Here is a 282,268-nt window from a genome sequence, read left to right as displayed (position 1 = left end):
AGGCTCTCTGCTACCTCCGTCCCCTCTGCCTTCTCCCATTTTTATCCTCTACTCCTCAGTTATGGTTAGCTACATAATGAGTGCTCTTCCCTTTAAAGTTTGGGGTTTGTCCATTTAACTAAAGGACTCTAAGTAAAGGAAGGTTTTTTGAAAAATCAAGGGGAGGGGGAAATAACCAATTATCTGTTTTCAACCCCCATTAACAGGAAACAAATACTGATTTCCAGTCATCCCCACCATAGACACCATCTCCTGGAAAACTGTAAAAGTTGTATTTAATGAGCTAAGCAGTAGTCTGGGCCTGTGATGGGCATAGCTTTCCTAAGTCCTTGGGTTAGATTTCCTCCCAGGGCAGTGTGGCATTTGACAACTGTGCTGGCGAAATGACACCTGCTTTCTCAGATACCTCAAGGTCGCTCAGGGGGAAGTGTGAGGACAGAGGGTGAGTGAGGTGCAACTTTGTGAGAGAGCAGATGATGGCGGAGGCTCTGGCAGAAAGGGACTTCTGCCACCTGCTGAACACGTCCACCAGCCAGGGAGCTCCGCTGGGGCTGGGCTGCTAGGCGGAGCCGTCTGCGTACAGACAGATTTTCCTTCAGTGGGGTCTTGCTTTTCTCTCCAAGTCTGATGTTTGACTAGCTTTATACTTCCCTCTAACAGTGATACATTTAGGGATAGTCTAGACCCTCGGGATGCTTGATAGAATAATAAATCAGTAAAGTTGGAAGGCTTTCATGCTGGGGAAATGGCTGTGTGTTTTATTTTGTTTTGCTGGGTTTTGTTTTGTTTTGTTTTGTTTTTTAATGCTTCCTGTGTTTGGGGGCCCAAGTTTGGATTTCAAAGCAGCCATATAGAAAGTCAGACATGCTAGCGTGTCTGAAACTCCAGCGATGTAGAGACACAGACAGGGGAGCAAGCCTGAGTTTGTCGGCAACTAGTCTTCCCAAGTCAATCAACTTCAGGTTCAATCAGAGACTCGGCTCAAAAAAAAAAAAAAAAAAAAAAGGTATAATATCATAAAAGTGATACTCAACTTTGACCTCTGACTTCCACAGGCACTCATGTACACTCTGAACACACACACACACACACATGCACATACATGAGATGCACACATAGGCCATTGGGAAGGTTCTAGTTATGAAGCCATGAAAAGTTAGGAAGTGTGACATCCTGGGTTGGCTGTGCACATTAGCCATCTCCAGGTTCTTTGTATCTTCCAAACTTCTCTCAGCACTGAAGCTCTTAAGTGGGAAACCCCCTGCGGTGGGCATCTCACTGGACTTGGGCTCTGCACGATGCATGTGAAGCTACTGTTGCTGGCCACTGATAGTCCAAGGCTCGGTATTTTACGAGCGTTCCCTCGAGATACTTAGATTTCTGAAGCCAAAAAAATAATTGTTTTATCATAACCACACTGTAGGCAGATGGCAGCACCACAGTACTTCTGGAATCATATCACGTGGGTGATCACCTACCTCACGGCAGCAGACCGATCCCAGGCTGTGGTGGCTGTGGGCTTAGAGATCAACTCAACTTCCTGTAAACACACAAAACATGCTTCTTTGACATGGAAGGTTGGAGCATAGCCACTCACAGTCCATTGGTGACTTAACACAATTTATTTAGGAAAAGAGAGAGAGAGAGAGAGAGAGAGAGAGAGTAAGAAAATGATCTTTTTAAATGTAAACATATCAAAGCAAACACCGCGTATGAAACAGTAATCAAATAAATGTCCTACACCGTATCTCTTCATATCACAGCTGAAAAGTATGCACGATCAGGCTGCAGCATGAGATCTGCCTGCACCCATGCTCCATTCAGTGAGTATTTGGTGCCTGTTGTGTGCAAGACACCTGTGTACATATAAGCAAGAAATATGAGGCAAATATGATGTTAGTCTCACCGTAAATGAGTTAGAAAGCTTATAGAGATTTATATGTAGATTCTGAAACTATTATGTAAAACCAAGGGAAGGACTCTTAGAAGCCATGTAATACACAACCATCCCGCTGGTGCAAAAAGAAACTGAGGCCCAAGGAGCTAGGGACTGGCTATAGCTACACGTTTGTTGGTAACAAAGAGTCTCTTCCTCTCGGTCTTCATCAAGTATCAAGTCTCCTCTGTACATTCAGAACACGACCCCAAAGAGCAGCAAGGAACGTGCTTCTGAGGAGGCTCGAAAGAGAAGGCCCTGAAAAATAAGGTACTTTGACTTCATCTTTAGAAAAGGGCAGGGTTTTGATGGGTTAAGATTGCCCTGAGGGTGGAATATTTGAGAAGAGTGGTGTAAAACACAAAGATTTAAAAATAAAAGGGTATAGCATGGGTTCAGAGTAAAGGGAAAATGGTCCAATTCTAAGATGTGTAGTAAAGAGAGGACGTTTGTAATGGAAAAGTAGATGCAAGACGCTGGACATCCCAAAGTCACTGAGGACTAAACCAGGTTAGGACATCATGGTCTGAGCCATGTGCAGTAGCCAGAGAGGTCACTGATAGTTTGGTGAAGTGGACATGCAGAAGGAGGGCAGGTGGCCTACTGGGGTGAGATGCAGGGAATTCCAGAAATTTCAAAGAGGAAACCTTGCTAGAGTGCTCTGGAGGAAGGCTGCCTAGATCCTGCATAAGTGTTTCTGGAGTAGTGAAGGAGGGTGATGAATGCTCCCTTGGGTCAAAACTGTTAAACTGGCAGTCTAACTGTCCGCTGTCAGTGCTTCTCTGTAAAGAGGGTGTGGTGTGTAGCTCCTGAGGGACATTAATGAAAGGGAAGTGGCATAAACTTCCATCCAGCACTCTCCTAGCCCGTGCACTAATGGGAACCGTGGGCAGAAATTATCCCCTAAAAGCCTGGGTTTAGCAGAGTGCACAGAGAACTGCCCTGTGTTGACCTCTCCCTGGACATGACAGCATCAGGATAACTATTCCTTGTTCCTTCCTCTTTAATGTACACCTTTTCTCTTGACATCGACGGGTGTCTGTTTTTAAACTGCTGGGTAATGGTTCACAGTGGAGGAGCTCAGCTTTGCTATGGACAATCAAGTTGAGTAATGGTTGGCATTCCTATTTTCTAAGACTTTTCTTGACATCATTTGCGACATTGTTTTGTCCTGAGGCAGTAGCATTTATAAACGGTGATCTTTGCCACAATCGCATACTTAAATATGAATAAATCATTTAGAGATCTGCAGGGATAATTCAGCCAACGAATGCTTTTTGCACAACCATAACGACTGGGGCTGGACAGAGTTTGTATAACAAAAAGCCAGGGTGGGGACGTGCCCTTCCCTGTGCCCAGAAAAGGGGTTGGGGGACCTCTGGGAAACAGTCAGCCTAGCTTCCTCTGTGAGCCTCAGGTCCTAGCAAGAGTCCCACTTTCAAAAACAAAACAAAAAACAAACCTAACCAAATCAACCAAAGAATGAACTAATAATAATAATAATAATAATAATAATAATAATAATAATGCCAACATGAGAAACATACCTAAGACTTAAGGCTGCCCTCCATGTGCACCTGTGCACACATAAAATGCACACACACACACACACACACACACACACACACACACACACACTTGCAGACCACACAGTAATCACAATGAAATATCCTGATGCTTCTAAATAAAGGTTCCTTTGTGCCACATTGTTGATATAGTTACACTCGATGAATGACACAGGTATCTTTGTCATGGCAAGGAATCAAAGCTGACCACAGTGACCTGTGTGGCCCCCCACCCCTGTGCTTCTGACTCCCACAATTCCTGCACAATGCCATTCCATCGCAGCACACCACCTCCCTTCTCAAAGGCATCTTCATCCCAATGCCAGCAAAGCTGTGACGGCACCTCCTTCCCTGTGACCGCCAGGTTCCCCCCCACGCAGCTGAGAGGGGAAGCAGAGCTGAAGGACTCGGCCTTGCACTCAAAGAATAACATCAACACCTTTCCTCATGGATTCAAAGGTAATGAGAGGAGAGAGAGAAACACACTGAAGAAGCGAAGTGAGACGAGAGCAGAAGGTGTCGGGATCATCTTGCTCGGAGCTGACTGATGCTCTATAGCGCCAAAGAGCCACGTGGAAGCCCCGGCTGTTTTGTGTATGAAGAAATCAGGTGTGTACCTCGCAGCCGTAATTAAAACCTCTCAGTCAGAGGCTATAGAGAGATTAGTTGTCACATTGTGTTAAAGGAATCCTTGCCTTATTCCCTAGAAGGGGACAGACTGCCTGCGGTCTTGTCATCTGTTCCTGTGCTATAGCAACCCTCCGCCAGAATGTCCCACTGACAGATCCTGCACGCTGAAGCCCTTTGGAACTGGGGAGGATCTGCCCACCGAATAAGAGAAGAAACGTACCATAGCCATGTGCCCAGCTACCCTCACCCTGAGCGCTAACAACCACCCACCATTTGCTTCAGCTAAGACCCTAAATCCTGCTTAGAAAGCTTTACCCTTCCAACTCTTTTTTTCAGAAAGACAAGATGGAGACTTGATGGGCAGCCAGGAAGGGCAGGCAATGGGGCAACTGTAGAACAGAGGAAGGGAAAGGCAGAAACATGGCTAGGAATTAGGGTAAGGGCACTTCTGGTCCCCAGCAATACCAAGCACTAGAGAATCATATACATGCCCCCGACATCCTCATCTATTCTAACCAAGTAGATCAGGTGGTGGTCCGTCAACTGAAGGTGCAGTTTTCCATTTCACAGTCCTATTGACTCATGCAGTTTGTTAACAAAACTTAGGAAGAAAATAATAAGCAAAATAAGCCTTTGAGATCTGACTGAACTGACTGCAATTTTCCATTTTGGTTGATTTAATGAACCAAACTCTTGTTCCTACCCAAAAGAACTTGGATCAACCATCTGAGGAGCCCATGGACCCCTGTCCATCACCTGCAGTGATTCATTATTGTTTATTATAACTAAATCCATCCTACTAATGTCCTCAGGCATGGACCTTTGCCTGAAGCCTACTTGTCTTCCATAGCGTCAAGAAAGGAAATGGGCGAGTCCCAGAACCAGGAGCAGAGCTGAAATACCACATGGATGCCAAGCAACATATTTAAAATCACATGTCTGGAAAAAGGTCAGTATCTGTGATATTTGAAGAATGCACAAAACAGAATTTTAGAAAGACAATGTAGCTTTAAAATGATAAAACAACCTACGTGAGCATCCTTTGAAAGAAGGTGGGTAAATGGTTGGCAGTAACACAAACAGATGGTCTCCACCAAGACAATGGAAGTCAAGGCCTATGAAACACTGCCTCACATCTGTCAGAATGTGAGGACTAAAGAGAACGGACGGTAAATGTCCACTAACTTGTGGCAACATTAGAAGCCTCTTGCATGACCGGTAGGATTACGCATGGTATGCTCCCTTTGATCAACAGCCAGATCTTCACAAGTTTGATCCAGCAATTCCAGTCCTCTGTATCTATTCAAGAGATGTGAAGACTCATTCACACAAAATGTGCCCCTGAATGCTCATAACAGCATCGTTCGTACACCCCCAGGTGGGAGCATCTCAAATGCCCATCAGTCTATATGTCATATATCATATCTATAAAATGAATGTTATTTGGTTATAAGAAGGAATGGCAGGCTAATACATGGACTAATACAGACTAATTCAGGGATGAGACTTGGTAAGAATAAGCCACGCAAAAGCAATCTTCCCCCAACTTCACATATTGGGTGATTCTAGTTCAGAACAGGGGAAACTATAGAGACAGAAAGTAGTATTTTCCAAAGATGAGAGTAGGGGAGACTGGAGTTAGTCTTTTAATGAGATGGGTTTTAAGGAATGGTTATTAAAATATCCTATAAAGATAGTTATACAACTCTGAATATCGTAAGGACTTTAAAGTCAAGAACATAAAAGTAAAGAGCTTTACTTTTAAAATAGATGAACTTTGTGCTATATTACATATAATCTCAATTAAAATGGCAGCCAAGGCAGGAAGGGGTGTGGATGGGAAGGCCTGTTTCTCAGGGCCAGAACTAATCCCTTATTCTCCACAGAACATTCATTATGCAAACTGAGGTGGTGGTGAGCACCACCAGAAGGCTTTCTATCCTTGAAATGTAAGCCCTTCCCTTACAAAGCATCTTGATGTGACAACACAACCAGCAGAGAGTAAAAGTTACGTGCAATGAGTGTGTAGGTGCACAGGACACCCAAGTCCACCCACAAAGCCAGTATTATGGGGGAATGGTCATCCCACAGTACTTAGGCTTCAGTAGAATTCACCCCTGTGGTGGCAGGCTTGGCTCTGTTACCAGAGAGCCCTGGCTTTGTGTGCCTACATTAAGCTATGGTCCACTCATCAGCCATAAAACAGGGAGCTCCCCGCAGTCCAGGTTTTGCTGCTAAACTGTGCCTGTTAAGAGACTGGATTCCTCCTGGCCATCCAGAGATAATAGGACTCAACTGTGAAAATGACCCCAAGTGATTCTACTTGACCCATGATGTCCCTTTCCTGGTTCCACAGAAATCACTTCGGCTGGTAACTCGGCCACTCTGTGGCCATGTGTGAGCCACGGTGGCCAGTGGAGTGTGAGTAGGACAGGAATGCTTCAGGGACCATCAACAGAATCAGGGGCATGCTCCTTGGCCATTTTGAAAGCCCTAGAGGAAACAACCACTTTTACTCACAAGAGAACACTTTTAAGGGGACAAAGCTACCCTACTAGTACCCATACATAATCACCATCAGCCTAACACATGAGAAAGATGTAGTCTCATGTAAGTTAGTATGTTCTGAGATATTTCTTAGAGCAATTTATATAATTAGCCATCTGCACAAGGCTGAAGAGTAAATTCCATGCCACTTTGTTATCCCCACAGTCTAATAGCCCTCTATCAGCATCCCCTAAGGAACTCTCTATTTCATTCTTCCCAGTATCTTCTTCTTGCCCCACACTGAAAGCCACAGGAGTTAGAAATTTTTTGATCAGATCTTATAGAATATTAGCTGATTGTTCATCGGGAGAAGTTAGTTAGAGGACCACTAAACATGATACAAGCATCCTTCAAACATTTCACACAAGCACATGGGAGCTACTTCCCAGAGCTATCGCTTAAAAGCACTGAGAGCTTCATCCTGTTGACAAATGGTTGGTGGAGGCTGCCCTGGACCTTGGGGATGAGAGTCACGTCCCAGAACAATGGAGCAGAAACCTGAAGGGGCCTGGTCCCTTGGCACCCTCGTGGAACTGTTCTGAGAGCCCGGAGAGCCTGAGTCCAGGCTCTGTTGTATCAGTGACACTGCACACAGCAGTTGTTGAGTTTTATGTAGGATTGTGTTGCTCAGTTCACACTGATTAAGAGGTGAGAGATTAATAGCATCTGCAGAGTAAATCAGTTCTGCAATGAGCAGATGTTTCCAACAAAGCAACCAAGATCTCCTTCAAGGGCGACTCTTCCAAGGGACAGAAGGGCGTGGTGACCATCTCTGACACAGTCTCACTCTCTGCTTGGAGGTACTGAAAACTACCAATAGTCTTTTTTCCATTCCTGGAGTTTGCTCTGCCTGAGCCTTATTTTTGTTTGTTTCTTGAGTCTCATGCAGCTGAGACTCAAAGCCTCACGTAGCCCGAAAACCCCTCAGTCTTCACCTCCCTGGCTCTGGAATGGCAGGCACATGCACAGTGCTCTGTTATGCAGGGATAAAATATAAACTCGGTTTTCACGTTTGCCTGTCAAGCATGCTACCAACAGATTGCTGTTACCCATCCCTCCTGTTCTGATTTTAAAACACATTGACAGCTCAATAAAAGCAAGTTGTTATTTAATATTTCGGGCCTTAATTGACCTACTTGACCTCAAATAACTTTCCTATTTGCTACATAATGATTACTTTGGCTTCTTTATCCAAGCCCCACAGTAGCTGACCTAAAACTATCTCAAGAGAATGCACCATTAAATATACTTGGTTATGGATGAGGCCAATATGGAGTTTCAGAGTTACCAAGGTCCAAGCTTGAAGAAATGTGAAAATTGGCTAAAAAGCCATGTGTACTGGCTGGTTTTGTGTGTCAACTTGACACAAGCTGGAGTTATCACAGAGAAAGGAGCCTCCCCTGAGGAAATGCCTCCATGAGATCCAGCTAAGGCATTTTCTCAACTAGTGATCAAGGGTAGGAGTGTCCTGCCCAGTGTGGGTGGTGGCATCCCTGGGCTGGTAGTTATTCCTGTGACGACTTGACCATGGTTTGGGGAGGACTGTGGAAAGACTTGGAACTTTGAGCTAGAAGAGACATTGGGTATGAAGAGCTCTGTGGGATGTTCTGTAGGAGCTTGGAAGATAATGTTGAGAACAGTGCAGAAGATGGAGGCCTGGCTTGTGAAATTTCAGCAGGACCATTAAAGACTCTTATCAGGGCTGCTGCTGTTTTGATTGAGAAGATTCTGTGGTTTTGTTTAACTAGGGATGAAGAATCAGCTGTGATTAACAAGATATCAGAACTGCTAAAGCGAAAGCTTTGCGTTACTGGGACTATTGATGCTGGGTAACTGGAACTAAGAAATTAGTGGTGATTAAGAAGAGACCAGCATCATTGAGGTGAAATCTTCTGGGACCTGTTTTCTGAGAGCACAGAGAGGCTGTGTTCCAGAGATAGCCAAGGGTCTACCTTGTGCTGCAGCTGGATTTGATAATGTATGAGTCACCCAGGTGGTGCTGGTTTTGAAGGCATGAAGGGGTCATGAAGAGCAGCTGAGGCTGGGCACTGTGAGAGGCCGTGGAAGGCCATTGGTGAAGGTGCAGCCTCAGTTGCAATTGATGCTCCAGGACTGAAGGAGTCATGCAAAGGAGTTGAGGCTTGGCACCATGAAGAGAGCCTGTGAGAGGCTATTGGTGAAGCCTAGCTGCAATGGAAGACAGCAGTGTTTTGGAGATGCCAGTGCCATGAGATGACCACCAAGAACAGCAGCAGCAGTGGAGAACAGGCATCTGGAGCCCAGAAGACAAGGTGTGTGCTACAAAGGGCAGAGCTGGAGAAGTGACCAAAGCCCTTGAAGGAGCCCAGAAGATCGTGAGTGGATCCCAGATATTGGACAGTTAAGAGTTTGATTTTGTTTTCAACTGTGACTGTGCCCTGATATTATTCCCTCTTGAAGGAAGAAAGTATTTAGTGGAGCCCACAGTTAAGAGACTTTGGATTGTAAAAAGACCTTGAATTTTAAAAGAGATTGGATATTTCAAAGGGATTGAAATTTTAATATGTAAGAATTTGTAAAGACTTTGGGACATTTAAAGTTATTTAGATCTTGGGGATGAATAAGAAAGTAAGGGTTGAGGCTTAATAGTGATGTGTTTGTGTGTCAAGTTGACAAGGGGTCAATTGTACTGGCTGGTTTTGTGTGTCAACTTGACACAAGCTGGAGTTATCACAGAGAAAGGAGCCTCCCCTGAGGAAATGCCTCCATGAGATCCAGCTGTAAGGCATTTTTTCAATTAGTGATCAAGGAGGAGGACCCAGCCCATTGTGGTTGGTGCCATCCTTGGACTGGTTGGTCCAGGGAAAAGAGAGCGAGCTGAGCAAGCCAGGGGAAGCAAGCCAGGAAGTAACATCCCTCCATGGCCTCTGCATCAGCTCCTGCTTTCTGCCTGTGTGAGTTCCAGTCCTGACTCCTTTGGTGATGAACAGCAATGTGGAAGCGTAAGTTGAAAAACTCTTTCTTCCCCAACTTGCTTCTTGGTCATGATGTTTGTGCAGGAATAGAAACCCTGACTAAGGGGCTGGGGATTTAGCTCAGTGGTAGAGCACTTACCTAGGAAGCGCAAGGCCCTGGGTTCGGTCCCCAGCTCCGAAAAAAAAAACCAAAAAAAAAAAAAAAAAAGAAAGAAAAAGAAACCCTGACTAAGACACCATGCATCTCTTCCTGAGGAAAACTCCGCTTAAGCTACCCCAAGATGTGGTGTAGAGGATATTTTGATGGAGCTTCTAGAGAAGACAAAAATGAACAAGAAGAAAAAAAACTTTATTTTGTTATGTTTAAGTATTGGGATGTTTCATTGCATCATTTAACGGGTTTGGACTAATACTAATTTCAAAGTCTTTGGGAATTCTGAATTTCTCACTGACTGGGACACAGGGCCATATTATTATTATGAACTTTGTGCATAACCATGTACCTCTGTTAGAAAACATTTGGAATTGATATGCCCACATTGGATCTTAAAATCCTCCATGAGGCAAACTCTCAGAAAGACAAAGAATGTTGTCTGAGTTCTTTGCGTGGTAGAGAACACTAGGCATACGTTTCTGAGTTCGAGAGTCCCACAGCCAGTTGACTAGTTCAAAGAGTGAAGTGTTGGGGCAGACAGCAAATGAGCCTTAGACTCGTGGAAAGATTTCATAGGAATCTTTAAGGTCTAGAAATTTTAGTAATGATCATTTGGCTGTCTGTTCAATTTCTTAAGCTTCTGCTTAAGGCCTTAAGGTATATCTGACTTATGAAAATGGATGTCACCAGGAAAGACGTGACATGGTACACAGAATATGAAACAACCAGTATTTACCAGCTCAAAGGGTGTGGTTTTACCACGCTGTCCTCCCTGTGAACAGCTCGCCAGCTTCTCCTACCTGGGCTTCCACACTAGGGGGGAGAAGAGCTATTGTGGAGAGCATAGGAAAGAAACAAAGTAACACTTCCCACAAGAACATGAAGCAGTCAGCTGTTTCCGCTCCATTTCATTTTATAAACAGCTGATTGAAAACTGACAAACCATTTTAATAACCCAGGATTGCATTAGAATTTGATAAGAAAACTGTCACATCTTCTTTCCCTCTGTGTTCTCTCTTTGAATAAAGCTTACGTTAGAGGCAGGCTAGGGAGACGGCTGAGTCAGCAAAGTGCCTGTCCCACAAGAGTAAGAACCTGAGTTTAGATTCCTAGCGCACATACAAAAGGCCAGTGCCTATAACCATAGCATTGTGTTGGTGATGGAGATGGGGGTCCCTGATGCTCTGGCCACTCAGTCAAGTTTAATCAGTGAGTTCCAGGTTCAGTGAGAGATTCTGTATCAAAAGCTAGTGGAAGATAATCAGGGAAAACATACATCAATCTCTGGTCTACACACACACACACACACACACACACACACACACACACAGAGAGAGAGACTGCTCTTGGAAAGGACCCAGGCTCGGTTCTCTGCACCAACACAGTGGTTCAAAACTTCCTATAACTCCAGTTTCAGAGGATCTGATGTCCTCTTCTGACCTTTGTGGACTCCTGCAAGCACATGCTACATGCAATCCTCTCTCTCTCTCTCTCTCTCTCTCTCTCTGTCCCTGTCTCACACAGAGTCAAACTGTTTTCTTCAAAAGGATCATTTAAAAATTTATTCTTAAAGCTGAAATAATTTTCAGATCTCTCTGTTTTAATAGATTAGTGAATAATTCAGCTCAGGAAAATTAAATTTCCAGCATAGCTGGCTGAATAGTTAGGGACCAGAACCCAGCTCCCACGGCATGGGGTCATTTCTTATCATCATTTTGTGGTTTCCCTGGTGAGGAGACTGTGTCCTTTCACAATATCAAGGTTAATGAGATATGGAGAAAGATTTTCATAAACATTTTTGCTTACCTGGAAGAACCTCAAAATATACTCATTTGTTTACTCACTTACCCGTTTGTTTTTAATGACTGATTGCAACACTCCATCAGTACGTTCATTTATCCTTGTGTATGTTGTTATGACAACGCTTACCATCAACATCTAGTTCATAACACTCAGCACCTTTGTACTGTGCAACCATTACCTCCAGCTAGTTCCAGTACCCTTTATCTTTTTAAAATATTCATTCATATGTTACACGCACACCACACACCCACCCACACACACACACATACACACACACACACACTCACCGATGTAAACATGTGTGCCAGGACCCATGTGTGGGAACTCACAGAACAACTCACAGGAGTCAGTTCTCTCCTTCCACCATGTGGGTTCTGGGGATTGCATTCGAGTGACCAGGATTGGTGGCAAGCACCCTTACCATGAAGTTATCTCCCTGGCTGCAAATCCTTTGTTTTGTAAAACTGAAACTATCTCTAAATAGTAAATTCTCAGTATTGCCAACTCTCACTGTCTGGAAGCCACACGCTGTCTGTTTCCACTTCGACCTCAAGTTTTTTTTTCTTTTTGAAATCTATTTCTATACATGGGTCACCCAGTAGGTTGACATGGACAAGGCCAGGATGGGTGCCAGCTGACTACCTGGGATTAGATGCTCGCAGCTTTGTGATGGCAGATATCCCGCCTTGGGTCAGCAGGTGGCGCTGTCTGACATCTGTTGTTTCAGAAGCAGCTCGCGGAGGGACTGGCAGTCGAAGCTCTGGTTGGAAGAGAGGAAAGCGCAGAGTGAAAGCAAATGCGCGGACCCACAGCCCTGTACTCTGGTCACCGAGGCTGTACCTCCGCAGACTGGCAGAGGCGGACACTGTGACTGACAGCAATAAAAACAGAGCAGCTGGTGCCCTGTTAATAACCGCAGGCTTCGGGGTATTTGCACATCCCCCGCCCCCAAAACACACACACACAGAGACGAAGACAAAAGGGGCAGGCTGTTGTCAGAGCTGGGAACACCCTCAGTCACCCTAGAGGCAGGACTTTATGCCCCTCACCTTTTCAACTTGCTTTTCTAGGTGCCAGTGACATTTATTTCCTGACCTCGGGGTGACATCTCATAAAGGCAAAATTATCTCAACGGGTACCTTGGAAGCTATCAGGTTTAATCCATGTAAATCATTCCTGTAAATGACACCGCGTCATGGGCATGTGTTTTAGGGAGGCTGTGAGGCATTCTCGTGGCTTTCTGGTTTGTCCTGAACGAACTTAGTTTCCTTTATATTGCGCGCAAATCCCAGTTGTTAACGATAGACTCGTGTTGTACAGGCAACAACAAAAATACAAGCCTCTTCCTATCAGCCCCAAGTAGCCGTCGTCACTAGTGAACACAGATGACAAATAGCGGTGATGGCCTCAAGACAAACAGCATCCTTAGTGGTACCTATAGGAAGACGCTAAAGCCTATGTGAAAAGCCAGCCACTTATCATAAAAAAAAAAATCATATTCAGGCAGAAAGTATCGGAGGCCATCCTACGCTTCCTTACATACTAAGGAGGGGCACATTCATAGACGAAACTATCTTGTCTTCCTTTGACGGAGTGCTTTGAGTGTGTGAATTGAATGGTCAAAGAGAGTAAAATCAACACCAATGAGACACACAAGACTTCAATGTGAAGCTCAATCAATTTCAGATTCCTCTTCTCCCTAGCTGTGAAAAACATAGAATAAGACACAAAGGGAAGTCTTTTTTCCCCTCTGTTGATAGAATGATATAATATTACCTACCTCGGATTCCTTTTATGATTGCAAAGGTTGAATAAAATAGAAGCGCCCTAACTGTAATGAGTAACCTGCATGGGTAGATTGCATGCACAGGTACTGACCCCTGCGTTCAGGCTTGGGTATAAAAATCACACGCGCATGCGCGGCACCGCTAGTAATGTCGTCATTAAGAATTCTTAGCCTCGCTCAGGGAGTCTTTGCCTGGCCACCATAGCAATGTTTGACACAATTCCATGAAGAAAGTGTAACTTAAAAAAAAAAGTGAAGTCCCTTTGCGTCCTCTCAGCACATCTAAAATAATGGACATTCAAGGTATCGGATCGGTTCTGTGTGAGGTGAGCAGGAGGGTTGTGGGCGCATTTGCTGAAAAAAAAATACATCAGCAGTTTTCCATGACACATGGAATGGGGGCTGTGAATTCCCAGAGTACAGCAGAGACCTCAGTTCCCATTTGACAAACATCAGTAAAGAATACACTGTTCTTTCGTGGCACCAGGCTGGCCCATGAGCGCCGCAGGCTGTGGAGTCTGCTATCTTCCTTGTGGACCTCAGCATCTGCTTGTGCAGAAACTTCCTGGAAGCTACAGTACCTACCAGGGGGGGATGCGCATGATAGGTATCTCAAGAATACTTTTTAAACGTAAAACGTCGACTGGGGTCACTCGCCACAACCATAGCGTAGAAGACGATGTAAGTCAAACAGTTTTTGAGCGAACAGTTTTGATCTACACACACACACACCTGCCTAAATATGTACGAGACACAAATGCATGTATCTGTTGTGATACACACAGTTCTGTGACTTTTCCTCAGAAGTGTGAACAAATATCACTTGTCACCCCAGACAAGGTGTTGATAGCAGATCAATGAAGCAGTTCTGTGAGGCAATGGAGTTACCGGGGCTGCTTACAGGAACATGGGTGTACAAGGGCTGGTGTGCAACCACAAAGCCCAACCTAGCTCAAAGGACAAATTGCAAAAGGTGCACGTCTGGACCCCACTGCCTAACAAGCAGGCAGCTCCACGAAGAGTCTCTTCTTCCCAACATTTTACTCCATTTGTAACCTTGGAGATGGGTCTTGTGAATCTCGTAACTTTTGAGGATTGTGGGACACAGGTTGTTTTACCAGAGAACCTGGGTTCAATTCCTAGCACCTGAAAGGCAGCTCACAACTGTCTGTAGCTCCAGTTCTAGGGGATCCAAGATCTTCACACAGACTTACATACAGGCAAACCACCAATGCGCATAAAAGTTAAAAAAGAAAGGAAAAGAGTGCCCGTCTGCAATAGAGGCAAAAGATGTGAATGAATGTCTATTTCACATCAGATAGGGCACCAACAACAGACCAAAGGAACTCCTGTGCAAATCTAGCATAGTGAGCCAAGGCATCCCTCAGGTTCAGTTAGAAGGGTATGAGTTAGGGGGTCACTTACAGCACGGGCTAATGAAAGGCAGCTGCATCACTGCAAATCCCACCCCTGGGGGGTTACATCCCTGGATCTCATGGTAACTCCCTGACAATAGCCCACAGGTAAGGGACTCTCCACTCCTTAGCAGCCTTACCCCTTAGCAGAATCCTTAAGGCAGAGTCTTGTGAACCTTGTAAGTTTCAGGAACTTCCGTAGACTTGGGGAGTTTACTGATTACTACATGAATCTAAAGGAGTCTCTCCCGAGAGCAGAGTTCATGATCAGAGGAATATGCTATACAACACTGAGCCTTTAAAGTTTACTTAGGCTCCTGAATCTCAGGAGCTTCCTGAACCCTTTAAGCCTCCCGCATCTCTCTGGGACAGGATGTTTTAATTACAGCTATATGACAGGCACCTGTCTGGGAATCTGCCTAAATACCCACACAAGGTATCTACTCTCCTGTCCTCTTCACAATGCTACTGTCCTTGCTACTGCAGGCAAAGGTCTTGGAAGTCAGGACCGTGTCTTACTTACCATCATGTTCCGAAGGGCCAGCAAACTGCTCAGGTTAATAATATTAGTAAAATGAATAAGTACTGATCCTAGATGATCTCTTCTCTACTAAAACAGAGTTGGCTGAGTCACTGAAACCCTGGCTGTTTTTTAATTAGAAAACCGAGTGAATCGTCAAGATGGTTGGAAAAACTTCTGTCGGAGGTGCCTGTAAAAACAGGGAAGAAGGGGCTTGGGAGTTACTCAGTTGGGAAAGTGCTCACCACACATGGGGACTTGTGTCCAATACCCAACATCCACATAAAAAGCCAGTTATGGCAGCATGCACCTCTAATCCCAGAGCTGGGGAGAGAGAGGCAGGAGAACTGGCCAGCTGGTCTAAAGAAACGAGAAACTGCATCACAACAACAACAATAACAACAACAACAACAACAACAACAAATGAGGAGAAAAACAACTGAGGAAGACCCACACCTCTGGCTTCTTCATGCACACACACACACACATACACACACACACACACACACCCCAAAATCTTAATAAAACAGGAAGGATCCTACAGATGCAGGTGCAGGCTTCCTAGAAAGTTGCGTGAACAAAGTCTCTGGAAAATCCGTGTCAGAATCCATGAGGACACAGAAAGTATAACTCCCTTATCCCCATTTCTCTCCTCACAGACTTGGGGTGTGGTCCTGGGGTTTGTAGTTATGAAACGTCCCATGGGAGACTGCTGCATCTCTAGGTATAGGACCCAGGAGACAAGGGGATCATAGTCACCGTCAGGTGGGTCTTCTCTGCCTAGCCTCAGAAAAACCTGCCTTGCTAAGCCAAGATGAACGAGATACAGAGCACTTGGCCTGATTCCTCCCGTTCTAAGTACTTGAGATGATAACACAGTGGGTTTAAGCCTCCGAAAGGATCACGAGTTCATTCTTTCTCGGAGGCGCTTAGATGAAAAAGGCCTCTGTAGGGCCCAGAGCAGGTGCTGGGATAGAAGAAAAGAGGTTGGGATTAGAATTTGAGGTGAAAACAATCGTGAAAAATAAAAGGCTCAAAGAAGTAGTAGATTTTTCTTATAGCTATTTCCAGGGAACCAATAGGAGATTTACCTAGCCCTCAAGTACCGTGTGTTCTAGGCTCTCCCCACTGCATGCACTGAAGAAGTGCTATTATTCAAATAACGCTCAAGATGAAGCGCAGGGCTAGAGAGGAGTGATTCCTGTAGTACTCACTGTTTCCTTCACTGTCATTGAATGGCAATGGACAGCAGAGACGTAGGACCAGTGTTGGGTGGGCTGCTCCTATATTTTTGGTATTGGTTCACGAGACAAAAGTGTTGAAATCTTAGATCAACACTTATTGGACAAGAACTTTTCAAATCTTTCTGTTATACTGACCAGACTCACATGGGGATTAACATGATCCTCAACCTTCATAAGTTACACTCTGTGGCATCAACAGCATGAATTCTTTAAATACTACCAAGTCCTTTCATTATCACCATGCTCCTCCCTTGCATCCTCACAAGTGTCCTCCCTCCATCTCTCTGACCACACCTCTGTTCCAGTCTACAGTCTCACCTTTCCTTAAACACATTGACATTAATCTTGCTTCAGAGCCCCTAAGCTGCCTGTCTCTGTGCCTGACTTGATCTTTGGAGGATACCTATATGAGTTAACTCCTTTTTACTCAGGTGGTGCTAACCCTCCTTCCCATTCAAATTTTATTTGTCCCAAGACTACCCTCACTTCTATATCTAAAATTTTTAACCCACAGAGAACATAGTTCAAGCTTGAGGACTTGAACACCAAGACATAAAGCTGGCTATAGTGGTGAGCACTTGTAACCACAGTGCTGGGGAGGTAAAGACAAGAGGAGTCTGGGAGTTTTCTCATCAGTCAGCCTAGTCTAATTGGCCGGCCCCAAATCTCAGTGAAAACCCCTGTCTCATATCGGAAAATGGACATTCCTAAAAAGTAATCCCTGAGGTTGACTTCAGACATGCACAAATTATACACACGCGCGCATGCACATACACACACACACACACACGCGCGCGCACACGCACGCATACACACGTTCACACTTCAATCTGAAACCCCTCACAAATACTCCTCACCCCTCCTTCTGTGCTTTAGGTCTTCATAGTTCTTATGCCTGTGATGGTTTGCATATGCTTGGCCCAGGGAGCGGCACTATTAGAAGGTGTGGCCTAGTTGGAGGAAGTGTGTCACTGTGGGTGTGGGCTTGGAGACCCTCCTCCTACCTCCTCCTAGGATGCTCAGTCTGTTCCTGGCTTCCTTCAGGTGAAGATGTAGAACTCAGTTCCTCCTGCACCATGGCTGCCTGGTTGCTGCCACGTTCTTGCCTTGATGAAAATGGACTGAACCTCTGAACCTGTAAGCCAGCCCCAAATAAATGTTGTCCTTCATAAGACTTGCATTGGTCATGGTATCTGTTCAGAGCAATAAGACCCTAACTAGGACAATGCCCTAGCCTATCATGTAATTTACACACCTTTTATGCTTGCTCCCCATCACTGTCCACTCTGGTGGAATAAAAGCACCATCATGCCTCTGGCATCAGTGTTGTTTACTGAGATACCTCAGCAACTCAAGACATAAAACAGAGCCCACAAACAATCACAGAGTGAATGGACTTTTTTTTGAGAGCTGCCTATACCAACGACGGATTATTGAAATCTCAGCACAGTTCTCCAGGGTACATAAGGTTAGGATCACTGATTTATAGACAAGAGAACTAAGTTTTAGAGACATTGGGTCCTAGTTCTGGACTACTAGATGCTCTGCCTGATCCCTTAGGCACAATGATAGAGAAGCATGAGGGAAGAGTTACATGGAGTAGTCTGCTAAGAAGGATCAGGGTTAGAAAGCTAGGAGAGCATGTGCGACAAAATAACTCTTCCCCTGTATCAGTCCATCAGTTCCTAGGACTGAAACAACAACAGATGACCACAAATCGAGTGATTTTGAAACAAAAGGGTGTTCCCTAGGAGGGCTGGAGCCCCAGAGTCTGAATTCAAGGCATCAAAAGCTTCTCTCAGCCTTTGAATAGCATCTTCCAAGCTTCTTCCTCATTTCTGGTGGCTTTTAACTGTACCTGGTGTTCTGTGGTCTTCCACTCCAAATGCTTTGCATCCTCACATAAACATCTTCACCCTGCATCCAAGGGCCTTGCTTCCATTTTAAGGACACTTGTTGCTAGCCTTAGGGCGCACCCTGATCCAGCTTGGTTCCATTTGATTAACTGCATTTGTGAAGACCCTATTTTCAAATAAGGTCACATCCTGAAGTTGTAACAGATTTTGGAGCAACATTATTTAACATCCTGTGCCATTTTCTTTGACAGAATCCTTGTGCTAGGGTTGAAGCAGCCTTGTGAAAACATCTGGTCCACTTCCCATGGTCTACTAGAATCCAATCTGCAGCATCAGCATCAGAAAGAGGTCCTTTTCATGTTGAATTATTTTCAAGATCAAGATGAGAAAGAATCCCACTCCTTGGCTGTACAGATCCATGCTTGATCCTCTTTCGTGCTGAATGTGTGGTGATCTTTTAACGATGGCATGAACTATTAATACCTTGAATGTGTTCCTTTGCACGACAAAGGGAGTTTGTAGATGTGATGAAAAGCTTTAAGAATGTTGGTATAGGGAGACCATACTTGGTTATTTGTGTAGACCTAAATGAATCATCTTGTATCCTTCAAAGCTAAGAGTCTTCATGTACAAGAAAGCTCTAACTATGCAGAGAGAGGTAGTGTTACCACTATGGACAGAGGAAGCAACAAGCCAAAAATATGTCATCTCTAGATGCTGGAAAAATAAGAGGAGCAAAAAAGGCATTCTAGAGCCATGAGAACATCTTGACTCTAGTTCAAGGAGATCTATATTAAGCTTCTGATATGTAGAACTGCGTGATCATGAATCTGTTTTACTTAAGCAAATAAAGTTGGAACAATTTATTGTGAGTAGCAACATAAGACTTAATACATAGCAGGAAACAGTGTCTGAGTAACTTTCCCCACTCAGTGCTCTAGATGTCGTCTTGGCGTAATCAAACTGCCTCTGCTTCCTTGGTGCCCTTGGCAGACTCAGCCACTGGACATACATCTCAGGCCCCAACATCCTTAGCATGCTAGTCACCATTTTTGCCAGGACAGTTGTTGTCAGGTTTCTCCTGACAGTAAGTCATTATTTGGTCCTCATCCTGACCCAGAAAACTTGATGCCCGACTGAAACATGGGGAACCAGCTTCAGAAAATGCCCCTGGCTGCCCTGTCCTCCTAGAGAGTGTTCCTCTCACCTTTCATCCTGACCCCATGTAAACTGAACCCCATGTGTTTTCTAGAAACCTCATTATCAGGCACTGGCAATATCTGAGCTTTGCAAGCAAAATGACTGGGGTGTGAACTCTGACATTTTCGTTTCCTGGATACATGGTCTTGAGGAAATTAATTAGTATTCTGCGTCTTGAACACCCGACTCATCTGCAAAAGCAGGAATAAAATTTATGTGTCCTTATAAGTTCTAAGGAAACTAAGATAGCATCTTGGAAAAGATTTGTGGAAAGAAGGCATTAGAAAACACCGGTCTCCTCCTTTTCCTAGTTCCTAATTTTATATTTCCATTTGTGCAGGCAGAATCTGTGCTAACTCTGTGGGCAACGATACTATATCCCAGGCTTTCATTCAGTTTATTTAAAGGCTTAGAGTCTCTGACCACTTATTAAGCTACCTTTCCTCTGGTCTGTACGTGGACGAGTGTTACTTCTATGCTAATCTGATCTTCTGGTTCCTTTAGGATTCTGATTGTCATCCAGCATTGTGGCTAGCCCGGCTAACTTCAAGTTAGATCTGTTGAATATTTCATTAACTGTTGGCAATGCCAGGCTTGGCATCATCTGCTCATACAATAATGTAATCCTGTGGGCATTGCATCCACATCCAAGGGCTCACACAGCACCCTTTCAATGGCTACTGCCTCCAGGAGTCCCCAAAAGCTACCGAGAGCCTTTGTGGCCAGTTCATAAGCCAGTTTTCCCCTACTCTAGAAGCGTTCCTCTTAGAAGAGTTGCAGAAATACACAGGATAACAGCTTGCCTCCACCCCCCATGCCCTCTCCAGGCCTACGTTGCTTCCTGCTGTGATCCTCCTTCCAAAAGCGTAGATGCTGCACGGGGAGACGCATTGATGGACTGGGTGAAGGTGCTTGCTGAATAAGCCAGACAAGTCGATCCCGGATCCCCAGAATCCACAGACAGAGCTGGGTGCAACAGTATTAGCTTTGCAATCCTATCTCACTTTTGGGAAATGGAGGCATAGATAAGAGAACTTTCAGAAACTTGGCAGGTAGCTACACAGAGACACAGCCTCAAGCAAGTGGGGAGATGGAGATCAATACCCCCAAAGTTGTTCTCTGGTCTGAATAATGCTGCACTATGGCAGAGTCACACACACACACACACACACACACACACACACACACACTCTCTCTCTCTCTCTCTCTCTCTCTCTCACATCTCTCAGTCAAACAGACATTACAGATATGAAGTAAGAACTAGGGAGTGTCTTTGTCCTACTAGCACGTCAATATTGATCTTGAACAAGAGACTTAACTGATGTGGCTTTTGTTCCTGTTTAAAACCTCTATGGTTAAAAACCCATTGCCCCATCATCCAAACTTTTGGTTTCCCTGCAGGTTGCCTTGGTAACCCCACTCCTGTGGCTGCTGTCCACCATGGTTTTGTACCCACACCATTCTCTGTGGTTTATGCCTGAACTTGTAGACTCCTTTCCCACAGGGCGATTACCTACATTTTTGTGAATTGTTTTCTTTTTTTCCTCTATAGAGAGATCTTTTTAAGAGAATCTCTATGTATGTGAATCTTGATGTGTGAATTTTTTCTATCTTTTCTCTGAACTTTATTCCAAATTTTAAAGTATTTGTGTGTGTGTGTGTGTGTGTGTGTGTGTGTGTATACACATGTGCTTATGAATTATGCATGGTATGCCTATGGAAGTCAGAGGATGGTTCTCTCCTTCCACCACATAGGTCCCAAGAATTGAACCAAACTCATCAGACTTTGTGAACAGTGCCCTCAACCACTGAATCCTATTGCTGTCTCTGGTCCCCCTCATTTTGAAATTGGATTCTTAGATAACAATATATCCAAGCTTACCCTACACTCTTCGGTCCCATGGAATCTAAATGCTGAAAGACAGCATGTAAAGTCGAGTTTGTTTCCAGCTTTCAGACATGACCTTGGCTCATCACCCCCAACACCTCATCTCCGAAAGCAGCAATGAATTTTTATTTCACCCCACTGGGAAGACGCAGAACTCTCCTTAGTCTCGGGGGAGAAAAAGATGGAAGGGAGGGTTGGAAACTCATCGGTGACTGAGAAAATGTATTTTCTGATCCATTGAAAACATATTCCCCAATCAGAAATCGTAGTCTCTATTTTTCCCATCTCTGAGATTTCCTTTGCTCAGATTCTGATGATGGCAGCATACTCAGCAGCAACAAAATACTGAAACTCAGAGCCCTGGCTCCGAAGACAGACAGACAGACAGACACAAGCTTGTGTCTCAGCTCCCTTTGAGCCGTCCTTTTCTCATCCTTAAAATTCAGGGGTTGGAATGACAGCCAGTCTGTAAAGTGCTTGCTGTCCAACAGGGAGGACATGTGTTCAATTCCCAGAACCCACATCAAATAGCTCGGCATGGTGGCATGCACTTGCAGTCCTAGCATTGGAGAAGCTGATACAGGAGGACCCTGGGTCTTATGGTCCAGCAAATCTGGCCAAATTATTATTATTATTATTATTATTATTATTATTATTATTATTATTATTATTATTCCTGGACAATAACACCAAAGAGGGAAGGGGCTGACTTCTGTCCTCCATAAATATGTATGCAAGCACACACATAATTAACTGAAAAATCTGATATATTGTAGTAACTGAATGATCACTCAGTGAGAAAAATGCACATAAATTGTTTAGTTCAGTGTGTAGAAACTAGCACATTCCAATTGAGATTTACCACTATTATTCACTGGGAATATGTCCCTCCCGTAAAAAGACCCAGATCGTGCTGGCTGATTCAGCCTACCTAAAAGACTGATCCGCTCAATCATCAAGGGAGCCAGGCTACCCACAATGGAGCATCAAGCCATGGAGGTGATAACAGAATCTGAAAAGACCACACACACACACACACACACACACACACACACACACACACATCAGACCACAAAGTGAGAGGTTCTACCACCTACACACAGGTATAAGCTTAATAAAACCAAAGTCTATATGGCGTGAAGGCCAGAGCTTTTCCCACGGGCCCAAAGTTAACTCCTTAGAAAACCATGGTGATCCCAATTGTTTAACTCCATCACCCAGATACTCTAGAGAAGAACATTGTCGATAACCTGGGAGAACGTTCTTCAGTTGTGCTTGGAGATCAGAAAATCGTAAGAAACGACTTTGTTTTGTAAACCTCAGCCCAGGGGTGGGTTGGAGAAAAGAGCAGAGCTGAGGTGGAGAGAAAACACAGCTTCCTTTTGTCCACCTGTTGGACCTGGCACCAAGTTTTGGCCACCTTTTGGGAACCTCTGCGCCTGGGCTGGGCTAACTTGGCCCAGTCCGTTTAAGAATATTTGATTTGATTGCAGAGCAAAATGCTTTTGAAAAGCGGGGCTATTATCCTTGAAATAGAAAAATTAAAAAAATTTGAAAAGCATCTTTGAAGTCAGCTACCCAGATGAAACCTGTGACATCAGAGAGATGGCAGATAAATGAGGGGACAGAACAAGGCAGTCATTGACCGCTAGGCAGGCTCGGCTGATGCCACACTTTAGGCCCTACCAATATAAGTCAAAGATGAAAGATGCTCTGGGCAGCCAGCCTGACCTCTGAGCCTCTGTTATCTCCAACTGATTGCACAGTGTTTTGCTCCGAACAATCCCTCACTGTCTGCCTGGCGCAGGTGAATCTTACCAGAACAGGGGTTTGGGTGACTTGGCCAGGTTACGTGAATGCCATGCATAGCACAGGGGGCCAGAGGAAGGCTGGCTTGCATGAAGTACTGTCTTTATTATTCCTCTTATCCCTTGGATGCTGGGGACAGAGCAGCTAAGTGCAAACTGAGGGCAGTGGAGAAGAGTGGGGAGTGTGTGTTGACAGACAGGTAGCTCTCTCTCCTGTTGAAAGGACATCAGAGACGGAAGGCAAGCTCCAGCTGCCACCTCACCCCTGAATATTTACACACAATGTATGATTGCCCTGTTAACGAAAGGGAGACTTGGACAAGCCTGGGTTTAGTTCTTACACCCTTCAAAGTGTAAAAACGGATTGGTCAAAGAGTTCGTCTGGTAAGGATGCCCATCGACAGTCCTCAGCCCTAAACATTCACCAGAAACACCCAGGGCGCTTTCAAAAACATTTTTCACACCGCCATGAGTGTCTAAGCCAGGTATTTCTCTTTTCTAACAATCTCCCAGTTGTGGCTGCTGTGCCTGGGACAGGGTCCACACTTCCACTTCCACTGTAAGGTAGAGATCTGTCTTATGACAACCCCTGCCACACTAAGTGAGACAGACTTGAGATGGCAATCAGGGCTGCACACTCAGAGCTGAGAGTCTACAGATGAGGAAAGTGTTGTAGCAATACCCAGGACAAACTGAGTTCAGGTGAAGTCGGATGCTGTCAAGTAAAGCCCACAGCGCACTTGGAAATGCAGTTGAATGCATTTGTCGCGTTAGCAAAAAGAGGTTAAGATACCTTTGGGTACCGTCAAGACCTGGCAAGATGAACAATTCAGAAAGGAAATTTGGCAGAGAAGTGATCCTCTGCATTTAAGAAGTACTCTTAGAGCGGAGGCACAGCAACTTTGCACTTCCGGAAGAAGAAAACGCTGCATGGAAATCTGCAGAGTGAAGATGAGAAAATGCAGGGGGAGACAGAAGTGCGAAGGGAAGGCGAAGACTGGCTTCTGTGTAATTGGCTGAGGGAGACAAGTAATCCTGACCCCAGCCTCCTCTAGAGTCTGACCTAGATACCTGTGCACGGTCGGTCTCTGGGGGTCCTTCAGCCTTCTTCTGTGTCACCGCTTCACCTCCCTCACCTTGCCTTGAGCCATCCGTGCAATCCTGGGGCTTTTCTCAGATATACAGAACGGCAGCTGAAAAGAAGAGGAACTCAAACCGTCAGTGACTTTGCTGTTTGTGTCTTCCTATTATGAGTTTGCCTGTATTCATTCATTCATTCATTCATTCACTCACGTATGCATGCATTCATTCATCGTTAAGCAACATTAAGCAGCTCCTGTGTTCCCAGATGTTGGTCTACAAAGAGGGCAGCTTGTGATTCCATCTACAAAAAGAGGTAGCCTGTAACACCATCTATAAAAGGGGTGGCTTGTGGAACCATCTACAAAGGGGCTAGCCTGTGATACCATCTTAAAGGGAGTAGCTTGTGGCACCATCTATTAAGAGGGTATCCTTGTATCATCTACAAAAGCAAGTAGCCTGTAGCACCATCTTTCAAAGGTGACTGGGACAGCATCTTCAAAGGGGTAGTTTGTGACGCTGCACTTGTATTAGAAAGAAAGTCACCCTTCATTTTTAGGTTGCAAACTTAACTCTTAATTTAAGTAACCCTGTATAAATTCTTCTGTGTAAGAATAGTGACTCCTTGTGGGTATTGATGCTGGGGAGCGGGGAGAGAAAATGAAAGAGAGATTTAACTTTATCCCCAGTGACCTCAGGTTCTCTTAGACAAACATCTGAAAATATGTCTATATTTGTCCCTTTGTATCACAAATATAACAGTGTTTGCAGTATTTTTCTCTGTGTGTTTCTATAATCTGAAATGTCTTCGGATTAAAAATGGCCTCCCAACTGAGATCCAGGACAGCTTCACAGAGAAACCGTCTCGAAAAACAAAAAACAACAACAATAATAGTACACTGACTGAGAAATACCATGAGAATTATCAAAATGGCAAGACTGTTAAAAGTGCTTTATTAGGGATACCTTTTCCCTGAAGTATAAGGGAGAATGATACATCCCAAATGGAACATTAACTAAACAGTATTGTAGAGCTGAGAAAACCCAGTTGCATTATATATAATTATATATAAATTATATATAATTTTATGTATGAGGGGTGGCTACATATATGTGTGTGAACCATTCTTTGAAGGAGCTTTTGAATGTCAGAGAAGTCACTGGATCATCTAGAAATGAATCACCATGTAAGTGCTGGGAACTGAACCCTCTACATGCAAAGACAGCTCTCTTTTCTCTATTTTTTTCTTTAATACTTTTAATACAATATATGTAGATCATGTTTCCCCTCCCCCAATTCCTTCCAGATCCTCCCTACCTCCTAGTCAACCAACTTTATGCTTTCTTTCTATCGCCTGTCTTCTATCATCTATCACTTATCTATCTATCTATCTATCTATCTATCTATCTATCTATCTATCTCAGGCATTGCTAAGAAATTAGTTACCACTGACTAGAAGTTGCAAAACCAAGATTCAGGTGATTACTATTCTTTTACATTAGTGCAGGAAAGTAAACTTGGATAGAACAGGACAGGAGTGAGATGGAAGTCAGGAGTGAGAAAACGAGTCAGTTCTGTAGGGTTGGGAAAAAAAGAAGCCTTTACAAAAGTAAAGAAGAAAGACAAGATATAGGGCTTGGGAATGGAGGTGGCGCATTAAAGACACACTGTATGGTTTTGCTAAACCAGATGATAGAGTTTGAGTCACTCCGGGCTAGTGATGAAGGCTGTCTTTGGGAGTTTTGACATTATTTTCCAGATGATCAGACATTCACTTAGCATTGTATTTGTCCATATGGTGGTGCATATCTGTAATTTAACACTCAGGAATTGAGGGAGGGAGGATTGAGAGTTCAGAGCCCTCCTGAATTTCTGAATACCTAAACTCCATCTCAAAAGGGGAAAGGCTGTAAACCAGAGATACGAACCTACCTACCATCCACATGGCCTTAGCTTCAATCTCTAGGACCACAAATATACATGAAAGGGTAAAGAAAATAAAAGGAAGGGAAGAGAAAGGAAGTGGGCAGAAGGCTTGATAGGGAGCTTTGTGCTGCTCTCTGTGGCCATGTAAGGCTGCCTCCCACTCTTCCACTCTCCCATGGATCATGTATGAAGACTGGGTAAAAGTATAGCTAAGAGAAGGAACAAAGAAGAAAAGATAGAGTAAGGAGAGGAAAGAGAGGTGCAGAGGAAGGAGAAGAAAGCAGAGGGCCAGGACAGAATGGAGAGGGAACAGTGGAAGGACATTTAGCAAAGAGGTGGTCAGGGGGTGGCATGAGCCTATGTGTGGAGTTCCCACACTGTGGCCACCAGATAACCCAGGAAGAAAAGACCAGTTTGTCGTCATCCTTGTTTTATCCTTCAAACTGTCCAGCTACAACAGCTATCCAGTTCCTACTGTGTCCCTACTGTGTCCACATTGGGATGCCTCCCTATGTCATGACTCAGTCTTACAGCCTGCACCACTCATGGGTAGGGGAATAAGCAAGTCTCACTGGGCAGAAAACTAAGGAGAAAGGTGTATCTATCAGCTCCAAAGCCATGGGTTGCTCCAAAGCTGTGGGTTGCCCTTCCTCCAGAACACAGGGGTCAGGTTCTACAAGGTGAAGGAGAAGGAGCCATAAAGGTTGATTTCCCTCAAAAAACACACCCTACATTAAATCCAGCCATGGCTATTCCACAAGGGGGAGGGGGGAGGAAACAGCTAAGATCCCAATGCTCACTAAACAATCTATTTGCATATCTCTTCTTTTCAAGAAGGGAGACATATCAATTATCATGAAATCGATAGGGAATCATCAGAGAACTCCATTGCAAAACTCAATTTTAACTTTAGCTGTGGTGTGGTCCATAGAAACATCACCATCCTACTGCTTGCCTCTCCTTCACCACTTGTTCCTTCTGCTTTGGGTCTGTATCCATCTGAGGCAAAGCCCGGCTCTGACCTGGGTCTCTGAGCTACAGTGATGTGGTGGTGATGAGGCCTAAGCACATCCCACAAGGCATCTTTCCTGTCACTCCATTTTTTTTGTTATTTCTTTCCCAAGAGTTATGGACCTCCAGCATGGCTGCTCCCACAGTTGGATTCCAGGTCATCACTGTGCCCTGTGTAATTTAGGAACCTCTTTGATTATGCAGGTGAATAGAATGGCCCTGCTTGTTCCCCAGCAGATGTTTGGTTGAAGTTCTTTCCCTGTGATTATGACTTTATTTGGTCAAAAGGACAGTAACCTGAGAAACCGGATCCAGGAATGAAGAACAGAGAGGCAGCCTCAAGATGAATTTTTGAACTCTCCAGATCGCATATTTGGCTATCCAATCCCTAAGGCAACCTTATTATTAAGCATAATTATCAGCCTCAGCCACAGGCTCTAAGGCTCCTAGAGGACCCAAGCCTGCTACTGTAGGTAACAGTAAGTAAAGTGACCCTTTTTCCATGTACAACCATTTCGTCAATTACGAATCCTTGGGTAATCATTGGGTCAAGGTGGGTCTAAGTGCTAAAAAATGATAGAGCCTCAAGAATGCAGATCAGTCATCACTAGAACATGAAAGCAAGCCAAGATGCATCCAAGGCAGCCTCGCCTCTTCTGAGTATTGATGGCTGGGAAGTAACGTACGACTTCTGCCTCCTGTGAGCACTGCATCAGCTCCAGCATGATTCACCTGAGAAAAGTGGGAGAATAAATAGGTTTCAGAAAAAGTCACCCTCCTTTTCCACCAGACAGATTTTTATATAATCAGACTAGCTCTCGGCATTGGTTGACACCATCTAATTATGAAAAGCACGCACATTTCTGTGTCACCAAAGAGTACCTCAGCAGTGCTCCAGAAGGTCCCATCTGACCATTCAAAGAGGGCCAGCCCTGTCAAATCTGATGACCTGAGTTTGATTCCCAGGGTGCATATTTCCCCTAATTGCCCTTTGACCTGCACACACGGACTATAGCATGTGTGTGCATGAGCACGTATGCATGCATGCACACATACACATGCACACAAACATGCACACAAATAAACAAATTTAAATGAAACAAAGCATTTGGAGAATGGGAGGAGTGGGGATGTGCTGTTGTTTCAGGGGAGAAGAAGAATATGAAAGACCTCCGGGAAAGAATAAACTAAGCCTCCATGAACAAGGTGCTTCCTTAAAACTCAATGCCGTACTTTAAGCATTTGTGATCATAACACGGGTCATGCATGATGTAGCAAGGCTCCACTTCAAATGCCCAATGTCTCTTGACACTGAAGGAACTCTTAGCTGTGGGATCCTGTAATTTCCTCTTACATCACATACTTCTAATACATAATGCATGGAATGGACACTCCTGTCCCTAAAGAGAACAATGAGGGTAAATCAGACCTTAGCAAGACTTGACACTAGCAGGGAAACCCTAGGTCCTTATCACAGTGACAATATCCTGAACATATGCTCTATTGATGTGAGCTCCCATGGGCTTTATCGATCTTGCTAAAGCCATGCTTCCTGGCGGCACACATGGTCTTTCTCTTGTGCACTTGGTGCCTACAGTTTTCTTCAGAAACTATTCCCATTTCAACATCTCCAGCATCCCAAGGTCTCTATTGCAAGTTGAGCTCCTCACTTGCTGCTTCACACAATGGCCTCTCAGGACCTCTCAGCAAAAAATATCCAGCCTTGCTACACGATGCCTGGCTTCTGCTGGCTTGAACTAGTCCTCAAGCAGAATCGGGATGCTTTTGAGTCATTGGGTCTGGTTGCAATTTTGATGTTAGTTAAAATGATAGAAAAGAAGCTAGAAAGGCCAGGCTCTGGGATTAAGCACTTAGTGCTCTTGCAGGTGACCTGTGTCCTGTACCCAGCACCCACAGAGTGTCTCACAACCACCCGTAACTACAGCTCTAGGGAATTCAGCTCCCTCCTCTTGCCTCTGCACACATATGGTATACAAACTCAGGCACACGCACACGCACTTATACATGAACTCAAAAGAATTTAAAATGGTATAAAATTAAAAAATTCAGTTTCTTAGAAGAAAGCTTGACAGATCCTCCCCCAATTAAAACACACTCACATATGACCAGCAAGTCCAGTCCAATGTGGATTTTAATTCAAAAGAACAGACAACAGGTGCTATAACAGATTCCTATGCATGATCGTCCACAGAAGCCAAAACTGAAACAATTCAAGTTTCTGTTAATAAATGAGGGAACCAGCCAAATGTACTACACCTATAAACAAAAATATGCAGCCAGAGGAAGGGACGGGCGTCGGGTGCTGGGAATCCTTGCTACAGGGTGGGCGAAACTTGAAGTCTGATGGTAGATGAACCAGATACATGAGGTCACATCACAGATGATTCTGTTTATATGGATTTCCCTCAATAGATATGTCAGAGAGACCAAATACAGATCGGTGGTTTCCAGGAACTGACAACAAGGCTGAAAGTGAGGAGTGACGATTTAAGAGGCCCAGGGTTTTCTTTGGAAGTGATTAAAACGTGGACTTGACCAAGATGCCATTGCACGGCAGTGGGAATAGGCTACCCATTGCTGGACCCCTGCACAACTGTATGATCTCGAATGCTTAATGCTCCCTCTTATGCAGCTCACTTCGCTGAAATAAATCCCCTCCTTCGTTCTCACTCGCCGTAATGAGTCCTCAGGACCTAGTTAAAAAAAATGTATTGGGGTTGGGGATTTAGCTCAGTGGTAGAGCGCTTGCCTAGGAAGCGCAAGGCCCTGGGTTCGATCCCCAGCTCCGAAAAAAAAAAAAAAAAAAAAAAAAAAAAAAAAATGTATTGGATGACACAGAGCCTGAGCGTTCTCATCACTGTGGAAATCTGCTGGAGAACACTAGCTTACCAGGACAAGGAGTAAATGACAAGAGAGGGTCTTGGTTCATGCCTGGTACTTGACAAAGGCTCTGTGTTCAAACTTGTAAATCCTGATCTTCCTTAGGGAACAAGCATACTCGCTCGGTTCTACATTTTCAATAGATGCCCACCAGGGGGCAGTCTACACACCCGAAAACGAAAACTGATCCGAAAATGAGGCTAAGAATTTCTAAGATTATTTTTAGCAGCCAGAGCTGAGTTAGTGCTAACTCAGTGTGTAGAAAGCAAACACTGACGTGGTAGACTCTGAGTGAAATCTAGCACTCTCATCTGTGGGATCGCTCTTAGTTTGGGGAAATTTTCTTTCTTGATTATGTAGGTTCCTAACCGAATATGACTTGTTGAGTACATAGAACGTTTAAACTGAAGTAGTTAAGTCCGTTATAAGACACCAAGAGAGATATATGCTGCATTCACAGAGAAAGACGTGCACAACATGCATGCACGCACGCGCGCACACATATGCATGCACGCACGCGTACGCACGCGTGTGTGACAGATGCATGGAAATAAATCAAGTAAAGTCAAATGGCCTTGGCCTGGGGGTCCTCATGTCTGCTTTCCAGCTTTGTTGTTGGCACCTTTCCCTCAAAGCTGTTACTGATGGCTTCATAGCCGATGGCCTGCGTCACCACTAAACATCCAGGGTAAATTCAAGCTCTGGCCTTCCAAGTGGTCGCGCTCTAATGAAGGCGGAGCAGCTCACGGAGCAAACTGTCTGCTTGTGGGACAGAGGAACTAACTCCGAAACACCATGAAAACATTTGAAAATCATCATCTCTTCTGGGACTTTGGCCAGCAAGCGCATGTAGACTGTTGGAATTTTCGGAATCACTTCAAAAGGTTATTGCAACCAGAGAGATGAACAGGGGGATACGGATGGCTCTGGCGTTGCTGCCGCGTTGCTAGTGCAAATGCGAAACCCGAGTCTGTCAGTTTTACATCTGCAGGATTCCATCCAACAGGACTCGGTGGTTTACTCCACCAGTTAGTGTTTGGAGAACTAAGATGCAATCCCTTCTCGTCTGAATTTGCAAATGTTGCAGGGTAAAAAGAATAGATTCAGTTTTCCCGACTACCCTGGAGGCTGAGACAGGAGGATCGCAAGTTCGAGGCCTGCCTGGGCTACAAAGTGAGTTCAAGGTTGGCCTGGGCAACTTAGTGAGACACTATTTACAATCTAAAGAATAAATAAATAAACAAAAGAGAGTCAAGACCAAGTGTGCATCTGGCACTAGGGTCAATCCCCATCACTGAAAGTAAACAGAACTAATTAATCAGTTGCCTTAGTTTTTGGAAAACAATTCCTGCAGGTCCTCAGGAATGACTGACCAGCGATTTGTTCCCAGAGACATGGCTAGAAGGTCCCTCTCCTTCCCTCCCCACCCCTGCTTCCTTTTACTTTCATTCTTATCCCTGAGACTGATTTATTTTGAATTTAGAGCGTCCTTTCCAAATTTTCAGCTCTTTGGAAAAATCAGCCAAAAGGCATCCCTGGCCCTTGCTAAAATCTGCTAATGATGGGAAGGAAGTGGAATGTATTATTCTGCTGGATTTTGAAAGGAGGTGTTTTAAAGCTGGTTCCTTTAGTTCTTTACAATGTTTTACAAGATTTTGTAGACAGGAACGTTTCATGTTACTAATTCAGATGCCCTACCTGTGTCTAGATCCCTGGAGCACAAGACCAAAATGACATGTAAGTTTCAAAAACAAATGAATTGTCTTATTTGATCTAAATGACATTAAATGCTTCTCATTCTCAAAAGCATGTGTGGCTGGGACCACAGCTGTTTGGTAGAACATCCAGCATGAGTGAGAACTTAGGTTCCAGACCCACCTCTTTCTATCTCTCTCTCTCTCCCTAAAAGCACTGACACACAAGGCAAGTAGCAAGAATGTGCTAGAACTCAGAGAATTATGGACAAACTTACACCCATTTACACAATATCCCATCTCCTTACGATATTTACATAAGAACCAAATGGGAGCAGGATTTCATAAAGAGAACTATACACACACACACATACATACACACATGTATACAGACACATACACATTACAGACACACATACATAAAGACACATACAAGCACACAGCGATGCACACAGACGGACAGACACATACACACTGGTTTGGGAAACCATGAAAGGAAAACAAATGTTTAAAGCTACCTAATAGCTTCTCAAACATTGATTTGGGGCATTTGATTTGGGGTGCCTTACGGATATACATACTAAATGCTTGGAGGAACAGGAGTTGTTAGTGGGTAACCAGGTTTCTGGAGACCTCACACCTCCTCCTACCAACCTCAACCCTCCACACCCCCTCACAACTTTCCTCACAGAAGGGCCAAGTGCCCAGAAAGCCCAAGAGACCTAGGAGCTCACAGCTCGAGGAAACTCATGTCAAGAGCCATCTGAAGCTTGTACACCAAGACCCTTGCCTTGAGGTGGTACAAGCCCTGAACTGTTTTAAGGCCCAGAGGCATCACCACCACCACCACTATCGCCACTACCAACCATCACCCACACAGGCTGGCACTGTCTTTACCTGAACTTGCTCTGTCTTGGCTTTTTCTCTCCTTGTCCTTGTTCCTCTGTCTTCTGTGGGGAGCTTTTCTTTTATAAATTTATAATGTCCTCACCAAGGATCTGTTTCCAGGGAATTCCATACAAAGAACCCCACTTAGCTTTGTGTAACTTGAGGGTTCATTCTTAGGTGCACTCACTTTTATTAATTTATCCACTCAACAGATTCGCTCTGGGTCCCTGCAATGTCTCCGTACAAACTAAAACTACATGACCTGAGATGGCTGGTGCTTGCCCAGTGGGTGGAAATAGATAAGTTTTCTTCCCCAAGTAACTCTGGTCAGTCTTCTGGGAAACTGAAACACAAGAAACTTTGTTTAGGAAATGTGGTGTGCAGAATTAGGGTCAGCACATAGAGTCTCACTCTCGAGTCTGCACCCCTTCCTCAAGGTAGGCGCCCTAGTGCATTTCTTTGAATTGGCCATGTTACTGCTGAGCACTGCATTGCGTCCGGAGCAACAGCTCAAGGAGGTGTCACAGAAAATGCCCTGGACATGGGTTCAGGATTCTAGGTTCTCATTCATCCCCATAAACTTAGAAGAGACTCTGGAGAACATCTAGTAGTTAAGGTGTGGCCTTGGTAATCATCAGTCTGATGGAGCTAATACAAGGTGGGCCACCTGGCAATTCTGGGAAAGGTTTTTCAGATGAGGATTGGGCAACAGTTTCTCCAAGAGAGTTTGAAACTCATTCCCGTATGTGGCATGATCCATCTTCAAACACCCTGACGAAGTGGAGAACGTTTTGGAGTGTGTTTTTAAAAGGTATGCCTGCCCATCACTGAAATCGTTATCAATTTCTGCTACCTATCAGTCATCTGGTGTTGTTCATCACAGGGGAGAATGGTCCGATTGTTTTGTGGCTGAAGTGACCTGTAGAAAGAAATCTGGAGGTGGAAGTTGAGGCAGGAGATATCCCTCCTGGCTGCCTCTTACCTACCTTTCTCAGATGTGTGTACTTCACACAGCATCCTTCAGAGACATCTAATGTGGTGGGACGATAGCTGAGCCCGCTTAATCAAGAGAGAGGCAGAGGAGAGGGCCCGTGAGCTGCTACTCACAAGGTATGCACAGTACCACTTATCCCTGACTAAAGCCAGGCATTTGAAACTCTACTTCCCCAAGCAAGATGGTTAAACAAAGAAACAAAACCTTTATTCTGAACGGTCCTGATAGAGAGGATTAAGAACAAGGAGTGACTGAAATTTCAGATGAATTGGGATGTCCACGTATGTCCACATTCTGGTCATATCCCTAAAGGCATGGAAGGCCCACTGACTGTCTAAAGTTTATCCCAGGGCAGAATGTCTGGAGGTGGCGGCCAGTGGAGAGCATACTCAGCGAAACAGAAGTTCCATTTCCAGGTGAAGGTGTGTGTGGTAGGTGAGAGTAAAGCCTAGCAACTACAGCCAGTGCCAAATGTGATGGAAATCAAACAGCAGCAAACACCCAGAGGGTTGGCAAGGAGCCAAAACAAGGAAAACACCGCACAAGGGATAGGGCCACCAAGGTTAAAAAGAAAATCAAGGCTCAGAGATTGAAGAGCTCTGGATTTAGCTCAGGGAGTTCACTGCCTGTTTGCTCCTCAGAAGAGGCTCTGTGTAGGGCTAGCCCTGGCTTGCCTGAGTGGAGGAGCCTGCAGTAGTGCACGCCCTCCCAGCATTGACAGCTCAGGATAGTCCCGATGGCCCATTGTTGACCTTCCCACGATCGGACCCTCTGCCTCAGTGCCTGTGGATCCAACAACACCTTTTCTCTTGACCATGCTCCTTGTTTGGTGACCCCCTCATCACTGGTTTAGCCAGGTGGCTGTGTTAAAGTACCACAGAAATTTATTTCTCACTGTCCTGGGAAGCTGAGAAGTTTGAGGTCAAGGTGCCTACAGATGGGGTGTTGGGTGAGCTCTCATTCCTGACACTGTAAGTCTCCTCTTCCTGTATTCTCATGAGGTGGAAAGGGGCAAGGCTGCTTCTCTAGGATTTCTTTTTAAAGAACATTGATTCCATTCATGACAGTAGAGTTTTCGTTAACTAACCCCACAAAGACCCTGCCTCCTAATTCTTTCCATTGAGATTAGGACTTCTAGACAGGAATGAGAGTAAAACTGGTGCATGCGAGGACCCATGGCTATGCCGTAGGGAAGCCTGGGCTCTGGTGATGGTTGTCCATAAGACAGACATTAAAAAGCACAGCCGCCACACTTTTCTACAAGTGTAGGCTGCAAGAGGGAATATGAATACTTCAAGACAGCCTCAGGAGCAGGGACTTCCACAGCATCACCATAGTCCAGTCAGTATCGTCAGCAGCTTCGGGATAGCAACACAAGTTGTGGAGGTCAAGGCCATGATCTGAGTGCAATGTGGCCAGCCTGGGTCAGAGTCCTGACCTTGCCATGGTTTAGTTCTGTGGATTTGAGAAATGTACTTTGGATATCTCGTTTTGTTTTGTTTTGTTTTGTTTTGTTTATAAAATCAGATCAATAAAGTATCTTCCTTGTTCACTGCAAAAGGTTATTATGACAACTAATAAGAGTGCCCAAGCATGTTACACATCTAAAATAATGCATAAATGGAGGTTCTAATGTAATTCTCACCAAAACTCATGCCACAGGGTGAGGCAAGAATCATCATCATCATCACCACCACCACCACCACCACCACCACCACCACCACCACCACCACCACCATTCCATTTTCACCTCTGTTGTTGTGTAATTTCTAAAGTTAAACTTAACTTGGACCAAAGAGTTGTAAGAAATTACAGAGGAAGCCTGTAGGTCTTGAACTCAGGAGCACTAATCGTGACTTTTTGGGTCCTTGAGCCTGAAGCAGGCCTTCAGTCTTTCTTTGCTAGTCATGACGTTGGCATTTCTGAGGCGTTCGGGTCAGTTATTCTGAAGCATGGTTTGGCATTTGGTGAACGTTCATGGTTAGAGTGCAGTAGTGGAACCTTGAAGAAAATAGTACAGAAATGCTGTCTTTCCCAGCCCGCCACGCCAAGAGGCCCAGCAGGTCGCGCCATCTCTACACCCTGATTGCCGGAACGAAATGAAGGCCCTTCTACTTTTACCAAAGACGTTTCGAGGTTGCTTTTTCTCCTTTCATAATTCATAAAAATATTTGAAGGGACGTGTGACAAGTGTGTCTTCTTCCTCATAGAACCAGTGCCCACCAATTTTAATACGGATGAACAATTCTTGGCTGAATATATTATTGTTCTAATGATTACATAGGATAAGTTGTTAGTTCAAGCTTTTCGTCCATTGTTTTTATTTGGACTCCTAGTCTAAAGGTGCAGTTCCTTCTTCCTCATATGTCTGTCTGTCTGTCTCTGTCTCCCATCCATCCATCCTATTTTGGGACACATGCATTCTTTTTCTACTCCACAGGTTCATCAAACCAGGACTCACACTGGTTATTTTGATCCCAGACATCCAGGGTGCTGTTCCATTTTGATGCTCATCCTTCTGACGCTTCTGTCACCCGAGCTTCTGTTTTCTGCATTTAGTACTGACTTCCTTTTAGCATAAGGTGTCAGTCCAGGTCAACTGTGCGTCTTTTCTGCCCCCGACTCTGTATTTCTCTGAGGATCTTGGTCAGACCTCTGAGTGCCGAATGTGGAGGGCAAGGTTCGGGCTCTAGTTATGTTTACTGCTGCTGGTGTCACTGCTGCTGGGCTCTCTCAGTGAACAGATGTCACCTTTAAGAACTTTCCACCTAAGAAAGACCTGAACAAGGATGATACCAATAGCATGCTGACGTGGAAGACAGGAGTCTCACAGGGCCTCAACCCTAGACAAAGAACTACAGGGGATTGTGGGATCCTGAGAGTGGACAGATAGTCTTCATCAGGGAAGAGCCATGGCTCCCCCACCCCCAACTGGCTATTCAATCCCAGCGGCTGGCCCTGAAAACATACACTCAACTGACTGGGCAAGTTGTGTTCATACACATTTAATTTGAGAGGGATTGGAGGAAGGGATGAGAAGGGGTAAGATACATATTTTAATTTTGAGAATTAAAAAATAATTATTTTATTGTCCTGTTATAATTCATGTATAGTTACACACAAAATACATGTCTCTCTCTCTCTCTCTCTCTCTCTCTCTCACACACACACACAAACATATATATATGTTGATGTATGTACGATAAGAACAATTTTAAAGTAGCAATTATATTCAAGCCATGCCACCAGTTTGTTCTGGCCCCTCCATGTCCCATGTCTGCTCCCTTGACCAGTCAGAAGACACTTGTTACCCCCTCCCCGTCCTGCACAATGAACCTACTAATTTTCACAATTCCAGAAGAGTCACACGGGACCTTCTGAATAGCTCACCACACCGGCATGACGTGCAAATGACCTAATGAGCTTAATACTTGCTTGTGCTCTCCTTGAGCTGGAAGTATCTAATGAAAGCATTGCGCTCCGAAGTTTCTTGGGCCGACTCCCCCTCCCCCTTCAGCATCATTTTATTTCTCATATGGAATGGAAATAGATGCTGTCATTGTTTCTGTTTGTATTTCATTTCCTGCCCCCTCCCACCACCATCTTATTGATTTGACTTTTTTTTTTTTAATTGCAAAGCATTAACAGGATTCAGAAAGTTAAGGTTGTACTCAAAGGGTGTATTTGAAGCCTTATCTCTCTCCCTTTTCTTGTACTCATCCCCCCAACACCCTATAAATAAACAAATTCACCTTTCGGGTTTATATTTCCTCTTTCTTTTGATGAAAAACAAGCAGCTTCGTGGATTTTCCTTCACTGTAGTTAATATTGGGATTTTGGCTAGCTCACAGAAAAGGCTCACACCACACAGTCAATGGACTAATATTGCGTTTCCCACTGACTCCAAGGAGCCTGTAGGGGTCAGCAGGGGATGCCAGGCCAGCTCTCTTGAGCAGAGTGGATATTACAAGTTCACTGCAGCCTGAACCCACATCCATCAGCTGGCTGCTAATCCTTCTTGACAGACATCCCAGAAGAAACTTGACGTGTTAACTAGTTCCAGAGTTAAACGAGTGCGAAAAGCCAAGGTTTGCATTTGGGAGGCTGGAAAGAAAGTGATTTACTTCCGCCTCTTCGCCCGCTGTGAGACTTCCGCCTCTCGCTGCTGTGAGAGGTCGGTCACCAAGAAAGGAGCTAGACTCAGTTGTCCCAACCAACTGTAGGAAAAGCTTACAGTCTGTTGTCCTTGTTTCTGCTGCTCTCTTCACCGATTCATTCCTTTCCCATAAGTCTGTACTTAAGAGAACCCAAAGCCTCAAGCCCCAAGCCCTTCTTAAGAAGCATTTGATATGGCACCCCAAGCAGGATGACAATAGCGGGTCTGTCTACCTGCCTGTCACGGGGGCCTCTCGTCCCTGCAGGTGAAGAAAAAGAACGGAGACTCCACCTGAGCGCACCTGCGCTCACCTGTACAGAGTCAAGAATGTGAACAATTCGAGCATTCTCCAGCCAGCCCGCCGCTGCCGAGAAGCTCAGGTGCTGTGCCCTAAAGAAGCTGGGTGCGCTTTCCTCTGGGGTCTTTCTCCTTTGTCTTCCACTGTTCTCTTGGCAGAAAGGGCACAATCAGCCCTGGATGGCAGATGCAGAGCCTCAGATGGGCTGCCTTGGCTCAGGCGAGCAGGACCACAGCAAAGGAGACAGCTTCAGCTGCTCTGAGCAGCCAGGAGTCGCCTGACACAAAGAAGCCCTCCCCCACAACTGTCCCAGATGCACAGAGAAGAAGAGCCTTCTCTCCATCTCTGACGCTGTGTGCCACCCCCACCAAATCTCTTCTTCCCCTTTCACTCCATTCAGTTGAGGAGTGTAAAAAGATACCCACCCTTAGGCAAAGAAAATGATAAAGTATCTATCAATCGATCCCAGTTTAAACCCTCTTTGGGTTGACAGCTGTCCCATTTGCCTCTTGAGGCAAAGAACTGGGGAAAGAGATGTTGATGGATGGTAACATATATGTAAGTACAATAATATCCCTCCGCCGTGGCTCCGTTAGACAGTCTTGTGTTTGGAAGGGCTATAGAGGTCACCAGAGTGGCCGGTCCTCGACCTCCCCAGCGGTCCCTCTGCAACACCTCTGACAGGTGGCCATTCAGTTTCTGTCTGGACACTTCCCGTGATAAGGAACTCCGTGCCTCTGAATGGCAGGCTCCCACTGATCCTTCAAGACCACGATCGGATGTCATCTGCCCTGGAAAGCTTCTCCCAGTTCACCCAGACAGATCAGTTACTGTGTGCTTTGTGTCTGCTCAGCACTGAGCTCTCTCCCCATCACAGCGGGTCGTCCTGGGATCTGTCTTTCTACATCCACATCCGTCTCCCCTACTGACCTCAGAAGAGAGCTACGTGTTATTCATCTTTGCATCCACGACCCCTAATTCAATACCTGGTACCTGGGAGATGTTCCGGTAATGGCCACTGATGCAGACGAAGCGTGTGCTCCCAAGACAGATCACGCTGTGTTTAAATAAGGACACCCACTGACAACCCATTCTTGAGCCTGTCTTCTCTTGCCTAGTTTCCATACACTGGTCCTTATTCTGTGCTCAAGGAGAGGAGCAAAGCCACACTGGGATTCACAATATCTCCAGAGTTCAATGCACTTTCTGCTTAGCCATTTTAGGTCAAGTCCACTTATTGTCCCGTTAACTGTAGTTGTTGATCTAGTGACTTCTCATAGCTCTCCTATGCAGGCCCTCCTTGTGGTCAGCTGATTTGACCTCCCAGACTTGACCCTTCTGGGTGGATTTACCTGAGAGAAACAAAGGAATCTCAGGCACCGTATTTAGTTCCACCCTTTGTCCTAGGATCTTCTCAGTCTCAAGTGGGCAAACACACAATCTTAGGAAAAAGTGTGTACTTCCCCTCAGGGCCCACCACAGCACTTCCATGGGTTGGGGTGTCTTGATTTCTCTTCAAGTCAACTTTAAGGGTGAGTCTTCTCAGCGTCTGTACTCTAAAGTGTTCTCTAAAGAAACTAAACAGATAGGATGAATATATATGGGATTTATTACACCAGCTTGCAAGATAGAGTTCAAGTATTCCAACAATGGCTATGTCGTGACAGAAAGGCCAAGAATCTGGTAGTTGTTCAGTCCACGAGTCTGGTAGTTGTCTTAGCAGTCCCAATCTTTTACTGGAGTCCAGATGGATCCCAGAGTACATTGGAAACCTAAGGAAGTTGGTTCTAATATCGGTGAAGGAATGCCACAGCAACAGGATAGAGGTTCTTGCCATCAAAAGTGATAGTTTGAAGTCAAAAAAGCAAAGTTCTCTTTCATGTCCTTTTCTGGAGGAAGGTGTAGTCAAATAATCTGATCAGAAAAATCCCTCACAGGAGTGTCCAGCAGATTGGGTTTTAGTTTATTCCAGATGGAATCAAACTGACAGCCAAAGTTAGCCAACCCGGGATCCCAGCTGAGGAAATGTAGACCTCAGAAGCCTGTTGACAAGGATGGATACGTTGCTAGGTTCAGATTTTTGTATAGGGGTCAGCCAGTGATATTGTTCTCAAATCTTGTTTGAACCTGTGGTTCAGGGCAGTCTAAGATGTTTCTAAAGAAAACACAAGTGTGCAAATTGCAGGCGATCTATGAATGTCTCCATCTTCTCATGCCATACATTGTAAAACGGTGGCTAAGCTACAAGTTTTTCTCTCCTTTGTTTTTAACCTGACCCTGGTTTGAGCATAAATAAATCAGACATGTTTGTTATATTTTAATGACAAATCATGGACAAAGTATGGCAAATGACACAGTCTCTTTATGAGGAAGGTACAATTAAATACATCAATAACAGGACACAGTGCATGCCCGTAACTTTATCAACCAATAGGCTAAGACAAAAAGATTGCTGCTAGTTAGAGATTGGTCCAGCTTACATAATGAGTTCCAGGCAACTCTTGGCTACAGAGTAAGACTCTGCATCAAAACAACAGCAAAATAAATAAATGAATAATAAATAAACAATTGGAGGTGTTCTTCAGACAGAAAGGGGGTTCAGGTAAACTCAGCATTGATAGGAATATTCAAATCTCCTCTCCCCCCACCTATGTGTTCTAGTAAACATAGACTGTATGTATCTATGAATGGGTATATTCGAGTAAGTCTCTGTGTGTGTGTGAGCATATGTGTGTGTGTGTGTGTGTGTGTGTGTGCGCGCGCGCGCGCGCGCGCACATAAGCCAGAAGATGACTTAAGTGTTGTTACTCAGATGCTGACCACATTGCTCTTGCTTTGTTTGCTTTTTAGATAGGGTCACCCACTATTCTGGAACTCACTGATTAGATAAAACTAGACAACCTTAATCCCCAAGGATACGCCTGTCTCTGCTTCCCTGTCTTTACTTGTAGAACTGGGATGACAAGCACAGGCCACCTCCCCTGGCTTTTCCCAGGAGTTCTGCAGATCAAACTCAGGATCTCATGGTTGCAAGGCAAGCATTTTACTGACTGAGCCGTCCCCATAGTCACAGAAAATAGCTTGAGTAGGAGTATATTGGAATGATGATAGCAATAGAGGACCACTTATATGCATGAGAGGAGAAAAGACACATGAGAGGAGGGGGGGACAGACAGACAAACAGACAGACAGAGACTGAACAAGTATGCTAGTGTGTGTTGGAAGGTGCCAAAATAGTGGTTAAACGCTTGCATAATAATCTAGAGGCTGTAGTGAACTCTCTTTCCACAAGGGTCACTCCCAGGGTCACCCTACTCCAGTAACTTTATTCCTTGATCTTTGAGAACTAGGATTTCATTTTCCCCCACTCCTCTTTTCTGGTCAGGCTCTATGCCCGCTGATCCCAACCAGGTAAGACGATCCACCCATCATGCTTGCCTTCTTGCCACACCTCAGCTGCCCGTGAACAGATGGATTTTCTTTCTTTCCTATTTTAAGAATCATTCTTTATAGGAAGCCACTTCTTAATTGGGCTTCTGATCAACCCAGAGCTGGGGAGGGGGGATGATTAAAGGCTTGGACAAGTGCCCTGTTTTACAAGAAAACTGAAAGGATGGAACGATGGGGCTTTCTGTTCCAGGACAGGGAAGCTGAGAGGATACCAGCCTGCCCAGGCACACAGGTATGTGGGCGAAGAAGCTGTGACTGGGTCCATGGTGGTTATCAAGTCCAGTTTCAGCCTCCTGACAGTAGAAAACTCTATAAACTTCCCAGGCATCCCGCTTCCTTCCTTCCTTCCTTCCGCCCTTCCCTCCTTCCTTCCTTCCGCCCTTCCCTCCTTCCTTCCCTCCTTCCTTCCTTCCTTAATTCTTTATTCCTACCTTATTTCTTCTCTCCTTTCACCCTTCCTTTGTTGAGGGCACTAAACACCCAGCTTTGTCTTTCTGTGAATCAAGACAACTTAATTTCTCTTAAAAATGAAGCAGGGGACAAATGTTCCAACTTTGGCTAGATTCCCGTGTCCACAGACAACACACTCAGCGTTCATGCAGAAGGGGGCAGAAGTGAGTTACGCCATTGACTCTCAAAGCACATGCTCAGAGGAGTGTGCAGCTACCCCTGGTCAGGGTCAAGAACTGGACAGAATGTTTTACGCAAGCTTCTCATTTAAGCTTGCAAATTGCAGAGTTTGTAGAGGAGGGAACAACTTATGGTATGAATATCTGACCCTGAACCTGAGGCATGTGTACAGCCCCCTCAGTTCATAACCACGATGCTTCAGTGTCCCACTAACCTTTTCCTGTAAGAAACTGTCATAAGTAGGCATTCGATTATTTCGTTCATCTTGGTAGGCTCGTGGCTAACATTTTATTTTATAATTGTTCTATAAAAAGAAATAGGAAAGGCATTCCTCTTCTGACTAAACAGTGCTAGATGCGCAATATTGGCTTTAAAATTTTTATAAGCCGAAAGGAGGAGACAGGAATTACTTAGGGGCCTGTGAAGCAGAGGGATCCACTGAACGTTTTGCCCTGTGCTCTCCCATACTATCTATACGTCCATTATAGACACACCATGGTCGCTCTAAATTAGCATTTTGTTTTTATGGTTTTCCCCCCATAAGGATTGGGCCAGTTGGTTGTGGATATTGACTTCAAAGAGTTGGGGGGTTGGGGGGCGCCCAATGAGTACAGGATACACGTGAAGAATGTCCTGAGGATGTTTCTTGGGAGACTCACCTATGGCTGAATAAATGAATGAAAAAGATCTGCCCTCAATGGGAGCAGCACCACATGAGTAGAGAACCCAGATAGACCAGGAAGGAAAAATGGGGAAGCTTCCTCTTGGACATTCTTTCCACGGTAGGTGTTTCTCCTTTATTGACTTAGACATAAGACTTTTAGACCCTTGAACTCGCCCAAATGGCCTTCTGAAACTGCATCTCTAGCTTTCTTAGACCTATCTGTTAGCCTCTGAATCCCAAGTCTGTAGCTACATGTCTATTCACAGGGACACATACATACACATACATCCTTGGCTCTGCTTCTCGGAAGAGCCCAGACCAATACAGAAATAAATCGTTGACAAATTTTAACGTCAGTTTCTTGTTCAAGAAATTTCACTGTGTGCCTGCTAAGTGTCACTTGCAACAAGTGATGGAACTGAGATTCTGTAGAGCCCACACTGCTGTGCCGGACAGTGAGTGACAAGGATAGGGCTCAAGAAGGAGACTTGTGTCATCTGCAAAGAGTAGAGCAGGATGAGGGCTGGTTTCACCTCACTGATGTGGTCCAGCTGAATCTTTCTAAGCAGGCAGCATCCAGGAAGGACCCTGATGGGAGCGAAGGATGCAGGCCTGTTGTCATCCTAGTGTTCCAGACAGGAAATGATATGTGGAAATTGAGGGAGGGCTCAGACTTGCCCATTTCTAGATACAGTTGAAGATGATGCTAACAGAATTTAGTGGCAAATTGGATGGAGAGCTGTGAGGAAAAAAAAAGAAGTATGGAAGATTCTATAGAATTGACTGGGAGAGTGGAGAAAGGCATCACATGAAGTGAGGAAGCCTTAGTAGGGCTTTAGAAACACTGAGTAGTCGCTCTAGACACATCGGATGTAAGACATCTACTTGATGGTCAATTTAAATAAATACTTCCTCCGAATCACCTTCTTCTTGAAGTCACTCCTCTGCCTCCAGCTCCTCTCACCAAAGCCATCTACTCTATAAGGGCTGACTGGACCACACAAACTAAAAATCAAATCCAATCCTTATCTTGGTCTCCTGTCTCACACTCATCTGCGCGTGACAGGGGAACAGTGGGATCTGAGTGTGTCTGCCCGTATACATAAATTACTCGCGTGTGTGAAGGCCAGAGGTCAGTTTGGGATATCTTCTTCTATCCCTCTCCATATCCTATCTTTTTTTCAAGACAAGATCTCTTATTGAATGTAGAACTTTCCATTTTGGCTAGCCTGCCTGACCAGGGAGCCCCAGGGAGCATCCATCTCTGCACGCCACCCCCAGCTCGGAAACGTGCTGACATGCCTGGCTTTTAAATGCGTTTGGAGAACTGAACCCAGGTCGTCATGACTACACAGTCATTTCCCACACTGGATTGTCTCCCTAGCCCTTCTATCTTTTTTGATGAATATGCAGAAGAGGTAAAAAGCCTTGGGTGGTAGACACAAACTTAAGATTTAGCATCGCACTAGTGTATTTAAGCCTGTGAGACTACCTACGTTTAGCCAAGAGCATGTGGGTAGAAAAGAGGGCTAAGGACTGAGCGATGAGCCATGGGCTTTAAGTGTGCAGAAGGGAGGAAGAAGCAGTACTGAAGACAGAGAACGAACCAATAGGACAAAGGGAAAGCCAGGGTGGTTCTGTGCTCCTAAAGATGAGTGACTGTGAGGGACGAGGTTAAGTCGAGGAGCACGCAGCGAGAACACCAGAGAACACAAGTCTAGCATGTGCTGAGGGTGAAAAGCCTCCGGTGTTTCCTCCAATTCTCATTACCATTCAATGGGAAACCACCCATGACTCATTTATTTAGCTGAAAACATTTACCAAGCTCTGCTAGGTGCCGGGGATGTGGGAACATGTTTGTGAGCGATATGTGCAAAGCTCATCTCCAAGGCAGTTGGAGGATGCTGGAAAGGAAGTTCTGAGTCAGGAAAGGGCAGAAGAGTAGAGAGAGGATGCTGGTGCCAATAGGTGGTCAGACAAGGTCACTCTTCAGCAAGGTTGCTCCTCAGGCCGAGCCATGTGAGAAAAGCAAGGAATGAGACCAGCCCATCCTCTGAGCTGATGGTGTGGGTGCAACCCATCCTATGAACTTTTCTAGCACTGCAATGTCTTCAAAGTCTGCCTCTGTCTTCCTGTGGAGTCCTAGAAGTGTGTGTGTTTGGGGGGGGGGTCTGACAGCTCTGTCTTTAAATGACTAAGCATTGATATCTCCTTCCAGGACTGGCTTCAATACAGCCATATGTCTGTCTGGATAGAGGCTTTCCCAGATCCCATCTTCAGATGAGCTCTGCGCTCCTGTGATTTTCCCATAAATAGTTGCAGCCTTGCCTCCTTTCACCTCGAAGATTTCAGCACTCCTTCCACAGCACTTCAGAAAGAACCCTACAGGTTGTTCCCACCTAGGCTCGGGAGCCATGTTCCCTCACTGCCTGGATGCATGACCCTTGCGTTCTGAACGACACTTACAAGTTGGGCACTTAATGTGACTGGAAAGAAATAAGCAATAAAAAATTAAAATATCTTGTCCAAAGATGCCTCATGGGCTTGCTTACCCAAAAGGCTGCCCAGCATTTCCACTCTGTGTCATTGTTTCAAATTAAAACAAGGGCTTAAAATTTTAAAAGGCAGAGATGAGGTTGGGGAGATAGGTCATGCAGTAAAATATTTGCTTTATAAGTATGAGTACATGAGTTATGTCCACAAAATCCACATTAATAAAGCTGGGCATTTGTAATCCCAGTGCTGAGGGGGTCAAGGATGAGCGGATCATTGAGGCTTGCTGGCCACCCAGCCTACCTAACTGGTGAGAGCCGAGTCCCGGTAAGAGACCCTGTCTCAAACACCAATGCACATGGGTCCTGAACAATAGCACTTAAGATTGACCTGTGGTCTCCATGCACTCACACACATACAAACATGGACACACACAAACACATCACGCAAAAGCAAATATGATACTATGTTGATGCTATTAAAATGTCTGCTTCGAACACCTATACTGAGTTGACTCACCACTTTCTGTAAGATATTGATCTGCTAACCTCCAAACCTGTGAATGTTTGCAAATATCCTTCAAATGAGAAAACAACAACAACAACAACAAAACACACACACACACACATACACACACACACACACACACACACACACACACAAAATGTGTGAAAACAGAAGCAGAGGTTGCTGACTGCTTTCCTTGCCCTCAAAGCTCTGGGCCTGGGTATCTGCATGCTTTATAAGGAATAGAAAGATGTAGTAAGGAATGCTGGGAAAGGGGAGGGTGTGAGGTATCAGATAAGTCACACCAGAACACTGTGTACAGCAGGAGTGTGTGCAGCTGGAAGGGACAGCATTTCCAATGGGGGAGGGGAATTCTACAGTCTGTCTCTTAGCTTTTGCTCTTTTTTAAAAGATTTAAAAAAAAAGACTTGCCTTTTTATGTATTTGAGTATTTTGCCTGCGTGTGTGTAATGTGTGCCCAGAAGAGGGCATCAGAGTGGATGCTATTACCCAAAAGGCTGCCCAGCATTTCCACTCTGTGTCATTTTAGAGCTGAAATTACAGATGATTTTAAACTGCCATGTTGAGTGCTGAGAACTGAACCTGCAAAGCGCGGTATCTTTAACGGTTCCGTGCCACTGCCGCTGCTGGCTCATGGCTCCACAAGTAGGTTTCTTGTCCAAAAGATCTGCAGCTCCAGCTGAATCTCTAAAATCATCTCTGGGCTGAGCATGAAGACTGCTTAGACATTTTTGCAGCGGCGCATTTCTCTGAAGTGTGAGCTGGAAGCCCTGCCTGCGGTAGCTCTGAGGCACGCTCGCAGCTGCCGGCCTCAGATGAAGCAGTCACCGAGCAACCCAACCCTGGTCTAGAAGACAGTTTGCCTGTGATTTGTCACACAGAGAAAGCCCCGGGGACAAGAGAGAGGTGTCTGAACTGGCAGGCTGGCAACCATCCATGGGGTCTTGTGGGGGGAGAAGGGGCACACACAATCTAAGCAATTGAGTCCTGCCTGAATCCCCTTTCTCTGCCCAGTGCGAAGGCAAGCGATCAAGCAGCCTCTTTGGGAAGCACCTTGAGGATACAGGGGAGAAGAAAGCTTCCTTTGGGGTTTCCAAAACACTCTCCTTTCATGCTTGTTTTTACTTAGTCACTGGCCTCAGGCACAGAAGCCTAAATCCTGCCTGCCCCAGGTAACTGGAACCCTGAATGTACACAAAGCCCCACTATGCCTCCGTGATATTATCAGACAGGCCTGGCCTGCTCCACAAGGTAAGACAGCGGCTGAGCCAGGGTGGCCAGACCCAGCATTGAAACAGGACCCCCAGGCTGCCGACTGGGGACAGAGTGGCCTTTGTGAGGGACACATCATATTTAGGCTAGTTTCTTAATAACATTGCAGTCATCGGGGCATTTGCTTTCCTGGCTTCCAGCTCCAGAGCCCTGCATAGCCTTCTGTAGGATGTAGCTCTGGGACTGGAGTTGACATTGGATGGGGAGGACAATGGGACTTAGCCAAGCTTCAGTCTTAGGGGCCCATCAGAACATTGGATGTGCTATGATCCACAAGGAGCAACAGACATCACAGCCAAACCACAAAACTTGATTGAAAGATCGTTTTCTGTATCCTAGAGGGAACTGGTGTGCCTTTCTACAGGAGACATGGCAAATCTGGGAAACGTATAACTTCGGATATTTATTTGCTCTCCACCCCAGACCAGCTGTACGTTGTAGGCAAGTCTCCTGACCTTTCTGATCCCGTGTCCTCACCTGTACAATACAGATGTCAGAACCTACCTGGGAGGGTTTCTGTGATGTCTGCAGATAATAAACACAAACCAGAACATGACAGATGCTCAAACCACAGCAGCTGGGGCTGGAGAAATGGCTGAGCAGTTCAAAACATTAGCCGATCTCCAGAGGACCCAGGTTTGGTTCCCAGTATCCACAAAGTGGCTCATGGAGGAGTCAATAACTCCAATTCCAGGGCATCTGACACCCTTTTCTGGCCTCCACAAGTACAATGTGTATGTGGTACACAAACATGCATGAGGGCAAAGCACCCATGTGTGTAATTTTTAAAGTAGCTTTCATATTAAAATAGACTCAACACCTGAAACTTTCAAATAGGTCTTAGCAGCCCTACCACATAGATGGAGACTTTTCTTAAGATTTCGACAATGTAGAGTGTTAACCTTAGCACAAGTCAAGAGAAAATAATAAGCAAGTGAACCAACAGCAGTATTAAAAGCCCCACGTGTAGGCACGAACGCACACATGCATGTACTTAAGACAAAGTCTCATGTAGCCCAGGCTGACCTCAAGCTTGCTACATGGCCAAGGGTGGCTTCGAACTACTGAGCCTCCTCTGCACTAGTTATAGTCTTATGACCCCTTACAGCTCAAAGCCACAGCTAATACCAAAGCACTGTCTTGGGACTCAGCACAGTCATGTGTGGAGCTCAGTTATCCCAAGGAGCAACACGGCTCTGCAAGAGGAAAGGGACGGTGTGGTTTCCAGCCTCTGACCTGCAGCCTTCCTTAGCTATGCACATCTTAGGCAAAGCCGAGTGGGCTCCTTTCTGAAGAAGCAGCTGTTAGATGGGCTAGTTTGCTTGAGAGAGAAGCCAGGCAAGATAGCCAGGTGACACCAAGCTCTGCTTGGGCGCAGAGGTAGTGTGGTGTCACTCTTAGCTGCTGTCATATCCCCTCTCTAAACCTCCGAGTCCTCATCAGTAAAATAAGCCATGGCAAGAACGTCTGTTTCATTACCAGTTGGTTAGTCAAAGGGCCCAGTCCATAGGTTCAAAAGGTATTTGTTGAGTTAGTGACTTCTAGATCAGCATTTGAGGCCAATAAAGGGATCACCTAAGGCAAGGGGCATTTTTGTGACATCCCCTGATCGTGCTGAGTGGGCAGGAGGTGAAGTGTCCTTGCTAACCAAACTTCAGTGCATTGGGCTGCTTAAAGCAAAAATCTCACAACTCTGAGTAGGACGAATCGTTTACTGATGGACTGCTGAATACAGGGAATTGTGTGAGGCTTCACTCAGTCTCTGGTGTTTAGTTCTCACAGCAACCCTGTTAGCTCTATTCTGTCACTGTTGGAGACCGGAGCACTGAACTGCAGACGTACTAAGTTATCAGTAAGTGGACACTGTGTATTCTACTGTTTTCAAAAACCATCATTCCTTTAAAGAGCCTAATGGTCCACCGAACTGGTTACATTTGATCCCCATTTTAGAAACAGAGCGTAGGGTAATAAATAAGTAAAAAATGTTCCCTGGATTTTCCCAGCTGACGGGAGGGATCGAGGCTGAAAGCTAGACTCCTCTGATACTACACCCTGGGAGCTGCCTTCTGTCTCACGGTACGGCACTCACTAATGAGCACATTCTTGATATCTGCTGTGTGCCTGAATTATGTGGTAAAAGTGTTTTTGGACCTTGGATTCTCAGGCTTCCTCCACTTCCTAATGAGTCAGAGTCCTGGGATCTGGGTTCAAGCTGGTACATTTTTAAAGGTATAGACCACTATGCACACGGCAAAGACGCAGAGTCATTTCATTCATTAAAACCTCGTTGTGTGGTGTTCTCAAGCTAACTCTGATTTTCTTACAATGCCACATGTATTATAAGGATAGCAGTCCCCACCCTCATGAAAAGCCCAGGCTGTCTTTGTCAAGATTAGTGTTCCCCTTATACGAGTGAGAACTGTCTGACCTCTGAGATGGTCACCTGGGTATTCTACCCAGCCCGCCATCTCTTTGATCTTAACCATTGCACTTCTTGAGCAAGTTTCATAAGAAGAAATACTGGATGGAGGTGTCATTCACAATTAGCTTTGTATGTTGTTTTAACATTCTTTCAGCAAACCTTGTGATATCATTAAATCCTAAACTATTATTTTATTATGTTTCATCGTATTTTTATTTTTTTCTTATTTCTTGTTTTCATTTGTAGTAAGATATTTTTCCAAGTATTAGAGTCATGATGCATTTAACTGTTCTTTTCACTGTAGACTTCTCGGGTGTTTCTGAATTGTCCATAAGTAATATTGATGAGAACAGGTAGCTAAGTAGACAATGTCTACTCCTTTCCCCTGTTCGTCACTTCCCAGGCCCCCTACAGCCAGCATCTATTTGATATCTATCAAGGAACTCTACTCTACACATTAACAAGTATCTGAAAAAGACCCATCTTTAAAGAAGTTTGCTGTCTAGAGGAATAGCTGATAAAAAACAGTTATGTTTTAAAAGTGCAAGGATTACACACAAAAGATGTTTAGCAAAGTTGTTTAGATAAAATCAGTGATAACCTCTCACCCATATTTGTAAGTGACAGTGTACGCCGGAGGAAGTCATGGGGCTGGCAACTTGGGTAGCCTGTGGTCAGGGACAGCAAGCCTAAATGTGGTTTTGGTTTGGTTCATTTCGAAAGAAACTTGTTTTTCTGAGACTTTATTTCATGGCCCAGGAAGACCTTGAATGCATTATGTAGCCCAGCCTGGCCTTGAACTCATGATAGCTCTCCAATGTCAGTCTCCCATCTTTTGATAGAAAACTCCTATCTATCTAAGGAGCTTTTCAGACCACCTGTCCCGTAAATTAGAGCAGAGTCTCCACCACTGAAAAACAGGCTCCCTGGGCTTTGTGAGTCAAACGTCTGTATTCTCCTCACTCATGGACAGAAGACCGGCTCACCTTTTCCAAGAGGATGTGAGACCTTTTCTGTGTCTGGTTCCCCTCTTCTGTATGATCCACTTCTGACTCTGTACAGGTTTTCCCATGGCCATGGTTGCTGGCATATCCCTTGAACTAGGGTACAGCTTGTTGGGATGGTTAACAGAGAATGTCGTCCTTGCTCAAAGCACAGCTGCACTTGCAGTGCCGCAGCCTGCCATCCCAGTGGAACTGTTCAAAAGGGTTAGGGGGTGTGGCCCTGTCTGAGGAAGTGTGTCACTGGAGGTGGGCTTTGAAAGTTCCAAAGCCCAAGCCAGGTCCCAGTGTCTTTCTCCTCCTGCTGCCTGGGGAGCTGGACGTAGAACTCTCAACTACTTCTCCAGCACCGTGACTTGCACACCACCATGCTCACCCCCCCACACACACACACCGCCACGATGAAAATAAACTAAACCTCGGAAACTGCAAATCAGCCCCAGGGAAATGCGTTCTTTTATAAGAGTCGCCATGTTCATGCTGTCTCTTCACTGCAATAGAACAGTGACTGAGACTCCAGTGCAGCCCTGCTTTGTCACATTACTCCTGGATAGGGCAGATAATTTGGCATAATATCCCTGGATGGGGCAGACTCAGGTCATCTGAAATAGGAAAGGTGAAGAGCTAAAAGAAATCAATTATGCTCAATTTTTAGTTGAAAAGTTTTTGAAACTTTCATACATGGATACTATATTTATACCATTTCTACTTCCCCCACGGCAACCCCTCCCATGACCCACGTTCCTCTCAAATTCATGACCTCTTCTTTAATTACTGTTATAGATAGATAGATAGATAGACAGACAGACAGACAGACAGACAGACAGACAGATAAAAATAAAACTTGTTTGCAGTGAAACATAAAAAATATGGCTTGTATAATAATTATGAAATCCAGGGAAAATGTTTTCATAAATTAACATGTTATTAACTCATATCATCCCTCCATGTTTAGTGAGATACTATTTTACATATGTAAGTTACTGGCGTGATATTTTCTAAGAGAAGAGTATAAAAGAATGATAACTTAATCTATTCCATACCTTAGTAGGTTAAAATTTGTTTGCTACTCTTAGTAAGGAGGATGCTCAAACAGGTGAACACGGATTTGCTTCAGTCTTGAACTACCAATTTAAGTTTTGCCCTTGAAACTACAGGAATCAGAGATGGATAAATTCTCTCTCCTGTAATTCCCATTCTACCCCTGAACCCCTCCATATCCGTATTCTGCATGACTCTTCTGTCGATATCCAGTCATAATTTCCTTATTAAGTGTGTTCCTAATCTAAGAAAAACTATATTTTGGTTAGTCACAGACAAGAGCCAGTCCTCCACTTATAAGGTGATATTTGCAACACTCTCCAAAGAAACTCTTGGCTTCCTATAATCCATATCTTTTCAAACCCTGGCTTCTGACTAGAAGGCTTGATTCCCACACTCCTTCTTTGCTTAGCTACCTTCTACAGGACACAGCTTACTGCTGCTTGCTCTGGCAGCCTGTCTCTCACACCCTCATCTATGTACACAGTCCAGTATCCCCACAGCATTCTAGGCTTCTCCTGCACTCCACACTCTGGATTATAACCGCCTTCTCAATCGTCTGTCTACCTCAAACCTGTGCGCTTTAGAAAGCTGTGATGCTAAGCACAGTGACTGACAAATACTAAAGTTCAGTTAATGTTCATCGAAGAGGACACACATGAAATTGGGAGAGACTGACACTCCCATCCCTTGCAGAACACAGAAGGCATTGCCTAAGGCGTTCAAATCCCACGGGACTGGTCTCTGAGCTGTGGTCTGGATCCAGAGCAATGTGCACTTTCTCCCATCCAATGAGAAAGGGTGGATGGCTTACTCCCTGAGGGCATTCTTCAAAGAACATGGACACTATTTGTTGTGGGCATTGACCCCAGACCTCAAAGGGCTTGCAGAGGTTGTAGTCCTGAGTGAAGGCAGCTTGTACAGGTCAGCGTGCTTTCCTGATAAGACTGGGCTCCTGCCTGCTGGGTGACCAGCCATATAAAAATCTGCAGGTGTCTGTAAGAGGTGTAGTGTTCTCTCTGTGACTAGCCCTGAGGCTACTCTGAACAGGAAGAAGAACTCTGCCCACTCTGGGAGCCGAGGAACAGGAGTCGGGGGAAGAAATGGGTCATTAATCAGAAGACAATGGCCTGAGGTCAGCCTGCTTTAACCTCGAAATAATGTCTCTAAGGTACAGGATGTAGCTGGCAGATCAGCCTGGCCCCTAGGAAAGTGTCTAAGGTGTTAGATGATGTCCCACCAGGCACTGCAGAGCAGGAAGCCCCTTACATCTCAGGACCGTTTTCTTCCTGTGGGGGAGGCTGCCTTACCCATTCCTAATTGTTCATTGTGCTGCAAAGTTCCACAACTGCACATGTATTTCTTGGCTTAATATACGTGTCCCTTTGAGAATAGGAACATTCCAACAGCCTGGGCTTTGAATGGTCACTCACCTTCTAGCAGTTGATGACGTGGTTGGCTAAGCTCAGGATTTGTGTCCGAGTCCAGGAAACGGGGAAACCCTGAAGAGGGTTTCGGATTCCCAAAGCAAGGCCTCCACCTTCTTAATCATGCTAAGTGTCATTACTTCTCCTAGGGTGTATCGGTGTGTGTGGATGGTGTTGACAGTCTTGCTATCCTCCTTTTAAGGTTTTGTTTCTTATTTATATATGTGTATGTCCCTATGTCTGCATGTACCAAGTGTGTAGGTGCCTGCGGAGGCCAGAAAGGGTATCGGATCCTTTGGAGATGGTGTTACAGCACTTGCGAGCCACCCAGTGTGGGTGTTGGGAATGGAATTAGTATCCTTTAGAAGAGCAGCAAGTGCTTTTAACTCAGCTCTCTCTCTAGCCCCAGGTGGATATTTCTTTACCTGTCTCCCCTTTCCCTGACTTTTCTCCTTTCCCTTCATTATTTCTATTCTATTCTATCTTTATTTATTTTATTCTACTTCTTCTGTCTCTCTATTCTATTGACCCCACACCTGCTTGAGGTCCATATTTCGGTTTGTGGCATTGTTTAGTTGTACAGCCATTTTGGCACATGATAAACAGGACTAAAGCTTTGAAGCCCTACCTTCAAATCTCTCTCCTGCTGTTCAGTAACTGTGTGACCCCTAGGAGTCTCTGGTCTTCTTCTCTTCTTGTGGAAATGGAACATAAATCATAACAATCTAGCAGGGAGCTGTGGAAATTGAAAATTGTTCCATGAATGTGCTTGGGACTCACCAAACCATCTTTCTCTTTCTGCCTCTATCTCCCTGTCCTTGTATGACACTGACAGTGACAAGCTCTGCCCAGCTCTGCAAGCTACAGAGTGCTCATTTTTCTCATGGGTCAAGCTTTCCTCTTTCCCTTGGTTTTAATCCAACACCAACAATGGCGGTTTCAGCGAACTTTACAGTATGTCTGAAACTTGGTCTGCTCTTAAAACAAAGACTCTTGCCTGCCTTGCCTTGAGCTGGGCTGGCGGGCTGCTATGCTGGGGTCAGTGACAAGGAGGTTCTCATAGTATCCCAGGGCTGTGCTGATGGCAGTGCAGGTTAAAAACAGAGTCAGGAGACATCCAGAGACCTGTTGACTGCCATGCCACGTAGTACAGGACGGGGAGTGGGGAGATATTCATAGACCCACCCAAAGCCATGCCACATGGGCAGGCTGTAGACATCCAGAAGCACACTATCCTCATAGCCCACCTTCAGCATAACAATGTGTAAGTATGTCGGGACAAATGGGAGAGAAAGAAACAGATCAGCTTGAGCATTGTGAAGGGAGATGGAGCTGGAGACAGAAAGGAAGAGAGGAAAGCCTGTTGTGAGCAACCAGACCTGACTGGGGTCCATGCTGTCACTGAGGGCCATGTTTGGGGCCATGTCTATGCAGCAGTGGGAATCGGTGTCAGCGTCCTTGGCTCATATCACCACTAGAGACCTACGGGGATACCATGATCTGGGCAGCCTCCTGGGACCGTGTGGATGTCCAGATCAGCTCTCTTGAGGAAAGCTGTGCAGAACTGGCCCTGACCCTCACTGACTGTGGCATATGCTGGAGAGCTGGCCTCACCTCTCACGAGTGGCAGAACTTGGAAGAACAGGCCCTGCACTCCACTAGGGCAAAACAGTGGAGCTGGCCCTGATGGCAGAGAGGTTGGCGTGAGGGCCGAGGGTATGAATGAGCCAGTCCTGAAGGCAACAGCATGCAAGGGCTGGTCCTTCCACTCCACTGCTGTGAAGGTGCTCAGGCAGAGAGGCGATGCACCCACCACTCATTGCCCGCTGAGGTAAAGCTGGCCCCAGCTCATAAGAGCTGGAGAGCAGGCCCCACCCCTGGCTAGCAGCAGCACTCAGGAGAATGGGCCCTGAGCCTCCCTGGGTAACACAGTGACGCTTTCCCTGATGGCACAGGTGAACAAAGCTGTGAGAGCAAGAGAACTGGTCCAGCTCCACAAAGGCTGTAGCACTTGAGAGAGTGGGCCTCATGCCTCTACTGGGCAGCAGAGTGGAGCTGGCTCTAGAGGTGTGTACTGGTGAGCTGGCCTCAAGGGCAGGAGAGCAGAAACTTACTTCCTGCTGATGGCAGCACTGGGTGGCCTAGTTGGAACAGTGCTGGAGAGCTCGCTCTAGTAGTGTGATTAAGGCAGAGCCAGGGCGTTGACTTGGCCAACATCTACCCCATCTATGAGCTGCTGAAGTGAGTGAAGGGGCCAGTACTATAGTCCCAAAGCTGCAGGATCTCCATGACACAGGGCAGCGACTAGATATCTGAGAGGGTCCCAGTGATGACCCAGCATTGATAGTGTAGCAGGAGCCAGACCTTGAACCAGACTCATTGCAATCAACATTTGCAAGTGAAGATGTGTGATTAGACGGATATACTGTGAGACACATTGTGACACACTATGGCTTCCACAACAGGATGTTTTCTATGCTTTGTTTAATTGTGTGTGTGTGTGTGTGTGTGTGTGTGTGTGTGTGTGTTATTGAGAGAGGGAGGTTGCAAGGGCTGAGGGCAAATATCTGAGAGGATGGGTAGATGAGTGGGACTGGAGTGCACGATGTGAAACTCACAAAGAATCAATAAAAATGTTTGAGAAAAAAAGAGATGCTTTTGCTGAGGCACTGCCAAAGTTAAGTGGAAATCTGCAGCTTCAGGGCAGGGCCTCTCCAAACCCTCAAGATTCATTCAGATATGTCAGAATCTCTAGCTTTATGTAAACAACGAAAATGCTCAACCCCTCTCTCAGGATCCTAGTGTGAGTCTCTTGGAACTCTCTAGCAGATAGCAATGTGCTCTGAAGTCTGAAGTCTGCTGTTTTGGGGTATCTAAAGAGACCTAACCTGACTATTGCCATACAAGGTTAAAAAGCAAGAAACAAATGACCAAACAAATACCAGTTACCAGCTCCACTGATCATCAATGACAGGAAAGTCACCTTTTCCCGTTGACCATTAAGACACAACGATTTGCCCAAATCCCCCTAGGAAGTCAATGGTAGAGACAGAGAGAAACGTGACAGAGATGCTTCCAGCTCCAACCTCCTCTCCAGACGCCCTCCACTCTTCCCTCCAAAGAGTTCTCCCCACCTGACAAGCGATGCATAAGCAAGATAAAGTGTGAATGAGGGAAAAATGGGGGCAGAGGCACACTTCCTTCCTGGATTCATCGTACGCTCTTATTTTCAAATTCATCCTTGAGGTCAGACGCCCAATATGTCCTCTTTAAATTCCTAGATATGCGACTTCAGGTGAGTGTAATCATAATTAAATTCCATTACAGGAACGGAATGTGGACGGCTAATAGCATTAATTTGTTAATGCTGAGATTCGGTCTGTACGTCCTCTGGGGTATCTCGTGTGTCTCCTCTCAGTTGAGGGCCGCTCTGGTAAGTTTCATGTTTCCACCTGATAAAAGATTTTTGGACCAAGGCGACCATTTAAAACATTAGTCATTATCTGACAGGAATTAAGGTAATAATGCTTCAAGAAGAAGATAGTTGAAAGAACAGTGGTCTGAATGTCAACAGACACGAGGTTCCAGCCCAAAGAATGAGCACAGGAACCTGGGTAGGCTGCTTGGCCTCCATGGGTCTTCATTTCTCCACTGGAGAAAGGCCTCTTATAGACTGCCGAGTGACACCCTAAGGCATGCTAGTGCTCGTTCTTGGAGGGAGCTGTGGAACCCCGCATATCCACAGAGCATGTTACACACAGCTCAACTCATAAAGGCTCAGAGAGGTTCCGAAGGGGAGAATGAATACAGCTTAACTTCTCTCAAAAGTTTTGGCCACATTCAGTTCATTATTTCTATTCAAACTTGAGAACCTTCATTATACCAGTAAATATTTCAGAAACTGGGGGCTTCACTGAGAAAAGTGCATATGGCAATCACTGGGTGATGGGTTGTGGACGAATGTGTGGAAGAAGGCGTATAGGGAGGTCTGTCATCCAGCTCCTGAACTGCCCTTAAATGATGACCTCGTGCTGCTTCTCCCTACCTGGACTTTGATATCATTACACTTAAAACGCAGACGTTGGGCTAGATAACCTCCAGAGTTGCTTCTATTTGAGGGCATGTTATGAATTTGTGTAGAGATTTATTCATTCGTCCAGCAAATATCTCAGGTTCCCAGCGGTACCTGGCTCTGGAGCTAAGATAAATAATCCAAGAACCCTTCTCTATAATACTTGGGCTAACATTTACTGAGCATTTATTATGCACCAAAAGCAATAGTGAATGTATTCCATATATGATACACAGCCCTTTGAGGGAGATACCACTGTTAGCCATATTAGAAGCAGAATTCTAAACTAAACACACATGACTCTCACCTACACGTAATTCCCTTTTGTTGGAAGCTGGTGGAACCTTTGAATTTGACAAGATGTCACTTCTGTGAGAATGTCCTGTCATATGGCAAAGGTGATTTTGCAGATGTAATTGAGGTTCCTAATTGGTGGATCTTAAGAAAGTGAGGAAGGCTACAAAAGTTTCTCAGGGGGTAAAAATGCTAAGTGCATGACCATGAAGACCTGAATTCGAAACATCAGCAACCATATAAAAAGGTGGGCATGGCCACACTTTTGTCTGGAATGGCAGCAGTATGGCAGTGTCATGGACACGAAGACCACTAAGGCTTGCTCGCCCTCCAGCCTAGCCAAAGCCCTAAGTCCAGTGCCAGACTGTCTCAATGAATAGAATGTGAAAAGTGGTGGAGTATAATGTCTGCTCTTCTTCTTTGGTCTCTGTACGCACTGCACACACCTGTACAATGCAGCACACACATATACCACACGCTGACCAGCCACTATAGCCAAAAGGTCAGATTCCAGGTTCAGTGAGGGACCTCATCTCAAAAAGTAAGGTGGGAAGCAATGGCAGAAGACACCCAAAGTTGTATGTGTCCTCATACAAGAACACACTAACGATCATACAGGAACACACACATGCATATATGCATGCACTCACACGCACACACACATACACACATGCATGCACACACATGCACACAACACACATGCACACATACACATGCGCACACACCTACACAAGTGGGAGCTGTCCTGGACAAACATGGCATAATCAGATGACACTTTACCAGGGTCTGGAGTCTTGCTGGGAGGGATATTTCCACTCTTGGCTTAAGCAACAGCAAGAGTCCACACAGCAAGGGATGTCAAGCATCTAGGAACTGAGAGTAAGTCTTCTTGCTAAGTCAGCCAGCAAGAAGTCCCAGACGCCGGCTCTACAGCCTCTAGAAGGAGCTGGTCCCTGCCACTATCATGTGCGAGGCTGGGATCAGTCTTCCTTAGTTAAGCTTCCTGAGGGACACACAGATGGGCTGACACATTAGTTTTGACCTAGTGAGACCTGAGAAGAGAATCCATTCATTCTGTGTTCAGCCCCCTGACCTGTAAACCTGAGTCAGTAAATGGGTGCTGCAAGCAGCTGAGTTTATGGTACATAGCTACATGGTATCTTGGTCTGTTGCCTATTGCTATAACAGAATAGGAAATTTTATAATAAATTTATTTATATTATTTATATATACTTTCTATAAAAATTTAAATTTATTTAGCTCCTGATTCTAGAGTCTGAAAGTCCAAAGGTGAATAATCATATCTGGCAAGGGCCTTCTTATTACATCATAGCATAGTAGAAAGTAGAGGGACAGGTGCAGGGATGCACAAGAAACGAAACAAGGTGGCCTTGCTCCAGAGCAAGATAATAACATAGTCCCCTGCGGAAAAAAAAAACATTAATCTTGAGAGCCTAATCTTTCAGTAGAGGCTTCACATTTATTAAGGGCCACAGTGGCCATCTGACTTCAACATGGTGTTTACAAAAAACAAGCCATACTCTAGCCAAGCAAACAGCAATTGAAAACTAATAAATACCTTTTAGATTAGAACCCAAGTGAATGATGAGCCAGCCCAGGCAGCCAAAGTTAGAACTCTGTGGTGGTTTGAATATCCTTGGCCCAGGGAGTGACACTATTAGGAGGTGTAGCCTTGTTGGAAGAAGTGTGTCACTGTGAGAGTGAACAATGAGACCCTTTTCCTAACCACATGGGAGCCAGTCTTCTCCTTGAGGCCTTCCGGTGGAGATGTAGAACTCTCAACTTCTCCTGCACCATGCCTGCCTAGACATTGCCATGCTCCCACCTTGATGATAATGGACTGAACCTCTGAACCTGTAAGTCGGCCCCAATTAAATGTTATCCTTATAAGAGTTGCCTTAGTCACGGTGTCTCTTCATAGCAATGGAAACCCTGACTAAGACAGGCCCATAGCATCCTGTTCCTGAGGCTGGACTCTCATATCATGTTCTTATCTACAGAGAGGACAGTGACCAAAACATCCACAGTGCAATTTGCCAAGCAAAAAACTAAACTCACTAGTTAAAAATATAATAACAGGGGTTGGGGATTTGGCTCAGTGGTAGAGCGCTTGCCTAGCGCAAGGCCCTGGGTTCGGTCCCCAGCTCCGGAAAAAAAATAATAACAAATGACTATATCGAGTCAGAAATCACATAGAGAGTCCATTGTTAAACATTCAGATAGTAATGTCTTGTCAGCTTGACATTTGTTGTGGTAAGAATTACTATTCCTGGAAATCAGCAAATGTTAGAAATAAATCAGCATTTTGTGTTTTAGGTTGGAAAGCAAGTTGGTCAACATATCATTGGGATTAAAGATTCCTCAGGTAGGACCGGGGAGATAGCTTGAAAGGTACTGTGCCTTCACAAAGCATGAAGAACTGAGTTTCTATTTCTAGTACTTGTAAAAGCCAGGCATGATGATGCCTGTCTCTAACCCTAGGGTACAAGGGAACAGAAATAGCCCAGCTTGTAGGCCAACATGCCTAGCCTATTGGTGAGCTCCAAGTTCAATGAGAAACTTAAAAAAAAATGAAGTAGAGAGAAATAGAGAAAGGCATTCAACATCAACCTCTGGCATCTACATATTCACACATGAGCACATGCACACTCCTCCCTCCCTCTCTTTCTGACTCTCTGTCTCTGTCTCTCTGTCTCTCTCTCTCTCACACACACACAGACACTATATTACACACATAAGTGAAAATATTGTACACACACAACTGAACATATTACACACACAAATGAGCATATTGTATGCACACAAATGCCCCCCCACACACAAACACACCTTGTATATAGAAAGTGGAACCAACAATGAACAAGTGTTGCTAGAAGTTTGAGGAAACGATGGTTGTGTAATGGGCTGGTACAGGGTATCTTTGTGAGACAGCCTGCAGCTGTTCCATGAGGTACGTGAGCACACAGTGAAGGGAATTCAAGTGAGGACAGCCCATTTGTGTAGTGGCCCAGGGCTGGGGAGGAATGCCATGCATGCGAGCACCTGAGCAAGAGGGTCATGCTGGGAGCATCATTCTCCATCATGACACACTGGCACTGTACAGTGGCAGGAGAGCAGAGTGTGCTCTGCATGGGAGGAGTTTGGATAAATCCCAGCAACATACCAGATGGGGCAGGAGGCTGGGACGCACACAACTGTCCATCACTGAGACCCAGAGGCCCAGAGCACAGTATACTGGAATGGGAAGGTGGGCATTGGGGTTCCATCAAAAAGGCAGAGTGCTAATACAAACTCAGCTGGAAAGCCAGCTCCTATCAGCTGGTACTGGACAGAGTATGGCTTATTCACGTAGCAGATGTATTAAATGGACAATAGAGGTAAGGCCTGTCTTAAAGAGTTTGATTTAGCATCAGTCCTACAGCCACTGCTGAAGAAAAAAAAAATACCAAGGCAACAGCATGTGCTTTCCCAGAGGCAGCCACTCTTCGGCGTCGAAACAGCTGAAATAGAAAAACACAGATTTCAACCTTTTACCCATGCATGTCGTGTGTTTGGAAGAACAAAAGTATTCACTGGTATATGCTTTCCCAACACTGTCTGTTAGAAACCCGCTTTTATGTCTCTTCCTTCTTGGTCTATCTGTCCCAGTGAGCCCCCCAGAAGAGTGAGTGACACTTATTTGTCCCAGATTTTCACCACTCATTACATCCATTACCTTCTTTCAGGACACCCACTACCTACACAATCCTAAGACCAAAAGGTTTGATGTCCCACTGGGCCAGTCTCTGCCTAGTGACAGACAGGAACTTGTGGGTAAATTCCTTCTCCACAAATGGTCTTGGCATGCACTTTATAGGATGTCTCACACTTTCCAGTGGGATCTAGGAATTGCGAGTTGCTGTAATCTTAGCACTCAAGGGACTGGGGAAGGAGAATTAAGAGTTTGAGGTGAGCCTGGGCTACAATGTGAAACCCTTTCAGGAAGAGGACTGAGGGGGCGGTTCAGTAGAAAGAGCACTTGCTGCCAAGCATGAGGGCCTAAGTTCTAATCTCCAGCACCCACATGTAAAGGCTTGCTTTTAACCAAGCTTCCTTGCTTGTAATCTCCTTGTTCAATGACAGACCTTGGTGACAAGGAAATAAAGAATAAGGAAATAGGTTGGGAGCAGAAGGGTAGGACAATGCATCGTCTTCCTCTTTTCTCCACATTCATGTACACAGATGTGCACACATGCATCTGAGAACACACACGCGCATATATGCACACACACATACATGCATGCACATACTTACTCACAGGTACACACACACACACACACACACACACACACACACACACAGGAGAAAAAAAGGAAAAAGAAGAGAAATAATCATCTGCCTGTAGGTGGTCACCTCACTCACTGCACGCTTTATTCTGCCTTTATTCTCACTCTTACCCCTGTCATCCCACACTCCTGTCACATCTGAGACTTGTTTCTACCTTTGGGGAAACCCACAGTGAGACACCTCTTAAGGGGACATAATAATCTTGTGGATGCGAAGAGCAGTGACCTTAATGAACAACGTCCCCACCAGAAGTAGAGATGGCCACAATGAGAGACCCTTCCGAAGCTTTTAAAATAAGGAACTCCATGGGCAGCTGGCTCCTGGGCCTCTGAGTTTCCGGTGCCCCAAGTCCAGACATATTGGATGATGTTCAGGTAACACAGAACATACTTGTCACTTGGAAGAAGGCAACTTTTAACGCTTTGTGCAGTAGATTAGGCTGGGTTTACCTCATGTTTGAATGGCCTCAGAAGTGTGTTCAGGTGTGTGGAAAATTAAAGTGCATAAAGATGAGGCAGCAAGGCCGTTGGAAAGGACGGAATGGTTAACCTGTTAGTGACAGTGACAAGAAACCTGAGCTGAGGGTTGGCTGTCTATCCTGAATTGCGGTGTGTAACCCGTTCTCCTCACTGTTTCAAATGTGGGCATGTTTGTTTAAAGCTTAGCATATAAGTCCCCCCCACCCCAAATTGGTTATCTAATGCCAAGCTGTCAGCTCTGAAATTGTAAACATCCAAGCAACGCTAAACATAATGAGAAGGTTCTATTGATATATTTGGGCATTTGTAGAAATCCGTAACAATAACATTAAAGAAGATGAGACCACTGAGAAGAGAAAGAGGGCAGAGTATGTGGGAGGTCTTGGAGAAAATGAAAGGGGAGGGGCAAATGTAATTATATTTTAATTCAAAAAGTTAAAAAGTAAGAAAATTTCATATCTAACTGGCCTGAAGCATGTTTTTGTGGCCCCTCCCCTATTCTCATATATAATACACAGTATTGACTTTATATTCACAATGCTAACGTGAATCTATTTCTACTGTTTCTACCTATTTCACATAAGAAATATCCTAGGCCTAAGTCCTAAAGCCAACTTCCTGAAAACTGCACAGCCCAGCATCAGTCTATAGAGTTAGGATTTAGACCCAGGTGAGCTCCGGGCCCTCCTGTGTAACCTGTATATGTATTGCCTCACTGACGTCCTGGCATGCTCAGGTAGAAAAGCAAAAGGCTGAACTTAGAAGCACCAGTGAGCAGGATTAGCTCGACATGACCCCTGATGAACCACTAACATTAGAAAGGAAATCCACATTGTTTTCCATGTGCTTACCACCTACATACCGCATAGCCATTCACTGCTAAGTTCCTGAAAATAAGTTTGACTTAGTTTTGCTTCCTATTGGCTAAATTGTCAAGGCTATGTTAATAGCAGCAAATTTGGTCTTAAAAAAAAAAAAAAAAAAAACATTCTAACTGGTAAGTTCATTTACTAGTGTTCCTAGCTATCCTTTTGACTTTTTAAACAATTCTTAGTCTTGACTAGAAAGCAGACACAGAATGATTAAGATGTGGGCTTTAGGGGTTGGGGATTTAGCTCAGTGGTAGAGCGCTTGCCTAGCAAGTGCAAGGCCCTGGGTTCGGTTCTCAGCTCCGAAAAAAAAAGAAAAAAAAAAGATGTGGGCTTTATTCGTTTCCTGCCTGAACCCCTCCAAAGTAAAGACTTAATGACCCATGCCATATGGAACTGAGGGAAAAGAACTACTACCCATCATCTTTTGCCTAAATGACATCAATACCAACCAACTTACTTGGAGAAAATATCGTTTTCTTCTCTGAGAATCCACAACGCTTAAAAAGTTACTGTCTACTCCTTTGACTCCACTTTAGTCAGAGAACACTCAACTTTCTTTGGTTGGTTTTCTGGTGAGGAAGATTGAGACTGTAACTATTTCACCCATGAACCTGAGATATTCCTGTCAGCTCTCTGAGGCCCGTGACTGCAGCTGTGAGTCATGCACTCAGCTAATAACTGATATTTTCAAAATTTTCTTTCATTCCCAGCAACGTGGTAGGTTATACATTTGACCTATCCACCATGAAATAAAATTGCTAGATAAAATTTAATCTTTTCATTTACAACCATGAGCTCACAAAAATGTAAGGAGTAGTCAGATGATGGTGTCTACGTGGTTGGATCAACCTAGAACAGTAAGTGGGGCTTGCTGAACAAGCCAGAATAAACCAGATCAGTGAGCTTCAGCATCAGTGCCTCAGCCCTTCTGGGAACCAACAAAGAGATTACAGGCTTGGTAGTCAGTAGAAGACCTGTATACAGAGTCAGAACACAGATCAATGCATGCTCAACACCAAATAAAATCACTTGCATCAAACTCTAGCTTGGACTAAAGGTGCTGGAAATTATCTTCATGAAACATCAAAACTTAGCAGACACTTCCACCACCATGAGGCTTCACAATCTTCAATTCCAGAACTCCAAACTGTCAGTGACTAACAGAAGCAAATGCAAGTTCACACCAATGAACCCCTCCATCTCAGGCACTAGCACTCAAGGATGGAACAATAAGGACCTTCAGTGTGAAATCACGCTAACACAGCTGCATCTGCCATCAACCAAGCCCTATAAGAAGAGCAGACAAGAAGGGATGGTGGCATGGAGAACACCGGAAGCTGCATTACTGCAAGAACTTGAAGTATGATAACTTCAGCCCTTGAGATGGGAGACTAGATCGAAAGACAAACTAAGAAGCAGAAAAAATTCCAATTCTCATGTGAGCTAAAGAGTCCAACGTGTAAGAAAAAAGTTACTTATAATGACTATTTCAAGATGCTCATCACCCACAGTTTGCAAATCACTCCGGCACACATGTGCAAGGAAACAGGCATGGATATTAATAATTGAATAATTCTAAATTAGAAAGAAATCAAATGTCCATCAGGGGGAATGGACAAAGACATTGTGTACGCGTGTCACAGTATAACACTTTTCAACCACAGACATGAAGTAGAGCTATCACTGACTGAGAATGAGTTTGTGGAAAGTCTGTATTAGGGAGAAGCCTCAGGAGAAAACACAGGCACAGTCTTGCAGTGTTGCCTACGCGGAATTACTTTAAAGTAAATTGTAAATGTTATAACATGGCCTTGTTCAACTGTTGCCTTTTGGCTCTGACTAATTGGCATCAAAAGCAGAAGTGCATAAATGGAGAATGGTCTTGTGAAACAATTTTCAGATTCACAAAGCATTAAGATTCCCCCAAAGAAACTCCAACCTGGGGGCTTCTATGTGGCAAACACCATGAGAGAAAAATCTCTTTTCCTCCCCTGTGTCCTCGGCACCCACAGTCCTGGCCCTTGGTATATACAGAAGTTCTTCAGTTTAGGACAAGCTCCTGTTGTTAAGTCAAACACTCATTGACTCTACCTAACCCACTGAGCCTAATCGCATAGCAGTAGAGTATGCCGAAGGGTGGACTGTTGTGATCAACACATGCTTTACATTCTTGACCAGCATCCCCAGATGAGATAAGTACAGAGACCAGAGAAATGTTCAAAATTCAAAGTTGGGTCTCCTCTGCAAGTGAATCATTTTTTTGGTATCATTTAAGGTAAAATAAATGAATAGATCAAACCATTAAAAGTTGAGGTCTTCTTTATTTATTAAACAAAGACAGGAAAGACTTAAAGGAATGTAGGAAGGAGAGTGAAGATGAGGTCAGCAGTAGGAAGGAGAAGGGGAAGGAGTACCAACCAAAAGCGTGGGGTCAGCCTTTGCATGTTTGAGCCCTTTTGTCCCCACTCTGTCATGGGGAAGGTCGTTCTGAGACTGGATCAAGGCTCAGAGCTTTAAAACTTCTGTCAAGTAACTGTGCTGAGACTCCTCTGGTTTAAACAGGAAGCAGACCCCGTCATGTCAAGATGGAGATCAAGTACAGCCATGCTGGTGTTGGGGCGGGGTACCTCTGAGGCTTTATGCAAATGGTCACTGTTGCTCTAACGTTCAGACCTGAGGTCTGAGACCTCCCTGTAAACAAGTTTCAGGATCACTGGTCTCTAGAGGACCCCACGGTCCGAAACCTGCCCCTTCTGCAGATACACACCAAACCCCCTTTGAATGACAAAAATCTTTCTTCTACATTCAGAGATAAGGATACAGAAAGGGTGTTGACAATAAGCTTCACCTGTCTTATAGGATCAGCTTAGGTTCTGAGCTTCTGAATGAGTGTGAATGAAGACTTTGAAAGGGTAAAGATTATCTGCTCACCTCAGGGGGCACAGCCAGGTCAGGACAGGTTAGAGTGGAGAAATTGAGAGGGCTCTAAGGTTAGGGGGTCACTTGGAATCCAAACTCATTCTTCACCTCTGGAGAAAGGCCTCGCCTGTGTCACTCACTGGCTGGCATTGGACCCTTCATTACCATCCTCAGTCTAAATGGCTGCAGATTTAGGAATGTCATCTATCCGGAGCCAAGCTGCAGTCCCAGGCAGGTGGGGTATAGGACACTCGGGGCAGAAGAACCAACTCCTAGCTCAAGACTGTCTATCCATTTGACAGAAGAACTGGGGCAGCCTTCCCTGTGGTGCTCACATAGGAGATGCTCGTGTGTTCCCAAGGAATTTGCCTAACATTGGCTCCTCGGCAGAATGAAGTAGCTACAGATGCAGCACTGTCCAATCTGTCCACTCTCAGCACCTCCTCCACATCAGATTCTACTCGTTAGGACCCTGCTAAGTTCCTAGGGTGCACAGGCCTCAGGTGAAAATGGTTGTAACCAAAGATCTCCAAGAATACGGGAAGTGGGGCTACTGGAAGAATGGAGTCAATCCTGGCTTCAGCAAAGGGACAGAGAGAAGCAGAGATGGGAGCGAGCCGTGGCTGTACTTCCTAGGAAGCACTTTATTTTCTTGGACAGACGCTCTACGTGGTGTTTTCTATGATAATGGTCTTCCACTCTTATCATGTAGGTGTAGGTGCTCAAGTTGTCTCCGTCCTGTTGGGATTCCAGAAGTTCATAGGGGCACACATGCAAAGTCTCTCCCACTTTTTCTGTTCTTTAGCCATTGAAAACAACAGGTTTCTGTTATGGCTGGTTTTCTACTTTTATTTATGTATTTATCTATGTCTGTATTTATGCATTTATCTATGTCTGTATTTATGTACTTGTTTATTTATTTATTCAATCATTCAATCATTCATTTTTACATCCTGACTGTACCTTCCCCTCCCTCTTCTACCACTCTTTCCCCCATCACCCCCACACAACCCCCTGGCCAATCCTCTCCTCCTCTGTTTCTCTTCAGAAAAGGGCAGGCCTCCTATGGATATCAACCAGTGGTTGGTTTTCTTACCTTGGATGTCAGAATGTCAGGTCTTCAAGCTCATAAGCATAGCCAGATTCTAATACTGGCAGATACTAGAAGTTCTTGGGACTCTGGGAGTTGTGCATGCAAAGATGAATGGGGAAAGACGTATCTTCACCTCCTGTAGCCTACAGTGTTTTCCAGAGGGAGCTCTGCAAGCCTTCCAGAGGGACAGAGGTCTGGACACAGGGAAAGGTTAGTTCACTTGCAGTAAGAAGGTCTATTCTAAAGCTCAAAGAACCCGTTAAGCATGCAGGGACAAAACATGTGAGCATGGTTTAGTCTATGCAGAGGTCAGGTGTGAGTAGAAGAATGGCGAGCAGGCTGCAGAGAGCGGAGACCTGGCTCTGTACCTCACCAACCCTGTAAAGAGAAGTGGAATGAAATAAGGTCTAAGTGCTTTCATTTAATTTTATTATGAGAAACAGAGACAGAGAACCATGACCATAATAGATGAATAAAAAGAAGTCAGAGGACAATTTGGGGGAGTCAGTTTTTTCCCTTTCAAAATTTGGGTTGCCAGTTCTGTGTGACAAGAGCTTATGCTGCTGAGTCAGCCCAGGCATAACTGTGTAAGGCCAGTAGTGATATTGTCAAGTTTTCTCATGAAAGTTAACTCTGGCTGCAAGGTGCATGTTTTAGTTGCATTTCTAATGTTGTGACAGGACACCATGACCAAGGCAGCTTATAAGAGAAAGTGTTTAGTTTCAGAGCATCAGAGTTCATGATGGTGGAGCAAAAGTAAGGGGGCAGGAGTTCCTGAGAGCTCATCTGCAAGTAGGAGGTGGAGACGGTGAGAGGATTTTGATGCCTCAAATTCTACCCCTGTGGTACATCTCTTTCAATAAGGCCACACCTCCTAATCCTTCCCAAATAGTTCCACCAGTGAAGACTGAATTTTCAAACACATAAGCCTATGGGACCATACTCGTTCAAACCAACTTGAAGTAGACAGTGGAAGACACAGTATCATTATTATGGATATGAGGTAAAGCTTCAAAGAAGGGCCTAGAGAGGGGTCCTGCAAAGCTGTGACCATCTCCACTGGTCACTTAACTCAAGGAAAGAGTTTATTTTGGATCACAGTTTAAAGAAGGATAATCCATTGTAGCTGGATAGACATGATGGGAAGTTGCCTCCATGGGGAAGAAACAGAGAAAAGACAGGATGTAAGACTGGATTATAAAACCCAAATCCTGACATTCATGCACCACTTCCTCCAGCAAAGCTTTCACCTCCTGAAGACTCCACAACCTTCTAAAACAAAGCCACCAGCTGGGGACTCCAGTGTTCAAGCCCATGAGCCTACAGAGGGAATCTCACTTTCAAACCATAACACCATCCCTGGATGATGGACCAAGTATTGAACTAGAGACTCGTGATGCAGGGAGTCACTTTGTGCCTTACACTGATCCATGCATGCCTTGGCGGTATTCACTATGACAACCAGGAAGATACCAAAGAATGATAGACACCTTCAAAACTCTTTAGTAATTGGGCAACTTGAGAGTTGACCTTACTATTTTTCTTATTCTGTGGAACACCTTTAAAAAGTGTGTGTGTGTGTGTGTGTGTGTATGTGTGTGTGTGTGTATGTGTGTGTGAAAGAGAGAGAGAGCAAGAGAGACAGAGAGACAGAGACAGAGAGATAGGCAGAGACAGAGAGAGACAGAGAACTCATATGGCACCCGTGGAAGTTAGAGGGCAACCTCAGATGTTGGCTCTTGCCCTCCACCTTGTTTGAGATCAGATCTCTTGTTCTCTGCACTAGGCTAGCATATCTGGGCCATTTACCCATGGCCCACTGGGACTACAGATGTGCACACAATTTCATCTGGCTTTCTGAGTACTCTAGAGATCTGAATTTAGATATTCACACTTGGAGGGAGGGGTTCTTTACCCACAGCATCATTCCTTCTAGGCACCTAAGATACTTTTATCAGTTGAAAAAAATAGACCAACAAACTACGATTATACAGACTTACCTCTTTTTGCAAAGAATCTGATTCTTTGAGGGGGTGTCACTCTTTGTTACCAGCAATAACAGTTGGGTGCTCAGGAGAAAGTCATAATTTTGAAAAGCTTAACATTTTGCATTTGTTTGTGGACTTGACCGTTTCCTTCTATTCAGGCTTTTCTGAGGGTGGTAATACTAACTCATGGGATTCTTTAAAATAAAGTGTAGTGAAATATGACAACTTTAGTATAATCTATCCAACTCAAGTACAAGATTTTTCAAAAGGCCAGCGAATGATGTTATCAAATCAAATACAGGGCCTGGAGAGGTAGCTCAGTTGGTGAAATGTTTGCTTTGTAGGCATCAGAACCTGAGCTCTGTCTCCAGAGCCTACACAAACCCCGGGCATGGTGGTTTATTGTGGTATGCCTTTGTCCTCTCAGGACTAGTGGGGTGGGTACGCATTGATCCCTGTGATTTACTGGCCACGTGCTCTTTCCTGATTGGTCAGCTCCAGACCAATGAGAGACCCTGTCTCAAAAGAGAGGGGAGCTGAACCAGAGGATGATGCTTGATGCTCTCTGGTCTCAACAGTTTAAGATTAGGGAGCTTATAGAGAGGTTAGAAAGGGAGCCCCACATAATCTGTGTCATATTTCCCACATAATTGACATATTTGTATGGAGAGTTCATTGGAGCAAATAATATGGTATTGACAGGTTCTTTAAAGAAGGTCACAGTTCACCCAGGAGTCCCGGGTCCTCATTTCTCTTCGTGCAGGAAAAGATATCTCTTTCCCTTATCTATCTGATCATCACTTTAGGTTAATATAGATCCACAGGTTTTTATTCTGGTCTCTGTGCTATCATCCGATGCTACTTTAGTAATATTCTTATTTACACTATTTCACACTTACTGGCTCTTCAGGTTGGAGCCTGTGTCTAGCTGACAAACCTTACCCTCACTCAGACTCTACGACATCAGCTCCAGTTAGGATCCGTTTACTTTACAGTAACGGCGGGAAAGGAACTTCTATTCAGGAGAAACCAGACTTCATTGCATACTATCTATATGTTAATGGTGAGTATCCATAGAGAAATTTTAGGGATTTTTTTTTTTGCATGCAGTGCAAACTGTTCCATGGTGCTACTCAACACTTTATTATAAAATATGCTCTGTTGGGTGGCTTTTACCAGTGTTCTCAGACTCCTTAGAAGGTCCATGCAGAATTACAATGCGTCCTACTTTCGTCTTCTGAGAGTTTAATCAGGGCATAACTCCAATGTACTCCAGCAGTAGCTTTGTGTCTAGCACCAGTTTATGCATGCTGCACCTATGCAGGCTGCACCTATGCATGTTGCACCTATGTGTGATGATGTATCTATGCATGCTGCACCTATGTGTGCTGCCCCTATGCATGCTGCATCCATGCATGCTGCACCTATGCGTGCTGCACCTATATGTGATATATCTATGCATGCTATACCTATGCGTGCTGTATTATGCATGCTGCAGCTATGCATGCTGCACCTATGCGTACTATATCTATGCATGCTGCACCTATGCGTGCTGCACCTATGCATGCTGCGTCTATGCATACTGCACCTATGCATACTATATCTATGCACGCTGCGCCTATGCGTACTGCACCTATGCATGCTGCACCTATGCGTGCTGCACCTATATGTGATATATCTATGCATGCTATACCTATGCGTGCTGTATTATGCATGCTGCATCTATGCATGCTGCACCTATGCATACTATATCTATGCACGCTGCGCCTATGCGTGCTGCACCTATGCATGCCGCACCTATGCGTGCTGCACCTATGCATGCTGTATTTATGCGTGCTGCACCTATGCATACTATATCTATGCATGCCGCACCTACGCGTGCTGCACCTATGCCTGCTACACCTATGCCTGCTGCACCTATGCGTGCTGCACCTATGCATACTATATCTATGCATGCTGCACCTATGCCTGCTGCACTTATGCCTGCTGCACCTATGCCTGCTGCGCCTATGCGTACTGCACCTATGCATGCTGCACCTATGCATGCTGCACCTGCCCTGGTAACTCAGGCATTTCTCCCAGGCCAGCTCCTGAAGGTGGTATGCGATACAAAGGTGTAAGTTCTCAGCACCTATGCATTTAAATATAACAGACAATATGGGTTTCAAATCCAAATCAACTAGAGTTTTAAAGACAAAGGTGGATGTGGCACGAAGGAAGAATATCCAGATGCTCTCTTAAAGGGGCTTAAGCTGGAATTCCAAGGAAAAGCATATTAGTGAAAATGTCCAGAAAGGAATTTAACACACTGCACATGGAAGAGGGTCAGAGAATCTGCCTGTGAGTCACGAAAGAGACGTGCGGGAGTGTAAAATATATATGATATGCATTTTTGTTTCAAGGAATAGGGTCTTTTTTCTTTTAAATATAACGTTTACGCTAGAACACACTAAGTTAGTCATTTCCATTTTATTAATAAGCATTTCTGCATTTTCTTAAACTTTAAATACATCTAATCTTAATGGGCAAGCCCTAATGGGCATGCATAAAAAGCCCTTTAGGGTCCCGAGCAATATTTAAAAAGCCAGTAGCCTTTGCAGACCAGCTGCCTCCTGCCCCTCTTCTGCCTTCCTAGCGCCCCCACACCATGGTGATGCCTTTTCTAGAACTCTCTTCCTTTCCTCATCCTTAGGCCATTTCCTTATCCCTCCAAATCATAAAGATAACTTTGCACAGTCTGCCCCGACTCCCCAATCTGTCTGCCCTTCCTTGTAGCCTCATACTACTTGGTACAGAATTCTATTTTGAAATGTGAGATATACTTTCTATAATTCCATGTGCCTGCTTATGACCTGAATAAGGGAGGCGACATAACTATCTCATTCTGTCATCTTGTTGTAGAATAAAATACCAGACATCCCGTTGGTTCTTAAGATTCATTTGTCACAAGTTTAAACAGACATCTGACCCAGTGACGCTCACCCTCTGCAGGGACTGACCCAGGCCATCCTGCTGGCTTCCCATATGAGCTCATGTATCTGTTTCTCCCTCTATGGGAGCAAAGGCCAGACATTTATCTTCTCTTGGATACTTCCTTTAACTCAGCAGATAGGTTTTTCAAGTGTCTATTTTGTGCCTATCACTAAGCTAGGTCCTGCAGGATGAGAAGGATAGACATGTGGAGAGTGGGATTCGGCAGAGAGTAACTAGTCATCTTTGTGGTCACCCCTAGTCTGCCTTCCTTGGTCAAGCGCATCCAAGTCAGCCAATTGACACAGAGAAGCCAGTTCAATCCAAATCCAGCCCTAAGTCTGGGACATAAATAATCCCCAAAGCAAGCAATTAGCTACTGAAAACAAAAATATGGGCAAGCCGCCCTCAGTAATACAATGCAGAAAATATGGAATAAGAGCTGTCTGTCAGTTGCTCCCAGATTCAGGTACTATTTGTCATGATCCTCCTTGGGAAATGATGCAGCCTTTTGGCCGAGTTACTGTGTTCTCACTCCTTCAGTGGTCCCTTGCTAGCACCATTGGAGTAGAAGAAAATAGAAGGACGGATGCTAGGAAAGTTGAGGGATTCATTTTCTAGCTTAGGCAGTGCACACATGTAAATGCCGCTGTATCTGAGCTACAACTGAGCATCCTGCCCACACACTTCAAACTAAAGCTAAAGCTTCGTTTCTATCGGTCTAAGGTTTAAATAAAGTTTCGGCCCAGATTATTTAACTATGTGCTGTCCCTCATGCTAACTGCTACCCACATGTGGCTTTTGAGGACTTCAAATATATCTAATGAGATATTGAAAAGTAACGTTAGAATTGGAATACATGGGGTTTAACAGCATGCATTATTAAAAGTATAACAATTATGTTTAACCATTTTAAAACACGATTACTAGAAAATTATAAATGACATTGGTGGATGCCTCTTATTCTTTCTGGGTAACAAAGATCTAGACTCCAACCTTGTAGTTGGCCATTTAACTGGTTAACAGAGAGCCCGGTTCAAGGCACTGCTCTTCCATACCCTGCCCGTTCATTTTGCTAAAAGTCTCTCCACAGACCCCAAGCCGCAGGCTTTTGTCTGTCCTTGCAAAGCATGAAAATGAAATAAGGTCTCTCAAAGTCAGCTTTCCCCTCCTCTGATAATATCACATGGAACACCCCACCTGAAAGCATTTGCCAGCAAATCTCAGGCTGGCCATCTGGCAAGAGCCGAGGACAAAGGGAGGTTGTTGATGGAATGCTTCCATACTTACCGGAAGGTCAATGCCAGTCTTTCCCCTCCCTCCCTTTCGTCTCCTCACCCTACTGAACCAGAGCGAGCCTCCGCTCTCCCTGCAATGCCCCTCCCCACAGAGCCCTCTTCTCAGAGCCTGATCAGCTTCTAAAGCAGATCTCATCGTCAGCCACGGACTAATGGCAGCACGTGTCTGACATTCCATATGCCAGGTCCAAACACCCCATTCGCAAATGTGTGTTTGTACTTATCAAAGGGGGTCTTTCCAGGCAAGAAAAGAACAGGAAATGCCAAGCAGTCTTCTGTGGTTCCTAAGGTACCACTGTGTTTCCCATTTTGAAATGCCTCGAGCCCTCTCCCATCCATTCCTGTTACTATTACTAACCACCAATGATTCCTGGACACGGAACTCATCTGTTCACTGCCACTGCCCTCTATCAGGAATCGACTTTCAGAATGTTATCCACTTCTTCCTTGTTTCTTAGACCAAGATGGCAGGAAGCATCCTTCTGACCATGTGGCTAAGGAAGCAGAGAGGATAAGGGTGGGATAATAATGTGGGTAAGTAGCAGGATTACTGCTCCAAGCCTGTCTGAATTCAAAGCTCACCCTTCTTGGTTTTTCTATCTTGGTGAAACAAGACAGGAAATGGATGAAGCCATTTCTGCCTCTGTCAGTTTATCCATTGGTCACTGCATGGAGAGAATGTAAAACTTGTGGTCCATGGCACTGTTTCAGATACCTGACAGTTGGCTGGTGAGTGAGAGTCAGGACCTACCAAATTTTATCCTCATTAGGTCTTGATTAAACTAAGGACTCAATTTGTTCTATATTTATTCTGCTTATCCAGATGGATAATCTTATATACTTGGTTTCATGAATGTTGAACAACACATCTTCCTAGCCTTTGAGGGTTTTTTCAAGTGTGTGTGTGTGTGTGTGTGTGTGTGTGTGTACATGCATGCATATGCATGTATATGCACAGGTACAAGCACTTGTGTATGGTACATGTGGAGGCAGAGGTCAAAGTTAGGTATCTTGATAACTCTCCACATTGTATTTTGTTCTCTAGTCTTTCTTTCCAGACAATTTTCCTTTGTTTTAAATTAAAAATAAGGGGTTGGGGATTTAATTCAGTGGTAGAGTGCTTGCCTAGCAAACGCAAGGCCCTGAGTTCGGTCCCCAGCTCCGAAAAAAAGAAAAAGAAAATAAAATTTCCTCATGTAATATTTTTATCACGTTTTCTTCTCCCCAGTTCCTCCTAGATCTAGACCTCCCTCCTTCTCCTTACCCACCCAACTTTATGATCCTCTCTCTCTCTCTCTCTCTCTCTCTCTCTCTCTCTCTCTCTCCTCTCTCTCCCTGGCTGATGACATGACAGGTAAAGTGCTTCACATGGAAACCCATGACCTGAGTTTAATCCCGAGAACCCATGTACAAGTGGGAGGAGAGACACAGGAGGAATAACCTGTTCCACGAAGTTGTCCTCTGACGTCTGTACACACACCAAGGCTTGTACGCATGCCCCAAAACATACATACATCATGCACACACAATAAAAATAAAACTGATAAGTAGCCAGTTTGAGTATAGTAAATAATTTGTGAGGAATTCAACTCTACTGCATAGCACAGCTAGGGCTGCTCTGAGGTGGAACAAACCACATGCTTTTAGTCTCTCTAAATCCCTGGAGTAGATCTGTCTTCTGCATGTCTGTCTGTCTGTTTATATATCTATCTATCTATCTATCTATCTATCTATCTATCTATCTATCTATCTCTATCTCTATCTCTATATCTTTTGTGTCTCTCTTCTTCCTTCTCTCCCTTTCTCTTTTTTTCTCCCTCTCTTCCTCAAATTATAGCAAATGGTTGGAAAAAGAATTTTTCACATTGCAGGACTTTAAAAAAGCATCATGATTCTTTGTCCACACCAGGTCCATAACCATTTGGAGGCTTTGTCCAAATTTACAACTCAGAGCTGGGGTTAAGGGTAAATAACAGGGAGGACATGGGAATGGGAGTTCTGTCCAATCTGCCTCTCTGCCTCTCTCTGCCTCTCTCTGTCTCTGTCTCTGTCTCTGTCTCTGTGTCTCTGTCTCTTTGTCTCTGGATCTCTCTCTCTCTCTCTCTCTCTCTCTCTCTCTCTCTCTCTCTGTGTGTGTGTGTGTGTGTGTGTGTGTGTGTGTGTGTGTGTAAACTTAATTTGTGAATGTCCACCGATAGCTAGAATCTACTGGGACCTGCAGAAAACTGCTTGTTTCTTAGAGACTGGAGGAATGGACGAGTCCTGCAGTTGGTGCTGCTACCAAGAGATTTGTATGGCTGATCAGAGAAGTTTGTTGAGATGGGGTAGGCTAGGAAGCCAAACACCAGATTCTATCATTCATTAAGGGACAAGGGTCACATTTAATCTCTATGCTCTTAAGGCCATCTGTAGTTACTAGAAAAGACTATCACACACACACACACACACACACACACACACACACACTATTTGTAACATTCATTCCTTGTATCGGCAGCAGAAGGGGAACAAAATAGGCTGGCGAGGTGGCTCATATGAAAAAACTTGCCACACATGCATGAGCGCCTGACCTTGGATTCCCAATACACACACAAAATGCCAAGCACATACGCGAGTATTCCCAGGCTGAGTAGCTGGAGTTAGACAGAATTCTGAAGCTCATGGCTGACCATTTAGCCTAGCAGAATAAGTGAGTCCCAGGTCCAATGAAAGACTCCATCTCAAGCTGGAGATGTTGTGCCGATGGAGCAGCAAAGAGCACTTGGTGCTCTTCCAGCATCCAAGCCAGGTGGCTTATAACTATCTGTACCTCCATTTCCAAGGGACCTGACAATGTTTTCTAGCCTACAAGGGCACATGGAGCATATGGCACACATACAAGGGGAAACACTTGGGAGCATACATTAAAAACAATAAAATTAATAAAAAAAAACTTTCAAAACTGAGATAGAGAGAAACTGAGAAAGACACCTGTTATTGTCATTTGATATCAACACAAGAATACTTGTAGACCCACACATGTATCCACATACATATGTAAATATCACACACACACACACACACACACACACACACACACAGACACACACACGGTTAGAATAGGATGTCAAAGAAGCACAAAGAAATAGCAAGTTAATAAATCAAAGCAGTTTATTTCTCTTCTGGGTCAGGATAGCTCAGGACTGCAGCGACCAAGTGGCTTCCAGACTTCCTTGAGACCCAGGTTGCTTCCTTCCATGTGGCCTTTGGAATCTCCTTAGGCCACTCCAGCTCTGGCTACCACCTCTTCATCCCACACAAAGAGGAAGTAACACGGTGAGGGGAAGGGCACACACCAGTCATCTTTTAGGGAAGCTAGTTTTGAAATGTCAGGTGGCATTTCATTGCATCTCATTACAGGAACGTAGCCTGCAATGGAGCCCAAGAAATATGAGCTTTATTCAAGTCCCCTTATGCCAGCTAGACATGTAGAATGTTACTTCAGAGTGCAGTAGATTATGCAGGATGCCTAGTGCTCTTTGACATATGCTGAGGAAGGTATCTTTGGTCTGTATTAGGAAATGACTAGTTCTGTGTCGCTCCAGCATTTCTACACCACTTGACTCAGTACCTCAGTTTCCCCATAGTGTGCCCACCACTCCAACCCTAGTCCCCCCCATACATTGCACACATATGGCACATCCGGCCCTTTATACTGTCTTACCTATATGAGGCTATTTGCTCTAGATACCCTCCCTCTTCACTCTCTGCATCCACATTCTATCCACACTTGTTCCAAGCTCCCTCTATTTGGACCATCCTGTTGGGGGGATCTCCAGAAAGGAACCAGTTCCCGATAGGTGTTTAGCTTAGTCTTGCCCCACTGAGGTCTGGAGAGGGTGGTAGGCTGATCAGTGGTTATGTGATACCTGTTCCTAGGTGACTGCAGTTCAGGTCACCTTGCCTTGAAGTCCTCCAAGGCTACACACAACTGAGGAAGGTCAACTCCCCAAGGGCTATCAAAATGATGTTATCAGAAGGAGGCTGTGTGGCCTGAATGCAGCAAATGTCTACGATTAGACTTAATAAGCATGTGTTGATTGACAGTGGCCCCTTTCCTTTGATTCCAAGGACATTTTGCACATAATACAGACCACAGAACCCCTGGGATTTGTCCTGCCTACAGCAGTTAACCATGCAGGAGACAAATCTTCTCTGATGCTCTTCAGTTGTGCAAGCTCGATTGGTTAGACTTGGACTAACAGCTATTTCCTGCACAAGTTGCCATTTCTAACCAGGCAGGAACTTGACCTCTCTCTACTCACCTCTAGTTTGTTTTTATTTGTTTGTCTGTTTACCTATCTCAGGACAAAGCACATTCCTGGTCCTTACAAATACTTGTGAGCCAATCACTTGATTTCATAAAAGGAGCAAATAAATGAATGTTTTAGACAAATTGCTAATCTGTATAGTTATCCAGATAGGCCTTTCCCATCATAGATGAGGGGCAAGGCTCCACCCTTCTCTTCCTAGCACTTGTGTGGCACCAAGAGACCAGTTAATGCATCACCCTCGAGGGCTGTGTCACCCCCACAATCTTTCAGAATCCTGCCCTGGAGGGACAGGGGGAGGTCCATCTGGCAGTGGCCTCAGTGACTGCAGCTACTGGAAGAGGACAGAGGTCATTTTCACTCTGACCAAATATTATTTGTCCTTCTCTGAGACAGCCACAGAAGTAAAGAGCTGTTAGCACAGATAGGATGCCCCCCGCATCCTTGGAGTCAAGACAGGGTGTTTCCACACAACACACGCTTTTCTGTGTGTGCAGAGAGAGTGTATAAACTTAAAGGCCTTCTCTTGAGCTCTAGCAATGAGTCTCGTCCTTCGTCCCACTGTCATTGGAACAAGGTTGTACTACTGTAAGAGTTGAGGAAAGAATGTATCCATTTGGTTTTGATTCAATTGTGACTCTTTGTAGGATCATTTTGCTGAAGTTTAACGTTAGTTTTTCATCTTACTGTGTATTCTGAGAGAGAGAGACAGACAGACAGACAGACAGAGACAGAGAGACAGAGAGAGAGACAGAGGCAGAGATAGAGAGAGACAGAGAGACAGAGAGAGAGATTTTACATGAAGCTCAGTTGGACTTTATTTTGTCTTTGATTTTGGAGCTGAAAGGTTAATTTCACTTCCCTCCCACTTTGATGATAAGTATTAAATCATTTCTCCTAGGCGGGCTGTTACTTCTCCACTCCGATCCCAGTTTCACTTCTCCCACCATCCTGCCCCCATACAGATTCCTGGAGATGTCAGGAGAAGTCTCCTATGCTCTGAGAACCCCTTCTGTGTGCTTTAGGAGTTTGTTGACATGTTTTCAAAAGTGGAATTTCTTTTCTACATGTCTTACACAACAGGAGCCACACCCTACCTATCTGCCATGGATTAAGTGATATTTTCATTGAGATTTAACAGATACCCATCTGGTGAGAGCTACAGAAGATTGCCTTCAGCTCAGATGGGCCAGCATCTTCTCCGTTTTCTTCAGCGATAGCCTGAGACTTCCATAGGCCACTCATCATTGATCAGGTCCTGAGAACAGTCAACCCATTCCTTAGCTTCGTAGGCCATACTCACTGCCCCTTCACCCTGAAGATGGTGACAAGTATCATCTCTGTCACTCTATGAGGAATCAGCTCAGCAGAGTGAAGTTCCTTGTTCAAGGGCCAAACAGCACCTAATGAGTTGAATCTAAACAGGTCTGCTCAGAGTTGGAAGGAGAGAACACAGGTCAGAGATAACCAGTCCCCAGCGAAAACTTGGGAGCCATGAGCAAAGACACCTCAGAGCACTAGAGAGGCATCTTTTAGCACAAACTCTCTTCCATGTTAGTAAAAACTCTAAACGTAAAATTGCTAAGAACTCTGGGAGACTCTGTCAGGGAACCATGGTGCATGGGCTGCTGCTCTGCTCTCCCATTCTGTCAGGCATTTGTGTCAAGCCCTACAGGAGAAATACTGCTTCTTCAGCAGGCCCCCACGATGAGTCAAAGCTAAGGGCACACACTGTGTGCTGCAATCTCTGTCGTGAGAGACCTCTACAGCAAGGATGGAACATTCCAGAACCTCTCGGAAGAAGAGGGGCGGCTTTAGGACCTTATCCGTCTTAGCTAAAGGCTTCCCTTCCCTTTAAGCTTGTAGTTTCACCACAAGCACATCCCCATGCCTCTGCAGAAGAAACTCACATCCCCATGGAAGAAACTCCCATGTCCCCCTCCCCGTTCCCTGCCTACCATACTCCCCCAAATAAACAATGACTCATTTGTAAGAGGCTTTTAATTTCATCTCGGTATGTCATTAGAGAGTAGAATTAAGGATCTCTGTTTGCTTTCATTCACATAATATCTGCTACATTCTCCAACCAATCAGCCACACAGACACCGTCCGTGCCACCTGCGCCTGCCTCATTCTCAGTCGACAGACTGGTTCGGGTTTCCCGATGGTTTGTATAAATTATAAAGAAGAGCACAAAAATCACACAACACACACTCTACCACTAAGGGACATGCTTCCTCTGGCCTTGCAGAGAATGAAGTGGATAGGTGGGCATGTTCATGGCTCTGATGACGTCCCCAGGCATGCCTGTCACAGCCCTCTCAGTGGAGTCCTTCTGTCTTCCCCCTACTCATTCTGCTTCCCCAGAGAATTCTAACACAGAAGATCCCATCCTAGCACCATAATTGGAGATCGGGGCATGGAATTGTCCCTGTGTACAATGGCTGCTGGGTCTTCCTGTGCTCAGGGTCAGCAAAGGGAGTTGAAAGGAAGAGCCCTGGGTACCTGCCTGGTCCCCTCTGCTTCTATGAACTCCATGAGGTTGTTTATGAGCAGACCTTGTAGACTATGGGCCCTCAAGAAAGAGACAAACAGAGATCACAAGTAATTCCGGCTTTTGGGATGTGTACAGTCATTTTTAAATGACTTTTTAAAAAGAACAAAACAAAATAATAAAAAAAACATATGTGCAAGTCAACACTTGCTCTAGAATTCCATCTACCATGCCTCTCCCACCTTCTCAGATGGAGTGTTGTCTCCACCCCCTCGGAGCTGTGTCTCTGTCATGTGGCTATGTGGGCTGTGCAGAGAGATAGGACTTGGGGTACCGGAACTTCCTGCTCTGTGACCCCAGGTATCCTCTACCATCAGGTACATGATCCGGTTATACTTTAAATCATATCAGATTTATTTTTGTTTCACCCTCAGTCATGTCCTGGTGTGGAGCCTTAGTGTCCCCAGGGAGGTAGGTGTGGCATCCACCTCATCCACACTCATAGAGAGGGAGGTAGGTGTGGCTATCAACTTCATCCACACTCATCGAGGCTGAATCTGGGGGGTCGAGACAACCTTGCAGATGCTACCCAACAGTCCCGTACCAATAAGCTTACAATTGCGTTCAGGCCCGGTGACTTGACACCAGAGTGAGCATGAGTTCGTTATAGCATGCTGCCTGCCATCGGGAGTTACATTCTAGCCCTCAATGAAGCTAGGGTCACAGAACGAACTCAAGCACTCAAAGCTTTGGGGCCAGGTGGAGTAGCCCTCTCTGCCCTGCCGATGAGTCTCTCCCAACTAAAAATAAAGTTTATAAAAGTAAATTATCTCATTTTATAACTTAAGTGCATCAAGCATTTCCTTAAATATAGTTCACACTGAAAATAAAGTTACTTTTGCTGTACAGTTGGTGTCTGTTATAATTAGGAATAAACTTTGATGATAAAGTATGAAAGGTTTTACACACACACACACACACACACACACCTATCTGTCTGTCTATTGGTGTGTAGATGAATAGACATACGGCACCTCTTGACAAGCACTTCTCCGGGATGGCGGGAAGCTGTTGGGAGTCCCTAGATATCTAGTTTGCTTGAGAATATCTATATTAAAAGACCCTGTCCTTAATGATAAACACATCTTCATATCTAACACTAAGATTCTTATTAGAAACATTAAACTATGCGATCCATAACGTATTCAGTCTTTGGAAATGCTGAGCTACACCATATAATTAAACGACAGCATCTCCAACAAACCTCCCTCCCCAGCCCACCTCTTCTCTGGCCTCCCCATCCTAAAGTCAGCAATCCCTCACACAGTATGGTTCTTCCGCATGGGAGCCCAGCCACAACACTCTAGGAGAAGACTCAAGAGGTGAAATAGGAATTCTGCATGGAATACAGATGGTCGATGGGGTTTCCCACTCTGGACTGCAGGGGTCCAGCTTCTGAGGTTGCCAGGAAGCAGTCGCCCAGGTTACTGAGAGATGTGTCGTCACTATCCAGGTCATGGAAAAGAGGTTCAGCACCTGAAAGGAAGATGGAACATGGGCATGAGGGTCTGGAAGAAATAACACTCTTGTGTGTTAGGAAATTAGCTGAACGAGTGTTTGAATACATCCCAGGGATGAGAACCTACTAAGTGTTGAGGCTTGGGGTGGGAACAACTACACACAAAAGTATAAAGATTACAATGCTGGGTCTGGAGTCTCATTAAGAGCTCATGCCCAAGGTTGGTAAAGCATTAAGCCATGTGAGCTAAGTTATGAACAGTGAGGGTATCTACACAGAGAACATGGGGTAGGCTCATCACCAAAGGCTGAAGGGACTTAGACAGGGATCCTGAATGTCCGTGGCCTCACAAAAGGCACCTCAAGGACTGATGGTAAGAAATGAACATGGATTCTTCAAGTTCTGATCTTGCTGGTAACATCAGTCATTTCAAAAAGCAGGGAAATACCAAGGTTTTTCTGTCTCCTAGATTCCCACATCACGACAAAGGAAGGTTAGGCACCTGACCTCAACTGTACCCTGGTTAGAGGCCAGGAGGTCACACTGTACCACAGCTGAGGTACCATTACAATTGAACCTGGCAGGGTGTACCTGCACTTCAATTCACCTGGAGAAGCAGAAGCAAGGGCCCAAAACTTATCACTGAGATTTAATTGTTCATTTTGTTGAAGGTCATAGACACAATGATTTGCAAAATGAACAACAAAACCGCATCTGCCCTGGTTTCCGATGTAGCAGAGTGAAGATGGTTTGAGTGTGACACGTGTCTTCTAAAGAGGAAAGGGAAGGGCATCAATGGGATGGACACAGGTACAAACCTAGAATGTATGTGTTCCTGAGGTTGGACAGTGAGGGTCCACAAACACCATGGTGTTTGCTGAAGCTGGGATAGACCAAAGTAAAGGTGACTTTAACAACAAATTTGTGGTGTGTGTGAGTGTGTGTGTGTGTGTGTGTGTGTGTGTGTGTGTGTGTGTGTGTGTGTTGGGTACATGTTTGAGTGTGTGCATGTAGAGGACAAAAGCTAATGTCCGATATCTTCCTCAGCTGGTCTCCTCCTCATTCTTGAATGCCGCAAGTTTGGTAAGACTGGCTGGCCAGCAAACTCCATGGACGCGCCTGCCTCTGTACTCTCCTCAGGCACGGGGCTACAGATATTTGTAGCCATGTCTAATTTTAACATGGATGCTGGTTATCTGAACTTTTGTCCTCATGTATGTGTTAGAAGCATCTTACCAATTGGTCCCATTCCTGACCAACAAGAAATATTAACTAAAGGACAGAAGTTGGCAGAGTGAACACCTTACATCTCTGCTACTAAATTTTACAAGACGCTGAACCAAACTTTATTGTATAATCATCAGGATGACTTAGGGCATGCCGTATCACATATTAAGTCACATAGAGTGTAAGTCCCACACTGCCTTTCCTAATGTAAACATGAAATGACCTTGGGACCCTACACTCATTCACCCATCCCACTAGAGGCTCCAGGACACATCCCTTGAGCATTGCCCTAACTGGCAAGGTGGACAAGGAAAGGCTCAACAAAGAAGCCTCGAAACTGATGACACATGGAAATGTCACCAAAGAACGTGCTCAGGAATCCTCTGCACATCATCAGGCAGATGATGTCAGCAATATTTTGTGGGACACATTCATATTTGGTAATTGAGCAAGTCTCTGGGAACTGCGTAGATGTGCTTAAGAAAGATGAGAAGCTCACACGAGCAGACCGAGAGGGACCTCTGAGGATTGAGTCCCTCTTACCATAGGGGTGCATGTGATCTCCAGGCATCTGGGGTGGGGTGAGACCCTGTCGGAAGGGGTCAGAGTTGTAGACGCTCTGTTCAATGGCCAGCAGTTGCTGTGGGGTGGGCAACGTTGTATAGGGGTTCATGATCCCTTCCATGCCAGCATTGCCACTACCATTTGTCTGAGCTGGGGAACAAAAAAAGGAGGAGACAGGTCATTTTCAACTGGCATCCCAGAACCCAAAAGACTGCTCACCCCCGACTAGTGATGTCTAATGTTTATGATTCTCATGGCATGGCAGCCTACAGCTCCCTCCAACACCAGAGTAAGTGACCCAAGCGGGCCCGAGTCAGAACCAGCATATTATTCTATTATTCTATTCATATTATTTTATTTCCTTAAGTTGTCCTTTGACGGCTTCATTCATGTGTTCTGAAAGGTTGAAGGCTAAGAGGAACTATCCAATCTATTTGTTTGTTCATTTATTTTTTTTCTTTGACAATTTCATCCATGTATATAATATATTCTAAGAGGGTGGGACTGAGAGGAACTCCCCTGTCTCTGTTTGTTTGTTTGTTTGTTTGTTTGTTAGCTGGTCCATTTTTTCTTTGATAATTTCATCCATGTATATAATATATTCTGAGAAGGTTGGGCTGAGAGGAACCACTGCATTCTTTCCAATGCAGCTTTGGATGTCAGACTCCCGCTCACTTCTATCTCGTGATGGAGGCGATTCCCAAACAGCTTAGATAGACAGTACTTTGTAAGACACTCGGCAGACCACCTTAGAGGCGTGTGACTGAGCAAGCTGTGTGAGTGTGGCTACATAAATTTTACTTCCCTGGCGTTTAGTTTGCTCATCTACTAACAAGGAAGAAATGAGGTGGTGTCAGTGCTTCTCAGCCTGTCCCTACCAAAGCCCATGACAGTGGAGGACGGAGGTGCAGGCTTGGAAGCTGAATGTTAGGACACTGTATAGGCTTGACAGCCACTTGAGGGGATGGATATTTCCTAAAATAACCCATTGCATGCTCATCAGTCAAGTGAGACTCCTGATACTGGACCAGCTGATATCACAGGGTTGATACAAAGATTCCGTGAAAGTGGGCGTGTTCTCCACTTGCAACCTGCTACACATATGTACAAAAATTTATGAAAAGAAGAAATCATTCCTGCTACTTCATCCTCAATATGAGCATCGCTCTACGAACTCCTAGTAATGGTACTTCCCTCTGGCTCCTACTCTCTTTAGTACAGTCTAGTAGCTGCCCTAAGAAGTCTTTAAGCAGAGTCCTAAGTACTATCTGTGTGTTTTCATGATCCATGGTTCAGTTTTCTCCTGAGTTTGTTGGTTTACATGTAGTCAATTGACATCCCTCTGATCTTCATATCTACAACCTTCTTGAAAGGCTGCAGGGACTCTCTGTGACAAAGGTAGCAGGCGTGATCGCCCCTCTTTGTAGATGCATACATCCTACAGCATAATTACATGGAAACATGGGTTGGTCTGAGATCAAATAACTTTGTAGTGGGGTAGATCTAAGAACAGAATTTAAGACTTCCTATTCTCCTTGAATATTTAGATCTCTGTGTGTGTGTGACTTGTAGCACCTGTACAAGCCAAGAAACTACAAAGGTACCATGGGGTCGGGGAGCAGAGCTGACTTAAGGGAAGAGGGTAAGCAAAAAGACAAATGATGGGGGAAAAGGAGGGAATTCTAGGATGGAAAGGTTTAAGCAGAAATGGCCATCAGGGATGGAGGATCATGAGGACACAGAAAGGGTTAATCAAATTTTAATATTTATGAGAAAAGAATGTGGAAACCTAGCTATCCTGCATGACCAGGTGCTACTGCTCTTCGAAGTCATTTTTTGTTTAGTAAATAGGAATTCCACTGCCAGACATGGGGCACCTTCCTAATCGTTGGTCAGGGAGGCCCCAGAACCTCCTCAAACAGTATAAGCTTTTGGTATTCCTCTTGGTAGCCCTTAAAACTAGATGACAGTATTATGTTGCAGGAAACATCAGATATTCAAATACCTTAACAACAAGATATAGAGAAATCAAGCTGGGAATGAGCTGGAAGCTTCCTCCCTGCTGGGTGGCTTTCATAGTGCTAAAAGGTGCTATGTGGTCTACTGGGGGGGGATTCATCACTAGCCCCGCCCAGCTGTGAATCCTGTAACTATGATGCTGTGTGTAGTGTATGACTGTCACTAGAATGGCATGACTATTACAGGGTAACTATTGCTCTCAGGTTGGATTTGAAGTTCACTGCATTGGAGAAAATGTATACCTCATACTATAAGCCTATTAGAAAGGAAACTGGCTGAGGTCATAGGCCCCACTGGGAAACTGACTACCGTTCTCTAGCTAGATTGATATGACATCAAACTGCACATTAAAGATTTGTCTGTACCCACCGGCAAATGACACTCTCAGACATCACCAATGAAGCTTCTCTATGTAGTGAATGACAGCGAGTGAAAGAGACTTGTGGCTACTCAAGATGTTGAGGATAAGTGACTGTTTCAGTGCTGGGCCCTACAATGTACATTTATGCCACCATTTCTAAGGCTCTGTTTTCTCTTTCAGCTTCCTGACCAGCCTGAGCTGAACAGATTTCCAACACACACTTCTGCTATGATGCTCTGTCTCACCATAAGCCCTAAAGCAACATGCCAAGCAGTTATAAACTGAGACCCTTGGGAATCATGAGCCTAAATAAACATTTATTCCTTTTACATTTATTATCCCATGAAATTTACCAAAGTGACAGAAAGACACGAGGGGGCTAAGTCAGGAGTATCTTTTAGAAAGTGGATTTGCTTCAGATGAGAAGGACTGGGTAAGAAGAGAAACCAGACATGCCTTTGCCTCTGCACATGGTCCTGACACTGACGTGGTCCAGACAATGAACTTAACCGACTGTTCTTGATGTGCAGCTCAAGTGCCCTCAATGCTGTCACAAGTGACCTACAGTCCAGTCTTCACTTAAATTGATCATCTCTCAAACCAGTGTGGATGAATGTCACTGATCGGGATACATCACTCAAAGAGCTTCATTTGAAGGCCTCAGGTAGGAGGAACTTGGGGTACAGTGGGGACTGGCTGGAAAGAGCCACCAGCTTACCAGAACTCAGCCTCTGGGTGTTCTGTTGATCCTGTTGCTGTTGCTGCTGTCGCCGGGCCAGCTTCTTCATCTGAAGAGGAGAGGACCACAGGATTAGAAGCCAGGGGCCTGGGTTGGGTCCATATGACAAGGGAGAGCAGAAAGGGTGTGACCTTTACCCTTTGGTGAAAGGACTGTTTCTAGAGTAGAGGAAGCGATCCCTCAGCTTTGACTCTGTCCAGGAAACACACATTAGGTGTAGCACCGTGACTCAGATGATTAGTGGCAAGGGCTCTCCTAGTTTGAAGCTCCTAAGGCTGCAGCTGGCAGAGATACAGCAAAGCTCAACCTGGCTTCTCAGAAACAAACTTCTTCCCAGTAAGGACCACATGCTGTTTTCTCGTGTGAGGCAGTAAGTATGCGGATATGTGTTTCATGGTCTCAAATAGTTGTGAAGTATGGACTGCCCAGTGGGTGAGACTTGGGATGAGCCCAGACACTCTTTTACCTCCTTCCTATCTGCCGGCCCTGTGTTTGTGGCATTTCCTGTGAGATCCATACCTCTAGATCAGAAGCTCGTTCAGCAAAGCAGCCCTTTCACCCAGTGTATTTTTACCCAACTTGTGTTCTGGGAAGCATTAGCATTCAGTGAGATCTTAATATTTGCTGCACTAGCATGTGCTTGTGCACACGTGTGCATGTGTGATATACTAGAAGAGTGAATTCCTTTGCCAGAAAATCCCCCAGGAGTTGTCAGTGTGCTCCTGCTTTGTGAGCGCACATCCCATGAGCTCTCTAACAGACGCTGCAGCATGAAGTCTTCTGTTGACGGAACAGCAACACAGCCTGATCTGAGGAACTCTGCTGCAGAATTGTGACCTACTGAGAGGGTGATTTATCACCATCTAAGGACTGGGAAGATAGCTCAGCTTGCAAAGTGCTGCTAAGTAAGCACAGCGTCCTGAGTTCAATGTTTAAGAACTCAGGCAAAAAGTCAGGGTATTGGTGTGCACTCTGTTACTCAAGTGCTGAGGAATGAAGACAAAGAAGGTCCTGGGGGTTGCCTGGCCCCCAGAATTATCATAATTGAGGGATTCCAGGTCCCAGTGAGACATTCTTTTCAAAAGAACAAAAACTAAGGTGAATTACTATCCTGAAGACCTCTGGCCTTCATGTAAATACACACACTTCCATGTACACACCTATACATGAGCATACATGAAAGACAGAAGGATAAATAAAAACCAAGATCCTGGTAAAATGGCCAGGACATGTATATTTTTAGAGTTAGGAGGAAAATAAGTAACCCAGGACTTGTTTGTTACCTAGGACAGTAAGGTGGTTTGGTTGGAGTCAGAGAGGCCAGACACCACAAGCTGGGAGTGAACACATTCATCCCACCCGCCATGACAAAAACTGTTTCACTAACAAACACTTTGTTTCTACCTTCTGCGGGGACGCTCTGGCTGAAATAATCACTGATGGTTGTTGCTTTTTAATCAAGAGAGCCCACTAAGTTAGTTTAAAAAGGCTGACAGTAAGGCCAAAGCCCATCTGCTGTTGGTGGAAGAAACCAGTAAGACAAAGACAGATGAAAGTGAGAAGCAGATTACCTTGGCTCGCTGGTTCTGGAACCACACCTGAACCACACGGACACTCAGTCCTGTCTCCGCAGCCAGAGTCTCCCTCACCTTGAAGAAAATTAAACACATAAGTATAAAACACACACACACACACACACACACACACACACACACACACTGACTTCTTAGAGTAGGAGGTACACCATTTCCTGGGTGGTGTCAGGCGGGGGGCATAGGTCACATTGCTAAGTAGAGACTAGTTCATGATTGATGTTCAAATATTCTCAAACACAAGGTTATGCTCTCTTTCTGGCAGAGAAGGCATCATTCACAAGCTAGATGCCCATTCCCAGGAGGAACTTTGGGTTTCTTGTACTCTTAAGTTACATCTTGATATGATCTACTGGAGTTGACTTCTCTTCAGTGGTAGGTTTTCATACGCTTTCATTGACTTAAGGAAAACTAAAGTGAAAATCTCTTTGCAGAACAGATGGTTCTCTCTTGTCCTCCTGTCTTCTCATTGACTTAAATTTTCACCTTTGTCCAACTAACTCTGTTTTCTGAATATTTATGCTCACTAATTTTTTGAGTAAGTCCTTCCAGGGCTGGTGTATATAAAACATGAGGGCTATCTGGAATCGAGCAGAGCCAGGTGAACAACTCTAATACTGGTAAATGCACTGGGGTCATATAGAGATGAGGACAGGTAGGATCCAGATAACAAAGAGATGTGTTTGGCTGTCTAAGCCATCCAGGCATATGGTGAGGGACTGGTATGATAGTGAGAGGGACTCCAAGACATCACCCCTACCTGACAGACTCCAGGGAAGATGAACTAAAAGAGCCTGAATGAGTCAACCAAATGGAGGCTGCAGGAAACACATCGCCATGACCATGAAATTGGGCTGAAGCTCAGAAGTAAGATGAGTAGGGTAGGTAGCTGAGGCGTGAACATCAACTAAGTCAGCATAAGTGGACACAGGGGCTCTTGCACCTGTTGAAACCCTACCCATGCCCCAGAGCCTCAGACCAGAAGCCACTTGATCCATAAAGCCTGGTAGATACCCAGATGAAATGGGTTTCCCCTTCCCCATAGCTCCTGGCAGCCTCTCTGTTACGTTGCTATAGCTTTCTCCCTGTGTGACACTTGCGTATACTTGTGTCCTTCTCACTGTAATTGGTCCATGTGTAAGCCTATTAGGGATATTTCACTACCTACCTGTACCTCCCACAGAGTGTAGGGAGTGGCGAAGACAAGAGAAGAGTCTATGGGTAAATCTTTTTCAAGATCAAAGTTGTAACAGAATATAATACTGCTCAACAAATACCAAATTCTTCCCCTACCCTGTGGACAGGAGATGCATAAACGGGTGGACACAAACCTCCAGAATGTCCTCAAAGTGGCAGGTGCTTACTCACTACTTCTGCTGTCCCCACCATGGTGGCTGGGAAAATGCGGACAACTGGAGCAACTGTTGGGACCTAGGTGGTGGATAACAGAACTACCCTCCCAGCCTTATCTTGCTCTCCTCTGAAATGTGACATGAAAAGAAAATACTATTTCATTGAATCCATGAGTAATTTTCTATAAATGTTCACAAGACCCCCCTATTCATAATAGTCCCAACAAAACACAACCCCGAATCCCCATCATTAGGTAAGTGGAAAAACCAGAGCACATCCATTCCACTGAAAATATCGTGGGAAGGAATGAATTTCTATCCAGGCAATCCCCAAGTCACCACACCAAGGAGAATAAGCCAAAACCCGACCATAAAAAGCACACATTGCAAGCTACTGTATTTTTGTAATCTTTGTTAAGGTATCTGGCTTGTATCACAACTAGTACTTATTATCACAATGATTTAGTTACTATTTAGTGTTCCTTGTTGCACTTCGTGAAATGGGAGGTGTTTGTTAGTCAGGAGTTGGCAAGCGCATAGAAAGTTGGGGGAGATTCTATTACTTCCCAAACTGTATCTTAGCTATCTTTGAAAGCTCCTGCAGGGCTCATAACTGTCACAGACTCTGAGCAGCATTCCCCACTCAGACATCTCCCCCACAGCCTGTTAATATCCCAGATGTGTCCAGCTGCATACAGCCAAGCTGTGATCCCTTCTCCTGACTTCACCCCCCTCGTATACCTTTCTGCAGGGCTTGGAGGATACTTCAAATGAGGCCTTGAATGCTCTCCTCTGCTGAGTGGTCAAGATGGTTCTGGGACGTTTGGGTCGCTTATGGTCCTTGCCGTCCTCTGATGCTCCTTTCCCTGCCCCGTGGGCTGACTTGCAAAGACTCTCCTCATCATCACTTTTGCCTAAAATGAAGCAGAGAACAGTATCCTCAGACCCTAGTGCACCAGTGGAGCGTTTGCTGCTCCTTGGTAAGCTCTGGGATGCCACATTCCCAAGATGCCTTTAGGTGTAACTGCAATAACCTATGTAATGCTGATCTAAAAGCTTCTAGAAAGAGGCTAAGAAAACACTTCTAAAGTCCAGAAGCAAGACCCAGAAAGTTCAGTCACACTTACCCTCAGTGCTTTATCGTAGCATGATGTCCTGGCTGCACATTTCTTAACTGTGTGGCCTTAAGTGAGCTAATATCTCTGATTCCATTTTTCATGTGAAGAATCACAGCGTAAGAGAGCTTGCTTCCATGGAATCATTGTGGCGATGAAATGAGCCTATATTAGTAAGGCATTCAAAATGCTCTTCAGCACACAACCAATGCCCAAAAACTAGAATGATTTCCTTGATGTCAATCTTCAATACTAGACCTAAAGGACTCAGGCATAATTTCCCAGAAATGTCAAACATTTTAGCTACTATCACAAGGTAGAAAATATTACTGCTTTAAAGGTCATCAAAACCCAGCATCATGTTATCTATAGACACAGATGACTTGGAATAACCAGGTAACACAAACAATTCATCAACATTCTATAAAGTTAGCAAGTCCCTAAGAAAAATATGAATTACATCAACTCAGTAGACAGAGGATAACACTGGGTTACTTTCTCCTTTTTACTCTCTGAGAATTTCATACATGTATGCACAAGTGCATACATGTGTGATCATCTACTGGAGCATGGGCAACCTACCAGTGCCCACACCTCCAAAAGGGAACCCTCTCATACTAGTTATCAGTTATCAATAAGTTCTTACTTAAGAGTGAAGCTTTATGAGTTCCCTCTCCATATATCCTAGACCTTTGACTGGCTTGCTCTTGTAGAGGTCTTGTGCAGTCAACCACAGGCACTCTGAATTCATGAGCGTAACAGCTATGTCATGTGCAGAGGACAGCATTTTACAACACTTTTCCTGTCCTTTGGCTCTTGCGTTCTTTCTGTCTCCTCTTCCATGATGTTCCCTGAACCTTGGCTGGCCAGTAGGAAGGTAGTCGATTAAGATGTCCCATTTAGAGCTGAGAATTCACAGGACATACAATTGACAATGATTTCCAAAGTAGAAAGAAGTCTCTCACACACATGTATTTCTCAGAGGCTCAGAGGCTGTTTCTGGGGTCTAAGAGATGCCCCGTTAGTTACTTCTCACTCTGCACCTTAAGAGCTGCTGGGAGTTGTGGTTCCAAGCTATACTAAGGACACGCTTTATTATCTCTGGGTCTTAGAAAGCTTCCCACCCTCCCCGTAGTGAAACCCTTACCTCATGGGCTTGCCCTGCGGTGGTTGCTGTCCTTCTGGCTACTTTTAAGAAGCCCACGAGACAGACCTAGCAGTTACATGCCACACATGCCATTTCTTTATTCCTACCTCTCCTCTAGAGGAGACCCGTTTGTGCACGATTGTTTAGTTAGGATGTGAGCAGAGTTCTAAATTGGCACTCTGCCAGAGCCAAACATTTCCTTTATATGAAGGAGAAATTGTGAACCCGCTGGAGTAAGAGGAGGCTGAGGTAGGCAGGCACTCACACCCCTTTGTTAGCCTTTGCTAGTCAGATCATGTTCCCAGTCCCCCAGCTGGCTTCCTCCCCTACATTTTGATGACAGTAACATCCACCCCGTGGGCGTCCCAGAAGCACCGATGCTATGTACTAAGAGGCTCACATGACCCCCAACACACAAGTAATGCGTAACATATGCTGCCGAAAGGTTATATTCTCCTTAGGTCTCGCTCCCCACCAAAGGTACAAGTAAAAGACCCTGAGAGATTAAGAAGCATTAGCGCCAGAGTCCTCACGAGGAAGGCGATGCTCCTAGATCCTCCAGCTCTGAAGCTACTCTTTCCCAGGAGTGATGTCACAGCTGATCTTAGTCCCAGCCCTGCACAGGGTTTTCAAGGCACTCCTAGGAGGTTTGCAGAAGAACAAGGAGAAAATAAACATTGAAAGCGAGAGCCTCCGTAAAATAAGATGATTCCCCCAAGAGGCTAAAGGTAGAAGAAAGTCTTATCTGTATATATTCACCCTTGAACGGTCTTAATGCAGGTCAGAGACTCCTCTGACTCCTAATGGGGGGAGGTAAAGAGGAAATTCTGGTACGACTAATCCTACAGTGACACTTCTGAGGAAACGGGAATGACTGACAAGCTAGCCCAAGTGACATGCAGCTCTCCTGAAAGCAGGCAGCTAGGAATGGGCTAAGTCAGTAAACTGATGCTGTGATGAGATCTTCAGAAACCTGTCATCTGCCAGTCTTGTCAATAAAATGATGTTTGCAAGTGTCTTTCAAAAGTAAGTCTGACTCTGACAGTCATTTCCCATGTCTTTTGATGCAAATAAAACTTTGGATCCTACAACTGATGAAGATGTAAAATCTATAATAGCAATAACAACAACGATGATGATGATGATGTGATGATAAAATAATAATAATTAATAATAATAATAGCCCTTACATGCTAGCAGTCTCTAGGATAGAGTAGAATGTGTGTGGGCATGCCTAGGTACTCTAGGCAGTGTAGAATGTGGTCTACACAGTTCCGTTCCTTCCACAGGATTCGGCAAACCGTGAAATTTCTGGGAGTAATTCCTGTAGTCTTTGCCAACTCTCTGGTCTCTGTTCACACTCCACCCTCTAACCCCAGCACTGCATCACAGCCTAAGGGTAGCCATAAACCACAAGCATGGGCTTACCTGTGTCCAGTAGGCATTTGTGCAACAGACACAGGCCAAATAGAGTCTGCGTACTTCAGTTTAGGGACCTTTGCCCTACTCTCACCCAGTTTCCTGCCTGTCCATCTAAACATACACATCCTGTGCCCATGCCCCATTTCTCTAGGCCCTGACTCTCAGGCAAGAGGAACTATTTATCTGGTATACTGTGAAATTGATAGCTAGCAGGATCTGATATGTTCTTTGCTGTGGTCAAGAGCAGGCATAGTTTTTAACTGGGAGGTTACCACCTGAACAGTCACCAATGTGAACCTCCATTTATCCTGGTGTGTGTAGGTGAGTCAAGTCTTTTTTTTTTTTTTTTTTTTTTTTTTTTTTTTTCGGAGCTGGGGACCCGAACCCAGGGCCTTTATGCTTCCTAGGCAAGCGCTCTACCACTGAGCTAAATCCCCAACCCCTGGTGAGTCAAGTCTTAAAGACTCAGAATGGCAAGTAATTTGGAATCTCAGAAGCCACCCATTCCTGTCCTTCAGTGACTTCCAGGTATGGTGTGTGAATACTAGCAGCCTGGAATGTTCTGTGACTTCCTTGGGGTGCTCTAAGCTGCTTTCTGACATTCACCAAGGCTACTCTCTTCTCTCTGCAGAGCAGACTTCCCAGACTCCACAGACTTCTTCACAGAATATACAGCGTGGAATATTTCTTCCGGAGCTAACTAGAGTACCAGGGAGCAGAAGATGGTAGAAAACCTTCGAACAGTGAAGGGAGCAGCTTCCCTTCGTTACCAGAGCCTCCCACACCCAGATGTAGGCTGGGGGCTATCCCTCATAATTTAAGGTGACACCCCTCAGCAGAGATGAAAGGAACACCACTCTTAGCTCTCCAACAACAAATGTTAGCATCCCTGGAGGTCATTTAGACCCAGGCACAGAATAAATCTGACTCCTAGTGGGGAAGCCCAGAGCATAAGTGTCTCTGTACAGCCTACAGAATGAAATGAACTAGCTTAGCACCAAGTTTGAACATGCTTCTCCAGGCCTTTCTTTTCCTCCTCCTCCTCCTCCTCTCCTCCACCTCCTCCTCCTCCTCCTCCTCCTCCTCCTCCTTCTCTTCTTCATCTTCCTCTTCCTCCTCCTCCTCCTTCTCTTCCTCTTCCTCTTCCTCCTCTTCCTCCTCCTCCTTCTCTTCCTCTTCCTTTTCTTCCTCCTCCTCCTCCTTCTTTTCTTCTTTTCTTATTCTTTTTAAGTCTGGACCGGTTTAGGGCAGCTGTTTCCCCACTGTCTTTCTGCCCACTCATTTATGATATAAGTAATGGCAGATGAAAGACCCAGCCATACTTTACAGCCAGGAGACCAAGCAGCACTACCTGTGGGGCCTTGCAGATTCATTTCAGGTTGTTGGAAAAATCCCAACAGCCATAAACAGGGTATAAGATAGCAGACCGTGGACCATGAGGTAAGAGTGAGGGAGGAAGACAAAATATCTTTGTGCAAGAAGAGAGGAGACAAGAACAGGCCCCAGTGTTTCCTGAGTGATGAGCCTCATAAATGTCTGTCAGGCTGGGGGAGTAGAGAAAGGCCCTGAGATTTGCTGTAGGTAGAGATCAGGGAGAGGCTTATGATGACAGGATATAGGAAACTGTTTCAGCCACTGCCTTGCACTGTAGGGGATTGGAATTTTATACTTCCTGAGAACAGCAGTGTTCATCTCAAGATATAATGAACTCGAAATAGCATTTGAAGTCCAAGAGGCGAGAGTACAGGTCTTCAGACACCCAGAGTCCATGCAGCTACTGTTTGCAGCTCAACTCACACCAGGAAAAAGGTCAAACGAAAGATCTGACAGGGAACTGGGTGATGGCTCAGCCAGCAAACTGCTCACCATGTAAGTCTTAGGACCTGAGTCCAAGCCCTTGGAATCCATGTTTAAGGCATTGTGACTCACACTAGTAATCCCAGTGCTGAGGAGGCAGAGACAGGAGGATTCCTGAAACTCACTGGCCAGGGAGAGATCCTGCCTAGGTAACAAGGCGAACAGCAGCTGAGAATGACATTAAAAGTTGTTTTCTGTCCTTCACATGTACCAGCACATACCATACACACACATACACACACACACTACATACACATACATACACATACATACACATACATACACACATGAACACATATACATACACACATGAATATATATACATACACACATGAACACACACTACATACACATGCATACACACATGAACAGATACATATGCACATGAACACATGTACATACATGAACACACATTAACACACATACACACATTCACTAGTATACACCATACTCACAACATATACATGCATATACACACACATAAACACACAAATGGACACACACACAAATACACACAGGCATGTGTGTGCACACACAACACATACACATACATGAATGCACACCCCCACACACATACTACATACACATACACACATGAACACATATACATATACACATAAACACACACACTTATATACACACCAGCACACATAGCACACACACACACACACATTCACACATTCACACATTCACCAGCACACACCACACTCACATACAACATACACATGCATACACACACACAAACACACAAGCGGACACACACACAGCCATGTGCATGCACACACACATACCCAACATACACACCACATACACATGAGAAACAGAGAGAGACACAGAGAGCAGGAAAGAGGGTACAAGAGGTTTAAACGATGTTCTCAAACATCAGTTTACCACCCTCGTTTAACCACCCTTGTGTGTGATACAGGGTCAAACTGAGGCAAGGAGTCAGCTTGTGCTCAGAGGAAATGAGACTCAGCACCCAGAAAGATTCAGGGAGGAAAGGGTTTGTTGAAGGCTGTATGGGTGCAGAGAGCGGGTAAGACAAAAGGTCAGCAAAAGATGTCCAGTGGAGGAAGGACATCCAGAGAGCAAACAGTCTAGTAAGTGGGGGAGTCACATACTAACCAAGAATGGAGGCTCCTCACACAAACTCTCCTAGCGCACTGCACTGCTCCACCTCCAGCCCCGCCTTGTGCACTCTGCACGGGGTGAGGGTGGTGGCCGAGGGAGACAAGAAGGGCAAGAAAGATCCCTAGATCTTAAAGGATAGGATAGTGAGGTATGAAAGTTAACAAGTAGGAGGTTGTAAGAGCACAAAAGAAAAAGAGCTTGAAGTCCTCGGAACTGGAAATAAAAACTGTTAGAAAAGGGGAGAAGTGAACGGACGGAGAAACCCTGCAGTGAAGGGGGCGGGGCTTGAAAAGCCGCAAGATGGAAGCAGGTGTTCCCAAAGAGCTCAGCATCCTCCACTGAGGGAAGGTGGGGAACCTGAGCAGTGATATGAAGGAGCCCCTCGGCCTCAGACAGGGGCCGCACATTTCACCCCGGGGAGAGGGATATATGATGGAGAAGCTGTCTGGGGTTTACTGACAGAGAGATGATCAGCGTTGGTTGCAGGTAGGGGCTCCATGGCCACAGCCAAGGGAGAAATGTTAGGATACAGGACACTGCGATCATAGAAGGCACCGCCATTAGCCTCCAAACTGCTGTGTGGCTGGCAGTTTGTAATAAAAACATGTCCACCATTTAAGCACCAGTTCCATGCGAGCTTCCTGTCCTGAACCCACGGTTCATCATGGCTCAAAATAACATGAAACTCTTTCCCCAGTTACTATAGAACAACCGCAGAGAGGGTCAGGAACCTGCCACCATACACACAGGACCTTGGTGGCAGAGCCACGCCCAAGCACACACTTGGGGAGGGGGGGTGAAATGAGGTTTGGGGTTTTTTTAACCTGCAAACCAAGCACAGGAAATGACAGACACCTATGTGTGCTCAGAGCCACGTGCAGGAAAAGTCCTAAGGCTTTGGGTCCACAGACACACAGCTTGGATTTTTAGTTCGGAAACACACAGGGATGCAAAGTGACTGAGACCCCAAAGGAGATGAACGTTTCACCCCGCCCCCCCCCCCATTTTCCTACACAGCTGAAGAGCCTTGGACAAAGACTCCTCTGATCTTAACGTTTCTTCAGCTATAGGATAGTTTTAAAAGGACCTAGTACCTGAAATGTATCCTGTCACACCTGAACTGTTTCTGCCACAGCCCTGAGAGACAGGAAGTGTGTCGCTAAACTGAGGCTGGGGAGGGGGAAAGTAATCTCTTGTCTGAGGCACACAGCTGGAACTCTCTTCCTTTTGTCCACTCCCTGTACCCACCCCACCCTCACCCTACCCCTCTGACCCCCGCTTGCCCCATACATATCTTCCTGTCCAGCCTCTCTAGGCTACTGTGAGGACCTAAGGAAACCTCCTGATTGCAAAATGTGAGGTACTGGACAAACGGCTGGCTATGTGGCTGTTACGAAAGGAAAGACCTGAACGGGAGGGTTCCCTGGGAGAGAAGACATCTACCCATGTTCACCCTGGAAGACATTCTTTTCGGTCCCAGAGGGACAGAGCTCACTTAAATTCCCATCATGCTCTGTTCCTCACACAGTCCCACCTTCTCCTCCCTCCCCAACGTGACCTTTCAGCCAAACCCAAGAGCTTTCTCCAATCAGCTCCTAGAGTCTCAGAATCTCAGGAGCAGAGCAGACAAAAAAAAAAAAACCACGCCTGAGTGAGGCTGTAGGTAGGGTGTTCCAAGAAAGACACCTTTGTTCAGAGATAGCCACTGCAGATGGAGGATCTGTGCCAGCACAGGGAGAGGGGCCACGAGGGTCAGAGCCAGGCAGGTCACAGCCAGGGCATCCTGCTCTGGCTTCCAGGAAGGTCCCAAAGGGGCAATGTCTGTGATCCTGAGTTCTGGCTGCTGGCCACAGCTGGATGCCTCTCCTGCCTTCCTCAGAAGGCTGGTACTCATGAAGGGAGACCCTGGGATTGGGAGGTATGAAGAGAAACAGGATGGTATTAGCCCTGAAGGGGAAAGTCACTATTGAATGGCACATTTGAATAGTTTTTTAGGCTAACACCTCTCCTGCTTCTTTCCATGGACCACGTGCACTCTGACCTGCTGAGCAGAAGTAGGAATGGTAACTGTGCCCGTGCCTTTGCCACACAGCAGAAGCAGTGTCAGAAGTTCCCTGCTCCTCAGCAGCAAAGCGCTCCAATCAGACAGGGATGGGTGTACTAAACAGAGCCTGTAACTCGCGCTGTTTTCATCCAACCAGCCTCCAAGGGGGAGTCCATGAAGCTCATAACAAGTTAATTCAGTTGTTTGGGGCTCACAGCTCAGTCTAGATAAAAGCTCATTAGCCCAGTGGTCATCAGGCACAGGGTGTGATGTGCATGACATCCTATTAGCTCATATTAATAGGATGAGTGTGCTTGTTCTGGCTTAGCAAGTGGCGTCAGTGGACCAAATGCTATCTCTCGTTGGAGCAGTCCAATTTTATTGCATTAATTAGTAGTCTTCAGGAGGATTAACTGTCCGAGCAATATTAAATTGTTTGCAGGCAAGGCTGAAAAACAAAGGGTTAATTACTCCTTCAAGTTAATAAAAAAAAAGAAAAAAAACAAAATTTACTCTCTCTCTCTCTCTCTCTCTCTCACACACACACACACACACACACACACACACACACACACACACACACAGTTCACCATGCTCATAATGAAAGCCTTATGTTGGATTGGGCAACATTCATAGCTACCCTGGGGTGTAGAGACCCACTGGGAAGCATGCAGAAGAGAGACCCATTTAGTTAAACTCACGGTAGACTTTAACACAGAGTATGCTGTGTGATCACAGGTGATCAGCCCACTTGAGCCCTTGGCCAATGCACCAGATCTCGTAACAGACCCTCTTCTGCTTTGGAAGGGTGAGCAGAGGTCTCTCAGACTCCAGGTCGCTCTATAAAACATTAACAGGCCATCTTCAAAGGGCAGGATATTAGCTACCTCCATCACTGATACTCAATGAAGATGACACTTACGTCGCATAAACTTCAACCTTGGTCTTGCCTTCACATCATTATTTACACCAAGGATGCTCTGTCACTCTATCAATACACACCTAGTTACATTGCCACGAAAAGAACAAGAGAAAGTCAGGGGAAATGAGAGAACTACTGTAGTAGGGATACAGAGAAGAAGGAAGGACACAAGGAAAAGCAGGTGGACATAAACAGAGAGGGATCACGACCCCAGAGAACAGGTCCAATGATGTCATTCCTTGTCCAGCTGCTGCCAACTAGATCACACATTCTCCAGGGTCAACTTACAGGAAGAAGGGAAGTCCTTACTCCTGGCTAACTGGCTACCCTTAGAAGCTGAGGACTTCCAACAGACAATGTTCTTTAATGATGAAAAAGCAAGATTGGATGAAACAATACAGACTATTTTTTTGCAGGGGATTGAGCTTTTTCATACATTAAAAATATACTGAGTATAACTGTATGCAGCAAACTTGGTTGCTACCCCTCGGAGAGGATATGTGATTACACCCTTGAGTGAAATTCAGTATATTAGGATGGTATTGGTTTTAGGGCATTATTGCTAGAAACACTTTATGTCATTAATTAGCTTTAAATTTCTACTGTTATTGCTAACACATTTCTCCCCAGTCTTATTATTATTTATGTAGCACAGAGTTTGCTGCTGTCGGAAGCTGAGCTAACAAACAGACAAACAAACCCACTGTTTCTACAACCCTCAGATCCCTACAATAGCTGAAAAACTGTACAACAGTGCCCGTTCAAGTTGAACATGCTTCAGAAGCACATAGAGGGCAGGGCCAAACAGATAGCTAGGTTAGTCCCATGGCTTCGATTCCGTGAGTCTGAGACGAGCTGGTGGTTTTCTAGTTCTAACTGAAAATGGATGCCACCATGCTAGGTCAGACACCACACTTGGAGAATCACTGGCCTAGAATTCGACTCTGTAAACTACAGATCACAAATGTAGGGGTCATGAGAAGCTGGGCAACCATAAAGGGTTTCTGAATGGGCAACAGCCCAATAATGAACTAAAGGTCAAACTTAGAGTAAATGAATTTGGGGCATTTCTGCCAGTGAGCCTCCATACTGTTCCCTGTGACCTCATGGCCGCTGTGGTTTTGAACACGCAACATGAACGCTTTGCACTGCACCTGCCAACAAATACTTCCCAGAACAACACATTTGCCCACACTCAAGACTGGCATGCTCCCTGAGCTGCAGTATCTTTCCTGTACCCAAAAGGTTTTCTGCAACTGTTGGATTGTGAAAAACAAGGACTTCGAATATTTCCTTACCATCATTCCTCATCCTGAAACAAATTAGTAAATCATTGGGTTGTGTTTGTTAGAATGTTTGCTTTTTAAAAATGCTGCCTGGCTGCTGGCTTGAGTTTCATTAAAAACAGATCGTTAATTGAATTTTGGCTTGAGGTTAGGACAAAATTTCTAACAATTTCTGATATGGCCCTAAAAACATCCTGACATTTTTGTAGTATGTACTTATGCAAAAGAGCACTCTCCACTCTGACAAGTATAAAGTCAGAATACACTATCAACTCTGAAAAACACTGAGGAGTCTATGTCCTGAAGTATCAAATATTCAGGCATATTGTAATTCCATACATAAATATTCATAAGTATATATACATCATTACTATGCAAATTTGCTTTTGTCTTTAATAAACAGTAAGATTGTGTCTATGCCAAAGACTGTTTAAAATAAACTTCCCAGTGATTTATTAGTAGTAAATGAAGACCTGTTTTGTAAATTTATATACCTAGAGATTGCGTAAAATTTCTTAGAAAAACTAAAACATCATGGGGAGAAAAAAAATTAAGAAGTCCCTATCTAGAATGTTCTCGCTCTCCATTTTCCCACTGCACTGCAGTGTGCACACAAAGGGGTCTCGTTAGAGTTTCTGAAGAGGCACAGGCAGTCATGAAGACCTCCCACTCTTAGGCAGCTAAGGCCTGTCTTCCTTTTAACTATTTCAGCCAAATTCTCAATGATGCTTGTCAGTTTGGATAACTGGGCAAAATGCAACAATGTTTTAAAGGCCTGCTTTTTCCTTTAAATCACAATGGTAGGACCAGAGGAAAGGGTAAGGTAACATAAGACTTGAAATATGAGGCCGTCAGGTACAGGACTGGCCTTGGCATCTATCACCTTGAGTGACAGTATCACACACAGGCTGAATCCTCTTCCTCTTTGTCAGAGGGGTGGCTACTAGACATCAGGGCCATGGATGTACCCAAGTAAACAGGAGACAGGGAGGCTCTGAAAGGCCTCTGCATCCCAGACATCTCTCCTTGACCCTCAAGCTCCAGCGACTCTCTCCCACCTCTCTTCATTATCACCTCTTCTAGGATGAGGCACAGTGCTGATCAGCCCTTCTGTTTGCAGGGCCCAGATGACTCTAGAGTGTGCGTCTCTCACGCTACCTGGATGTCACCAAATGTCTATTTCCTTTAGCGTCTTAGATCACATCTCGAAATGAGTCTTCCCTTGGGCCATCTTCCTCATCCCTTCTGATACTGGGGAGAGCTGGCAAACGAAACATGACTTGGCATTGTGGGTATCGCTGAGCTTCAGGGAAATGTTGGTAGCTCTGAGTGTAGCAGCAGCTGTGGTTCAGCTCTGCTGGTGGATTCTAGATTAGTGTCACTTTTCTGACCTGTACTTGAGAAGTGCATAGTCTACATTTCTATTTAGCTGAATTTATTTTCTCCACAAAAATGGGGCTCTTAATTTTATATAAAAGTATCTTCGTGAATAAATACTTTCAATGTGCAGAGGTACCTCATGTCAAACCATCAATCATGTACTCACCTAAAATGCTTATTTTGCAGAGTGATTAATAGACACCTATAGAGAGTACAGCCTCCCTGCCTCTAAGAACTTCCTGAGTAGTGTAGATGAAAGAGTAAACATTTCCAAACCAGGACATGAAGAACTTTAGTAAAATGTAAAATTCCAGAGCATACAATAGAGGGGAGGCCAACCCATGTGGTCGTGGCAACCAGGGCGACATTCTGCAAGACGTCCTATAAGTTTAAGATAGGTTTGCTAAAACTAGACACAAAACGAAGGAGAGAAAGCAAGAGTCTGTCATCACAAATGAGTGATGGGCAGTGTGGGAGGGTGAGCAGGGATGGTCAGAAAGGACCATGGGTCTCATAGACACAGCAGAAGGATCTGCTAAGAACAGGTAAGGAAGGACCTTGGAGTCAGAGAGCTGAATTTAATGCTGTTTCTTTGGGGAGCAACGTACTGCTACTTAATTTCTCCAAATTGTAGCTTCTTTCATGCTAGACACCCAAGAAATCCAAACCATTAACAATATTCTCAACCACAACTACATAGTCATGAAGTGATGCCATGCATATGTTTCATATACAAGGGGAGCTTAATAAAAAGCTAAACAAAGCCAGGCACAGTGGTACATTCTACAACCCCGGCACTCACCAAGCTGAAGTATGAGGCTTATGAGTTTCAGGACAGTCTGAAGTAAAGCCCTGTCTTAAAATTGAATGTATGCCTACCCATGAGAGAGAGAGAGAGAGAGAGAGAGAGAGAGAGAGAGAGAGAGAGAGAGAGACAGAGACAGAGAGACAGAGAGACAGAGACAGAGACAGAGACAGAGACAGAGACAGAGACAGAGAAGATTTTAATTTTAAATAGAGAGGAAATGGAAAAACACTTGAGTTCCAAGTAGCAAGACAGTCATACAAGCAAATAATCAAAATACCTTCAAAGGAATAATTTGGCCCATACCTACCAAACACTGACCATAGTTTATGTTATAACCTTCACTGCGGGCTTGGAAAGTAGAGTTGTGGATAGAACAGATGCACCCCAATACTCAAGTAGAACCTACCCACCTTTGGGGAAGGCACAGCCAGTAAATAAATGACGAACTGAACCATTTTAGAATCAAATCAAATTTAAATAGTAATGAGAGAGACTGAAAACAGGAAGACTGTGACAGAGACATCAGTGGTGACAGATAGTATTTTAGAGTGCAGCCAGAAAGCTCAGGAGTTGGGATCTTGTAGGTAAAATGGTATTAAAAGGTGACAGAAGAAAACAAGTCAAACAGTGAGCTCATGCAGAATGTCCCTGACTCAAAGTGGCTGTCATAGCCAAGTCTCTGTGCACGAAGAGGATAAAGGTAGAAAGGAAAGAGAAAGCAGGCAATGGATTGTTTACATTAAACACAGGTCACACCAGCAGGCTTGGATTGAATCTAAGTAGGGTGAGAAGCTGTACCTAAAAACTGTGTGATGGCTATTCTTAGTTGTCCACTTGATTACATCTGGAATTAGCTAAAACCACAGAGGCTGAGTACACCTGTGAGGGATCTTTTTAAAGACACAATTTTAATGCTGACCTTCTGAGATGGGAATATACACTTTTAATCTGGGCACATGGTCAGCTGGCGACCTATGTAAAGGACATAGAGGAAGGAAGCTTGTTCACTTTGTCTGCTTGCCCTCACGAGCAAGTTCACTTCTTTAGAACTCTGGTATATACTGAAAATCAGCGGAGACATCAAGGCTCATGAAATGAACAGCTACTGGATTCTTGAACCTTCTGTTGGTAGACAGCCATTGTTAGAGTGGTTGGATCATAGCCTGTAAGCCATCCAAATAAATCCCGTGTGTGTGTGTGTGTGTGTGTGTGTGTGTGTGTGTGTGTGTGTGTGTGTGTGTGGTGTATCATTTATTTGTATGTCTATGTAGATAGACAGATGATAGATGATAGAGATAGATGATAGATTAGATAGATAAGTAGATGATAGATGGATGGATGGATGGATGGATGGATGGATGGATGGATGGATGGGTGGATGGATGGATGGATGATGGATTCATGGAGTGTTAGACATATGGAGAGATATATAGACATATAGATAGATTCATTCCGTAAGTCTTGTTCTTCAAGGGAATCCCAATGCACCCTGAAAGAGAAAAAGTAGATGGCACCACTTGTTCCTCATCACCCAAAATTCAGGGTTTTGTCTATACATTTCCCACCTCTTCACCATGGAAGCCCAGACACCTGCTCTCTACTCAATGCAAAAGAAGGCTCCAACGTTGATGAACTAGTATGCTGGCTTCCGGTTTTATTCTTTCTACCATACTAGACACCTCCAACTTTTTCCATGTCTGTTTTACAGATTTTCTGTCACTCAGATGTATTCCTTGCTCACTCTTTACTCTGTGTCACCTGAAGGACAAGGCTTGCAGGCTGCTGCGTGAGCCAATGGGAAACATTTACAAGGAAGACAGAAGACAGGGAGAAGCCAAGGTCTTCGCATGACCTCTCTATTCCTTGGGTGATGTCTCTGGCAGCTGTTGGCACTTTCCCACAGTGCCAGCTCACACCTGGCAGCTTAGACTTCCACCAGATGCCCCAGAACTTATATCACTTCCTCAGTGTGACGACTTAGGGGACCCAGCAGCATGCTTCCCTGATAATGTGGAGGCTGTCCCACCATCCTCATCTGCCTTCTGTCCATCACCTCACTGGCTGTTATTGATTCTCTGAATTAAACTCTTCTGGTGCTCTAAATGTTGACAGCTGTGTATCCTTTCGAGGTTGAGCCTTGGCTGATTCAGTTCTTGAGAGTGACAAGGGACTTGAGCAAGTAATGACTGTCTTATCTGCCAAGTAAGGGCTTAGAATTACTCCATCTCACTGGCCACACTCAAATTCAAGTTAACTCAAGTCATCTTCCTGTTAGCTCCCTTGAAGCCATGTTTGTATGGCTTATACAAGAGGATCCAGTATGCACTGGAGCATAAAAGACGTTTGTTCCCAGACTTAGACTTCAGAATTCTTTGGAAATTAGCACTGCAGTCAGTACCATGGCCAGATCCAAAAGGCCAAAGGAAGAAAACAAGGGGCCCCAAGCATCTAGAAGAAATCTTATTCCAGAGACTGGAAAAAGAAAGTAGGATGATGTCACACTTTGGTCTTAAAACCTCTCTTCGATTTGCCCACTACATGTGCTGAGCTGTTAAGCACGAACTGAACAGTTAAGAACATAAGTCTTATCACATACTGCTTTACCTCTAGAATAGTTAACATTGGTACAATCTCTGGAATTTGTCCTAGAAATCAAAATTGCTTCAAATATAAGATATATTTAATTGTAAGATATGTCATTATTTTATAGACCAGTGAAACTTTGATGCATTTTGGGGAAGGGGGTCACTCTGCTTCGGTAGTGTAGCCATTGATATGTCGTCTGGGTTCTAGTAAATGACCTACATCTATGCTCATGCAAACAACTTTAATTAAACTCAGTAGGTCATTTTTTAAAGGGACAAAAGTGGAAGGGGCTTTCTAGAAAGAAGGGGTAAGGGTACAGGGAGTATGGGGGAAAATGGTAACTGGGCAAGAATATAATAAAATACTTTGTATACACCCATGAATTGTCAACTAATAAGTTCTAAGATACCTTTTAAGCTGGGGTAAAATATTATCTGGCTACATCAACTGTGTCCAATCCCAACTTGCTGTACCTTAAAACTGTACCAGTAGGCTGGGAAGATGGTTTATAAAATGCTCGCTATGGGACTCTGAGGAGCTGAGCACCCATGAAAAGGTAGTTATGCCAGTGCATGCCTGTAAGCCCAGTGCTGGGAACAAAGAGACCGGTGGATCCCTGGCGCTTGATGGACAACCAGTCCATCTGAATTATGGAGTTGTATGTTCAGTGACAGACCCTGACTCAGAAAAAGAAATGGAGAAGTTGAAGATGATACTCAGTGTTGACCTCTGGCCCCACACAAGCATGTATATGTACACACATACACACACAAACAGGCACACACAGGAACCAAAAGTGTTGCCTTTAATGTAAAATATGACATCAGCCTTGGTTTAGGCACGCGAGTCCTCTTAAACCAAATGCATCATTTAAAGGACTATGTAGCCATTCTAGACGAACACAAAGCTCAGTATTTTAAGGGGACACCCACTAACTAGAATAACAGGGCTGAGGACTCATAACTCCTTGACTGATCCCCAAACACAGACTGAACCACATTTGTAATACATAAAAGGGGGCAGCACGGAGACCTGAAGTGGGAAGGAGGGAGCTGGTATTATCTGTGCCGTCAGTAACCACGATGTGCTCCTGGGCAAGAAACTTATCACCAGATCCTGCAACTATGAAAAGAAGGACTTAGACACAGGGCGTCTCACATCTCATTCACCTTGCTCTCCCATGATCACATTTCCATGTTTCCAAATGAAGGTGGGAAATACTAACAAGATTACTGTTTGTGAACACGAAGTTTACCATGGTTTCTCAATCGGGAACATCTTGTGCCCCATTCAAATCTATCGAAGGATCTTTCTCTAGTTATGAGTGAACGGTAAACACACACACACACACACACACACACACACACAAACACACCACACCACATCACATCACACAAGGGAGGGAGGGAGGAGAGAGAGAGAGAGAGAGAGAGAGAGAGAGAGAGAGAGAGAGAGAGAGAGAGAGAGAGAGAGAGAGAGAGAGAGAGAGAGAGATTGCTACACCACAAATGCCAAAATGCTCCTGGTGAGAAATACTAAGACCATCCAGGGTCAAGTGTTGAGTCCTTCTAAAATTCATACATTAAAATCTTAAGCCCCAAAGTGATGGTATTTGTTCTAGTTTGTTTTCTGTTGCCTTAATAAATACCACACCCCAAAGCAACGTGGGGTGGGGAAGATTCTATTAAATCTTATAGAGTACAGCACATCATGAGGGGAAGCCAAGGTAGGAGCTCAAACAGGAACCTGGAGGCAGGAACTGAAGCAGACAAGTGAAGAAATGATGTCCATTCATTCACTCTCAAGGCCATGTTCTTATAAGCATAGGCTGGTCTTCACAGGGATGGCACTGCCTGAAGCAGGCTGGGCCCTACTCCATCACTTGGCAATCAAGGAAATGCCCCCACAGACACGTTTCCAGGCCAACATGGCAGGGCAATTCCTCAGTTGAAGTTTCTCTTTTCCTAAATGCGTCAAGTTGACAACCCTGTTCAACCAGCAGAGTATTGGTGGTAAAACCAGTTAAGAGTAATGGAGTCAGGAAGACGTGACCCTCTAAGTAGGATTAGGATCCTTATAAAAGGGATCCCAAAAACTGAGTCTTTTTCTGGGTCATGAGAATACAATTAGAGGTTGGCAACCTGCAACCTCCAGCACCCTGACTTCAGATGTTCGGTTTCCAGGGTTAGTAAGCATAAATGTCTATTGTTAATAAATCATCTAGCCTGTTATACCTAGCCTGAGCAGACTAAAGTGAGAATCTTCTACAAAGTATTTATAACAGTGAAAAAATTCAGTCTACGTTAAGTCTCCAAAATGATTTAGCTTCCAATTTATTATGATACGGTGTGAGTAGCCGCAGTAGCTGTCACTTGAGCTGTGCTCCAGCGAGCCCCGCAGTTTGCTGTCTTGTAACTTTCGTCTCAGTATTCTCCCATGACCTTCTCGTATTTCACCTTTTGATACATCCAGAGTCAAGAAAAATAACCTAGGGGTGGGGAAATTGGCTTTATGGAAATCAACCCATAGGAGCCAGGCATAGGAAGGCTGGAACACGCCCTGTGCTGGAGCAGCAAGCAGCCTTGGGAGAGGGTGTGGACATGCACAGGAGAAATTATCACTTTGCAGATCTGCAGTTTTGCCGCAAATCCCTGGAAGTTTCTCATCTTGGACTCAAAAACCCAGGACTCAGGAAAGAAGGAGAAACATTTTCTTTTATTTCTTCTTCTTCTTCTTCTTCTTCTTCTTCTTCTTCTTCTTCTTCTTCTTCTTCTTCTTCTTCTTCTTCTTCTTCTTCTTCTTCTTTTTCTTCTCCTCCTTCCCCTTCCCCTTCCCCTACCCCTTCCCCTTCTCCTTCTTCTTCCCCCCACTCTTTCTTTCTTTCCTTTTTGCTTCCATCCTCAGAAAATCAGGAGGAAAATGTAAGAGTGTGGATCTATCCAGCTTCTTCAGGGGCCAGCCAACTCCCCATGGTTTTCCCTTGCATTCAGTGTGGAGCAGGTCCCCATCCTCTTGGAGAGCCAAGGGGAGTGGTGAACCGTTCCCATGCCTTTCCCCACTAGAAGCCTTCCACCACTACTGCCAGTTCTGCTTTTAGGGAAGCACACATTTCTGCAAAAACAAGGGATCTCCAAGTTGTCGATGGATGCTTTAAAAGAACATGAATGTAATTCGAAACAAACTAATGCCCTCGACACATAGATCCACGCCAATTCTTGTGAAAAGGGCTGCAGTTCATCCTGTTGGCATGCTCCACTTTGCAGAGACTGTGTCTGGTGACCTTTGTCTTTCCTTCGAGTGCCCTCAAATCCCTCTAGTCACACCCCAGCTGTTAAATTAGGTGACACCAGCTGTGGCTCCTTGTGCCTTTGTCAAATAATCTAACGTGCAGCTTCCCAATCATCCACATGAAGAAAACACTTTGATGAGTCAGGAAGAAGTCCTTGGAGTGTTCGTCACTCTTGGGTTTTGCCACTCTCTTTGCCCGTGCCTGAACAGGATGGCTAAGGACCAGAATGAGTGCCTAATATATGTGCATAAGAATGCATCCTTTTAATTGAACACTTACTTGGTGCCAGGCACCACAGCAGTTACTACTGCCTGCAAACCTCAGAACATTCTACTTCACAGATGGTAAAGGGGAAGCTAAATGCTTTTTCAAGGTCATCAGCCATCAGGAGAAAGAACTAGAAATCAAACAAGGTACCCATGCCCACAAAAGCCTTTATTTTAAAACAGTGTGTAACCGATTCACTGCCTGTGCCTATCCTCACCATTTTCTCTTGTCTCTGTATTATTTAAAAATTTACACATTGAATAGTTATTGATCTATAGGCAGTAGAGTCTTATTCACGGACTGTACCTTGTGTTGAAGTCTTTCTGGGCTATGGAAAAGTATAATTTTTCAAAATGTTCCCTAGATGGCTTAGGGTCTGGTCACAGAAGAGGGACTCAAATGTCTGAATGGCATGCAGGTGATGGTAATATACAGGAACTTGTAGTGTGTGTGTGTGTGTGTGTGTGTGTGTGTGTGTGTGTGTGTGTTACAGACTTGGAGGTTAAGGGCCTTTCAGAAGCTGTTTTGTGAAAATCTTATCCAGTGCCCAGATTGTTTCAGATCTGTTTATTCACTGTACAGATGGGATACCACAAAAATATGGACAATGGGTCTGTCAGTCAGAGCTGCACAGGGTGCTGGTGATGGAGATGGGAGTCAAGGGACTGTTACAGAGTAACTAGAAGGGGTTACAAGCTACTGCTTTATCACTCACAGGCTTGAGGAGAATTTGAATCTGCCCCATTCCCAGCTGAGTTAGAATAACCTATAGCTGCCAAGGGAAGTAAGACAAATGAGTCTTTGTAAACAATGACACTCAGAAGTGCAGGGGATCACTCTTGTGACTGAGCTAGCCTCGGTGGCTGGTATCTGGTGGGCACTCCAGTATAGAACATAAAGTTCCCCAGGCGACAGATTACTGCTCCACTCCCACACTGCTGATCACAGTAGGTTAAAGTGATACCCAGAAGTCTGACTTCAGACAAGATCCCAGGAGAATCTGACTTTTTCCTCCTAAGTCATATTTTGAGAACCACTGCTCTATTGATGTTTGTCAGTGTGCTTGTGTGTGTGTGTGTGCTTGTACGTGTCGCACGCTCATGTTTCTTGCAGTCCTACAGACTCAGACAATAGCATCTGTGGAAACACTTTGTAGAGACACTACCAGGCTTTAAATTCCCAGCTTTCCTATAATTCCTAAATATGTGTCATAAACACACACACACACACACACACAAACACACGGGGGGGGGGTAGAAGTGCACACATCTTTAAGCCCTAAATTCAACTGCTCAACTGCCCACCAGACCAGACATCCACTCTTTGCCAGATCACTCAACACTCCCACCTAGATGGTTCACTACTTTCTGGACATGTTTTCTTCTCTGCTGTGACATTATCTGCACACTGTAGAAACATGATTGCCAACCTCAGAACGAACATTCCTGACTTTGCTTAATGGTAATTTCAATTTTAGAGTTTAAGCCAGAGAGCACTTATGTGACCTGTTCTGTTCACCGCTGTAACCTGCCACACTCGGGATGATGTCTAGCACACAGTAGGGATTCATTGAAATGAATGTGACTGAATACGAAAGTGAACACATTGTTTGGGACCTCTAATCTATAGTTTGGCCCATTCTCCCTCCTCCCACTATAGAAGCTTACTCCCTCATCCTCATGCACGGGACCCTAATCCACCCTCCCTGCTTCTCTTTTAAAAGAACAGACCAAGTAACGTCACCAAACTCCCATTCAGTCTTTCCACAACTGTCAGAATGTATTCAGCCACTTCTCCTTTAAGTTCGGGTGTGGAATATATTTAAATACAACACATGAACACTTCCTGTTTCCGTACCAGTCTCCCAGCCTTTCCTTCAATGCCCAGATACAACAGACTTCATCAGCATAGAACAGGTGAGACAACACCACCCTCTCTAGCAACCACTTAGAAAACACCTGCTCTGTCAAGCTCAAACCACAATGCCATAGAATTGTGAAGCATTCTTTGAACACTTTCCTGGGTTTTGTTAGTGTTTGTTTGGTTGTTTATTTAAGACAGGATCTCATGTAGCACAGGCTGCCCTTGAACTTGCCAAGTAACCAAGAATAACCTTGAACTGTTGATTCTTCTGCCCCCCCCCATTCCAACCCCAACTCCTGCCAAATGGTCTGATCACAGGAGTGTGTTATCATATCTGGAGTAGCTCCGGGAGTTACTTACACCTAACACACTCACACACACACACACACACACACACACACACACACACACACACACACACACACTCTCTCTCTCTCTCACACACACACACACACACATTCTCTCTCACACACACACACGCACCACACACACACACACACACACACACTCTCTCTCTCTCTCTCTCTCTCTCTCTCTCCTGACACACACACACACACACACACACACTGACCCAGAGGACCTGCTACTCACACCAGTATCATCCATTATACAGTGCATCGCTACACTAACTGGTGCAGGGTTTTTGTGGTAGTTATAATAATTTTGTTCACTAAGGAGCCCTGCGCCTGGAATGCAAGGGTTTTCCTGCCACTTGTAATGGCTGGTAGCTAGCTCAGCGTCTAACAGGCAGGCCCTGAGATGTTTGCTGAACTGGCCTCAATTTAATTTAGTTAGCATCAATCTCAAGACTAAGGAGTAAACAAACGGTGGTGGACTTAGTGAGACTAAGTCTCAGAAGTCTTTACCACCGCCAAGGCCAACGTAAAAACTAAAGTAATTACTTGGGTAGATAACTCGTGAAAGAAGGAGAGCTATTTGCATTTGAATGCTCTGGTGAGGATTTTCTGCTTATTGATGTTTCTGGGATTTTTCAGATAATAGCTTCAATTCTTTGATTCTTTCATGGTGTGGAGAGTAGGCCAGAAAGTTAATCTATCCATCACTGTCCCATCTGAAACCACGCAGCTTTCAACCCGCTCTGGCGAACAGAAAGCACACAGAGAAACAAACTTTCAGCGTGAATACGGTGAGGCAGAGGCTGAGGGACAGCGATGCTCACTTTCAGCTCTCTCAAGAAGCAAGCCGGGAGGGTGCCGCCACAGGCCTGACGTTTCAGTAACCTCACACCTGGCTCCTGGCTCCATCTAGCCCTTCCCTTAGCATTAGGGGTACAGGGAGACTATGCAGAAAGCGGTTTCTGTGGCACAGGAGACTGAGTACAGATCAGATCGGACAGGATGTGTGTCTGTACTTCTAAGGGCTGGAGTGGAGATGAGAACCGGAGAGGGCATCCAGGTCTCCAAAATGACAGCAAGCAAGCAAGAAAGCAAACAAGTGACCAAGCAAACGCACAGACACAGGCTCGCGCACACACACACACACACACACACACACACACACACACACACACACACACACACACACACACACACACGGGGGGGGTGAGGAACGAGAGAGGGAGAGAGGGAAGAAGGAGAGACCGAGAGACACAGAGACAGAGAGCACCTGCTTCCGAAAGCTGTCCCCACCCCACCCCACCCCACCCCCATCGCAGGCCGGCCCGAAGGCGCGGCCCCGCCAGCCAGAGCCGGCGGATTTACCGTGGCATTACTTTTAATTAAGTCTGCGGCGCGGCGCGGGAGCGCGGGGTGCGCCCTAATCCCGGGCCCGCCTGACGTCACCTGGGAAGGCGCGGCGGCGCGGGGAGGCGCGGACCGACGACCTCGCGGCGACCCAGCCCGCGCCTCCGCCCGCGCGGGGCTTTGCTCGGCGGGAATTAAGGGAGGGAGAAATGTTAGTACACTTTTAATTGGAAATCGAGTTCTTCTTTCAGAGCGGCTTGTTTACTCAGGATCGGGCATTAGAACTCGGGGGAGGCTCTAATTGAAGTGACGGCTTTGGAGATTATGGGGAACATATGGCCCTACCGCCGGGCTCTTTATCTGCATTTTCTCATAAAAACTGCCGTCCGGGTGTGTTTCTGCAGCCTGGCCTCTTCCATTTCTAAAGCGCCTTTGAAGAGAGGAGAATGTGATGCATGCGCAGGGCTGCAGTAGCCTGCAGCCCGCAGGCCTGGAAGCTTCCCCATGCTAGGCCCGCACTGAAGCCGCCTCCAGCCAGGGTTCTGTCAGGGAAAAAATGAGCTGGGAAGAAAAGAAAGCCACTGGTGACTGCCTGGCAGGGGTGTAATTCAAACGGTTTTAAGCAACAGCGGGAGAGAGTTGCCAAGGCAACGAGATTCCCACTCTAGGCTCAGGAAAGGAACCTCGGTGTACTGGTTGGGGCCAGTACACAGGGGAAATAGGAACACGCGTGTCTCAGGACAGAATTATTGTTTTCTTTCTCTTTGTCATTAACCAACCAATCAATCAAATATCCAGTTGGTCCCTGGCTGAAGCATCAGTCGCTACCCTAGTACCCCACTATCCCTTCTGCTCAATGTTACTGTACCAACCTGTTATATGTATATTTTTGATATTATCATGCCTCACCCCCTCGGACGTGCTTTTAGAGCATGCTACATTTTCCAAAATGTAAACATCACCTGGCTCCGTAGACTTCTGTTTGCTTCATCTTCCAACCTCAGCTGCACCTGTTCACCCTAGGGAAAACATTCATACCTTCTGTCTTAGCTCTAGGCTCTCCCTGGCACAGCACCAACCTCGACTGGGAAGAAGAGCGGATTGAGGTACCCCCAACTCTGGTTCCCAGAGCTCCTCCACCTCTTGGGGCTGTGTTTCACAATCCTCCTTTCCTAACCAATCTGCTCACCTGGGGATTACAGAACCCCTACCTCAGGCTACTCACCAGAGTAATTAAATCCTTAAGACCCATGCCACAGAAACCCAACATCAAGGAAAAAAAGAGACACATGAAATATCTGGAGAATGGTTCAGAGGCTTAGAGCGCATGCTTTCCTTGGAGAGGCCTGGAGTTCTGTTCCTAGCACCCGTGTAAGACAGCTCCCAAGCACCTGTAACTCCAGTCTAGGAGCTGACATTCCCCGGGCCTCTGCAGGCATGTACACACACACACACACACACACACACACATACACACCACACACACACCACATACACACACAAACATACACACCACATACACACACACCACACACACCATATACACACACACATATACACACACACTCACACACACACACACACACACCACATACACACACACAACACACATACCACATATACACACACACAACACACAACACACATCACATACACACATACACACACACCATACACACACATACACACACACACCATACACACACACATACACACACACCACACACACACCACACACATACCACATATACACACAAATCATACACACATACAACACACACATCACATACACACATATACACACACACCATACACACACATATACACACACACCACACACACATACACACATACCACACACACCACATACACACACACAACACACATACCACATACACACACACACACACACATATACATACACACACACACACACACACATACACACACACACATATACACATACCACATATACACACACACATCACATACACACACACACACACACACACACACATATACACACACACCATACACACACACCATACACACACACACACACACACACACACACACACACACACATATTTAAAAATACAATAAGAAGCCTTACAGGGGTAGGGGACTACGGTGAGGTGCAACACATAATCTGAATGCCTTGGTTAGTAACAATCTTTCTCCACTAGAACTCAAGCTTCCTAAGGGCAGAATATCAATCCAGAATGTACAACTGGCCCATCATTGCTGCAAAATATTCTCTCATTAGTCAAATATATGCTTCTGTATGCTCCACATACCTAACCAAGGCCCCGCTCAACATAATATTCAGTCAACTCCAGAGTGAACTAGATGCTGAGCTGGCCCAGCCAGCTTCCTACTCTCACCGGTTTCTAAGAGGGAATATTTGGACAGCTTACCTTGAATACCACTTGGTGCACACATGCTAAAATATCCAGATTCCTGGTCCTAGTCACCAAAAGACCTGACAAGCCTTTGGCCTCACCAGCGGGCAACTTTGGGTTTGGACCACTGAGAATCTAGATAGTTTTTAAATTCTGTTCTTTTCCACTTATTTTTGCCACATAAAACATTCATTACAACAGTATTCAGAAGCAGCCATAAACCAGTTTGCTACCATCCTTAAAGCCACTGGCCATTTTGTTTAGTCAGAGACACAAAGGCACAGGGAGATGCAGGCTAAGACACTTCCACTTCCTGGGTGACCTACCTCAGTTTCTAAAGCACGTTAGGATTCCCTCGAACCCTCTTGGCTGGGAATTCAAAAGTAGAGGTGGGGTCCGGGTTGCCAGGAAAAGAAAACTAGCCATTTCTTGCAATTTCTACATGATTTTCATTTACGACAGGAGGGAGAAAGTGAGACCCTGGGACCTGTAGCCCTGGGGATGTGTTGTTCTGCCTGTATTATGGATTGTCACCCTAAATACATTGGGCACGCTGCCAAGTCCTGCAGAGAGGACCCAACTGAGAGGTGGAGAGATAAGGGCACAATGCTATTTCTGCCAACGAGGACGTTCTGAGCTCATGTCTCCTAAGGGGCACTATTATGGGCCAGCTTGTGGAGGTCTGTGAGGTGTACTGATTTTAGGCCACTGTCACTTTAGGCCTCCTTCACTTAAGGAGGGATACGGCTTACACCACCGATACCCTCCTCTGGAAGGCTTGAGGTAGGGGAGGGGAAGATTTTTTTCCTGCCGCCATCAAATAAAACACAGGAACAGAACCAATGAGATGTCCTGAGTGAGCTAACCCAATCACAGAAAGACATACATGGTATGCACTCACTGATAAGTGGCTATTAGCCCAAATGCTTGAATTACCCTAGTTGCCTAGAACAAATGAAACTCAAGACGGATGATCAAAATGTGAAGGCTTCACTCCTTCTTTAAAAGGGGAACAAGAATACCCTTGGCAGGGAAGAGAGGCAAAGATTAAAACAGAGACTGAAGGAACACCCATTCAGAGCCTGCCCCACATGTGGCCCATACATATAGAGCCACCCAATTAGACAAGATGGATGAAGCAAAGAAGTGCAGACCGACAGGAGCCGGATGTAGATCGATCCTGAGAGACACAGCCAGAATACAGCAAATACAGAGGCAAATGCCAGCAGCAAACCACTGAACTGAGAATAGGACCCCCGTTGAAGGAATCAGAGAAAGAACTGGAAGAGCTTGAAGGGGCTCGAAACCCCATATGTACAACAATGCCAAGCAACCAGAGCTTCCAGGGACTAAGCCACTACCTAAAGACTATACATGGACTGACCCTGGACTCTGACCTCGTAGGGTAGCAATGAATATCCTAGTAAGAGCACCAGTGGAAGGGGAAGCCCTGGGTCCTGCTAAGACTGAACCCCCAGTGAACTAGACTGTCGGGGGAGGGCGGCAATGGGGGAGGGTGGGGAGGGGAACACCCATAAGGAAGGGGGGAGGGAAGGGGATGTTTGCCCGAAACCGGAAAGGAATAACACTCGAAATGTACATAAGAAATACTCAAGTTAATAAAAAAAAAAAAAAAAAAAAAAAAAAAAAAAAAAAAAAGAACCAATGAGATGAATAGCTGTCAAACCAAAACAAAATCACTAATGCTCCTTCACGTGCAGTTTTTAACTGCTTACATTCCCTTATAGCTCCACAGATTATGTTGAGCTGGTGTCTTTCCCGGCTGCCTACTGCTACAGGGGATCCCCCATAAAGCATACAAGGATGGTGTTTATGTGCTTCGGAAGTGCTATAGGTAAAGCAGGAAGTGGACTTGTGACTGGCGGTGAATGGAGGGTGAACTCAGCCCCTATCAACTCCTTTTCGCTGCTTTAATTATAATGTGCAAGGCGTTTTGGTTGGGATCTCTCAGGTAGGAAGTCTTAGTGAATTCCTGGATCACCACCACGGCCAGCCGGTGAGCTGTCAGTAGAATGTGAGACGACACTGTGAGGCCTGGTGTATGCTACCTGTATGTTTCTGATGACCAGACAACACACACTGCTTAACCAAGGCAGACACTGCAACTAGATCACCCGGGTTGGAACGCTGGCTTTCAGTGACGAGTTGCCATATCTGAAGCACTTCATTAACTTCTCCATGCTCATCCTCCTCAGCACAGAATGGGAAGACTCACAAAACTGCCTTAGCCACCAGCTCCATAGCAACACTGGGCTCTTTAATTCCTATGAAGTATTTAAGGTAATGACTTCTGTAGGGAGAGGGTTCTGTAATTAGGAACATCCCTGAATCCACCATCATTATGCAAAACCCAATGGTATGTTTTATATGTGGCCATTGTTACTTACAGAGGTTGAACACGGGAAGTGACTAATTATAAAACACTGATTTTATATGCTCTGAGGCAGCTATGCTAATTTTATATTTTTTTATTATTTGTTTTAATCAAAATTGTTAAGTGTGAACGCATTTCTAAAAACAGGTTTCTGTCAGTGGAAAAGAGGTAAGCATTGGCTAAATCTGACCATGGCCTGTAACTTTTTAAGCACCAAAGATAAACTCTACTCAACTTCTAATTACAGAGAGGGCCGAAGCCCTCTGTTTCAGTATCAAGTGTCCGGACTTGGTAATTGGTAGAATTAAGTTCTTATTCCAGCTTATCCCTGACTCAAGTATCCTGTGTTTTTACTTCTCCTTCTGTGTTATGAAGACAAAACAAATACACTAAAAGAGAAGATTCCACAAAGAAAAGACGTGTTTTTAAGCCTTAGATGGAGAACAACAAATAATTCTCCTAGCGAAGTGTATGGCTGATTCTAGCAAGACACATAACTGTTGATTTTGAAAACAACCTGAAGGGTGCAGCAATTATAATTGCTTCTTGCCTACCAGTCAGAAATGCCAGGTTAATAAAACAGGCAGAGTCTGGGAAGGCCTGCGGAGTCATGATATAAACTGATGCTTTTCATGTGTCTTTGACAATGCTAGCAACCACAAAAACAATGAAAGAGACTGCATGTTTACTCTATGATAAACACTGTACAGAAAAAAAACCTTCAAGACAAGACATCCTGTCTCTTGCCTTATTCTTAGCCCATGGCATAGGACTAGAATATACGTTAGCCTGAAATTTCGGGAATTTCTATCAGTTCCAAAACCTGGGGTCAGATCTGTAGGCAACTGCAATTTGAAGCAGTATTTCTTCAAACATCAGATCACCATATCTGAAACAGCATGCTACTATTAGAATTAAAACACTTAGATCGATATGTAATGCAAGCAGTGAATTATTAAGTGAGTGGGTGTGTATGGGGTGGGGTGGGGTGGGGAGGGTTTGTGTATTGTGGGTGTGTGTTCCTGATAAAGGTGATTATTACTATACTGAAGTATGGTTAAATTTTTCTGAAATATGTTTATGTAAGGAACGTAGAAAATATTATTTAAATACACTTTCGCCAATATAATATTTACTATAGTTCTTGTAGTAACTATTCTTGATTTTTTAAAAATGAGTAACCCCTTTGCTTATTAAAAAGAATGACACAATTTTCATAGTGATGTCTCTTTGTCCATCTCTCAGCCCTTTTATATCATAATATATTCTGATATGATCATGTTAACTTGGAGATATCTCCTCAACTGTGCCAATTGGGAATCAGAGTCCCCTTGGCTTTGTTTTTCTGCAGCTAATAAACTAGAGATTGGCATAGTGTAGTAGTCTGTTTTGTTTTGTTTTTGTAAGTGCCAAATGGAAGACTAGTGAGGGCTGGAAGTACATCAATAAGAACAGCTAAAAGGACAGCAGGTACGAGAGCCATGCTAACAGACCTACTGAGGGATAGAAGAAGCAACATGGGCCTCAGCCTCTCGGCACATTCCCTAACAGAACTTCCAAGACCCATGGCCTTACCAGACAGGAGTCTAATCTACTCCTGAAGTGTGGAGACGCACCACCCTGTCAGACCAAGAACCTGAGAGAGGTACAGACCAGGATAGCTCTATGCAGGAAAGGTGGTGCTCGGTGATAAGGTAACACCTGGGCATGCAAAGGAGCTCAAATCATAACAACTGTGAATCTCAGTCAATCAACTTATCATAGAAAAACAACAAAAATTGGTAGATTTCTTCCATTCTCTCTTAGACTTTAATGAGCCTCAGAGGTCATTGATTTTTTTTTCCCCACTTGATATTTTTTTTTACATTGACTTCCCAAGATGTGACACCAGCCTGTATTAGTTCTAAAACTAAAGACTGCCTCGGACACACACACAAGTCTATAGTAGAAAACCACCATGTCCGATTCATGCACCCCGGCTGCCCCGAATGAGAAGGAAGCCCTCTGTGCCACCCTGAGATGCCGGCTGCCAGCTCTCCAGGGGCATCTGAAATAGAAGGGCAAAGATGAGGGGTGTGAGATATCCATGAAATGGTGGGCCTTCTGCAAAATGAGTGCAGAAGCCATGAGAAGCCACACCCGGAAGTCCACGAGCACCTCGCCAAGAGATGACCACAGACACTGCCACTCAGTAGACACCAGTCTAGTTCCATGCTTTTGTCTGCATTCTCTCTTTTCATTCTAAAAGCAGCCCCCACAGGCAGCCTGATAGCTCCCTTTCTTACCGATTAGGAAATATAGTCTTAACAGGGGCAGGTAACTGGCCCAAGATCGCATTGCTTCTGAGTGTAGGGCTGGCTTCATTTCTGGACCTGTCTAACAGTAGATGCAAAAATAGACAAGATTTCCTCCTACTTATACACTTTCATATTTTACATTATAAAAGTGAGCTGATAAGAGCAATTCAGAGGAATTTTCCAGAGATTATGAGTAACTGTTGCTCATAAATTGGCCTTACCAGAGAATAAGATTAGCTCAACACAGGTTAAAAGAAATGCTGCTACATGGTAGAACAATAATACGGCCCCCAGTGTGGTAGACTCGAATGAGGACAGAGCCAATAGTCCCTTAGCCTTGGCTTGCTGTACATGCCTGGCAATTTGAGTTGTCCCCAAGGAGTCACATAAAGGTGGAAGGAGAGAAGAGACTCTACCAGATTGTTCTATGACCTTTACATATGTGCTGTGGCACGCACACACAGAGAGATAGAGATAGAGAGAGAGAGAGAGAGAGAGAGAGAGAGAGAGAATAAATCAGCAAAAAGCATCAATTTAACAAGCAATAAAAGAGAGCCTAGGTACTAGAGTTGATAAACATGACTGAGAAGAGGAGCGAGGGAGTGTTAGAGAAGAAGATTGGTGGGAGGCATCTGGAATCTCAGACACATCTCCCATGCTAAGAAAAATCAGAAAGAAAAAGGACTAACAAATACTAGGTGTAAGGAACCCACTTTACAACTCCCATGATTTGTGGACCTTGGCCTCGGAGATTAATATAAACAAGAAAAAGCAATGAGTTCAAACAAGAAGCACACATGATCACATGCCTGTGGCATGCCAGGTCGTGCTGGGCTGGTGGATGCAAAATACAGGGACATGGGACTCCACAGTGCAGGCTGGGAAGCTGCTACACCATCCCACAAAACATAAAGTGCCCTTCAAAGAAAGGGGTCCCGGGATAGGCCTCATGGGAAAATCCCTCTACACTAGCACATCAGTTGAAAGAGTCCTACCACAGCCAGGGGGTGAATTCGAGAAATAATCTAAATAGCTTGTCTTCAGAAACACAGATGAACCCCAAAATAGGGAAGGTAAAAATATAGTTAGATTCCATGGCCAGAGACACAGAAAGAAATAAAAGGGAAAAAGAAAACACTGTTGAAATAAACAAAAAATATATATATAAAATTCCAACTCAACATTCTTCTGAAATCAAGAATGAAACAAAAAAGAACACTGTTTTGCTTTAAAGTTGCCTGTAACTTAGTGAAGTGAAGGAGGGTACCTACACCAAACTCTTAAAGGAATAAAAACTTTAGGGAAAAATCTCATGGAATCAAAGACTGTAGTTGGCGGTGTCCTTGCGGGGTCACCTTTCTTGTGTAATGTTATCATAAGGGAAAACTGGAAGTGTATAGGAACATGTCTTACTTTCAAATCTACTGCAAATGTTAATTCAAACTTAAGCTTTAAACGTTGCTGCATGTAATACTTGGGTAGCCTCTCATTTGAAAAGAAAATGGAAGACTAAGAGAGAAAATGGAGAATGCCACCTGAACCAGCTAGAAGCCACTGTTGAACACAGTCAGGTGTCAGGGGCCAGGAGCCCCTGCCTCCAGTCCCAGGTAAAGGCTAATAAAATTGTGAGTATATAAATAGAATGTGGTACGCAACTCAGGTAGTAACAATAACAATGTTACCCACGCCACACATGGAAAATCACACCCCCTTCATGGTGGTTCCCTTTTAAAAACAGAGTAATATTTTCACAGATGGATCAGAACATCCCCTGTCTACTAGAAAGGCTACTAGAAAGACTGGGGAGAAACTAAGAAAGCTTTTAGTGTTCCCTAGACCTGGGAGAGGGTTTCTATCAAGCAAGTATAGATGAAGGGTCTCCTACTGTGTGGCTTCTAAAAGTAAAGTCAGGACCAAGGTTTGGGGTTACACAGGGATTGAGATGGATGTTGAGGTTCACCATGAACAATCTGACAATCCACCTCAGAAGGTAGATTGAATTCTGGTGATGTTGTGGCATACGCCACAAATGCTCTACATCTGGTTTCACAACAAAGGGTTCCTCCTAGTTACCAGTGATAAGGACAGCTTTTGTATGCTGATGAGATAACTGGTGGGTGGGTGGGTGGGGGATCCTAGCTATAGGACAAGTCTGACCACTAGAGATACCAACATAAGGTTGGATGGTTGGTCCATTCAGCCACACCTCCCCACTCAAGCAGGGCAGAGGAGCTGAAGGTTGAGTTGGTCGTGCATGCCTAATTGTTAAATTGTGCCTATGTAATAAAGATCTAATAAAAACACAAAAGTACAGGGTTAAGATAACTTTCTGAGAGCTGAATGCATGGATGTATATGGAAGCTGGTGCACCTAAGGGGGTTATAGGAGCTCTGGGCCCTTTTGCAGACACCTCGCCCTGCATATCTCTCTATCTGCCATTGGCACCGTTGAAATTCCTTTTTTAAAAAATGGCAGAACATAAATGAAATGTCTTCTTGAGCTCTGCCATGCACTTTAACAAATTAATTGAGCGGCAAGAGGGTGTGCTAGAAACACCACTTTATAGCCAGCTAAACACAGATGACAATCTGTGACTTGCAACTGGCATCTAAAGTAGGCAGGCAGCCATATGTGACCTAACCTTCCATTGAATATATCTCCAGGCAGACGATGTCGGAATTGAATTGAAATTCGGGGAAGAGCTCCCACACATCTGGTGAAAGCATGAAACACACATCAGTGTGTTGTTTCCTCACATCTCCTGCTCCCTGTAGCCCAGATGCTTAAGAGGAAGCCGATGGAACATCTGATGGGAATGTGAACCACACGACCTCCAAGGTGCCTACCAATGGCAAGATCCTCTTGTTTCCTGCTGAAGGAAAGGTGCTCAGCCCCAAGACCTCATAGGATCCCTCCCCCTAGAGACCAGGAGCATCTGTCACCACCCACTAAGCCAAAAGAAAAGCATCTACCCCTGGCTTCAAATTGCATCTAACTGCATAGAGACTGCCTTGGGGCTATTGGCAAAGCTGGGACCAGGACAAAAGAGACTGGGCCACAGCAGGAAAGAGCATTGTGCTGCGTGTGATGAGTCACACCTGTATTCCTAGAACCTGAGAAGCTGAGGAAGAAAGATTGCTAATTGGAAGTTAGCCTGGGCTCCATGGTAAGACCCTTCTCAAAAGATCAGGAAGTCTTGGGAGAAGGCTCAGTCAGCAAAGTAATTGTCATATAAGCAGGAGGACCTGAGTTCCAATCCCCGGGACCCATGTAAAAGCCAGGGGTGGCACTGAACAACTGTGAGCCCAGTGCCAAGGTAAGGGACTTGCTCTCAGGCTTGTCCAGCTCACTTGGCAAGCTCCAGGTTCAATGAGAGACCCTGTCTCAAAAAATAAGGTAGAGAGGGATTGAGGAAGATGCCCAACAATTAACCACTGGGCTCTAATAACAAACACATGCCCTAACCCTAACACACACACACACACACACACACACACACACACACACACACACACACACCAAAAATAAAGGGAAATAGGAAAATAGGAAGAGAGAGAAAGGGCTTCTAAAAACAAGGTGTGTAGTTCCTGGGGAATGACACTCAAGGCTAATCTCTAATCTTCACATGTGCACACATAAAAATACACACATACATGCACACACAAAAATTTTAAGGTGACAGGACAGAGAATCATTAACTCACCAAGTACTCAAGAAACAGCTATCTCACTTACTGATGCTGCTGTCTGAGGTGGGTGTTTCTGGGAGATTCCTATTGTCCCTTTTGGCTCTAAAAATCTGTGATGATTTTTGCAGTGTTTGTTTCCATGTGTGTGTGTGTGTGTGAGAGAGAGAGACAGAGAGAGACAGACAGACAGACAGACAGAGAAAGAGAGAGAGAGAGAGAGAGAGAGAGAGAGAGAGAGAGAGAGAGAGAACATGCTACAGAATGCACCTGTATGTGTGAGCATGGGTCCGAGTGCACGTAGAAGCCCAAGGTTGATGCTAAGAATTATCACTCTTCCACCTTATTCTCTGAGTTGTGTTTCTCAGTCAAACACAGAGCTCAAAATATTGTTAGTCTTGCTATCGTGCTTGCCCTGGAGACCCTGTCTCCATTTTCTGCTATAACTATAGGTGGGCCACTGGGCCCAACCAGCATTTACATGGGCGCTGGGGAACGAAACTCTAGCCTGTGCCGGACAGTTTAACACATGAGCCATCCAGGAAGTACATTACAGGCTGGGAATAAAATGAAACATGGTCAAGATGGACGGAGTCACACTAACACTACCCATGGCTTCACACAGACTCCTGGGAGAGGACAAACTCTGCTATCATCCTGAAACGCTTCATTTAGAAGCCCAGAATTAACTGGCCCCCTGGAACATGCTCTGTGAAGTCTTTGCATCTCCTCTCTATGTCCCACCTCTTACTTCCTCTGACGTCACCATGAGCTAAGGCTGGTGGGTGAGGAAGAGAAAGAACAAAACCAGCCTAGTTCCTTTCTGACATAAGTCACCAAACCTCAAGCAGATGCCAGCACTCCCGTCAGGCCGATGAGGAGACACTGCTTAGAGAATTCAATGATCGCAGTAGACTGAATGGCTGGTTCAATTCCCCATCTCCATAGATAACAGTCTATTTCTGTATCTTATGGAAGTCTAGCCCACAAAGTCTTCAAGCTGCATGAAATGCAACTCCCCATTCCAGGGGTTTGAGCTTATGATATGCCTCAGCTACTGGGTATTGGCAGGCATGATGCCAGCATTGGGTGGACATGTGCCTGTGGACTAGGGCATGCCTCTTTGTGCTTTTAGGACTGGCAAGGAGGAGCTCATGCCTTACAGGTACTGCTCCTCCAACCAGAACCCCAGAGCAAATCACAGAAGACCTGAACCTGATCTAGGCCTAGAGCTAAGCTCAGTTGATTGAGGTCAACAGACTCCAGACTGAAGCAAAGTCGCTCTACTTAACCTGGAGACTTCAAAATGTCAGTGCTAGGTTAGGTATGATTTGTTATGCATAATCGCTCATTTATAAAAGCCTTCTGGGCTTGAAAAGGGTTCTTTAAATGCAGAGAATTGCCTTGCTCGTGGAGCTAGGCTGCTACCTATGGGAGCCCCCACTGGCCACAAGGCACTCACCTGAGTCTGAGGCTGCTGGGCTCACCAGGCTCAGCAACTCTCGCTCCTTCTCATAGTCTCCTTTGCAGAGCAGCTGGCCCTCCTTCAGGACAAACTCGTCACCCTTCTGCAGCTGTCGCTCGCAGACGCAGCAGCAGAAACAGCTCAGGTGGTACACACTCTTCTGGGCACGCATGACAAACTCATTGGGCGCAATGGCTTCGAAGCAGCCCCCGCATTTGACAGCAAACAGTCTACAAGTGGGAGCGAAAGAAAAGCAATGAGATCAACAGACAGGACCTCCAACCCTGGGACAGAAATATTGTACTGGAGCAGATTTCAGATTCGGCATAATCGGTGTCTTTCTGGTCCCCCTCAAACAACTAAGGCTGACTAATGGAAGTCCGAAATTTTAAATATCTATGTTTCCCTTTTAAATTATCTGATGAGACTATAATGGCATTTGCAAACACTGTGGCATAGGCACTGAGATAAACATCTTAACGTATCCGTGGGATTCACTCAGAGCATTTATTTTACTACTTTCCAAGGAACGAGTCATTTTCTTTTTTTACAACAGTAACATGATCACAGGAGCAGGAGGAGTCTTTGCAAAACATTCTCTGTTTATCTCTGCATACCAGAGGAACTGATAGATATAGGAAGGTCAGATGGTCTAAGAAAGAGAGAGCAGCAAGGAACGGGTGGGGCATTGAACTGCACTGCCCCCCTCTTCACTAAGACAGACACAAGCGAGCAGACACAAAGTGTATTTAGGGAGCCGATGCCAATTTGCTCTGCTAATATGACCCACTTTGGCAGGAATGATGGAAACATAAACAACACAAGACTGTTTTCCTATAGACAAGCCAACTACCGCATTGGCCTACGTGGGGCCAATCCTATCTCTTTGCTTGTTCATATGTCAATCACTCATTCTTCTTTTCATTCTCTTCTTTTCATTAATTCAGAAGCATCCGCTGCATGGGCTGTGGTACACTGTCCACTCTGTGATTGAACAGAGAGGGAATAACTAGAAACCACAGTACCCCAACTGTATCCACTATGGAGTCAAGTATACAGTGTGTGTGTGTGTGTGTGTGTGTGTGTGTGTGTGTGTGTGTGTGTGTGTGTGTGTGTGTGTGTTGCTGTAGACTCAATGGTAAAAGACAAATCCTGTTTGGAGCTCATGTGCTTGTGGAAGAACATAAGTCAGACTAGCAGATGTCAGGGCGGATAGAGGTCCTTGCCATGCAAACCTGACAACCTGAATTCAAACCCTGAGGCCCACTTAAAGATGCAAGGAGAAAACTGACTTCATCAAGGTGACCTCTGACCTCCGTGTGTGTGCCACAGTGGCACTAAAGATAATTTAAAAGAACAGTACAGAGGTGTCCCGTGGGTACAAAATATTATAACAGAAAGCTAGAGCATATATAAGGAATTAGAATATTCAATCACTTCCCAACCATAAAATGGTATCCGTTTGGTTATACAGCAATACCCTCCCTCTCACAGTGTGTTTGTCTTGGAAGCTTGCCGAAGAAGGGAACCATTTGAAGGTGGAGTGCAAAGGAAGCTTGGGAAGGGCTCCCAAGGAGGCATGACACACAGATTGGCACTGGAGAGAAGGCAGACATTGAAGCTTTGAGTGGAGGAAGCCAACACTTGAAGAAGAGAATGAGGTCACCTGCCATGAATCCTGGAGCCACCCACAGACAGCCTCCTAGGACAAAACACAGTCTGCAGGCTTGGAAGGAGTGTGCTATATGGCCTACAACCTAAGCTGTGAGCTCCCGTGCCATCCCTCAGCTGTCGGGAGCCCCTGTGAAGTGACTCATTTTACATGCCCCCTCCCTGTCTCTCACACTCTGCAGTGGAGAATGAAGTTGAGGACCTAGCCAATGGCTGGCGTTGGCCTTTCACTACTAATAAGCTCCACACCCAGAACTACAAGAACCAGAAGCCTCTCCCCTCCCCCTCTCTTCCTCCAGCTGCCCACTGCGGTTTTCCTGACTTATTACTGGAGTCCCTCCAATATTTTCTTTCACACCCTCTCCCCTCGCTAGATGCCACGCGTTGTGCAGAAAATCTACCTAGTTCATCCCTTGGCCTCCCAAGTCCCTGGTCTCTGTTTGCCAACCTGAGCAAACTCATCAATGCTTTTCCAGAAGCCAGTCAAAGGCCTTTTGTCCCCAAGCCTTGCTTCTGTTCCCCATCCCATGAAATGGACTGTTAAACAGACTCAAGGCAAACGTTCCCAGGGAGTCAACAAACACTTAAGGAGCCTCAGCAGCGGGTGGTAGCATCTGTGCTTGTCTGACTCCTACCCTATTAATCTCCTCCTCTTTTTCTTTCCTGTTAAATTTTTCCCTCACTCCATAAATTTCCCCCGTGTTAAAGAAGGGAAGGCTGGAATGAGCGAAACAAAGACAGTCCGCCATGTTGACTCAGGAGCCTCGGTGGAAGTGAAAGTAGTCATATAGGCTCAACTCCTGAAGTGGCCATATTCCCTGGAGGACTGCAGGCAAGCCTGGTTCCTTCCATCCTCCTTCCCTGGATCCAAACCATGTCAGCTGCACCTTACTCCCTTGTCTCGTGTAACCTTCAAGAACAATTCAAGAAGAGGAGCAGCCATCTACCACCTGGGTGCCAGATGTGTACACAGCTGTACGGGTACCACTGTGGACCCAGCTGCCGACTGCACAGCCTCCCACAGTTGTTTTCTCTAAGGCTCAGAGAAGCAGAGAAAAGGATTTGTTCAAAAGTCCAGGTCATAATTAAAACACAGCCTGTCTCTTCCTAGTGCTTGAGATGTGTCCCCCATGGTTATTCCCCCTCTGAATGCTAATGAGTCTGCACTCTGGGTTCAGAGTCTGGCAGGCTGCTGGATTGCTGGGCAATGTCTCCAGAACTATCAGCTCACCTCTGTAGTCCTGACAACGTCCAACTTTTCTCACCAGTCTAAATATCTCTCTCTCCTCTCTCTCTCTCTCTCTCTCTCTCTCTCTCTCTCTCTCTCTCTCTCTCTCTCTCTCCTTCTCCCTCTCTCCTCTGTCTTCTCTCTTCTCTCTCTGTCTCTCTCCCTCTCTGTCTCTCTCCCGCTCTGTCTCTCTCCCTCTCTGTCTCTCTCCCCTCTCTCTCCTTTCTCCTCTCTCCTCTCTCTTCTCTCTCTGTCTCTCTCCCTCTCTGTCTCTCTCCCTCTCCCTCTCTCTCCCCTCTCTCTGCTGTCTCTTCCCTTTCTCTCTCCTTGTCTCTCTCCTCTCTGTCTCTATCTCTCTCTGTCTCTCTCTCTCTCTCTCTCTCTCCCTCACTGCCCCCCAACTTTGGAGCATCTCTTCCTTGTAGCTTCAATAGAAATGGAACATCTTCCTTGTTGAAAAGCATCTTGTGCAATAGGGTCCCTGGTATTAAGCCCTTAGTGTTAGCCTCTGTCTACAGATCACCTCTCAAGGAGGGTATCATAACAAATGACAACATCATTGTTCTTAGAGAGCCACAGTGGGCAGGAGTGGGGTGGCTAGATTTATGTCAACTTGACACAGACTATCTGAGAAAAGGGAATCTCAATTGAGAAAATACCTCCATAGGATTGGGCTGTGGGCCACCCTGTAGAGAGCATAATTAGTGATAGATAGAGAAGGGCACAGCCATCTGTGGGTAGTGCCACTCCTGGGCTGAAGGTCCTGAGTTCTATAAGAAAGCAGTCTCGCCAAGCCATAAAGAACAAGCCAGTAAACAGCACCCCTGCATGGCCTCTGCATCAGCTCCTGCCTCCAGGTTCCTGCCCTATTTGAGCTTCTGTCTTGACTTCCTTCAGTGATGAACAGTAATAGGGAAGTGTAAGCCAAATAAACCCTTTTCTCTCCGACTTTCCGTTTGGTCATGCTCTTTCATTGAAGCAGCAGAGACCCTGACTATAACAAGTCATGACAAGGATAATGAGGGCATTGCTGCAACTGACTTGACCGTGTTGATTTGGGAGAACTGTGGAAGGACTTTGGAACTCTGGGTTGGGAAAGTCATTGAGTGTTGAGCGCTCAGTGAGCTGTCCTGGAGAAGCTTGGGAGAGAAGAATGTTCATATCACTGTATGCAATGGAGGCCTGGTTTATGAAAAGGGAAGCAAAGCTCTACCAGGCTTTTTGTGTGAAGAATCTGTAGTTCTGGTCAGCTGGAGCTGAAGAATCAGCTGTGATTAACGCGATACCAGAACTATTAAAGTAAAACCTTTGCTTTGTGGGATACTCAGCGCTGGTCAGCTGGCGCTAAGAAACCAGCAGTAATGAAGAAATCAGCATCACTGAGGTGAAATCTTCTGGAAAGTGTTTTCTTAGAGTCAGCACATTGATGTTCCAGACACAGCCAAGGTTGTAGCTTGTCCTGGAAGTTGAACATGGTAGTGTAACAGTCACCCAGGTTGGCCTGGTTTTGAAGGCATGAAGGGGTCATAGAGTGCTTCTGAGGCTTGGCACTGTGAATGGCTAGGAGAGGCCATTGGGAAAGGTATAGCCTCAGAAGGCCCAGGATTAAAGTGTCGTGAGGCTTGGCCCGATGAAAAGCTTATGAGAGGCTGTTGGTACAGCCCAGTTGCAGCAAGTGACCCCAACATTTTGGGGACGCCAGTACCATGGGATGACCACCAAGGACAGGAGCAGTGGTGGTGTGGAGCCAGCTGGGGCCTAGGAGACAGAGAGCAGAGATGGAGAAGTGGCTCAAGCACTTTGGAGAAACACGAAGATCATGAGCAGATCCCAGACATTGACACTGTGTTGTCTATAGCATTAGGTTTTTTGGTTTGGTTCCGATTGTGTCTGCTCCCTGCTTCTTTCCCTTTACAGTAAGAAAGTTCATGATTTATTTTTCCCTTTACAGGATTCCACAGTTGAGAGACTTTAAATGTTTTAAAGAGAGATTATAGGATTTTGCAGAGAATTTGGATTTTAAAAGAGACTGGATATTTTTAAACAGACAACTGTGAAAGTGAATTTGTAAGGGTGTGGCACTTTCTAAGTGTGCACAGTGTTTTAGATTGTGTGATATCATTCTTACTGCGTGATCTTGGGGATGAACAAGAAAGGAAAGGTTGCGGCTTAACAGTGATATGTTTCTTGTCAAATTGACAAGGGGTCAGTTGTGCTAGGTAGATTTAGGTCAACTTGACAAAAGCTAAAGTCACATAAGAGGAGAAAACCTCACTTAAGAATAATGCCTCTATAAGACAGGCTGTAGGCCAGCCTGCAGGGAATTTCCTTAACTAATGACAGATGGGGGAGGGCCCAGCCCAGTGTGAGTGGTATCATCCCTGGGCTGGCGATCCTGGGTTCTATAAGAAAACAGGCAGAGCACACCAGTGAACAGCACCTTCCCATCCTTTCTGCGTCAGCTCACGACTCCAGGATCCTGTCTTGTTTGAGTTCCAGTCCTGTCTTTCGTCACAGCAATAGAACCCCAACTATGACAAGGCCCTAAATGAATGGCTACAGGTAAATGTCTTTGGGATGTGTACAGAGAAACACGAGAGAAGCGCACACACAATCGATTGAGGCTACTAGTCACAGAAGCCTTTGTCTTCTCCCCTCTCCCCTACTCTTGCTGTCTTAACCCCATCCTTTTCCAGACAGGGAAGTACAGATTGGCTGTAACTTCACTCCAGGCCCTGCTTACATCTTCTTGTATGGCCAAAAGCTACAAGAGGCACAACCGTGAATCTTGTTGAAAGTCTACTGCACAGACTCTACCGCGTCCTAATGACTTGACGTAATCATCACTGGTTCTTACAGCCTTGGCTTACACATAGGCTAGAAGCATAGTGCCAGCATCTCTCAGTAAGTAAAGACTGAATGAGAACCCATACATGGATGCCTTATTGCCTCTAAGACACAAGTGATTCCTCGCCATTTTTGTTGGCCTTTTATATCTGTAGGTTTTTCCTTCTTTCCCCAAAGATGGATTTCCATGTGTAAGGACTTTATGAGTCCCACCCTAAGATGGCCCTTCTTCCAGTGTGAGCTCTGCCACTGACTCCTAGCTCTGACTTAGCTCTGACATCATCTCTGTGCTGTGTGCTTGGAACCACAGCAGAAAGCAAAGAGGGAAAGAGCATCTTACCCCAGGGAAAGATCCAGATAGATCTGAGCTCAGAATTTTGCCTTTACCACCTGGCTCAAGGAAGCCACTCCCTGTCCCTGTATCTTGAGTTTCTTGTCTTTCATTTCTTAATAGTATATTCTGCCTAAACACCGCAGGATGCCAAGACTTAAAGGTCAGAGAGAAATGTGAGAGTTGGTCTTCATCTGCTGTGTCTTCTCATAGCACGGTTCTCAGCCAGAGAAGTCTGAGATTTCTGTATCTAAACCCTAGTGTCCAGACATTATTTGCACAGTGCTTAGCCAGGGTAATGCTTTAAACAATATATTTTACACAGTATCACTTACACACTTGCACACACAGGTGCATACACACACACACACACACACACACACACACACACGGAGACACACACGGCAGTTTAATCAAAAATGCATACCCTACATAAGTACCTTCTAGACTTCATGACTTATGCAATCTATTTATTTAAAAAATGCTAAGACTGTATGTATCATAAAGTCTAGAAAAGATGTCTTCTAGAAGATAATATTTTACTCTTGACCCATGTTTGAAATCTGAGGCCGATAGTCTCTTAATTCATTCTCACTTCTGTCTTGTGTTGGGAGGCCTTGTAACTATGGAGACCAAAACATCTCAAACACAGCTATAAAGACGTGACACCGAAGCACTACTAAGGAACAAATCAGAAGCATCCGTAAAAAAGCAAAGAGCTTCAGAAGCAACGCTTTACTCTAGCACCTCGAGAATTACAGTGGCAAAGTGGTGGCCCACCAAGGTGTTAGGTGACATGTGAATATAAGCACCTGCTGTGTGGTCTAAGGAAAAACCACTCTGCACTCTGAACAGGATGCTTCATTGTTGGAACCTACATTAGTCCCCCAAACAGTATGACTAAAAGCATAGAGCTTAGGGAGGACAGAGAAGTGGGGTAGTGAATCTTTATCAGACACCCAGTGTCATGAACTGTGCTGTTTGTGTGGTTTGTCGTTTCATTATATTTGAGTAGAAGTATGAGGTACTTCACAGATTCATAGAGAGCATCATACTCCAGCTAGACGTGACTCGTGCCATCTCAGCTCCACAGGAAAGAGTCTTGGGGATGCACAATACATAGGTCTCTTTACTTCCACTGCACATGTTCTCAAAAAGGTAACAGAACCTATCAGATAAACCCAAGACCAGGTCTCTGCTCTGCCCCTTACTAACTCTGTGCCTTCGATCAAAACACAGAAGCCCTCGGTTTACTCATCTGCAAAATGGGAGTGATAAACAGACCCCCACCACCACCACACACCCCACAGAGTCTGCGCAAAGTAATGAATCAGTTCTTGACATATGATAACTCCTCAATAAAATGTTTTTCCAGTGGTGACAATGATGTCTATGATGCATAAAGGGGGCGAAAATGAAATACAGAGCAAGAATATTTATAAGATGACGAATCACAATGACACAGGCTTGAAGAATGAGCAGAGAGCAGCTTGGGGGATGTGGTTGGAGCTGCGAGTTGAGGACTAAGGCTTTGAACAAAGTAGGGACTTTGTAAAAATCGGACTGTCAGCTTACTGCGCCAGGAGTTGTATGAGAGAGTGAAGAGAACCTGCCAGGTATGAGACCTTGCCTAGGCTCCGAGAGAGTTTCCCTGCAGCCAACCACACAGGCCTCGCTGGGTTTACTGAGAGAGTTGATTTTTAGATACAAACCTGATATGAATAAGGGATGTGCAGATAACTACTAAATCATTACTTCTGAGTGTCCCTGTGGGGATGGATCTGGAGAGAGTGGAGTTTAACGGACAGGTTGAATGAGAAACAGTCACACTCATCTAGGCGCCTAAGTACCACCTAATTCGTTCTCAGATTTCTGACTTGGGAACTTGCGTGGCCCCAGCCACACTCAGTTCTTAGGACTTCAGCTTTGGACTGTTGCGATACATTGGTTCTCTGGTTTTTTAGAGGGCACACCCTGGGGCCACTTCGCCTCTACAATCACATGATCCAATTCTCCTAATAAATCTCCTCTTGTGTATGTGCGAGTCTCTTGCTTTCTCTTTTGCTCTGGGGGTGCCTGAGTAGCACGTCCCCCTAGTAGTTCTATCATAGTTGACTAAAACCTTACTGGAGCGAGGGGCACTGCCAGTTCAGTTTGTTTCTTAGTATCAGTTCATCTGGCACATTCGGCCATGAGCCCTTAGGATGTTCTCCAATGACCTGCATCCCTGCCCTATCTTACACTAGCCATACTAGATGTCCTCTTGTCCCAATTGACACCCTCCATGCTGATAACACAACTTCTCACATACAGGAATCGCAGAGCACGACAGCCTTGCGCAAACTCACAAGCTACTGCAGACCTGACCAATGAGAATAGAAAGCGAGCTCCCAAGACAGTGCTCCAGACGACTCCTAACCAGAAGTATGTTTGGAAAGAACAAGATCTTCGTCAGCCTTGGTGCAGGGTCCTGAAGGCAGATTCACAAAGCATCTGGACCACAGACAAACAGAAGGACGGAAGTCCAGATAAACATAAGGTATATTAATTCCAACTGAGCCTCCTCCATTTTACCAATAACAAGTCAAACCTTGGAAACTACACTATAACAGGTTACACTGCCTTTCCACAGTGCCACTGGGCCTGAGTTAATGAGGTTTGTGGATCCTTCAGTTTAGGGAGGGGAAGTCAGAGTAGGAGAGAGACCGTCTACTTTGGTTCTTTAATGAGACAGGAATCAGCTCTGTTTCCACCCTCTCCACCAGGGGGCAGCATAGCAACATTCATCAAGTACCATGTTGACTTGGTAACTGAGGTCATCCAGGCAGAGATGAGGATTGGCCATAAGCCAAAACTGTCTGCTGGAAAATCTGCTGCTGGGAGCCTGGGAGAGCATGTGGCTAAACTGAGGGAGCGATGGTGAAAGAAGAGTATTCAAAAGTATTGGGAACCAAAAGCATGGCTTGTGGCCTTAGAAGAAGTGACACGAGCAACCTTGTCAGCTGGCTCAAGGTCTCTGTCCTTGAGGCTGAGCCAACAGCACCACAATAAGCAATGGAGCACGTGGTCCTGAGGCGGTGGGAAAGTCTGCAGAGACAATAGACTCTGCAAGATCATCTACAGGAGACAGTCTTAAGACTCCACAGTGGTGAAAAAATGGAGAACAATAAGTGGCTGGCAGAGCCAATCAGAGTTTCTGTCTCCTGGTGGCTCCTGGGGAACTTCGCAGAGAAACATACAATGGGATGAGTGAATGAGAGGGAGGACTGTTAACGACGATGTCTGCAACCCAGAAGCGCCATGAGACCTTACTAAGAAATAGGTGTGCTCTTTGCATCTCAAAAGACTGTTGGCAATGAGTAGATTTACCTTGAAATTGTAGACCACGCATGTCTTTCTTGTTCTCAAAAAGACTGTGTTCCAGTCAGCCGAACATTATAAAAGGGGGGAAAATTCCACAGCTCTAAGACTTATAGACATGTATGCAAAGCTTGTTTCTCGTTTTACAGATATGAGTAAGCTTCAGGCTCTCTCGAATCCCCAGTTTCTGTTTTTTAAAAAAAATGAGATCATGTTAGGTCACGTGACCTATTTTGGAGATTTATTGAGATAATTCATCTGAAGAATCTGACACTTATTAGCTGCTGTCCATAAGCTATAGCTATTAGCTCCCTTTATTGAAATCAATGTAATGTATCTCCCCATGTAAATATTTGTCTAAGGTAATATATTTCAAGATGGTCATTGAGGTAGAAATAGAGCCACACATATTATCTCAAGACTATATTCATTATCACTATAACAAATTAAATTAAACTTCAGTGAGCCTTTCATGTTATTGGAAAAGGGACCAACAAACAAATATGAAAGGCCCAGCCCTTGGGAGGAAACGGGGTGAATTTCATTCAGGCTACTATGGCTGTGATAGCCCACAGCAAATATTGATAGTAGCCAGCCCTTGTTTTGTAGTGCCCACATTCACTGCCTATGACCTAGCATATGTTCAGGAAGTCATCAGCTCTATGGCTGGCCCACCAGAGCCACTGGTTGCTATTTGGTTAATACTGAGATTATCTAGCAAATATTTGGAACAGACCTTTGTTCTGCGCGTCACTTCAGATGTCAGTTGACTGCTTCTTTTTAGACCATTGGTCTTTGTTTGGACCTGCATCCAGACACCCATGGCCCTACCATACTCTCCTAATCCCCTCCCCCACCGAGAGATCAGTCATCCTCTTCATAAAGGGAAAGAAACCACGATCCAGAAGGAGCAGTGAGCTCGACCACAAGGAAATCTAAGATTTTTGAAAGGACCAGCCAGAGCTTGTGACTCAGTGGTCAGGAATGAACACGACTACATCGCCGTAGGCTGGCAAAGGTAGAAAGGTTCCCCCTAGTTTCCTAAAATGAACGGAGGGTGTCTAAGAAACTAAATAAGCAGACAGGGGGCAGGACAGTGGACCTCTCTTTCCTTCCTTCCCTCCCTCGTTTCTTCCTTGCCAAAGCTGTCTATGAAACCAGGCTTTAGAGCAAAACAGTGCGGTGAAAATGTGGGTTCCAATAACCCAAGCCAAGGTGGCAGGACTTACATTATAGACTTTCCATATTGTCACAGAGGCATGGTAGAACAGCAAGAAACATAAAACAGACATATGGAAAGGATACGTTTTCTTATGGGGGAATGAAGGTTTGGTTTCCTTTGAAAACGCCAGTTTTCCTTTCTCTTTATCCTCATTAGCCTCTTGGGCTGCTCTTAAGCACACCCACCAAACAACAGAGGGTGGAGGAAGAGGTATTTTTAGCTGATATTCTGGGCACAGATTCCCATTCTTCCACAAGTTTTGGCTTAGCAACATGGCATGAGGCCAGTGCAATGTATATTCTTTAAAATAGTATATGTTTCCTGGGTGCACTCTCTCCCTCTCCCTCCCTCCCTCCGTCTCTCTCTCTCTCTCTCTCTCTCTCTCTCTCTCTCTCTCTCTCTCTCTCTCGTGTGTGTGTGTGTGTGTGTGTGTGTGTGTGTGTGTAGGATGCATTAGGAAGGACAGGGTATTATTAATGATGCTTTGATGGGAAAGATTCTGGGATCCCAGCAGGGGGCGACACCGAGCACTCCATGAGTCCTATTTGCCCTGGCCACCATCACGTTTCATTCATGATTTCTATTGTGCTGTGCATCAAAAAAGAAGAAAGAAGAAAATGATATTATCACAACTCAAGGGTTCCTCATAGGATTAGCAGATAGCAAGAGTACAGTAAAAGGAACTAAATGTCCCTTGAAGACTAGAAGTGTATTTCAAAGTGACTTGTGCCTGTCCTCAAGTATACTTCTAGGAGACACAAAAACATGAAAACTTCCCTCTGGCAGTCCGGGTGAAAATCCCCACCAAAACATGAAAACCACAGACTGTTGCTGAGGGCGTTTTCAGGTAGAAAGTAAAAACAGCCCTGAGTTATTTAAGTTTCTAGAAAGCCTTTAGTCCCTAGACCTCAAAGCAGGGGTAATCTTGCGTGACATCTCAGCTCTATGTACAACTGAAGATGTTGCCTAATGGCAGAACAACTGTATAATGTGTACAGGGTCCTGGGTTCAAACTTTTGCACCACAAAAATGAAATGAAACAAAAACTGATAAGCTTGAGAGAGTGGGGAAAAAGTCAGGTTTTGATATCTGAGTCTGTTGTTCGCATCAGAGAGGGTGACGGATAGCCAGACCCTGTTCTTCCCACCAGTATCCCTCCTGGAGGGCAGTCCCTTCCAGGTAGATCTGGGATGTCCTGAGGGCTCCATAAGGGCAAATCTGAGCCTGTCCATGTGGCACCGTCCTTGTTTCTTGATGTTTTTATTTTCACCCTTCTATTTTTAAACCTTCCTCTATTAATTAAATTCTTCAATTATCTCCCACCTGTTCATTCAACTCTCCCCACTCGCATCAAAACCGAAAGATGCCATGCCCATTAGGATAGCTGCTAATAAAAAGATAGGAAAGACAAGTGTTCCCAAAGATGTGAGCTTGGAGCGCTTGTGCTCTGTGGCCGGGTGTGTGAAGTGGCCTTGTAGCTGCTGCCAGATGAATTATGGAAATTCCTGCAAAAAAAAAATCAAAGGAGAAGTGCCATTTGATCTAAAAGTCTCTCTCTGGACATAATTCCCCAAAGAACTGGAAACAGAGACTTGGGAGAGATGTTTGCACACCCATATTCACAGTAGGACTGTTGCTGGGAACAAACTCTGAAAACAACACCAGTGTCCATCAACAGGTGGACAGGCAAGCGAAGAGTAGTCTAAATATACAATGGAATGCTGTCCACGCTTAAAAGGGAAGGAGATGCTGACACACACTACGATTCGATGAGGATATTATGCTAATTAAACCAGTCAGACAGTGACAGTGCAGCAATGCAAATGAACTTAATGGTAATGAGATTAACTTAACGTCCTCGGTGAGGACAGAGACGGCGAATTTGTTTATTTTATTGGGGTGGTTCTAACTTTGTAAATACATACTGTACCAAAACCCAGGGCTTGCATACTGGCTAAAAGCTCAGTGCTCAGCCTCTCTTGCAACTGAAGAGTAAGTTACATGTAAGTGTTACACGGGGTTCCTTGGGTGGGGCTAAGGAAGGGAGGAACTCTGGGAAAACTATCGCTTCGTGAAACACACTCAGCTGGTGCACACATTTCACTCTTTGCTGTCTCTCTTCCTCCGACCAGGACTAAATGGAATGCCCAGAGACGCTACCACAGTCTTCGCACCGAGAATGAGTGCTACCTGTTGCAGATGTAGAGGAAGAGACAAGGACATTTTTTTTTATTGAGCAGTTGAATCGACCAAGAACCTCCTACCTCACAATTTCCTTTTATTGAGGGAAAAGAGCAGCTCCCTTTGACCATCCTGGAGTAGTAAGAATGGCCACAATTAGGACGCAGTACAAGTCCTGCTCCTGGCTCTAATCGGCTCCTTCACTGTGGGGAATTTCCTTCCTGGTGGCAGTCTGGTACGTCCTCTTTAGAGGCAACTCCTCTACTTTGGCCATGGATTTTTATCAAATCAGAGGTATTCACACGTGTCATATAGTTTCCCTATTTCCAAAATTCTTTCCTTTAACTGTTTCCTTATTTTCCCTCATTTTGGACACACTATGCTTGCTTTGACCCATTTCTCCCACCGCCTCATTCGGTTGATGGAATTCATCGAAAATAAAAAGTCGGAAATGACTTTTGTCTGTCGTTTGCCATTCATCTCCTTGAAGGCTCGTCCGTCCCTTACACACTCGTTCCATCCGTCTAGCAAACTCACCTTGAAAAAGTCATCAATGACCAATCTATCACTCGGTCCTCCTCAGGCTACACTCAGGAGCAGAACTTAGCTTCATCCATTACTGGATCCCTCTCTGTGTGCGTTCGCCCTGCCTTGCTGGTCAGTCCTGCTGGGTCTCTCCTGCTCATTACCCCACAGCTCAAGCCATGGAAGGTTTAGTCCCACTCTCCTGTTTGCATTCACACCCTTGGTAATTTTACCCGGGGCCATTACTGGGAATGGCGCACGAATGCTCAGTCTCTCAAGTCTAACTCGGGTGTATAACTACCTACTAAACACCTTCACTCGGCGCTTCTGGTTGAAATTATTTTTATTTTAACTGTACTTATTTATGGAGTGCAATATGATAATTTGGTACATAGCATGCAGTTACCCTATCATAGTAATAATGAGTTTCCAACTCACTTAAAAGCATACATAAGAATATTAGCACGTGTGTTTCTAAGGTACTGTGTGCTGTCTTATAACAAACTAAAGCAAAAGAGCAAGTCTTGATTTTTAAATAATTTTTATTGAGAGAGAGAACTAGAGAAAGAATAGGTGCATGGGTATAGGAAGGGGTTAGAGGAGGGTACCAGGCACCCGGCAGCTGGAGTTGCAGACTCCCCATAAGGGTACTGGGATCTGATCTCCAGTCCTCTGAAACACAGCAAGCCCTATTAACCACTGAGCCATCTCCCCACCTACCTCGTCTTGTCTCAATTCTGCCCCAACTACAGCCTCTCCTTCCTGTTGGTAGAGGTCACTCACATCAGGACCAGCATCTCAGACCAACTCCTGACTCTTCTCCCCAACACACTCACATCCAGTGGTCAAGGAGCAGTGTCTGCCCCACTTTCAAAGTGGGACCATCATCTGCCCCTTCTCATGTCATTGCTGCCACTGCAGCAAGTCTTCCATGTCATCACTGGGTGACCTCAACAGCCTCATCGATGTGCCACCTGCTTCCTCTCAACCCCTGCCAAGCTGGTGCTCCAGTGCACCAGCCCAGACGATCCCACTAAGGACTAAATCGGCCATGTCACCCATCTGCTTAGAACCCTTTCTCGGTCTACAATGAGGAAATAGAGACCCACAGAAGTGGCAGGATTTGAATCCAGTCTGTCACAACTCTGTCCAGTGTAGCTCTGAGAATCCAGTGTCAAAGAGTAGGGTGACAGTTTGTAAATTGAAAGCTCTATTTCACTCACTATCATCAACCCCACACATACACTAGATAGAGCTAAACAGAAGAAGTTATCAACCCTAGTGAAATCTATTACCCAGGAGAGAGAGGCAGACCTTGTACTAGAAAAAAAGTCCAGACTCCAGTCTATGGTTCAGGTTGTATCCAGCTCCGAGAAGGAGCATCAGCCTTGGAACTTAAGATGAAAGAAGTGAGGTTAGGGCGAAAATGGAGAAGCCAGGACACACGATGGCAAAGTGCAATACAGTCCCATCGCACCAACCACAGCCCTGTGCACAAGTCCATGTATAATTTTCCATCTTGGGGCCTTTCACATGGCTCTGCTCCCCATACCCGCTCCATTCAGAGGATTAGAGAAGGGGAACAGCATGAGGGGCAAAGAACCACAGGAATCCCTATGAAACAGGACTCCTGGCTTGAAATTGCAGTGACAAATTACGTGTACGGACTGGAGTACAAGCATAAGGGCACACACACACACACACACACACACACACACACACACACGCACACACGACTGACTGCCCATGCAGACACACACACACACACACACACACACACAACTGACTGCCCATGCAGACACACATACACACACACACACACTCTCACACGACTGACTGCCCATGCAGACACAGACACACACACAGACACACACACACACACACACACACACACACACACACACACACACACACACTGGATTTGGGATCTCTGTAGTTTCACGGTGTTCTACACTACATGTATGGTGGGGAAGACTGTAACAACCTTTCTCCATTATAGGAATAACTAATGTCAAGCAGGGTGTCAAAACCAGAGGAAGTCTTAAGGCCTTTAGGGATGTTTTCTGTGAAGTTGCAGAATCCTTGGGTAAGACCCAAGAAAGGACACTGATAAAGGACAGGAAGTCCACAGCTGCTTCTGATTCCCTCTTCTTGGAGATCATTGGGTTTTGAGTCAGAGACACAAAACAACTAGGAAGTTAGAGGCCTGTTCTTCCAGATCAAAACAAAGGCCAGAGGCTCTCTGACAAGTTCTAGGAGAACAGCTGGATACTGCTATTACTTAATGTCCAGCAGTTCACCTGCATCCAGGAACAAAGGCAGGAGTTTGTCCCCTCTGGACAAAGCAGAGGCCAAGGAGCGATTACAGAGCCATCTCCAGAAGGCCTATAGACATTGTCCTTGTGGGCCAGGAAAAGGGCCTTCTCTCACACCCAACACAAATGTCTCTCATCTTCCTCTGGGATGAAGCTGTATGTACTGCAGTGGCATCCAGCCCAGCTCTACCATTAAGAGCCATGGTAAGAACTTTGCTCACTTATGGATACAGAAGTATCTGCTCTGTAGATGATAGTCACACCTTAGGTCATCTAACAGGTTCGTTCCTTTCCACCCTAAGGAAAAATGTTCCCTCCACAAACTGCAGCCAAGGGAGGGATGGAGAGGAAAGGGACAGCAGACACCATGCACCTGTGCCACCCAGAGACCTGCTTCCCATTATGGCCAACTAATGAGAGTCACATGGGAAGAAATCATGAATATCAAGATAGCCTTCACTCACAGAGCCACGGGATCCTTACAGCCAGCGGATACTGAAAGGAAGGTTATGACAGTGCTTACGTGGTGTGCGTGATCGGTAGGCTCAGTCCCAAGAAGGAAAAAAAACTGAGAGAAGTTTGGAAACCAAAATTAGAGAGCATTTGAGGAAAAGGTGCTATTCCTATTCATAACAACTGTTTGCTGAGCACTCCCTATTCTAGCTGGTCAGATTGAGGCACTGTTTACTGTTCTTGGAATACAAGTGAACAAACCAGTTTTTTAAATCCTTCTCTTTGAGTTTATAGTTGATGGAAAACAAACAGGTAGCCACAAAAATGCCAGATGCATGAAGTGGACATGTAAAGGAATAAAGAAAGCGGAGAGCCCCGAGATAGGAACTTAGAATTTTCATCAAAGAGTTCATGTCTGAGCAAAGCTCTAGGGAACTAATAAGGAGTGAATCTTACCAACACCAACACTTGTATCTGACGCCAGAGTACTTCCATCATTCCAAACAAAGCCCTTTGTCCTTAAGCCCTTTGCCCCGCCCCATCCCCTTTTCCTTTCATAGCATCCACCACTTTTCTCCATCTCTATTGGCATACCTATTGAGTGTAGATCTTAAGTATGAACACAAATCTTACATGACCGTGTCTAGCTTCCTTCACGATAACATTTTCTAGTCTTATGCATTCAGTAGCGTGCATTTTGGCATAGCATTCAGCAGTCTGTATCACATGTTTCTGTGGATGAATAAATCCCAGTGTATGACACAGCACATCTTGTTTCTGCATTCATCCACCTAAGGACACGAACTGTTTCCACTGGTTTTGTTTTGTTTTTTCAGTTCTTTGGGGGTACATATCAAGGGTGAAATTTTAACAGCGATCAAATGTACTGCATGCTACTGAGGGGTTGACTAAGACAAAGTACCAAACCTACACTCAGCCATGCAAAGGTCAGAGAAAATAGTGAGGCCAGGAAAAGGGCCACCATAAGGGCAAAAGATACATGGACATAAGAATCAGTCTCTTTAAATGGGTCTCACTCAAGGACTCATAGAACCTGAGATAGTTGGAAACCTAATGTGGTGGTTTGAATGAAAAATGCCTCCCCCCATAGAGTCATAGTGAATGGCATCATTGGAGGTGTGGCCTTGTTGGAATAAATATGGCCTTGTCACTGGTGCAGCTTTGAAGCTTCCAGTGCTCAAGCCAGGCCCAGTGTCTCTCTCTTCCTACTGTCTACCAATCTGGATGTAGAACTCTCATACACCTCTCTAGAACTATGTCTGCCTGCATGCCGCCATGCTTCCCACGATGACGATAATGGACTATTCCTCTGAACTGTTAGCCAGCTCCAACTAAATGCTTTCCTTTACAAGAGTTGCTGTGGCAACGGTGTCTTTTTGCAGCAATAAAACCCTAAGACACCTAGGACTAACTAGACTACAAACAATAGTAAGACATTTGCTGCTATGAATGATTATGTATGTAGTAAATCTTTAAGATGGAGGAGAGAGGCAAGAGATAAACACTGGAATGGCCTTCCAAGAAATGAGAGGGGATTGGATAGGTTCTAGTGAGTCTTGTCATTACCAGGAGCAAGGAACACCTCATGGGTGCCGTAGGCAAAAACTTGGAGAGTCACTCTGTATGGAGCAAAGTCTACACTACCCAAGATTGCTTGACCTAGTTAGTAGTGGGATCCAAGCTTCAGTTAAAATAACACATTAACTAAAACACCACTGTATACCATGAAGTATACCAAACTACTTTGCTTTGCCTCAAGTTCTCCCTTTCATGGCATTTGTGGGCTGATGTTAAAGCATCATGAATAGGCGTGAATGTGAAGTAGATGTTTGGGGGGGGTGAACTGATTGACTAGACAAACCGAGCCCCATATCTTAAGCAACAGGCACAGTTATCAAACCCTGGGAATTACACTGTTGCCATCTTGGTAGGATTGCGAATAAGCATTCCCATATAATTCTCCAATGTGTACATATGAGAAAAAAAGGCAGAAAATATGTTGGCATGTCTTTTTGTGTATCACCTTACTGATAACTGGCGTAGTAGAAAACACTGGGAATCTTAGGTTCAAGTCCTTTCTCTGGTATTAGCTCTAAAACTTTATTCAAGCTGAACAATCTCCCTGAGTCCAAATCTCTTCACTTCTAAAGTGGGGTTAATGATAATCCGCACCACTAACCATCATCGGCAAATGATAACTGGTTAGGCAGTAGCTCAGAGTTAGCCAGATGACCAGGTTTTTGTTTTCTCTATGTATGTCACACTGGTGTGAAAGTTTCTAATGGCCATGGCAAGCGCTGTGACACGTGACATAAGAATTCCCAGAAACGTGTTTGTACCTGCTGTGTACTAGGGCAAAAGCTGTCCAACAGGAAGACAGACGGAAACCGCAACAGCCCAGATCTGTGGGCTCTTTGAGAATCTAGACTCATCATATCATCCCCGGCTTTGTTGTCAAAGGCTGCTCAAAGACTTCCCAGAGATGGGTGGTCTACTTCACCAATGTTCCCATCACCTCAGACAGTACCCTGGGGGTTGACACAAGAGGTCCTGAGATATAGAATCTGGACTAGTCGGGGATTGCCTCAAGAGAGTGAGAATGCTATGCATCCCAGTATTGTGTGTGGGCAAGGCTGCCTATAGCATGCTGCTTAAGAGAAGCTTCCCTATGGTCTGGTGGCACAGGGTCTATATCCATCCCCATGATTTCCATCACCAGGTCACAATTAGGCAAACTCATGGCTGTGACAACTGCACCAGTGGATGTCTGGATTGCAGCCTCTAGGAATCCCTAGTAGATCCCTAGTAACCTGTTAGATTTTCCATGATGGTGGGAATGTCTGTGTTGTCCAGCCAGCCAAGCTGTTTGAAGACAAGCAGAAGTTAGGAAGTGAGGACTCAGACATTCTTGCAATTCTCAACACTCTCCGGCTACCTGACATGGCTTCACCCTCTGCACCAATCTTAATCTGCCCTGGCCTCCACAAATCAGTCCAGGTTTGCCCTCCAGATGGTTACCTGAACCTGTCCAGCTATCATGAGGCACAGAGTACACTGTTGTGGTTTGAATGTGAATGTCCCTGACAGGCTCATATGTTTGACTACTTAGTCCCCAACTATTAGGAAAGGATGTGGACCTTTTAGAAGATGTAGCCTTGCTGGAGGAAGTAAACACTCGTTGGGGAGGGTGACGTTTATATTCTGATCTCACTTCCTGCTTTCCCCTTCTCTCTCTGCTTCACAACTTTGGTGTGATGTAACCAACTTCCACCTCCTACGTCTGCTGCCATTCAGTCTCTGCAAAGATGGACTGTATCTCTTTGAAGCCCAAATAAGCCCTTCCTCCCTTAAGCTGTTTCATGTCTGGTATTTGGTCACAGTGACAAGAAAAGCAATTAATAAACCAATAACCAGGGCTTTCGAAACCCACAGCAGTGGGGATTCCCATAAAGGGAGGGTTCTCCAGGGAGGTGATGACATAAAGGAGGGCCTTAAAAATAAGTACACCTCACTTATAAGGATGAGTGACAGTCCACACACCAAGCAAAGGGTCTCGAGTGAGCACCGACTGAGGTTAAACACTCCAAAGGGTTTTAAGCAGCGGGGAGATGAAGCAGTTTTCCCCATACCTGTTCTATACAGGGGAGCACCAGGAGATAAAACAGGAAATCTGTGCTTCCTGCCAGATGTGAGGCTATGCTGAGTAAGACGGAGGGAGGCCTTGAATTACTAAGCTGTCTCCAACTCTATTTCATGGGAAATGGGGAATCTTGACACATTTTTGAGCAGAGGAATAAAATGAGAAAGTAATACTGTTAAAAAAAAATGGATTCCGAGAAGAGCTTCAAGAAGTCCAGGCCACCATCGCCCCATGCCCACCCACCATGCTTCCCATGTATGACTCTCTTCCCTACAGCTGCAGTCTGTCTCCCTGATGGGCAGCAGGGCTACCCTCTCAACAGCCCCTTCCACCACTTCCTGAGAACCCTGACTGTGTTCCTCGTCCCTGTGACCTCTGTACTGTCTCCCAGGGATGAATCAGGATTCCCCTGCAAGAAACAAATCTCACTGTTTCTCCGTTGTCTAACCCCAGACTGGGAACAAGGCCACGTGGCCCTGTGAAGGCCAAAGAGCTATAAAGGAAAGTCTGCCAGTAGTACTGAGATAGACTATCTTCTGTAAGACACAGGTCCCAGCTTTGTCTTCCTGATTTGGGACCCTGCTATCTATAGATGAGGGGCCATCCTGGAGCTACTAGAAACAAACAGGACAATGACATCAATACCCTGAGGACAAAAGATAGGAACTGGAAATGGTGGGGTCTCCATTCTTGATGCTGTTGTTAAGCTGCCAAGGCACAACATGGGGTTAATGTGAACCGCCAGATTGCAGGCTCAGTAAGAATAATTCCCCTGAATATTTAAGTGCCTGCTCATGAACTCTGATACTCTCAGTCCAGTACCTCCTAGCTCATCCCACTCACCTGAGAGGTAGCCACAGAGCTACCATGGGACTCCTGATGGTGTGGTCTATCAAACCATGTGAGTAAGTCTGGCAGGGCCATCCTCAAGCAAAAGCACAGCATCGTAAAGAGTGAGGAGTCAGACAGCAGCCAAGACTTAGAAACTAGAGTAACTAAAGCCAGAGGCCATTGGCCTCCACTAGAAAAAGCAGACAACATGGCTTTGTCCATGCTATCGCTCAGGTAGAACTACATAGGCAATCCAAAGGGAGGACTCTTAGCCTGACTGAAGTCATCTGTGACTGTTCAGCTGACCAAGAGTCTCTGTGCTCCCAAATGAATGGAAAGATCTCTCCCACCAGCTAGGCCTGGGGCCTGACAGGCAGGGTACATTCCTTGCCAGACCCTCACTGCCTATCATGCTTTATGGACACAAAAACAAATTCCACCATATGTTAAAGTTAATTGCAAACAGTTGTTGCTGAAGAGAGCTCCATTTTTCAAGAGCCACAGAGATCTGGTTACACCGGTGGCTGAAGCATCAACCACCCTCATTCGCTCATTGAAAGCAGCAGAGCCAAGGCAAGGGTGCAGCTGGGTTCTGGAAGGCCCTCGCTCATTGCTATTTCCCTTCCCCTCCCATCCTGTCTGTTTCTACTTCTATTGGGTGCAAACAAGCACATACCCCCAGGAGTCCGCTGGCTGGTTCTCATTGTCTTGGGAAGGATAGAAAAAGAGGTACAGAGTAATTCAATAACCGGGGGGCACTCGGAGAACTAAGGCTGCTTTGGAGGCCGTTGTACCGGGTCTAGAGCCGTGTTAATGATGATGTGGTTTAGAAAGAGGCAATGAAGGTAAACCTGGAGCTGTCAAAGCGCTCAGCTTAGAACACAGCTGGAGGATAGCTCCAAAGAATATGGACACCTGGGAGAAAGGTCAGACTTGCCTTCCTCTGTGGATCCCCAACAGGCAGCACAAAGGAAACATCTGTTCCCTTCACCCACAGTCCCACCTGTCCGGGGGTAGCATTTTTTTTGTCTGATTTGGCACCAACCACCCTGAAGACATGAGCTGGGAGAGCCTCAGAACTAAAGAGCCTGGTTAAAAAAAAGGGGGCTGAACACTAAGATTGTCTCCAGATAAGAGATATATTATTAGCCGTGTCCATATATGTGTTGTGTATGTGACTGACAGGAGTCCTGAGTAAGGCAAGCTCCTGGGGAAAGGGTGTGTGAAGACAGTATGGTTACTGGTTGACCTGATAGGTCAATCACGCGAGTAACGTCTGTAGACAGGAGCTTGCTTGCCCAGCATCAGAGGAACCAAACCCCACCCAAAGAGTACCTCTAACTAGCAGTTCCATAGACATTAGGCCTTCATTGGTCCTTTTATTCAGTCAATTCAGGATATTCAGTCAACTCAAATTGGGGGAAAACATCTATGAATAAAGTCAAATCAACAGTCAGGAGCTGATGTCTGTCCAGTGAATCTGACCTCAGTTTCCTCTTTGATCTGCTGGACCTTCAACTGGGACCCTTGGAAGAGCTCTCTTGTTTTGTCTCTTTTGCTACGAGTATTGTCACTTATCACACATGTTCCAGGACCTTTCTCATAATAAGCCATTAATGATGAGGCATTCATTGTCTTGTCACCTCACGCTATGGGTGTCATACATGCATATTGTCCCAAACAGAGAGAAATCTATCTTCTACCTGGAAACTCAGCATACATATGCAAAAGCACAAGCGATCATACACAAGTTAGTAAAGGGGCCAGGGAGGTGACTCAGTGTTTAAAGATCTTGTAGCTCGTGCTCTCTCCTCCCTCCTCCCTCCCCCCCCTCTCACACACACACACACACACACACACACACACACACACACACACACACAGAAAAAAAAGGAATAAATAAGGGTTCAAGTTGGCGATACAAGAGGACACTCAGTGGAATGTTGACCACAAATCAAGGGCCAGCAGGAAAACATTTGTAAAGGGAGAATGGAAAGAGAGAGAGAGAGAGAGAGAATACCCATTGTTGTCGTCATGCTTGCTGAGTTGTTTTGAGTCCAAGATGCTTCTTTAAGCACTAAATGAGGTCATGCATCCCCCATAACCACCCTATGAGTCAGATATAATTATCCCCCCTTTACAAACAGGAAAGTTGGGTACACAAAAGGACACAATCATACGGTGGTCTCATAGTCTAGTATAAATATCTGCCCTAGGCTGTAGGCAGTGTCTTCCTGCCTGGGGTCCTGGAATGACTTTTTCTTTCTACCTATTGGGTCTAATTTTGTTCTCCACTGGTTTTGTCTCCATCTCTACTCTCAGCACCACTCCACACACATGCGTTCACACTTTCATCTCTGTGCTCTAGGGGCACTTTTTACCCTGGTTTACTCCAATGATTTACAGCTCCTAGGTAGTATTTGTCCCCCTCCTTAGGTCATTGTCTTTAAAAGAACAAACACCCATTTGGTATCCTTACAGCATAGCGCAGCACCTAATGTAAGCAGGAACCCAATAAACAGTGGCCAAATAGATTAAGCTGAACTAATTTGTGAGGGACTGTGGGCAGAGGAGACAGGGTTTCTTACAGGTTCTCTAGAAACTGAAGAATGACCAAACTGCCCTTAGCTAACCCACCTTCTCCACGCTGGCCTCCAGCGGTGAGCATTTACTGCAGAAATCAGAAGTGGCAGTGGGACTGATGGATGGCCACCACCGTCATAAAGAGCTGTGGGATGCATCTCCTACCACAGCCTCAGGGCTGCTGGTCCCTTGGAACTTTATGGCACTGTTGCCATGGCGGTCACGGATGTAATGCACCATGGAGGCAAAAAAATGAAATTCCCCTACAAGTGAAACGCTGGCCAAACCTCATTCACAAGCAACGATGGGTTATTTGACCACTCTGAGCCTCAGTTTCCCCTTCTATAAAATGGAGATAATGGTGCTCATTAAATGGCAGTTGGAAAGATCAAATATAATGATAGATAGATAGATAGATAGATAGATAGATAGATAGATAGATAGACAGACAGAAAGATAGCAAGCAAACACAGTAGGTGTTTGATAATCCAAAGCGATTCCAACTTTCTTATCTGTGTAGGAGAAATATAGGCTCTGGCATGATTTCATATTGCCAGAGCGAGGGTTTGGGTGCCTTGTTTTGGTTTTTTAACACAAATACTGGATTAGTAGGCACTTTGGGGTTGACAATGGAAGGAGCTATATGTGTATAAAATATGAAGTTTCAAACTGAGAGAATATGATTAGATTTCTATCTAAAATTCCCATTTAAAAAAAAAACACAGAACTCAGTCTTCCCCAGCTTCCCAGCCTCTGGGCTTCTTCTGGGTCCCTCTGTGCGCTGGTTTGACTTGGTTGGTTAATACACTGATGGTAGTTAATTATTAGCAAGTGTAAATAACACCCCCAATAAGCAGTCCTCTGGACTTTGCAAGAGAGCCCAGAGCTTCCTAGCATGGGTAACACCCCAATAAAAATGCCAATGTCCCCCTAAATCTGACTAGTCTCTGCAAATTTCTTCACTTCCAGGTAAATTCTACTTGTCTCTCAAGACCTTCTCCTGCCGACGCCTACTAGGTCTGCTCCATCTTACTCTGGGTCACTTCCAACCCCATATTATCCTTCCATAAATCTCCTTTCTTTTCTTGATGCAGTAAATCTAGATATCAAACATCAAGTCATCCATAAGGTGCAGATAGGCTACTACTCGGGCAACAAAATGGATGCTCTTAAGATGGGAGGGCAGTGCAGAGGCAACATAAGGGAAGGGAGAGGAAAGTGCAGCTATAAAAAGTACAGGGTTTGATGAAAGCATCACTGCTGTATGATCCTGGTCTTGGAATACTTACGGTGGTGTGTGTGTGTGTGTGTGTGTGTGTGTGTGTGTGTGTGTGTGTACATGAGTGTGTGTGAGAGACAGAGAGACAGAAACAAAGGGAGAGAAAGAGAGAGAGAAAAGAGAGGGAGAGAGAGAGAGAGAGAGAGAGAGAGGGAGGGAGAGAGAGAGAGAGAGAGAGAGAGAGAGAGAGAGAGAGAGAGAGAGAGAGAGAGAGAGGGAGGGAGGGAGGAGGGAGGGAGAGAGAGAGAGAGAGAGAGAGAGAGAGAGAGAGAGAGAGGGGAGAGGAGAGGAGAGGGAGAGGGGAGAGGGAGAGAGAAGTGGAGGCCTGGACTCCAGACAGTTCTCAGAATAGGGACAGACAGGGATTTGGGGACCACTGATGACTTTTCTCAAAGGGAAGTCAGCACTTGAGTGATGGCATTCACGCAGCACTGAGACTAAAACAGGAAGGAATGGCAGAGGGGCTTGGGAGAGACCAAATCAAGAGGCCACACCTTCAGAGTAGATATCCCTGACAGCACCCCTGATTCTCCAGTCAAACGTAACCTCCTAGGTCACAGTATTTTGGGAAATTCCTCAGCCTTTTTCTGCCCATTGCACCCAGGTGAACCAGTTGACAGACAAGTCTTAAATGCTGTGAGAATCTCCTCCTTCTTTGAGGCTGAGAACCTATTTGGACTTTTAAAACTGACTCTTCAGGTAACTCACGTGAAACAGTTCTTACACATAAAATGTTATAGCTCAATGACCCTACCGAAGAGATGGCCACCTTTCTACCCAAAGCCCACAGATAAGGGTGCAGCTGTGTTCTTAAGAAGCATTGGCCTACAGTTGTTTCTCAGTAATGAGGATTAGCCCCTGACTCTGATGCCCTAACTGATGACTGATGGGAATGCTCCTGGGTTCAAATAAATCCATCAGCTCTTAAAAGATGGTGGGAAGGCAAGTGAGTATCCACGACATGGAGGACAATGTCAGGTGTGATGTCATAAATATGTACTCTCGGCATCTAAGGGGCTGGGGGTGGAGGATTGGAAGTTAAGACCTCCCAATGTCAGACCAAATGTAATCAAACATGAAGGACACCCGCATCACACCTAAGAGGCTTCTGCCTGGAGAAGAGAATGTGGAGATCTTGTACAGATCCAGCTTCTTACATCGATCTGGAGGAGAAAGAACATGAAGATGTTTTATAAAGTCCAGGGGGCTGTCAATGAGATCTCATGTGGCTATTGATATTAATAAAAACTCCAATGAGCTTCTAAGAAACAAGAGAAAATGAGCTAAAAGGAGAGACTTAATTAAGCCCAAGACTTGGGCTCTGAGATCTGTAATCAGCAGACAGAAGCCATATCACAGCAGTGCTCTGGTGATGACCAATTGCACATTGGGTACAAGCATCTGGGTACTTCAGAGCAACATCTCAGAAGACTTACACCAGACTATGTGGTATAGTCTGTGCCCAAGGAAAGGCCCCTGTGGGTTGAGTGCGTAAGTGGGGGAGGATCTAGCAAGGTTGCTGGAGTTGGAGGAATTGTGAGTGCAGGGTAAGTCAAAGAATGGAAACGGTGATAGGAGGTGTAAGTCAAAGGCTCCATGGGTGGCATGTCCACTCAATGACATTCTGGCCTCTGCCCCACCTCCCCCATCCACCAAAGCTCGCTATGAAGAGCTCCAGGATTGAGACAGCATCTCTGCCAAAGTCCTTCCGAGAGAAGGGACATTCTAGGGCTGGACGAGTATCTGGGGGACTGTTGTCGTTCATGAAGTGTGACCAGGTCAGAGTTCAGGTCTTCCCACTTCATCATTCCTTCTCACATACATGCGGTTAGCGTCAGAGAGACTTACCAGGTTGCCACTGCTCTATGTGAAACCCACAAGACACCTAACTACCAGAAAATCCCAGGTCTTCCTATGCAGCCTAGCTCTTCTATACTTCCAGCTCCTGGAATCTATCTATACAGACTTTTGACCTTACAACAGGACATTATCATCTACAGAGTTCACACTGGAGAAGCACACAATAGAGCCATAGAAAAAGAAACCACACACAAAGAGTCTCGTCCTGTTTTAGGTAAGTTTATAATTCTGAGTTAAATGTTATCTTTGGCCATCCTGGGACACTTGTACCACAGGCTAGACATACCTGTATCTACCCTATCCCTGTGCTACAAGCAGATCTAATACTTATGTTGACCTCATCCAAACTCCATAGCACACAACACCTATGATGTCTTCTACCAGAAGAACAGAGATAGCAGGGTGAGAATAATCGCAATAGGCAATAATGTCTAGCTCCATGTGACTGTCACAACCCTAAGAGCTGAACACGTATCACCTAATTTAATGCTTGCCTCACAGATAGAAACTGCTGTCTAACCTCCATATAAATATGAGGACATGAACATGCACAGCTTCAATGACTTGTCTCAGGCCATAGAACTGGTAAGTAGAGGAATCGGGGTTCAAACCCAGACCACTGGATTACATAGTCCCTACTCCTGAGTTCACCTTGATGTCACAATGCACATTGTGTTCTTGGACTGGCCCTTAACCTTATTGGCTTACACTCTTTGAAAACATCCTGACACTAACATTGAACCCATGGCCCTGTGCATTGACTCCACTAAGAGAAGAGCCCGGCATGCAGGAGGTGCACGTGCGTCTCTTGCTTCCTTGGACAGCTCTCACATTCTCTCAGCTCCCCTTGGTACCTGTGTGACACCAACTTTTCAGACAGTGGGCTTTCACTGTCCTGGGTGTCTCCTCTCTTTTTGCCTGCTGTGTCCCTTCTTGTTTATGTTCTGCTACCCTATTCTCCATCACTCACTTGCGGTCTCTCCAACTCACCCTTGCTCCATACGGCAAGAGGCAGTACACATCACCTGTGGCGGAATGGCCTCTCTGAGCAACAGGAGCGCGCACGAAACCTCATTGCCTTCTCTGCTTCGGTAAAGGGAAGCAAGGCCTGAGGCACGGCCTGACACAATCTAGTTCTCACCCAGAGAGACTCACCTGGAGCACAGAAGCTCAGAGTCCAAGAGCCCACGATCATGCATGAAAGTATTCACCCCCTACCTAAAGCTGAGGTCTCAGAGGGACAGGAGGAGGAGGAGTGGGTAGATGGGTGGGAGAGCCTTGTTACTATTCCTCAATACCATGAGGAACCATCAACCAGACAAGCGGCACCAGGTAAGAATCACTCGGCTTTAAAGAACACAGGGTCTTCTCCACACAGATCGTTTCTGGAATCTTGTCCACCCCCAGCTGTACATCCTGTGGGCATTCAGTATGTTATCATTTGTCAACGAGTTCCAGAACAGAACGAGAGCCGTTTAGCTTTGGGTTACAATCTCGCCGGTCTGCCCAATGGATAAAGGCTGAAATCTGTTATCCTCTGACAGGGACTCTGCGGTTTGTGAGGAGTAAGTGGGTGGAGAGGAGGCAGAGTTCCCTGAAACCACTGCCAGGCAGCCTGAGCCTGCTTCCTGCTCCAGCTGCACCTTGGAGGAAGCCCCCAGGGCCCAGCTCAGATCATCATAACAGTCACAGTTAACCATTTCCAGAACGGAGACACGCTCTCTTCCTCCTACAGACTTTTTCTTTTCTACCATCCAGTGAATGAGGGATGGAGCCAAAAGCTGGTGACAACCGCATCTATGTTACAGCTCCTCTTGAGAGAGAAATGAACGCCTCTGCTTGGCTTGTCTGCTTGCTCACTGTAAGAACCACTTGTGCCTCAGTTTCCCCTTCAGCTAAAGGGGTCAGACGTGCAGCCTGCCCAGAACAATATTGTTCAAGTGAGCACAGAATAGCTGGGGCAAACTTAACCTACTATAAAAATCTCTATAAGAAGAAAGGTAGTTTGCAGTATTAGTTCTGATCCAAGTCCACAGTTGGGGCCTTGGGAGCACTGTCTCTCCACATCAATAAACTTATCAACTGCTCCAAAGATCCTAAGTGGAGATTTGAAGGGAGGGCTCAAGTAAGTCATTTACATGACCCTTTCCATCTCTCGGTCCCCTCTCCCTGGGGCAGGCAAGTGCTCGTTTTACTGCCTGGCAACCAGACTGGGACTAAGCTTGCTAAAATATGAGTGTTTTTTTGGCTGGAGTACCAGAGAGCCCGCAGCCCTACAGAGAGAGAAAAATTGAACACACCAGGCTGTGGCTCCAGAAAGGGGAAGAATTAGGCTTCACACCGAGCAGGCTGAACCATGGCATTCTTTAGATAATGCTGAACAAACCCCCGAACAAAGGCAGCCAACTTAGCTGCATGTTCGTAAAATGTACTCTCAGCAGATTCGAGCGTATTGAAGTGCCCGTGTGCTCTGCGGCCAGGGTCCCCAGCCTAAGCTCCCCCCGTTTTTCCATGCTGCTCTCCTTGTCTGAATTCCTACAGATTCTGCCAATCAGAATTCCTCACCTCAGGCTCAGAGAGGCTTAGCAACCAAGGTAAATGGTGGTGCTTTTAAATTTGATCCTCACCCTTAAAAACAACTGCCCCCCACTCCAGTTCACTCCCCATGTGAGCCACACTCTGAAGCCAGCCCTTCCCAGTGGGTTGAGGATTGACTTCTGAGATGAAGCATGTGCTGTTCAGAGACTTACCTCTATGTCGTGTATTTAGATGAATATATATATATACATATATATATATATATATGTTTAGTTCCATGACCCTGAAAGTTCAGCTGGTTGCTATCTATTGGGTTTTACTGCTGTGTCTGCCATTCCTAAAGCCATAGCCATCATTAGCAAACTTAGTATTCATGTACCAGCTCTATAACCCAAAAGCAGGCTTTTGCGGCTCAATCTGATTTTCCATTGCAGAACTTTTAGGGCTAGGTAGAGATGATGCAGGGAACGTGAACAGTCTTACACATCTGGGTCCAACACATCCCGCTGAACTTTGTCATAACTATATGCATCTTCCCGCCCTTTCTTTACTCCCTGTGATTGATCCCTTGCCCCAAGTCTGTAGAATCTGTATACCCGATAGACTCTTTGCATCACTTATGGGGCGGGCAGGAGGACCTAACTTCATCTGCAACCTAGTGAGATGAGCGCTCTTCCCTCAGAAGCCAGCATCAGTCCATAGCAGAGTGCAGAATACTAGTTCAGTGGCCTAGCATCCCACTCCTGCCTAACTCTAAAACTCCAAGGAGAAGCTCCGTTTGGGGCCATCTTAACTAGTAAAACAAAAACCAAACAAACACAAAACAATTCCCAACCCTGACTGAACTCCCATTCTTAAGTGGGTGGGAAAGGAATGAAACGTATCACTAGTGCCTCTGAGAAGGAAGACGTGGAAATGCATCCTAATAAGCCTTCTGGAAAATCCTGATGACGCTCTAGATCCCAAAGACTCCTGCAAGTGGCTGTGCTGGGTCATGGTCTACACTGAAAATATCAACTGAAAAGGCCGAGACGACTACAAATCACAGCCCAGAGTTGCCAGTAAGACCAGCAGCTGAAGTCTGCCTGGACTTCTGACCTAAATGGTCCTCAACTGAAGGCTGGAAGATTTAAGTGCTGGCCACTGCAAACACAGGGGCTAGAAAACAGGTCAAACACAGTTAGAGCATACTTTCCAGTTCTGTCCCCAGGAGACAGAAGAGATTCCAGGATCATAGGGGGGTGAAAGCCAGAGGTCTGGCATTAAAGAAAGGGTTTCAGGCTGGCCACGGGCTCCAAGAGGAGAGCAGGCTGCACACGTATTACAGCAACTGTATAAGGGAAATCAGTGTGAGCATTTGCAGGTAAATCCAGACTGTTTGCCGTGAACCTCCTACTCAGCCGTATATACATGTTTTTCTGGGGACCAGGGATACGCCTGCATGTGCACAAGCATATGCAGCTATGTGTGCATTTGTGTGTTTAGGTGCATGCGTCTCTGTTGGCCAAGCACAGGTCAATGTCAAATGTGCCCTATTGCTCACCATCAATAAGGGTCCCAAAGCAAAGCTGGAGCTCATCACGTGGCTAGGCTGACTGGTCACTGAGCTGTAGACAGCCACCTGTCTCGTGTCACCCCAAGCTCAGTACCGAAGTCCCAGATGTGCCCTAGGCGGCAAGCATCTCACTCACTAATCCAACTCCCCAACCCTCAGTGATCCTTTTCACACTTAAATTTATCTATGTGTGTGTGGGGACAGAGGTGGGGGTTATGGGTGACAGCTTACAGGAGTCAGACAGAGTCAGTTCTCTCCCTCCCCACCATGTGGGTTGTGGGAATCAGGCCCTCAGGATTGACATCCATCTCACGGCTTCACCAACCCCACAATGACTTTTTTATTCTTACAGACAAGTGAGATAGCTCTCTCTCCCGGTTTCTCCTTGACTTTAAGATAAAAGCCAAGATTCTCTACCTGCAGCTCATGCCCATCATCTGAGCCCTTGGTGGTTGAGGCAGGAGGATCATGAATTCCGGGCCAGCCTGCCCTGAATATTGAGAACCTTCGGAGGAAGGGGAGGAGAGGAAGGGGAGAGAGACAGGAAGAAGATGAAAAGCCTAACCCTATCCTACCACTCTGATTTACCAAACAAGAGAGCAAAACCAACAAACCTTCCCCTGGATAGGTCTTGCCTCCAACACAAGAGTGCTGCACCTCTGCTCTCTGCCTTCAACCCCTGCACGTTGCTTTACTTCAGTTCTTCAAATATGGCCAGTCTGCTTCCAAGGGTCTTTCCCATCCTGCCTCAAACATCCTCTTTCTTTTTCCATCCCTCCCCTCTCCCCTTCCCCTGCCAGGTCCCTGGTACTTGACTCTTAGCTCACCTAGGTCACTCTGGTCCCTCAACCTGAACATCCGGCCCCTTTTCCTCGCACCCTGCCCAACACTGTTGCTCTCACAGGCAAGCTTGTTGTCATGTAACTCCATAAACAGAGACCCCTCCCGAGTGAAGAGAAGAGCGTTGGCACCTGATAGCCATGTAAAATGCCTTTCAAATGTGTGACTTATCTAATCAATAAAATGCAGATGTCTACAGTCACCAATAGAATGCTTTCTTAACACGGCGGGATTCGTCTCAGCATCCCCGGTCTGCAGTGCACTGTGCACCATGGGCACTGCTCTTCCTAATGTATCTTTGTAGCCAGGAAGGCAGAGAAAAAGAAGCTGCTGAATAATGATGACCTCAAAATTTTCAGGGAGAAAACATACAAAGCCATACCTCTCACCTTACCTTCGCAGTTACAATCGCTCTGGAAGGTCTTATGAGATAGTGCTAAGGTCAGAAGACCTAAGTCAAAACTTGGGGTTCGGCCTGATAGTATCACAAGATGCCAATTAGGCGTCTGAGCTTTGTTCTTAGCTCATCTGTTAGATGAAGGGCGTGACAGCCCTGCCAAGTGAACAGGGTTGGAAGGAGAAACAAGCAAATGTAAAGCACCTTACGCACTTGTGCTTTGCCCAGGACGGAGTGAGCTGTGAGTGTGACTAATGTATTCTTGGAATAATTGGACTTTCTCGATGGCTGCAGAATACCTACCCAATAGTCCACTTCGCTTGACAAGGTCTGATTACCTTGGCTTGGCATGTGTGTTCCGGATGGGGCCAGGAGATGAAGTGGTGTGCTCAAGATGAATTTTGAAGAATGCGTTCTAACGAAAAACCAGTAAAGGCTCATTTGGGGGAGTCAGAGCTAATATTAAGAGCGAGTGAGCAGGCAGGCTGCAGAGGTCAGAGTTAATTACAGCCAGCAGCCATTTACATAGTGCCTACCCAGACCTGCTCCGCTGGGAGCAGCCGGTATTCTAACTCCAAGCTGGCTGATATTAGTGAGAAGTGATTAGAATATGCCCATAGGGCCTTTTAAACTGTCCTCCTCTAGTTAAAGCCTTTGTTTTCAGCAAGATTTATGGGCACACGTCTGCTACATTCAAGCAGAGATTCCAACATGGAAGTCCTTCTATTTGCAAACCCTGGCCACCCTACCACCCCCCTGAGCTCCCCTTCAGGAGGAAGACAGCCTCCATACGGGTGTTCTTCCCATAGGAGAGATGGCAGGAGGTTTTCAGATCTCTGTCCAGTTTGTAAAAAGGACCAGAGCCAGGAGCCACAGCCAGTGGGGAACTGCACAGCTTTTGATTTTAGAAGAGCCAGGGTCCTTTTGTCTCTGCACCTGAAAAACAGGCTGACCTCATCAGGGTCTGGAGATAACGGAGGAATAGCATTGTCGTTCAATGGGACATCCTCTATGCTGTCCCTAAGAAAAGGCTGAATTTGTAACACTACTAAGGAACCCCCGGCCGAGATGCAAAGAATCAGTGAGGAGAATAAAATGCTCACAATTGATTTTGTTACAGCCCATCCTACACCTAAAAGGAAATCCCCAAAGTGACTAGACCAGACCTACCCACGTGTGCTGGGTGAGTCTGGCCTTGGATCACACCGTGAGCCTCCACGCATCCAGTTTTAAACACTATGATTCCATCGTTCTTCCTTCCCTGTCCCTTGACACTCGTAAAATCAGGGATCATTCTACAGAGAAAACAGGGGTGTGTATCTCAGAGATGCTGCCAACCTGGTCTGTGATTCAGGGAACCCTGAGGTAGAGCCCAAGAGAACGGCTTCCATCTCCAAGGTTCACTCGCACATATGGCTTCCTCAGGAAGAATTATTATAGAGCCCATGAGGACCAGCTGTTTGCCACCTCTACTAGGATCAAAAGGAAAGCACGAACTCTGCCAATATCCTGGGTCTTAGGCTGGACAGGGGATCAGCCCCAGCCAGGACAGGTGGTTGTACAGCAACAGCTTACTTAACTTCTTTCCCAAATACCTTTTATCTGTCTGAAGGATACTTTCCTATTGAGGTAGCTCTGGTTGTCGGACATACAAAGTAGGCAGGAAGCTTAGGGGCCACAAAATGCACCATGATACGCTGACCCCACGATATGGTTCGTGGAGCTCATTAGAGACCTGACAGCTTATGAGGAAGACTGCAGCCCATTCCCCTGACTGGAAAAATAAGGTGCCATGATACCCAAGCTCAGATGCTGAGATCAGTGGGAGAGCGAGACTCCTGAGTAGTCACTGTGCAGGCAGAAGTAAAATGGGTGCAAAGCTCATGCCCAGAGTCCAGGAACAGGCTGGCTTCTATAGCTACTGCTTCTAAAGCCTCCGTGTGGACACACTAGTCGAGCCTCTGAGCTTCCGTTTCCTTATTCTAAAACAGACTCAGGAATACACTTTGGAAGCTTCCCATAGCAGATGAGCTCATGCACACTAAAAGTACCAGCTGTGTGGACAATGACACGTGCCAGCTTCCTTATGTTCCTGCCAGCCCTGGGTCTATGTAGAAGGTGCCTAATGGACTCCAGAACTACCACCTTTCCCCAGCTTCATATGATCCATCTGCTAGCTTAAGATGCCCTAACTCTGCATCCCTGGCCAATAAAAGGACGGAGATTTCACAGTGGACTTCATGGCAAGTTACTTTAGTTCCTTGTATTCCCATTTACAGCAAGAATACTTAACACGGAAGGGGGTATCCCCATCATGACCATACCTTAAGTGTGATATTTCCACTTTTTCTTACTTGATCCATGTGTGTCACATGGGGTTATACATGAAAGAGGTTCCTTTAGACAAATTGCCCAAGCACCCAGTTCCAAAACAAGGCTGTTCAGCTTTGAAGAGAAGACCCTTTATAATCCTTAAACACCTCACAGGGGTATCTTGGGCAGGACTTTGCCTGGGCAGTAAGTGAGAGTATAGAGGATGTCTGATACTGGAAGAGAGTCGATGAATCGTAATTACCACAGGGTTCAAGGGTGAACCTAACTTAAACCCCTTTGTTCTCACCCATCGCTCGCCTAAATTCAAATCCAGGGGGTAAGTACAATGGAAAGTAATACTGAAATATGCTGAGGGCAGTCTGCACACATCTGTCTTGATAATAGGAAACCCAGGAGCCCTTTTAAGACGCCCCTCTCTGAGCATCCTCCCTGCAACTTGCCAGCCAAGCCGTCTCCAGTAGAGAGCTTCCTTCTGTCTTCCAGCCTTAAAGGTGGACTCTAGGGGCAAAATATTGTCAGAGACTGGAGAAATCCTCTTCATGACTGAGGGATGGTTCTTTTCCTCCAGGGAACTCAGAGAATTCAACTCTACCATTCTACAGGTAAGATCTGGAGTGCACATCTCCTCCAAGGAGGAGGCTGAGATTCAGAAAGAAATTGGCCAAAAAGAAGAAGGCAGGGGCATGTCTTGATTGGAACTGTGCCCGAAGAGGCAGCACAACTGTGAACGCTTCTGTCCTCTGGGCTGTGCTGCACTGGCATGGTCCAGCTGCTCACCTGGGAAAGACAAGCGTGTGTGCCCTCTGCCCAGAATGTGCCTAGCCATTCTAGGATCTGGTTTATTTCTCTGCACACCCAGAGCCATATCTGGGTTTAAAACAGTCTTCTCATGAGAAAGACGCAACGATCACTAAATAGTCAGTTCGGGGGAGAGCACCCATATTCTAAGAACACCTTGGCTTCATTTGAAAAGAAACTAACAACAGCAACAACAAAAAACAACAGGTTGCTATTCTCCTCTAAAGAGATAAAAAAAAAAAAAAACGATTTATTTAAAAAAAAAAAACGATTAATAGACAAGTTCCCAGGAATGTCACTATTGTGTAAGTGGGGGTTACCCTCGCCCAGAGGCTGAGCCTTCCAGGCAGGGTCCCTTGTTCAGTCAGAGAGCCGACGAGCCAGATTGAGTTATTCATTAACTTCCTGTATGAAAACCGAATAATAAAACTGAAGTGTGTTAAATGAATCCAGATGAAGGGGTTTAAATCACCTCCGAGTCACCAGGTTTAAAAACCGTTGTCATTTCCCCTGGAACAAACAAGCCTCTCCCTTGCTATAGCAGCACCTTATTAAATGGAGATAACAATATTTATGTCCATCCTGGGGGTCATGGGGATGAAAAATTGACCCGTGTTGGGGGACGTGAGGGGAGCCCTCTGAGTCTCCTCACAGCCCTGTAATTCCACAACTTACACAGATGGAGCCAGAAAGGCATCTGAGGTTGAGCAAGTCTGGCAAAAGCCAGACATGCCGCTGTGACTGGCCGTGGGAGTCAGACCCATCGCCCCTTAGTAACAACCACTTAGCTCTGATTTCTCCCCAGGGATTTATGTGTGAGCGAACAGCAGGCAGCTGTCTCCTCTGAGGAGGCTGCCACTGGGAACTACAATACAACGTGAAGCAGCCAAGCCCGAGCTAGGAAACTCCTCCTGGGTCAATCCTGTGAGCAGCCAAGATGTGGTTAAAGACACCAATTCTGCTGGGAGCCCATGTCTCATAGGTTACAACTGAAGACTGTGTTTTTCTCTATTACAACAGAAAATTCGTATTCCTCTGAGAATGGCCAAACATCTGTGTGAGGTACACCTCGGGGGGGTGAGGGGCTTGCTCTCCACTCAGGTAAGTAGTACCTCAGACCCAGCTCTCCCCATAAGCCTCTCCAGGTATTTAAAATTCACAGTGCCTTGCTACTATTCTGACAAGTCTGCCTGCTATAGACTTTCTGAGTTGAGCTTGAGGTAAACAGTTCCAGGACTCTAATTAAAACAGAGGAAGTGATCTCCTGCACAAATTTCCTTTCCAATCAGTGCCATAAAAATCACTAGGTGATATCCAATTGGCAGAGGGAGTCACTCTGGCTGGCAGCTGCATAGTGCAGACAGAGCAAACAGTCCTCGTCCCTCGGGCATTTATGGGGTACCTACGGCAGGGACTTGAGGTTCTTTGACCTGTGGCTTCATCTAATTGCTTGTTGTCGCATTTATGAAATCATAGTTTTGTGTCCATATGGAGTTGGGAGAGAGATGGTGCAGTTGATCCATGCCACTGAACCATCTACTTAACGGTTTTACACTAATGGCTGGTGAGGAATAAAGAGAGGGAGTTACGAAGGACGATAGCTCATTTGATCAAACACCTGCCCTGGGACCTGAGTTCACTTCTTCCAGGAGCCACATTTTTAAAATGAAGGCCTGGGGACGCTCTTATAACTCCAGCAATGGTCAGACCAAGACAGGGGGATCTTAGAGGCTCAATGACCAGCTGGTGAGTCCCAGGTCAGTGAGAGACCCTGTCTCAAAAATAATGTGGTTGTCTCTGGAAGAATAGCATCCAAAGTTGTCCTCTGACACACACACACACACACACACACACACACACACACACACACACAGAGAGAGAGAGACAGAGAGACAGAGAGACAGAGAGACAGAGAGACAGAGAGACAGAGAGACAGAGACAGAGACAGAGACAGAGTTGTCTTAATAGTTACACGGGCAAAGTGGCCCTGCTAAGTTAGTCTTCTCCTGAGAGGGGTCCTTTGAGGACTGATATCAGACATCAGCACTTAGCATGGTTAGGGCCATCTGTCACCCAAACCTGACCCAAAGGCAGACGTTTGGGGATGTGGGACTCTGAAGAACTGTGGATGGGGGTCTCAGGTGTAATTTTACTTCCTCTTATTTCATCACAAGTCTGGAAAATATTTGGGTCATAACACATTCCTGATTCCAGTTCCAAAGTCTCAAAAGTGACAGTGAAGCCATGTGGCACCCACTGGGTACACAGTCACAGCAGCTGTCAAGGGTGAGGCTGAGCCTGTTTCTTGGGATTCCTTGGGTACGGTCAGAGGGCTGAGTCTAAGATGCTGTGATCACTTACATCTAACACTTACTCATCTAGAAAAGGAAGCTGTTCTACCCACACCCACAATGATCTCCGAGGGCCACAGGACAGCCAAGCTCACCAGCAGAGCTTGGCAAACTCTGGTTCTCCTATGCACACCCTCACCGATGGCTGTAACCCTCCTACCAATAGCAGTTCGCCCTGACTGACAAACTATAATTCAACAAAGCACCGACCCCAGCATTGGCCACCCCAATTTCATTACACTAGAGTACAGTGGGTGAAAAACCACTGTGTTACCGGGGAGAAAACCAAACTAGGAGACAAACTGAGCCTCTACTGCTGAGCCCACAGGGAACGCTTGGACTATATACATCCAGGCCTTTGTTTACACATCGGGTGAATGGGCATCAAGGCACCTGCTTCTGTGTCCCCTGACAAAGTCCACAGCTTAAAGCTACAGAAATCCATTCTTGCATTCTGGAAGACAGATCAATTTTCTGAGGTCAAAATGAAGAGAACCCGCAGAGCCAGGCTGTTGTCGCTGCCAATGCCAACATTCCTTGGCTTGTGGCCATATCGCTCCAATCTCTGCCTCTGCCTTCACGTGTCTTCGTGCTCCTTTCTTGGAAAGCCACTTGTGAGGACATTAGGGCCCACCCACATTTCCCAAGATCAGGTCTCATGTCCAGACCCATCATGCAAATCACATCTGCATAGATACTTTTCCCAAATAAGGGATCACAGGTAACAAGGGACATTTTCAGCCTCCCCTTTGTCAGACCCTAAGAAAATACCTTGTAACAAGATCTTACTGTGCTACTGAGAAACATTAAGAAAATACCCAGGTATGGTAATATACACCTGGCCACTTGGCAATATATATCTGATAGCAGAGGATTGTGAATTCAAGGACATCCTGAGCTACATAGGAAGACCTTGCCAAAAAGATAGGAAAAAAAGAATGGCAGCTCCACAGGCTTTGCAAATACATTAGAGAATCAAGTGTGGTCCCTGGACCATATACACTGCCTAGGAAAATGTCAGAAAAGGCATTCTGACCCACCCCATCTCATACCCCAGCCATCTATGTCTTAGCAAGCCTTCCAGACAAGTTTAATGCATACTAACGCTTGAGAACTACTGGATTGACACCACAGGGCTCCTTTGTTTTAGTGTTCTGCCCCTAGTATATCTGCTAAGTCAGTGTCCAGCTTCTGCTTGAATACCATCCCATTGTATACCCTCCTACCCCCTGTTTATCAAACAGAAAGCAAAGGCTTCATGTCACCAACATAAGACCTAAGAAATGATATAACCGGTTATCCTACAAACAGAGGGCATCACCAGCGCCCTCCTCAGCAATGGTACCCATCTGATAGCTGAGCATGAGCAACTGAGATGCTAATGATGAGGGTCTGCTTACGATCTGTGCTTTCTGGGCTGAAAACAAGCATGACCCACAGACAATGGAGACAAGAACTAGACAGAATGAAGAAGCACACAGGAAGCACCTTTGAAGCCTTGAGGCATCGTTGCGTGTTTTTTTCCACTTTGATTTATCACTTGTATTCTATCTGGTGTCATGAACACCACTGCCTCAAAGCAGCAGCCTATGCTCGGCACTGGCTTGGATGTGAAGAGCATCATCCAAAGCTCCAGACTGCTTCGCTCCACCTGGTTCCTATCTGCCACTGAATTAGGCCCTACCCCTCTCTGCACCTCAGCTCCTTTGTGTAGAGAATGAAGAAAGTGAACTGGAAAATCTAATCATTTAAGACCAAAGAATGTTCCTAGCACAAAAGGTCAGGCATTGATGACGGTCCAGGGGCCGCACCAAAAGCTACTGCTCTGAGAAGTGTCACCAGAATTCAAAACGGTGGTGATGCCTAGGATTCAATGATTGTGGCAAGTAGCATTTTCAAAACCATGATTTGTGTACTCCTCACTTCCACACTATGAGGTCTGTCCTCATCTCCATTTTATCGAGGAGAAACTGAGGTAAAAGGAATTTCAAATAACCTTCCAGCTTTGGACATGGGCTCTGAATAAGAGATTCTGCATCAACCCTGTTCTGTGCTGAGCAGGGATACACACAAAACAAGTATCGAAATTAGAATCAAGTATTGTGTATCCTACAAAATGCTAAAGTATTTTGTTTTCTTTTAAATATATGTGGATACTGGCTACACTGGTTCAGGGTTGGCTCTCTGAGTTCATAAGTCTCCCCTCCCTTGGAGACACTCACTTTCATTATTAAAGTCCTGAGAACCCAGACAAGAGCTAGAGACTCTGGAAAGTGAACCAGGAGTAGAAGCCGATGCTCTATGAGACAGTGGCAGAGAGGGGAAGGAAATAGGTGCGAGGCAGAGAAGGCAGTGCTGGGGGGGACGCCTGTGAGGGTAGCATCCTCTCACCTGTGTCACCTGGACAACAGGTGTGCTGAGATTCAGTCTCAACCTGCCCACCTGCCTGCCAGCTGTAAGACTGGAAAGGTGTGCATCAACAGTGCCCAGTTGTACCAATCACCCCCTTTATGTCCTTCAGGTAGTTACCACTCATTTGCTCATTCTGTGAAGATGTGTGCAAAGCAACAGGGTCCAGACAGGAGCAAGTCTCAGGAAACTGGGACACACAAACAAATACAACCCAAAGATGATTCTTTGCCCAAATTGAGTGTCTTGGGATTAACCTAGTTAGCACACTCATTGTTATCATCAAAGGCTCTTACTGGGCCAGAGAGGGCTATACACACCTATAACCCAGCACCTTCAATCTGGGGAGGTTGAAGCAAGAGAGTAAAAAGTCCAAGGTCTCCAACTATTTGCATATAGTGATTTGATGGTCATCCTGGGAAACAAGGTGCTGTGTCTCAAGAAACAAAACAAACAAATAAAGCAAGCAAACAAACAAACAAACAAAAAAGGTGACTTGGGAGAGAGCTTGGTAATAAAGGACTTGCTATAAAATCCTGGGGACTGGAAATTAGATCCCCAGAAGCCAAATAAATGCCAGGTGGGTGTAATGGTCCACCTGTAACTCTACCATCAGGAAGGCTGAGACAGGGAAATTCCTACAATCCCTAACTAGACTAGTTATATCGCTGAGCTCTGAGTTCAACTGAAAGACCCAACTTCAAGGAATGAGGTTGAAAATGACTAATGAAGGCTCCCAACATCAACATTTGGCTGCAGCCTGCACTCACATGTATGCACGCATGTGCACCTCCATGTACACACATACATACTGTCATATACACACACTGAGAAGAAAAGAAAACAGGTACTCAGCTTCTCTAGGTGGTTGCCGTAGCCCGACACAGACCCAATAACTGCTACTTTTAGCCTTATCAGAGAAGCCTCTCTTTGCAGTCTTGGTAGTGAATGGCCAGGATGCTGAGACTAAGTGATAGGGTAATGCTAAGCAAAGCAATTGTAGCATCCGCTCTAAGGCTCAGAGAATGCTGCAGAAGAAGAGGTGCAAAGAATGTGAGAGCTGGAAGGCAGGAAAGTCTGTGAGGTGTCTCTACACACAACACAACCAATGAACTTATGAACTCACAGCCACTGGGGTTTCGTGTACTAGCTGGCCCTGTCAGTAATAATTCATGGATTAGGGGAAAGGTTCATGGGTTCTACCCCCTACTGCGGAACTACTGGCTACCAAGAGACTCTGGTAAGGGAGTAGTCATTGTTGCCAGTGATGCCCATGTGGAACCCACCAAGCTCCAATGCATAGCTCCAATGAGCTAGGGAGACGGCTCAGTCAGTAAAGTGTAAAGCTAAGAATGTAGACTCTGACCTCTGGCCCCCATGTAAAAGCTCGGCATAAGGGCTAGCATCTGTAACCCTATACTGAGAATAGGAGGGACAGGAGGATCCCTGGAGCTTGCTGGCCAGGCAATCTGTCAATCAGTGAGTTCTAGTCTCAGGGACAGCCGCTGTCTCAAAAAATAAGGTAGTCCAAGTAGATAGCCAGTGCTGACCTCTGGCTGCCACACGCACACTCAAGTGCACACTCACTAACACTCATGCATAAACATACACAAGCATGCACTCTCACAGACTACACATATATGCATACACACATACAAAAATACATACAGGAAAACTTACTGAGCTAAAATAATATAGAAAGTGATCTCAAAAGAAACAAAAGACAAAAGTGTCCAATTAACTAAGGAGTCTGATGTTGCCCATTTTCATCTGAGTCTCCGGTTTGATGGGTGATATTGATGGCACAGAAATAATTAACATCATTACTCCTCAGAAGAGCAGAGCTCTGGTGACCTTGCACCCTCCCAACACAATCGCAGTGGAGTCGGAATGTCAACAAATAACATGCCAGTCATAGCATTCAGTATTCTGGGCAAACATGGACTTGTTCACTGGTTCTCAGTGAACACATGGTAAGCAAAATTGAACTTTAACATACAACATTTGGTCCCCAGAATAGCCTTCTAATCAATCCATATAGCCGACCCTGTAGATAAGTCATATTGTCGCTCCTACCTTGTTTTACATGCTAGAGGATAAGAGAGTCAAGGTGAGTGGATACTAAAAGCCTGGCACAGTAGTAAAGTTCACAGTCCTCAGCATCACAACTACAGCTCCAGCACAGAAAAGACCAGAGGATGCGATCAGGTTGGTTCCCTGTCTTCATCAGTTTGAGTTGCTATAATAAAATACCGGATGCTGGTGACTTAAAATGGAAAGATAGTTATCCCTGAAAAATCCATAATTAAGTTAGATGTGGAGTCTGATATTAGGTCCTCTTTTTGGTACATGAACAGTACCTTCCTTCTGTGTCTGCACAGAGGAGAGGGGATGATGGGATTCCCTTGAGCCTCTTCCATTCTTCCTCAGAAGAACAGAGCTCTCGTGATCTCACACCATCCCGACACAATCACAGTGAAGTCGGAATGTTAACAAGTAGCATGCCAGCCATAGTATTCAGTACTCTAGACAAATATGGACTTGCTCATTGGTTCTCAGTGAACGGATGGGCATTATGATGGTGATTATGATGACGACGACGACGATGACGATGACGACGATGATGATGATGATGATGATGATGATGATGAGATCCTTATTCTGCAAATGAAGAAACTGAGGCACAGGGTACACAGTTTATGCAAAGTAGCACAGCCAGCAGGGAGACTACAGTGGAAGCACGACCGAGCAAGGGAAGTGACCTCAGGCACGAATGCGTGTTTCTAGCAGCAAACATGCTCTAAAGCAGAACCTCAGAGTCCTTTACAGCATCTTCCTGAGTCTGACTGACACAGCAGCACTGACTCCACCATGCTGGGGTGGGAAGGGTTATAAGCAAAGAGATATTACAGCCAGGAATAGCTTAAAGATGCATTTCCAAAGAGGAAATACTCAGTGTTGGTCATGGTTTAACCAAGTTGGCCAGAGGAAAGGGAATCAGGTCATCTTTGCTACTGCTGCTAGTAATAAAAACACTCTGGGGCCCTGAGAAGGCTACCTGGAAATAGCATCAACCCCCCCACACACACACACACACAATATGTACAGGTAATTTAAACCCCCAAATTTATTTTCTATGAATTCAAACTAAGCAAATGTTTATCTATGTTGGCCCATCAACCATTAAGCCTTTATGTGTCTGATAGAAGTTATGGTCTGCCTCTTCATGGAAGTCTGAGGCACATGAACATTTATGTGCAGTTAGGAAGGATAGGGGATCTAAAACTCATCCACGAGCTTCAGCTATGAATCCCTAAAGAATTAAAGAACATTGATGTCCAATCACCAGCCAAAGCAATATTTCAATTTTAATTAATATTATGAAGTCATTTAAATTGATGTTGCAAGCCATGAAAGAATATTCAGCGACATGGGAAAGTGGTCGTGATTGATTGCTAAATATGGAAGAGAATTATAAAATACGAGGCACAATATAATTCCCATAAAAATATATAGTCAGTACATAAAAGGAAAGAAAACATGAGAGGGTAGGTACCAGAGCGGTCACACTAATTATTTCTGGATAGAAAGATGGCAGATTAATTTTTTATGTCTTTTCGCATGTTGCAAATTTGTTATGATAAATGAGTAGTCGTTTAATAGTCAGATATAAGTATTTTTAAAGAGAAATAACTTAATTACAGTGCCTTGTCAAGCTTCACATTTCATTTTTCTTCCAAGTTCCCAAGCCTTTCCAAGCAGAAGGCTATCTTCATCAAAACCACCAAACCAAAAAGTACACACTCAGCACAGGCTGGTGGATTCACCATGCTTACATGTAACGGTAGAGTCACTTACACAGCATGAGATAACACAAAAGAGCTTTTACCAGAGCTCAAAGGGACGAGACTGAGACAACTGAGAATTCCCCAAAAGTGTCAGATCTCTGCCAGGACCCAGGAAAAAGCCACCTCCCCAGTGGCAGCCATGAGAGCAAGGATCAACAGAAAATTCATGGAACTGTTGGGAACCAATGGAAGAGATGGATCTGGAATCTATGAGACAGGTCTGGAGCACCATGTTGAACAGTAGGGAAGAGGTTCATGTTTATTCTTCCTTTATTCTAAATACTTCTTCACCCTGAAGAGGTTTGGTGGGAGCAATTGTCACCTCTAGAAAAATCAGTAGAAAGTCAACTTTATCAGGACCGTAATGAACGGAACTTAGATAAATTCGTCATCCCCCTCTTCCTCCACTTACTGAATGTCCACCCTTACACACTCTTCTCTTTGAAAGAGACATTGAAACAGTGACTACGAAATGTATTTGAGATGCTTCTCAAGATGCAAGGTTCAGCTAGAACAAAAGAAGAAGTCTAGCCCGGGTATCCACGGCAGGAAAAGAGTTTATCCACTGAGGGAACGTAGGACAGGCAGATGAGTGACACAGGCACTCTCCTGGCCTGAAGAAGTCACAGAGATGGCAGGGGAGCTGACTGGGAGATCTCTCTCAGGGTATGCTTGAGTTTACCCATTCTAAAGAAGTACCAGCATCATTGCCAAGGACACCAGTGTGCTTAACAGAAGTTTGGAACTGACTAATGTTTCCTCTGGGCCACTTGCACAAACACAAAAACAAAAACGAAAACGAAAACAAAAACAAAAACAAAAACAGCATGGTATTGGAACATACCAGGTTCCACATGAGAGGAGAATGTGTAAAACTGTGTTTCTACCTCTGCTCACTCTGGCCTTCCCCACTTCTGCCTGTTTGTCTCCACAAGTGTTAGAAATCCCTATTACAAAGCCTAAATTCAAGGCTTTCCAGCTGCTAGGGTAGTGTTGTAAAACTTCGATGCTCTGGCCACGTTCCTAGAGATTCTGATGTGCTTGGTCTGGGTAGGACCTGGGCATCAATAAGGCTTCCCAAAGAGGAAATGTATCCTTCTTCTCAACAGGAAAATATGAAACCACGAGCAGCTTTATTAGTCTAGACTCGCACTGAGGGGAAGAACTCAGAATATCTGCATGTGCCCACTTTGCACTTACAGAGCAGAACACTAAGTGTTCAACATCAAGATAGCAGTAGGAGTCTTACAGGTTCACAGACAGTCTGCCCTGGATGGCAACTGCAGAGATTAGAATGGGCCAGGTAGAGGGTGGGCAACTGCAAAACCAAAAATAAGTTTCCCAGAGGCTCCCTGGCTCATAAGGCTTATTCTGATCTCCCGGGATATACCTTAAATGAGCTTTTCTGAAATTCATCCCAATCAATCGCCAGGGATTCCCAAGGAGCCAGGAGGAAGCCTCACTCTACTCTGCTACTTCCAAACCATGCTGTCGAAATAAAATCTGAGTAGCTAAGGTTAGTCTGGCTTCATTGTCTGGGGGGAAAAAAAGGATACCCAAACCCAGCCCACTGCGCCAAGCAAGGCAATGCTCATCCGGCATCTGTCCTATTCCAAGATGGCTCTGGTCTCCTAAGCCAGGAAAGCAGATTCCTGGAACAGAGCAAATACAAAGTGCTCCCTGACGAGAGTAGAACTCAAGATGTTTCCTAAAAGGCTCTTCTTGGATCTTGGTACCCAACCCAGCATCTTCCCAGCCTTTTGAGAATGGTATACCTGTATCGCACCCTTCTGTGCCTCCAGACAGGATTGCTTTCTTTTCTATAGCAAGACCGGTTAGAAGAGATGTGAGCCGAGCCTCTGCAGTAGGGACCTCTGTCACTTGAAAGCTGAACCAACTCTGAGGGTCCAAAGTCAGAAAAGAGGCACACCCTGAAACTAAGGGAGCTGCCCGACCGTCCTCCACGAAGGACCATCTTATCCACAGAGCAGCAGGCCAGGATTCTGATACTCACCCACGAGAAAGGGATACAAGCATGCATGATCGATAGAACCCAAGGACTGGTATTAACACTGGGCGTGCCATATTGGAATGTGGGTACTGGCCCATGGAAAATACTGCCAGAACATCTCAGATCCTTCTAGAAGAAATCAAGAAAAATCACTTTCTGCTCTGAATTCACACAAGGTCTAGTTTACCCTGACCCCTAGGCCCACAGAAAGGGCTGCTTTGGGGAACAATCAAAATAATCAAGCATTATTTATTCAGTAAATTATCATAATAAAACCAGGAGACTAGCCATGATTAAAGGGGATACTGCAGAATCAAGGAAGGCCACTGCATCTGAAGTGCTTGGAGCCAACACTCTGATTCCAGCTATATGACCTTGGTCCGTGCATGAGAGGAGAAAACATATTGAACATTTATTAGCTACCGGGCTCCTGACAGAGGTGATTACTGCAATGATGCTTGTGAGTATTTCGACTTTCTCCACTTTTGTATGAAAAAGAAAAACTTGAATGCAAAGAGGTGAGATAATTTGTCCAAGAGTAGGAGGCTCAGACTCATGAAAACAAAGCCATAGTCCACGTCTAGCTTACGTCAGCCCCCAGGAGCCCCACCCCTCCTCCTGCTTCAGTATCTGCTGATGAGAGTGTGGTGGTGGACATATATACGTCTGTATGAATTTAAGGTACGGCTTCCCTCTGGATCTGTAAGATCAAAACGAAACAGAGAATTAACCAGTTAATGGATCTGAAGTCTCATCAAGGAGCTTGGAGAAGCATGCGCTAAGCAGAGTACAAAGCCCGCTGTGCACTGCTCTAGCTGCCAGTCCCTGTGATCTGGAGCTAGGCACGGGGTGGGGTGGGACACCATTTTCTGATTTCCAGCCAAGAAGCTGGACACGAGGCCATGCTCTCTATCACAGAAAGCCCTTTAATGCCACAGGTCGGAAGGTACTCTCTGCCTGGAAGATATCATTATTGATAAAAGGGGAGGGAAGGCAGGAAAAAGGGCATCAAAGCCTAAACAAATAACATCAGCATGAAATCTTTAATGAATGGCTCATCCAGGGCTGCCTTCTAAAATCCAGAAGGTTTAGCGAAAGATGCCTTAAACCCAGTTTAGACTGCAAATCAGCCATGAAGAAAAGTCAACACCACGTTAATCCCCATTTAATAATTCAGTTTCAGGACGGTAAAACATTTCTTTCCTGGAGCGCTTACGCGTAGATAACATGGCAACCAAGAAACACTCAGAGAAAGGGTTATTTTACCAACTCTACTAGTTACGATGCGTAGGTGTGGCAATTGACTCTTCCTGACCTCTCACTTCATCTACCGAATCCTTTCCTCATCCTCTGACCTCCCCACTCCCTGCTCCCCAGGCAGGAGAATTCTAAGTTGACTCAGCATTACTGTAGGGTCGCTAGTTCACACATAGGTCAGCTTATAACTCTTCATCGGAGACATGCCATAGCATCAGGAGCCTCCTCCCTCACACCTTATGGAAAGAACCACACAGCACTGATAGGGTTTGTCCCGGGCCAGCACCCTTACTATACAGCGCCTGGCATCCATACAGCCCCTGAGGTGACATCCTGAGCTCCCACTAAATCACTTGGACCCGAGAATTGCTAGATCCTGCCACCAACTAAAAGGTGCTCATAATCACCAGTCTGAGGTGTGGCCTGTCCTCTGAACTCTCCCCTTGACCCTCTGCAAAGGGCTTTCTCATCTTTAATGTTCACCGTGGACAGCTTCCAAGGGCATCCTCAAAGCCAACCCACAGAACAATTGCAAACTCATCCTTCCTCTCCATCCAAGCCATGAGCTGACCCAGGTTAGGCGGTCTTTCCTTCTTTCTTCAAGGCCATGCTTGTCTCCTAAGTGCATAGAGAAGTGCAGTGTGAAAGTGGATCTTACCGGCTCTCCCCTGAGGTTTAGTACTTGATGGGTAAAGCACATAAGAAGACCTAAGGGTCAAGTTCATAACCAAGTGCAGACTCAGCTCCTCCCTGAGCCCCGCCCCACCATGACAACTCCTGGGTGCCTTGGCAGTGTTTGCAACTGCACAGAAGAGAAATTAAAAGCAAATTTGCATCACCTTTGCTCAATGCTGGAACGCTCGGCTTTAATTTGTATTTTATTTGCAGAGCACTTGCATATAATATTGTAGAAATGCCCACAACTCTCTCCCCCTCTCCTCATCCCACCTGCTTCCTTTCAGCTATTATTCCCAGGATGACCACGGACCCAGGTATGTTACAGAGGAAGTTAGTAGCCAGCGGAGCTCAACTGGAGAGATTCTTGGTGGTCTTCGAGGACCAAAGAATCTGAGAGGTCGTCTGACGAGTGTGCTCAGTGTCCAACAAAATGGAGGCCAAATGCCTGCTTTCCTTTCCTCACTGCCCGCTGTGCAAATACGCGTGGTCCTGACTCAAACCCACCAGTTCTCAGGACCGGTTTAACACACTGGTGAGAAGCCACGGGAGCAGCCGCATTGTGCCATCTGTGGAAACCCCTGGTGCACCTTCCTCTCTACGATACGAAGTTTCTCAGCTTTGGTTCCACTGGGCATCACTCCCACCTGCCAGCCCCCCACCTGGCGCAGGAGTGGCTAAACAACAAAGTCTCCACCCAACATAGCATTGGTTCATCCCAAATCTAGCCCAAGACGACACCCCTCCCCACCACACACACACACACACACACACACACACACACACACACACACACACACACTGCCTTCTGTCAGCACAATACTGCAACACACTATGATTTCTCCAAAGCCTAGCAGGCATGGCTACCTTATGACAGTGTGATACAATATTGCCATCTACAGAGCTCATGCCTGAAGACAATGCAATTGAGTCTATTTCTTTTTTAATTAAGAAGCAAATCTCATAAAGGTTTAAGTGAGATGGTGACTCCATATTTTGCTGCATTCATAGTGATCCTGGGCCCTGTGCATCCGATGGGCTACAGATTGGTCTCCTCTGAAAAAACACACGCTCGCAGAAAACAAGGAGGGGCTGGAAGCTGCTGTTTGTCATCGCCTGTTCTAAGAAGTGCCCACCTCCCTGTTGACACAGACACACAGCTTCCAACCTGAGAGAATATGGCCTTTAAAAAAAGTGAGAACACCTCGCGAAATATGTTCCTGCAGTGTTAAAAATGGCAGCAGGGCTCGAACTGAGAGCAGAAAACCAAGTCATAACAGAGCAGATGGATGGAGAAGGGACAGCCAGCAGATGAGCACATACATTATCTTTGCTTTTTCTGGTTTTCTTTGTTTTCAGTGACCACCGAGCTATTTCCTCCCCGGAAATCACTGACTGTCTCAGGATGAACTGCCTCTTTCTGAGATGACTTACTTCATCTCACGGATCACTGTAGAACCAGGATACTGCAAGGCACCCCTCTGCCTCACTCATTTCAGGGGAAAGCGTGCACATTCTGCCACAACACAATTCAGTGACCTTCCTAGGGCCCTGCAGACAAACGCTTGATCAGTATGGAAGACACCCATCCAGGTCTCCTGCTACTCCTTTTCTGTCCCCCGCATCCCGTGTACTGTGAAAGAAGAGAATGTTCTGAAGTGTTATCGGTGATGCTGACAGCCCCGCCCTTCAACCTTGTCCTCCATACCAATGGTCTGCCCTTAACAGCGAGGTTCCGTGCCCTTGTCCTCAGTTTCCTTTCCTGTCTTCCCTAGTGTCTGTGTCTAATCGCTTTCCACCTTCCCTGTGCTTCCTGATTGTTAGGGTCATGGCAGCGTCATTGAATAGTTACAGTCAACGTTACACGGTCACTGTCTGGAGACAGATGTAGACTGATGTTGGGAGAATCATTCCAGAATCCCATCCTAGTGAGAGGCAGGAAGAGACGGTTCTCTTTCTTCACGTGAGAAGTGGGTACGGTTGCCTGTATATCATCCTGCTTGCTTCTCCCTTAGCCTCCGGGAAACTCTGAATTGGTTTCTCTGCTCCACTAAAGTGACTCTGGTTAGCTGTACTGCGGGCAGTGCTTCTTGCTTCAAGTCGCACCCCTCATCACTTGGCTATTGCCACTTTATCCTCCTTCCATCATTTTACCGTATTTTTTTCTTATGAATAGCTTCCAATCTTCTTTGAAATGCTATAGTATAAATAATCGTAATGAACCCCCGTCAAGGCTTTGTAAGCCTTGAACAAAAGGACAATGCACAATTTCCACACATCTTGATCCCAAACCAGGAATGTTGAGCTAGGGAGAATATCCTTTTTGTGCCAAAATTACAATACAAAACAGAGAATTCCAAGATGCTCCTGAAGGTGAACGTCGGACGGACCCCCAGTTCCTGCCCTCCCCTTGGCCTCCATGGCTCACGATGGCATCTGACTTACTCCTAACGTGCCTGGGCTGGGACTGTTCTGTGGCTGGCTGACCTTGTGCCCACTCTAGTGCTTTGGGTTGTTCATGGATCCTCGTCCAATTTTACAAAAGTGTAAGACAGATGAAAAGTGGGGAAAGCATTCCTCAGCTGGAAGAGTGTCCAAGAAACCACAAACTGCTGGCCCTCCTGGGATCATGCTGGTCACGGACTTGGCTCCGGCAGCCCAATGACTTCTTTCTCTAGACATTGCCTGAGCCTGTAGGCAGCTATTCTTCACTCAGACCACGAGCCCTCTGGGTCCCCAGGAGGTAAAGCATGATGGGAAGTGGGCGGATACTAAAGAGAAACATAAGGGGTCAAAGTAACACCAGGAACGAAGCCACTTCACACATGCTCAACCCTTCATGGGATTATAAGACCCTTTCTGACCAAAAAAAATATATCTTTTGAAATGACCTCGCTCCTAGCTATGGGACCTAGGATGAATTTCAAGGCAGTAGCAACAAAGCATAAAGCTTTCATAATCCTATACATGGGATGTTATGACTGATATATGAGTAAGCTTATCCCAGTTTGCAGGTTAGTCTCTTACACTGCAAAATACATGGCATCCTCCATCCAAAGTGCAGAGTCCAGGCTTAGAGGGAGGAAAACATTGTAAGAGAGCACCACTTCATACACTAAGTGGATGTTGAGTTCTAGAGGAGATGAGAATAGAGTTGGAGAATCCATGGTCTCGGAACCACCCTGAAGAACCTCTTAATTTAACCTCTTCCTGCCTCAGTTTCCTCATCTATAAAATGGGAACAATAATAAGTCCAACCTTATGAAATCAGGATGTTCTTGATAGGTGTTGGGCTCAGGGTAAGTATTATATAAGTCTTATCCTTCTCTCCCCAAAATGTCTTAGCCTCTAGGATTATTCTTCGACTTCAGAAAGAACACAATAACCATAAAAAAAAAATAATTCGATCGCCTCTTAATTAATCTTAAGAAACATACAACTTCTGCTTGGGGACCATATCACTTAACATATGTACCCTCTAATCTTGATCAGCAGTGTTGGCCTAGAAATTATTTTTGGGCCCCTGCCTTACTTCGACCCTTTCAACTCAGACGATTAAGAATTAAATCAATGTGGCCCATGCTCTAACATGAGTAGAGTACAATTCTTGCATGTTATGCCCCTGTTTCATCTCCTTCAAAGGCTCCTCAGGCCAAGATCCTTACATGAGAGCCAAGAACCTATACAGCCTGACTCGCCTGACCTCCGTTGCCTCGTCACCTGGCTCTAACTGCCATCCAGCAACGACAAACTGGTCCTTCCCTTTTGATGTCTTTACTCATCTTGTCCCAGAAGCCTGGAAGTGTCTTCTCCCCTTGTCTGCCAGTCCTGCTCTGGTACTACATCGTCTGAATGTCGCTGGCGTTCTTCGAACCCTTCCTGCCCCAACTGGCTTCATGTTGTATTGATCACCTGTTTACTGCTTGATCACTTCACAGGCCGCTTCCCATTATGCCCTTCCCCTTTGGCAACACTTGTCTCTTGAGACCTTCATAGTATGCATGTTCTGTGAAGAAGAAGTGTGTCTGGACTTCTAAAATATTAGGAGGAAAAACACCTTGACCCAACCCAAGGCCACATGCATCTCACACGAGTGCACCCCCCTCTCCCTCTCCCTCTCCCTCTCCCTTTCCCTCCCCCCCCCTCTCTCTCTCACACACACACACTCACACGTTGCAAAGAAATTACAGCTCTGCTCCCAAAACCCGTGGGAGGGAGACCTCACCGCCTGGTCAGGTGGGCACTCCTGAGGCCGCAGAGCGGAAGAGACCACCAACACTGCCCACCCCTGCCCACATCCCTGGCCCAAGAGGAAACTGTATAAGGCCTCTGGGCTCCCGTAGGAGAGGGCTCAGGAGCGGCAGGAGCCCTGCCTGAGACACCGCCGGAACCTGAAGGGAACAGACCAGATAAACAGTTCTCTGCACCCAAATCCCGTGGGAGGGAGAGCTAAACCTTCAGAGAGGCAGACAAGCCGGGGAAACCAGAAGAGACTGCTCTCTGCACACATTACTGATTCCAGAGGAAAACACCGAGGCCATCTGAACCCTGGTGCACGGAGGTCCTCGGAAGAGGCGGCAGAGATCTTCCCGTTGCTGCCACCGAGAGAACCCGTATGCAGCAGCACCTCATGAGCTAACTTGAGCCTCGGGACCACAGGTAAGACCAACTTTTCTGCTGCGAGTTACCTGCCTGGTGAACTCAAGACACAGGCCCACAGGAACAGCTGAAGACCTGTAGAGGGGCAAAACTACACACACGAAAGCAGAACACTCTGTCCCCATAACTGGCTGAAAGAAAACAGGAAAACAGGTCTACAGCACTCCTGACACACAGGCTTATAGGACAGTCTAGCCACTGTCAGAAATAGCAGAACAAAGTAACACTAGAGATAATCTGATGGCGAGAGGCAAGCAGGAAAACAAGCAATAGAAACCAAGACTACATGGCATCATCGGAGCCCAATTCTCCCACCAAAACAAGCATGGAATATCCAAACACACCAGAAAAGCAAGATCTAGTTTCAAAATCATATTTGATCATGATGTTGAGGACTTCAAGAAAGACGTGAAGAACTCCCTTTAGAGAACAAGTAGAAGCCTACAGAGAGGAATCGAAAAATCCCTGAAAGAATTCCAGGAAAACACAATCAAACAGTTGAAGGAATTAAAAATGGAAATAGAAGCAATCAAGAAAGAACACATGGAAATATCCCTGGATATAGAAAACCAAAAGAAGAGACAAGGAGCTGTAGATACAAGCTTCACCAACAGAATACAAGAGATGGAAGAGAGAATCTCAGGAGCAGAAGATTCCATAGAAATCATTGACTCAACTGTCAAAGATAATGTAAAGCGGAAAAGCTACTGGTCCAAAACATACAGGAAATCCAGGACTCAATGAGAAGATCAAACCTAAGGATAATAGGTATAGAAGAGAGTGAAGACTCCCAGCTCAAAGGACCAGTAAATATCTTCAACAAAATCATAGAAGAAAACTTCCTAACCTAAAAAGAGATACCCATAGGCATATAAGAAGCCTACAGAACTCCAAATAGATTGGACCAGAAAAGAAACACCTCCCGTCACATAATAGTCAAAACACTAAACGCACAAAATAAAGAAAGAATATTAAAAGCAGTAAGGGAAAAAGGTCAAGTAACATATAAAGGCAGACCTATCAGAATCACACCAGACTTCTCGCCAGAAACTATGAAGGCCAGAAGATCCTGGACTGATGTCATACAGACCCTAAGAGAACACAAATGCCAGCCCAGGCTACTGTATCCTGCAAAACTCTCAATTAACATAGATGGAGAAACCAAGATATTCCATGACAAAACCAAATTTACACAATATCTTTCTACAAATCCAGCACTACAAAGGATAATAAATGGTAAAGCCCAACATAAGGAGGCAAGCTATACCCTAGAAGAGGCAAGAAACTAATCGTCTTGGCAACAAAACAAAGAGAAGAAAAGCACACAAACACAACCTCACATCCAAATATGAATATAACAGGAAGCAATAATCACTATTCCTTAATATCTCTCAACATCAATGGCCTCAACTCCCCAATAAAAAGACATAGATTAACAAACTGGATACGCAACGAGGACCCTGCATTCCGCTGCCTACAGGAAACACACCTCAGAGACAAAGACAGACACTATCTAAGAGTGAAAGGCTGGGAAACAACTTTCCAAGCAAATGGTCAGAAGAAGCAAGCTGGAGTAGCCATTCTAATATCAAATAAAATCAATTTTCAACTAAAAGTCATCAAAAAAGATAAGGAAGGACACTTTATATTCATCAAAGGAAAAATCCACCAAGATGAACTCTCAATCCTAAATATCTATGCCCCAAATACAAGGGCACCTACATACGTAAAAGAAACCTTACTAAAGCTCAAAACACACATTGCACCTCACACAATAATAGTAGGAGACTTCAACACCCCACTCTCATCAATGGACAGATCATGGAAACAGAAATTAAACAGAGACGTAGACAGACTAAGAGAAGTCATGAGCCAAATGGACTTAACGGATATTTATAGAACGTTCTACCCTAAAGCAAAAGGATATACCTTCTTCTCAGCTCCTCATGGTACTTTCTCCAAAATTGACCATATAATTGGTCAAAAAACGGGCCTCAACAGGTACAGAAAGATAGAAATAATCCCATGCGTGCTATCGGACCACCACGGCCTAAAACTGGTCTTCAATAACAATAAGGGAAGAATGCCCACATATACGTGGAAATTGAACAATGCTCTACTCAATGATAACCTGGTCAAGGAAGAAATAAAGAAAGAAATTAAAAACTTTTTAGAATTTAATGAAAATGAAGGTACAACATACCCAAACTTATGGGACACAATGAAAGCTGTGCTAAGAGGAAAACTCATAGCGCTTGAGTGCCTGCAGAAAGAAACAGGAAAGAGCATATGTCAGCAGCTTGACAGCACACCTAAAAGCTCTAGAACAAAAAGAAGCAAATACACCCAGGAGGAGTAGAAGACAGGAAATAATCAAACTCAGAGCTGAAATCAACCAAGTAGAGACAAAAAGGACCATAGAAAGAATCAACAGAACCAAAAGTTGGTTCTTTGAGAAAATCAACAAGATAGATAAACCCCTAGCCAGACTAACGAGAGGACACAGAGAGTGTGTCCAAATTAACAAAATCAGAAATGAAAAGGGAGACATAACTACAGATTCAGAGGAAATTCAAAAAATCATCAGATCTTACTATAAAAGCCTATATTCAACAAAACTTGAAAATCTGCAGGAAATGGATAATTTCCTAGACAGATACCAGGTACCAAAGTTAAATCAGGAACAGATAAACCAGTTAAACAACCCCATAACTCCTAAGGAAATAGAAGCAGTCATTAAAGGTCTCCCAACCAAAAAGAGCCCAGGTCCAGACGGGTTTAGTGCAGAATTCTATCAGACCTTCAGAAGACCTCATACCAATATTATCCAAACTATTCCACAAAATTGAAACAGATGGAGCACTACGAACTCCTTCTATGAAGCCACAATTACTCTTATACCTAAACCACACAAAAGACCCAACAAAGAAAGAGAACTTCAGACCAATTTCCCTTATGAACATCGACGCCTTAAAAATACTCAACAAAAATTCTGGCAAACCGAATCCAAGAGCACATCAAAACAATCATCCACCATGATCAAGTAGGCTTTATCCCAGGCATGCAGGGAAGGTTTAATATACGGAAAACCATCAACGTGATCCATTATATAAACAAACTGAAAGAACAAAACCACATGATCATTTCATTAGATGCTGAGAAAGCATTTGACAAAATTCAACACCCCTTCATGAAAAAAGTCCTGGAAAGAATAGGAATTCAAGGCCCATACCTAAACATAGTAAAAGCCATATACAGCAAACCAGTGGCTAACATTAAACTAAATGGAGAGAAACTTGAAGCAATCCCACTAAAATCAGGGACTAGACAAGGCTGCCCACTCTCTCCCTACTTATTCAATATAGTTCTTGAAGTTCTAGCCAGAGCAATCAGACAACAAAAGGAGGTCAAGGGATACAGATCGAAAAGAAGAAGTCAAAATATCACTATTTGCAGATGATATGATAGTATATTTAAAAGTGATCCCAAAAGTTCCACCAGAGAACTACTAAAGCTGATAAACAACTTCAGCAAAGTGGCTGGGTATAAAATTAACTCAAATAAATCAGTAGCCTTCCTCTACACAAAAGAGAAACAAGCCGAGAAAGAAATTAGGGAAACGACACCTTCATAATAGACCCAAATAATATAAAGTACCTCGGTGTGACTTTAACCAAGCAAGTAAAAAGATTTGTACAATAAGAACTTCAAGACACTGAAAAAAGAAATTGAAGAAGACCTCAGAAGGTGGAAAGATCTCCCATGCTCATGGATTGGCAGGATTAATATAGTAAAAATGGCCATTTTACCAAAAGCGATCTACAGATTCAATGCAATCCCCATCAAAATACCAATCCAATTCTTCAAAGAGTTAGACAGAACAATTTGCAAATTCATCTGGAATAACAAAAAACCCAGGATAGCTAAAACTATCCTCAACAATAAAAGGACTTCAGGGGGAATCACTATCCCTGAACTCAAGCAGTATTACAGAGCAATAGTGATAAAAACTGCATGGTATTGGTACAGAGACAGACAGATAGACCAATGGAACAGAATTGAAGACCCAGAAATGAACCCACACACCTATGGTCACTTGATTTTTTTTTTTACAAAGGAGCCAAATCCATCCAATGGAAAAAGATAGCATTTTCAGCAAATGGTGCTGGTTCAACTGGAGGTCAACATGTAGAAGAATGCAGATCGATCCATGCTTATCACCCTGTACAAAGCTTAAGTCCAAGTGGATCAAGGACCTCCACATCAAACCAGACACACTCAAACTAATAGAAGAAAAACTAGGGAAGCATCTGGAACACATGGGCACTGGAAAAAAAAATTTCCTGAACAAAACGCCAATGGCTTATGCTCTAAGATCAAGAATCGACAAATGGGATCTCATAAAACTACAAAGCTTCTATAAGGCAAAGGACACTGTGGTTAGAACAAAACGGCAACCAACAGATTGGGAAAAGATCTTTACCAATCCTACAACAGATAGAGGCCTTATATCCAAAATATACAAAGAACTCAAAAAGTTAGACCGCAGGGAGACAAATAACCCTATTAAAAAATGGGGTTCAGAGCTAAACAAAGAATTCACAGCTGAGGAATGCCGAATGGCTGAGAAACACCTAAAGAAATGTTCAACATCTTTAGTCATCAGGGAAATGCAAATCAAAACAACCCTGAGATTTCACCTCACACCAGTGAGAATGGCTAAGATCAAAAACTCAGGTGACAGCAAATGCTGGCGAGGATGTGGAGAAAGAGGAACACTCCTCCATTGTTGGTGGGATTGCAGACTGGTACAACCATTCTGGAAATCAGTCTGAGGTTCCTCAGAAAATTGGACATTGAACTGCCTGAGGATCCAGCTATACCTCTCTTGGGCATATACCCAAAAGATGCCCCAACATATAAAAAAAAGACATGTGCTCCACTATGTTCATCGTAGCCTTATTTATAATAGCCAGAAGCTGGAAAGAACCCAGATGCCCTTCAACAGAGGAATGGATACAGAAAATGTGGTACATCTACACAATGGAATATTACTCAGCTATCAAAAACAAACGACTTTATGAAATTAGTAGGGCAAATGGTTGAACTGGAAAATATCATCCTGAGTGAGCTAACCCAATCACAGAAAGACATACATGGTATGCACTCATTGATAAGTGGCTATTAGCCCAAATGCCTGAATTACCCTAGATGCCTAGAACAAATGAAACTCAAGACGGATGATCAAAATGTGAATGCTTCACTCCTTCTTTAAAAGGGGAACAAGAATACCCTTGGCAGGGAAGAGAGAGGCAAAGATTAAAACAGAGACTGAAGGAACACCCATTCAGAGCCTGCCCCACATGTGGCCCATATATATAGAGCCACCCAATTAGACAAGATGGATGAAGCAAAGAAGTGCAGAAGTGTAGATCGCCCCTGAGAGACACAGCCAGAATACAGCAAATACAGAGGCGAATGCCAGCAGCAAACCACTGAACTGAGAATAGGACCTGAAGGAATCAGAGAAAGAACTGGAAGAGCTTGAAGGGGCTCGAGACCCATATGTACAACAATGCCAAGCAACCAGAGCTTCCAGGGACTAAGCCACTACCTAAAGACTATACATGGACTGAACCTGGACTCTGACCTCATAGGTAGCAATGAATATCCTAGTAAGAGCACCAGTGGAAGGGGAAGCCCTGGGTCCTGCTAAGACTGAACCCCAGTGAACTAGACAGTTGGGGGAGGGCGGCAATAGGGGAGGGGTGGGGAGGGAACACCCATAAGGAAGGGGAGGGGGATTTGCCCGAGAAACCGGAAAAGGAATAACACTTTCAAATGTATATAAGAAATATTCGTTAATAAAAGAAAAAAAAAAAAAAAAAGAAATTACAGAGATAGATTCTGAGGAAGACATACCAGTTGGGTAAGGATAACCACCAAGAACCATAGCAAAAGAAAACCAAAACCAGCATGGCCCTCATACCAGAAGTGCATGCACAAAGGAGGAAGTCCTGCCTCTCCCTGGCCAGCCCCTGCTGGACTCTGGATCCCACTAACCTCAACTAAATTCACTTCACACATCGGTCATCCTTCAGCCCTCAGAAACACTTTCACGAGCTCATTCCATCTTCAGATTGGACTGAGTGGGGTCTGCAGGTATTTACCTTGATGTGATAATTTACTGTCTAAACACCCACTCCCCTCCTGCAGGTCATTTTGATATAGACGCCCCTCTTCCTCTGATACTGTGCTTCCCTGTACAACTTGTTCAGACACCCGGATGTAAGGAAGCATGGCTGCGTGATTTCGTTTCTGTCATCCTCCATGCCAACATGTCTGAGAAGCTGCTGATCTAGCAAGTAGAGACTACACATGAGTCCATCCAAGGCCTGGAGCCAAAGCGGAGTCCAGGTGACCCTGAAACAGGGTCACCACAGTCACCCTAGAGATCCATGAGTGGAAAAACAAATGCTCACGCTCTCTAAGCTCTGAATTTTCCTTGCCAAAGCTCACCAATACACTGTTGTAAAAAGATGAACCAGTTGTCAGCGCCTCTTTTTTTTCTCTTTTGCTTTATCTGTATCACATAGTGATGAATCTCTCCCAAACACAGTAGTGCAGCTGGGTCTCTGTATCTCCCCACGGGCCCATCTGTGGCTCTCACACCAACATGCATCCAAGGTACAGGGCCTGGTGGTGATATGGCTGCTTTTGTCTGACTTCTGAGCAGCAGCAGCCTTGCCACTCCGGGTCGCATTGGGATATGGAAGAGACACCAGCTTCCTCCTTCCCCTCTCTATGCCCAAGCAGCACGAAGTATGAGGTGGCCAGCAGGAGAGGAGGCTCAGTAGAGAGCTGCTGGCAGCTATGCCCCGAGTCCTCTTGGGCAGAAGACAGATGCTGTGTCTGTGCATATGGATGGGAGTAATGAGAGAGCCCTGTGGCTTCATGCAAGCCAACAGGCAGCACCAGCAAAATGAGCCAAACTCTCCCTCTCGTTCCATAACTGACAGTGGAACAAATGGCACAAAATTCATTCCGCGCCGACCAGTACAAGATGTGTGATGGCCAAGGGCACCTCTCTAGGTGTGTGGGGGGAAATGAGAGGAAAGACAACAGGAAGCGAGAGGCAAAGAGTGAAGACAGAATCTAACTTTCGGGTGAAAAACAATCTAGGTGACATCATTGACCTTCAGAAAAGTCCATCAAAATGTCACCAAATCAAGTTCCAAAAAAATAAAGGCTCAAGTCGTAGAAATCTCAGCTATCTAAAAGTGTTGAATGACACCCAACAAGAATTTGGAGAGCCAAGGTACCAATTTGAGAAACTAGGAGAGGAAGATTAGTTTGAAGAAGCCCAAGGCTATGGAAGAATGTGAGTGAGTCGTTAGCTTCTAATGAGCTTATTCAACAGTGACAATGAGGAAAAGCATCAGGACCCTGCCCTCAAGATCATGCTATAGGCAAAAGAAAGTCCGCTACAGGTGTATAGCCTTGAGATGTCAACTGATTTACCTATCACTTGCAGACATCAGTATCTTTGAAATAGATCTGAGTTTTCAGCTAGGCAGCCACACTGACCTAGGTCAGATGGTCCAGGCATTTCACACACAGCTCCAGGGAATCTCCATTCACACAAGCATGGCTCCCAGGTGGAAGGACAGAAATGTACTGTGAACTAGCACAAACTTCAGTCAAAAATCTGTGTTTGATTTGGCACTTGGAGTTTGGGTGTCAATGAAAACAGTCTTTGGAGAGCAACATGTTTTGAAAGCTAACCTCTAACTGTGAAGACCACTGACCCCCACTCACAAATACTACCCTTTGTGGTTCTGCAAAGACTGGCAGGCAGAGGCACTTGGGCAGGTCAAACATCCAGAGAAGAGATTACAGAGTTTGCTCATCGAGGTAGGGTAGGAAAAAGAAAAGAAAGGAACCATACATGGAGAAGACAGTTTCTGTAAGAAACTATTAATCCAAGTCTGATACTGATAAATAGATCCTGTCATGTTCACAGTACTCACAGTATGGGAAGCTGGTCTTTGGCCCACATATCAATACTACTGCACTCCAAGGAATCTTGGGTCAATCCTTGGAAAGCCAGATACTGGAAGGAAAGCAAGATACCCCCCCCCGACGTACAAGCCATGTGGCCAAGTGTGCTTATTGCATTAGGTTTATTAGCCACAAGCAGAAGTGATCTGAGTTACCACGAACAAAATCATTCTGAAGTCAGCAAAGCTCCGCATGTGTTCTTAAATACAGTGTTGACGTGTGAGTCTGCAGGCACGTTAGGAAGAGCTAAAGAAAGCAGGACCACTGAGATAATAAGAAGGATGCAACCCCTTTGATACAGTCACTTAAGCTGGATTCATCACCTACATGGTGACTCGGTTTCAGGCAACGCTGTATCACTGAGACCTTATAACTAGCCTATAAAAAAGGCATCCACACTTATTTTACAGATACGATAGTTGAGGCTTGGAAATATTATGTGACTTAATTGAAGTCATATGGATAGTAAGAGGCAATGTGAGGTTAGACTTGTGAGCTTTAGACATGGACAATGTCTAAAAGTTAATTTGAGGGCAGAGGGGATGACTTTTGTTTTGAGGACAGGATTTGTGATATAGCCCAAGCTAGCCTCCAAGTCTGGAACACGGTGCCTTTTACTATGCCAACCTTTCCACTTAGAGACAGAATATGATCCTGGACAAACATTTTCATAGTTTCCATTTCAGAGGATGCTGGGGAGGGAACATATCATTTCTGAGAGGTGAGCAGTTAATCCTGAAAGCACCACCAGGGTCAACGATAAGACTCAGTGTCACTCTGGATCACTATTCCCTTCCTCTCCATTTTGTTGACATGAATATTATTATAGATGATTCTAAGAGACTCATGAGACATCTCATATTCTGTTGTCCATCCCCTTGGAAAGGGGAGATGCTTATGGAAACCCTCCCTTTCTGCCTGGAGTCAACATTCCTTGGGTGATTGCAGGGGATCCCCCTCCCCACCCACCACCATTTGGAAGTGATTACCACTGAGATGTCCTGACAGAGTGAGTGATGCCGAGGGCTCGCTCCTGAATGCTGAGAGAAGAGCTCACAGCACACTCCCCACCCCCAGACCTTGGCACACACTGCTAGCGAGCTAGCCTGGAATCCCACTAGGATGCTGAGTTCCAAGGCTTGCTTTCCACTTTCTGATACATGGGATCAACTTTAATGACAAAAACCTGGCAGGGAAGGCACCTCTGCCCAGCAAGAACTCCCAGTGGCAGAACCGAGCATCCTCGAGTGGGGGCTTCAGGGCCGAATGTCGGCTCCTTTGTTACCTCCCACTGGAGATGCAGGATGTAAGAGAGCCCTGTGACCTTCCCCGGGTCTTCTGCCTCATGTCCAGTCACAGCAACCGCTCTGTGTGTGTGTGTGTGTGTGTGTGTGTGTGTGTGTGTGTGTGTGTGTGTGTGTGCGTTGTCTCCCCTTGTCCTTACAGAAGCCCCCTACCCCTAGATGCATTCCACCAAACCACTTCTACAAGTTGAACTCATGTTTTATTCTTTGGATGCCTGGGGAAACCTCAACTACCCACATGGCTCTACACAGCTTCTACAGACAGAAATGCAAAAGCCACCAGGACCTGGCAGTTCTGAACGAGGGAAGGAAGACACAATCCAAGAAAACCATTGGCTCCTACGTCTACAGTTAGGTAGGAACAGTTCAACAAGCCAAATTACAGTATTACACGCTCTGCAGGCATATACTTTGTAAGGTACCAGGAAGAAGGCTTGCCCTATCCCACTCTCTATAAAAAATAAACAATAAACCCAGAAACTGAAAAGATAACTGTCCACCTGCCCTAAACAGGCAGCTCCTGAGCGCTGCTGCATTAAATGTTCACAGCAACCTCACGGCACAAGCATCCTTCCCGTTGGCAGATGACCCAGCACCCCATAAACATGACGCACTGCCAGCATTCTAGTGCAATAAACAGCAAATGCAGCTTGAATCCAAGTCTTATTACAAGATGCTGTTGCTGGCTTCTTCAGTTCAGAGAGTCTTGAGCTCCCTGAATGCTTGTCTGCTACAGTAGCCTTGAAATCAGAGCTGTGTGACACCTCATTAAAACCCACCCTCCTCCCCAGCTTGCTTTCTATCGCTGTGCTAAAAACCATGACCAAAAGCAACACAGGGAGGAAAGGGTTGATTTGTCTTACACGTCCTGACCACTGTTCCATGCTTGAAATTGCTCAGAGAGAGATTTCTTTGCATCATTGTCTCATTTTTTTCCACATATAAATCAGGCGCGCTTACTCTGACAGATAAAAGATCACCTGGTTATAAGTCATTCAGGTCTTCCAATGAATGGCAGGGACTACGTCCCTTCATTGGGTTCTATGACGGTGGGGGTGACATTCAACAGTTTCCCAAACCAGGTTTTGAAATGACAAGCAGCTTCTACTTCCTATCTATTAGCTCATTCCTGTTTTGAACCCAGTCTCCAGCATTAACGGAAAGAAAGCCCGAGAAACCCCTCATGGCACACACAGAAAGGAAGCATGTCCATGGAAGCATGTCCGCATGTCCATCTCTCAACGACACAAGTCAACAGCCCTGTCTGAGGTCCTAGGCAAGAACCAGGGCTACCTTAACAGCTACATGCATCTTGGAAACAGAGGCTCCCTTCCTAATGGAGCCATGGACAAGACACCCTTGCTGAGCCCTGCACAAACTGCAGGTTTCTTAACAAAATAAATTGTTGTGGTTGTTTTACTTTTCTAGGTTGGTTTTCTATGTTACAATAACTAACGGGAATTCATACCGAGTTTTGGAATGTTATATGAAAAGAGCTCACTAAATACATAGAAATTGTTGTTTTCAATCAGAGAGAGAGAGAGAGAGAGAGAGAGAGAGAGAGAGAGAGAGAGAGAGAGAGAGAGCGCAGCAGGAACAATGAGGAGTTCCTGGAACAAGCAGCATGCTAGTCCGACCTTCTTTCCTAGTAACTGGCTGAAAGTCAGTCATGCCCAGCCTATGCCAATGACTTATGGCCAGATGATCTTTTATCTGTCATAGTAAGCACACTCAATTTACATTTGAAAAATGGAGATGACAATGTCACAAAATCTGTCTCTTAACTGACCTCTGCAGCTGAGAAGATGGAGGAGGGGCGCATGGAAAGGAATGTTAGCAGCAAACATAAAGAGGACAGCAAGCCAGCTCCGGGAGCAAACATCTCTACAAAATGGCACCTCCTTGAGAAATAACTACCATCCTGACCACAGGAGAGAGAGATGCCTTTGCTCGGGAGGGGGGAGAGCATAGTCACCACAGTCACCACAGTCACCACAGGGGAGGTAGCTGTGCCATCTTCAGGACAGAGCAGTGAGCATGGCAAAGGGGAACTAAGAGAACCTCTCAGAGATCTGCTTCTGTGAACCAGACATCCCAGAATGCTTTGCAACAGATCAGTCCACACGTTTTGTGCTTTCTGTCATTGGTGAAGGTTACTTCCAGATCTATGGTGCATTCTTCTAAGTCACCCTTTCTTAAAGACCTCACAAAAGCAGGGAGCCCTTTAACAGGCTGGCTATCCCTCCACCAAGCCCTCTGTCTTACTGACCTATTTCCTTCCTTTTACCTTAGCTTCTCCTGTCTTTTTTTCTTAATTCAAGTTTCGTCTACTTAAAAAAGGTATCTGCCAATATCCTCACCTCTGTTTTCCCTCTCATTCAGAAGATTCATCCTCTTTCCAGAGAAACTCGAGGTTCCAGACCCTCATGTCTCCTACGCCTCGGCCTCTTTGCCCTTTCAGCAATAATGGCAATCTCTCTGTTCTGCATGAACATGCCTTTGCACATTGAGAGAGGCACTCAGTCGTTATTAGAGCAACAGAATAAGGGTAGAGCTAACAGAGCAAGACCCATGACATCACCCTGCACTTTAGACACACAGTCCCTCCTCCGTGAGGCCAGAAGCTATGACTATCAACACCCTGGCTGCTGGTAGCCCAGCTAATGTCCTTTCTCTGTCATCTATCTCTAAGTTTAGGTGACATTCAGATGCCCTGTCTGAGAAAGGACAGCCTGGGCCTCTACCTTTGTCTCGTTTGGCATGTCCTAATGGTCACGTCTGATCAATTAATTTGGCCCACCTCATCTGATCCTGACCATTTCTCTTTCTATTCTAAGCTCCACCTCTCTCTACCTACTGAGAATCACACTAGAGATACAAGAGACCACACAAATTCCCTGCACGCTCCTATGGGCTGGCCCCACCCACCTCCCCTGAATTCCCCTCTCCCAGCATCTCAGCTAACCAAGGGTGCTACAGACAAAGTCTTTCCTTTCATCTCCACCCACTCCAACCTTGGTGGAAAGCCCTGGGGACAGCAGCACAGGAACTTCAGAAATCCTGAGCATAGCTTTGTACTTTGAGTGCTGGCTTTGAAGTACGTGCTAACAGCGGTAATTGGCATTAAGGGAGGTTAGAAAAAATTGCTTGTGGCTAAGGAGCCAACAATGTGAAAATTGCCCAAGTCATGTTGTATTTGGCCCTTAATCCAATACTCGAAAAGTAAATCCTTGTCACCCTGACTCCTCGTATGTCTGCAGCTCAGCATGGGGTTCCACAACCCTGCATTTCACTGGACGGTCTTGAGAACTTGCTCCCAATAGCCAGTAGAAGACACCGCAAAACTGTTATACACAGGAAGGCTTTGAAAAGGTGTATCCACTCCTGATGCAGATGATCCACACAAATCCCTCTGCCTTCTAGAAATTTCATGCCAGCAGCTAGTAGTTGACCCTCACCAGGGTGCCACCCACAGAAGTGATGGAGAGCACCCCTCGTCAGCACTGGTTTTAAATCAAGGTTTTAAACTCTACTAAGATTTGGGATACTGACAAGAGAGATAAGGATGATGTCCTCCTATGGGTCTCTTGTAGAGGTCAAGGTAGATCTTGGAGAAGTCACCCTCCTTGCCCATGCTCTATGTAACATGAAGTAGAGGGGATCCTTCATCACTGGTAGAAGGAAGACAGAGTGAGTGGCATACCACATACATGATGTCTTGTGTATGTACACGTGCATGCCAGTAGAAGGAAATACCCACAGTGCTGAAGGAGACAGACGGACACTGTACGGAGTTGCTACACACACACAATGTCCCCTTCCCAGCCCTGGACTCGTGCTATGAGCTGGATATGGGGAAATGGATGGAGGAACAACAGAGAGGCTGAGAGCTCACCATTACCACCAAAGAGCACGAGGACAGAGCACAGAACCCAGCTTCATGACAGGATGTCAATGTTTCATCTTGGAGACGTACAGACCCAGGGTCCAGACATCAAATAACCCCTCAGTTTTTACGGTTATGGCCTCCCACTGTGCATTCTTGGCTAGGAAGGGTCTTTGGATCCTTCCAGCTGCTTCATTAGCAGAGATCACTGGAGGGAGGTGCTAGGCAGAGGAGAGAAGCAAGGGAGTCTACAAAGCCTCTGAGATAGAGGTAGAGACTTTACTGTTCCTCTATACCTGTTTATACAAACATCCCAGATGGTCTCCTGGCGTCCTCAGAGTCACACACAGGGACAGCTGTGGAGCCAGATGTGCCTCTACGTTCACAATGTCGGAGAACATGGAAGACAGACAATGGAGTGTCTGAAGGAAGCCCAGGCCATCCTTCTCCTCAGCAGCCACTTCCCACCTGGGTCCCAGTGAGCACACGGCCTGGGTAAGGTCTCTGTTCTCTATGGGCTGTGGCTTGTCTTCCGGTGTGCATAGTGTATACTCAGGAGTGAGGGCGAGTTCAGTAAAACTACAAAAGAAAAAGTGCGGGCAAAGAGCACTGAATATTCCTACGTCTGGTATCAGATAGCTTAAGAAGGTGTTAAACGTGCCTTCTTGTGTTTGGAAATGTGAATCGGTGGGACCCTGTCAGAATAAAAGGGTGCAAGAGGGAAAGCTCACAGACTTCCAGTTCTGTGTTTTGTGTATGTGTGCATATGTAAATGTGTAGGTAGGTACTTGTATGTGCCGATGTGTATGAGCAAGTGCATATTTGCATGTGGAAGCAAAAGGCCAATTTTGAGCGTTGTAACTCAGGAACCTTCCACACTGCTCTTTCTATGACTGGACCTCGATATGGTCTGGAACTCACCAAGTAGACTAGGCTGACAAGCCAACAAGCAACAAAGATACACCTGTCTCTGCCTCCCACGCACTTGAATCACAGGTATGTGTCACCACGCTCAGCATTTTTCTTTTTCTCTTTGTTTGTTTGTTTGTTTGTTTTTAAGGTTCTAAAGATTGGCCTCCAGGTGACTTATGTTTCCAAGACAAGCACTTTATCAACCGAGCCATCTCCCCAGGGCCCAATTTGAGGGTGCTTCCCCTTTGTATGTTTGTGTGGTATGCATGCATGTATGTATATATGTTCATGTGAGTAGAGGACATGTAGTATGTGAAGGAACAAACATGCACAGGCCTGTGGAAACCCAAGGTCAAGGCAGCTAATCTTTCTTGTTTGCTCTGCACCTTACTCTTTAAGGCAGGGTCTCTCAAATGAACCTACAGGCATCTGAGGTCCCTGTCTCCACCTTTCAGGTACTGGAATGGCAGGGTGCCACAACCGCCCAGCATTTATGTGGATTCAGAGTATCTTATTTCAGTCCTTTAATGGGAGTCGGGAGGCCGTTAGCCACTAATATTATTTTCTTAGTCCCCTGTTCTGTTTTTGTTTGGTTTTGTTTCTGTTTCCTTTAAACCCCAGATCAATACAGTGATCCACAAAAACGATTAACATTCCCTCTACTTCGGCTGTGGCCTGTGATGAGCAGAAACACCCTGAGTGTTTAGAAGATAAAATGGCTCAGGAGGCACCGGGGTGGACAGCTCCCATTCTGGATGCACCTTCACTTAGGTAAGTTAGGATCTTTGACTTCAAAATAAGATGGAATTGAATCTACTTGTGAGTTCAAAGCACTAAGGGTGATGAGCCTGTGTGCTCATCACAGCATCCGTATCTGTGTGCTTGAGCTTTGACCTTGGGAGAAAAAGTTAAAGCCACTCTGGGTACCACTCTAACACAGCCTGAAGAAACACAAAGGCGCTAATAGAAGAGGATAAAATCCTTCTGAGTAAGGCTGTGGGCCCAGAAGATTTCTGCAAACTATTATCTAATTTGATTCCTCTCCTTGCGTTGCAGGGGGATTTAAAAAACACATCACCTCCAGCTGAAATGGGTTCTGGTAAATTTCTTGAGAGCTCTCTCGGATCTCACGTCATCCTCTGGGTTCGGGGTCAAGGCTACATTAATGACCCACCATTTATCCACTGGGTAATTCACTCTCTGGCAACCTATTTTATTTATGCTGTATAAATTCAGGAAGCAATTAATAGTTGCCACAAAAGCAACGGGATTCGGGGTATTTTTCCCCAATAAAACTTTGAAGCCAGGCACTTTTCTTCCCCTAAGGCAGAGAAGGAAGCAAAATGCTTGGGAGGGCACTAAATCACTCTGTTAGACTCTGGCCTTCCTCCTGCTAGCTGGAGGGAATCAGGGGTAGCTTTCAAACTTTTTCTCTTAGCACCATGGTGGAAATTCCTTTTTAAGGGAGTCATTTATTATCGACAGTAGTCCATGTTTGGCTACCCTTTTTGACATCCTGTACACCTTCGGGGTCTATTCAGGCAAAAATAACAATAAAATAATAATAACACCATAAAAATCAAGAGCAAAGAGTAGTTTATTCATTAACCCAAACCAAATTATCTAGCTGAAGGCTAAAATGGGGATGATTTTGTTTTCTTATACTGGTGAGCTCACCACCAGGTATCCAAGAGCTTTTACCCATAGGTAGAAAGCTGCCTTATCTGTGTGAGCCCAGGTCACAGAGAACCCAGGATATAGTCAGCTGACTTTGGGTAAGGGGGATGAGAGGGTTGGAAAGAAGCGCTGCTTCTCGGGGCTTTCGAAGACATTCCAGTACAGTTGTGGTAAGTCCTGCTTGGGCTATCACCCTCTATCTTCTGACCCTACGCTCACCATCCTGTCTGGACTAATCATGAAGCCATGAGGAGACAAGCTTATGGGTCAGGATTGAAAAGAAATAGAGAAAGAGCAAGAGACGCTGGCAGCATCAGTGGGCCTCCAAAGCACCTCTGCATGACGCGTCTCCAGACTTTATATGGTGTGGAGAAACAACCTTCCCTTCTAGCTAAAGCTGCATGAATTAGGTTTCCTGCTGTCTGGAGCTGAAAGAATTTCACCTGAGATTCTTATCTCCGCATCCTTTTCTCCCCATCCACCCTTTCTTCTCTCTCTTGTTCCATAGGTACACAACTCAACATCCACTAAACCCAGAGCAGGAAATACAGGCAAGCCAGCACGATAAAGAGTACCCTCATCCCGGGCTGTGGAGATGGCTGTCAGTAAAGTGCTTGCTATGCAAGCAAAAGGAACTGAGCTCGGAGCCCTAGTACCCACATAAGAGCAGGGCGTGGTGACACAAATCAACAGTCAATGCTGGGAGGCAAACAGAGGATGAACCCAGAGCCAGCCAGAATAGGGCCATCCAGATAGACAGACATGAGTTCTGGGTTCAATGAGATACCTTGGAGAGACAGAAAGAGTGGGGGAAGGAGAGGAGTGGGAAGAGGGATAGGGATGAGAGAATAACAGAGCAAGTCAACACTTTACATTGACCTCTGCCTTCTACATGCACATATGCATGCAAATGCCATGCAGAAAAATAAATAAATAATGAAAAAGAATGTCAGACTTGAACTTCATAAAATATTTGAAAGGCATCCATTTTTCTTTAATGCCTAGAATGGTGTCTTGGTTCTACTACATAAATACTTAAGAAATCCCATCCTCGAAATATTGATAAAACACACATGCTCGTGGGAAAGAATGAGATACAACAATGAAAACCTGCAGATGAATAAAACTGAAAGAATGAAAGGCTTTAAAAATGAATGTACAGAGATGAATAGTGATGCAGATGATATATACATATTAATAATAAATTCTGTCATGTAAAGAGGGGACTTTGCTTACATGGGCAACACTATGTGGGGAGACCCTAAAAAAGTTACCTGTGGGGCTGTTAGAAAACCCTCACAAGGAGTTATAAAAACAGACTGAAGCAGATGGAGAGCTGTTTCTGGGGAGACTAGCTTACTGGGGCAGCCTCTCTAGAAGCTCAAGATAATTCCAGTCAGAATTCCAATCATGTTACTTCTCTTTAACTTGGCAAAATGAGGAGGGGGAAAAAGGCATGGTGTGAATGAATTGAGAAGAAAAACAAACCCAAAACCTATGCAGATGAACCCTTACTCTGCCCAGGTAGGGAAATATAAACTATAAAGAGGCAAAACCTCAAATAGTGTGGCTCTGTCACCACTAGAACCTACAGGCCCAGTTAAGTGGCCCTGAAATTCCCCTGAGGATAAAAGAGTTCAGCATGAGTGAGCTAACCCAATCACAGAAAGACATACATGGTATGTACTCATTGATAAGTGGCTATTAGCCCAAATGCTTGAATTACCCTAGATGCCTAGAACAAATGAAACTCAAGACGGATCAAATGTGAATGCAGATCGCCCTGAGAGACACAGCCAGAATACAGCAAATACAGAGGCGTATGCCAGCAGGAAACCACTGAACTGAGAACAGGACCCCTGTTGATGGAATCAGAGAAAGAACTGGAAGAGCTTGAAGGAGCTCGAGACCCCATATGTACAGCAATGCCAACCAACCAGAGCTTCCAGGGACTAAGCCACTACCCAAAGACTATACATGGACTGACCCTGGACTCTGACCTCGTAGGTTGCAATGAATATCCTAGTAAGAGCACCAGTGGAAGGGGAAGCCCTGGGTCCTGCTAAGACTGAACCCCTAGTGAACTAGACTGTTGGGGAGAGGGCAGCAATGGGGGGAGGGGTGGAGGGGAACACCCATAAGGAAGGGAGGGGGAGGGGATGTTTGCCCGAAACCGAAAGGAATAACATTCAAATGTATATAAGAAATACTCAAGTTAATAATAAAAAAAATTTAAAAAAAAAAAAAAAGTTCAGCATGATGAGAAAGGCAATAGAGATAGATTGGGTGACAAAAGATGCCAAGATCACAGTTTGAGTGATAGCAAGGTAATTCCTCACTTGAATCTATGCAGTTCTAATTCTAAATATAGGGGACAACCAAATGTAAAAAGCAAAGCTTTGCAAATAAAAATAAACTACAGCATATCAAGGGCTTGGGAGATGGCTCAGCAGGTAAAGTGCTTGCCACAAAAACATGAAGTCTTGAGTTTGGATGCCTAGGAAAAGCTGGGCATTGTGGAATGTTCCTGTAACCTCAGCACTAGAGCAGAGACAGGAGGATCAAGGACTGGCCAGACAAACAGTCAAACAGCCAAACAGCATGCTTCAGCATCAGGGAGAGACAGTCTCAAAAATATAAGGTAAAAATACAGTTAAGGAAAGACATCCTGATGTCAGCTTCTAGCCTGACATACACACCTGTACTTGTACAAGTGTGGACCAGAATACACACACACACACACATACACACAAACACTGCACAGGTGAGGACCAACATACACACACAGGTGGTGTGCACATATACAGGACATACACATACACACACACACACACACACACACACAACACACACACACACACAAAAACACTGCACAGGTGAGGACCAACATACACACACAAGTGGTGTGCACATATACAAGGACACACACACACACACACACACACACACACACACAACTACAGGAAGCCAAGGTTCCATCAAGTAGAGAACCTTTGCTGGTATGTCTGTCTATCTCTCACTATTATCCTCCAATGCTTAGCACAAACAAGAGATTCAGAACCTATTTCTGATTTTTGTATTAACTTTAGGTTAGCTTACAAAGGAGAGGCTTTCCTCTCGGCATTTTCACGTGTATGTGTCACTACACTTTGCTCTCGCTAGTTACTCTTCTCCACTGCCCTGCACCGTGCCCAGCTTTGGCTGGTTCCCTTTTTCCCTCAGACAATCCTGCTTCTGCTTTCTATCACATGTTCTCCATCACCCTCTCTCTCCCACCCTCCATTCCGGTCTTTCTGTCCCTCTTATGATCTCCAGTCTAAGAGACCATATGCCATGATCCCACTGCCCAATGTTCTGAAAGTGGCAAATCTTTGGGAACAATTGAAGGGCTCCCTTCTACTCTGCTCTCTTCAAGCTCCTGCCTGCCTCTGGGTGGTTTCCTTTATTTCCAGGAGTTGCAGGAGGGATGTGGAGCAGAGACATAGCACAGAGGATTTTAGGACAGTAAGCAGCTTTACTGTATGATACCGTGACTGCGGGTATATGTCATCAGACCACAGCATAGACTATGGTACACCGAGAGCCAACCCCAGCATGACTGTAGACCCTGGGACAGTGACATGTTCATGTAGGTTCACATGTTCAGGTTGGCATGTGGGGAGTAGTGGTAGTGAGAGAGGCCAGATATGTATATGCAGGAACACAAGAAATCTCTGCCCCATCAACTCATGGTGATTACGAGCTAAAAGTGCTATAAACAGTTAGGGTTAGCGACCAAGTGATGGAAGATGGAAAGAGCCTGTTGCCTTCATGTGCTGCTGACAGGACTACAAGGTGGTAGAAATCCTGGAAATTAACTTACAAAGAGATATGAAGAACTTCTTAAACCATGGATGTGTATAGCATAAGCCTCCCGCTAATAATGCATAGAAATAATCCAAGCTATAACGAAATTTGTATTCTAAGTATATAAAATATCACACAACCACAGAAACGACACAACCACTTTCGAAGAGAGTTTGGCAGTTTCTCCTGAGACTAAACATGTTCTTTTCACACAACCCGGCATTCACACTCTTTGACACTTATCCAAAGAGTTGAAAACTGCTGCACACAAAACACAGCATTTGTAGGCTGCATGCATGGTTAGATTGTGCTACGACTAAGTTTCATGGGAGACTGTAGAGACAACACAAGTAAACATGCACCAAGGAGACAAGTAAAAAGATACAAAAATGTAAAAGAGAAGTGGAGAAGGAGGCGAAAATGCTGACTAGCAGGCGATCTTTGACTAACAGCATCAGAGATGACATTCGCTGTCTTTGCGTTTTTACTGCTTTCCAAGTTGACCCCACTAAACATTAAGGAATTTAACCACATGGACCCCCACTTTATCAGGGCTACAGGTCTGTGTTAACAGCCTCCAACAGACTACAGTCTCTGGCCTCTACTTGGGTATTTAATTCTTTTGTGGATAGCAAGAATTGTTTTCTCTCTGTAACAGACTTAAACTATTTCTGAAATATAAGGAAATTTTTTCATATGTTAGCATTACATTCAAAGGTGGGACTAGCATCCTTTCACACACGGCTACTCAAATGAACAAAATATAAGTCTGACAACATAAGTCTGATGTCTAGAGCACGTGTTAGGAAGAGAAAACCAAGTCCCAAAAGTTATCCTCTGTCCTATAAACACATGCATGGTGTGCACACATGTCAAATACATGCACACATATCACATGTATGTACACACATATTGCACACATACACACATCTATGTCACATGCACAAACACACATATATCACATGCACACCCATGCACACATATCACATGCACATGCACACACACACACAACACACACACACTTACAATACACTCTAAAGGTCAGTGACAGGGTTCTGATGAGACTGCTAGGTCAGTAAAGTACCTGCCATATGAGTCTGATGACCTGGTTCGGATCCCCAGCTCCCATGTAAAGAGTAGGGCATGGGGGCACACATCTGTAATGCCAGTACTGGAGGCTGGGAAGGAAGGGTCCTTGGGATTGACTGCCCACACATTCTAGCAGAATTAGTGAGCTCCAGGGTTCAATGAGAGACTATGCATTTTTAAAAAAGGTAGAAATAAATTGAGGAAAACATCCAACCTTAACCCCTGACCTTCACACATGCTCAGGCATACATGTGCATCCCCACACATGCATACTTGTGTAATAGATAACTCAGAACCTAAACTACACAGTTCAAATAACCTTAAATATATAGAGAATTGCCTCTCTATTCTACTATAATCAAGTGACATCTTTGATATGCTTAAGGTCTTAGGCATGGCCTAGTGTCATTTTTAGCTCCAACACTATGTACAAGCTCAGTCCAGGTACTGTGTCCCGTGCATTTTCTCTGAAAATCGAGAGCCAGGAGGAGGACAGACTGTGTGCCTTTTAAGTTATGTAGCTAAGGAGTAAGGGTGCCTTTCAGGTTGTGACAGTCACATTCTAAAAATGAAAATCAAAGTGATAGCCACACTGCTCTACATATGATAAAATCCACTGAGCTGTCTGGATAAAAGAATGACTCTTGGGGCATATGAGTTATATCTTCATAAAACCTTTTAAAATAATCTGTGCACAGTTCCTCTCTGTGCATAGTAGTGTGTATATCTCCTCCCAGATTTTCTACTTCATGCCAAAGCTAACTTCCAGAATAAACTCCTAATACCTCTATCAATCTGACCATCAAGTGTCCGCTGTGTCTTACCTCCCATCATACATGACTGACTCAAATGAACAAAGACCTGAATTAAAAAATTCTCACCGTGAAATATGAGTGAGACTTCAAGACTTTGGAAATTAATTATTGGACTTGGGAGGAAAGAAAGAAAATAAAATGTGCAGGATGAACACAGAGGGAGGAAGGGAAGGAAAAGAGAGAGGAAAGGAAGAGAAAAAGAAAGATGGAGTCCTCAGAATAAACATATAAAGTCAAGAACAGGAAAAGTAACCTATAGAATGAGTTAAAAAATATTTACAAATCATTGAACTAATGAGAGCCTGGTATTCAGAAATATAAATAACTCTTGCAATTCAAACACTAAAATGCAAAGTACAAGCTCTACTCAAAAGACTCACAGAGAAGTTAGACCTGGCTTTGATGGTGACGTACAATGAGCATGTGGAGGGATTCTCAGCATCCTTAGTCATTAGAGAGACGCTCATTAAAACCACAAAGGGGGCCACTTCATACTTATGAGGATGGTGATAATCCAAGCTGGTGGTGAAGTGGAGGAAGCCTTGTGTGCTGCTGGTAAAAGGACAGAGGCAGTGTGGATGCCACAGAAACACTGTGGTTATCATTGGAAAGCTCAACACTGAATCATCAACCAAACAGCCTCACTCTACCCAACAGGACACCAACCAAGCCTACTGTACCTAATAGGACTGAAAAGGGGGTGTTCAAACAAAACGACTACATAGTTGTCCATAGCTGCACTACACCTAACAGAGAACCAAGAGAAATAACCCAAATGTCCATCAAGGGATGGCTGATAAAATGTGGCACAGAAGAGGCTGTTTTGAGCAATAGTGATAAAAACTGCATGGTATTGGTACAGAGACAAACAGATAGACCAATGGGACCGAATTGAAAACCCAGAAATGAACCCACACACCTATGGTCACTTGATTTTTGACAAAGGAGCCAAATCCATCCAATGGAAAAAAGATAGCATTTTCAGCAAATGGTGCTGGTTCAACTGGAGGTCAACATGTAGAAGAATGCAGATCGATCCATGCTTATCACCCTGTACAAAGCTTAAGTCCAAGTGGATCAAGGACCTCCACATCAAACCAGACACACTCAAACTAATAGAAGAAAAACTAGGGAAGCATCTGAACACATGGGCACTGGAAAAAATTTCCTGAACAAAACACCAATGGCTTATGCTCTAAGATCAAGAATCGACAAATGGGATCTCATAAAACTGCAAAGCTTCTGTAAGGCAAAGGACACTGTGGTTAGGACAAAACGGCAACCAACAGATTGGGAAAAGATCTTTACCAATCCTACAACAGATAGAGGGCTTATATCCAAAATATACAAAGAACTGAAGAAGTTAGACAGCAAGGAGACAAATAACCCTATTAAAAAATGGGGTTCAGAGCTAAACAGAGAATTCACAGCTGAGGAATGCCGAATGGCTGAGAAACACCTAAAGAAATGTTCAACATCCTTAGTCATAAGGGAAATGCAAATCAAAACAACCCTGAGATTTCACCTCACACCAGTGAGAATGGCTAAGATCAAAAACTCAGGTGACAGCAAATGCTGGCGAGGATGTGGAGAAAGGGGAACACTCCTCCATTGTTGGTGGGGTTGCAGACTGCTACAACCATTCTGGAAATCAGTCTGGAGGTTCCTCAGAAAATTGGACATTGAACTGCCTGAGGATCCAGCTATACCTCTCCTGGGCATATACCCAAAAGATGCCCCAACATATAAAAAGACACGTGCTCCACTATGTTCATCGCAGCCTTATTTATAATAGCCAGAAGCTGGAAAGAACCCAGATGCCCTTCAACAGAGGAATGGATACAGAAAATGTGGTACATCTACACAATGGAATATTACTCAGCTATCAAAACAATGACTTTATATGAAATTAAATGAGGCAAATGGTTGGAACTGGAAAATATCATCCTGAGTGAGCTAACCTAATCACAGAAAGACATACATGGTATGTACTCATTGATAAGTGGCTATTAGCCCAAATGCTTGAGTTACCCTAGATGCCTAGAACAAATGAAACTCAAGACGGATGATCAAAATGAGAGTGCAAATCGCTCATGAGAGACACAGCCAGAATACAGCAAATACAGAGGCGTATGCCAGCAGGAAACCACTGAACTGAGAACGGACCCTGTTGAAGGAATCAGAGAAAGAACTGGAAGAGCTTGAAGGAGCTCGTGACCCCATATTCAGCAATGCCAACCAACCAGAGCTTCCAGGGACTAAGCCACTACCCAAAGACTATACATGGACTGACCCTGGACTCTGACCTCGTGAGGTTGCAATGAATATCCTAGTAAGAGCACCAGTGGAAGGGAAGCCCTGGGTCCTGCTAAGACTGAACCCCAGTGAACTAGACTGTTGGGGAGAGGGCAGCAAGGGGGGGAGGGTTGGGAGGGGAACACCCATAAGGAAGGGGAGGGGGGAGGGGGATGTTTGCCCGGAAACCGGGAAAGGGAATAACATTCGAAATGTATATAAGAAATACTCAAGTTAATAATAAAAAAAAAAAGAATATTAAATGGAGTTAAGGAAGTGTTAACTACAGGGAAAGATACCACTCACCTAAGCTTATTATTTACAGGAATGCAGTTAAACAAGTTAGACATTATTATGGCCTGGTTATTACTTTCATTTGAATACAAGGAGATTCTATTGTGTGCCAAATTGACAAGGGATGGATTGCGATGGCTATTCTCAGTTGTCAACCTGACTGTGTATGGAATGAACTGCAATCCGGAAACATCTGAGATCCAGATCCTTAGGCATAGGGGATTAAAGAAATTAAAGAACAGCTTACTTCCTGGTATAAGCAAGCAGATTTCAGAGTTCAAGGCCAAGTTGGTATAGAGCAAGTTCCAGGTAAAGAAAAGCTTACATCCAGGAATGGTGGTGCATGCCTTTAATCCCAGCATTCAGGAGAAAGAGGCATGCAGATCTCTTACTTAAAGTCAGTCTATACAGCAAGTTCAAAGACGTCAAGTTTAGGCAGCTAAATAAATCATTGAAAACAGGAAACTTTAAGATGTAATAGAAAAGGAGGACCAAGTTCCAGGTACAACAAGCAGCAGAACTTCGAAGCTTCAGGCTCATGGCTCTGGCTTTAGAGTCAAGAACAGAAGCAATTACTGGGACGATTGATACTAGTCAGCTGGAACTACAAAATTAGTAGTGATTAAGAAGAGAGCAGTGTCCCATGGTTAAATCTTTGGGAAGTATTTTCTGAAAGCACAAAAAAGCTGTGTTCCAGCTACAGACCTTGTTCTGACAGCCTGAATTGGCAATGTTTAAGAATCGCCCAGGTGGTACTGGTTTTGAAGGCATGAAGGGGTCGTGAAGAGCAGCTAAGGCTTAGCACTGAGAGCCCAGGAAAGGCTATTCATTAATGAGGGTGAAACTTCAGTGGCATTTGAAGGTCCAGAACCAAAGTGGTCATACAAAAATTGTTGAGGTTTAGCACTGTGACAAGAGCCTATGAGAAGCTATTGGGGAAAGTGCACACTAGTTGCAGTGCAGCATATTGGAGAATCCAGTAGCAGTGGATGACCATCAAAATCAGCAGCAGCAGTAGAGTAGACTCAGCAAGAGCCTAGAGTGTCACAGATAGCAGAGTAAAGGAAGTAATAAAAGACTTTTGGACCATAGAATATCATATGTGGATCACAGACAGTGGAACAAGTAGCTGTGAAGTTGAAGATGTCTTGAGATGCCAAGATGCTAGAAATGCCAGAGCCAAGGAATACCTGCCCAGGAAAGCTGCTAACGAAGTGGAACCAGCTCAAGGGAAAGAATTATGTTGTAGTCAACAAAGCTAAAAAGCAGTTTGATATCAGACATAGAAATGTAGAATTTAGTTTGTCCAGATGATTTTTGGTCTTGCTTTGGTCCAACATTTGTACACTACTATATTTTGAAATGGTAATGTATATCATGTAATGTTGGAAGTATGTGATTTGCTTTTTTATTTTATTTTATAGGGGATTATATTTAAGAAATTGCATGATTCTCAGTAGGGACTTTTAACTTTGAATTTTTAAACATTGTTGAGACTGTGAAAGACTATAAAGACTTTTGAGGTTGTACCATAAAAAAAAAAAAAAAAAGAAGAGGCTGTTTTTCAACTATAAATAGATATACATATTCACTACAACATGGGGCCCTTAAGACACCACGCCAAATGAAAGAAGCCGCACTAGCAGGCCACCATTGTAAGACTCAACTGACATAAGCTACCTACAAAAGACAAATCTGCAGAAACAGAAGCAGAATAAGAGTTTGCCTGGGGCTAAGATGGGAGGAAAAACAGGAGAGATTACGTAATGAGGACAAGGTTGCCTTCTGGGATAATGGAATGTTCTGGAATTCGATCATAGTGACAGTTGCATAAAATTATGAGTATGTTCAACATCACTGCATCTTACATTTTTAAGTAACCAAAATGGTAAAACACGGGGTCTTGCTATGCATCCCTGGCTGGTTTGGAACACACTATCCAGACCAGGATGGCTTTGACATTGCAGCAATCCTACCTCTGTCTCCTGAGGGCTAAGACCATATGTGTGTACCACCACCTTCAGGGTCATGTCAAATGCAGTTTACCTCAATACTCAAACCACAAAGAACTCACCGTGGCTCTTCATGTAGGCTTAGGATGGTCTTGCTCCCACCTTCACCATCTGATTTTTAATTCATCTTTTATTATGTTCCCATAATAATCTTTTATTATGTTTTATTATGCTCTTGTTCTTCAAACTGCGTCCAAACCCGACCTGTTAATCCTACAGTCCATTTTCTTCCAAATGCCTGTCTTGTTGCCTAGAATACCTCCCTTTCCCCTCTATCTTGGAATATATTGGGATCATAAAGCCAGGCTGGGATGCCAGGTCAGGGTACTTACTTTTAACTGCTTATATATCTTCTCTAAACGTCATCAAAATGGGCAATCAAATGTAATTGATAACTGTCTGTATTAAAGTCCTAGTTCTAGGCTGGTAATACTGTAAAGTAGTTCTGAGTAGTTCTGAGAATAAAACACAAAATATGTACGTCTGGGGCTATCGCTCAGTGGTATAGTAATTGCCTAGTGTGCGTGAGGTGCTAGGTCTGCCTCTGAAGCACCAAACCTACATAAAATGATGACATCTATCCTAGTGTTCCCTAGCTTCCAGAGTTTTCTCACAGCAGACCTAGTATGTGTCTCTCGTGTGTGCATTTGCTACTAACTTTTATTTCACTTAAACAGACTCATTTACATGAGAAACTGTAAAAGTCAGTATGATATCAATGGGTTTATCTCTGAGCATTTTCCTGCATGATCGAAATAAAGGGTTAGTACTGTTACGATATTTACTGGACCCCTGGATACTGTTAGGGGCTTCCATGCTGTTGCCAAACACAGAGGGGACAGCGGGCTCTGCCTCCTGCTTCCCAGTGGCCCAAAGGCAGCTGATCTGCTCTGGGAACCTCTCCTGCTCTGCTTTCCAGCCGGCTGCAGAGACTCCTTTGTATCCGGCACAATCAGCCCCGGCGGGTTTCCCTTCTGTCGTGTTCCCAGCCTGTCACTTCTGCTCATGTTGGTGGCACTGTCCTTAATGCTCTCACATCTCCATTTCGAGCTCCCATATCAGAGCATAGAGCATCCTATTTTTCATTCTCTGCATAGGTCCAACTACAATACAAAGACGTTTGCTGAATGGGCCAAAGCCGGGTGCGATGCATGGGAAGTGGGAAGTGGGAAGTGGGGTATCTTTTTGTTTCCCATTCCTGACAATGGACAAAAACTCACCCTCATCTGTGACCACTATAGCTAAACAAACACAAGTAAGTGGGAAGGACAGCCGAAGGCAGGAGAAGATGAAGTTAATCTGGTGCACTTAGGGCATTTGGGAGACTTTATGAAATGGGTATTGAATAAGGGTGATGATTATTTAGTAAGGCCTGCCTGCTTAGACACACCACCTGCAGAAATGGATGGGCAGAGACTGCTCACCATGAGAAGACTGACGCCCACCAGGAACTGATCATATAAACTTCATGAAGGCCTATACCACCCACGTGAACCCAAGGCCCTAGTCAAGGTCTCACACCACAAACCCAAGTACAGTCCTCTACCCTGAGAAGGGGCCCAGTCCCAACTCCTAATTAGAAGGAAATCCCTATGAGACCAGAGAGTCTTTGTGTGTCCACAGTGTGTCTTGGCCATGAGTCTCAAAGCTCTGACAAAAGACACTGCAAGTGAAATTACTGATTGAATATATCCAGACACAGAGCAGTCCTTATGTCAATGTTGACACAGTGGCTCTATACCATCAAGCTCTGGGACAGCAGGTGAAAAGCAAAACCACCAGAAACGTGTGGAGAAAAGGGTTCTGTGGTTTCAGAAGAGTAGCGCCTTGGACCCATAAAATAACAGTAAATACCAACAATTGCTTTTAGCCCTAAAGGTACGTACCTCTCTAGAGTCCACAAACCATTAACTAGGCTTCCTCGTTCCCCACCAACCTCCTTCCAAGCCCATAAGAGCCATAAAGTGCTGTTTTCCCACACAACCAGAATTTCAAAGGATGTCTCAACTCCTGTTTTTCTGAAGCCAAATCCAGAGGCCTTCTGATCTCAATGTAAATTGTACCAACGTTCTTCCTTACAGTGAAGTATAGTGGACGACAGGCAAATATTTACTACATACAAGAGGGAATCTTGATACCTTCTGTTCCAGTGACACAACAAAAGTCTCACCCGGAGCTGAAAGGTGGTGTCACAGGGTCTTCCCAGGAAGCCCCACCCACTGCCTAGCCACAGGAGACAAACACAATTTCATTTCTAAAACCCTCTAAAGTCACTGTGCAGCCCAAAATGAACCAGAGGAAGCACAACCCACCATATCCCTAATCCCAATACGACATCTGTTTCAAAAATAGTACTTACCCCAAGATCCTATTCTGATTATAATTCTCTAATTATTAAAAAACAAACAAACCCACGGGACCTCCAGATCAGCATTATCAGGGACTCTCTGTCCCTTAGCCAATCTTGGGTTACATATTGGGGAGGGACGGGAATGAAAATTTGTAACTAATCCATTCTATCTTTTATTTTTCCTATCCATTCCCTTTTTGTATTTCGTAGTGACTGAGAACCTGGCATGGATAGGAGTGCATCCTGTCTTCCCTGCACATTAGATCTCTAGAATATCCATGCATCCCTTCCAACTCAGTCTGTTCACAAGCCACCCAGTGCCCCCAAGATGAGGATTATCTGTGACAACCCAGTGGTCCTGGGATGAGAAAGAACGAAGCATCCTCAGTTAATTACCATTTCTTGCCTGTGCATTTGATTTCAATAAAGTCTCTCTAATTACTTCAAATATCACTGTGCCTTCCTCCCTCCTCCCCTTTCTCCTGTGCCCCTCTTTCTCTCTGAGAGCCTGAGACTGATGAACTCAAATACACCAGCAAGCCTCGGGCATCTGCTGTGACGAGCAAAGACTTCTCGAAGTTAATAAGCCAGGAGAGTTAATAAACCAGACTTCCCAAAGTTAATAAACCGGGAAAACACAATTATTGCTATTTTTACTATTATTAAAAGGTTGTCATTATTATTGTAGTTGTTGTTAGTGTCGGCCTCATCTGCAGCTATCCCAGGACCCTCCCCCACAGCTGCCTGCCTCCCCCTCCCCTCCCACCCTTACCGGTGGCAGTAATAATACGTGAGTAATCCCACAGGGACTCCCCAGCACTGCCCTGTTGTAGGAAGCAATATTGGAGCTCATGTAGCCCCTGGTCCCTTCAGGCTCCGCTTTGCCCTTTTATATTACATACTGTTCAGTCAAATCCATCACTGGCCTTCTAGCTCCTTCCAATAGGCTGGAGGAGGCTGAGTGGAAATGATGATTAAAGCAGCCAAGGGGAAGGAGGAGGGGGAGCAGGCGGATGAGAAGGGAGGAGGATATTTGGAGTTTGGACATGCCTGAGCTGTCAGAGAGTTGGATTTCCACAGGACAGCATCTGAGGCTCAGTATTTCTCTGCACCTCTAGGTAAGGTGTGGTTCTCCCAGGAGCAGCTGGGATATCAGCAAATCAGGATAGTAAGAGGTATAAGTGCTTTCTGGATGCCCGGCCAGCATGCTCCTTTCACACATACTTTCTTTCCCTTTGAAGAGCTCACTCCATCCGTGGGGATGGGCACCTTTCAAAACTGGGCAGTGTTAGGAAAGGAAGGAGGGGGAGTCACGCAGCAGTAGGCCTTCGTGTCTCATTAAGGCCAAATGCTTGCTTTGTGAATGGACAAACTAAAGGCCAGTGAGGTCAAATGACTAGACTAGAGAGGTTACAGGAAGCCCTGAACGGGAGCCTTGGCTCTTAGTCCCCAGAGTTCCTTCATGCCAGTGGTCGTATCTTTTTCTTCCCTGGTTTCCCCCCTCATCCTGTCAGCACCTCTGGTTGCAAACCTGTAGGACCAAAGTCACCTCTCTCGCTGAGGCCTGCTCAGTATCTATGTAGTTACTACAGTTACTACATGTGACATCCCCACATGTACAGTGCCCAGTAGTTCTGAGCTGGAAAAGACGATGCCCATCACAGGGGGGTCTGGCAGTGCCAGGGATTGCTAGGCAGTCACAGCAGGGACGACATTCAATATTGAGCACTACTTAGAGTAGGACCCAGATCAGAGTCGTGCACCCCAATGTGGTACAGAGGATCCCTGTGATACCCAAACTGGCTCCCTAACTCGATCACCAAACTCCCCCCCCCCAAAGGATGGCTGAGAACTTTGGTTCAGAGGCCAGGGTAGAGGTGAACTGAATAGGTTTGGCATCAAAATGTCCCATTCCTAGAGATGGCAGCTGAAACTCAGGGCATAGAGGAGATCCTTGGTTGGAAGAAAGTGGTGAAAGGAAGGGTTAAAAGAACTGTGGGGAAGGACTATAGAGCCGGGTGGGGGAGAGGAAACAGCACTCACAGCAGAAGAAATTCCAATCTAACCAACCAGGGAGCAACTGCCTCCACACAGAATCCAGTGCCAACCATGCTTTGTTTCCAAGAGAAGATAGAGCAGTCAAATTAAGCTCTAGGTCATCCTGAAACACACACACACACACACACACACACACACACACACACACACACACACACACACACGGGGGGGGGCACTTCTGTGTCATAATGTCAGTCCTTTGATGGGCAAAAGCACCAGGAATCGAGGGCCAGGCTGTTATGAAGTCCTGGAGCTGAGCCCCACACTTCCCTAACCCAGAAGTCACCTTAAAAAGGCCAGCCACAGATGGCACATTCCTCTGCCACTTTAAATGTTCTGTGCTCAGGAATCAGTTCCACACTGTCCAAGGTGGACTTCCTGTGACACACAGGACTAGGAGATGTAGCTGAGAAGAGAGAGCCTCCCTCCTGCATGCTCACACCAAATCCCTTTCAACAAAGTAGGTGGCTCCACAAGGATCCAAATGTGATTTCAAGCTGTGATGCAACATGGTCTCTCAGTGAGGCTCTCCTGGGGACATCCCCGAGGTGAGCAGAGGCCAAAGCTGCTGTAGCCATCGCCTCCTGAAGAGTGGGACATGGAAACCCTGAAATTGCAGTTTTATTCTGCCTCTAGGGGTGAGACTGAGCAAAGAGAACACTGGAGTGAAAGGAGATGGAAAGAAATTCTTGACAAAACGGGACACAGCAAAAGGCAGTGACAAGATCCGGTCCTTGATAAAACAGTCACGGAACCCCGATGGGGTCCAACATGAGGCAGATCTCAACTGTCCAATCATCTATAGTTTTCTTCTTGAACAGAAATAGGGGAGATGCACACCCTATGCCTTCACAGTTTGGGGTCTCTGGTCTCAGGAGTGTCCTCTACATGCAAAGACCATGGCTTCCAGAGCCAATAGCACTCCTAAAGCAATCACTAGGAAAAGGAGAGGCAAGTTGTCTCTGTGAAGTAAGCATCTCCAGGTACAAAATGATGCTGGAGATTGTGAATCATAGACCAGGCGGCCTGATGGTGAGAGGACCGAAAACTGAGAGCTACGGACCTCATTCTCTCCCGATCAGAGGAGCTATGCAAAAAGCCAAAATGCTTGGCTCGGCCTCTGTGGGCCCGGATGTGTATTTTCTAAGAATCTGTGTGTTAGAAGCTTAACTCTCCATATGGGGACTGAAAGGTGACCATTCAGAGGGGAGGTTTCAAGGACACTAACTATGGTATCAGTAATCAGGATGCTACTCTCAGTATGGCTCAGATGTAGCTCTCCTGGAACCTGGGCTAGTTCTCAAAAGAATAGAGTGTGTAAAGGAGGGGGGAGGGAAGAGGAGGGGGAGGGGGAGAAGGAAGAGGAGGGGAAGGAGGAGGAGGGGGAAGGAGCAGGAGGAGGGGAGAGGAAGAAGAGAAGAGGAAGAGGAGGAGAAGAAGGAAGAGGAGGAGGAGGAGGAGTGATCCCTCTGACTCCAAATACTCCTGACTTCCTGTCTGATCATGTGATCTCTCCCTCCAGTGCACATTCCTGACATCATGACGCCCTTGGCCACAAGGCCTTCATTAGAGGAAAGCAGATCCACGGCAAACATAATCTTGAATCTCCAGAACCACTAGCTTCTCTGTGAAGTTTATCATAATGACAGTAATTGGAACACTACCATCTGTAAGCAAGACAGAGCCTCTGGACCCAGACTTGTTGGCAACACCAAATGGGATCCCGTCAGGTGCTAGCATGAGAGGTGGTGTCATGAATGGGGTCAAGGCCCAGCACTGAACATTCCCTCCCAAGGGTAAAAGAAAATAAAACAATGTGGTTCATGTACAAGAGTCCCTTGGGGATAAAAACAAACAAAACAAAACCACAAGACATTCGAAGGTTTAAAAAAGTCTTACAATAAGCAAAGTGACTAAAAGGTATAGAAAGACACAAACAACAATCACAACTTGTGGCTGGTTTTAATAGAATCTGTCGTATAGCTCTCTCATCCACATTTCAAGAAACCAAAAAACATGGAAATATAAAATATCTTATTAACTATGACACATCATGTTTTAATGTTATTAATGTAGCAATGGATACATCGATGGACTCTCCGTTGGTCCCTCTGGGAAGCTGAGTTCCAATCGCTCCCATATATACAAAGCAGGAAGACTGGACTCACAGTAAACATCAACAAGACCTAGGATGGGGCTGCTATTCTACATCAGAATCAAGCTTAGCTCTTAGTGTAGTCATCTTATTTCATTCGCCTTCACAGTGATCTCAACAGGTAAGTACTGGTCCCGTTTCTCAGATGAGCAAGCTGAGAAATACACAAGGTGAGTAACAAATTCACACAATAAGTCGCTCTCTCAGGTATGGGGCATGGCTCCTCCTTCAGGAGCATCTGAGTGACTCACAGGAAACAGTCGTCTCAGGACAAAAATAAGGAAAACACCAGTGTAAACATAGGGGACAGTGGCCCAAAGGAAGGAAAGACATCAATGGTCAGTTACCTCACAAAGATGACCAATGGAGGCCAACCACAAAATGACCCATATATTGTAATTAGCTGGTAATGATTTAAAAAGAAAGTGTATTATAACCATCCCCAAGGATGTAAATGAAAGCAAATTCAAAAAGCACGAAAAAAATAGAAAATGTCATCCTCGAAAAATACAAACCGTAAAAAATAATCAAATGGGAGTTTTGTGAAGACACTGCTTCTTCTGTCTCTGAATGGTCTGAATCCATAACCTCCTTTATCCTGAGGAGGTTTTCTACCCCTGAGATATGTGCCCAACCCCAATATAACGTTCCTCAGTGACGAACATGTTTCACATCATTGCTATTCAACCAGAGTCCACTAAACCCTGTGTTCATTGACCGTTCATCACTTAAAAAATAGCCCTCACAACTTAGGAATCTTTCATCTTCTTCAACTTTAATTAATGCCTATTTAAACAGCCACGTGTTGGTAGTGGGTTTTATATTAAACAGTGCAGCTTTGCAACTGAAAGGTACAACAGCAGCAATAAAATATTCATCAAAGTAAACAGTAGACGGGAGATAGAGAAGGATGTGTGTAATAGAACAATGCACCTCATTCATTCAAAGAACAGAGAGAGGAAAAACACTATAACTGTGGCAAAAAAAGCAGAAAGAAAAATAAATGTATTTTTCTTTACAAAGTCCGACATGCTATGTGTAGTGGTAAAATATTGACACCACATATATTGTACATAGGTTAGAAAGCATATTGTAATCCTAGGATCAAGATAAAACTAATATAAAGGGACACAGTAGAAAAGACAGTGAGTAAATTAACATGGAATTCTAAGATAAATTTGTTATTCAAAATAAACATAGAGGAGAAAAAGAAAAATGTTTTGAATTTTAGATTATCCCTGATTGTCATGTTTTCTGAAATAGAAGACTTTTTAATAATAATTTTAGTTTTTTGAAATTACATTAAATCATTTCCCCCTCAAAAATTTTAAGTAACAAATAGCAAAACAGTAGGGCTACGTCCAGCCCTATCAATCATTACATTAAATGTTAATGGACTAGGAGTTCGGATTAAAAGAAAGAGATTATCAGAGTTGACTTCTTTAAAAAACAAGACTCAACATTGAACTACCTACACAAGATTCAGTTTAAGAAACACAGGTGAAAAATCAGGCAGTCCTGTATATAATCTCTGAAATACTTTCTATTTCTGTAGCTCAGTGATTCCACATGTATATAAATGAATAACCTTATACTACATAAGGGTTTATACACAGGATACATTTACAACAACTAATTGTCAAACTTCTATGTGCCTAGACCCAGATGGGTCAGTAGACTTTTTACAATAAGCATGTGTGCCCTTTGCTTCTCACTTTGTTTCTCAGTTAACGTTCTTTTTGTCAAATACATGGAGCCTTGCTACACTTACTCTTGAATGGTCATTTAAACCCATACAGTGAGCATCAGAAGTGCTTGAAATTAAATCTTCATGGGAGAAGTGGGCATGCTCTTTCTGTACAGCCTAATGAGTGGAACAGTATCCCTAGGCTTTGCTCATAAACAAAGTCGTTGTGATGGAGCACACAGAGAGCCAGGCTTACTGTGAGAAAGCCTACCTAATATCCACCACTTAAAATCCACAGGACATTGGCACAGTCACCTCACCTCTTCAAGACTCAACTTCCCATCTCAAGTGGGTGATGATTCTATTGTTCCGGGTTTGTTTCTGCAGACCCATCCTGCCTGGATTGCCATTCCCTCCTCTGCTCCAAGTGTAGTCTTCACTCTTAAGTCTCTGCTGAATTCTACCTTTCTCACGGTGATATTCCTTCAGGTAAATCTATTTTTGTTTTACTTATTTGTGTGTGTACATGTTCCCGTGTGTGTCTCTGTGTGCTGGTGTGTATGAGCCTATGTGCATGTGTGCATGTAGAGGCCACAGGTCAACATCTTTTATCCTTCTCAATTGCTCTACATCTAATCTTTTTGATAAGGCATCTCAGACTGAACCTGGAGTGCACAGATACCTCTAGACTAGCTGACCAGCAAGCCCTATTGCTACTAAAGACATGAATTTGAATCCCTGCCATCCATAAGGTCAGCTTAAGTCTATACCTGGAGACAGGAGGATGTCTGGGGCGAGCACATTACCCAATAAGCTATCTCCCCAGGCCAGATTTTCTTCTAAATTTTAATTTTTCACCTTTATAAATTGAGATTTCCTCTTCCCAAGTATGTCTTGGTTAGTTTTAAGTGGACAAAGGCTAGCCCACATACTATGAGTCAAAAAAAAACAGCAAACTAACTCATGAGACATTTCCATAAGTCAAAGGTTTTATTGATAAATGTCACAGATGCATCTAAACACTGACTACACATCTGTTCACTAAAGTGATCTGAGAACTTAGTATCCTCGTTATATGCATCTTCAGAGAGATCACCATTGACACCACACCCAAATTTTTCACATCTGTGAAATTCAAGCACATCCTTTCCTACTCATTGGCTATACTCAAGTCGTTGAATCAGTTGCACGGTCTTCATCAACAAATGATCACAGCTAGCAAAGAAAGATGTGCTCACAAAGGGCTGGTGAAGTCCCAGTTTAGAATTAGTGTAACAGACAGACACTGAAGTTTACAAGTCTGCTCCTAATAACCCACGGTGCTGGGATTCCATCTGACTTAAAGCTCCTGGTTCTCAAGCCAAAATTCACTCGCCCTACACTTCACTCATCAGTCTAGCCTCTATATCCACTGAGAAATCTTAGAAATGTGATGCAAAGGTTTAAAGGCAATGCCAGAAACAGACCCTCTGGTGGGCAAATGCCTTTGCTTACATTGGGATTGCCTATGGCTGCTGTTGGAAACATTAGCAAGTAAGTTATCTGCATAATAGGCTACCACTTGTTTAGGTTATTTACTGATGCTTGGTGGGCATAAATAACTTTTAATTTCTACAACACAAAGGGGGATGTTTCTAGGTTTTGTAATAGGAGACATTCCTTACAGGTTATCAGAGGTGGAACTTGAACCCATGTTGAAGCACAAAGTCTGACATTGCATCTTGCAGTCCCCCATTTTCACAATAGTATGATCCCCACAACAGAAGGTACCTAATACTCAGTAGTTCTTCCAGAGCGCTAAGGCTCTTTAAAATTAGTTTTTAGCTGGTATACAATACGTGGTTTCATTATGACAATCTTAATATATCATTGTTCTTGGCATATATCAAACTACCTTTCTTATCCCTCCCTCTCCATTTGTCCCTTTGCTTCCCATAGAGTTAGTCCCCTCCCATTAGAAACCTTTCTCCCCCACAACAATGCCCCTTCTACTTACACACACAAACACACACACACACACACACACACACACACATTCTAGAAAGTAACTTGAAGGATTCTCTGATAGCCTAAAGCAAAATTCAGTTTTCAAACCAATCCAAAGGGTACCTGAAAATCAGTACTGCTGGGTTTTCCACTTGTGCGATTCCTTTTACAAAAAACAAAAATGCTAATAATAAGCAGAATCCCTTACCTGTGTCCCTTCCCCCTCAAAACAAACCAAGAAAGCCTTGCTGTCATCTACTCCCTAACTGCATTCCCACTGTCCTCACCATCTCAGGTAGAATCTTCTAGAATCACTCTTCCAGCCTCCCTTGCACTCTCTCCCTTGCTGAGTTACTCCAGGCCTCACAAAAGCCACCACAGACCTTCCATGTCCCCAGCATCTCAGCAGAGAAGAAAGCAATGAGCCTGGGCTTCTGGAACTTTTGATCTTACAGAGCAGACAACACGGTGTCAAACCAAAGCAGCAAACACAGCATATGCTGGGTGGGTCTGGGGAAAGAGGGATTATGGAGAGGTTACCAGGGATGGAATGTAGGGGTGGGTTGCAGCAACAAACAAAGGGAGCAGCAAGGAGAGGTGGACATCTGAGTAAAGGTATGGATAGGAGTCCAGTGAGTAGATGTGGGGAGGAGCTTTTCTTTGTTGTCTTTCTTCCCCTCTTGAGTATAAACTCCATGAAGTCAGGAATTCTTTCTTCACTGCCCTAGTCCAGGTATCTACAACAATGCCTAGCTCATGCCAAGCGATCAATGAATTTTAGGTAAATAAAAAATGAATGGGGTTATCTTCCAGGCTGGTCAAAACCAAGGGTTAGGGCTATAATCTAAATCTTACTTTAAATATCAAAGTATCTTTAATTAAAATCTGATTTTAGGAGAAAGAGCAAAGTGAGGACTGATGATAGTTTCTTGTTTTAGAGAGAGAGATTATATATATATATATATTCCATATATGATTGCATATAATATATGCAATGTATATATATATATATATATGAATTACAACTTCAGAATAATCAAATAAAGAACCAACAAGCAAAGAGCAGATCCTGTTGCAAATTGAGCATTGACTAGAAATGATCCTAGGATTTCCAAATGCAGAACGATTCAGCAAAAGGCTGTCAGTGCCGTGCCTTGCACAGTGTACACTTGGTAAGATGGATGACACCTATCTAGGAAGCCCCAGGCCGGTGTCACAATATTCCCTGGTGTGTTCTTCTGGCTACCCTAATACAGGTCTGGATGTCCAGAACACACAGTGTACGTCAACATCCTTGAATTTTAAGCTTCCTTATGAGTGACTCATCCCTTGGTGTTGGTGAATCTAAGGACACGGGTTGGTGCCCAAGAGTTGTTGATTCAGTTTCCTAGAAACACACTGCTCTTCAGACTTTCTGTCCCTTGGTCACACGCTTGAAAATTCTTGGCCATACAAGGGATGGAAGTGTGCCTAGGCATGTGCCTAAACACTGAAAGAAAGGCCAACTTGGAGTTCATGCTTCCCTGTGAAGGAAACCACAAGTGCTTGCAAGTGACTTTTTGTACAATGACAACATCAAACAGAAGCCTTGACATACCAATTCCCATCAGTGTCCCCTAAACCCACTATGCATCTCTTGGAAGAACAGGTAGTACCTGGATGGATATCACACCCATTGGAAGGTCAGCTGCAGGAGATACTCCCCCCCCAACATACTGTCCTCAGAAGCTAACACAAGCTGGCAAAGTCAGCTATGTGAGCTTCCTGGATGCTGCAGCATGCGACTTTATTGATGGTGAGTCTTACCATATTACAGGTAACATGAGCTCTGAAACCCTCTTGCCTCTCTGATTAGCCAGCAATGTCAAGTTGAAGCTGAAATCTCTTCACCTTAACCGTACAATGCGTAACCTCTGCAATACCCAACATCATTAAATTTTTAAAGGAGTGTGTTAGAGGAAGTCCCTTAATCCTTCAGTGATTGAGCTGGGGAAAAGAGCCTATGACGGGCAGCATTTACCTGAGCTGATATTAACTAGGGTTGGCTACTAATGGCTTTTCAACAGTCCCACTGTGTCCATGTTGCCATTTAAAAGAGGACATTCCATTCGGCCCTTGCTCTTTAACTGTCAACAGAGAAATTGAAAACTAATACATCATGAAGTATCGCAGTTTGTGTTATAGATAGATCTCGGTCCACGTCTCCCTTCTAGCAATTGAGCTGGGTTTAAACTAAGCCCTAAGACCCAGTTGACAAGAAGAAAACTTCGTTCCATGAATCAGCTAGATGTCTGTTATATCAAATAACCATCACTAATATATTTCCCACTGAATTTACCGGCCACTGAGGCAGAGCCCCTAGAAAGCACTCAGCATCCTTGCAACACCATGTTCAGTTTCATTCCTTCCTAAGGAATAAGATATCTGGTCCCTTACGTCCTTGTCCCTTTCTTTCCCAGGCCATAAGGCTTGGGTAGCTCTTCATCTTAAGAGGAATTCCCACCCAACGGTACATGGCTTTTCTAGTCTTTGTCTAAACAGTGAGTATCGAGCACGACACAGGTCACAGACCTTGTGACTGTGCTTCATACCTCTGAGAACCAAGATGGGCAATGGGACCATCTAATGAGGTTAGATGATTTGCCCACCCCAACCGAAGCAAAGACAAAGACAGACTTACAGCTCACTGATCCTGAAAACCTACTATGTTCTACTCGGTCACTCTAGCCTTCAGTCCAGGGGATGGGAAGCATGAGGGCGAATGCTAGGCTTTGCATGTAGTTTTAGTGGCTCCTCAACGATGCTTGTACGAGAGACTGCATCTTCTACATGACAGTGATGAGAGGTAGAAGAACCCTTGAGAAGTGAGACTTATTGGGAAGTAGCTAAGTCCCAGAGCATGCCCATGTTTGGGATGAGTGTGGTTCTCAAAGACCCCGGTCCATTCTTGTGAGAGCAAGTTGTCACAAGTAGAATAAGACGACTCAACTCTCTTTGACTTCCCACCTCACTATGCGATCTTTTCTGCACACATTCACTTCTGCCATTGGGTTGCCCTGAGGCCAGACAGATGAGACTACTTGATCTTAGATTTCGGCCTTCAAAAATGTGCGCTAGATAAACCCCTTCTCCTTATAAAGCTCCAAGTCTTGAGTGTTTTGATATAGCAACAGCAGACTGACTACCCCAGGAAGCAATGGACAAGATTATAAAATAATGATATATAGATAAAGAGGCCAAGCTACCATGCTGTAGCCTGAGAGGGAGGTTGGGTCCTTATCCCCTACTCCCTTCTCTTGAGAGATCTCCAAATGCTACAGAAAGCAACAGCTCGCCAGCTTGGGCGGTGTCTTTTCCAAGCACACTTGACTCGTTCCTGGTGTGAGGAGGTTCTGAGATTTATCTTGGGAAATGAGCCACAGCATGGTATGCCTGGAACTACACCACAACCACAGAGAATTCTTCATGGGCTGGGAATAGAAACAGAGAGACTACAGATGCATGAGGTTTACAGAAAGTAAGCTTAACTGATAGATGAAGAACGAAATAGCCTAGGTCCTCACTCAGCTGCCATCTGCAGGCCCAGGAACCACATGAGACTCAGAGGGGAGATCTGTAGAAAGCTCCAGTGAGGAGAGAAGGAAAGCACTGACCTCAGCCCAGTGCTGAGCAGTTTAGCTTATCCAAAGGGAGATGCAACAGAGAACAGAAGAAATAAATGGTTGCTAATGAGCAAAGCCTGCGACTTGGATGGTCAATGGATGACCCTTCTATAGGCATTCCCAATAGCAGGTGGTGCCTTGCTTTGCCTTCAATCTTTCATCTACACTCACCTTTGACATCAAGAAGATTCAAACTATCCTACTCAAAAACATTCTTCCTCACATTTTTTTCTTCACTCTATCCCCCAACACACACACCATCTTTCTCTACCCATCTTCTAAAGACTTGGCCACACTCCCTATTCTGCTTCTTCAGCTTCTCTTTACTGTGCAGCCTCCTAAATACTTCCCTGCCTCCTCCCCACTTCCACCCTATACTCTGAAACGACTATTCTTTTCCAGGTTACCAATGGCTAACTGCCAAATCCCCACAGTGCCCTGTTCATAGAACCCTTCCCTCTTGACGTTCTTTTCTCTGAATGTCGTCCTATTCTTCCAGAACCAGGTCTGTTTGAATACAATGCTCCCCAAAGCACATCTTTTGCCCTTTCCTCGTCCATGCATCCTCCCCTTGAACACCCTCTTCTTACCACTGAGAGGATAATGTGTTTTAAGGGCGTGTGTCCAGGCTGCCTTCCACGGAGCTCCTTTCACATTCTTTCTTCTGGATATGTCCCCCTGGAAGCCTTCAGTAACTCAACACATGCTCACTTACCCAACTCTGCCTGCCCCAAACTCGTAGTCCACTTCTTCACTCCTTTATCATCTCACCCGTCTGGGTATCTAGGTCATCGCTCAACTTTCCTTTGCTCAAAGTCATTCAGTTTAACTAATAGTATATCGGAAATATTCTAGATCATGTTTGTGCTTTCCAATGGCTCCTCTTTAATTTATATCCTTGCCTTCTCTCACAGCCTATAGCTACTGCCTACCTGATCCTTCTGACCAGTCTCTTCCTAAGCTCCTACTGGTGCCACCAGAATTACCTTTCTGGAAAATGAGGGCCACATCTGTTTACTGCAGAGAGAAATCTCTGCCGGCTGCTTGCTAACTACAGGACTGAGTTTAAGATCCTTCACATGTTACATAATTCTCCTCACTGTTTGTTACAAATTTTGCAGTCCACAACCAGTCCAACCTCCACTGTATTGGGCAGTGTGATTAGCAGCATCCCCATGACTGGTGAACACTGGAACCTACACTCTTCCTTCTCAGGTGCCCCTCTACCTGCACATGATTCCTCCTCTGCCTAGAACCCTCCACGCTCTCCTGAGACCTACATCCCCATCCATTCTCTAAGAACCAGTCAATCTCAGCTCTCTGTAGAGCCTTCTTGACACCTCTAAGCAAGTCTTTTACTGATAAACGTACCTATCTCTATAACCAATATGTCTTTATTGTTGTACAAGACACTAGAGACAAAGGGTTAAAACAACAGAAAGTTCCTTTCCCTCGTAAGTCTTGAGATATAGTGACAGGGAATATGAAACTATATGTAGATATTTATAGATACTTGAAATTGTGGCAAACACTGAAGATTATGAATCTCCCATAATAACACAGAACTCAGGGGCTTAGATAACCTGGAATTTCTCTTTGGCCAAATTGCTGTTTAATTTGATTTTTCAAGAGTCTGTGGTAGACTATTAATGTGTCTTTGTTTTGTTTTATTTATTTTTACATGCCTACCTATTGATTAAATGAATGATGTTATTAATGAGCCAACTGTTTGAGTCCATTTAATCTTAAATGGGAGAAACCTGCCCACAACTAAATAAGGTGAATTCATGGACCGTTCATGGACCGCCTGCAATGTCATTTTATTAAACACCAGTTTACAAAGACTGGATTCATGTACACACTTAATTTCTCTAAAACTGGCTGGAACTAGTTTTAAGGGAACAAAGAGTCTTGGCTACGGAGAGAGAAATAGCACAGCACAAGAATGTGTGGTTTCTGACACAACTAGCATTCCACACTCAGGTTTAGATCATCAGCCCAGCCAAGTGGCATCCCCCGAACAAGACGGATGACACTGCTTCTAGAAATGGGCCTCCGTGGGACACCGTGGGATCTTTTCTAGCCGGGACTGAGCTTTGTTTGAGAAACGGCAACGCCATCCAGAAGAAAACTTGGAAGGGGGTTATCCTAAGGACGGATGGACAGCTGCTAGTTGGTCCCAATGGAAGCTATGTCTGGAAGCCTCTGGATCTGATATTTAACAGTTCTGCTGCCAAGTGTGCAGACAGGCTCTCAGAACAAAAGTCACCACTGGAAACCCTGAGGACGTGGAGAAGAGAGATGGATGCTGGTCACCTCCTGTTCTTCCTCCTCTTTCTTCCAGGGGGAGGGACAACTATGCAAGCTGTCATTAGGGATTAATGCGGACAGCACGGTTCAGGGCAAGGATGGCTGAGGTGGCTTTGCGTTTGAATGTTTGTGGGTTAGTTTGATAAGCAGGAACGACAAGTATATTCCAGAAGCTCCTACACACACACAAACATTCAGGCAATAGCCAGGAAAAAAAAAAAAAAAAAAAAAACAGTCCTTGAAGAGCTCTGAGTACTACAACAGCTGCCTTAGGAAGGCTGCCTGAAAGCACAGGAATCCAGCAGGTGGGGACCTGTTTTCCAAGAGTTTGTTCTCTTGGAACTAAGAATTGTGACCTCACCAGGGTGTGAGCGCCGGGGCCCAAGCAGCAGATGTCCTGATTTTAGTGGAAAGGTCATCGAACCAGGGTCACCGGCTGGAGACGGCGCCCCAGCTTCTCTCTCTCCCCATAGCATAACGAGCAAATTCTATGAGCTTTGGTTTCCTCATATCTAAATGCAGGGGTAAATCAAAATTTTCGACCTTGGCCATTTTTAAAAAGGGTTGTAAAGGATCCATCCCTAATATGTACGAATGCCCTTTGAAGCTTGGAAGAGGATAAAGCTTTCACCACTAGAATTCTTTATAGCACTTCCTGTGAGCCATCTACATGCTTTGGGAATATTAAACCGAAGTGGCTCAAGGGGGCAGGGTTGGTTATCACCACATTTTAGAAAGGATAAATAGACACAGAGCAAGTGAACCCCTTGCCGGGAAAATAGTAAGGATGTGACCCCAGACACACTGGCTCCTGAGATTCCGCTCCTAACAACCACACAATGTTGGGTCTATATACAGCTCCAAAGAATATATTTGGGCTTTTTTTTTCATATAAAAGTCAGCAATCATGATACATAGTCCTATAGAGTATTCTATGGCTTACCAAAGGCCTGTGAGTTGATGTCCTAATTCTTATATAGCCCTGTACTGTTTAGCTTGTAGTAACTGAACACAAACTACACAAACTGTGAGGAGGACATCTCGACCGAGTAATTGCCTTCATCGGATTGGTTTGCAGGCATGACTGTGGAACACTGATGAGCATTCTTGATTGCTCAGTAATATATGAAAGAGCTCAGCCCACTCTGAGTGGTGCTATCCCTAGACAAATGGGTCTGGCCAGTATAAGAGAGCTAGCTGAGGGGTTGGAGAGATAACTCAACAGTTAACTGAACTAACTGGCTGCTCTTCCAGAGGACCGAGATTTGACTCCCGTCCCCACATAGCTGCTAACAACCATCTGTAACTCCAGTACCGGAGAATATGGCGCCCTCCTCTGGTTTCTGTGGGTACTGCACATACATCGTACACAAACATAGCATGCAAAACGACAGTATACATAAAAATAAATAATTTTTTTAAAAAAGAAGGAGTAGGAGGGAGGGAAGGAGGAAGAGAAGGAAGGAAGGAAGGAAGGAAGGAAGGAAGGAAGGAAGGAAGGAAGGAAGGAAGGAAGGAAGGAAGGAAGGAAAGAAGGAAGGAAGGAAGGAAAGAAGGAAAGGAAAGAAGGAAAGAATTGGAAAGCCAGGTGAACCAGCCAGTAAGCACTATTTATCCATGGTCTCTGCTATTTATATATTATGCTTTTAGAGAGATGAGTCACTTGTATCCAGAACATCTTTTAACAATAAGACATTACTGAAAGAAATTAAAATTACTTTCCCAGTTCTGGAGAGAGTCATGTCGTATCTAGACCATTCACACCCACCCTGCCTACTGCTCTCACCTATGGATACAGACCATTGAAATGGAATGGCCGGACAAACAGTGAAGCCTAGACAAAATAAAATCCACAAAAAGATGGGTGCGTGCCTCAGTTCAGCCAGCATGGTGTACAGACAAATGGGGAGGCCTCCTGTGAAGCACTAGGGTCTATGCAAAATTATCTCCACTGTTACCGATCCATTCTAGAGTCCGCCATTCCAGCATGGAATGGATGGGTCTTTCTGTTGACTCAGTGCCACTCTCAGTAAAAAGTGCCTTCAGATGAATAGTCCAGTCACACCCCAGTGTGAATGCTATTAGAAAACCTTTTGTGATTTGACAGTTAGTGAGGGAGTCTCCAGCCTGTACCTAGGGGAATTGGAAACGTAAAAGTCTCAAAATGGGTTTAGGGCAGAGGCCAAGCAAACTGCTGCTTAAAAGGACAGTACTGTAGTTGAATCCAGGCACTTAGCATGAGCGGAGTCCTGAGGGGAGATGAGGTGTGGGAACCCAGCAAAACCCAAGCCAGGAAGACAGGAGAGGACTTTCTGAGGTGCTCTTCCTTTCTGGGTATTTTCAAGCCCACCCCTGGTACTAACAGCTGCGCCCATATCCCTGTGAAGACAGTGGCTCCCGCTAGCAGGACACAACCACAGAGGGACTGTCTGCCACCCGGAGAAGAGGGCCAAGAGGAGAAAGAAGGAGGAAAGAGAGCCTCATGGGAGGAAATTCTAGATGGTTACGTTAAAAAGGATTTGTTCCACTGTCACAACCAGAAAACCAGCTCCCTCGGAGCCAGCTTGAGGGCAGGAAAGCTGGAAAAACTAGAGAAAGACACTGCCGAAGAGATACTCTGGGTAGCAGATGGGACAGGTGGGGCCATAAAAACCCACATTTGGGCTGTGATGAGGCAGAAATGCTGGGATGTGCACCGGACGCTCTAGTGCTGATGCCTGAAAGCGCCTTTCACCATCCTGACGGTTGAGAATAAGAATGGGCCTTAAATCCAGGCTACCAGAGGGCCCTCCTGTTCTTAGTTATGTCCAGCGACTGGTGTGGATTCCCCAGGTCTTGCAGCTTCTGAACACTGCACAAGCTTCCCTAACTCCCTGGTCACCTTTTTTTTTCACCTCTGGGCCCCTTTCTAGGGAGAAACATAAACTCTTCTACCCTAAGGATGGAAACCCTGAGCTGTGCCAACGTCAGTGACCCCTCAGGCTCAGGCTGTTCTGGAGCTCAAACAAAGACATATTGGGACCCTCCTGCTGAGAGGGGGCCGTTCCAGGGCCTAGGGGGAGCTGGCCTTAATCTGTTGCACAGTGAGCGACAACAATGTTAAGAATGAAAATATGGTTCGGGGGTATAGCCCCCAGGAGCCCAACATTTTAGTATTTAAAGGAACTTTAATGAGCTTAAGTGGCTAATCTCGAGTTCAGGAGGGGGTGTTTTGTTTTGTTTTGTTTTGAAAAATCCTTTTAAAGGCTCCTGAGGCTTGATAGCCAGGATTCTGAGTCCTGGAATGGCTGCCTCTAACTAAAAGGGCAGAAGGGGAAGTGAGGAGAAAGAATTGTCCCCAAAGAGCTTCTCACGCTGCTTCCAAATCTGGGCTGAGCTGTGAAGAGCGCCCTCCGTGAGGGAGAAGTACAGAGGCTGGGTCTCAAGTGCTGGCCTCCCATGCACAGCACTAGGATCAGGCCTCAGCCTCCCGAAAGAGAGAGAGAGGTGCCAAGAGAACCAGCAGCTTTGCACATGAGTGATACACAGATGTCCAACCACAACGCTGGCCCATCTTCCGACCAGCGACAGATTCTCCCATTTTACTGGGGACAGCACAGACCCAGGCACATCTCTGACTCACTGATATGCAGGACACAGGCTCCCGAGGGATCACCCAAGGAGTTGTGCCATGGAACTACACAGACCTGAGGCAAAGGTCCATGGCCAAGACACCAAGCTGAGGATGACTCGATTGCTCCATGGTAGGACAATTGTGCACAATGAAAGGCTAATTAGGAGGTTGGAGAGATAGTTCAGTGAGTAGAGGACTTCCAAACAGCCTTGAGAACCTGAGTTCAGGTTTCCCAGAAAACACATCAAAGCCCCCAGGCAGCTGTCCTGATCTATCACCCCAGTGTTGGAAAGGAAGAGACAGAGGCATCTATGGAACTCACTGGCCATCCAGCCTAGCAAACCAGCAAGCTCCCAGCTCAGTGAGAGACCCTGTCTCAAAAACGTAAAAATAATGAGCATTCAAGTCACTTGTGCATCTCTGGTCTCTGCACAAGCACATGCACACACACAAACACATGCATATGCCATCCCCACAGAGGGAGACAGAGACAGACAGAGAAATAAGGGGCTAACTGGGTTCTCCCAAGTGAGAAAACAGAGGATCCATGGGATAGCAGGGACCAGGGGAGGTGAGGCAGTTGGTGGTGGGGGTTTAAATCATATGTAATGCTTACAAAAGCCATGTTAATAAAGCTCTTACAGGGCACAGGGAAGTGGAAGGCAGAAGGGCACGAAACAGACGTGAGTCTCAATATAGCCTGTGGTCCATTCCCAGCCAGACCGGAAGATTACAATATTTTTTTTATATGGACAGGATTTATTGGAGGAGTCAGAAAGCACAGTCCAATCCGCAGTGGCCAGATATCTCTCAGAGCTCATCCGTTATGTGAGACCAATGACAAACCACAAGTATGGTGGTGCGGAGAGACGCTGGAAGCCCAAAGAGTCAGCAAAGCCAGACGTAGTTGCCGTTCTCCAAAAATAGGATCCCCTAAACTAGAGTTCTGAAAAACTGGACGAGACCAGAGTCTTCCATGTGACTCCAGTTAGGGGACTGGGAAAAGCACAGTCTGCTTTGTATTTTTAGTTGTTAGATCACTACAGCGCAGTGATGGAGACCTCGCAAGGTTTCATTAAGTTCTGTCTGACCCGTACCTGGCAGCCAAGTATATGCTCTGTGGAAGACGCCGTTGTCCTGCTCACCACCAAGAAAAAATAGCACAGGGGTGAACTCTTAAATCCCTTTCTAACTTCACAGATGGGATTATTGTGACAGGTGAAAGTAGGGAACGGGTAGGGAACGGATGAGGGCTTTGTTTTATTCCTCACATAATATCTCCCCCAATACTTCAGGGTTTCTGCGGTGCTCCGACTGCATCTGCTATCTAGAGCCAAGAGAAACTTAATCCCGGCCCTAAGACTCATTTTATTTATTTTTCGGTCGTGTGAAAGCAAACATGTAGCGAGGTTACAGTGTTTACACCTCCCTCTTAGCCCACACAGCGGTAATCCTCCTACTAATTAATGCCAGGGCCGCAGCAATCTCGCTCATCTCGTCTTGGTTAAAAAATATAGAGGCGGATCGCTGTGGTTTTACGGAAATAGCAAGCTGACATTTGGAAGGTGTCTGCAAGACTGTAGAGTGGGTTTCACTTAAGAGATGACAAAGAGACACAAAGCTGCCAGCAACACTGGCTGGGGATAACATGACTAATTCTAATTGTGGACTAAATGCTCCGTGTCCTGGTGGACTAAGGGACTAAGGAGGAAACGTAAGTCCTCAAGAGCACCAGAAGAGATACCCTCTCTATCCTTGACAACAGACCATTGGAAAGGACATGAGGGGTGGCCCTGTGGCATCCTGAAAATCACCATCTTCCCCTGACTGAGTATGGAAAAGCCACCATAGGCAACAGCACTGTCCCAGGGGTCCTGAGGGACTCTCGGGAGGACAAGCAGTGTGCTCCCACGTAGGTTCTCAGTCTGGCTGAAATGAAAACCAGGGTCCCCACTGCAAAACCTCTACTCAGGGCTCCCCACCCAAAATGGCCCAAGGCCCTCTTTATCTCGCTCTGAGTGACGTTATTAAAACGTGCCATGCTGAAGACAAGAGGGCCAGTTTAAAACAAAAACAAAAACCTAAGTCAAAGAGGTTTATTTTTTAAATAAAAAAAAATAATAGTAAAACAGCTAAAGTTTCATAGGACCAATATTACAAAAAATCCTTTTAAAACTAGACAAATGTGTCTGGTTTATTTTTAAATCTCCCAAAGATGTATCTTTTAGGATTGTACAACTGTACTTAATAATCCAGTCCACGTGACTCTATATTGATTGTTTTGACTTTGGTAATGTACGAGAATCACACTTTGTGGTGTGTATTTAATCTAAGATGTTATTAAAATTTTTGTTCGTATAATAAATGAATGTTAAGATCTTTGTTTTTCTTACTTTCAAATAATTTATTTGAAGGGGGGAGGGGATGTGATTAAATCAATGTAGCTGTTCTTAGTAACGAAAGTATCCTATCATAACGTTCACAAAACTTCATAAGATTAAAGATAAGGAACCAGGGATAGCCCTCCCTGGCAATGAATTAGTCTTGGCTGAGGCAAACATGGCAAATAAAATGCAAGTCAAACAATTAGCTACAGGAATAGCTCTCGTCACTGAACTCCGGGTACTGACCGTCACTTCCATGTGGAGGACCAAGGTCTCAGAACTCTAAGCAACGTAACCAGTCTGGATAAACCACTTTTCATAATGCGTTCCATTCAAGTAAGGATCAAAAGAGCCTCAGAGCCAACCTCGGCCCCAACTCCCAGAACACTATAAAGGCCTAAACTACCTACCTAATTTCAATGTTTTCAGTCTTAGATTCCAAGCAAGTCTTATTCTTGGACTGATATGCATATAAGAAGAAAACAGCTCTAAACAAGAAATATTTTCACCCTCTAAAATTAAAACAAAGAGAGAGAGAATGTTGCATAAACACAGCGATGACTGTGGACTACGCTCCTTGTGAACTAAACCCCTACAATTGAATGCAGACAAAAATTATTACCTAGCTGTGTTTGATTTTTATATTCCTTAATATGTCATTGTGCCAGGAGCCAGGCCAAACAAAAGGGTTTCATCTGCGGGTTCCTTTTATGAAAAACTGCATGCCCAGTTTTGATCTCCAAGAAATGACACAGTAATAATGATGATGATGATGATGATGATGATGATGATGATGATGGTGATAATAGAAAAACCCAAGCTAACTCCTCCATACCACCTCCTGCACCACTTTGATAGAATGCATGGTTTTATTGCCAGTATAGAGCATGCCCTAAGTCTTTCTCAGCTGGGGCTGACAAGCCTCAGGCCAAAAGAAAGAGACAAAGAACACTGTAGTAGGGTGACATCTACTTTCCCCCACGTCTGTCCCTTTCTATGGACAGACAACTGATGTGCTCCAGAAGGCAGAGAAGAAAGCCTGAGCAGGCCTTCAGAGGAAAGGGTTCCTCAAGCTGTGATCCGCTGACGTGTGGGGAGTTAGCGCACTGCGAGAACAGCTCTGATGACAGCAACCCTACCCCACGATGTCTAAAACAATCCAAGTGATAATGATAAACTTCACATGTGAGGAGAGAAGGCCCTGCCTGACCCGCCAGCCACCAGGCACATGAAAGAAGCAATATAAACTTGATTTAAAAGTGGGACGCTATCCAGAAGGCTCAATTATCTATCAAATTGCCACGTTTCCCTGATCCTACCATTCTCTGTCTCCCACTCGGGCATGGCTACAGTAGTTGCTTGGACAGACAAAACTAGGAACTAGCCAGATCACAGAAGGCTCACTGAAATAGGGAACAACAGTTACATAAATAGAAGTCTTCCAGGCTGGAAAACATTTTGGTTGTCTGCTAACTTAAATGCCGAAGCAAACTGAACCCATTCTTGAAATATCCACCCCTTTACTACCTCAAGTGCTCTGTCTCCAAGCCCAGCCCCATCCATCCCACCAGTGCTGTCTTTTCTTAGAACCAGTGTCTTTTTTTTTTCTTCAGTGACACCGTGAGCAAGTGACCCCCAGTGCTTGATTTCTGGCTGTTCATAAATCTCCATTCTACACTCTGGCCTTGAATGCTTGTTGTTTTGGATATCTGAAAAATAAAGTATTCCTAGGGGGGCCATGGTGGTTGAGGCCAATACTTAGGAAAACATCCTGAGGTTTCAAATGAACAATCTTGTCCAAGATGCCACCATCAATCCACTGCCTCCATGAGAAAGAAGTTGAAGTTTCACATCGGGGAACTGAAAAGAACTCGTTGACACAATGGAATTTTGGCTTCTTTAAGCAACTTGTACTGGAGTGGCTCTCTGACAATTTCATACACAGAGCAAGTGATTCTGGTTACTGTGGCCCCCCTACTCTCCCCAGTCTCCTGCTTATTTCCACCCTGTCCCTTCCCCAACACATCCCACTTTATTTAAGTGAAGGCCTGACGTGACACCAGGGATACACAGGTAATAATTCAAATACAAATCTAGAATTTCCAATTATCCAGGAATGTACACAAATGGCATAAATAAATGTGATGACCTCTGATGCTAACACAGTGTTCATGGTAGTCACTAGAGAGTGGACATCAGCTATGTATTCATTCACTGTTATGAAACACATGTAGGTGTAACACTTAAGCTTTACAGATTCGAGGGACCAACGTCCTGTCTAATCCCCTTTCTATCAAGTGCACTAGAGTGTGCCACCATTGCTCTCTGGCACCTAACACACATCTGATTTCTCCTCTCCATTTACCTTGCCTGGGACCTTAGTATTGAAGAAACACATCCGGGGAGAGGGGATTACCACTGCAACAATAGGGAAACCGCTTTCTGTGAGTTTACAGTTGAGCTGTCCCCTCCGGGATAAACATGTGGCCACTCCAGATAGCTTCTAGTGGATACCTAGTCCTGCACAAATGAGGAAAGCTTTTCAGGAAACCCTTGCTGGTCCCAGTAAAATAGATGGGAAACCTGCCAGGCTAAAAACCTCCTGCCATCAGGCTCCAAGAATTTTCCAATTATTCTTTCCTCGTCGAAAGTAGGGTTTTACATCTAGAAGCTCCAATAAAGACTGTTGAATAAAGGAATTTTTCCTGAGCCCAACTTGAAGAGAAGAAAAAGAAGAAGAAGAAGAAGAAGAAGAAGAAGAAGAAGAAGAAGAAGAAGAAGAAGAAGAAGAAGAAGAAGAGGAGGAGGAGGAGGAGGAGGAGGAGGAGGAGGAGGAGGAGGAGGAGGAGGAGGAGGAGGAGGAGGAGGAGGAAAATAATCAAGTCTTCACTTCCTCCCACAACAAGTGTCTTAAGAATAATATTAAATATTAAAATCCTGGTTTGTTGAGAGGAGAGTTGGATTGAGATGGGGAACAGAGGAGAGATGGAATGTAAAGGAGGAATAAATGAATCTCAAACAGCCGCCACAGCTTGCCCTGGGACTGTGCTCAGAGCTAAGCAGTTTCAAGCAAACCGATTTTGGATATCCATGTGCCCGTAAATGCTTTTAAATTAAAATTTTAAAAAAAATAAACTTTCAGTGTCACACCAACACCTCTTTGAACAATGTAGCTCACACCCTCTATAAAATCTTGATTCTGACCAACAGCTGGCAAGTTGATCCCTGCAATTTTCTCTTCTCAGAAATAGCTTTGTGAGGGGAGAGCTGACCCTCTCGGGCTAATAAGCCCAAACCTCGCCAAACCTGGAGGGCTGAAATGGAAGGGATATTGTTCTGTTAAGTACTTTACAGCAACTGTTTCTTCTCCTCTTGACACAGCCTGACTTCCTTAAAGAAGATTTGACTGGCCAGACAGCTGTGTTGACCCTTGGGCCCTCTTTGATTCATGATTTTCTTTTTTAACAAACAGAATAGAGAAAAATCACAACCCAAATCCTCCCCTAAGCCCCAATGCTTTTGAATTTGCTAGTGTTGTGCCTGAAGGATGTGGATCTTTCTCTAATCTATAAGCAGAAAGATAAAGATTGGGCTCACACAATACCAAAACCTGTCCGCGAAAAGCAAGAGAAGAGGAGGGGGAAAAAGCGAGCAGTCACCAGGCTTTCTCTACTTGAAGTTGTATAGACCAAATCCGCTTAATTACCTAAAAATCACAGACACCAGCATTGGGTTTTTTTCTTTCTTTCAGAACTGTTTACCATAAAGACCAGGGGGAGTTTTGAGTCTTTGCTGATTTCTGTATTTTTCAACTCATGTAAATAAAAGCATGTATTTATTTTATTTTAGGTTCTGGGAAAAAAAAAAAAAAAGGAAAGCATTTCTGAGACAACAGAGAGACCGGGTGTTTTCTCCACATGAAGGTAAAAGTCAAGCATTTTATGTCGAGCAAGAGTACTAAGTAGGAGAGAGGAATGTTCTGGTAATGGTGGTGGTGGTAGTGGTGATGATGATGTTGGGGGTGAGGGTGGCAGCGTCGGCAGTGGAGAAGTCTAACTTGGTCCATTTTTTCATTGAACCTGACAGCCCAGATGATTTGAAACAAGAAACCCCTGTTCTTCCTTCCCGGTGTTTTATGTTTTGATAGGCAACCGTCCTTTACACTTCCTTTCACTGTGTGTCCTAATGAAATCATAGCGACTAGGTTTCCCACACTGACCTTCCTCTTCCTCGGTGCACACACGCATGCACACACAATCAACATATTGGAGCCCTAGTGAAAGAAAAAAAAAAAAAAAGCCAGACGAGCTCTGAGCCACTTGTCTTTCTGTCTAGCCCTCCCCAATCCTACGAATCCAATGTCCTTATATATTGGCCAATGTTGCAAGGCAAGTTTCCTCTCCTTACTTCGCAGGGCTCCTCCTGGCTTGTCCTTTGACACCACACCTACCACACCACAATCCTCAAGGTATTTCAGAAATCCAGATTGGGAAAAGAACCGCTCTCCCCATTACCTGCCCCCCACTTCTGCATGTTGATGTCAGAATCGAACAAGCTGCCCCGCAGACAGCATCCCTAGTCTAAAACCGGGTGGAGACGCCGCAGGAGCTTTAGGTCAATTTCCCTCTAGCCTGGTAGCTCCCGAAAACCCGAGGAAGGAGTTACTAGAAACGCAAAGCGACGGTGCAGGGCAGGAAAGCCATTTCCATACCTGATTTGATCAAGCCCAAGAGAAAAATGTGCCCAGGGGACAGAAACCACTGGATCCATACCCCCTGATGGGCACAAACCCCAAAGCGGTGCAAATTCTTGCGTAAGATGAAATGGGAAAAGGTTCGCTAGTCACTAGCGCCCCGGGCAAAGTGATCTCTGGAAATGACTGGGCCAGGGTTGAGGAACTAGAAATAATTGGAAAATACGTTCGCGACAAAAAACAAAAACAAAAAAAACCACGCATTGCGGCTCTCCTGGACTCCAAGCTGTGCGTCCGGATGGTACCGGGGACGTGTACCGAATGCGGGTGCGCGAGATTTACTGGCCTTTCCTACGGGTGTCTCTTTGCACCTTGCAAAAGGCGGAGAGGGTGCAGGAGGGCACAGTCCCCAGCGCACACAGGGGCAGGTGAGCGGGCGCGCTCCCGCGACGCAGGCACTTACTTCTCGTAGTGGTACTTGCAGTAGAGCTTCTTGTCCCGGTAGAAGCAGGTGGTCTCCAGGGGCTCTTTGCAAGAGGCGCACTGCACGCATTGCTCGTGCCAGAAGCTGTCGTTGAGCCTCAGCAGAAACCTGTCCGAGATGACCCGCTGACAGCCCTCGCAGACAGACTTGGGGCTCACCGCTCTGCCTACAAAAGCAACAGATGTCGCCGGTGAGCTACACCGGCAGCTAACCCCCGGCTAAACCCGCTCTCCGGCCAAACCCGCTCTCGATCGGATTAGACTCACAGATTTACCCCCGGGCCTTGAAACCTCGGGAAGTTCCCCCAGATGATCAGATATTTCGAAAAAAATCAAACCAAGTGGCAATGACGTTACTAATAAATAAAGACTGAGTGGCGAGGTATAAATTCTAGCGAGGGAGGGGCTGAAGTCAATAAATGGCCTTAATTATTAGACCCAGGTACCATTGTGAGCTTTCACTGATCTTTTAAATTAGATTACATATAAATGTGTGCTCCCAGGACTCTCAAGTCGTCATTAATCAATCATTAAATCACTGTATTTCTGTCTTTGACTACGTTTAAATGATCGATAATAATTTGCTTGCAACTGCGTTCTATTTTTAAAGGAAAATTAGCATTTTTCTCTTTTCTTCACGAAAGTCGGCCCGCGGGTGCAGAAAAATATCACCTCTCCCCAGGCAAGCTCAGTGTTGTTCAAACTAGTGAGTGAGTCTCCTAGGTCTGGTTTGGCGTGCAAATTGCAGGTGGCTTTTTATAATTAGGAAACGTCAAGATGGGGAAAAAATAATAGTCGAACGCAGAGACCCAGCCAGAGAAGGATGCCGGACAGAGAATTCTAGATCTCCTGTGCTCAGAAGCGCTGCGTGGAGCAGCAAACCTCTTAGCCCAGTCGAAGAATCCTCTGTGCCCTACCCTTTGACCTTTTTGACTTTTTCCCTTCGGATCTTGTTCGAGTGAGGGCCTCCCCCCAACCCCAACACGCAAGGGAGAAATACTTGGCCGCCTTTGTTGACACTTCACAACCGTTTAAAGAAGCCCTTGTCCCACAAGAACACTCTTGTCCGTGCTGTCCCAAAGGAATGATCCTTCTCCATACCGCGACACTAATCTCACTTTCTGCTTTGGAGAACAGCTGCCCGCTTGTAAGCCGGACAGGTCGTTTTGTGTGGTGGGAAGCCAGCAAGAAGGGCTGGGGAAAGACGTGGTCGTTCTCAATTACACGTTTCTCTTGTCTTGGTCTCAGCATCCCAGGCCGCCATCCTAAAATTGGGGCAAACGTGGGTCGCGCAGTGCGGGGAACCCAACCTGGTGCGCCTAAGTCTGCACACAGGCTCTGGCCTGGGTCTCCCTTCTTGCTTCCGGGAGAAGATCCCCGGACAATTTGGAAAAGGGGGTTGGCAGAAGGGGGCATGGGTTTCTCAATGTCGTTTCCTCTGGACTGTTGGGGTGGAGTGGGCGGCTTCTCTCTGGATATCGTTTCTATAATCGAAAAATATCAGCCCCACTCCAATGGTTCTAAAGGTGGGGAAAGAGGCAAAGGTTTAAATAAAATAAAAATCTCTCCTTAAGAAAGAAGAGGGAAAAAATAAGAGAGAAAGAAAACAAAACAAAACAAACAAGCAAAAACAAAAACAAAAACAAAACAAAACAAAACACTTTTTCTCCAAACTGGAAAATTCCAAAGACAGAGTTGAAGAGACACTACCAAAACAAGCATTGCCGGTCTGAGCTCTGAAAGACCTCGGTGTGACTCTTCTGAATCTCTCTATTCTCTGTTCCTTCGTGGTGGCTGGGTTGGGGGTAGAGGGATACCAAGCTTGTGGAACTAGGATCCGGCTTCAGTTAATTAAAGACCAGGCAAGGGCCCCGCCGCGCAAGCTAATCCCAGCGCAGCGCTGCCCACCAGCCCGGAAAAGCCTCTTGGCCATGCCCAATACTAAAATTGGGGCTGCAGTTGGTGAGGGAAGAGAACTTGGGCGCTTTGGGCCTCGGACATCTCATGCAAGGAAGGGGTCTCTGAGAAACCGGTGGCATTTATGAGCCGTCGATCAGCTCCATGATTAAAAATCTAGCCCTGGGTATTATTAATCACTTGCCACTCAAATGCCTTGTGAACATACTCGCCCGCCCCTCAAGTCTTTGGGGAATTCGATGTTGAGCTCCTGAAGCCTGAGGAGGTTTGCTGGTAGTATTTGGGTAGGCACGACGCAAAAGGACTGATGGACACGGAAAGACAGAGAGTTTGGGCGCCTCTGTGTGCAAGAAGAGGGTGCTAATCTGGTCGCCTAGCCCAGTACCAGAAAGCTAACTTCCAGAGCTCTCGGCCGAGCCGCAGGAGGATGCGCTAGGGCGCGTGGCCGTTGAACACTTACCCAGCAAAGAGGAGAAGGAGGCCGAGGTCTCAATCGCACTTTGAAAGTTCTCTTCCATCTTCAGGCCGTCCAACATGTTCGGGTTGAGCCAGGAGGAGCTGCAGAGCGGAGAAATGGTTGAGTCTAGCTTCCGTGCCTGCTGGGACTCCGTACGCTCCGTTGCCACTCTCCTGAGGAAGGACAGAAGGAGTGTCCAGGGCGACAAGAATGAGCCTAGAGGGTAGAGTTCAGCCAAGGGAAATGTGAGGTGGGAGGAGAGAGAAGAGCCAGGGCGAACTGCTCGGACGGCTCTGATTTCACTTGAAGTCAACGCGTTATGTACTAAGGCCTCCGCCCCCTAACTGCGTTCTCCTAACCCCCACCCCCACCCTTGTCCCCAGGTTTCCCACTCCAAGACCGACTCCGCCCACCCTATACTAATGTGACCCCTAGGGATCCCTCTACTAGAACTACGGTACTAGTTCTGAGGGGTACGGTGTGTGATGGGTTGGGGGTGCGCCTGCTCTCAGAGCCAGGGCCAAGCAGACAGGACCAACAAGATATTCCCGTGGCACCGCCACTCACTTTCGACCCTCACCTGTCTTGGGTTGGAGAGAGGCAGAGTAAGGGACAGGGAGACCGTCCTGCCTGCTTCCGTACTCCTGGCGCTGCGCTCTGCTGGGGGGTGGGGGAGCACGCGGGAGTAGGCGTGCGGGGCGCGCAGGGAGGTCCTCCCGCTGGTCGGCCAGTGCTGGGAACGTCTGCAGGAGCAAAGGAGTCGCCTTGGGGAGGAGCCGCGACTGGCCCGGCTCACTCTTGGATGCATTTCAAATCAACTTTCAGAAACACGCCCGCCCGAGCCGAGCCGGAGCCTAAGGAACCCCGCAGCCCTCCTTACCTGATGGGCGAGCTCGCTCCCGGCGTCGGGAGCGGCGCGAAGTGCCCGGGAGGCTCCGGGCAGCCTTGGCGGAGGGAGGTGGCGCTCCCGAGGCTGCAGCCGGAGCAGCCGCCCGGACTCCGGCGCGCCCGGGAGAGAGCAGGAGGGACCGCTGGCCCCCGGTTCTGCTCCTAGGCGCGCCGGAGTCGGGCCGGGCCGTGGCCGCAAGCCGCAGATCTTTCTTGGGACGTCCCGCCAACCCGCGCCGCTCTGCGACCGGGAAGGGGAAGCCAGGCGGCTGATCCAAGATCGGAGGGGAAACCCGAGGCCCAGGGTCCTGGGTGCAAAGTCCGCCCTGCTTTCTTCTCCGAGGCAGCTCCGGCGGTTTCTGACAGCGGCCGCTGGCTGCGTGCGCGGCCCGGGAAGGGGGTGGGGTGCGCAGGGCGGGGGCCTGGGAGCGCGTCCGGTGGCGGGGCCCGCGGTGCTCGGTTTCCCTGCTTGGCTGCTCGACCCACCGCGAGGCTGCAGCCTGATGCTCCCGTCTGCTGCCTGGACCTCCCGGACGCGCCAAACTTTTCCTCCTCTCCACGTGGAACGGTTGTCCCGGGGGAGCTGCGCCCCAGCCTCGGCAGAGATCCGTGCCACCTAGACTGCGCGAGGCGGAATGGGGATCCGGTTGCTCTCGGATCTGCACCGTAAGTGATGACTAACCTCAAGCAATCCTCACCTGGAGGCCGCGGGGGTCGCCTAGAGACACCCCCCCCTCCCGCTTTGTGAACTGGGGCACCAGAAGCTCCAAGCTCCTCGGACTTTCATTCACCTACTGGCTCCTGCAACTTACAAATTTGTTTTGGCTTAAAACTCAACTCACCGTTTCTGACCGAAACCACTTCACTGCTGGGAAATACAATAATAGGACCCATGGCCAAACCTTGAATCAGGCTCTCTCTCTATCCCATCCGGCTGGCTGGACGCTAGACAAGAAGTCAGCCAAGCGGACTTTTCTTAGAAAAGAAGTTCTGGGGGGGACAGTTTTTAATTCCCTATGATTCATAACGTTCGACTGCAGCGACAGCCCTCCAGCCTCTCTAGAGGCAGGAACAGGGTCTTGCTCCTCTATTCCAAGAAAAGCCTGAGGCCAAATGACTCAATAAACACATCATTGCGCTGGCTAACATTTATCGACCATTAATTTCGTGCCAATCTTCGTTCCGTAGCCAACTCATCTAATCTTTACAATTTAAGGTGGGGACAATTATAGTCTGCATGTTCCGCTTACCCTAAAGAAATGGGACACCTGTCCACGTGAAATTCTAGCCTGGTCTCCTCAACACCGTTGGGAGGTCCGATTCCCTGGGATTTTCTAGGGCGCACTCCCTTCTACACTGAGAGGAACCCAGTGGCTGTAATCCAGCACGTTGTTTGGACATACCACGCAAGCAAGGATTCCCTAGTGCCTTCACCAAGAAAAGATCTCTTCCTGATCTTAAATCAAACAAGCTCTTCTTAGGGACACACACACACACACACACACACACACACACACACCCCATCTGAAGTGTTTTCTATCCACATGCCCAAGCCAAACACATAATATGACGTCAGAGAAACAAGGGGAAATGGCAGAGTTTAATACCCTGTATTAGATTACTGCTTTAAACTTTTTAGGATGCTTCTACATACGTGGTTTTGCCTGATCTCTACGACAAACCCGTGAGGTAGGCAGAACAAATAATTTTATCTACTGTCCTAGACAAATCGTTGAGGCTTAATACATCCAGGAGATTTCTCTGCTGTTTCACAGGTGGCTAAGGGTATGTCTTCTAACACCTGACCTTTGCTCTGTCATCCAGATAGAAGGGGATGTGGTACTGGGAGATAAATTACATGAATTCCTGGGATAATACAGAAACTTGTTAAGAAAAAAAATCACAGCAAATACACCCACAAGAAATGATATTTTAAGTGCCCAGCTGAGTTTTTGTTTAACTAAAAGTCTTGAGTTTATGAGACATATTTAACTAGTGGGTAAGGAATATCCAGTACACTGGATAAATAGATTTGATCTGAGTCTTTTTAGCATCAGGAAGAAAACCTGGTTAGTGTAGAGCGCCCCAGTTTGTGGTGTGAATGCCTTTTCCCCCAATTGCTTTGGGCACTTCAGATAAGTACTGTCTCACAATCCTATTGTAAGCTCTATGACTCTCAAAGCACATAGGTGTGCTTAAAAAGCTGTTTCCTTGGGAGGGATGAATGACCCTCTTGCTGTAGTCTGAAGCCTGCAGGGAAGCATCAGTAAGCAAAAAAAAAATCTCAGTTCTTGGTGGCTTTTTTTTTTCTTTTATACACAGGCAATACATTGTTATCATATCCATCCTCACTTCCCAGATCTCCTCAACACATCTTCTCCTATCCTGTTCTTTTTGGTTTTCCATGCAACCTGCTGGGCCTAACTGGTCTTGTCAGTGTGCGAATGACAGTAGGACCGTGCACAGGAGCATGGGAAATCCATCAGTGGCCATGCTCCCAGAGAAATATCATTCTACTCTTTCCAAGTCTTCCAATAGTTCCTCACACTTGAATTTTGACTGGACTGATCTTGTGTAGACCTTGTGCGTGAAACATAGCTACCGTGAGTCCATGAGAGGAAGGGGCCATGTCATGCCCAGGAGACAGCATTTCACAGTACTCCCTCCATCTGACAGCTCTTAAATTCTTTCCACCTATTCTCCCATGACCCTCCCTATTCCCTGAGGTTTGATAGCTGAGGGCTGATAGAGAAGTACCACACAGGGCTGAGCATACACAGTAACGAAGTCATTTCTTCTTAGCACTTGAGCTAGTTACAAGTTATTGCTACCCACTGTGAGCCTTCTCTAACCAGGACTGATTAGCAGCATGGATCTGTGACTATAAACATAAATATTCAGGTGGTAGTTTGACAACATGGCCATTTAGCAGCAGCTGCAGGAGGAGGAGGAGGAGGAGGAGGAGGAGGAGGAGGAGGAGGAGGAGGAGGAGGAAAAGAAAAGGAAAAGGAAAAGGGAAAGGAAAGGGAAAAGAGGAGGAGGAGATTTCTCTTTAAGGGCCTATGACCTACATAGCCATGGACTTTTGGCCACAGAGGTTTACAGTATCAGGCATGGATCTCCTCCTGAGGAGCAGGCTTCAAGTCCAATCAGAAAGAGGCCGGTTACCCGGGTAACACCCATGTTGCACCAGTGGGCACATCTGACCTGGCAGATCAGTATTTTATATATTAGAGTCCTTTCCTCACAGTATGTCACTAACTTGTTGTCACTGGGGGTCTTGATGATGGCTCCCTGATTAGGTATTTAAGGTAGAATCTATTTAAAAGAGTTTTGATCTGCATTTCTTGAATGGCTAGCTCTGTTGTACACTTGCTAAGTGTTTCCTAGACATTTGTACTTCTTTTAAATATTCTGTATAGTTCTATAGACATGTTTCTCTTGATGTTTGGGTTTTGTTTTGTTTTGGAGGTTTTTGTATTTGTTTATTAGTTCTTTGTGCATTCTAGATACTAATCCTCTGAGTGATCTATAGGCGTAATTTTTTTCTCTCCATCCTGTGGATGTCCTTTTTATTAGACTGACAGTTTCTTTTACTGTACAGAAGCTCCTTGGTTTTATGAAATCCTATTTGTCAGTCGTTCCCCTTATTCCCTATGCTGTTTGAGTCCTACTTAGAATGTCTCCACCCGTGTTTTTATGTTGAAGTGGACTGCCTCCTGCTTTATCCAGAACTTTCAGACTACCCAGTCTTGTGATGAGGCCCTTAATCAGTTTTGAGTTCAGTTATGAAGGTGAGATCTAGTTTCATTCTGCATTTAGAAATCCAAGTTTCTCAGCACCCTTTGTTGAAGATGCCACCCTTTCTCCAATATATATTTGTGGCTTCTTTGTCAAAAATCAAGTAGCTGCTATTGTATGAACTTTTATATGGGTCCTCCATTCTCCTGATTCTGTGAATCTATGGCTGGCTTTATATCAATACCACACTGTTTGTATTGCTATGGCTCTGTAGTATAGTTTGAACTCAGGTATAACAATACATTCTGCAATAACCTTTTCGTTCAAGACTGCCATTGCTATCCTTGGTATTTTATGGTTGGGTCCATATAAATATCAGGCTTTCTTCCTATCTGTGAGGAATGTTCTTGGAATTTTTTATTGAGGTTACATTAAATCTGTAGAAATCTTTTGTTAGGGCAGATCTATAGGTATGGACTTAAATATTTAGATAGTAGTACCTTTCTCAAAGTCTTAAAGTTTTTGTTGTGCAGGTCTTTTGTTTCCCTACTGAGGCATAGGCCTAAGTATTTTAATGTTTTTTGCATGTGACCGTTATGAATTGGATCGACTCCCTGATTTCCTTTTCGACATGCTTGTCACCAATATATAGAAAGGCTACCAATGTCATGTATTAGTTTTGTATCCTGCCATTTGTTGATGAACGTGTTTATCAGCTCTTAGAGTTTTCCAATAGAGTCCTACCAGTCTTTTATGTAGAGAATCATGTCGTCTGCAAACAAGAACGCTTTGAATTCTTTTGCGTTAGCTCTGCCTAAGACTTCAATCACTCTATTAAAGAAGACAGAGGGTGAGCACCTTGTCTTCCTCCTGATCTTAGTGAGAATGCTTTGAGGTTTTTCTACATTTGTTATGATGTTGCTATAGGTTTGTCATACAGATCTTTTATTCTCTTGAGGTATTCTTCCTTTAATCCCTAACCTCTCCCTGACTTTAATCACAAAAGGATGCTAGGTTTTGTTGAAAGACTTTTCTGCATCTATCGAGATATCCATGTGATTTCTGTCTCTGAGTCCATTTATGTAATCTATTACCTTTATTGATTTACGCTTGTTGAACCATCCCTGGATCTCTGGAATGAAGCCAACTTGATGATGATGAATGATCGCTCTGATGTGATCTTGAATTTGTCTTGCCAGTATTCTACTGAGGATTTTCCCTTCTGTGTTCATTAAGGAGATAAGCTTGTAGATAATTCTTGTTGTTTTGTCTTAATCTGATTTAGGTATCATGATAAAAACTCTTTCATGAAAATAGTTTTAAAGCATTCTTTTTATTTTATGCAATAATTTGTGTAGTATTGATTTTGGATCTCCTCTAAAAGTCTCGAAGAATTCTGAAGTAAGTTCATCTGGTGCTGATTTTTTTTTTAAGTTGGAAAACTTTTTATTACTGTTTCAATCTAGTTGCTGGTTATAGATTGTCCGAATTATTTATTTAGTTTGTTTTTATTTTGGTAGGTCATATGCATCTAGAAATTGTATACTTCTTTTAGATTTTCTAACTTATAAGAATATAGATTTTTAAAGTGTGCCTTTATAATTTTCTAGATTTTATTGATTATCTGTCATAATGTCTACTTCTTTTGCCTCTAATTTAATATTCTCTCTATTTCTTTTAGTTAATTTATCTAAGAATTTGTGAATCTATTTCATTTAATTAATTTAGATAAGGATTTTTTTTTTGCTTTCAACGTCTTAAAAATTTTATTTTATGTGTGTGATACTTCACCTGCACGCCTGTTTATGCACCATGAACATGACTATTACCTGTGGACACCAGAAGACGGTGTCAGATGCCCCTGAAACTGAAGTCTTAGACAATTGTGAGATGCTATATGGGTGTTGGGAATTGAACCCAAGTCCTCTGGAAGAACAGCCAGTGCTCTTCACTGCTGAATCATCTCTCTGGTCCCAGGATTTATCGATCTCGTTCATTTTCTCAAAGAACTGACTCTTTGTTCCATTGATTCTTCGTATTGCCTTGTTCATTTTTTCACTCACTTATTTCTGCCCTGTTCTTAGTTCTTTCTCCTCATCTTCTTGTTTGGGGGTTTGTGTTCCAGAGACCTTAAGGTAAATCATTAAGCTGTGTATTTGCACTCTCAGATGTGCTGTTGCTGGTGTTTTGATTTGTGTGTTTGGGTATTTGAACTATAACCTTTCCTTGGAGAACTGCCCCCATCGTATCCAACAGATTTTGGTGTGTCAAGTTCTCACTTTCATTCCACTCTAGGGGTTTTTAAGTGTCCTTAGCTTCCTCATTGAGCCATTCATTGTTGGATAGTATGTTTTTAAATCTCCATTAGTTTATGTGCTCTCTGTAGTTTTCTCTTGTTGATATCTAGCATTTTCATGTTGTGGTCAGAAAAATTGCAAAATGCTATCTCATAGTTTCCATACTCCTTGGAGCTTGCTTTGTGTCTCGCCAACATGCGAACTCTGAGAATGTTGAGAGAGTTGCTGAGAAGAATATGAACTCTTCAATGTCTGGGTGGAATGTTCTACAGATGCTGACTGTTGTGTCCATTGAAGACTTAGCCCAATGTTTCTCTGTTTTCTTTTTCTCTGGATGACTTCTGTATTGGAGTCAGTAGGGTATTGAAATCCCCAACTCTATGTTAGAGTTGATATGTGGCCTTACATCCAGTGGTGCCTGTGTTTTGTGCATGTGTGGTATTTTCTTGGATTGTTCCCTTTGTTAATCCATCTTCTTTATCTCTTAAGACTAGTCTTAGTTTTAAATCTATTTGGTCTACTATTAGAATAGCTTTACCTGCTTGTTTCCTGGTTCCATTTGCTTGGAGGACTTCCCTCCTTTCACTCTAAGGCAGTATCTGTCTTTGAGAGGAAGTGTGTTTCTTAGAAACAAGAAAAACAGAAACAAACAAACAACAACAATGAAACAAAAAAACAAACAAACAAACAAACCCTCCTGTCTTCTGAACCATTTATTTTGTTTTAAAGCCATGGAAATGAAAGTAGGAGAGTTGAGAAGGTGGTGGTTGTGATCATGTGAAATGGCCACCAGGGGGAGGACTAGCCAAGACAGGATCCAAGGGGGACCTGAGAGACTAGTGGCTCAAGGCATGTGGCAGCCTTGGGTGGGGTCACTTATAGGACAGTGACTTTATGAAACAGTTGCAGTGAACGGGGCAGTAGGTTGGGGGAGGGCTCAGTTCTGCTCCTAGCCTTGCCACTGGGACTGGGCCAAGGAGTAGAGTAGAATGTATCGTGAAGTGGTTGTGAAGTATAGGCTTAGTTGATGTGTTTAAGTGATGTGTTCATCAGTAAAGATACAGAGCCTCATCCAAATATGACATCTGCACATCTATGTTCACTGCACCTGGGAAACTAAGGCAGGAGGAGGTTTGCATGTTCCAGGCCAGCCAGGGTTACATAATGGAACCCTGTCTTTAGGGTGTATGAAGGAGGGTTGGGGAATCTTTGCTTGTTGTTATCTCTTTTGTGATTCATTTTGGTCTCTCCCAGTGAGTTAGGGAACATGCATAGCCTTTGTACTACAGAACTGAGAGGCTGTTTTTTGTTTGTTTGTTTGTTTGTTTGTTTGTCTGTTGTCTGTTTAATAAGAGAAGATGCCATGGAGTCATTTCCCAGAAGCCCTTCACAGAAAACAAGCCATAGTCTCTCTCTTCTGAGAAACTCTCCAAAGTATTTCCTTTAGAAAATGTCTAAAAGTGAAGTGATTAGGCTTTAAGTAGGAGCCTGGCATATGGCTTTTTTTGAGTTGGAAGTGATCTCCAAACTCATCCAATCTAAACATTTGGTTTGTAATGGGTTAAATTTATTCTGGTGGAGATGCCATTTTCTGAGCCATTGATTGACCTTAGCTACCCATTCAGAAAACGAAACCCCACGTCCAGAATCTTCAGCTGATGAAAGAGCCGCTCTAGCCGTTATCCGTTTGCATCTGAACTTGCTTCAGTTTTTCCATGCCTCTCCTGAACTGGAGCACACAGACTGGACAACAATGTACCCAGGGCCTCCTGGTCTTTCCAGGGACATCGAGACATCCGCTAGCACAGTCAACATTTCTCTCACAGCATCCTTTTGTGCGTGTGCCCATTGCACGCTCCTACCATGACATCACCCACAGCTGATAACGCTGCCGTTACCATATGGTTGGTTTTAAGACTGAAGTGTGAAAATCTGCAGTTATCCTTGCAAGGAGACAACCAGCGTTTCAAACATCAGACGCCTCGCAATTTCAGGCAGATACCGTCAGCTGCAGGGACCGCAGACCTGTGTGTCTTAGCTTAGTACTTTGCTATTAGAAGGAAATTTGTCGGTTTTCGTTGTTAGAACAAATACCGAGTTTTCAAAAGGAAGGAAAGGCGCTTACTTTGTCACTCGGCTGAAGAGGTGTCAGTCCATGGTCACTGGCTCTGTTGTTTCAGGACATTGTAGGGCAGCAGAGAGTCAGCTCAGCAACACTCACCTCATGGTGCCAGGAATCAGAGAGAGAGAGAGAGAGCGAAAAGGCCATAGAAAAAGCTCACTCTTCAACGTCACACCCCAATGACCTACTTCTTCTAACTGTGCCCTACTCCTGACAAATGCGCTAGACCTAATAGACTGGTAATTCACTGGTGTAGTTTCAGCCATCCTGATCCAGTCACATCTCGGGGGCCCCAGCTACAGACAGGGCTGTCTTAGGGACCAAGCTTTCAACACATGAGCCTCTGAGGCAGTGGTTGTTAACTTGCCCAATGCTGCAATCCTTTAATATGGTTCTTCATGCTGTGGTGACCTCAGCCATAAAATGACTTTCCTTGCTACCTCATAACTGTGATTTTGCTATTGCTATGAATTTTAATGTAAAAAAAAAGCTGTGTTTTCTGGTTATCTTAGGCAACCCTGTGGAAGGGTTGTTCAACAAACCCCTGCAAGGGGTCATAGCCCACAGATTGAGAACCACTTCTGTCAGGTTGGCCTGGAAGCCACCCTCACTGGACGAGGGCAGGCAAAGTCCACTCAACAGGGACTATTCACAGAACTAAACAAGTACTTCACAAACCAAGGGGATGTCTTCACATTGGAGAGGCCCCAGATGCTGTTCTGTCCCACATCTGTCTTCATTCAGGCAGCAGTTTGCAGATGAAGTGAGGCATGTACCACTGTGGCGTCACCTGTTCTACCACAGAAGACAGAAGCCACAATCTCAGACTTAACACTGCCCAGGAGATAGGTGAGCCAGTAAGACACTTACCATACTCAGTTCCAAGAACCTACATTCTAAAAGGTGTCCACACACTTGTAACCTTACCATTGGGGAGGTGGTACCAAGAGGATCCCTGGGATACAGTGTCAAGCCAGCACTTCCAAATGAGTGACCCTCGAACCAATCAGAGACCCTGTCTCCAAAAAACCAAAGTAGACATCTCCAAAGAAATAACACTTTATTGGCCCCTTTGTCTTCCACACACATGTACACATGCACGCATGTGTACCTAGGTACCTACGAACACACACGCACAAAAATATCAGACTCACGAATCACACATTTCCGCCAAGCTTTAGAAAGAGAAGGGAGGAGGGAGAGTCCAGTGTTTACTGGGGGGTAGCGGGGATGAAAGGGAGAGGGTAGGATGTGATCCTGCCGCAGAGTGGAGACGACAGAGACATGTTTTTCTACTTTTCCTTTTCTTGATCTCGTTTCTGCATTTTATTAAGGGAAACACAAAGGGAAAGTTTGTTATTTGTTAAGAAATGCCAAAATACATTTTAAACCACAGTAAACTAAGCAGAAACACTGCGGCTTACATAGATCCAGCCATGCAGTGACAGGGTAGCCAGAGACTGCAAGGTAGGGGGGACACTCGGACGGCACACTCCTCCCCTCACCTCTGCATTCCTTCCCCATGAATCTCCTGGCCCTGAGCTAACATTCAAGTCTCTTAATTGAGCTCAACTACCAAGCGGAGCAGCTCTTTCTGGAGCAAGAGAAGGCATTCCAACCCAGGCTCTGCAACAGGAGAGAAGACAGGTGATGTCTACAGGACTTGCTCTGGGAACATCAATGAGGTCCCTCTCCAGCAAGCAAGAACAGCCCCAGAGGTGAAGTAGTAGGATCATCTTCATGCCACCCTCTCTACCACTGCACTTCATTGATAAGTGCCCCAGTCAGGCCTTCCTGTGACGTCACTGTGAGTCACGCATTGAAGGGACCATGCATGGTGTTCCACCTACATATTTATCCCATGCATAGAGAATGCCCGGAAGCTATGGCCCACTCTGATAGAATGTTCCAGAATGATCATGAGTGAGCTTTGGAAACACAGAGGCCTGCACTCTAAACCAGCCCCAACATTTCTGAGCAGTTTAATCAAACATTGCTTAAGTTCTTTGTGTTCTTGTGCCGTCTTTATAAAGGGACTTAGACAGTACTTCAGAGCAGTAAGGAGTTTGTGGGATGTTGAGGGGGAAACATCTAATCCCCTGTCTGGCCAACCTCATGTTCAGCCCCTAACTGCAGTACATCCCTCTAACCTACCCATACACTTGGGGATGTAACTTTTGAAGGACAACCATCTTGGCCCTTATACATAAGCAGAAATTCTACCAGTGTTCAGAGTCTGTGTGTCTAGGGACAGCAGCTGTCACTGGGTGTGTGAAGTGGGAATTTCTGCTTTCCTTGGGGACTCAGTTGTGTCTGTCATGTTTTGTTGGAGCAGATGCTTGAGAGCCTCGTGCTGTTTGGAAAGAGTGTAAGTATAACCAACAGACAGTGGACGACACTCATGCATTGGTTCACCTTGCTTTCTTTGCTGATTTTTGCCTGCCGTGACTTCATTGACAGAAACTCACGGAAGAACTTCTGGCGGTGTTCTGGTTGCTTCTTGCCATGTCCACTGATTCATGCCTCATGATTTCCTCTGGATTGAGCCACTGCTACTGATTCGTGGGTGGTGTTGGACGGGTGGACTGGACTTCTGCTGCTGATCCAAGTTTGGTGTTTTCCTCGTGGACTGGATTGCTGACGACGAAGATCGAAATCACTCCCCCCGCCCCCAAAGAACTAAACAGGTCCACAACTCCCGTTTCCTATCAGCCTTCCTTTTCCCTTACCTGTGGTGTGTGGTGGGCCAGAAGGGAGGTTGAAGCATTAAAGAGCCATAATTAAAGTAGGTTTGAAAATTCGAAGCCAATGGGTATACTTTTCTGTCATTGTGATAGAGCACTGTGACCAGAGCAACTGGAAGGAAGAATTCGTCTTGACTTGCAGTTTCGGAGGGAAAGTCCACATGGTGGGAAGACATTCGGCAGAAAGCTGGAGTGAGAAGCTGGCAGGGCACACTTCAACCCCACAAAGGAATCCGGGAGAGCAATTTGACGTGGGGCAGATATGAGCTGCCGAAGTTCATGCCCAGGGATGTACTTCCTCCAGCTAGGCTCTACTTACCAAAGGGAGTAGTAACTCATTACTCATTGAGAATGCCACACTGAGCAGTTGAGGCATTCTGGCATCGTGGTCAGACTGAGTTCTATGGCTGAGATGGTGACACAACAGGACAGTAAGGATAATGGGCTATGGAGTGGGAATGGCTGCGGGCTGGTCTTTGACATTTGCAATGGCTTGGGGGAAAGTCCCTTCATTTTTGGGAACTTCTATGTCCCCGTTTAATGAGTGAAGATTTAGAATGTATGTTGTATGCATGTATATGCATGTGTGTATACACGCATACATATGAAAGGACTAACCGTGCCTGGTCAGCACCCATTGTTCTTCACTCAATGCTGCCATCTCAGTATTCCAGATGGTGAGCTCCCGAGGGACAGTTTTGTCGAAATCTGAAGCTCTGGTGCTGAGCACATGTGCATGTGTGCCTTGGATTAAAGTGAGTGACAGCTGCCATTGGCGTTAAAGTTCACGTGGACTGTGGCTGTCTGTTCCAGGATGTTATGGTTTCTATATATGGTCCAGGGAGTGGCACTATTAGGTATGGCCCTGTTGGAGTAGGTGTGTCACTTTTGGTGTGGACTTTAAGACCCTCACCCTAGCTGCCTGGAAGGCTAGCAGCCTTCAGATGAAGATGTAGAACTCTCAGCTCCTCCTGCACCATGCCTGCCTGGATGCTGCCATGCTCCCACCTTGATAATGGATTGAACCTTTGAATCTGTAAGCCAGTCCCAATTAAATGTTGTCCTTATAAGAGTTGCCTTGGTCATGGTGTCTGTTCACAGCAGTAAAACCATAGCTAAGACACAGGCACAACTTTATAGTTAATTCCCTCTTCCCTTAATCCCATGTATGCTGTAGAACTCCTTAAAGTGCAAGCCTTCACTGTCGAGCTCTACCATATCCTACATTTGACACTCGTGTGTGAACTTTGCACTACACAGAGAGACCTAGGAAGAACCTGAAGAAGACAGAGCACACAGAGTGACTGCACAGGATCAACACAGTGGGATCCAGGAAGAGGTGTGATCTGTAATCATCTAGGACACCTTGGCTGCTATACAACACATATATAATCAATCAGGCAGCGATCTGAGGTACTAGTGAAGAATTCTGTATAGTTGATGTGTCCTGGGATAGGGTACAGCAGTTAGAACAGTTGGGTCTGGGCTGTTCCTCTGTAGTTCATGTTCCCTAGCCTGCAGCACTATTAGGAGACAGTGGAATCCTAAAGAGGTGGGGCCTGGAGGACCAGGAGATAGGTCAGGTGGTAAAATGCTTGCCTCATCGGCATGAGGACTGAGTTCAATCCTCAGGACCCAATAAAAAAGCAGAGCCCAGTGGTGTTCACTTGTAATCCGAGTACCGAGGACACAGAGACAGGCAGATCCATGCCAGGAAACCTAGCCTATGTAGTGAGTGCCAGGCCAATGAGAATCCCTGTCTCAAAAAAGAAGGTGGGCCTGGTACCTGAGGAATGACATTTGAGGTTGACCTCTGGCCTTCACAGGTACAGATCTACGTATATACAAACACACAAATACACATATGTGAGAGCATATACACACACATGCAAATACACATACACAATACATGCAAGAACACACACACACACACAGAGAGAGAGAGAGAGAGAGAGAGAGAGAGAGAGAGAGAGAGAGACTTAGTAAGAGGCCTTAAGGTTTTTAGTGGGGTTCCTGAAAGATATTAGGAAAACCCAGCCCTTCCCTCTTCTCCCTTTTAATTTCTCTCTTTTCTTAGCCACGAAGCATGTTGGGGTTTGTTCTGCTCATGCTACCATGATGCACTGCCTTATCAGAGGGCTGAAGGCAACAGGGTGACTGACCGTGTACGGGAACAGAAAGACTGAGTCAAAGCATGTATTCTCCTTCACACATGTATGATGTCATGTGTCATGAAGATAAGAATCCAGCTGTCCCCAGCTAGGAACAGCCACCTGGGCTGGCAATGCCCAGGACACAGCCAACAGGTCTAAGTGGCTCTACGCAGAGACAGGAGACAGCCCTTCCAGGAAACTCCAGCTTCTTCTGGATGCTTCCAAAAAGCGGGGGGTCTGCACATGCACCAGCACAGCCAGTACGTTATGCTGCAGTGGGGAGACGTCTGTGTCGCTGATAAACTGTCCAACAGTTTATTTAACTCATCTCGCTTAGTTTCCAGACAGGATCTGTGGTGGTGTGTAGACATTATCAATATTGAAGTAGATTCTTAAAATTAAAATTATGTACTAGAGACAGAAAGGTGAACCATCATCGCCCCAAGATCTTAACCTGGAGCTGACATTTGAATAAAGGATAGACTGCTAAATGTCACTCTGTGGGACAAGGTGAAACAGGAATGTGGAAAGAACATCCTACAAAACGGTCACAATTGCTTCCCACGGTGTGTGTGTTACATTCCTGTCTCTAGGTGGCTTTGAGGGACCATCTATAACAAAAGAATGGAAATACATGACTCAGAACAGCGGGTGCCTGCTTCGAATAGCTTACTTTATCCACGGTATCTCACCTCTTCTGCAAAGGCAGAGCAAAGAGTGTTAACAGGGCAGCATCATCCAGTTAGTGAGCTAGAGTGTCAAAACCAAGGACAGGGCAAGCAGGTAGCAGGGGTATGAGTTGGTTTTTCCCGGGCAAGAACCGAGGTGATGTAACTGTAACACAGTTCAAAGTATGCAGTTGGCAACTAACTATTACATGTGAGCATTAGTGTGAACAAATTAATACTGTAACTGAGAGTCAAATATGTGTCTCTGAGCTTCCCCGTAACCAGGGGGAAAAGGGCAATGAGTAGATTGCCCTACATTCCCTAGGGCATGGGTTTGTGGGTGTTGAAGTTGTTACTGTACTTGCTTGAGAGAGAAAGACACAAAGGAAGAACACGCTCTGTCTTCATGGTTTTACGCTGTTGTTCAGTTCCAACTGGGCAGAAATGAATCTCATTGAAATCTCCCTCTGGTCCTCAGCAGACCTTGTACAAAATGCGTAGTTGATTCATAAACATATTAGTAATAAGATTTTAAAAAACAGAGATCCTAACGGGTATGTGTTTGGGGAGTAGATTGCCTGTCTAAACATAGAGCTGGACATAGTGACCCGTGCTTTCGATCACAGAAGGCACGAGGTGGCGGTAGGTGGATCAGAAGTCTAAGATCATCCTTGGGTACACAGTGAGTTCCAGACCAGCCTGGAATACGTGAGACTCTATTTTTAATTTTTTAAAAAATTCCTTGCAACATTTGAAATATGATTCCATTTCCTCTTTCTTTTTTATCCCATAAATAATTTATGCACAACCTTCGAACCTTGATTTACGAAGGGGAAGAGGCTGTCAGTGGGATGGGCGATGGTGAAGGCATTCCAAGCAGATGGCATAGCTGAGCTAAGACACCAAGGGCAGGAAGCCAAGGAGAGCTGTACGGCCTACAGGAATGCACAGCGCGGGGTGGCCAGCCTCTGAGTTTCTTCCTCTGCAAACAGCAGGAAGCCTGCGAAAGCTTTGGACCAGGAGGGCTACATAATCAGGAATAGGGGTCTATGATCTCTATGTCTGGTGTCTGAGGCTGACTTCAAAAGTAGACAAAAACTGGAATAAATAAGAAATCCAACGCCCAGACCATAGCAGAGACAACAGAAACTGGTATTGAAATGAGCCGAATGTAGGAGCTCTCAGAAATCAAATCGACCATTTCTCAGCCTCTGTTCAGCTATGACGTGAGGCTACGGGGTGGGGGCGAGGCAGAAATAGGAGCTTCCGGAGCAGCAGGGGAGAGTGCAGCAAGGAGCTTGGTGGCCTTCCCAAGTGTTTGCACATCTATTATCTCATTGATTTCACATGTGAGCGAGGGAGACCCACCCTGGATGTCAGCAGAGAACTGCTCGGGTCCATCACTGCCAACTTCGGCAGTGAGCGCGCGCCCGCCCACTTGCAGGTGTCTTGCCCACTGCTCTTGGCTACCGGCTGCCCCAGGCCATCCCCATCAGGTTGCAGCCACCTGATCCTCCCTCTAGGCCAGCACGGCTAAAGGCAGGATTGTGTGGACACTTGGTCTGCTGCGCTGCTGGCCAGCATGGGAAATGGGTGTGGCCTGAAGTTGACTGAAATCTCTCACATCTGGGCAGGGTGATGGGACCTCGGCCATTGGAGGACTTTAGCATTTCATCTTCCCACTGACTCATTCCCAGGCTGAGTCTGCTCCCCTGAGCCACAGGGCAGATGCTATTTCTCACCTCCTTACACCGCAGCAGGGCGTTCTGGCCTGCTCTTCTGAGTATGCTTTGGATTCTGTCCCATAGCAGGAAGCTCTAGTCACGGGCCCTAGCACATAGCTAGTCCTGCCTTCCCTTTCATGGACCAGGGGCTCTGTGGCCTCTCTGGGCAGGATTGTGAGGCTGTAGTGGAGATTGTGGTTCTGCGTGTCCCAAGGCAAGCCTGGAATTCCATACGTGAATCTCTATCCTCATCTCCCTTCTCCCGCTTCCACTGAACGCTGGGCACTCAGGGTTCAGCCTCCACCAGTCAGCGTCCCCTGCCACTCCCTCAGCACAACCCAGTGTTTGGGTACAGGCAGAGCCTTTCCCCATTTTTTTCTGTACCCAATGGAAGAACTGCCTCTTTTGCCCTCAAATGGATCGTCCACACAACACCTCTGACGTGCCTGCTCTCTTTCCGGTCTCTTCAGTGAATCTCTCTCACAGTATCACCAGCTGACTTCACATCTTTCACTGGAGAACACATCTGTGTCTGGGATTTCTGTTTCCTTGAAGTCTGCAGAGTGGACAGGAAAAGGTAAAGTGATGTTCAAAATATGGGAAGCTTACCGCCAGTTGCTTCCCTGCCTAGTCCAGGGAACATCACCCAGGCCCTGAGAAACCTTAGAGAGCTTACGTGTGCATCCGAGAAAACACAAACACGCACCCTTCACTCCTGTCTCTGTTATCCAGGCGATAGCAGTCTCCTATACATCAAAGAAGAAAATACCATAAAACACAATTAATCCCTTCACATTTCCCATCTGCATAGCTTCTCCACTCATATCTGCCACTTGTGGGTTTAACAGTCCAGGGAGCAAATAACACCATGCACTTAAGAGAAATTATAACAAAGGTATGTGTATTATTGAGTTCCCGGTAATCATGTAAAAAAAAACAAACAAAACAACTCATATTTTTCTTACCCCGGTCCTGAGTGCAGCGCATAGGGTGATGGTGTCTTCGCCGCTGCAGGATTGGCGGCCCTGATTAGTGAGGAGAAGTTGGCAGCACAGTGAGCTACAAATGTCTTAACACAACTTAACATGAGAACGAGGTTCTCTGAGCACCAAGGGAAAAGGTAAACCTCAGAGCAGAGCTCGGTCCCCAACAGGCACCCCAAAATAGCCATCAGGGAACAGATAGCCCTGTCTACCCCACCTTGGGGACCCATGGAGCCCATTCCTGGAGACACACACAGGCAGCTCCTCGGATGTGGTGACGGAGTGCAGACACCGCCTGATGGTTGCAGGTTACCATAGCACAACACATTGGCTTACCTGTGAAAAGGTGGTCCTTCACCAGAAGTCCAAGGGCTACGGCCCCTTGCCCAGACCAGCCTATTGCCTGCCTTCATGTCCTGACAACTGAGAATGGAATTATCTTGTCAAATGACTTTCAAAAGTCAAAAGGAAGGTAATAGTATTTCTCGGTGTGTGAAAATTATCTAACATTTGAAACTCAGCATCCGCCGTGGAGTTTTAGTGGAACATGATCATAGTCTTTTAGTTAATTGTTGTCTATCCTAAAATATCTACTCTCTGGTCCTTTGTGTGTGTGCGTGTGTGTGTGTGTGTGTGTGTGTGTGTGTGTGTGTGTGTGTGTGTAAGGGAGTGTGCACATAGGTACAATCACACATTCTGTGCACATAGAAGCCAGATGCTGACACTGAATTCTTCCTCTATCACTCTCCACTATGTTTTTTGAGTCACGGTCGCTCACTGAACCTGGAGTTCACCGTTACAGCTAGGCTGGTGGACATTCCCTAGGTACCTCTCTGTCTCCACTCGCCCGTGCTGGAGTTACAGATACGAACCATCACATCTGGCTTTTACATAGGGATCTGAACTCTGGCCTGTATCCTTGCACAGAATCGGCCAACTTACTCTCTGGTATTTAACAAACAGGCAAACAAACAACAAACCTTTTTGCTTTAAAGATTCCAAAATGTGGAAATGGGTTTATCTCTTCTGTTTCAGGTGCCCGTAATTGTCCAGAGCATCTCGGTGATAAGAGATTTCCATTCTTCTGAAGGAACAGTCACATATTCCCCGGGTCTGTGGGCCAGTTCTGAGTTCTCCTTCCCCTCCATCAGTCTAATACCATCCTTCCTCTCAGCCTGTGTCATTCTGTCACCTGCCTTCAATACTAAGCTACCCTCCTGCAGAACCACAGGTGTCCACAAGAGGGCAGCACTATCCTTCTCCCGTGGCCATTCCCGTTCTGGAGAGCTGCCTCCAAACCCATGCTTTGCAGCCTATGAGGAGCTTTCTCTACTTCGATGGTGGAGAAGGGGGCCGTCTTACTCTACAGAAGCCCACATAAGTCTGTGCAAGAATATTGGTTGAGTCTCCCTAACTCCTTTGTTCACCCCGGACTCCCATCCCGCAAGTCTGTCCCATCACATTGTAGCAATCTTTTAAGCTGTCTCTCTAAACCTATCGTTCTATCATCTGCTTTGAGAGGCTGGGCCTGGGATTTTGAGAACTTCACCTGCACTTTGTCAGGCGGTCCATGGATGGAGAAAGGAGGTATTTATCTCTTCTTAGAAGTGTTCCTCGTTAGACCTTTCTACCTGTTGCTCTGAGCAGTACCCAGCAACACTCTTCATCCCACAATACCCAGTGATGTTTCTTTATCCCAGAAGCATGGATTCCCTTTCCCTGCCTGCAGCTGGAACTTTGCGTCCACTAGCACTTACCGCGCAAGCTTGATGCTCCACACAGATACGCATCACTTGGTCATGAGTCCCAGATCCATCTCGTCCCGAGTCTAATCTTCACAGTTCCAACTTCGCCTCTGTCCCTGTGAATATTTGAGCCGTTCTCGTTGCTACCTACTTGTGCTGGTCAGTTTTCTCTGCCTGTAATAAATACCTGTCTGTGATAACTAACTCACAGAAAGAAAGGATTTATTTTAACCTAGAATTATGAAGGTTTTAGGCCATGACCAATTCACCTTGTTGCTTTGGGTCCCTGTAAGGCTTTGGTAGAGGCGAACTGTGATGGGAGACTGCTGTGAAGCAGACATTCACCTCCTCAGGACTGAAAGACCAGAATTCCCAGGATCCCCCTGTCAAGGGCATGATTCCAACACCCTAGGGACGTCTAATAAGCCTCACTTCTTGAAATTTCTACTACTCTGCAAAGCATCAAGCTGAGGGGAAGGGGACAATGTTTTAACACTGAACCTTCAAGAGACTTTTACCCAATCGAACTATAGCTTAGTTCCCCAGGGCACATGTTACATCTAATTAAACTCTTAGTCAGTCCTGTCTGACTGACCAAGGAGGGGGTTTCCTAAATGGGATCTGACAGAAATTTCCTCGCATCTAAAACAAATAAGAGAGTTAACTGGAATTATTAGCTCATAGAGCCTCTGGCGACCTGTGAGAAATACCAGCTGTAGAAAGTCACTAGGCTTTGGCATGGCGAGCAGGCATCATCTCATATCTGAAGACCCCCTGGTCCAGCTGACCCCAGTCCCTGCCTGGGGGAGGGACTGCCCTGTGGGGTAGTGGTGACTGCACAGTAGCTGGCCTGTTCTTGTTTCTCTCTCACCCAACCTGGAATCCATATAAACAAAGGCAGAAAAGTAAAAGTAAGTTTGCCTGCTGAGCACAGGATTCAGATCTTTTGGGAACTGTGTTTGGTCTGACAAACAGCCCTAGCTCTCAGACATTGTCTCTTTCTAGGCAATGCCACAACGGAGGAGAAAGAGACATTTACATCTGAGGAAAAGTGGAAACAGAACTTAACTCCGTAGCAGCTCCTGATTCTCAAAGAGTGTGGAAGTCTGTGAGAGACGATTCTATGGAGGGGTTCAGGAGACGGGCATGAGGTCCCCTCAGGCCATGCTGGACACTGAAGCCCTCTCTCAAGGAGTCATTGAGATTACAAACCTGGCAGGTCTTGGCACCAGGGATTCTGAACCCCTTCCCTCAACTGTCTCATTCAGTAGCACAGTCCCTAGGTATGTCCTGGAATTCCTTGAGATGAAGCTCTGCCCCTCCTTTCCCAGAATTGCACTAAACAATTCCACACTGGGACATTGCTGAATTCGAGTGTGCCCTAGTGGAAAAGGCACTATCAGAGGACTATCCTCCTGCCTCAGTTGTTCATCTGTTCACACCCATAACATTGCTTTATGTGAGCTTTTGTTTTTATCCACATTCTTATAAGGTTAGACAGATCGTTCTCTCATCTCCTTCTCATCTTCTTCCTCCTCCTTCTTCTTCCTCCTTCCTCCTCCTCCTTCATCCTCCTCCTTCTTCCTCCTTCTTGCTCCTCCTCCTTCTTCCTCCTCTTCCTTCCTCCTCCTCTTCCTTCTTTTGTCTCCTCCTTTTTCTACCTCCACCTGAATTTCCTACCCAGTTTTCTTTCCACATAAGGTCCCCTACCCTCTGCTGTCTAACAGTCTCTTTTCTATTTTAAAACTACCTACCTGACCCAGCCAAGCTTTGATTCCTGAAATAGGCAGTTAGCTCTCAGGTCATAAGCGGAACTGTCTGCATTAATCTGAGATTGAAGGTGGAAAAGTGCTCAGACTCTCGACCATTAAAGGAAGAGAGCACAGAAAGTGTACTGAGCAAATATCCCCAGACTCACTATCCCAACCAACCTCAGGTCATGAGGTCCCTGGAGCAGAGTAGCCAACTGGTCAACCACCCTCAGTCCCTGACCTTGGGCATATTGGATCATGGCTCTGAAGGGCAGATACCTCAAGACTCAGATTCAGTTTCAAGAATTCAAATTCTTTTTGTAGAGGCCAGCAAGTTGGCTCATTGTGTAAAGGTGCTTGCTGCCAAATTTGATGATGAAAGTTTAATTCCTGGGAGTGACATGGTAGAGGGAGAGAATCTGCTTCCACGAGTTGTCATGTGACGTCCCCATGTTCTCCAAGACATGAACACACACACACACACACACAAACACACACACACACACACACACACACAGAGAGAGAGAGAGGGGGGGGAGAGAACAAATACAAATGTAGTTTTAAAATCCTTTGTTTTTTGAACTTTTAGAAAGAAATCTTGAGAAGACACAAATAGTCTTGTCATGCCTTTCTGTATTCTGCCAAAGTTCACAGCACAGGGACATAAGGATGCTGTGTTGAAGTGGATGGGCACAACCAGAGCTAAAGAAAGTCGAGACTTGCCCTCCCCACCATACACTCACTCTTGTTCCAGCGTCTGCTAGCAAGAGAGAGCTTTGAAATCTTGAGACAAACTGCTTAGCATATCCTTCCAGGCTGGTACTTAGTGGCCTCTATACCAGTTCCCTGCTTTCCCCCTCTTCTTCCTGCTCCTCTTCCTTCTTCTCCTCTTTCTTTTTTTTCCAAGTGGAGGGGTTTTAATGAGAGAAGAGTGGAAGAAGAGAGAAAAGGCGGCAGGTCATGGGCACGTGGAGGGGAGGGGTGGGGGCAAGAACAGAGAAGAACAAAGAGCAAGAGGAGTAAGAGAGGGTAAGAGGGTAAGGGCTCTTCTCCTCTTTCTTATCACACAACCCTGACATTCAATTTTCAGATCGATTCTGCTCTTTAAATAGATCCAACCCTAAATAAAGATTAAAACCTTCTTTCTGGCCCTGGGCTATTTTAAAGGTATGGTCTTAAAAACTCAGATATAATTTACTGGCAACTGGAGCATTTACTATTGCCAATCTGAGCTCAGAATTCCTTTGCCTATAATTTTTCAAATATCTCGTTTCTCCATTCAGTCTAAACTGTGGGTATCACACTTGTTTCCTCACAGATTCCCTCTTTTTTTCCTGGATACCTTGATGCCTCATGTCTTCCTATATCTGCCCGATCGTTGTCTTACTATATGAGCTGCCCTTGCCTGCCCCCAGATTAACCCACACTTGCAATCATCTCTGTTTCCTCTCTTGCCCAGCGTCCTCTTTATAGAACCAATCATTATAAATGTATTGCTTGTCTGATTAAGAAGTGGTTTTGCTGTCCGTCCCAGTTCCTACCGGATTAGACAAGTTGCAGCTCCCCTGTCTCTGTTTCTTGGCTTTCTTACCCAGTTCCTTGTACTCATGGCCTCTGCCTTGTGTGACTCTGTAGAAGTTAAAAGACAAGGTCTGTAAGAGCAGGGAGTCCTTCACTCGCTGTGTCCATGATGCCCATAGTAGCCTATCAATAACACAGGCTTAGATGCCCATAGTAGCCTATCAATAAACACAGGCTTAGATGCCCATAGAAGCCTATCAATAAACACAGGCTTAGATGCCCATAGTAGCTTATCAATAAACACAGGCTTAGATGCCCATAGTAGCCTATCAATAAACACAGGCTTAGATGCCCATAGTAGCCTATCAATAACACAGGCTTAGATGCCCATAGTAGCTTATCAATAAACACAGGCTTAGATGCCCATAGTAGCTTATCAATAAACACAGGCTTAGATGCCCATAGTAGCCTATCAATAACACAGGCTTAGATGCCCATAGTAGCCTATCAATAAACACAGGCTTAGATGCCCATAGTAGCCTATCAATAAACACAGGCTTAGATGCCCATAGTAGCTTATCAATAACACAGGCTTAGATGCCCATAGAAGTCTATCAATAAACACAGGCTTAGATCCCCGTAGTAGCCTATCAATAAACACAGGCTCAGTGAATAAATAAAGGAATCAAAGAATTTTGGAATTTTGAAGTGGGAAACCTTTCACCTTACTGCAAAGGAACCACTGTGGTCTACGTGGAGTGTCCTGTCCCAGGCAAGGTGCAGAAAGTGGCCAACACCCGAACGAGCCCTACCTACACGGCATCACCTTTCCCTCTCAGCAAAGCTCGCAGCAATAACTTAAACGTAAGTATTAACACTATTCTTCTCTTTTTACTGGCTGTCATCATCCCTGTTCAAGGCTGTGAAGAGCTATCGTGACCAAGGCAACTCTTATAAGAGAAAGCATTTAATTGGGGGACTGTTTACAGTTTCAGAGATTCAGTCCATTATCATCATGGCAGGAAGCATGGCTGCAGGCAGGCAGGTAGAGTGCTGAAAAGTAGGTAATATCTACATCCTGATCTGCAGACACAGAGAGATAGGGAGACAGTGGCGGAAACAGACAGACAGACAGACAGATAGACAGGTTGGGCCTGGCATGGACTTTTGAAACCTCAAAGCCCATCCCCGTGATGCATCCTCCAACAGGGTCATACCAAATCCAACAAGGCCACAACTCTTACTCCTTCTCAAACAGTGCTACTCCCTGCCTGGTGACTAAGTATTAAAGGTCTCAGTGCAGAGAGGGTGATTCTTATTCAAACCACCACCCTGGCATAAACAAAGGTGGGCAAGATCCACAACAAATACATAATCTTTTCACCAAGGCAGCATTAATCATCAGCCTGACTGAATCCAGGCTCACCTCAAAGATGGGCCTCTAAGCTTGACTAAGGGGGATTTTCCTGATAGCATTCATGGAGGTGGATCCATCCACCCACTGTGAGTGTTACCATTCCCTAGGCAGGGGAGCCTAGCATGCATAAGGGTGAGAAAGCAAGTTGGGCACTAGCAAGCAAGCATGCATTCATTTCTGCCTCACTCGGGACTCCTGTTACTGTGACTCCCTCTCTGTGATGGACCACACCCTTCAACTGTGAGCTGAATTAAACTCCTTTTTAAGTTGCCTTTCTTAGAGTTTTATTGTTTGTTTCATTTTTATCATGACAATGGGAAAACAAAAACAAAGACACATATTAACTTGGACTAGTTGAAAATACAGCTAAAATGAGTGACTTGAAAGCCCACCCTTTAAAGATTTCTAAATGGAATGTATTTTTATTAATTTTTCCTGACTGCATACTGATTTATTAATATTTGAAATTCTTCGATTTTTAATTTTCAAAAGGAGCGTGCAAGGCATTAGAGACCATTCTGACCTTTTTTTTTTTTTTTTTTTTTTTTTTTTTTTTTTTTTTTTGAGCAAACTATGGAAAAACTAGTGGAGCCTTATCTTTATTACTTTCAAATTCAGGGACACTATACAGCACAAAGACTCAAAAATTACAGTTCAATCTAATTCAATTTAACAGCCAAGAAAAGCCACCAACCGAGAAGCACTCAAAGCGATGAATGGAAAGAAAGGGTGGGGAAATAGCCAAAATAGCAGGGTATTTGCTGAAATTAGTTATTTTGTTAAATAAAACACTATGCTCCCTTAGTGATCATCAGAGCTGGGGGTCAGGGGGACACATGCTGATCTCAGATGAACAATAATAACAGTAACGCGTATCCACTGAGCTCTGTCCCAGGGCGGGCCTTTCTCCAATCGCTTTCCATGTCTTCTTTGTAAAATCTGCATGGCAGACAGAGAGCACAATGATAAAGGGGTGGGGCAGGGAACTGTGACCACAGCGGCTTAAGTGACAACTCAGACAGAAACTCAATGTCAGCCCAAGAAAATGACGTGGGAGAACAGCAGTGGCCAACAGGAAAGAGAAGTCAGATGTGCCAGCCGCAGAGGCTCCGTGCAGGGTCTTTGGCTTGGGGACCCCTTAGTGACTCTGGTGGTGCCACTGTTCTGTAACTGGGAGCATATCTGAGTCAGCTCTACCCCATAAAACCTCCACAACAATATGCTAGGGGGCATTCCATTGGTTTGAATTTTCACAAGCCGGTCATCCAGAATGACGGTTTGCTAGCACTTCTGGTCTAGGTGTGCAGATGACCTTCAGTTATTCCAGCAGCTGCTCTACATTTACAAGTTATCGTTGGCATGTTTATTTTATGCAGGGCTTGCCTTTTAAATGTCTTGGATGTTATTCACCCTCCATAGCTACAAATAGCTTTCCCCAGCCTTGTGCCCCACCCCCATTGTCCTGCATGCCCCTCCCTTTTTTTTTCAATGGGGGAATGGATTTCAAGACATTTCTGTATGATCACTGCTTATGAATGCAGAAGACTTGGAGCATGTGTATGTGTGTCCCTGTGCGCGCGCGCATGTGTGTGTCCGCGCGTGTGCGCGCGTGCGCGCGTGTGGGTGTGCGTGCATGCGTGCATGCGTGTGTGTGCGCGCGCATGCGTGTGTACACATGCATGAGTGCGTGCGTACGTGCATGTGTGCGTGCGTGCGTGCGTGCGTGTATGGGCTTTTCAAAGTAGAACGGCCTTTAGTGCTTGCTGCAGCAGAAACATCTGCAAAGCAGGAAACACACACCAAACATGATTCTCTCTATCCCAAAGCAGATCAAGAGCAGGCCTAGGTTGGCGATCTGGAGGCTTCACGGTACACAAAGACCTTTCCCACCAGCCATGAAGCCCTGCAGCTATCAGCTTGGGACTGAGAAGGACAAGTGAACCCTTCCAGGTCACCACGATTCCAAACTGTTCAAAGGAGGGCTTTCACAGACTATAACTGCTGGGAAAAAATTCTAAACAAAACCACTCCTCAAAAAAAAAAAAATCCCCACTATCTCCACTACTTGGTCTGGTCTGCGGTGCGCTGAACATCTTTACCTGATGCCGACTACGACTTCTTGCGGGTAGGTTTCATAGAGTAACTTGTAAGGCAGCTATCTCTCCATAACTACTTCCATTCACAAACGTCTCTATTGTTCCTCTAATTGACAGTATGGCCCCAGAACACCCACAGAAGCCGAGCCTGTCACTCACAGATGCCACATTTCTCAGCAGGACTTCAACACCACCACCTCCAGCATACATCTATTTTACTGCGGAAGCCATGTTTCCCTGGTAAGAGCTTATCTTTAGACCCCGCCTGAACCCAGCTAGGCCTGGCTGCTTTACAGGATGCTGCAAAAAGTTGCCTTTCTCGGGACTTCCAGATTCTAGCCCTGCAAACAGTGTCCAGAGTGGAGCTAAATCCAGTCGTGGAGGTGTAATCTCCATTGCCTCCAGAAACCCAGAGACACCTAAATGTGGGAACTGCCGTTTTCCGGAGCTTCCTGGCCTCTTCTGAAATCTCTGCTTTCTTAAGGGACAAGTGTCGCTGCCCCTTCGGATGGCAAATGGCCTTTGCCAGCAAACATGTTCCTCCCTTGCAAAGACGGAAGAAACTCTGCCTCGCTTCCAGAGGTGAATGGCACTGTGAAGCTAAATCATTCTGATCTCCAAACAGCAGAGCTGAACGAAGCCTGGTGTTTTTGGGAAGCTTAATCACTTTACTTCCAGCCGACACTTGCATATGATGCGGGTCACACCAGGTTAATAATCATATTTTCACCGTACGTCGGGATTCTCTCTCTCTCTCTCTCTCTCTCTCTCTCTCTCTCTCTCTCTCTCTCTCTCTCTCTCTCTGTCTTTCTCCCCCATATACCTTTCTGGGAATACAACATTTTCTCGTAAATGCATGCTCACAGGAAAAAACATATTTAATAAAAGCAATGCACAGGCTTCAGGCTCAAAAGCAACAAATTTTTTATGTGGTTTAAATTAAAATATTTTAATTTATTCCAAGTTTACCTTATTTAAACTGCAGTATCTATACTTAGCTAAGTGGTGTCTCCCTCTGAATAGCCAGGCTTTTTTCTATGTGTCTGTACTCCGTTTATTACCTGTTAAAGGAATAACAGATTATTATCTGTTAGAAATAATAGATTATTATCTATTAGAGGAAGAGGAGTGAGACGGTCTTTCACCTTGACTGGCTGTCAGTCAAAGGCAGGGCAGAAACAGAACCCAGACCCGACTTGGTCTCAGCAAATGCCTTTGCTCTGTGTGTGTGTGTGTGTGTGTGTGTGTGTGTGTGTATACTCTGACTTCCCTTACCCGGAGAGGGGCACAAAGGCCAGACACAGTAGCTCTGGTTTCATAGGTGTGACCCCCAGCTGTTGGGAGTTAAAGCCCAGTGGGTTTCCCAGTTATGAGAACTGACAGTTTCATGATCTGTCCTTTAAGACTGATCCCTTGGGGCTGGAGAGATGGCTCAGTGGTTAAGAGCACTGTCCGCTCTTCCAGAGGTCTTGAGTTCAATTCCCAGCAACCACATGATAGCTCACAACCATCTGTCATAAGATCTGATGCCCTCTTCTGGTAGCTACAGTGTATCCATATACATAAAATAAATAAATTAAAAAAAAAAAAAAAAAAAAGACTGATCCCTTGGGCTGTAATCATTCTGGTAAATTTCCCAAACTCCTGTTACAGCTCTCATGGGTGACTTCTACCAGTCTGACAGGAGAGGAATTGAGAACACCCTTCTTAGTTCTATCGCTCACCTTCCAAAAGACCCCCCTAACCCCATCCACCACAAGATAAGACGTCGCTCCCATCCTTATAGCCCTTAACTGAAGAAGAGACTTCGCAGCCACCAGGAGCTTCGAAGAAAAGGAAGAGCCTCCAATCATCTGAGGTAAAAGATCGCTCCACCCCATCTAAACCATATTGACCTGCACGTCCAGCAAATGATCCCCTCCCCCATCGCTCTAGCCATGCTCACTGTGCTGTTCAATAACTCAGTCACCCTCCAGCAACCTGTGGTTCTAAAAGGTGCTGCCCAATGCCGCTGTAAGGTTGCTTGGAATGAGCTCCACCCTTAAGTACCTAGGATTTTCAGGCTTTGTGACTGAGGTGCTAGGTAAAGCCAGGTGTGGTATGAGCTTAACCGCTACTACTGGCCATGAGCTCCTGAAATCGTAAGCACTCTTAATACTAATAATTTATATTATAAGCAAGCACTTAGTTAATGAATATTAAATATGGTGATTGCTGTATTTGTGACTGACACCCAGGTGGAAAATCGGATGGAGTCTATCAATCACCTTTTATTCATGAAGAAACTGAGGCATGGCAAGGTAGGCCCCTTAGTCACTGGCCAGGCAAGCCCCGCCCACCTGTACGTGGTGGGCGGGGTCTCCCATCGGCCCCGCCCAGATCCGGGGACAGAGCCGAATCCTTCAGCCACACCCTGGGCCCTGGGACGACCCAGCCTTGGACCTAAGCTCTCCTGGCGCTGCAGCCCCTGCCCAGCCGCATCGCAGCACGGAGCACGTTCAATAATCTTCCCAAGACTGCCCAGACGCTTTCCGTGCCAAACCACAGGGAGGGACGGGGCCCAGCACCGAGGGCGCTGAGAACTGTTTGTTGTTGCTTTTTCTGAATTACAAAGAAATCAGGGAATAGAGCAGGAACCAGAGCAAAGTTCGGGGGAGAATCTGGCGAGTCACCTTGGCAGACCCCTGGGCGGCCGCCAATGCTTGCTCTTGGAAAGGGTAAGGCTGCCGAGTGTGCGATGAGTGCCTGTTGAGGATTCATTGTGGATGATGGATGACTGGCTTGGAACCCGTCCACACCACAAATTTGTTCCTCCGTACACCCAGGCAACCAGGAAGCCAAAAAAGATGAGGGCGGAAGGGGGGTGGAGGTCGAAGTGGGGAGTAGGGCTTCAACTTCGGTTGCACTGGATGCTGGCACCAGCACCTCCGCGGCTCTCAGCCCTTCCCCACCCTATTGGCTCTGATTTCTATCCTTCTTTTGGCTGCCCTGGTCCCCAGAAGCAGAGCTCCCTCGAGGTACTGTTTCCCTGATGTGCGCATTCGCAACCCCGGGCCAAACGCAGTCTCTCCAGGCAGGGATTACTAACTGCAAAGAGTTTTTTGGCTGGAGCTAGCGAGGGCAGTCTCCCTGCCTTCCCGCCTTTAGCATCTTCCCCTCTGCCGCGCCCCTGACCCAGCCATCTACCGGCACAGCTGCCAGAATCGCGTTTCCGTTCCACGGTTTTGATCATGTAGCATCCCCTCCTTGGAAGACCAAAGTGAGTCCCAATGGTCTCATATGTCAAATCTCAATTTCTAACCACGAGCATTAAGGTTCCTCCCATGGCCCCCCATCTTGCCTGAGGGATCAGTGGTCTTCCCCCAATGCAAGAGATCAGCAGAGGTGGCACAAAACTTTATAGCGCCCCCACCCCCTTAGTCATTCCACAAGTGTTTATGGAGAGTATAATGTGCCAGCATTGAGCTATGGGCTGCAAACAGAATCACAAGCAAAACCATTCTGCCCTTACTGACTTCACACTTCACTGTGGAAGATGCTTACCTAGGAATGGGGTCTTCTCGCTCTCGGTTGTCAGTTAAACAACATAGTTCTCATTTTAACATGAACACACCCTTGCAGCACCAACTAACATATATGCCCAGATGAAAGACCAAACCCAGAATGTTCCAAGAAAAATAATACCGGGGCCACTGAGTAACAGAAATAGGGTTACTTCCTCATTTTATATTTTAAAGTAGTTCCCAAAATTTCTGACCAGGTATCAATTTCCATGACAAAAAGCAAATATTTATAATACTCTTTCTTTCTTTCTTTCTTTCTTTCTTTCTTCCTTTTTACTGGTTAGCAAAAATCAATGTTGTTTCTTTTAAGAAAATTTTCAAAACTACAGAATGCATTAGTAAGAAAAATATCTACAAGCCCAATATTACTTTACTACAGTGCCAACAGTTTGTTATATTAGCATCAACTGCTATATATTTTGGGTTCACATTTTAGATTTTTTGTAGATTATTGTGAATAACTTTCCATGACATTCAAATGTCTTACAACGTTATTTTTCACACCCCCCTAATATTTCCCAGGAATTAATCACCACAAGTTTGAGAGTTAAGAGTGGACTATGGGGGCGGGGAGGGCCGGAGAGATGGCTCAGCGGTTAAAAGGTTCTGAGTTCAGTTCCCAGCAGCCACACGGTGGCTCACAACCATCTGTAATGGGATCTGATGCCCTTTTCTGGTGTGTCTGAAGACAGCTACAGTGTATGTACTCACATATACATATGACGGTGGGACCACCTGGATTTAAATAATGTTCACCACAACTTCAAGAAAATCCACATTCTTTTCTAGGTCTTGTGGGTAGAGAATAATGATAAAATCCTGACAGGGTTATCATGAGACTGAAATAAAACAGCATAAATTGTTTTGTCATGCTTGAACCTCAAACCACTGTGAATATTGGCCTTGATTATTTTCTGAGCATATGTATCTTTGAGGTAAAAAGAAATTGTCTTTTTGAAAGGTGTTGTTGTTGTTGTGTTTGAGCACCCTGCCAAACCATACTGCTAAAAAAAAAAAAAAAAATACATATGTTCCATTCAGAAGAAGGAGGCATGGAGTAGAAGACTTAAAGGCCACCCTCCTTTGGAGACTGATGTGGTCCAGGCTGTAAGAGACTCATTCAGAAAACAGGGGAAGAAGACACCAGCTTCTTTGTGGCATGGCTATACATGGCAGGCCATACATGGTTAGGATTTGTCTTTGCCTTCTGGCTATAATACCCAGACCTTTAGCCCCTCCACCCCTCACATCCACCCCACACCTCCACCACCTCCACTCCTTACCAACTGCTACCAGCTCCAGGGCTTCCCCTCCTAAGAGTTTTCTCCTGGGTGGAGGCTTCCCAGGTGGGAAACCCCTGTGAAGAGGTTCTGAACCCTTGAGAAGGACTTGCACTTTGTGTCACCTGACAGGTTCTCTTTTAGACTCAAACCCTCTGACGTCCGAAGGCCAAGGCTAAGTAACAAAAGTGAAATGTGTTTGTATGTGTATGTGTGCATGTGTTCCTGTGTGTATATGTTTGTGTGCATATGTTCATGTGTCTGTGTGTGTATGTGTGCATGCTCATGAGTATGTGTGTGTATGTGTGTATGTTTGTGTACATGTTCATGTATATGTGTGTCTGTGTGTGCACGTGCATGTATGTGTTCATGTGCTGTGTGTATGTGTTCATGTGTCTGTATATATATATATATATATATATGTGTGTGTGTGTGTGTGTGTGTAGTACATGTGGATGCATGGGAGGGGTTTATGTGGTGTGCTAACTGTCTTTCTTTCAATCTCCATCTTACTTTTGAAACAGGGTCTTCCACTGAAACTAGAAACTGTCCATTTTGAACAGACCTAGCTGGCCAACCTGGATATCCCCCTGTTTCTGCCTTTGCCAGAGCTGGAGTTCCAGACAAGTGCCCATTCAGCTTCCATGAGAGACCCAGACCCAGGTCTGCATGCTTATAACAGCAGACACATTCCCACCGAGTCATTTCCCTCACTCCCTTGGCTCTTTTGTGGTTAAATTGTTGGGAATTGACTAAGTCAGGTTACAAGAATTCAGGGGAATCTGAAACATGAAGCACTGAACACGCTTAGAGATACCACTCTAAGAAGAGCAGCTAGACTTCAGAAGCCTTGTCCCTTCCGAAGGTCCCCCATCAAGCATGCACCCACCACCACACACGCTCACCACACCTCCACACCCCCTACACACACACTCACTGCCTCTCCACGTTCCTCCTGTCTTATAGGTCTCCTCCCAACACCGAGTGTTTTATTGTCCTATCGAGCCCTGTGTTATCCACCACACTATCTCAGCTTGAAAAATCTTGCCCTGGACTCTTGCTTTTGTACAGTCGGCTGCCCTCTTATCAGTCCAGATCATCTCTGTGCTTGGACCCCACACTCCCACCCCACACTTCCGTGAACTGGGGGAGTCTGTGCCCACCCCGGCATTCCTCCACATCCTGGACATGAAAGCGGTTGTGAAACCTGCAGATCCTCCCCAATTTATTTCTCTTTACCTTCCATCCCTTCCGCTTTGATGTCAGTAGAATATTTGAGAGAAAAGACTCTAACCTGACCTACTACCCCATCATGCCAAGAAAAACAATTGCCAGGGTGATGGAGCACAGCAAGCAGATGCCGATGTGGGTGAGCCAGGTTTGCTTCCTGAACTCTTGTCCCTTCCCAGGGTCGACCAGAAGGTCCTGCTTCTAGGAGCTGTTCAGAGCTCCCACTTACTGAATTAATCAGGGTCCCATGACCCCTTCCTAAGAGGCAGGAGATCTTTCCCTCCCACCCCTTCCTTCAGGCTCTCAGGAGAGGTCAGTGACGGCCCCGGGCTCCTGCCAAGTACGTGAATCCAAAACCATATAAAAGACTGGGTGGTGGAGCGGGCGGAAGTGAATGGACTCTGGAAGTACCACCTGCCTTCTTCCCAGCCAGTGATGCTCTTTGCCTCAGAGAAGGCCTCAGTTCCTTCTTGCCCATACCCCAGATCCTGGGAGGACTGAGGCATCCCCAGCATCTCCTCTTACAACTTGTGCCTTTGAGCAGCAGAACTGTGTGTGTGTGTGTGCGCGCGTGTGTGTGTGATGGACGTCCCAGTGGGCTGAAAATGGCTGAGATGTATTACATCAGAATGTCAGTCCTCCTCTTCCTCCTCCTCTTCTTGCATACCAGGAAGTAATTCCTCTTACCTGCCCCTTGCTGCCCATGCTTAGCTCTTCCATGCCTCAACAAGGAAGGAGAGGTAGAATAGGGGTTCAGGAAACAGCCTGAAGTGCCTCGTCCCAATGGACTCAGCACTCCAAGTGAATATCAATCAACCTGCAGAAGGTGCAGGGTCTTGTGACCTGCCCTACCTGCAGACATGATTCACAGCCATTCACACACACACATACCCACATACATACACACATGCACACATACACACATGCACACATACACACATGCACACACATACACACATACACACATACACACACATACACACATATACACACATACACATACACACATATACATACACACACATACACACACACATACACACACACACACACACACACACACATGCTGAATGACCCTGTCATATCCTACATGCCTTAGCACTACTGACCTCTTCCTGTCATTCACACCTCTAGTGGACTCCTTCAGAACTGTCTAACACAGCACCTGCAGCCCACGGCATCCTCTCCTCCCCCGCCTTGCATTATTTCAGTCATCCACTCTATCTAGAGTAGAATTCTCTTTCTGTAGATTGAGTTCATGTTCTTTTCCTTCCCCAGAATGTCTATTAAAGCAGTGGTTTTAATGCTTGATCCCAAAGCCTGTGCACAGCCTGGTTCACTAGCAGCTGAATATAGTATATGTGTATGTGTATAATTAGTCACTAGCAGCTGAATACAGTGTGTGTGTGTGTGTGTGTGTGTGTGTGTGTGTGTGTGTAATTAGTCACTAGCAGAGCTCCAGAGCATGTTTTCCTAATTATATAAAATAAATGTGTGTGTGTGTGTATGTGTGTGTGTGTGTGTGTGTGTGTGCATGTGCACTCACACAAGTGCACCACAGTATGCAAGTGGAGGTCAAAGGACAACTCCTGGGTTTCATGGCTCTCCTTCTACTGTGTGGGTCTCAGGGATCAATTCAAGTCACCAGGCTTAGAAGCAAGGGCCTTCACCTGCTGAGCCCTCTCCCTGGCTGAAAGCATTTTGATTCATAAAGAAGCACTTGGTGTAAGCTAAAGAGGTCTGCTGGCAAAGCCTTTCCCCTCAGGGCACTGGGCTCTTTGGTTCTATTAGAATGGGTAGCAGTTTCCAAGGGCTTGCTGCTTAATTAGCTTCTGCAGAGTTGGGACATCCCCCAAAAGCCAGGGATCCCCCAGTGAAAATAATGAAGATGCTTCAGAAGGAGGTTGGTTGACAGACAAACTCTCTACAAAGGACACCACAGAAACCCAGGAGGTAAAGGAACACCCCCCAAGTCACAAGCATGTACTGAAGAGCAATATATATTCTGTAAGTCATGCCTCAAATTCCACTGTTTACGGAGGAAGTACTATTGATGACAAGGATAAGCCATTTAGAAATATGACAGGCGTCATGAGCCCTGACAGAGGAGCAGTTCTCGGACTGGAAGGTTTGATGTGGAATCTCACTGTGTCTGCTCAGATGTTCTTAACCCATAGAAAATGATTCTTTTTCAGTATTTGCCTAGAAAGGCAAATGATTCCGAAGGGAGAATAGACCATACAATAGAAAACTGTCTCTTGGTGGTTGTGTAATTCAGGAAGCGAAACCTTGTCGCTGGCTTTACTATGTCAGTCTCCCTTGTTGCCACTTCAAAAATTGGTTTTCATGTGCGTTTGTTTCTGGGCCTCTTCTTCGCCTAAGCATATGTCTCGTGGAATTACATCTGCCCCAAGGATATGTGCATAGAACAATGGGTGTCTTGGCGAGGGGCACATTTTAGAGCTGGTATTTAATTTTCTCCTGTCTCCTGTCCATAATATCGTGGAGGCTGACGTTGAGATTAAAGGTAGAGACAGCAGTGTGATCCTCAGAACGTCCCATCAGTAGAGCCCTACCCTCCTCTGTTCTAGCCCATCCTCGCTGACATACTGTGGGGCTTGCGTTATGCACTGAGATTGTGGGGCTGTGTGTTAAAGCAGCAAACCTAACCTAACCTAACTGAATGAATCAGCTACTTTCCTCACTCATCAACGCACCCTTGTGATCACCCCGCAGCCTTGGGAACCTCATGATGCAGATGTAACAAGGCCTGGGTTCACAGCTCAGGTGCAAAAGCAGATTCAGGAGCGAACTTGCCTGCTTCCAAATTAGACTCTCTTCACACTCTACTGTGTTATCTTCCGCTCTGGAAGAACGTTAACTCTTCTGTTCTTCCAAATCCTGCAGAGCCCACGGCCAACCCTTGTTCCGGAGTTTGATCTGTTGTGGCTTACCGTGTCATGGGCAAGATGATTTCATGTAAAGTGCATAGAGGGAAACACTTTATTTTTTTCCCAGAGAAGAAGGCTAAAGAACGGGCCTGCTGTAAGCTGTGAAGTCGTGGAAGAATTGAACATGTATGACAATGAGGTCGGGAGTGCCCAGGGAGCTTGGATTAGCAGAACCAACCTTACCTGGACAAGCCTGGTGTCATCAAGTATATATTGGACCAGACCTTGTAAAGCTTGGGTTCCAGTCTGGCTGGACGAACCTTGAGGAGTCGCCTCCCCAGGCTTACCTCCCAGGTACAGAGGCAGCATTTGGAGGATTGCATGCTAACTTCTCATTAGCCTCCCCTTGGGAGCTTGAGAAAGACCATGGCCTGCCCACCCCAGAGGTTCTAATTCAGTGGGCCATGAGTGGGCATCAGCCTTTGAAAAGAACTGATACCGAGACAGATTTTGGTGCCACATACTATGTCCTTGCAGGATACTCTTATGTCTATGTTTGGAACATGCTGTCAATGGTGAGTCGTCTCCTTCCTGGAGTGCAGGTCAGTACTAAGGAGAAATGTGTCTGACGCCTCTGACAGGACTGTGTGGCTTCTCAAGGCAGAGACTCTGAAGCAGTAGATTCTGGGAGGGCATCCTCTTCCTCCCTCTGAGTATGAGGAGCTCGAAGGACTGGAAAGCTGTTGGAGAGGGCTCCCGAGGCATCATGGGAGACAGCACTTCCGGACTGGGTGGAGCTCCATCTCCCAGGGAGTCCTCATGCTTTCATGCTTTGGGAGACCGTTCTTACTCTCCATGGTATCTACTGAACAACACCTTCCTGGCTCCCACACACCTGCCCAGCCCACCTTCAAGGCTTCTTCTGACTGTAACTCTGTAGACCTTTACTCTGCCACCTCCCAGTCTTTTGCATCCATCCCCCACCATCAGTGAATGGCACTGGTGGGACGAGAAACTGCGGCCATGCCAAAGAACCAGCAGAAAGACCTCCATCTTTCGCAGCAGTCTCTTGGCATAAACCAAAGTTTTCCCTGGGCTGGTGTGTTGTGGCCAAACTGCTGGGTCCTCGCCCAGCCCTCGTGCCAAACTCCACACCAGAGGGCGGGCATACGGCTGCTTCCGTTGATGTGCACATTCCAGTTACTAGGAGTCTATTGGAAACTTGCAGCAAATTAGCCACCCAATTAAGGCAGTCGGAAGGCAAGCCCAATTTGTTTATGGACACAGAGTGGCTTAACAGGGGAATGCAAAAGCCTCACTGGTTACCACGGGATTCTGGCCACCCAGGGACATCCAGGAAGGTGATTAACAGGTGATCATACTCTGCAAAGCCTGGGGGCACTAAGTGTGTTTACTGATCGCCACTGCCCTTCTCACAGCATGGCCATTTTTTGCTGCCTCTACTCCATCCGGGCTGCACAATGCCAGGTGTTATGATCCAAAATGAAATGTTTTCCGCAGGCTCATGTGTTTGAACCCTTGACTTTTAGCTGGCGGTGCTGTTTGGGGAGGCCATGTAACCTCTAGGTGTGGCGAGAATTCTGGAATTTTGGTTTCTTAAAATCACAAAGGAACACAAACAAACAAAACCCCCACAGAAATATTATAGGAACACGTTTTCGTTTTAACCCCCGGCGTGGGGATAAGGGGCTGCCTCCCAGCAGCTGACTGTGATTTGCCGAGTGCTCTAGCAGAGGCGTGGTTTTGCCAGCCTCAGAGAGTTTCGGCAGGCGCCCAACGTTTGGAATTCTGGGGACTTTTCAGAGAGTATAGAAATGTAGGGCGCCGATAGGCAGGGTGGGTGATTGTTGGTCATTTAGGGTCATTTGCTGGCTGCGGCTTGTTGGTAGTCATGCTCAAAGAAGAAGCAAAAGGAGAGAAAACAGATTGAGGGATCGCTCCCTTCCTCCCTCCCTCCCTCCTTTCTCTCTCTCTCTCTCTCTCTCTCTCTCTCTCTCTCTCTCTCTCTCTCTCTCCTCTCCCTCTCCCTCTCCCTCTCTCCTCTCCCTCTCCTCTCTCTCCTCTCCCTCTCCTCTCCCTCCCTCTCCTTCTTTCTCTCCTATCTAGTGACAGGGGGTGAAATGGGGAGGGGGATAAAGAGCGGGGTGGGGGAGAAGAACATACGAAGTAGCAAAGACTAGCAACATTTAGGAGTCAGTCAGTGCCTTCTGAGGAAAGTGAGCTTCTTTGTGTGGGGAATTGAGGGTCTTGTTGCTGGGTCACACTTCCTGCACAAACCCTGTTTCCCCGAGTGTGGGTGCAATGTGACCAGCTAGCTTCATGCCTCGATTGTCATAATGGACTGAATCACCTAGATCTGTGAGCCAAATAAACGCTTTCGTCCTTGAGTTGCCTTTCTCAGGGTGTTTTACCACAGCAGAAAAATAACTAAGCCACCAAGGATGCTCAGCCTCCAGGGGCCCCACACCCACACAGCCTCCCGCGATCACCCCCCAAGAACTGTGACCTTTTCTCTCTTCCTCTCACTCTTTGAATATATCTCCTCATGTCTTATAGTTTGTTTTATAATGTGCTTAAAAATGTGAATGTCTGGACTGTAAAATCTCAAGGGACCGAACTCAAGCATTATTCATTAACGTATTCCATTTATATTCATACGATCGGTATATATCTCTGCTCCAGATACTTACAGACCTCAGATTGGAGCATATATTTTCCAACTTTTTTTTTTTTTGGTTCTTTTTTTCGGAGCTGGGGACCGAACCCAGGGCCTCGCTTCCTAGGTAAGCGCTTTACCACTGAGCTAAGTCCCCAGCCCCATTTTCCAACTTTTATTTGATGATGAATTCCCTCAGTTTGTCAACATCTATCTTTTGGACACCTACTCTTTGTCAGACACAAAGGATAAAATGGTTAACAAAGCAGATGCCCTGAGAATTTGATATCTCAAAAAACAGTCCTCATCCTCATGGGCAGCCATAAAAAGGGGATATTTACAGAATCAAGTCGTCTGTGGACCTTTTGGTCACCAGTGGGACGGATGGAGGAAGGTCCCATAGACTATAATAGAATGGAAAAGTTCCCACTGCCCACATCATAGTCAGGCAATATTGAAGCACAGTGCATTTCTCACACATGTATGAAGGCACTGGTGAGAAGGAGCCCACTGCATGACCAGTGGCGTAAGGCACTGCATAGGCACCCTCAAGACCATACACCAAGTTGTCCTGATTGAAGTGGTGTAGGAAGGCCCAGCCAACTGTGGGTGACACTTTCCCTCAACAGGAGATCCTGGGCTGTGGAAGAATGGTCACTACTCTCTGTGAGTGAGGCAGGGGTGAGGCAGCCAGCGGTGCTCCTCTGTGGTTTCTGCATCAAGCTCCTGCTCAAGTCCCTGCCTAGACCCTCAGTGACGGGGCATGAGCTGGTGCGTGTTAAGGCAATAAACTCTTTCTTCTCCAGAAAAAAAAGAGGCCGAAGAACTGGTTCAGGAATTAAGAGCACCTGTTCTTGCAGAGGACCTGGTTTACCAGGCACCCACGTGTTCAAAACCATCCATAACTCCAGTCCCAAGGAATCCAACGCTCACTTCTGACCTCTGAGGGCCCAGGCGCACACGCAGTGCACAAACATTCAGATGAGACCCTCAGACACATAAAATAAAGTAAATAAATCCTGTTTTAAAATTTTTTTAAAAAAAGATAATCAAGCAAAAAGTCCCTTGAACACTAGCCTGGACCCACTGTCCTCACAGAAATAGCAACCACTAACAAGACACATCCTTCATAAATTTTCCTATGCACAGGCATATGCAAATGTCTTTACAGGTATTTTTTGCAGGAATAAAGTCATAATTCATGCTTTTTTTTTTTTAAGATTTATTTATTGTATATAAGTACACTGTAGCTGCCTTCAGACACACCAGAAGAAAGCATCAGACCCCATTACAGATGGTTGTGAGCCACCATGTGGTTGCTGGGAATTGAACTCAGGACCTCTGGAAGAGCAGTCAGTGCTCTTAACCACTGAGCCATCTCTCCAGCCCAATTCATGCTTTCATTAACCAATGACTCAGCATAGAATCTCAGAGTATTATCTGTTTTATATACACAGTAAATGCTTGGTAACCATTGAGTTTCTAGGCCTTCCCACAAGGCCTACCTCACGCCCATCCCCCAGGACCTGGTCTGCGCTCTCTGGTTCCCTCTGTGGATGCCAAGGTGCTTCGATGGCCTCTGAGTATGGAGAAGAGGTACAAACAAGACCCTGTTTGCCAGCTCTGTGCCATCCTGTCACCTTCCCTAAGCCCCTGGGTGTCTGAATATGTAGATGATGGCCTTTACCCCCAGCTCCCACATTCCATCACTTCATTCTTCCTGGAGAGGCAGGAAGCTCCCTAGTACCGAGAGCACGTATTCAAACTTTGTTCACGATTTGAGACAGTCCCAGGCTCCAATCCTTAACTTTCATCTAAAAGGTAGTTTTAGCCCCACTGGGGACATCTACAGAATAGACTCACAGACAGAAAGTCATGTCCCAGACGTGTTCAGCTCTAGACAACCTCTAAGGCCAAAGTAAAGTGTTAGTTGAAGCCCAGGAGCCTGGCTCCCACCCACCACCTGCCCTGGACGCACTGGGAAGGGAGGCAGAGGCGGCAGGCTCCGTGATACCAGTCCAAGGCTGCTGTGATGGATGCATTTGGCCGAGTGGAGACTTCTCCTCTTCCCAAGTCCAGCCTCTTTCCTTGCTGTGGGAAATGCTATTGTCACCTTTGCCCTCTATCTTTGCTTCTGCCATATCCCGGAGGCCCCTCAGCCTACAAAATCCCACCCTCTCCATATGTGCAAATGCAGCCCCTCCATATGGTCCAAGTTATCTCAGTCATTGTAAGACCAAAGACAAAAGCTTCGAGAAACCACCAAGTAGACAGGGACACCCAAAAAGGCTTGTTATCTACCTCCAGGAAGGCTGTGTCTCAGGCCTGCACAATAGCTGGGCGTTTTCCAGCTTTTAAATCTGTTTGAGGAAATTGGAAGATGACAGGCCCCCTTGCTTTCTTTTTCAGACAAAATTAACTTCCTAGCCGTGTCACCTGATTTACTCCTAAACCACACTGTCTCCTTCTATTGACCGTGTGCCCCCAGACAATAGATGGGGCCGGCTCGTCCATTACTGTAAGGATTTTTTTGACTTTTCTTCCAGCTCATTCCTCACACAAGAATCATTAAGATTAGACGATGCAATTTTGAAAAGAGAAATGCAAGTCACTTTAAAAAAAACACATCTGACATATTTTGCAGAATTTTTATTTTTACACAGTCCCAGCCTTTTCCTCCTTCCTCTTGCATGTACAGCCATGCCCTACGATCCAGCGAACGGGCTCCTGAGTCAGTGTAGCTGTTTCTAATTATCGACCCTCTAGAAGCTGTTCCAGACACATGCTTAGCTTTGTGTTCCCACCACCAAGACCTGAGAGACAGAATTCTTGGTTACAAAAGGCTAAAAAGTTAAGGGTTGAGAGACAGCTTCCATTATAAACCTCCTGGTTTCACTCACTTATAATTGTCCGAAAATTGTCCTTTTGCTCCAAGTCATTCCATGCTCTGTTTCCACCCCAGGGATGAAATCCACTTGGAAAGTCTGAACCGAAGTGGCTGAGCCAGTTTGGAATCAGGCAGCCTGGGGGAAGAATATCCTTCTTCAGCCGACAAGCGAATAGCATGCATCTGCCTGTAGACATCCCAAAACAGACGCCCCTTATCACGTCTGTCCCCGCCACTCGTCCCCATGTGGGTGGTCAGCTTCACCCAGGGGAGGAAGTATTTGTGCTATGAGTAGAGGGGAAATAGTGGTTCCAAGAACTGACCCAGAGGCAATGAGAGTATTGGGTGGTTCTAGGATGTCAGGGCAGGCGGAGGCACTCACGGTATGTGTGAATAAAGTTCCTTTCCTGAACTAGCTGTCCTATCTCTGATGGTAATGCTGTGGTTAAAAGTATTCGAAGTAACAAAAGACAATTATGAGTCTGACTGTGGGGTTTGCCCATAACTAGCTATGGGACCCAGAATTAAATGAAACAGCTAATTGAGTTAAATAAACTTTCTTGAGTGTGGAAGTCCTTATCATTGAAATGGGAGTAGTGGCACTGCCCACCTCCCAGAAGGGCTTTGGTGATAAAAGGAGGAGCTGGTCTTGCAGGTAGAGGTACAGCTCACGTGCCCATGTGGCTGCAGTACCATTTACCAACTGGGTCAACATCTTAGCTCCTCATCTTCCAGAGCTATCCCATCTCATGCTGGGGACCACTCTCTTCTCTTTCACTTCAGGAAACCACTTTCCCTGTCTAAATGTTCCATCCCCAGAGGTGTATCGGGGAACTAATTCCAAACAACTTGAGCTGTGATCACTGCCAACGGGTTTCTGACAGAACTTGGGCACCAAGGCCCTCTCTCTCCTCCAGTGCAGGTCTGTATGTGCTGCCACAGTCTGTGAATTCTGTTCTGTCCGGAAGATGATGCTTCCTTGAAGTCATCATCAACTCTGGTTCCTACAATCTTTTTGCTTCCTCTTCTGCATGGTTCCCCGAGCCTTGAATGGGGAGGTAGGGGGTTGACATTTGACAAAGATATCCCATTTAGGGCTGAGTGTGGCAAGGTCTTAAAGTGCCACAGAGTAGAGGACCAGGAGAATGACTAGAATTTCATTCCTATGGCATGGTGGTTTGAGTGAGAACGGCCCCATGGAATCATATGTTTGCATCCTTAGTCCCTAGCTGGGTGAACTGTTTTAGAAGGATTAGGAGGAGGTGTGGCCTTGTTGGAGAGGGGGTGTGGCCTTGTTGGAGAGGAGGTGTGGCCTTGATAGAAGAGTGTGTCGCTGAAAGTAGGCTTCAAACACCCATGCCAAGCCCCCCACCCTGTGTGTGTGTGTGTGTGTGTGTGTGTGTGTGCGTGTGCGTGCCTGCTTGCTGTGTGTGGATCAGGATGTAAAGCTCTCAGAAAAGCTCTCAGAGCCATGCCTACCTGCTTCCTGCCATGAAGATCATGAACTAACCCTCTCAACCTGTAAGAAATCCCTCGATTAAATGCTTTCGTTTAGAAGACTTGCCTTGACCATGGTATCTCTTCCCAGCAACAGAACAGTGACTAAGACAAGTGGTTTTGGAGACTAGGAAGACCAGGAGCAAAAGCTTTGACAGGGCTTATATCTGAGGAAGGCTACTTCCTGCCCCTAGGTCCCAGCTCACTGGAGTCTCACATGGCTTTAGGTCAGGGAAGTCTGAGAAGTCTCATTCATAAGGACACAAATCCCACTCATGAAAGCAGAGCCTTCCTAAGGGCCCCCAAGCAACCCCCAAAACCCCTTATGTGAAACCAGCACGGCAGGGCCAGGAAATCAACACAGAGATCATTGGGAGTGGTCGGTGAGGATATTTCTTGATTTACATATGTATTATGTACTTACCCAGATAAGGAAATAGGGGCTGAATAGCTCATTCCTGAGGGAATTTTGCCTTCCAAGTAGGAGGACCTGAATTCAGTCTCTAGGAGCCATGAAAAAGAAGGCAAGCATGGTGGCATTGACTTGTAAGAGTATCTACAGAGTATCTACAAAGTATCTACAGAGTATCTACAGAGGCAAGGCGCTGCAGGTCACCTATGTGTCTACAGGAACACCAGGCAGCCAAAGAACACATCAGCTAGCTCTAACATAGCACCACCGATGAAATTCAAAGTCCAGGACCAAGTAAAACCTCGTGAAAATAGTAGTGATTTCCATGCATGTCATATGGACAGATAATTACGTGCAAAGAACATTTTCGAGGACTGACAAGAAAAAAAATAGGAGAAGTGAATACTTTATGGGGGTTTGAATATGAAACAGCAGGCAAGGAAGAGGGAGAAGAGGTGGCTTGAATGTTCTGTGTCATCCGCTAGAGCAGTGGTTCTCAACCTTCCTAACGCTGCGGCCCTTCACTACTGTTCCTCCCGTGATGGTGACCCCCAACCGTAAAGCTATTTTGTCGCTACTTCAGAACTGTAATTTTGCTACTGTCGTAAATTGTAATGTAAACAGCTGATGTGCAGGATATTTGATATTCCAACCCGAATGGGGTCGAGACCCACAGGTTGAGAACTGCTAAACTAGCAGGATGGATTTGGATCTGTTCTCCTGGGGTTAGCCAGCACTGTCATGCCTAGGGAGGCCTGCAGACAACCACAACCCCAAGACGGGATTCATAGTCTCTCTCTCTCTCTCTCTCTCTCTCTCTCTCTCTCTCTCTCTCTCTCTCTCCTCCCTCCCTCCTCCTCCCTCCCTCTCTCTCTCTCTCTCTCTCTCTCTCTCTCTCTCTCTCTCTCTCTCTCTCTCTCAGAGTCACCAGGATCTGCCTCAGCTTGCTCAGTGCTGGAATTATATACTCAGACCACCACCCCACCCTGACTTCATTTTTGCATGGGCTCTGGGGATCAAACTCAGGTCCTGGTACTTGCAAAGCAAGCATTTTTTTTTTTTAACTACTGATTGGGCCATCTCCCTAGCCATGGGTGTCACCTTTATAATTGTGTCATTGAACAGCACCAAACCCATCACATGTGTTAAACAATCTTACTTCATCTGTGCATTTTTCTCCTTCAGATTCTGAGCTAAGAAATCTTTCTGCTTTCTCTAGAACCGGTATCTAAGGCTGGATGGGGTCCCTTGCTTCCACGTGAGATCTTGGAACACAAAGTCAGTTGATCTCTGGCAGACCTTACTGATTCACTAAAGTAAAGAGGTTTCAAGGGTGATACAACCAGACTCTTCTATTTACCACACAGGACTCTGAAGCCTTGTGAGGTCCAGGACCTGCCCAGGGTGCCATAAGTGGGCTGCCCCATTGCCAGGCCATCAGAGGACCATCTGTCCTTCCTTCAGGCCTCTCTTCTTCCCACCAGTTCCCCAACCTTCGCTAACTGTTAGGTGTGCTGTAAGCTATTTCTGTCTTCCTTGGAATTTCTGCATCTGGCTCCTCAGATGTGGGAAGTCCTGGTCTCAGTCAGCATTTTTATACTCTCATGGCTTTGGATAAAGGGGTATGGGACAAAAGAAAACATGATTTCCATTGAAAATGACTTTGGCTACTCCCAAGTCCCAGGTTCTACTTGTGGGAACATCTCGGTCTGTCAGTGACAATGGAGACATTTCTGTCAGAGTAGAATTGAGTCCTAATCTGATGCACTGCACTTGTGGTGATGACTGGGCAGGTCTAGTCTGTGTCCCCTTCAGCTGCAGAGGAAGGCCTCACTGTCTTCCATCCTGCACCGATATTCCTAGACCTTCTCTGTGGGTGTCTTCATGCTTTCTCCTTGACTCCTCCTTGGGGCCCATTTCCGCAGAGTCTGAAACAAACATTCCATTGACTGACACAGGTTTCGGGAGCTTCTGGCCAGAGTTGGAGGCTCTCCCAAGCTCTGGAAGATGCTTTCTCAGACAGGAGCGACTAATACCGTGATCCAGCAGCAGAGGGCGCCCGTGCCTAACTGTCTCCACGCTGTAGCATCCTGCTAAGGATGGACGAACCCATTACTAGCTGCGCCACAGCTGCACAGCTCAAGGAGTTCCCCCGTGGGTCTCTGGGCCCAGGGCCAGTTTCTCTGTGGTCTGTGGTCAGAGATGGCTGTGTGCTCCAAAACTGTCACGGGAGACATTTTCATGGAGTTTTCCAGGAGGGTGAGAGTGGCTCTCTTCTGGCTGGAAAAAAAATTTTTTTTTCCTTTTTGTGTGGAGGGGGGATGTGTGTGTCTTCACAACCTGGCAGAGGCTTTTTTTCCCCTGACCCTCTCTCCCTGGGCACCTTAGGAAAAAGGGAAGGTTTAAGTTTCCTTGCCACTAGCCACAGAGCCCCTCCTAGTTCTAGCGACGCCCTAAATTAATCCTATAACGGTCTTGATTCTTTCTCCAAGTGAGAAAACCTTAGAGCCTAAAGCCTTGGTTCAGTTTGAGGGAGAAGCCAGCTGTTAGAAGCACAGTGGTGCGGGCGGTGATCACACAGAAAAAAAGATTCGATGTTTGGAAACAGTCAAGTCCCATTCCGTCCCAAATGTATTAAATAATGTAAGAAAGAAAGCTAGGAACTATGAGAGCCAGCATGGTGCTAGTGCAGGCTGGGTAGATGGAGAGGCTGTGAGAATCTGTGTCAGGTGGGGGTTTGTGGTTATATCATGAGTTTTTAGTGTAGAATCGTGAGACCACCTTCTTAGGTGGCCTCTAAACCGGTTTTAAAGACAAAAGTCTTTAACAAGAGAACTAGCCAAAGAAAATATCCATGAGTGGAACATTCGGAATAGGTTAGCCAACAGCTGGTTTGTCCAAGTTCCACATTTACTTAAGAAAAGCCCTTCCTGTATGTGCTCTGTGTGCTCCTCCTATCTGCTGGCACCTCAGTGTGCAGAGCCTTCCCAGTCGCAGCATAGGAGAGGAGAGGTCTTGAAGAACAGCGCCTGCAGTGAGAGTGGCCATGCCCCTCGCCCTGAGGTCCCTGTGTCCCCTGGGACCAGTACTGACCTCAGTAAACTTTGTTTCTTCATATTTAGAATGAATAGATGCCACATACACACATATACATTTATAAACATTTATATATTCTTTCTTTTAGGGGTTGAGGAATGTGTGTACGTGTGTACACATTTGCCCATTTGTGAAAGTCAGAGGTATTTTCCTCTATCTTTCTTTACCTGTTTTTAATCCTCTCTTTGTATATCTCCTCTGTCTCTCTGTCTCTGTCTGTCTCTGTCTTTCTTTGTGTATCTTTGTCTCTCTTTCTCTGTTTCTGTCTCTCTGTCTCTGTCTCTGTGTGTGTGTGTGTCTCCCTCTCCCTCTGTCTCTCTTCTTCTTCTCCTCCTCCTTCCTCCTCCTCCTCTTCCTCCTCCTCCTCTTCCTTCCTCCTCCTCCTCCTCCTCCTCTTCTTCTTCTTCTTCTTCTTCTTCTTCTTCTTCTTCTTCTTCTTCTTCTTCTTCTTCTTCTTCTTCTTCTTCTTCTTCTTCTTCTTCTTCTTCTTCAGCAGCAGCAACAGCAACCCAGAAACTCGACATGTTTATTTTATGCACCTGAATCAAGGAGCTGGGCTTCTTGTGTACAGCTGAACAGGAAGGTGGGCTCGTGGTATAGACCTGAACTAGGAGGCAGGCCTAGCTAATGTTGGGAGGAAGTCTCTGTAGGGGAACAGTCTCAATGCATTAATCCTGGAGAGGAAGCTATGGTTGACCGCTCTGCACATGCTGTCAACGTTTGCACTGGGGCCAGCCGGAGGAAGACTTGGCTAGCTCCTTGAGCCTGACCTGGAGAAGGCTTAGCCAGTTCCCATGGGTCTGAGGTATTGGGGTCCTTGACTCAGCTTGGTTCAACAATTTATATTCAGTCAGGATTTCATCTGTTCTCCGCAATCCACCTGTATACTTCTTACCGTACTGGCGTCCAAATGCACACTCCCATGTCAGACTTCTCTGCGGGTGCTAGGTAACTAAACTCAGGACTTCATGCTTGTGCGACAAGCACATCTCCCACCAAGCCATGCCCTATCGTTTCAGTCCTAGATATGTAATTTTTATTAACTTTGATCTTTTAACGTTTTCTGTCTGTCTCATGTATGAATTCCCTAAGGCGATGAACGTGACTGAATTTGTTTGTTTACTGACCACCATACCCCTGAAAAGTAATTTGACTGCTCGCAGTCTGGTTCTCCACCTCCTAGGCTGGCAACACGGTTGTTCCATTCGCAGTGGAATGTCTTCTCTTATGAATGAAACCAGTGGTATCAACTGTGGAAAAAAATTCCAACTTTGAACTGGATGCTTGGCCCTAAGCTGTCGTGGAAACAGTTCCATCAGACTTGATCTCTGTTCAAGGAGTTTTCGAGTAAAGTTGATATAATAGGTAAGTGAATGATAGAATATGCAGCCTGAAAGTGAAAGGTGATCAAATGGAGAGAGACTCAAAATAATGTGAAAAACCAGAGAAGCAGGGAGATCAGGAACGGTTGTGGAGAGGTGTGGTGACAGGCTGGCCTGAAAGGACAAGTGGGGCTGGAATAGGGGTCACTGGAAAAGGTGTCCTTCCAGACAGAGAGGAGCGTCAAAGCAAATGCATGGGCAGCAGCTGATTGGTGGAAGAGCTAACCTGGCTGGAATGAGTAGGCTGCAGACGGATAAAGAAAGAGAAAACTAAAACACTAGTCATAGTGGCGCACATCTTGAATCCCAGCACTCTGGAGGCAGAGAGGTGGATTGCTGAGTTCAAGGTTAGCTTGGTCTACAGAACTAGGTCCAGGACTGACAAGGTTACATAGAGAAGCCCTGTGTTGAAAAACACAAAAAAGGAGAGGGGAGGAGGAAGAAGGGGGAGGGGAGGAGGAGAAAGAGGAGGGGGAGGGGAAGAGGAGGGTGAAGGGGAGGAAGAGGGGGAAAGAGGAGACAATTCGGACTTGGTTTTTGTTGTTGTTGTTGTTGCTTTGGGCTTTTTGAATTTTTGTTTGTTTGTTTGTTTGTTTGTTTTTTAGGATCTAGCTATGATTGCTTTGTCTTTATCATTTAGCTGATGTTTTGGACAGAAGACCTCAGAAAGGCCATACGGGTTCCCTCAGGAGGAGAGTGGGAATGGCATTATTGAGGTTGAGGGTATGAAGGCTAAGTCAAGGCGATAGCTGCCTGGGGCTTTGGCATTTACTAGAGCGACTTGTATCGTGAGGCATTTAAAGCGCAAAGACCTGCAAATGTAGGCACATGGCGAAGAATGAAGCTTGGGTCGGTGCCACTTTAGCACAGACTGGGTCAAAAATTTACACAGTCTGACCAAGAGGTTTGTTTTCCTTACACATTTAAACACAGTAAAAGGCTGGGGAAAGGTTTCCAGGTGACAACTATTGCAACAAAGCTTTAGACATGGCTACATAGAAACTCCCTTGCACCTGTGAGGCACCCTTGCACCTGTGTGAGGCACCCTTGCACCTGTGAAGCACCCTTGCACCTGTGAACTTTACCATACGAATGGGTTCTTACTCACTGGGGAACAGTGCTCACAGTAAGGAGGAAGGATTTGTAGTCAGTCTAAGGATGGATTCTATCAACAGAGGACACAAAGTACTAGGAACCTCTACCCTAAGGAAGAGACAACGCTCAGAATTAGGGCACAAACAATGCTCAGGGTATTGGGGGTTTCAGGTGAATGCTAGATCCATAGACTAGGGAAGGATCACCAGGTTGTTAAGACAACATCCATGCTAGCCTTTCAGGTGAATGGGTGTCAGTCATTTTCTTCCCTTGAAGACAGAAGGCTGCCTTATTTACCAGTTCTGGTTTTTCTAATGTTTTCTGTAAGCTGTGCCTCTTACACACAGGCTATGAAGTAGAAAAGGCTTTATTTGATTTCCTACTCCAGCTTTCTAACCAGCTCTACTATGTCCCTTCTTCTTGCCTGTTGACAATATCTACAGAGATCTCAAAACAGCTTGTTTCTGTCACTGAAGTGTCCAATCTCATCCAGAGCTCGTGGTCCATTCTATTCACCAAACACTTTCATTACCGTTGTTTCTCACTTGGGTCTTCCTTTCCTCTGCCCGCTGGAGAACTGACTGTTTGAGGAAGTGAGCTACATTCATTTCCTGCAGTTGCGATAAAATGCTCTGGGTAGAACAACTCTAAGGAGAAGGGTTTGCTTGGCTACATCTTAGGTTGTAGCCTATCATTGTGAGGAAATCAAGCTAGGAACTTGAAGCAGCAGGTCACATGACAGTCAAGAGCAAAGAGAATAAATGTATGCATGTCTGCTATTCAGCTCAGGACCCAGGGAATGGTGTTGCCCACAGTGGGCTAAGTCTTTCCACCCAATTAACATAATCAAGACAATCTCCCCCACAGACAGGCCTATGGGCCAACCTGATCTAGACAATCCCTACTAAGACTCTCTTTCTCTTCCCAGGTGATTCTGATGAGACAGGCTGACTCCATGACTGGCTTCAAATGGGCAATTCAGGAGATTAGGCCTAAAAACTCAGGCTTCAGACAGCTAGTTAGAAAGTGCCCTGTCATCAGACACTGCCCCACCACCTGGCATGAAGAACAATAGGTCAGCAGCTTCCGGACATCCCCACTCCTTAGAATGTCCTTAGAGACAGAGTAAGACAAAGCCCATCTACCCGGGAATTCCCCTACTGTGCTTTATTTAAATCTGCCCTGCAAGTTCCCATGTTTGTCCCTTTATCTTGGTAATGGGAGACCCAAGCATGCTGGTCTTCTGCAAAATAAAACACTCTTAGTGTTCATATACTATCTGAGTCTGCGCTGTCATTCTTTGGCAAATCATGAACTGTTACATTAGAGGGCTGGTCCGGGATTTGCTGGAGACCCCACCCAAATAGTGGAGTGGGTTTTTTGTTTGTTTGTTTTTTGGGTTTTGGGGGGTTTTGTTTTGTTTTTGTCTTTTATCTTGTCCATACTTGTGTTTCTGTTTCAGGTTTAATTCTGCTTGGGATTTAATCTGGAGGCCTAAAGGGACAAAGAGTCAACCAGCCAGGGGCAACAGAGAAGCTCCTGGTCCCCTACCAGAAGCAGGAGAACTAGTTCTCGCCTGGATTCTGAACTGGCCATAGACCTCCTGTGTTCAGGGAAGGACCATCTGAGGCAGCCTTTTGGTTTTGGTTTTGTTTTCCAGGGTAATGTCCTTCTGTGTCTGTCTATG

The 282,268-nt window shown here is 45.4% G+C and overlaps 1 protein-coding gene across 2 annotated transcripts; it reads right to left on the bottom strand.

The window, feature by feature from the left end:
- Nucleotides 1-80,712: 80,712 nt before the first annotated feature.
- Nucleotides 80,713-233,369, bottom strand: Lmx1a (LIM homeobox transcription factor 1 alpha). 2 transcript variants are annotated; one of them, XM_032915584.1, is made up of 9 exons: nucleotides 233,302-233,369; nucleotides 232,725-232,822; nucleotides 230,328-230,514; nucleotides 124,754-124,986; nucleotides 90,434-90,606; nucleotides 88,320-88,397; nucleotides 86,728-86,797; nucleotides 83,609-83,779; nucleotides 80,713-81,855 (listed from the first exon to the last, which is right to left on the bottom strand). In XM_032915584.1, exons 2-9 carry the CDS (start codon nucleotides 232,798-232,800, stop codon nucleotides 81,695-81,697), a joined length of 1,149 nt encoding a protein of 382 aa, XP_032771475.1. In that variant the 5' UTR covers nucleotides 232,801-232,822; nucleotides 233,302-233,369; the 3' UTR covers nucleotides 80,713-81,694. The 2 variants fall into 2 exon arrangements, with proteins under 2 accessions (XP_032771475.1, XP_032771474.1); XM_032915583.1 differs by having other exon boundaries at nucleotides 232,725-232,894; nucleotides 233,302-233,317.
- Nucleotides 233,370-282,268: the final 48,899 nt, after the last annotated feature.

This window comes from Rattus rattus, chromosome 10 (genome assembly GCF_011064425.1).
Source record: "Rattus rattus isolate New Zealand chromosome 10, Rrattus_CSIRO_v1, whole genome shotgun sequence".
Taxonomy (NCBI): domain Eukaryota; kingdom Metazoa; phylum Chordata; class Mammalia; order Rodentia; family Muridae; genus Rattus; species Rattus rattus.
Note: the sequence above shows the minus strand (reverse complement) of the source record. Positions and strands in the feature narration are given on the sequence as shown.

Excerpts from the sequence above, each read along its gene's own strand:
- Lmx1a (XM_032915584.1), bottom strand. The coding sequence starts at position 232,800 with ATGTTGGACGGCCTGAAGATGGAAGAGAACTTTCAAAGTGCGATTGAG. Across the intron at positions 124,987-230,327 it reads TGCAAGTACCACTACGAGAA|ACTGTTTGCTGTCAAATGCG; the intron begins GTAAGTGCCTGC and ends TCCCACTTGTAG. Across the intron at positions 90,607-124,753 it reads CCCAGCAGCCTCAGACTCAG|GCAAAAGTGATGATGAGGAG; the intron begins GTGAGTGCCTTG and ends GCTTCATTTTAG.